We start from the raw sequence: 251,660 nt of genomic DNA, 5'->3' as shown, positions 1-251,660 counted from the left end.
ACAGCAGACAAGAATCTCTGCCCTCAAGGAGTTTGCATTTTAGTAAGGACAATAGTATCTAATAATATAACTATATAGTCTATAGATTTATCTATACTCATAAAGTATTTCAAAACTGAATATAAGCTCATCACTGAGCTTGTAATACACAAGAAAGGAGTAGAGCAAATTTAGGAAGTGTACAGGGAGGAACTGGTCACCCAGAAAAACCATTTTAATGTATTATCATCTGTGTTCCTTGAGTTATAGAAGCAGACAAAGTTACACTGGGGATATAAGAGGCAAGAAAGTACTGGTTGAAATTCAAGAGAAGATTCTCTTCATCCCACTTTTACTACCTTGTTTAGTAGTAAGATCAACTTGATTGATTTCTAGTTATTGATAGGTGTACGAATAGTCCCCAACACATTTAATGCCACATAAAATTCGAAAAGATTATTTTAAACACATAGGATACTTCTGCCAAAATCAGAAAGATCTTCGCATTTCTTAACAGCACTGACTCCAGAGACACACGGAAATTCACTCCTACCCTACGTGGGTTTGGGCAACTCACTTGAATCCCTGAGTGTCAGATTTGTCAGTTGGAAATTGGGGATTATAATATCCACTTCAAAGTGTTATTGGGAAGCTTAGGTGATAAAATGAACATGACTGTGCCCAGGATAGTGAGAATCTGACACTTAGTGAGCATTTTGCTTTTTGCTACTGCCAACTGGGACCCAAATATAATAATTTCTGTGCTTAGTAATATGATTTGATCAATTATTTAACTACCTGGCTAAATATTCTAAGAAATCTTTGAAAAGTCCGACAGTGAACTCATAGAAACACATACATCCTTCCCTGAAGGATCTCAGAAGGTGACATGACATTTATGCATAGAATTAAACTACCACAACCTTAAAGAAGAAGTAAGCTGGATTTCTGGAGGCGTGGGACTGGAGACCACAAACCAGATCAGATCCAACCACCAGCAGATGCTCACTGGAGGTGATATTGTTGTCAAATAATAAGCTTTACACCCACTGAAAGGAGGCAGCCTGGCTCATTTTAAACAGTAACTGCTTCAGACACAGAACCTAAAAATTAAGGGCTTTTTTCAGGGTCAATGTGTTTGGGGGCCGAAAAATGCTTTGCCCTGAAATACAAAAAGGAATCTGCAGAGGTGAAAAATAATAGATGCTTATCAAATGTCTGCAAAAGAAGACATGTCAGCTAGTCAACTACATTTATGATGGGTATGCTTAAAAAAATTTTTAAGTTTATTTGTTTATTTTGGGAGAGACAGAGAAAGCAGGTGGGGGAGAGGCAGAGAGAGAGAGGGAGAGAATCCCAAGTAGGTTCCACACGGTCATCACAGAGCCCCATCTCATGAACCATGAGATCATGACCTGAGCCAAAATCAAGAGTCAGATGCTTAACCAACTGAGCCATCTAGGTGCCCCATGACAGGTATATATTAATATGCTTGACATGTTAAAGGGTGGATCTTCCAAAAGTAAAAGAGCCTGTGTGAGACAAAAACCTAAAAGTCAAGGCAGCTTTACTGTATCAAAAAGCAAAGTAACTTTTGAAACATTAGAAAGACCCTTTGAGCGTTAAATGATAATTTGGGTTCATATGGAACTTTGAAGATTTCGTGTGTCTACTGAAGAGATTTAGACCTTACTTCTGTGTTTTACCCATCTATTTCAAATTCTTAGCCAAATACTCCCACTCCATTTCCACCCTTCATTATAAATACAGAATCCTTTTGAAATAAGCCCTTACTGTGAAAGCAAAGTGTAGGGCACTGGATTCTCTGGTTGCCCTTCCATATGTTACCTACCTTCTTTCATCCTTCATGCCCCTAAGAGGCTGAACTCTAGGGTGGGGGGGTCCTCCCTTGCCTCTGGCTTCTGACAAGGTCCAGCCAATGGGAAATGCTGACAGGAGAGAGTTTGGGGTATTAATTCCCCAGACTCTCTCCTTGCCTGGCCGTACTTTGGCCATGGCCTTTATTTGTTGCGGCCATGCTCCTGTCGGGGACCCCTTTCCTAGCGGTACTTTCTTTGGTTCCCAATAACTTCTCCTTTCCAATGTTTCTAATTTTGGCTTTGTTCTGTTGCTATTTGCAAAGCTCTTTGCCAACCCCTGATTAGTGTTCATGAGCCTGCACACACCTTGTAATAGTCCTTCATTAAACCCTCCTCAGTTATGCTATTGAGTTGCATGTGCTTCCTGTCCTGACTATGACTTGACCTTGTGTAGAGACAATAATAAAAGCTTCTATCCTTCTTAAGGTAAATCAACCTAAACATTTATCTTAGTTGCTAGATAGCTGCTTCAATTTCCAATAGACTTCTTCCTTATCCCTTCTTCCCTCCAGGCAGCTCATATTTTTAATATTAAGTTCAGACTTCCATTCCTTTCCCCTACTCTCCTTCCTTCCCTTCTTCTGTCCCTCCTTTATTTTCTTATAAAATAATTTTTGAGTGTCTTCCATGCACCAAGAACTATACAGGATACAGAAAATGGAATATTCTTCACTTAAATATTAGTTGGAAAGACAAGAGAGGTATGTAACAATGCAAGAAGACACAATGAAAGGTAAGGGTCAAAACAATTGCTAGAGACACTGGCAGAGATGGAGGAGGGCTCTACAGGTGCCACAAAAGCAGAACTTTTCATGGAGAGGGTACCTTGGGTTGGTGTTTTTATTTCATTCCACGAAAGTATTGAAGCATTTCAGCAAAAGCACATAAAATAGATAAAAAAGAAATGGAAATAAAAAATATCTTTCAGAGAAAATACAAAAAAAGTAGAAAACTAAAACCATGTCAAAGAACGGCACAAGTTCACAAACCAAGATGGCCACAATATTTGTTATAGTTGAACTTCAAGTATAAAGCTGAATTTCCTGGAAGTTAATTAAAAAGAGAAGCACAAATTCCCTATATAGAGAAGGAAGCATACCAATTTCTTGAGGAAGTGTAATTTTTCTAACACTAAATTTTAAAAATATGTCATGTACAACTTTAAAAGACGGGGCACTGGGGCATGTGGGTGGCTCAGTCAGTAAAGTGTCTGACTTCAGCTCAGGTCATGATCTCACAGTTTGTGGGTTCAAGCCCCACATGGGGCTCTGTGCTGACAGCTCAGAGCCTGGAGCCTGTTTGGATTCTGTGTCTCCCTCTCTTCATCTATCCCTCCCCCACTCACACTCTGTATCTCTCTCTCTCAAAAATAAATAAACATTTAAAAAATTTTTAAAAAATTAAAGAGGGGGCACTGAATGATATACAGAACATAAGTGTTTAACAATATATCTAGAGCAGATGTAGTGACCTAATTTATATGTTGATGTTTTGGGTGAAAGTTTTTAACAAAAATTCCAGGGCATAAGACTAAAAGTCAATTAACTACATGCAACTGAATGAGAGGCTAAGGAAATATAGTACAAGTTTTAAAAAGTAAGAATGGGGGTGGGGCTCCAGCCCCTGATTTATGGGTGGAATTTATAACATCTTAAAGATCTTGGATAACTATCACCTGTCTCAGGTATTCCTTTGATATGAATTGAAACTGTAAGCCAAGAGTATTCTGGCTAGGGTCCTGGTGTTCTGTGTGGTTGACTGCCAAGTTATTAACATTAAGAGTTTTTAATAAAAATTACATTCCCTGTTGTAAAGGTTTCCACATTTTTTCCACTGGCATTAACCATAATCACCACTTTACACTTACTGAGTAACTTATATTTGTAAATGAATCCACTTCCAGTTTGATAATTATGCTTTTGGATTGTAGAATATGAATTTAGAATAGTCCTTACAGACATTGAGTGGATCTTCTCTTTGTAAGTGTGTAAGAGGCAAGCCAACACCCTGGGGAAGGTCAACATGAAATGCAAATATATCTCTCCCAGTGTCAGAACCTGCTGCTCTATGAGAAGGCTAAAGGCACTTGCTCCACATTGTTTTTCAGGAGTTCATGACACAAACTGGCTTTGAAGATGAAGCTATGTCATATGTCAGTGTTAGAGCCAGCCTAGTCGAGTTGACTGCCTCGTACCTCTGTTTCTAAGACTTTTGTTTAAAGACTTTAGCAGATAATATTTGGCAGTAGGTCTGAGCAGAAATTATCACTAGAGAAAGAAATTCAAGGGATTAGTCAATTTAAGTATTTGATCTTTAAAAATCTGAAGGTCTGAAAGCTGTGCGTGTCCATAGAATAAGTCCAGTAGGGTGCCAATTGTTTACATCGTAGGTTCTTGACATTGAGAGGTTTAACATTTGTGAGTTTGACACATTGTAATATATTCACACTGTTAGAGTTATGGCTGTTAATTTGGGGGAAATGTGAATTTGAATAATATGTGTATAATGTAGCTGTGTAAGAAAGCGTTACTTACTAATAAGTGAGTCTATAGCAGATCAGAAATACATTAATGTGTGGCTTTTGTTCTCTACTTGTCTTACATAGAATTATATCACATGATGAAAAAACACTTGTTCTAGGAATTTGTAATAGAAAATATACACTGAAAACAACTTATACATCTGCCAGTGGGGAGTATTTATACTGATATGATAGACCACTTGGCAACTCTTGAAAAACAAGAATAATGGTAAAAGGGAACTTGCCTTGCCAGAAACTACAACATACTATAAAACTACAGCAATCAGACTGCAAGGTATTGACACAGTAATATAAAAGTAAATTATTAAATACAGTGTCCAGAAATAGATCTAAGAAAATCTGAGGAATTAATCTATGATGGTTTTGTTATAATGATGCTGACATAACTGGATATTTATTTAGAAGAAAGCACCTCACATCATGTAAAATAAATCTCAAATGGATTAAATATCTAAAAGTAAAAAGAACATAATAAAATATAATAATAGCTTATAGGAAAATATTTGTGGAGTCTCACAGGTTGGAGAAATTATCTTAAGGAACACTGGAAACTGAGATGCCTTAAGGAAAAGACTAAACACTGCACCAAGTAAATAATTTTGTATGGCATAATCTACCCTGGTCAAATTCCAAAGATTGAGGGAATATTTGCATGCAAATGAGGTCAAATGCCTCAAAACACAGAGGTATAGGTAAAAAATGTTTTTAGCATTGTCTGAAGTGGAAAAATTTTGGAAATAATCTGAATGTCAGTCAACAAGGAATGTCTGATTTATGGTATAACCATGGTAATAGCATGACTATTATCCACTAATTAAAGATGAGTTAGACCCACATATTGCCCGAGAAAGATGGCCATGACAGTAGGTGAAAAGCAAGTTGCAGAATGATACACAATGCATATTATTCCAGATCACAGCAATCTGTTTCACTCACCTTATTTGGGTTTTGTTATTTTCTGGATTATTGTCTGATTCTCCCACTGGGCTGTAAATTCCATAAATTTTTTAAGCAACAAAATCTGTTTAGTTGACTTTTATGTCACTGACTCCTGGTACAGTGCTATACTAGACAAAAGATGCTCATGAAAATTCATAGCGAACTTCTGGAATGATACAGAAAAAATGTTAAGAGTGATTTCCTTTAGAGAGTTGGACCTACTTATTTTAAGGCAAGGATGAAAACCTTTTAATTTTCACCTTTTTCCTGATTGAAGCGTTTGATTTTTTACCATAAGCACATATTACTTTCATTTAAAAAGACTAATATTACAGAAATGTATCCAAAACCAGCTGTGAAATTTAAAAATTAAATGAAAACTGGGGTGCCTGGGTGGCTCAGTCGGTTAAGCGTCCAATTCTTGATTTAGGCTCAGGTCATGATTTCACAGTTCATGAGTTTGAGCCCCACACTGGACTCCACAATGACAGTGTGGAGCCTGCTTAGGATTCTCTCCCTTTCTCTCTCTCTGCCCTTCTCCCCCCCCCCCCCCCACACACGTGTGTGTGTGTGTGTGTGTGTGTGTGAAAATAAATAAACTCAAAAAATTAAATGAAAACATAAAAGTCTAGTTAATGAGAAAAAAATAACAAACAAAAAAACTTTCTCCATGAAAGACATCCCCTTAAACTGCTATTCTGTGGCTCAACGTGACCACAGGCTAAACGAATCTAGACAAGGGAAACCAAACACATGCAGGGGGAAAGAGGCCTAATACACTGAAGTGCTAGTGATGTTATTTGGGTATAATGGGCATGTATTACTTTTATAAAGAAAAAAAAAGCAAACACTGACAAAAGCAGTTGCAACTGTCACCAACATATATAAGACAAGGCAGGAAATGAGCTTTTTGGGAAAATCTTTTTTTGCTGTAGGTTCTGTGTCTGCTTCTCTTGAAATCTGACCTTCCCTTCCCCGGGCCCTCTGGAATCTTCATACCGCTGTAAACAATTACTTTATTAAAGTTTTCATTTTATTTTGTAATTTTACATGCTTTCAAAACATAATAGTTAACCAGCTTTTTTTTTTTTTTTTTTTTTTTTTTTTTTTTTTTTTTTGCTTTTTCATAGTACAGTAAGCAGTAAATACTGAATGGGGAAGCTTTGTTGATGTGATTTGGACGGCCTTTTCTACACCTTAGTCATGCAGTTCCTGGCCTGCAGGCCTTGGATGACATTTACTTCTCTCCCTCTCCAACTATGCTTTGTATCTTGTTCTCTCCACGTCTCTTCCCTGGAGAGTGGCTTTTCTTCTAACATCAACAGACTAGTTGAAGCTACATCTCCTATAGTCACCATTATCATGGGCAAAACTTAAACATGAGTTCTGTAACCATATGTACACTTAATCTTTTTTCCTCAGTCTCACAGGAAATGGGTCTATTCCTCTTCAAGGCTAGGCCAATAGTCTGGATCCTTCTCTTCTTGTCCCTGCCCAGACTTGCACTATTCCATTTATAGATTCAACCTCCCCTTTCTAGAAGCTTCTGTCTCTTTCCTCTTAAATCATGATCTATTTTGTCTTAAAAACACAAAATAATAAAAGACACAAGTTTCTCATGACTCGGCATTGCCCTCTGGGTGTCAGTCTCTTTTCTTCCAATAACCATTCCGACTATGATGGCAATCTGCATTAATTGAAGTTCTGTCCCTATTATGTGCCAGCCGCCCTAGTTGACACACCATATATGTTTCCTTCCTTAATTTAGAGCTGAGCTTATTGCTCTATTTATTTCTTCATTTCCTACTCATTTCATTCCCTCATTTGGCTTCTTTTCTCTTCTCATGCTACTCACATTGTTTTCTAATGCCTTTCTTATTTCTAAGCCTAATGGGCATTTTTAAAAACTGTTTTGCAGCATTTTTGGTTGTCATCATTATTAATTCCTGATGAATCCCCCAGTAAGTTGCAATGGGCCTTTTAAAAATAAAGTATTTTTTATAATGCCTAGGATGTCCTAGAGAATAGAGAACTTCAAATATACTAGAAGGAAAACTATGTTGAGTGGTTGAAAAGTCAGTGAGTTCATAGCAATGAACTTGAACTACTTCTCAGACCATGTCTTCCTTTGGCTTCAGATTCTTTAATAAAACATTTTATCTGTGAACAACACTAAGGTTTTTCTGCATTCCATCACTTTCACCACTGCACCTACTTTTTAAAAAAAGTTAATTATTTATTTTGAGAGAGAGAAAGAGACAAAGTGTGTAAGTGGGGAAGGGGTAGAGAGAGGAGAGAGTGAGAGAGAGAGGATCCCAAGAAGGCTCCCCCCAACATGGGGCTTGAACCCATGAACTGTGAGGTCATGACCTGAGCCAAAATCAAGAGTTGGACATTTAATCAACTGAGACACTCAAGTGCCCCCCCCCCCCACCCCGTGCCCCATAACTTTACACTTCCTCTTCAAAGAGCTTTCTTCAAACTTGAATCCCATGATATCCTTTCTGGAGATACTTTCTTTCTATACTCCTGGCTCATTCGTGAGCAGTTATTCTTTCTGCCTCTCCTTAAATGTTGGTTTTTCTTAGCTTCTGCTTCTTCTTACTCTTTGTGCTTTCCTTGTGTTAGCTCATCTACTTTCCAGGCTTCAACTACATCTTGATACCTTCAAAACAGTATCTCTGGATCTTTCATTTCTCATGAGCTCCAGATTCACTTTTCACTATCTATTCAGTATCTCCAAGAGACACTTAAACTCAAAATACCCAGATTGGACTGCTTATAAATCTATTCCTCTTCTTGATTTTTCTATCAGAGCTAACAATGTCACAATCTATCCAATCAGCCAAATTAGAGCACTGGGAGTTGTTCCTAATTCTTCCCTCTTCCTCATGTCTGCTCCTGAGATGTTAATAGATTGTTTTAACTCTGCCACCTAAATATATCCTGAATCTTTGTAGTTCTATTGCCACAGCCACCCTCAGGTCCTGATTTCTCACTTGTACTATTGGATTTAGTTCTTAACTGTTCTTGGCCTCCTCTGATCAAATTACACACCAAAGATACTCACTGAATCTATTTTCCTCCACTTCTGACTATTTGGCCCCAGTTTTGACTTTGCCCAGCTCATTGTCAGGTGCAGTACTGCCTAGAACAATGATTAACACACAGTAAGTGCTTGTTCTAGGCTGATTTGTGTCCCCCTCCACAGTTCATATGGCTGAAATCCTAACCCCTAGTACCTCAGAATGTAACTGTATTTGGAGATAGAGACTTTAAAAAGGTAATGAAGTCAAGATGAGGTCATTAGGGTCGGCCCTAATCCTATGTGACTGGTATCTTTATAAGAAGAGATTGGGATACAGACATACACAGAGGAATGACCATGTGAAGACATGGGAACAAGATGGTGATCTATAAGTGAAGGAGTGAAGCCGCAGAAGAAACCAACCCAGCTGACACCTTGATCTTGAATTTATAGCCTCCAAGGCTGTGAGAAAATAAATCGCTGCTGTTTAAGCCACCCAGTCTATGGTACTTCATTATGGCCACCTTCACAAATTTATACAGTGCTCAATGAAATATTTCTGGAAGCTTTATCAGAGAAAAATATTGATGATTATTTAGTGGCAGATTTTCTCTGAAGCCCTGAAGCTTGTTGGAGGAAATGAGAGTGCAGCATTTTGGAGAAGATGGGCATTTCCAGCTGCCAATTACAGTATTCCAGTAGCAAATGAGAGCCCAGCTTTTGGCCCTCATTTTGGATCTAAGTGTTAAATGTTTACCCTCCCATTTAAAAAGCGAAAGCATTAGCAGTAAAGTTCTGCCCTTAGCAAATTCTTTCATCTTTAGAGTGAAGAAACACTTACCACCTGCTCGTGTGGTAATAGATTGCGGTGTGGGCTGGGGATGCTTGTAGAGGCCCAGAGGAGGAGGAAAACAGTATCATTCACCCTATAGAAACTACACTCATTAGAGGTTAGTAGACTAACAGGTATAAGGCCTTATATAGGCTTAAAAAGACTCTAAGCTTTGAGAAACTAAAGCAGGCCCTGACATCCAGAAACTGCCAGGCACTCAGAGCTAGATCTTGTGTCTTTCTGTTGAACATAAACAACTTCACGTGGAACCATGGAACATGGAACCATGATGGATTGGGACAAGGACAAAACTATTCCATCATCTTGTCTGAACACAAATGTGAACACTGTCCAAGCCACAAAAATGACCCAGCAATACGCCATCCCCTACCCTGGCTCATGTGACTAAATCAATCTTCCTGCCCTACAGATGAAATTCATTAAGATACTGAAACATAGACTTCCACCTCCAATCCATAACAAGGCCTTAAACGTTCCCCAAAGTCACATAACACAAAGTCTAAATCCAATTGTAAGTCATGTCTATCCCCTTATTACTGATGTGCCTGTAGTTCCCTTTGTTGCAACAAGCAATACTCCAACATGTTTAACCATGGATTTGCTCCTGGTGCTCTCTGGCTGGAAGGCACTGATGTTCCATATGTTTACAGGTAGCTACATACGTGTGTGTGTTCACAACATAAAACCTGGAAATACAAATAATATAATGTTGATAGTATTTGTCTCTGAGTGGTAGATTATGGGTTAATTTGATACTTTTTTTTTTTTTTTGCTTTTCTATACAATCTGAGTTGTCTACAATGAAGATTATTGCTGTAATATTCAATATATGATAATACAATATATATTGTACAATAAGAGAAAAAAGCCATTTAAGAGAAATGACATGCAAGAGTAGAATGGAAGAAAAGAAAGACTGTTTTAATAAGTCATGAACATCTTGTTCATAGAGTGCTTAAACAGGACTTACCAAGGCAAGGGTTGGCTCTCCTCTTCCCTTCCAGCACCATCTGAAAGAAGGCAGGCAGGGTGCTCTTGGAAAGGCCCACATTCACTGAACCTCCATCATCTTATGAGGATAAGTACTTTGGGCTATCTGAGCCTAATAATAATGAATTCAAACTTATCCTTCTAAGTCCACACTCATGGAACAACCTTTTGAATGGAAATTCAGCTTTGCTGGCAGCTTGCTATAAAACCATACTCACATTTTAAGCAGCAATTAGTTTCAGCAACATATCATCTGTCACATTAATGGATGCTGATAGATATAATTTTATTGGTTTTGTTTTATCTTTGGTTTGCATTTTTTTGTTTCCTAGTTTTGGAAACATAAAGGACTTATATTTAGCTTAATATTTGCACAAATTTAAATAATAAAGTATTAAAAACAATGTAAACAATTCTTGGGACCTGTAATACATTTTTCCTTTAAAATAGATTTCTTCATTGTTAAAGTTTTGAGAAACAGGGTCACAACTGAAAAATCTAAATGATACTTAAAACAACCACTCCATGTATGTTTAAGAACCATAATTTTATTAGACTTCACATTTTTATCACTTCAAAAATTAGTGGTTTTCTTTTCAGAGCCATTAAAAAATTAATAGACTAATTTTTAGGGAAGTTTTAGGTTTACAGAAATATTGAACACAAAGTATTGAGAGTTCCCACGTATTCCCATCCTACACATACAATTTCCTTTATTGTTAACATCTTATATTAGCATAGTGCATTTGTCACAAATGATAAGCCAGTATTCCAGGTACTGTAGTGTGGAATCATATCTCCCTCCTGGAGGTGGGCAGGTTCAACACTTTCTAGGAATGCTGGAATTTTGTCTAGTTTTAAAAAATAAAAAGATATTTGACATTGCTGATATAAAGCACACATGTGCAATATTTAAAATGAGTTTACTTTCAGAAGGATTTATAAACAATCTTCTCTTTACTGTAATCTTACCATCCTCTAACATATAGCAACCATGTATAGTTTCCTGAACCAGAAAAACAAAAACAAAAACAAAAGTCAAGCCAAACCCATTAAGATGACTTTATGTTAAGAATATAGTCATCTTGTTATATTCTACTTTCCTCACATATAAGGGGGAGAGAAGGACTTGAGGGGCAAATTTTCTTAAGCTACCAAATTTCCATGCTCGCTGGGGGATCAGGAAGGATTTCCAGAGTAAAAAGCCACATTTCTGAAGAGTAAGTATACTATAAGCACAGATTTCAACAGAACTGGTATTGATGACATTTAGGACCAGGCATGTAACCTTTGATTACAAAGGAATCTAGCCTCTTTGCCAAAAAATGGTATCCCTTACATCTCTTTTTCCTTTCAAATTCCAGGAGAATGTAGACTCCAATCCAATGAGTTCTGTGGGCTTCTGTTTGATACATTTGATTAAGCAATTTCATTATCATTATATAGAGAGATGATATGCCAGAAGTTTTAGATCTCATAACAAGTTTTTTCAACAAAATAATTTAGCAATCTATCCAGGATAGTAGCAATCCACTTAAGAAAAAACTGATAAAGGGTAAGGTTAAGTAATAAAGCAATAGTAACATTGTTTTGTGAAGTCCACATTAATTGCTGGATTTTATTTTCTAAATTTTGATGAAGAGAGCACCAGCATTTGAGCCCGACCAAGCCCATGCTATCTTGTATCTTTAGAACAGTGGTTTCCAACTGGAGATGATTTTATGCCGGGGGTATTTGGCAATATCTGGAGACATTTTTGATTGTCACATCCGGGGGTGGGCATGCTAACGGTGTCTCGTGGCTGGAAGCCAGAAATGCTGCTAAATATCCTGTGATGCACAGGACAGCCACCCACTACAAAGATTAATCTGCTTTCAAATGTCAGTAGTGTCAGTGTTGAGAAACTCTGCCTTGGAGGAATACACCATGAAGACCACATTTTCTATATTTTTAACTAACTTCAGTAAGTGTATAGATATCCTACGAAAAGTTCTCAAAACTCAAGCACAATGCAGTTTCCACATAGAACATTTTCTGGTCAATGTATATACAAGCTGAAAAATTTGTAAAGCATTCTATTACATTAAAGGGCATAAGTGGAATATATACCAGCATACCAGTAAGCATATTTACCAAATAAAGCACATCAGTGATACTTTCCCTTATTTATCTGATACATAACAGGATCCTAAGTCATGACTTACTGCAGTTTATGTTCTATCACAGGGTAGCTGATTAGAAAGAGGTCATTACTTTTCTTTGAAACTATAGCTGCTGCCTGCCCTCTGGCTCACTTTGAAAATTGGTGGTTCTGAAAGATTAAGATACTATTTTTACTCTTCTTTGGCCGTGACTTGTGTAACTATGTTCCTGCTTCTCATTTTCCTTGGTTTGGTCACACTGGTGGAGAACGGGTGTGTGTGTGTGTGTGTGTGTGTGAGTGTGCGCGTGCATGCGTGCACACATGTGGTGTGATTAGGACAAGGGAAGGGGTGTAGTCCCTCAGATAAGGCTCAGATAATTTCTCTTTCAGGATTATCTTCACCCTGATAACCAGAATTTATAATTTCCCAAGATAATATTTTCTTTTCAGATATGTGTTCTTAATTAAACAGACAATCTCTTCCTTTAAACGTTTTAAAAACAAGGAAAATGATATTTGAATATGTTGGGCACTAAAACATATCCAGGCTTAAGTTCAATTTAGAAGAAAATCATGATGTGTTCTATATGCAATTAGTTTAGATGCAATAAGAAGATACCATTTAAAGAAATATCTTAGGGCTGCCTGGGTGGTTCAGTCAGTTAAGCATCCTACTCTTGATTTTGGCTCAGGTCATGATCTCATGGTTCGTGGGATAGAACCCTGTGTGAGATTCCATGTTGACAGCATGGAGCCTGCTTGGAATTCTCTCTGTCTCTATCTCTCTCTCTCTGCCCCTCCCCTGCTTGCGCTCTCTATCTCTCTCACAATAAATAAACTTTTAAAAAGTGACTTAAACACAGTTGCTTTTTCCTGAGAATGAGAGCTGAAGTTGATCAAAGTGAAATTAAACAATATATTTTGGAGAAAACATGAATTTATATGAACCATTCAGAAGAAAACATTAGAATATGTAAAAGCTTATTTTGAAAGAGATCACAAGAGAAAGGTGACTTCATTTCAACATAATGAAGATTAAAATGTGGGGGCCCCTGGGTGGCTCAGTTGGTTAAGCATCCTATTCTTGGTTTTGGCTCAGGTCATGATCCCAGGGTCGTGGGATTGAGGTCCATGTGTGCCCTGGGTGCAGAGCCTACTTAGGTTTTCTCTCTTTCTTCCTCTGCCCCCTCTCCCCCACTCATGCTCTCTCTCTCTCTCTCTAAAATTAAAAAAAATTTTTTTTGCCTGAAATTGGTACCAAGCTTTTCACTAAAACAAGTATTGAGTGAACAGACGTGTAGTTTAGAGCACTACAATCACATGATGTCATCCATGTATGAAATGCTTTCAAGATCCCTCACGATAAACATGTTGAAATGAAATTTTAGGTTCTATTATGCCACTATCCACATTTATACTCATTCCACACAAGAGAATATTTAAGGTGTCATAGAATGTCACAAAGTCATAGAATGACAAGATTGATGCCAACTCTTTCTTTCAGAGAGAATGTGCATGCATGCACTGGGGGAGGGGCAGAGGGAGAGAGAGAATCTTAAGTAGGCTCCATGCCCAGCGAGGAGCCTGACTCTGGGCTCCATCTCACAATCATGAGATCATGACCTGAGCTGAAATCAAGAATCTGATGCTTAACTGACTGAGCCACCCAGGCACCCCAACTTTCTCTTTTCTAATATAGAGATATATTGTTCAATTACTCTGTGAGATATTCTCAGTTATTTTATTATTCAAATGAGTCATACCCTGCCAACAGCATTTCTGCATTAAAGGGCTTTGACTTTGGGACTTTTGGAGGCTGAATTAGAGCCTGTGTTTGGGTATACCAGGTTTTTAGCCCACTCTATTTGGACTCCTACATACATTTTTTTCTTCTCTGATGAATAAAGAGAACATTTTATGACTGACAAGGAGTGTACTATTTCCACCAAAGAAAGTTCTTCTCTGCCCATTGCTTTCCAAGAAATTTTCTTTAAATTTTATCCTAAAATTGAGCTGGCCTCTTGATCTTTGACCCCCCCTATACCAAGTCCTTGGTAATATCATCTGCCCATTCGAATGAGAAAATCAAGAATGCTGTTGTGTGTTTAACACTCCTTAGAGATCAGTGAGAGCCAGAAGCACTTTTAGAGATGGTGTAATTCATACCATTATTCACAGGCAAGGAACATGAGGGTCAGAGAACTTAGTTGCCTAAGTCCTGAGAGTTCTTCTATAACAGAGCTAGGATTAGATTTTAGATCTTTAGCTCTTTAAAAGAGTAACATTTAACAAGAGTAATAGGGGATAGCCCATATTTTTAAAACAAGTGCTCATTTCTATATGAATGCAAGATGATTAAAGCAGGCTGAAATACATGATGTATTTTATAAAATCAGTGTTCCACTACTTTAATAAGCATTATTTAAGGATTTCAATTAACTTGTAAAATGCACATGACAACCTCAACAAAAAAGCCAACGTTTATCCAATTTATAAAAGATTCAGATGCCTGTAGGTTTCTCAGAGCAGCATTAATAGAGGGGCTGAGTTTTATCTCATCTACCTTATTCCAAATGGCAATTCCAGATTAGACATGTAAAGTCATATCTGTCATCAAGAAAATGAAATGAAAGTGAACATTGGTTATAATTTGTTTATGTCTGATAATGTGCATAGTCAATGTCATATAACTTAAATAACAATGATATTCATTTTAAATTTGCGTGCCAATGTTACTAAAATAGAAATATAAAATTTGTATTGTGTATGGAGTCAAAAATATACTTCAATGCTAATACATGAATAGCAAATTTTCCTTGGTAAATTCTACTCACAGAAATGGCAGCGGTAGATGTTAATAATCTTCTAAAAATTAGATTAATTACAATATTTAAGTGAGCACACCATGACTCAAGTTTTTAGGTCACTTGAAATAGTATACACTGGGAACTCAGGCTGTTAAACTTTCCAAAGAGCATTTAATGTTGGCATGGACTTGTTGGCTATTTATGCTCATTGGTGGGGCATGTAATTCTGAGTGTAACGGCAAGTTACACTGCAGAAATCAGAAACTGTAAGTGGTTTCTGCTTTCCCCCCAAAGTAGTTCTAAATAAAGAGAATATTTTTTTCCCATTCTGAATAAACCTTTGGCATATTGTCAGACAGATAAGCATGATAGCCATTATAATATGCTTGACCTGCTATGACCCTAAGATGTTTAGTGGGGCAGAACCTGTGGGTTTGGAACTAGAAGTTTGCTATTCTTCTGGCACCTTCTGGTTTTGCAGATTTCTTGGTGGCATTGCCTAAATCCCACACATCATCAAAGTTATCTGACTGAACATGTGATGCCTAAATCTGAATTCATTTTCAAACAGGACTCTACAACTCTCAGAGTGGTTTATATCATTCTAATTTCTTTTACTGTTTCTACTGTAGAAATCTGTCAATCCATGTCAGTGTTTCTATGGAAACCAGTGTTGAATTCTTCCATTTTGCATCTTATGAATTTGGAGCACAGATGTAACCGGCAGGAAATTATTGCATTCAAGGCTTGAACTCTTTAAAACTCAAAGCATTTTCTAAAACAATGTTTCTCAAACTTGAATATGCATAAAAATGACTAGAGAATCTTCCTAAAATGCAGGTCCTGATTCAGTAGATCTAGGGTAGAATCTGAGGTTCTTCATTTTCAGCAAGTTCCTAGAAGATGTTGATGTTGCTGGTCCTCTGTAGCAAGAGTTTACAAGACACCAGATAAAAGCAAGCAATTGACTTATAGCAACTTAATGTTTAGGACATATAGTTCCACAGAACTTGGGAAAAATATTTTTCTCCTAGTTTATATCAACCCTTCACTTAAAGAAATCAGGTTTAAAAGTGGGGACTGTCAAGTGTGGATACACAATGGAGAAATGTTCCTCTTTTCTAACAATCTGAAATTCTGCAGATCGGCTCACACAGGCTAAATCTTAGAGGTTTTCACCACAGTGTCTGCATACCAACCTGGAGGAAACTTCCCTGAAGCTAGCCCAAATATTCTCAGGGTCACTGGTGGAATGGTTATATGGATACTGATGAGGATGCCTGGGATGACTTTCTGCACCGAGTCTTTGTGAGACTTTCAGAGGACAACTATTATGAATATAGATATAATTAGATGCATTCATATATAAGTTTCTAGGTGTATACGGACATGTATGTATATGTGTGTCTCCTCCAAAAGAGAACAAAGAAGAACCCTTAAAAAAAAAAGAGAGAGAGCGCTCAACACCCCAGGGAAGAACATTAAACACAATGGGAACTGGGTTTGCATTTCCCTTTCAGCACAGAAATAGTTCCCATCCTTCATCCCATTTGTTATTGCATAATATTGTGATAGTTATTGTTTGTCATCTTGTCTTTACCATAGCACCTGTTTATTGCCTTAGATAATATTTCCTGTTTGTGTCTGACATGGAATTGCATTTCAGCGAATTTCAGCCCCACAGTTCCGTGAACCTGAGAAATATTCAATACAACTATTGGGTTAAATTATCTATGCAGCATACAATTAGTGACTTAGTGCCAGGCAAAACAGATTCACAATTATTTCATTTCTCCTAAACATTTCTCATTAAAATCAATGACATGGCAAGAAAGTATAGGAGAAATGAATTCAGTAGCTAGTTCTTTTTTCATAGAGAAAGGATATGCTCATTGGTGGGACGTCTAATTCTGAGTGTAACTGCAAGTGGTTTCTGATTTTTTTTCCTTAAAGGAGATTTAAATTCTTTTTTTTTAATGTTTATTCATTTTCAAGAGAGAGAGACAGGGTGCTAGCAGGAGAGAGGCAGAAAGAGAGGGAGACACAGAATCTGAAGCAGGCTCCAGGCTCTCAGCTGTTAGCACAGTGCTTGCAGGGCTCGAACTCACAGACCTGAAGATCATGACCTGAGGTGAGGTCGGATGCTTTAGGGACTGAGCCACTCAGGCGCTCCTCCCAAAAAGAGTTTTAAATAGAATATTTTTCCATTCTGAATAAACCTTTGACATATTTCCAAACAGACAAGCATGATAGCCATTATCATTATCAATATGCTTAACCTACTATGGCCCTACACGACTTAGTAGGGCAGCACTAAGAATTTGGAACATAGAAGTTTACTATTCTTCTGGTAGCTATTTTGCCTAGTTCTTGGTAGCATTGCCTAAATCCCACACATCTTCAAAACTATGTGACTGAACATATGATGCCTAAATGTGAATTCATTTTCAAACAGGACTCTACAACTCTCAGAGTGGTTTCTTGTGAGAAATCAGTAAATTTGACTAGAGAAAACTATCTTCACTTGCTTTGATTACTGACCTGTTATAAAACAGATTACTATACTAACGGGATGTTAAATAGGAGTATATTCCCTATCAAATAATAAACATCATGATGATTTTTCCTCTTGAATTGAGCAACTGCATTTATTAAGAGCATTTGTTGGGGCGCCTGGGTGGCTCAGTCAGTTGAGCATCCGACTTCGGCTCAGGTCACGATCTCGCGGTCTGTGAGTTCGAGCCCCGCGTCGGGCTCTGTGCTGACAGCTCAGAGCCTGGAGCCTGCTTCCGATTCTGTGTCTCCCTCTCTCTCTGACCCTCCCCCGTTCATGCTCTGTCTCTCTCTGTCTCAAAAATAAATAAACTCAAAAAAAATTTTTTTTTTAAAAAGAGCATTTGTGAGTCAATATTTATACAAGATAAACATACCCTATTTGCAAGACGGAATGAAATAATCAGATTAAATGTATTACAGAGATTTAATGTTGAATTACATTTTAAAGAGCTCCCAGTAGAGCAAAGAAACAGGTAGGTAAATTCTATTGCTTCTAGGTACTTAGTAGACATAATATACATTTCATTATCTGCATGCATAAACCATTAGCAGTAAAAAAAGAAATGAACACACAAAACATTTGTTCTTGAAGTAATCATATATACTTTAATAACTTTAAGAAATGAGCTAGAGAAATCTGCCTTTAAGGACCACATTCAGTACTTCATATGGAAAATTCAAATACAATAGCCAATGGATTAAAAAAAAACAACAACAGCAGCTTCTTGAGCATGACTTATGATATCACATTTAAATAGAGGCAACCTCCAAGTTCTATATTGAAATAACTCTTTTAGGATTTCTACCTATGAGGAATTTAAATGGATTTACATTTGAAGTTGATATATGTGTATATAGATTTGAATAGTATTTTCCCATTTCCATCTGCTATCTAGGAATTCTGTTTGAAATATACTGGCTTTTAATTGCACATTTTTAATACTGGAGTTGGGCTGAGTATTTTATCTTGTAGGATGCATATAAATACATGTCTGTATTATACCACACTAAAATAAGAAAAGCCTGTTTCTTCATGAACTCTTAGTCATCAGTTGCTCATAGCACTGTTACCATCAACATAAACTGTCTTTCTAACCTCATTACATCATATGTCACCTGGGCATCTTATATATTACCTAAATCATACAGATAAGAACTCATACTAAGAAACAGATACACGTACACACACACACCCCACTTGTAACGCCAAGATCCAAAACACTTAAAATGGTTTTTATTAATTCACAGTGATACTAATGACATGTGACATGCTGTGCCATGTAACAATGATTAAGACAACCAAGCATAATTTTTCACATTTAAAGAAACCATAGATTTTCCTTAAATTCTAAGGTTCCCTGTGAGATAGCATCATCCCTCTGACTGAATTTTTACCTATGATGGATTAGAGTCAGAGCACAGAATGGGACTCGTGTCAAGAAAACAAGCCCCTGTACCTTAGACTGTGGTCATGGCTTGCATATGTACATTCTTCACGATCCATTTTGAATTGTAAATGTGAATTACTATTTGTTCAAATATATACTATGCTGCCATAGGTTTAAACAAAAACTACAATGAGTACTCTGCTTGAATATCCATTTCTAAATCCTGGATGGGATCTTAACAGTACTTCGCTGTTTATATGATTATCTTTATAAAGCTTTTGATAAAATACAAGTTTAATACTTGCCTTTTGTGGTACATGAGTTAGTTTTCTTTTACGTCATAAATTATAATAGAATTCTATTTTGGACAAATGATGTAGATGACCAAAATTCGCCTTCGAGGACACAGAAAAGAGAAAGCACTTATAGTTACTATTTGAAAATACAAAATGAGGGGCATCTGGGTGGCTCAGTCGGTTAAGCGTCCGACTTAAGCTCAGGTTATGATTTTGCAGTCCCGTGAGTTTGAGCCCCGCGTTGGGCTCTGTGCTGACAGCTCAGAGCCTGGAGCCTGCTTCCATTTCTGTGCCTCCTTCTCTCTCTCTGCCCCTCCCCAGCTTACACTCTCTCTCTCTCAAAAAAAAAAAAAAAACCATTAAAAACATTAAAAAAAAGAAGAAAATACAAAATGATTAGTTTCACTGAAGTTTCTAGTTCAATGTAAGTGCCAAAGTGGCCATTTGTATTCTATCCTTTAATTAATTAATAGACCAAGATACTTTATGGAACTGATTATTTTTAAAAGTATGATACAATGTCTGACATATTTTAGGTCTGGTTTCCATCAAAAAATCTTAGAAGTATACTAGTAGCATGAGCACATCCTTGCTGATAAGAAAGTACTAATCCATGAAAGATACAATTCGTTCTTGTAGAGCAGCAGAGTACTAGCTGATAAATCATCCACTCTGGGATTTGATGTCAGAGGCCAAAAGGACTCCTTTTCTTCTAGTATTAAAATTGTTATTGTTCGAGAAAGCTCAGCCCTACAATGTTATAACTACGATGTCTTTCTAATTTTTCTCTCTTGGTCTGTTAATAATGACAATGGCCAGTAAATGATCACATTTGATTTATGTTCCATATCAAGTATCCCCTTGCCCTGGTGAGCATCATCTGCTTCAAATAATATATCTCTTTTGAAATCTCCTAAATATCATAGAAAGCTGTAAGAACAATCAAATGTGAAGCGTTGCAAGTAGATGACAAGTATCCATGTTGTCTGTAACAAATTTGTGGAAAAGGGACAAATTCATGTTGCCTGCCCTTGCCCCTGCCTCTGAAGATGCCTGATTCACTGTGATTCCTTAATTGCTAACTCCTTGTCTTTCTCCTGGATGCAGTTGTTGCAGACCTTCTGCTTCTGATAAACTTGCTCTGTTTACTTATTGATTCCAAGAGTTTTTGGTAGATTCACTGGGATTTTCTACCTAGAAAATCATGATACCTGCAAATATAGTTTTATTTCTTCTTTTCCAACTTGTAAAACTTTTATTTCCTTTTCTTATCTTATTCACTGGCTAGGAATTCCAGTACAACATTGAATAAGAGTCGTGAGAAGACACTCTTACCTTCTTCCCAATCTTAGGGGCAAAATGTCTAGTCTCTTACCATTAAGTATGATGTTAGTTATAGGATTTTTGTAGATATTTATCAAGTTGAGGAGGTTTCTTCTGTTTCTAGTTTTCTGAGAGTTTTTTTTTAAATTATCATGAACACATGTTGGATTTTCTCAAATGGTTTTCCTGAATCAACTGACAGACATAAGCATGTAATTTTTCTTCTTTTGCCTGTATATGTGGCAGATTATATTGATTGATTTTTGAATACCGGACCAGCCTTGCATACATGGACCAAATTGCACTTGTGTGAGAAATCTGATTTATTCATTGTTGTATTTGATTTATTAGTATTGTGTTGAGAATGTTTATGTCTATATTCATGAGAGATATTGGCTATAGTTTTCCTTTAATATCTTTATCCGTTTTTGTATTAGGGTAATTCAGATCTCATAGAATGAGTTATAACTGTTCTCCCTACTTCTATTTCTTAAAGAGATTTTGGTGAATTGGTATTATTTCTTCCTTAAATATTTTGTAGATTTACCAGTGAAACCATCTGGGCATAGTACTTTATTTTTTTGGAAGCCTAGTAACTATTGTTTTAATATCTTAAATAGATATAGGTGTGATTCATGTTGTCTCTTTCTGCTTCTGTGAGTTTTGGTAGTTTAAATATTTCAAGGAATTGATCCATTTCATCTCAGTTATCAAATTTGTGGGCAGTTTCTTATAGTATTCCCTTAATAGGTTTTTAATATCCAAGGATCAGTATGATGCATTTTTTAAATTTTTTAATTTTATTTAAATCCAAGTTAGTTAACGTATAGTGAAATAATGATTTCAGGAGTAGAATTTATTGATTCATCACTTATATATAACACCCAGTGTCATCCTAACAAGCCCATCTTAATGCCCATCACCCACTTAGCCCATCCCGCCACCAACCACTCCAGCAATCCTTAGTTTGTTCTCTATGTTTAAGAGTCTCTATGGTTTGCCTCCCTTATATTGATGCATTTTTATGTACTCCAAAATATTTAAACATTTCCCTTAAGATTTATTTTTGACCCATGTGTTATTAGAAGTATGTTTAATTTCCAAATATTTGGAGATTTTCTAGCTATCTTTCTGATTTCTAGTTTAATCCCATTATGGTTTAAGAACATGCTTTGTATGATTACTATTCTTTTAAATTTAAGTGAGGTGTGTTTTACAGCCAAGAATATGGTATCTTGGTGAATGTTCCATGTGAGCTTAAGAAGAATGTGTATTCTGCTATTGGTGAATACACTATTTTATAAATGTCAGTTGGATCTAATTGATTGACAGTGCTCTTTTAGATCGTACATATCCTAATACTTAGGTGTGAGTAGTCCCATTTATTGAACTTCTCTCTTCTTTACACTGTGTCACACTACACTTCCGTATACTGGCTCACATTTCTAACCACAGCTTCCCTTTGTCTTCTCCCCTACCTGGAGGCCATTTTTTCCTCACTTTGATTACATACTACCTTGTTTTTTCTTTTTCTTGTTCTTGCAAATAGTTGTTCAAACAAGTAGCCAATTTTTCTTGTTCTTGTTCTTGCAACTACTTGTTCAAGCACGTAGTTAATTCATTAGGACTTGTCTTGAAGGACTCTTCCTTTAGAACCCCTAGTGCTATGGTGCACATGGTGGGCAATGTTCACATAGAGGATGAATATAGTTGTTCACTGATTAAAATGTGTCAAGGTGATCCCCCAAATTAAGAAGAGAACTGAGGCCTTCTAGAACACCTGGGAGTGCTGGTTTGAAAGGCTGGTTGGTGTCTATTAATGAATGTCTCTGGGAATTTTTTCACCAGAGAAAGACTTGAATAGACTTTTCTAGAGCATGGTCCTGGTATTGCTTCCTGAGGCTGCTATGACAAAAAACCACTGGGTAGCTTAAAACAACAGAAATTTATTCTTTCTCAGCTCTGAGGGCTAGAAGTCCAAAATCAAGGCTTCAATATGACCATGTTCTCTGCAAAGTCTCTAGGGAAGAATAGTTTATTACTTCTTGTTCCTTGCGGTTGCAATCTCTGGTGTTCCAGAACTTGAAGAGGCTGACAATGCCACCAATCTCTGCTTTTATCACATGGCCCTTTCCTGTGTGCCTCCTTTGTCTCCATGTCTGTTATGGTCTTCTTATAAGAACACCAGTCACTGGATTTAGGGTAACCCTGATGCTATTCAACTCAGTACAGTCCTCTAATTGGGTAACAAAAAATGTCATGCAGACACATTTTATTGTGGCCTCATCTCCCCTCAGGGGTCTCCCCACATACATTTCCTGAATCTATAGGAAATTCACATTGAGAGTGAGGATGAAACCCCCAGCTGACATTCAGTTTCCTCACCCTGATGTTTGGCTATTTTTCCCTTCCTGTCCTACATTTCCCAACACTTAGTAGAACGTAACATACAACTCATTCAGGCTCCCACATATCCCAGTTCCTCAGAAGAATTTATTTTTTGGTAGGGGAAACAATTGTATTTAATCTGATAACCCAGACCAGGATATGATGATAAATTCTTTTACTCCTTTAAGAGTAATAGAAATGATAAATACTCATTTTAAGAGGCATCTTCTAGAGCTGCATTAATTTTAATCAAAGGCAGGCCTCTGAGAGTCAGCATGGCAATGGTGGCTAGGGAAGACACTTTGGAGCAGATGGGAATTTTAGCCTTTCTGATCCTGCCAGGTAACTGGTTTCCTACTTTGTCTGCATTTACAGTGGCCCTGTTTGCCAACAGCTTGTTTGCATGTGGGTTTGCATAATACTTCTTACAAAGAAAGGTTCTCTGGCATCATGAGAATAATATGGGTTGGAGACTATTCACCATGAATAAGTTATACTTTTTTATATATTTCATCCTTTGAATTTTTATCTTCAGGAGATTTCATTATATGATTTTTAATGCTAACATGAGATAAAAATACCATTTTGTAGTTGTTGGATCAATAAGGTTCTTGGAAAAGAACAGTTGTTGAATGTCAAAGGGAAAAGTTTATTTCATTAGCTAGCTCTGGAGCTGTTATTTCACAAGTATTGATATTTAAGTGGGTCCTAAATGGAAAAAAGCCATAGCAGGGAGCCATCTGAATACAGATTGAAAACATCAAAGTATATAACTATTATTCTTCTGATTTAAAGAAAGATCAGGTTGGATAAAGGTTTTCCAGCTACTCCTCTGGTTAAAATATGTTTCAGTTTCAGCCAGTCTTTACTGTGCTAATTGGAACTATATGTACACAAACATTCTTGTCCATACAGCTCTTCCTACTCCCTTGTTCCTTAAGGAGAATAGGTGTTAATTTTATAATATAAAAAGGAGGATACAAAGAATTGGATTTGCTAGGTCCTGGCTTATACAAATGAAATTTCCACTGAACAGAAGAAAGATCTGGCCAAACTCCAGAATCAAAGATTTGTTCATCTGGAGGAATGTCATGCATCCAACTTCCACCCCTGATGCTTGGGTAGCTGATGATGTTATATAAACACTCACCAACACAAGGAACAGTGGTGTGGGGATTCATGGGTAAAGGCCAAATTAGCAGCTTTGTGCTTTCCATTTTAAGGTTGAATTCATACACAGCTGATAACATTCAAATCTCATCTCATGTAATGAGAGCAGAGAAAATGAATTGTTGTTGCTTTAAGGAGGACACTGTTTCATTTAGTGAATGCAAATCTTTTGGCTAATACAGCTCAAGATTCTGCTAATGGAAAACAGTGTGTTATGCTTTGGCATTTGCATTGACGTGCACAATATCAGAGCATACTAGGAGCATATATTTTATTTTGTTTCAAATAACTGTTTCATGGACAGACTTAAAACAAAGTACATACAACAGGAATGTCAAAAACTTCAGATGGCAATTTCTAGTAGGGAATAGTCACAAATAAAAACAAGTGGAACAAGGTACAATATTTTTGCCTTTGTTCATTTGGAAATCAATAGAAATCCTTGAATTTGGTTCTTTTAAAATTTACACATATGAATGAAATGTTGGTTTTAAGTAAAATCTGTATACAGCCAGATTACTGAGACTATTGATTACTACAATAAGATACTGATAATTTGTGGGGTGTTGAAAGAAGTACATAAATTGAGGTTTTGGCATTTTGGACATAGTCATTGTAGTATGCCTATATACTTCATGACTAGAACCTGATTCTGATTGGTCAATGGACATAATAAAAAGTAATAATCAAGTAACAAATATATCTTTCTCTTTTCACATTCCTCCACCCCCTCTCTCCAGAAAAAGAAAAAAACAAGTTGAGTGTATTTTTGTTGGCCTCTAATAATTCAAGAAATATTTATTGAATATGACTATGTCTTAGGTGCTGGTAATATAGTGATGAACAGGGCTGTCACAGAGGAGACGGATGCTCAAACATGCAATTTCAGTATTATGTATCAAGGGACATGACATGGGCAGCTCAGGTTCTGATAGCACACATAGCAGGAACATCTACACTGGACTTGATGGGTCAGAAGGCTTCCTGGGGGAAGTTGTATCTCAAATGGACCAAGAAGGATATGCAGTAGTTAAGCCACATGAAGATAGGTTAGCATATAGGAAGGAGTTCTGGGAAGAAAGGACAGAGAGAAGAAAGAACATGATAGGTTAAAAACCTAAAGTAAAATGTCACCGTGTGGGGGGATCAGAAGTGATGGAATAGAGGTTGGGAGGGGAGGCCAGGTACTAAAAGGCCTTGTGCACCACTTGAAGAAATTAAAACTTGAGTGAAGTAGTTAGAAGGTTCTTACAGTCATCTATTTTAAGGCTGCATCTTGATTATAAGTGATGGTTAGCATTATTGAATGAGATAACTAATTGTTTACTGCTTCTTTTTCCAAAGATTTTAGAAATTTTAGAATGTGTAGAGATCTGAATGTAAGGATTCCTGCATAAATTTCTCTTCGAATTGAGTATGAAAAAAATTTTACCACCAAATGTTTATACACTTTTTATTAGAAAATCAGAACTGGAAAGCTCAGTTATCATGCCTCACAGGAAACTCAAATTCATTTTGTTTTGCATTCCTTCAAGGTGTCAAGTATATGTTCCTTTTAATCTTCCTTGTCATTTATATTTTCTTGTTGAAAAGTGTTTTGGTATTACTAACTGTCCAGAATTTTCTCTAAATGGGTATAAATGTATATATTTTTAAATAGAAACATCACTTGAATTTCCCAGGTTTTTCATTTTTAATCAATAAGTTTAGTTCACACTTGCATAAGGAGAATTCTTTTATCAAGACAGAAATCCAGGCAAAAAGAAAATCACATGTAAGTCTTTGAAATTAAAATATAGCTGGAAGAATAATTGAATAGTTAATTATTGTTCACTGCTGCTGGAATTACTAGTCAATCAATAGCGCAAAAGAATAGGTAGGTAGGTAGGTAGATAGGTAGGTAATAGGTAGGTAAGTAGATAGGTAAATACTTGGATGTATGGATGGATGGATGGATGGTTGGATAGATGAATGATTGGACAGATAGACTGATATACAGATAGCTAGCTGAACTATATATCTTGACCTATATATCTTGAATATCAGTATAATGCTTTTTCCCAATATTTGGGTTCTATGTGTGTGTACATATATGTGTATGTATATACATACATTTGAAATATATATCAAATACATGTTATATTTGGTATATATACATCCAATGTATCAGAGGTTTTTATGCCTTATTTAGTCATACATCATGGATATACAGTCCTCAAAGGATTAGCCTTTAAGTGGCATGCAACAGGTAAAGCAAATCAGCTATTTCCATGCCCTAATAACCTTAAGCCACAAATTTCATCAAGATGACAAAGTGGAAAGGGAGATCTTACTGAATTAACAGGAAAGAGACATAGAGTGGGAGAAGAATTTGTTACCTGGTCCTGACCACCCTCTTTGGACATGAATAGATTTTACTATTTAGCTTCAACATGGGAGCAGCAGTTAGGCAAGATATGAAAAATATGTGAAACTGGACCAAAGATTCCCTAGGATGTTATATATAAGCTTTTAATAGATTTCTGTCAAAATTTGGAAGAAAATTAAGTGATTTAATTTTTTAATTAAATTGAATGCATAGGAAAACATGTCAACTTTACACAACCACACATTTCATGTCTTCAGATAACCTTTGGTAACTTTTTAATATTAACTTGAATATATTACATTTAAATATTATTGTAGACAGTCTTGCAGCAACATAATTAATTCCTTCTCTTCATTAAAATATGTAATAAATTATTCTTTCAACCAATGATTTTAGCCTACCATGACAAGACTATGTTTAAAATTTAAAAACAAATGCCTCTCTCATTCATGTTTATTTTTAAAAGGAACCAGAAAAAGACCCTCTTTTCTGAATGATATATTTCAGAAATGTATAGAGCATTCTTCAGTATTACAGTGATAATTAGAAGGATAGAATTCACCTTATGTTGTCTTATTACACTCTTCTTTTTCCCTTTTATCATACTAAATGCATCCTACTATGGTTAATTTCAAGTCTTTGAATAAGATACAGTCTTACAAAATTAGAAAGGAATTTGACTTCCAATTCATAAACCATCAACATCCCACATGGGAAAGCTTGGAAATCACAGACTAATATTATTCCTTTAATATCCTAAAGAAATAGCATCTGAAAGAGAAGAGTGGGCAGGAGGCAGTGTGATGATAAATTACATCAACCAATATAATTACGTTTAGCCTTCATAGAATGCTTTGCATTTCCAAATGTTTACAAGACATGAAACAAAAATGCTCAATTGCCCAAGAGGTAGATGATGAACCCATTTTCCAAATGGGAAACTGAGGCATTGAGATGTCTATACCACAGGCTGCAAAAATAGTTGAAGAATCAAGATTAGAAGCAGGAAGAGCAGGTTGCTGGTGTATATACATGGCTACCCAAAAGGTGACAGTGGCATGACAGGAATTATGTTGGTCCATCTGCAGCCTGTGCTCCATTTTGCTCTATGACATGTACAGCTGATGGAAGTTTGAAACTTCATTTGAAGTTAACAGCACATCTATTCTCCACTGTGAAACCCATGAGATCAGCATGAGGAATGATTATTTACGATGGCCTCCCCAGACTTAGGATGGAAGGCTAGGTTGAAAATATATAGAATGTATTTCAATAAATGAGATAAAGACATAAAACAAGATGAAAGGACAGCTTATGCAATAATGAAAACTACAACTTCAATATTTCTACTGTTATTCTACAAAGAGATGTTTATGACCACAATTAAAAACAAGTTATTGGGGGTGTCTTGGTGGCTCAGTCAGTTAAGTGTCTGACTCTTGGTTTTGGTTCAGGTCATCATGTCATGGTTTGTGAGTTCAAGCCCTGTGTCCAGCTCTGCACTGACAGTATGGAGCCTGCTTGGGATTCTCTCTCTTTCTCCACCTCTCTCTCTGCCCCTCCCTGCTCTCCCTCTCTCTCTCTTTAAAAATAAATAAACTGAAAAAATTATCAAACAATTGAATTTGAAATTTAACTCACATCTTTCTACTGAAGTGAACCTTAATATACATGCTCTTAAACTGGGAGGGAATAAACAGTGTATTTTACTGTGCTTTTGTCTTGAACACATCTCTCTAGAATACAAAAATGTATGCTTATCCACTGCTAATAATTTACCAACGTCTTCAAATATACTAAAACACTAAAGAAAATGTGATTATTTCACTGAGCAGTGGGATTAGCTGAACAAACAACATGACCAGAATGGGGGTACGCTTCATGGAGGATGTTCTGTGGGAGATACAGGAAAATAAACAACCATAGCATTGTTCTTTAGGCTCATGAGAATGACATCCAGGAGTGCTAACCCCACAGTTACTGTGTGAGTACCCAGTACATTAGGGACACACTAATATAGACGACACACAGTGTTATCCAGTTTATTCTTGTGATTGGCGGCCTGTGGTTACCTGTCACGTGGAGGATGACATTGGAAGAGAGAATGCCATTAGAGTTTTGGGCCCGAGCCACATAGAGGCCTGCGTCTGCCTCGCATGCCTTCGGAATGAACACCGAATGTCTTGTCTCCTTGTGTAAAACCTGTAAGTGCCCATCTGCAGACAATTTCTGGCCCTTCTTGTACCTGAAGCAGAGAGTCAGTTTTTAAAGTTAGGATCACTGTATATTCACATCATTTCCAAGATCTAAAAACCATTGCAAACAAACCCATTACCACTGGCAATAGTCTCTAGTACTAGCAGGAACTTTGCAGCTGCCACAAATTCCAATGGGGCTGTTCATTCTTCAAGCAGAGGTTGGCGACTTGTGGCCAGAGAAGTGTGTGATTGAGTCAGACCATGTTTTTAAAAAATTGAATTTTTCAACAACATTTAACAATTGGAATATTGCATATAAAAATCCAGATATCCAACTACTCTTTGAAAAACCCCAGACCATCTGGCCACACAGGGCCACCATTTGCTTATAGCAACAATCACCTAGAGTGTGAAATGGTATGCCTCTCTTTGGCCTGTGTCATTCTTTTAGCTGCTATGGAACAGCAGCCTGTGACTTCTGGGAATCTATGTTGGAGCAAGACTCATCCATCCCATTGTATTCGTGGACCCCACAAGATCCACGTCAGAGTATTAATATGCTGTTTTAGAGAAAGGCACTTATACAGCATTTCCTGGTGAAATGAACTCATTTAATTTCTATGAATTAATTTCATTAGAAGAAAATGATTTCTAATTATGAAAGGCATTTATGTAATTGGATTATTACTGTTAATGACATGTTTTGAAAAGTTTCCTATAAACACAAGCACTTAGCTGCCTCTTTTTATAAAGCAAATAATTTATTTTGTATATTCTAGATTCTTTTCTATTTATTTACACCCATGTTCCTTCACCTAAGAAGTGGTGACAAACCTGAGTCATTTTCTGTTCCCATTGCCTAAGTGATAACTTTGCATTTTTATGAGTGTCCTAAGGATGTATGATTCCAAGACTTTGCCAGTTGTTAATTGAGCAAAACTTAATTGTAAATCCAAAAGCAAGGTATCTTTTCACAATATTGCAATAGTTCTTCAAGAAATACTAACTAAGTTATTTGTTGTGTGGACAAAACCAAGAAACACTGCAGACGACATTTTCTTTGGGGTGAACTGATATTTAATAATGAATTAAATATCTTTCAAATTCATAAATATGAAATTCCTCATCTGTCAAAAACATGCAATTGTAAAAACAACAAAATAAAACAGAAGCACAAACAGCTGCACTGTAGCATAAGTGCAGTTTCTTTTAATGATCTGAGGAACCAAAGTTTTCCCATAGATTCTTCAGATAACCACCTCACACTTCAAGTATCGTCAATGGGCACACACAGTCATCGGAACTGTTAATGTCTACCGAAATATTATGATAAGTAAATGTTACCTTACTTATCTTAGTTGATGAGTATGAATTCAGTCTCACCTATTTGTAACTTTGTCCTCAGATAAATCTACTTAAGAACAAGAATTAATTTTGTTTTTCAAAGATAAAAAAATTTCTAAATGTTTAGAAGTAACCCACGTGTTGAGAAAGTGAGAACTACTTTTTAAAACAACAGTGATTCAAACCCTGTATTCTGCAGTTTACTCTCTATTAAAACAAACACGCTAAAAAATAATGATGTCTCCAGAGGGAAATCCTATGGTTTACAGCTCAGTTATTACACCACCTTTCAAAAATGGGTTTATTACCTGTCACCGGGAGCAACTGTGAAAGAAATATTTTTATTCCATCTCTCATACTGAAGAAATTTATGGAAAGAAATCTTAGTGAAACAAACAAATATCACAAAAGTGGTGTGTGACTCTGTTGGGAAGAGGGAAAAGATGAAATAGGCAAATGAAGGAAAAGAGAAAAACCCACATTCGTATGTTTTTGAATCGAATATGGGATGTTAGACTAAGAAAATGTCATGCTTTTGTAGACATAAACAAGGGGAAAGAATTTCAACCCATAGTCTTCAGAAATGTGGAATGTTAAACTAATACCAGAAAACAAAAACAAACAAAAAAGAACACAGCTAAGTTGCAGTGCTTTTGGAGTTAGTCAACTATTATTTTATGTAGTTACTTTTCTTTCTAGGGGGTTTTAGCCATGCTGGGACTACAGTCAGAGTTGGGGGCCGGTGTGAGGCTGAATCATGCAGATTTGCAGTGTTGCAGAATATTAATCAGCTGTCCCTAAACCTTTCAGTTAGTGCACACAGAATGATTTGCTCAGTCATTCAATGTGTTTGTTTATGACTTGTCATTGTAAGCTACCCACCATGTCAGTGTAGGCTCTGGAAATCCTGTCACTTCAACTTCCAAAGTCACTGGAGAACCTTCCATGACAGTTACATTAGACTGAAGCCTGGAGAAATTAGGTGCCTGGCCAGCAAGGCTGACCACGGTGTTCTTTGCTGATGTACATTTAATCTCCTCTTGGGGGACCGTTTGCCTCTGATAGGCCTGGCTGGAGCCTGATCGAAACCCAAGGCCTGAGAATGCATCCTGGGAAGCATGCAGCCTGTCTTGGGTTTTAGTGACATTGTTATCAGCATGCACTTTCTCCCATGTTTCTAGCAAACTTCCCTGAGCCTGAGGGTGCTGCTGTAAAGCTCTCTCATGCACTTCACTCAGCATGCTCTCTGGATGTTTAGCACTGATTTTGCAGAAGGCAGTACTTTTTTCCAAAATTCCTTGGGAGGTTAATGGGACTTCAGCTTTGAACTGGGGAGAGGGCCTCTGAAAATGACTTGAAAATGTTTCTCTCTTATCATTGTAAGCATCAGCAAAAGCAGCAGGTGGTGGGATGCCAGATTCCTGGGCCTCCCCTGGACAGCTGGCCCCTGTCTGCATCCTGTAGTTGCTCATGGGAAGGCTGCGGGGAGGGCTAGACCACCCCTCCACTTCCATGTCAGCAGGGGCAAGGGGGGAATCAGGGCTTTCCGGGAGTGGAGGCAAGGAGATGTCATCAGGTGAGACACACTCATATTCTTCCCCCGAAAGCATGTCTGGAGGCAGGAGATGGCCTTGGACAGCATCCTCTTTGTCAGAGAGCAGCTGCGTCAGGTGCTGTGGGAGCTGACCCTCTCCTGTTCCATTGACAGTCAAAATATCTTCTACCTGCGCCTTCTCCTTCAACACAGAAAAGCCAAAGCTTTGAGTTAGTCATTGAGTTTTTTTCCAAGTCACAAACTCAACTTCAGACAGACAACCTAAGAAAAGCTACAGTGAATTAGAGCTCGGGGCCCTGACACAAGCGTTACTGAACTTGAAACCATCTGTCTGTTTAAACTGGGCACAGTCCCATCCCATGACTAAGAAATGGGTAAACTGACCTCTAGTCTCTGAATGAAATGTGATAGACCTTATGAAAGAGAGGAGAGAAAGCCCTAGTTTTCATCTCTAATGAAGGGGTTGAATCAGATGAATGTCTTTCAAATCATGATCTGAGGAACCTTCTTCCACCGGCAAATTCTGCTTTGTTTTGTCTACATTCCATGTGAACACGTAGCTCCTAAACATCAGAGGCTCCCTTGTTAGGTGATCCCTCAGACCCTCCTAAGAATAACCCCTCTTTTTTTCCTTAGGAAAGCCATCCTTTATTATTATTATTATTATGGTAAAATATATAACATGAAATTTACCATTTTAACCACTTCTAAGTGCACAGTTCAATGGCATTAAGTACACTCACATTGGTGCAACCATCCATCATCCAGCTCCAGAACTTTTTCATCTTCCCAAACTGAAACTCTTTACCCATTAAACACTGAACTATCCATTCTCCCATCCCCCCAACCACTTCTACTTTCTGTCAGTATGAATTTGACAATTCTAGGCCATATAAAGTCATTTTTAATGACTGGTTTTATTTTCTTAAGCGCCTTATTTTTATTCTCCCGTTGCAAAATATCTACTGAGCACTTATTTCATACTAGGTGCCATGTTAGGCATTGGTGAGATGAAATGAGTAAAAGTAAATACAGTCTCTGCCCTCAGGGAGATAATAGCCCAGTGGGGGAGGTAGATATTAATGGAACAATCACAGGTTACGGTCCTTCACAAGAGAACACAAGATACAAAAGAGGAGTGCCTGCCACTTATCTTTCCGTGCCATGTGCAGGGCAGGTCATGCTAGGAGACTGTGAACAGCAGTACATCACCTCCTGCTTACACTGATCTAGTATTTCTCCCCACTAATCCATGTCCATGTCTGCTTTCAAAAAGAGACTCAAATATCCATCCTTTCTGGCACAAACTCAAAAGAGCATTGACGCTGAAGGGGACCTCATCTATCTCAGCCTGTTGTTTTATATCTACTTCTTCTTTGCCTTTACTCTTTTTGGGTGCATTTTTACTTAAAAATTACTGAGATTTTTCCATTGCCACTGCTTGCACATAAGAAAGTTATGTCTTTCCTTGACTTTGTGTTCTTCATTTTAGCTCATTCACTTTATAAATAATTTTTGAGACGTAAATGTGTTTTCAGGTTGAAGATTAGAAGTAAAAACAGTGTTCCTTCGACTACCCCAGAGACATGACTTATCCTCAGAGAAAGTATAAGCATAGGTTTGGAGAAAGTGGTTTCCTTCAGCCGTTTAGTAGAAGTTTAAACTCTGGGCCTAAAAGCCAGAATTTTTATTTTTATTATTTTTTTAAGTTTATTTATTTATTTTGAGAGAGAGAGAGAGAGAGAGAGAGAGAATGAGCAGGGGAGGGGCAGAGAGTGGGGGAGAGAGAGAATCCCAAGCAGGCTTCCTGTAGTCAGCACAGAGTGCAATGCAGGGCTCAAATTCACGAACAGTGATATCATGACCTGAGCTGAAATCAAGAGTCAGATGCTTACCCAACTAAGCCACCTAGGCGCCCCAAAGCCAGAAGTTTTTTAAAGTCCTTCTCATTAAAAAAAAAACCAAAAACTAAATAAACACATATCCAGTAGGAAATGTCCCTCCTTCTTTTGATTTTCCTACATCGGCTTAGCTCTGCATTTATTTTCCTTTTCATAGGGACTTTGGTCCAACTTCCTGTTCAGTATAGGCAACTTCTCTATGACATTCTGGTAGCTTATGTTTGAATACTTTTCCTGAAAGAGTTTTTTCTTTGAATAGAAGTTTATGCTTTACTTGTGTTAAGAATCTTTTCCTATATTTAGCAAAGATATGCCTTCACTCAGTATCCAACAACGGATCTGAACCGGCCTCCTGGAGCGACAAAGATGTCCAATTTCTCTCTTCTTTTAACTGCTCTCTGACTATTTGGAAAATTGGTCTCGCAGTCTGTCAATCTCTTTCTTCTACTAAAACCTCCAGTCTTCTTCTGCCTTGCCTCTAGAACTTTTATCATCAAGGTCACCTTCTGGGAAGCCCCACTCCTACCAGGCATTTGTTGATTTGAGGGTCATCCATGGCCACACAACTTCTTAATGCCTTCTTTGGGTAATGTGTGTCTCTCTAGAGAAGAGTAATGTTTAAGAATTGTCTGAAAATTTGCAACAGGCTTAGGAGAAAAACTTGAATAAAAGTCCAGGCTAGTCTTCTCACTCTTCCCTCCTGCTTGGGGAGGAAATGACTTACTTAACTGCAGGTTTAGACTGAACATGCTCAGCTCTGACTTTTTGAGGCCTCTCCTGTGGATCTGTCTTCTACCAAATGTGTGTATTCATGTTAGATTTAAACTATGAAAAGCCCCTGTACAGAAAGCCTCTGGTTGTCTAGCTGTGCACCCAAGTGTTTAGGTAGGCAAGTCTATCTAAATCAGAGATAAAGTTTTAGGAAACCCACTAGAAAAGTCCAAGCCATATTCTCTAATCCTGCTTTTACTAGTTATTGATTCCTGACTCCCGTGACTCTCTTTCAGTGGTGTCAAACTCAGAGGGGAATCCAAGAATATTATTTTTTTACTCCCTACAATTCCTAAGGTAGAAAAATACTTTCCACAGCAAATAACACTAGCAGATAATTTCTACTGACAATAAGAGAGAATGTTCTGAAATCTTTTCCAGAAACATTTCAACTTATTACTGTTTCCCCTAAATATGTTTATTTCCAGGATTTATTTACTTTCCAGATGGGAACTAATCAATGGAACCAACATCTCCTTGATCTATGTGATATATTTTTATTAAAGTGATTATGTTAGTTCTTTTTGTGTTTTTATAAGAACCATATGTGGCTATTCATACTGAGTTTTTAAAATTTTTTTAAATAATTATTTATTTTTGAGAAAGAGACAGAGAGAGACAGAGAGAGAGACAGAGCATGAGTGGGGGAGGAGCAGAGAGAGAAGGAGACACAGAATCTTAAGCAGACTCCAGGCTCTGAGCTGTCAGCACAGAGCCAATGCGGGGCTCTAACTCATGAGCCATGAGATCATGACCTGAGCTGAAGTTGGACATTTAACCGACTGAGCCACCCAGGTGCCCCAATTCATACTGAGTTTTTAATCAGCCAAAATTTTCTACCTCTTCTATTAATGCCATTGATAAAAATGTTGAACACTGCAGAGTTTAGAACAAAGTCAGATGTCTCCCCAAGGCAAGGCAAACTATCTTCCAGGTTAACACTGTTGAACTACCTAAGATTCTTGGAACAATTATAATCTAATCAAACTCTTATTCAGTTCACGTACTTACACTTACCTTAAGAAAGAGATCATAAATATGTTTATCAAATGACTTTTTGAAGTCAGAATAATTTGCTTATGACACTAATCTAGAATTATCCATTAAATAGTCATCTCACAAAGCAAAAGCAAAATAAGGTGAATTTAATATAAGTTTTTCTGAGTCAATCCATGTAGGCTCTTGGCATTTTTGCCTTTATTCTCAAAGGCAAATAAGCTTTTCATTTTTAAGTCATTATGGAATTTTACAAAACTTCTTTTATTAATTAATTTCTAAAACTCAAGTATAATTAACATATAGTATTCTATTAGTTTCAGGTGTACAATAAGTGATTCAACAATTCTATATATTACTCAGTGCTCATCACAATTAAGTGTGCTGCTAATCCCCTTCACCTATTTAAATCTCACTGAGTTACAGTTTTCTGGGTCTACCAGTTTCCTTTATGAAAATGGTTTTCAAACATTCACATATACTATTTTTTTTAACATTTCCCCACCATAAAATCATTTTGCTATTAGTAGAGGGAAAAAGTGTGTGTGTGTGTGTGTGTGTGTGTGTGTGTGTGTGTGTGTGTGTTTCCAGAAAGGGGTATTTCCAGACAGAGCATATTTGCATCAATTTAATAAGTTCTGGCAGAATGGCTGGGAAGCTGATCTAATTCACCACAACACTGCTCACTCTCAACTTGTTTCTCTTATATCCTTGGCTGCTGTTTGTTTTTTTGTTGATTCCTTTTTCTTCCCCAACCTTCTAATTACATGGATAGTGTGTGATCTTGTCTTAAGTTCTCTAATCTTCTCTTTATACTTTTCCCCTCAAAGATCTCACCCACTTTCATGTCTAATGATCAATTAACTTTTAATTAATCCTAAATCTGTGGCCTCAGTTCTTATATCTGTCACAATTTCTAAACTTTCATTTCCACTGATAGCTATAACCACTTGGATTTACAACCATTGCCATGTAGGCAAACAAAGTGAGTGTTTGGAATAGAGAATATAATAATATTCTACATCCCTTGAAGTAAGTGTGTAGCACAAATTCTCAAAGTACACACAGTGGGGAGCCATCTATATGGTAAATTTAAGGGAACATCAGAAGACTTTACCTTTCCAAATAGTCCCACAATACTCTTATCCTGGTATAAATAAGATTTAATGAAGGTAAGTAGGAAGTAGAGAAAGAATGATCTTGAACACAGGACTTCTCTATGAAAGACATTTCTGGGGAAGGCTTTTGGAAGGGGCTTTGGGCAGCCAAGGGGTAAGTTGGTAGCATTGCACACTTGGGGTAGACAAAATAAAAGAGATGAGAACAGAAAGATGGTGAAGAACACTTTGTCCCTTTCCCATTTTTTTCCAAAGCAAATGTCTGAAGAACGCCTTTGCCGCCTACCAGGTGATCAGGATTAGAAGAGGGCACAGGGCTGTCCTCACCCAGTTTGATAAGAGTACTCCACTGATTGGTATAAATGTACTTCCATGATGAAAGCAAATTAAAACAACAGTGAGATATCACCTTACACCTTTCAGAATGGCTTGAATAAAAAAGACAAAACATAATAGGTTTTGGGGAGGATGTGGAGAAAAAGGAACCCTCATGCACTGTTGGTGGGAATATAAACTGGTACAGTTACTATGGAAAACAATATGGAGTTTCCTCAAAAAATTAAAAATAGAAATACCATATGATCCAATAATTCCACTACTGGGCATTTACCCAAAGAAAATAAAAACACTAGTTTGAAAAGATTATACATCCCTATGTTTATTGAAACACCATTATTTTTTTTAAATGTTTATTTATTGGGGGCACCTGGGTGGCTCAGTCGGTTGGGCTTCTGACTTCAGCTCAGGTCATGATCTCACTGCTCGTGAGTTCAGGCCCCGCGTCGGGCTCTGTGCTGACAGCTCAGAGCCTGGAGCCTGCTTCAGACTCTGTCTGCCTCTCTCTTTGCCCCTCCCCTGCTTGTGCTCTGTCTCTCTCTCACAAAATATGAAAAATAAAAAAAAACTTCAACAAAAAAATGTTTACTTATTTATTTTGGGAGATAGAGCATGTGGGGAGTGAAGAGAGGGAAAGAAGGGGAGAGAGAGAGAGAGAGAGAGAGAGAGAGAACATCTTATCCCCAGCAGGCTGGCATTTTCAGTGTGGAGCCTGATGCAGGGCTTAAACTTCCAAACCATGAGATCATGACCTGAGCTGATCAAGAGTTGGATGCTTAACCACCTGAGCCACCCAGGTGCCCCTAAAACATTATTTACAAAAGCCAGGATATGAATGTGTCTGTCAATAGATGAATGGATAAAGAAGATGTGATGATATAGATACAGATACAGATACAGATAGATATAGATATACACATACACACACATATACACACAATGGAATATTACGCAGTCATAAAAAATGAGATCTTGCTATTGGGACATTTGGACAGACCTACAGGGTATTTATGCTAAGTGAAATAAGTCAGAGAAAGAAAAATACCACAGGACTTTACTTGTATGTAGAATCTGAAAAATAAGACAAATGAATAAACAAACTACAAGCAGAAACAGACTCAAATACTGAGAACAAACTAATGGTTGCCAGAGGGGGATGGACAAAATAGGTGAAAGGGAATGAGAAGTACACACTTCCAGCTAAGTCATGAGGATAAAAGGTACAGCATAGGGAATATGACCAACGGTGTCGTAATAGCACTGTGTGGTGACCGATGGTAGCTACAGCTATGGTGAGCATAGCATAAGGTATAGACCTGTCGAATAACTATGTTACATACCTGAAACTAATATAACATTGTGTGTCAATTAAACTTGAATTTATAAAAATAATAAATTATAAGGCAAATGATAACAAGTACTTACAATAGATATTTTTGATGTTGCCACCTGTAATTAAGCAAGCATTAACACTATATGCCATTTTTTCTTCTTTTTTGCAGTTATGTACTTTATTCAAGCAGGTGAATCCAGACAACTTTCTCCGTGAGGTGAGACAGTATCCATTAACCTGTGGGTCTTATGATCTCTTCCATCTGAGCAACTGTTCTCCCATATTAGTCTGGTTCTAAGACTGTGGGGAAAGTTAAGTAACTGGTTCTTAAATTTTTAAATTGTCATTTCTATGATATGTTATCTCCAAACTAGACCCTGAGATAATGTATGTATATTGAGGGGAACTTTGAAAACATAAATTTGTTTTATATTTCTTGCTCTTCTTGGGGTGCAACCACAGAACACCATTGTGCAGTGGGGATTGATGCCTTCACTGCCTGTGTGTCCCTGACTCTGAGTCATACAGGATTGAATTCTTTTACTTCCCTGCAAAAATGAATGATTCTATTTAAGTATGTAGTTTAAATGAGCTCAGTTCAGAGTAGGCTCCCAAATTCCCTGCTTTTGTTGGCAGTATCTTTAACCTATGAGAATTAACTAATATACCTGAGTCTTAAACTGGCAACATCATTTTCTGGCTATGATTTCCTTTGTGGCCCAGGAAAACCCTTAACTTACAGATCTATCTCATAGAATTAAAAGTCCTTATTAATACCAAAAAAAAGTACTTCCATGCTATTGCTTTATTAATCATCATGTAAACAGATGAAGGGGAAGAGTGAGGGAACAGGTTGGCAGGGGAATCTGCAGTGTCATTACAAAGCAGCTTATTTACACAGAGCCGTTCCTTAGAGCTCACTTTCGGTCTTACAGAAAAAGTTAACGTGTCTGAAATTCAGGAGAATGGCACTGCCTGCCCAATGCCGACACTACTTTCTATGATTCTTGGAGGGCAAAATATTTTATCTCTTTTAGTCTCAGTTTCCTCAACTATAAAATGAGATTTGATCAGATGATTGTTAAATCCCTTGTAGCACTTGAATTCTATAACTCTAAATGTGGGCATTGTAAGCCTGCATCCTCTACTGAATAGTTCTGTGGTTTTGGGGGAGTCTCTTAATATTCTGGGTGTCTGTTTAACCTTAGGAGTTTTCAAATATTACTATGGGTTTGGCTTTGGTGCTTACCTTGGAGGGAAGACACTATCTCTAATCTGTTAGCAGTGCAACGGGCACTGCATTTACTAAATTGCCTAATTCCACCTGCTGCATTTTGGGGTTAGAAAAATGAGAAGCACTTTATTATCACCAAGAGAAAATCCTGTGATGAGTATATTATTGTAATAGTCTGGTAGAATTGTTCTCTTTACTTTTTTTAAGTTTTTATTTAAATTCCAGTTAGTTAATATGTAATGTAATATTAGTTTTAAGTATAAAATATAGTGATTCAACAGTTCCATACAATACCTGGTCCTCATCACAACAAATGCTCCCCTTAATCCCCATTACCTATTTAACCCATTCCCCTCCCCTCTGGTAATCATTAGTTTGTTTGTTCTCTGTAGTTAAGAGTCAGTTTCTTGGTTTGCCTCTCTCTCCCTCTTTTTTTCCTTTGCTCATTTGTTTTGTTCCTTAAATTCCACATGAGTAAAATCATATGGTGTCTGTCTTTCTCTGACTAACTTATTTCACTTAGTATAATACCCTCTTGTTCCATCCATGTCCTTGCAAATGGTATGATTTCATTATTTTTTATGGCTGAATAATATTCCATTGTGTGTGTGTGTGTGTGTGTGTGTGTGTGTATGGACACACCACATCTTCTTTATCCATTCATCAGTTGATGGACATATTTGGGCTGTTTTAATAATTTGGCTATTGTAGATAATGCTGCTATAAACATTGAGGTGCATGTATCCCTTTGAATTAGTATTTTTGTATAGTTTGAGTAAATACTTAGTAGTACAATTGCTGGATTGTAGGGTAGTTCTATTTTTGACTTTCTGAGGAAGCTCCATACTGTTTCCAGAGTTGCTGCACCAGTTTGTATTCCCACCAATAGTGTAAAAGGGTTCCTCTTTCTCCACATCTTCACTAACACAGGTATCTTCTGTTGTGTTTAGCCATTCTGACAGGTGTGAGGTGATATGTCATTATAGTTTTGATTTGTATTTCCCTGATGACTGGTGATGTTGAGCATCTTTTCATGTGTGTGCTGGCCATTTGTATGCCTTTTGAAAAATGTCTTTTCATGTGTTGTGCCCAATTCTTAACTGGATTATTTGTTTTGGGGGATGTTGAGTTTGGTAAGTTCTTTATAGATTTTGGATACAAACCCTTCAACAGGTATGTCATTTGCAAATAGCTTCTCCCATTCTGTTGGCTGTCTTTTAGTTTTGTTGATTGTTCCCCTCACTGTGTAGAAGTTTTTTATTTTGATGAAGTCCCAATAGTTTATTTTTGCTTTTTTTACTTGCCTCAGGAAACATGTCTAGAAAGAAGTTGCTATAGCCGATGTCAAGGAGGTTACTGCATATTCTCCTCTAGGATGTTTATGTCTTCATGTATTACATTTCAAATTTATTTTTGTGTATGGTGTAAGAAAGTGGTCTAGTTTCATTCTTCTACATGTTGCTCTCCAGTTTTACCAACACCATTTGTTGAAGAGACTGTATTTTTTCTCACTGGATATTCTTTCCTGCTTTGTTGAAGATTAATTGACTATATACTTGTGGGTTCATTTCTGGGTCCTCAGGGCTGTACTATTGACCTGTGTGTCTTTTTTTGTGCCAGTAATGTACTGTTTTGGACTACTACACTTCGGTAATATAACTTGAAGTCTGGAATTGTGATGCCTCCAGCTTTGCTTTTCTTTTGCAAAGTTGCTTTGACTATTTGGCTATTGTAAAACTTTAACAATATTTATTCTTCCAATCTATGAGCACAGAATATCTTTCCATTCCTTTGTATCATTTTCCATTTCTTTCATCAGTGTTTTATAGTTTTGAGAGTATAGGTCTTTTACCTCTTTAGTAAGGTTTATTCCTAACCAAATTGTTTTTGGTGCAATTGTAAATGGGATTGATTTCTTAATTTCTATTTCTGCTGCTTCATTATTGGTGTATAGAAATGCAGCAGATTTTTGTGTGTTGATTTTGTATCCTACAACTTTACTGAATTCATTATGAATTCTAGTAATTTTTTGGTAGAGTCTTTTGAGTTTGCTATATAGAGTATCATGTCATCTGCAAATAGTGAAAATTTTACTTCTTCCTTGCTGATTTGAATACCTTTCATTTCTTTTTGTTGTATGATTGCTGAGGCTAGGACTTCCAGTACTTGTTAAATAACAGTGGTGAGTGTGGATATCCCTGTTTTGTTCCTTCACTTTTATACTAAATAACAGATGATCTATCACCTTTTAATTTATATTAAAATAAAACCAATTTCTCAATGAAAATAAATCTTGATTTTTTATTTAAAACCATCTGTTCATTTAATTTTTCTTCTAAGAAAAATAAATAAAAGCAATAAAATAAATGAATTAAAAGCAAAGCAATAAATTGCTTGCTTTGGTAACAATAACCTTCACTTTAAGTCTTAATAAATGTGGGTTGGTTGGCAGTGCAGACAAATGTGCAGAATTTAAAAGATAAGAGGAATTTAGTATCTCTTAGAAACTTAGTTAAGAAGATGAGATGCACAGTGGTGCCCGGGTGGCTCAGTCAGTTAAGTGTCTGACTTCGGCTCAGGTCATGATCTTGTGATTTGTGAGTTCAAGCCCTACTTTGGGCTCTGTGCTGACAGCTCAGAGCCGAGAGCCTGTTTCAAAGTCTGTATCTCCCTCTCTTTCTGCTCTTCCTCTACTTGTACTGTGTCTGGCTCTCTCAAAAATAAACATTAAACTTTTTTGTTAATAAAAAAAAGATGTGATGAACAAAAATAAATTCAAAATGGATGAAAGACCTAAATGTGAGACAGGAAACCATCAAGATCCTATAGGAGAAAATAGGCAGCAACCTCTTTGACCTAGGTTGCAGAAACTTCTTACTTGACATATCTCTAAAGGCAAGAGAAATAAAAGCAAAAAATGAACTGTTGGGACCTCATCAAGGTAATAAGCTATGGCACAGCAAAGGAAACAATCAACAAAACCAAAAGGCAACTGGTGGAATGGGAGAAGATATTTGCAAACGACATATCCAATAAAGGGTTGTCCAAAATCTATAAAGAACTTACCAAACTCAACACCCAAAACAAATAATCCAGTAGAAATGGGCAGAAGACATGAATAGACACTTTTCCAAAGAAGACAGCCAGATGGTCAACAGACACATGAAAAGATGCTCAACATTGCTCACCATCAGGGAAATACAAATCAAAACCACAATGAGATACCACCTCACACTGGTCAGAGTGGCTAAAATTAACTCAGGAAACAACAGATGTTGGTGAGGATGTGGAGAAAGGGGAACCCTATTGCACTGTTGGTGGGAATGCAAGCTGGTGCAGCCAGTCTGGAAAATAGTGTGGAGGCTCCTCAAAAAATTAAAAATAGAAATACCTTAAAGCAAGCAATTGTACTACTAGGAAGTTATCACAAGGATACAAAAATGCTGTTTTGAAGGGGCATGTGTACATGCACCCCAATGTTTATAGCAGCACTTTCAACAATAGCCAAATTATGGAAAAGCCCAAATGTCCATTAACTGATGAATGGATTAAGAAAATGTGGTATGTATATATTACATACATACACACACAATGGAATGTTACTTGGCAATGAAAAAGAATGAAACTTTGCCATTGGAGGATATTTTGCAACTGGAGGATATTTTGCTAAGTGGAATAAGTCAGGGAAAGACAGGTATCATATGATTTTGCTCATGTGTGGAATTTGAGAAACTTAATAGATGATCATAGAGGAAGAGAAGGAAAAATAAGATAAAAAACAGAAAGGGAGGGAAACTATAAATATAGAGAACACACTGAGGGTTGCTGGAGGGGAGATGGGTGGGGGGAAGTGGCTAAATGGGCGCTGGGCATTAAGGAGGGCACTTGTTAGAATGAGTACTGGGTGTCATATGTAAGTGATAAATCACTGGATTCTACTCCTAAAGCCAAGACTACACTGTATGTTAACTGACTTGAGAATAAAAGAAAAGAAAGGAAGGAGGAAAGAATGAACATTGATGCATTTAGTGTTATTCTTTTTTTATTTCAACCACTTGGTCTCAATTGAGGGTGATTTTGCTCCCCAGGGAACATTTGGCAATGTCCATGGACATTTTTTAGCTGTGACAACTGGGTGGGTGGGGGAGGCGTGCCACTGGCATCTAGTTGATAGAGGCCAGGAATGTTGCTATATATCCTGTAATGCACAGGACAGCTCTCCACAGCAAAGAATTCTCTGGGCCAAAATGTCAGCAGTGCTGAGATTGAGAAGACCTGATTTAGACCAATCACAATAACCAAAGATCATTAGACATAAGACTAAGGTTTAACAAAGTAATCAAGGTTTGGCAGCTTTCCTTTGCCTCAGGGTGGAATCAGGGTTTAAGTGCTTCAAGGCCATCCAACAACAAAGTCAGTTTGCGTAATGACACTTGCTGTCTGGAGGTTGTATAATTGCACTAGACCTTGACAAAGATTGAACCTATGGAACACGACCTATATAGAAGATCTAAGAATGGTAATGACTTTAAGGAAAGATAAATCTTTTTCCATGAGATAACTACAACAAGTGGGGAGATATTTATTTTAAACTCTCATATCACAAGAAGCATACTTTATTAATTTGGGGACAGTTGAGAATAATGTTGACTCTATTTGTTCCTTCAGTTCCTTGGGAGAGAGAGGAACATTGGAAGCAAAACTGGCAAAGCAAAAAGACAAGAGCTAATTATAGTCCAGCAGCTATGAATAAAGAGTGAGCAACTTATACCAAAAATTGCATAATGATGTGATTTAAATAATGCTTTTGAAATCATAAAATATTTGCATTTTGTGAATGTTTGCAGTTTTTGGTACATGCTCAAATTATCTGTAATACATAAATTTTAAAGTAATTTAAACATTTTTGTACTTTAGTATTTATATTTCAGTTGGGTTCTATGTTTTAGTATATGTACATGGAAATATCATCTTAGAAGTAACTTCTGTGGGAACAAGATACAAGCTAATTTTGGGCACCCGGGTGGCTCATTTGGTTAAGCATCTGACTTCAGCTCAGGTCATGATCTCACAGTGAGTTCCACCCCCACATCGGGCTCTCTGCTGTTAGCACAGAGCCCACTTCAGATCATTTGTCTCCTTCTCTCTCTGCCCTCCCATCCCCCAAAATACATACATACATACATGCAGTTTTAAAAAAGTTAATTTCATGTATTATGGTTTTCTAGTGGGTAATGTAAAACAACAAAATCATAGCTTGGTGGTGTGACAGAAGTGGTTTGGGGGGCTCTTGGGTGGCTCAGTCTGTTAAGAATCCGACTCTTGATTTTGGCTCAGGTCATGATCTCACAGTTCATGGGTTCGAGTCCTGCATTGGACTCCATGCTGACAGTGTGGAGCCTGCTTGGGATTCTTTCTCTCCCTCTCTGTCTTCCCCTCCCCCACTCACACTCACACGAGTGTTCTCTCTCTCAAAATAAATAAATAAACTTAAAAAAAGAGTGGTTTGGAGTGACAGTATGGTGACTAAACAGCTATCCCAATACCACTGTGAACTACTATGGTCCCAGTATTCAATAGGAAGTGCTCAGAGGGAAATAACTTAGGTGGGAGAAGTACTAAGTAAAGGGTAGAAAGGAGGTACAGGATGAGGGCAATCACATTGAAAGATTTGATTCAGATAGATAAGAAGGCTTTAATTTACTTTATTTTTCAATGAAAAGGGATTCTAATCTCAAAATGCAAAACTGAGATTACATGGTTTTCATTACCTTATTTCTTTCTTCATTGAATAGTGTCTGCTTATTTCTTGCTGGTTCTTTTAGCAGGTCAACGAAGTCATCATGGAGATCTTCCAAATTCAGATTCATTTTTAAAATGTCTCCCTGCTGTACAAAGAGATGGTTAGTCAGAGTCTGGGCCAGGAAAGATGGAGGCACAGTGCTACACAACAACCACTTGGAAGAAAACATAGGCCACTTGCAACCTTTCAGCAAATGTACTCCACAGGAGAGTGACTATGCCCAGCCCAGGATGTGACTTACAAAATTATCTTGTGAAGTTTCCAGCTCCCCTCCTACCTCACTCCTTTGATCAAGTTCATTGCCGGTAAAAACTGGTGGTTCAAAAGCCCAGCAGGAACAAAGTCATTGCTCTAATAGGATGCACCTACAGGGAGCGTTTTCCAGAGGAAAAAAAAAAAAACATTGTGCATGGCAGTCTAAGCCATTAGGAAAGTCTGGGGGAGTGGTGAGGAGGAAGAAATGTCTGAAGGTTCTGGTGGAGAGCAAAGAGGAAATCCAGAGATTTTATGTAAGTAAATATTTGGGAGACTCAGGAAGAGAGGAAGGAGATATCACTGAGTACGTTAAAGAAAAAACAATTGAGAACAAAGGATGCTTCATGTGGATGATGATATTTTGCTCCTGTAGCTCATAGGGCTGTTTTAGTCATGGAAGTATAGGTGTTTGCAAGCTGCCAGGGAACCCCTGTGGGGGCTGAGAAGACTTTGGAAAGGTAAAAGGAGCATCAGGTACACCACATTTAGGATGATTAATTATACTGCACCAGAACATTCCCTATTCCACCTGAAACATGATCAGGCCCATGGTCAGATGGGCCTTAAAGAAACAGCATGTTCCTCAATGTGCTCAACGTGCTATATGGACTCAGAGAATTTGGGGAGATGCTTTCTGGGGAGACTCAACTTTTAGTCTAACTCTAAAACTTAAGCTGGTTTGTGCTATTGGTTAAGTTACTCTGCTTTGGTACACACTTGACATCTAATTCCAAAATGGTGGTTGTTGTGGAAAGAATGCTAGAGTTTGAATTGTATCTAATTCCAGAACCTCCACTACTGATGGTGAGGCCCCGGGCAAAGCACTTTTACATTCTTTGAACTTCACCTCTAAAACAAGGAAAACAACATTTGCTTTACTACCATCACAAGATTATTTGCAAATCACTGAAGTAATATATATGAAAAGACTTTGTAAATCTCAAATTGCTGTCCAAATAGAAAGGATTATTATCACTATTTTAGCCTTGATAGGGATTTCTGGGCCTATTTTTAATAACCCCTACAAAAGAGCCATAGCACCAACCTTAAAAACATAAAAACTAGATGTTTATGCTTTCATGCAAACATATGTAAACTGTTAGTAAGCATTCTTTGACAAGCTTTTGTTCAGGCTGTAACTGGTAAGAGCCTTGCTGATGCCCGTGTCTCTTGCCAGAGAGGCTCTTCCTCACTTTTATATCCACCCAAATCACATCTTTTTGAGCTATGTATTGAATGATTTTTCTTCTCTGTATCAATCCTTTGAGTTTTTACTACAAATGCCACAACTCTTTCTGGAGAACAAGCTTCAGGCAAAGAATAGTGTTAAATGTGTGGGACCCTAAGCTGAACAGAGTCATAGGGTTTCTTCAGGTGTAATGGAGTAAATGGTTTGGGGTACTAATGGTAGTTATATGTGATGATCACAGTAGGAAAGAATGGGGGAATCAGAGAGGCAGGGACCCAGACCACAAAGGAACTGTAGAGGAGGCAGCATTTAGGTTTGGCTTTGAGAGATAGTAAAATTTAGATAAGCAGAGAGAGAAGGTCATGTACAGGAAGGTTTAGGAGGAGAAAACTCAGAAATGTGGGGTAGCAGACCAGTGAGACAGGAGCCTACGATGAGTATAGAAGCACACTGATTTGGAAAGACAGCCTTGGAATACCAGAAGGCCTTGAGTTTAAACTTTATATAGTAAGCAATGAAGAATTTGTAGTCAAGTGTTTTGAGTGTAAAAATGACATTAGCATTAGGAAGCGTAATCCAGCTGGAATGTATAATCAGGATGCTCCTGACTAGTGCAAAAGGGAATCCAAGTGATGTGTTGGGAATAAGAAAAAGAGGGTGCAATCCTGATTACAGGGGTGTAACAAGAATGGGAAATGAGGAAGTGAGGAGAGGGAGTGGGTAGAGCTTTCAGAAAGAACGGCCATGAAGGTGAAAGCAGAAAGGAATATCACTTTGAGAGAGTAAATTTTATTAAGTGGACCTCACTTGAAGAAGTACAACAGAAATGGGAGGGATGTTGTAGATAGTAAAGAGCAAAGAGTCAGGGGAAGTAGCAGTTTTCAAGCTGTGTCCTGGAAGTCAAGAGAAGAAACAGATCCTCGGAGGGTTGGATGGAGGTGGGGAGGAAATGATCATTGTTTAAAAAGATATTATAAGACCCATGGCACATTCATACATTATTGATGGCATTAAAATTCTAAAATATTTGTGGAATTTAATTTAACGTATGTATATTAGGAACATTAACAATTTTGTACCCATTTACCCAAATCTGCCCTGGAGAGCTTATGTGTAGGTAACAATACAAGAGAAAAAAAAAATCTTTATGCACGAAGATGTTCATTGCAGTGTTAATTAAATGGTAAAATAAAAAAAGAAAAAAAGTTGAAAATCTGTTTCTTAAAGAAAAAAGATAATTTGGTCATCCACTCAGTTAAAAGATAAGCAAACTATTCTGAATGGACTGAGTACTCAAATTTATGATGTGGAAATTCATACAGAAAAAAAAAAGGTTGCTAGAAATAGAATTCTGCTCTGAACTGCAAGAGCACCATTATGTCTCCATATCAACAATAATCACAATAACCATGGGTGTCTTCACATTCAATCCTCAGGGTTACTCTGTGATTAGGATCCCCTATTTCCTCCATTTTATAGATCAAGAAACTGAGACTCAAAGAGATGAAGTAACTTGCCCCAAATCACAAATCCAGTTATTTGGAGAATTGGTATTCTGAGGCAGCTGTATTTTACTCTACGGCTTGTGCTCTTAATTACCTTGTCATTCTCTACATCTTAAGTAACTAGTTCTTTCAGCCAGTTGTTAAAATAGTACTAATGAAGCTAGTTTTCATAAAATACAGACAAAACAATATATGCATTTCTCTCTCATAACTGGATTTTTGCCTAGGGATTAGACATCAACATATTTTCTATTTTTTATTCCATCAGCTTATTACTTCATGAAAGATGCTAATGATTAGTTCAATACTTCCATGAAGCTAAATGTTCAATGAATCTAATACGTGAAGATTTAGTTTTATTTTCTCCGGGGCCACAATTTGGAAGGAAAAAGAACCCTTACATTTATTATCTGGGAATGAAAGTATAAGGCTACTTAATACAGACTTTACTTTGATTTTAATGGCATACATTTATCCTTTAGGATGTGATCCATGAAAATGTAAATGAGACACCTTAATTGTGTTTAGCCCTCATTCCCAGCAATATTTTTCTCTGCAGTGATGGAAAAGAAACAGAATTAATTATCAGAAACACCCAGATAATTATGTTAGAAAGCTGTGAAACAAATGTGCACATTATGTCCCTTGAGAATTTCCATTAGAACATCTTTGGACCAGAAGACACTTATCAACACATTTTTATTTATATCACTTGAAAATACATACTCTGGGAAGAAGAAATTACCTTCAGCTTTTCTTCAAGCTCTGTGAGAGAGACGCATAATTCAGTGATAGATTCAAGAACCTCTTTGTGTTTTGCCACTATTTTCTCAGCATATTTCTGCCCTTCTTCAAAACCTGGTGAGGAGAAGGGACAAAAGACAAAAAACAAAACAAAACAAAACAAAACAACTATTTTTTGAGGTCAAATCCTTAGCAGAAAACAAACAAACAAACAAACTCTGCTAGGGTGTTAATTCATTTCCCCAGTATCTGGTGTAAAGGCTGGTAGATAGTAAGTGCTTAATAAATACTTGTTGAATAGATAAATAAATGAATGAAGGCATGAAAAACAGGTACCCTAGGAAAATGGTTACAAATCTGCTGTACCACATCACTTTCATGTAGCCTAAACCATGTTGCTTTGTTAATATTCTTTTTTTTTTTTTAAATATTTTTTTAAAGTTTATTTATTTGGAGAGAGAGAGAGAGAGAGAGAGAGAAGCGGGGGGGGGGGGGGGGGGGGGGGGGCAGAGAGAGAGGGAGACACAGAATCTGAAACAGGCTCCAGGCCCTGAGCGGTCAGCACAGAGCCCGACGCGGGGCTCGAACTCACGGACCGTGAGATCATGACCTGAGCCGAAGTCGGACGCTTAACCGACCAAGCCACCCAGGCGCCACACTTTGTTAATATTCTTAAAGCTCCACTCTAATCCATTTTCTCCTGTTTTTGAACATTCAATCATTCTTTATTCATGGATTCAAAGCCCTCCATAATATAGTTTCAAGGTGCTTCTCCCAAACGTATGCCACCCTAGTTCCCTCACACATTTAGTTCTGGTCAAACTGAACCAGCAACTCTCCCCCTGCGAATCCCCATAGCCAGAGTATTCTTTCCTATACCAAGAATACCCTTCCCCCACTCTCTGCTGTCAAAACCCTATGTACTCTTCAAGATCTACTTCAAATAGCAATATCTCTGAAATGTTCTTAATCTTTGCCTGCCTAGATTTTTTTTCTCTCTACCTGAATAACAATAAAAATAGCTACCATGTAGTGAGTGTTCATTGTTTGACTATGGCTAAACGTTGTATTTTATTTATTTATTTATTTATTCATTCATTCATTCATTCATTCATTCATTTACCATTTCAACCATTTTTGAGTGTGCAGTACAGTGGCATTGAATACATTCTCATTGTTGTGCAGCCATCACCACTATCCATCTCCACAACTTTTTCATCTTCCCAAACTGAAACTCTGTACCCATTAAAAAACAGCTCCCATTTCTCTCTGCCCCTAACTCCTGGTAACCACTACTCTACTTTCTATCTCTTAAATCCGACTACTCTGGGTCCCTGCTGTAAGTGGAATCACATAATATTTGTCTTTTTGTGTTTGGCTTCTTTCACTTGGCATTATGTCTTTAAGGCTCATCCCTGTTGTTAACAGGTTATGGCTAAGCACTTTATACGCATTAATGTAATTCTCCTTGGATTCTCTAGGTTCTATCGCATTTTACATATGACAAAACTGAGACTCAAAGAGTCTCAGGTTACCCAGACAATCATTGCAGGAGCAGGGATTTGAAACCAGGATTACAGACTCCATGGCTTAGACTAAGCTGTATTTCACGTTGTTATGAGCTGAACTGTGTCTCCTCCAGAATTCGTAAATTGAAGCCTCAACCTCCAGTATCTCAGAATGTTACCACATTTGGAGATAAGGTCCTTCAAGAGGTGATTATGTAAAAATGAGGCCATTAGGACGGGCCCTAATCCAATATGACTGGATCCCTCCCACAAAAGATGAGGGAGAGACACCAATGCGAGCCTGTGCACAGAGGAATGCCTGTATGAAAAGGCAGCAAGAACTCAGCCGGCAGCCAGCCAAGGAAAGAAGCCTCAGGCAACACCAATCCTGTCAGCACCTCAACCTTGTGATCTTGGACTTCCAGCCTCCAGAACTGTGAGGAAATGAATTTCTGTTGTTTCAGCTGCCCAGTCTATGGTATCTTGTGATGTTAACCCTAGCAAACCAATACTCACTTTTCATACCTTTCTTACTGCATTAACCATAACATGACTTCTAGGCCTAGGTTGTGGATTCTCAAATGAAGAAACTAAGTTTTATTTGTCTTTAAATCAATCACACCTCTTCATAGATAATAGGTATTCAAATTTTTTTAGATAAATTTATTTGCATTAAAATTCTGGGTCCAATGATGTTTGGGTAGCCTGTAAGAGTTAAAATAATATTCCTAAAGCATCTTACTCGATGAAAATTTTGAAAATTGCATAGCTTTCATACTGAGCAGATGAAGATTGATGACATTCATTTATTTATACAAGGTATTTACTCAATGATTCATTTATTCACCAAATATTTGTGAAGTACTTAGTACATACCACAAAGCAGTAAACTAACAGGCAAAATCCCTTCTCTCATGGAGCTTACAGTCTGGTGTAAAAGCCAGGCAATAGACAAATAACTATACAATTTGTCAGGTGATGATAAGGGCCAGGAATGCAGACAAAGCAGGATGCAGGATGATGAATAATGGGAGGGGGATTTAACTTGTCTTGGTCTTTGTGAGTAGTTAGTGTGTTTGGAAACTGAATAGAATACAGTGGATAAAATACACTGGAATAAGCGGAGCATTGTTCTGGTTTTACTACCCTGGGGATGAGCGACAGGAATAGGGGAGAAAAGAACACAGAGAAGGAGGGTTTACACAATATAGTGAAAATCCAAAGGCCTCCTCTCCTGCAGGCAGAAGTTACTTCCTATTTTCCCTCCTGCTTACTTTTATAGAGATGGGCTCTTATCTTGAGTCTCTTCCCCCAAGTAGTTGCTACAGTGAGGACCCTGAAGGCCTGCCATGCTCTGCTTTCTGCTGGATTAGGTGGCTATAGATTTGTTCAATGGCAAATTGCTGGATATTTTTAAAAAGACCTCACCATATAAGCGCTGGGCTAGGTCACTGATCTCCTGAATCCTTTCTTCTTGCTGAGGCACTGAGGGCATGATATACTTATTGAACTGCTGGTGGAGAATTTCCACAGCTTCCTTCGTCTTGCACTCTGTAGAGTATTTTCCAACTCTTACAACTGTGGCACTTGCATCTTCATACCAAAAATGACACTAAATTAAAATGGGATAAAGTATAGATTAAGGAGACACCATCCTTCTAAAGTTCTTCATTTTGACCACTGAAGTATCAAATTTCAAATCCCTCAAACTTTATAATCACATTAGTTTGAACTTTCTAAGTTATAATAAAGAAAATATCAAAATATGATCATATGTTTTTGCACTAGGGTATTAGAGTCAGTTAAGAAAATAAAGGTATAGAAATGCATTTGATTTTCCTGCCTTCTTAGATTTACCTAAAATAGAATTCCTAAGAACATTATACACTTACAAGAACATGCAGTAAAAAAAGTGTATAGCACTAAAAATAATTCAAATCTCAGCTAAAAGAAAAGAAAAAAGCCCAAACATACAAAATCTAGTCTATTTTTTTTTTTGCTTTTATTTTTTTTTAATTTTTTTTATTTTTTAATATATGAAATTTACTGTCAAATTGGTTTCCATACAACAACCAGTGCTCATCCCAAAAGGTGCCCTCCTCAATACCCATCACCCACCCTGCCCTCCCTCCCACCCCCCATCAACCCTCAGTTTGTTCTCAGTTTTTAACAGTCTCTAATGCTTTGGCTCTCTCCCACTCTCTTTTTTTTTTTCTTCCCCTCCCCCATGGGTTTCTGTTACGTTTCTCAGGATCCACATAAGAGTGAAACCATATGGTATCTGTCTTTCTCTGTATGGCTTATTTCACTTAGCATCACACTCTCCAGTTCCATCCACGTTGCTACAAAAGGCCATATTTCATTTTTTCTCATTGCCACGTAGTATTCCATTGTGTATATAAACCACAATTTCTTTATCCATTCATCTGTTGATGGACATTTAGGCTCTTTCCATAATTTGGCTATTGTTGAGAGTGCTGCTATAAACATTGGGGTACAGGTGCCCCTATGCATCAGTACTCCTGTATCCCTTGGATAAATTCCTAGCAGTGCTATTGCTGGGTCATAGGGTAGGTCTATTTTTAATTTTCTGAGGAACCTCCACACTGCTTTCCAGAGTGGCTGCACCAATTTGCATTCCCACCAACAGTGCAAGAGGGTTCCTGTTTCTCCACATCCTCTCCAGCATCTATAGTCTCCTGATTTGTTCATTTTGGCCACTCTGACTGGCGTGAGGTGATATCTGAGTGTGGTTTTGATTTGTATTTCCCTGATAAGGAGCGACGTTGAACATCTTTTCATGTGCCTGTTGGCCATCTGGATGTCTTCTTTAGAGAAGTGTCTATTCATGTTTTCTGCCCATTTCTTCACTGGGTTATTTGTTTTTCGGGTGTGGAGTTTGATGAGCTCTTTATAGATTTTGGATACTAGCCCTTTGTCCGATATGTCATTTGCAAATATCTTTTCCCATTCCGTTGGTTGCCTTTTAGTTTTGTTGGTTGTTTCCTTTGCTGTGCAGAAGCTTTTTATCTTCATAAGGTCCCAGTAATTCACTTTTGCTTTTAATTCCCTTGCCTTTGGGGATGTGCCGAGTAAGAGATTGCTACGGCTGAGGTCAGAGAGGTCTTTTCCTGCTTTCTCCTCTAAGGTTTTGATGGTTTCCTGTCTCACATTCAGGTCCTTTATCCATTTTGAGTTTATTTTTGTGAATGGTGTGAGAAAGTGGTCTAGTTTCAACCTTCTGCATGTTGCTGTCCAATTCTCCCAGCACCATTTGTTAAAGAGACTGTCTTTTTTCCATTGGATGTTCTTTCCTGCTTTGTCAAAGATGAGTTGGCCATACGTTTGTGGGGCTAGTTCTGGGGTTTCTATTCTATTCCATTGGTCTATGTGTCTGTTTTTATGCCAATACCATGCTGTCTTGATGATTACAGCTTTGTAGTAGAGGCTAAAGTCTGGGATTGTGATGCCTCCTGCTTTGGTCTTCTTCTTCAAAATTACTTTGGCTATTCGGGGCCTTTTGTGGTTCCATATGAATTTTAGGATTGCTTGTTCTAGTTTCGAGAAGAATGCTGGTGCAATTTTGATTGGGATTGTATTGAATGTGTAGATAGCTTTGGGTAGTATTGACATTTTGACAATATTTATTCTTCCAATCCATGAGCAGGGAATGTCTTTCCATTTCTTTATATCTTCTTCAATTACCTGCATAAGCTTTCTATAGTTTTCAGCATACAGATCTTTTACATCTTTGGTTAGATTTATTCCTAGGTATTTTATGCTTCTTGGTGCAATTGTGAATGGGATCAGTTTCTTTATTTGTCTTTCTGTTGCTTCATTGTTAGTGTATAAGAATGCAACTGATTTCTGTACATTGATTTTGTATCCTGCAACTTTGCTGAATTCATGTATCAGTTCTAGCAGACTTTTGGTGGAGTCTATTGGATTTTCCATGTATAATATCATGTCATCTGCAAAAAGCGAAAGCTTGACTTCACCTTTGCCAATTTTGATGCCTTTGATTTCCTTTTGTTGTCTGATTGCTGATGCTAGAACTTCCAGCACTATGTTAAACAACAGCGGTGAGAGTGGGCATCCCTGTCATGTTCCTGATCTCAGGGAAAAAGCTCTCAGTTTTTCCCCGTTGAGGATGATGTTAGCTGTGGGCTTTTCATAAATGGCTTTTATGATCTTTAAGTATGTTCCTTCTATCCCGACTTTCTCAAGGGTTTTTATTAAGAAAGGTGCTGGATTTTGTCAAAGGCCTTTTCTGCATCGATTGATAGGATCATATGGTTCTTCTCTTTTTTTTTGTTAATGTGATGTATCACGTTGATCCATTTGCGAATGTTGAACCAGCCCTGCATCCCAGGAATGAATCCCACTTGATCATGGTGAATAATTCTTTTTATATGCTGTTGAATTCGATTTGCTAGTATCTTACTGAGAATTTTTGCATCCATCTTCATCAGAGATATTGGCCTGTAGTTCTCTTTTTTTACTGGGTCTCTGTCTGGTTTAGGAATCAAAGTAATACTGGCTTCATAGAATGAGTTTGGAAGTTTTCCTTCCCTTTCTATTTCTTGGAATAGCTTGAGAAAGATAGGTATTATCTCTGCTTTAAACGTCTGGTAGAACTCCCCTGGGAAGCCAACTGGTCCTGGACTCCTATTTGTTGGGAGATTTTTGATAACCGATTCAATTTCTTCGCTGGTTATGGGTCTGTTCAAGCTTTCTATTTCCTCCTGATTGAGGTTTGGAAGAGTGTGGGTGTTTAGGAATTTGTCCATTTCTTCCAGGTTGTCCAATTTGTTGGCATATAATTTTTCATAGTATTCCCTGATAATTATTTGTATCTCTGAGGGATTGGTTGTAATAATTCCATTTTCATTCATGATTTTATCTATTTGGGTCATCTCCCTTTTCTTTTTCAGAAGCCTGGCTAGAGGTTTGTCAATTTTGTTTATTTTTTCAAAAAACCAACTCTTGGTTTCCTTGATCTGCTCTACAGTTTTTTTAGATTCTATATTGTTTATTTCTGCTCTGATCTTTATGATTTCTCTTCTTCTGCTGGGTTTAGGCTGCCTTTGCTGTTCTGCTTCTATTTCCTTTAGGTGTGCTGTTAGATTTTGTATTTGGGATTTTTCTTGTTTCTTGAGATAGGCCTGGATTGCAATGTATTTTCCTCTCAGGACTGCCTTCGCTGCATCTCAAAGCGTTTGGATTGTTGTATTTTCATTTTCGTTTGTTTCCATATATTTTTTAATTTCTTCTCTAATTGCCTGGTTGACCCACTCATTCGTTAGTAGGGTGTTCTTTAACCTCCATGCTTTTGGAGGTTTTCCAGACTTTTTCCTGTGGTTGATTTCAAGCTTCATAGCATTGTGGTCTGAAAGTATGCATGGTATGATTTCAATTCTTGTAAACTTATGAAGGGCTGTTTTGTGACCCAGTATATGATCTATCTTGGAGAATGTTCCATGTGCACTCGAGAAGAAAGTATATTCTCCAAACGTACAAAATCTAGTCTAATTGACTGAAATAATTAACAATACATGGATAAAGTATTGCCTAACACTCTAATAAATAAATTCTCTTTTAAGAATGAGATCTAGTTTATCAATTAAGGAAGTATCATCTAAAGAATAGCATTTGACTTTTTTTAATAGAAGATACTCATGTAATATTTTCAAAATACAGTGGAGAACTGAGACAGTTTCTCACAAAAAATACTAAATAACTGTGATGGAAGGAATGTGTCTGACCAAGGCCGGAGAAATTATGATGAGCAAGAAATAGAAGCACATGACTCTGTTAAGAGCTGCCTTTAAATAAGTGCCAGAGAGCTACAGCAAACCTATACATCAGATAGAGAAGAATGATCACCCTCATTCTCCTTAGCATGGTGTTACATCTAAACACTGCTGCATCAGTGGTAAAGAGAGACACGTTTTGTCTCACAGAATAATGGGCTTCAAAGAACCTCAAGTGCGGAATTTCTTCAATATGAAGTGTGCAAATAATAATTTTAACTTGTCAAATTTTGTACAGTGTATGAGCACTGTACCATTTATCCTCTTGACAAAAGCAAAAATAATGCCAATAACAATCTTTTTACCTGAAAAATCCCAGTATCACTTTTCTTTCTAAACATTTTCAAATTCTGTGAAGTAAGTAAGTCATTTTGAGTATTTTAAAAAGCAGTGAACATAATTCCATGATGGTTAAACATCTTGAGTTGATGGGGTCATGTGGAAATGGGAAACTCTTATATGTTGCTGGTAAGAGAAAATTAGTAAAATGTTTCCAAAGAACATTTGGACATTACAATCAAAACCTTGTAACATTCATTCCCTTTGGTCTAGCAATTCTACTTTAAGAAATTATCCTAGGAAAATAATCATGAAAAGGAGGAGATGTATAGATTTCATGACAATAACATCTAAAGCAGCATTGTTTTAAAGTAGCAGAGTAATTTTACAAAACAATATTACATATGGATATCATTACAACAAGAAGATACCTCTTCTATCATTTCCTGGAGATGTTCGGTCAGGTCCAAATTCATCTTGTAATCTGTCACAACTTTTTCAAACTCATCCACATGTTTTTGCAAATCTTTCATGGTTTCCAAAAGGACATTCACTTTATTATTTGGATAATTTAAGAGAGAATAAGAAGTTTTATTCTCAACTTTTCCCATTTTCATTTTCAAAGCCTGTGCAAAAAAAAAAACACCCAGCTTTTAAAATAACACTCAATTTTTATTTATGAGGCTAGATAGTGATTATATAATAAGAGAAAAACTTGGAGAAATTTTTGCAGCTTTCTCCGTTATATAATATTAAAATAATAATTATCACGAATGTATTTTGGAAAGAATGGGTTTTCTTCCACATATTTTATTGATCCAGTATTAATATCATGTAGAAAATTCACTATGTACCAGGTTCTATTCCAGATTTCGAGAATGATACTATGATTAAAAAAGACAACGATCATAAAATAAAATATTTTATTGTCTTCAATAAGCTCACTGTTTCCTGGGAAAGGTATTCAAATAATCTATCCAGGGGTTCTAGGAGCAGTGGAGGAGGTTCCTGACATTGGCAGGTGCAAGAAAGGAAAAGGGGTGTACAAAAGGTGTAGACATGCATGTGTGTGCACGTGCGTGTGCACGTGTGTGTGTGTGTGTGTGTGTGTGTGTGTGTGTGCATGCGCTGTGGGGAAGAATGGAAGCAGAGAGGCTGGGTAAGTTTGGTACAATCCATTCCAGAGCTGCCTCAAGAGATAAATTAACTTAAACAATTTACATGGGAACCCAATTGTCACAAAAGCAGAAAACTACCTTCTCAGTCCCAATGCTACAAAAAGGCCCAAAGATTAAGCATCTAGAATTAAAATGCAAAATGTTTTGCAGTAATTGTAGTAGTTCATGCACATGCACACACACACACACACACACACACACACACACACACAAATGCACCACCCACACTTTCTCTTTACCTGTATTTTTTCAGCATACACATCAACTTGTTGAATTTGATATTTAAGAGCCTTCAGATTCCGAGCTTTTTCATTTTTCTTGGTGTAATTAAACTTCAAATTGTTGAATTTCTTTTTTATATCTTTGAATGACTCTTTGAGCTGTAGTTCAGTAAAAAGAAAGAGGTGATTTCCTTAAAATGAGGACACTAATATTGACTTGTAAAAAATAAAAAGTCTAAACACTTCAAGATATTGATAATCTTCAAAATGTATTCAGTGATTTTGCAATAGGAAACAAGTCTGGTATATGCGAAATTAAACATATCCCCAAAATATAAGTAAGCATAAATTGTTCTTTGTACTTCTTGATTTGTAATTTATAATTAGATTTATAAGTATAGAATATCCTTTGGCCTCCAAACAAGACAATTTTTAACATACCATAGATTTTCAACAACTCAAATTTTCTTATTTGTATTGATTTGACATCATGTGCCCCCATTCATTCCATTCTCAGTGCGCTAGCATTTGCCCCAGATCCTTTTATCTCCAGAGGCTCTGTCTTTTTTTTTTTTTTTTTAATGTTTATTTGTTTATTTTTGAGAGAGAGAGCACAAGCAGGGGAGTGGCAGAGAGAGAGGGCGAGGCACAGAATCTGAAACAGACTCCAGGCTCTGAACTGTTAGCACAGAGACTGGTGCGAGGCTTTAACTCCCCAACAGTGAGATCATGACCTGAGCCGAAGTCAGACACTTAACCGACTGAGACACCCGGGTGCCCCAAGGCACCCTTATGGCCATCAGGTATGAATTTATGAGGCTTCAACGAGCTGTTCCTGTTGAAGAGGTCAATGAAGAGTTGATATACAGACCACTGAGGACAATAGTGAGATGTAAGAGGAGACCCAATATGAGATTTAGCAGGAAAAGTACTTTATTTGTCCAAATCCAGTTTAAAAAAGTTATTTTTCATGAGCAGTTTCCAGAAGAGATTTCCTTATTAGGTATAGGCCACTAACTTCAGATGTCCTTCCAATCCAAAGTAAAGTGACAGTGTCACCACTGATGGCAATGCTAACCTGTGTATAAACCAAGCATAGGGCTATGAACTGAGACTAGGGCATGCATCATGACAGCCCGGAGAACACACAGGTCACCTTTACCAGTGACCAAAGTTCTAGCAGCCCATTCCATTAAACACACCACTTTCTGTGCCCTTCTCCATATTCAAGAAAGATAAACATATTGACAGGTTCTTTATATTATCAGCAAGGGGAAGTAAAGAGAAAGCATAAACCTTCTTAGATTATAGGGAAGCATTTAACAGCAAAAAATGAACAATGTCATGGTTGATAAATCTGAGCAATGATAAGAAAAGTCAGAAGCATATTAAAATTCTTTTCAATGGCAGCAAATAAATTATTTGGAAGGGAATAAGAGCTGTGTACATGCAGATTCTAGACTTGTAATGCATAAAAAAATATATCTGCCCTAAAAAAATATTTCTTTTCTCAAAACGCTTATTTCAAATTCTGCATATTATAAAAACAGAACCTTGACTTTATCTTTACCATTTCTTGGAGACGATTATCTAGAAAGGCCCTGGCAGACTTGCATGCATGGAAATTATTATGCTGATGCAATTTTTGCACCTGACACACCTATACCTAATCGGCGTTGTTTATTTTATATGGTAAATGAAATTGTTGAAGACGAGTTTTAAGCTACCAATTAAGCCAAGCACAGAGACCATATTAAACATTGAAACTGATAAATCAGTAACATTCTGAAGAGGTGGAAAGAACTATAGTTTCAAAATTTGAAAACTATTTCTCTATTAGAACTCAGGAAAATATTTGAGAATATCTTATTTCTGCTGCTATATTTATGAAATAACCAATAAATATTTAACTTCTTTGACATTCAGTGTTTTAATCTGCACATGTTTGATTTTAGTGGGGGAAAAAACAAATGGGATTAAAATACAAAGGGACTACATCCTGCATTATTCACATAGAGCTTTGGCAGGAACTTTTTTCCCCAAAGTCACAATCAGCAACTATCTGAGGAAACCACAGATTCTTGTATTAAAAAAGATGGTCTCAATAAAGAGTTATTATTTAATGGGTACAGAATTTCTATTTGAGATGATGAAAAAGTTCTGGAAATGGAGAGTGGTAATGGTAGTATAACAGTGTGAATACACTTAATATCATTAACCTGTACCCTTAAAATGGCTAAGGTAGTAAATTTTATGTTACGTGTATTTTACCACAATTTAAAACATAATTTTTATCTTTAATAAAAATAAACATAAGAAAAGAAGAAAGAACAGGGAAAATATATGTCCTGTCACTAACATGTATCCATTGGAAAATAAAATGTTATATTCTTTTTTTCTCTTATTGGAACATGATATATATTATACACTTCAGTCGAGAGAAAGGAAGAGGGGTTCTGTCATCAATCTGATAATCATTGGATTACATTGGCTTGTTTAAATGGGAAAGATCAACATCTATTTGAAAACTATGTGATGAATGGAGAAAGGCTGAGCCTTAGCACTGTAATTCTAAACCATGAAATTTTAAATCTACTTTGGATCAAAAAATTTAAGACTGGTAAATGATGAGCACAATTTTATTTCTGTTTCTTCAGAATGTATGCACTTCCACTGAAGATGATTTATAAGACCAAAGAATGCTCATGGCACTATGGGTATGTGAAACGGACTCAGCTTCTTTCTGACACATGAGCTCCTCTGACAAAGTTGCTGGCACTTTTTCCTTTTGGTCCCACCAGAAATGCAGTTTAAATCTTGTACCTTTCCCAGATCCAATTTCAGACTATTGCAGATACAAGCGGAAGGCAACATGAACAAACTGCCTTTAGCAACTAGATTTTCAGAAAAATCTAATCGTGCCTAAATTTCTTACCTAAATGTTCCAACATGAAAACTTAACTTCCCATCTAATCTCCATATAACTTGTCAAATTTTTAAAGAAACTGAGTGCCATGGTCGCTTGGCTATGGGATCATTGTGCCTGCAGCTGTTTCTAACTTTAGTTAGCTTGTCAACAATGGGGAATGGTGAAAATGGCCAAGACAACTGCTCAACAGGAGGACATAAGCAGGAAAGAACACCCAAAGCTGGACGGGAGAGTTTACCCTATTAGAAAATTTTTAATGTTGTTATAATCCACATTAACAACATTTTCTAAAAGTCTTTAAAACACCAGGAGCATTTTCTTTTTCTAATGAATAATGTGATTTTCCAATCTATGTACTTGTTCAGCTCCTCCATATTTGTTATGGAATATGCAGACTAAGTTAATAGAGGTATAATTAGGAAAAAAAGTATTAAGACTTTGAAATTGTGGTTCTTTTGGGGGCACCTGGGTGGCTCAGTCGGTTAAGTGGTTAAGTGTCCGACTTCAGCTCAGGTCATGATCTCACGGCTTGTGGGTTCGAGCCCTGCATCAGGCTCTGTGCTGACAGTTCAGAGCCTGGAGCCTGCTTCAGATTCTGTGTCTCCCCCTCTCTCTGCCCCTCCCCCCACTTGCACTCTATCTGTGTGTGTGTGTGTGTGTGTGTGTGTGTTCTCTCTCTCTCTCTCTCTCAAAAATAAATGAACATTTAAAAAAAAATTTTAATTGTAGTTCTTTTGAAACTAGCAGAATGAACAACGTCACCAGATTTCCCAGGGAGCAGTAAGCCTCTCTCAGGGTTAGGAATGAACAAAGCTTCCTTGAGAAGAAGCAGAAGCAAAAGGGGCTGATGACAACCAGGCTGGCTTGCTATTCTTAGTCTTGACGAAGCTGGTCAAGGCTGCTTTGGCAGAAGAATGTATTATTGTGAGTCTGGTGCTGGCAAGGCCAATTTATGTGAGGGAAATGGGATATTTTAAAACTAAGGAAACACATTAAAGACAAAAGCCTTTCATTGGAACTATGGCACAGGTTTGGCCAGAATCAAAAATATAAAATCAACAGTCCATTTCTCTTAAGGTCCACTTCATGAGCTTCATTTCTTGCCCATCCTTTTGCCCATTTTAGAAAAAAGCTTTCTGGTGCTCATTTTGAGTAACAGAGGCTTCACAGTTATTATGGCCCAGGGATGCTTGCATTTGAAATGAAAGGACCCAAAGTTTCATAATTCAACCTGAATGATTTGCTACAATTATTATGGGTAGAATATTAAGCCTAAGTCCTGGAGAGATTTCGGGACAAGGCTCCCTTGGCCTCCTTCTGCTTGACAACTGCACCATTGCCTGCTGTGCTCAGGGCCAGGACTGTAGCAGCAGAAGTGGGGCAGCTTGGACAGAGAAGATGGGCACTCCATTTGACACTGGACGTGGCAGCATGTCTCAGTAATGGCTATTTTACAAACTCTGCAAGTTCACTGTCTTCGTAATAATATATTTGTTTTATTTTCTGGACATGAAAACTATGATTTTATTTTATTTTATTTTATTTTATTTTATTTTATTTTAGTTATTTTTTTGGGGGTACAAGTGAGCAAAGGGCAGAGAATGAGAGAGAAAGAGAGAGAAGCAAGACTCATGTTCACCCAAAGTGGAACTCAAGCTGACCCGATGAGGGACTTGAACCCACGAACTGCGAGATCATGACCTGAGCCAAAGTCAGATGCTTAACCGACCAAGCCACCCAGGCGCCCAAAAACTATGATTTTAAACTTCAACTTTCTATATTCTTCAGGAAAAAGAGTCACTTTGCAGATGTTAAACACCAAACTTCTAACACATTTTATGCCTATGGGATGGGCATTTTCAGAACAAATTATAATCTTTCTTATTCTCTTATACATACCCTCTGAACGGACCCACAGTGTGGCCTGGTCACGACTCATTGTGACTTGAAGTCCCATGGGCGTTAATTCACTCTGGACTCCATGTTTCCTGAGGACTGTTGCAGTCTTGTGGTCCAGTACATAGTAGCCACATTGGTGATATGTGTTGAATGATGATAGTTTAGTTTTTTCTTAAAATCACTAGTGAGGGCTATCAATCTGAAATACCTTTACTATACCACAATGCTGCCCCATTGCATGTTTTCCGCATCCATGCATTCTTTTTCTGCTTCTTGTCCTGCCAGTGGGTGACTCTCCATGGTCATTTTGTCAATCAATAGCAAAGTGCTATACAATGTCAGGAAGTCTGATTTTATTAGTTGGATACATGTCTCTCCCTCGATTCTAATTTACTGCTCTAATCTGCCTTCTATCCCTGGAACTCAGATGACCGACTCACCCAAATTGACATAAAAATGTGTGTAAGTGGAACATGAGACTCTGACATATGGAATATACTATATGTGCACTAAGTCTTTTTTCTGCTACCTTCCTGATGTTGCTGCAGTATAAAAATTTCTGGCTAAAAAAATAAAATTATATGAAAGCTTCTGTTTGCAAAACTTATTTTGGAAGAATGGACACCAACCCAATTCTGTCATAGCTATTTTTTTCAGCAAGGTAGTTGTTTGTGACCCATATATAGACTCCAGTTACAAATTTCCATGAACATTATGTAAATGTAAAAGTAATTTTTTTTGTCACGTTGCAGGTAGAAAACATGCTCAATATTAACGTATTACATTTCTAAATGAAGATGTGTAAATGAATGAGTAACTAATAGTGTTCCGTCACATATTACCACAGAGAGTGTCTGTAAATGCCTTGTGTATTAACAGCTTATTTATGTTGCCAGGCAAGAAAATATATAGTGAAATTCAACATTCATGCATACAAATGTATCTTTGGGTAAAATGAATGAAAAAAATAACTCCCCAAAATCTGGCAGTCTGAAGGCTGTGAAGGTAGATGTGGAGAAAATGAGATTTTACAATTTCCTATGTCTTACATAGTGTATGAAATTAGACAATGAGAATATTTTACCCAAAGATAATCAAGGCACAAAACCATGGTTCTTTATCTTTACAGATTATCATATCACATTTAAAAAAATCATATTTAGAACAGCCCACTTCATTTTGCCTTGAGGTACTGAGTCCTCTTCTGAGGGCCTTTAGTGCAGTTATAACCATGTAAGTTAGTTAGGGCATCATCAAAGGAACTGTGCTATTAGCATCAGCATATAAACAGCTTGTAACAGATATGTCGTAAAATAAGGCTAGAAGAGGAAAACACAGAAAAAGGATCCGTGGAACATTAGACCATGCAGTAGTTGAATGGGCTAAAACAGGAACGAGTAATGAACTCTGAGATTAGCAAGTGACAGTGTGTCAGTGCCCAATAAATGCCAATGCCCAATAAATGAGCTTTTGGCCCAAAGCTGACTCCTTAACACAACATGAACAGAAACTCTGCAGTTTGGTAGCATACTGCTCAAGTGAAAATCTTACACACCTCAGTTTTCTCATCTTAAAAATGAAGATGTCAAAGTAGAGATCTTTCAAAATCTATTTCAACTCAGCATCTGTGAACTTCCAAGAAGCACTTTAAGCACATTAGAAGCAAAACAATGTCTTTTCCAATCAACTTAAAAAATCAAATGTAATGTTTGGTTTAGTTCCCTAGTGGGGTGTCTGACTTCATTTTTTTATACCAAAAAGTAGTGTAAACTATTGCTTTTAATTTTATATAATGTTTCAAGTACGTACACCAAATATTAATAACTATAATATAATAAAAATGTCTAGGGGTGCCTGGGTGGCTCAGGCAGTTGAGCGTCCGACTTCAGCTCAGGTCATGATCTTGTAGTTCTGACTTTGAGACCTACGTTGGGCTCTGCGCTGACAGCAGGGAACCTGGAGCCTGCTTCAGATTCTGTCTCTCTCTCTCTCTCTCTGCCCCTCCCCCATTTGTGCTCTTTCTCCCTCTCTCTCAAAAATAAATAAATAAAGCATTAAAAAAATTTCTAAGTGTATAAATATTTTCACCACTTGGAATCACCCATCTGCACTTTGATCTTCACAATAAAACTAGAGCATACATACATTTATTTTACTAAACTGTACTGAAAATATTCCTTCTGCTTATTTTCCCATTAGGCTTATGGTTGGAAATTCCAGGATGTGGATGCTAAACTGTGACATGCCTACTACATTTCTATAAGAAGGAAAGAAGAAATAGATCAAAGATTTTCAAAGATCTTTTAAATGTGAAATTGTAACTTAAATCAAAGATTAGTTGGATACAAAGTAGAAGCAAATGGGAAGACTAGTTCTCTTAATGTTTAAGATCATGTTAAAGTGTTATCTGATTCCTAAAGCAAACCCACATGTATCTGGTTGCTCATTCCTGTTACGGTACAGACAATCCTGGGGTGTCCCTACTGTGACTACAAGGTACATCTGTCATCCTGGCTAGCTGGCTCCCAGCAGAGGCACATCACGAGGCAGCCTGTAAATAGAACCACTGTGGGAAGGGCCTAAACAGGGGGACCGAGCTCCATAAATGCCACAGCACTTCAGGAAGATGGAAACAGCTATAGGGAGCTAGGAATAAGACTTAGCCTCCTCCACTTGTGGCTTCAGTCAGTCTAGAGCTGAACATCCCTGCAGGGAGAGAGATTTTTGGCAAAACAAAAGTTTACCAAAGAAGAAGAAGAAGGAGGAGGAGGAAGAGGAGGGGAAAGGGGCAGGGGATAGGGTGGGGGAGAAGGAGGAGGACGATGGGAAGAAAGAAGATAACTTTGGAGAAAATGTGTAAATTGAGGCTAACAGAATGTTAGAGAAGCTTTACCGCTTCCTTTTCCTGTACCTACTTTTGTAATGGACTTGTGACTAATGGACTCAGAAACATTTTACTCTAAATGGAGATAAATCTGGAATTACATAGTACCTTGTCTTCTGCTGTCAGTTCTCAGTCAAAAATCAGGACCCCTTGGCACAAAGACACTTAGATCAATGGAACAGAATAGAGAACCCAGAAATGGACCCACAAACATATGGCCAACTAATCTTTGACAAAGCAGGAAAGAATATCCAATGGAATAAACACAGTCTCTTCAGCAAGTGGTGGTGGGAAAACTGGACAGCAACATGCAGAAGAATGAACCTGGACCGCTTTCTTACACCATACACAAAAACAAACTCAAAATGGGTGAAAGACCTAAATGTAAGACAGGAAGCCATCAAAATCCTCAAGGAGAAAGCAGACAAAAACCTCTTTGATCTTGGCTGCAGCAACTTCTTACTCAACACCATCTCTGGAGGCAAGGGAAACAAAAGCAAAAATGAACTATTGGGACCTCATCAAAATAAAAAGCTTCTGCACAGTGAAGGAAACAATCAGCAAAACTAAAAGGCAACTGACAGAATAGGAGAGGATATTTGCAAATGACATATCAGACAAAGGGTTAGTATCCAAAATCTATAAAGAGCTTCTCAAACTCAACACCGAAAAAACAAACAATCCAATGAAGAAATGGGCAAAAGACATGAACAGACACTTCTCCAAAGAAGACATCGAGATGGCCAACCGACACATGAAAAAATGCTCAACATCACTCATCATCAGGGAAATACAAATCAAAACCACAATGAGATACCACCTCACACTGTCAGAATGGCTAACATTAACAATTCAGGCAACAACAGATGTTGGCGATGATGTGGAGAAAGAGGATCTCTTTTGTACTGCTGGTGGTAATGCAAGCTGGTGCAGACACTCTGGAAAACAGTATGGAGGTTCCTCACAAAAATAAAAATAGAACTACCCTATGACCCAGCAATTGCACTACTAGGCATTTATCCAAGGAATACAGGTATGCTGTTTCAAAGGGGCACATGCACCCCCATGTTTATAGCAGCACTGTCAACAATAGCCAAAGTATGGAAAGAGCCCAAATGTCCATCAAAGGATGAATGGATAAAGAAGATGTGGTATATATATATATATATATATATACACACACACACACACACACACACACACACACACACACACACAATGGAGTATTACTTGGCAATCAAAAAGAATGAAATCTTGCCATTTGCAACTATGTGGATGGAACTAGAGGGTATTATGCTAAGCAAAATTAGTCAGTCAGAGAAAGACAAATATCATATGACTTCACTCATATGAGGACTTTAAGACACAGAACAGATGAACATAAGGGAAGAGAAGCAAAAATAATGTAACAACAGGGAGGGGGACAAAACATAAGAGAGTCATAAATATGGAGAACAAACTGAGGGTTACTGGAGGGGTTGTGGGAGGGGGGATGGGCTAAATGGGTAAGGGGCATTAAGGAATCTACTCCTGAAATCACTGTTACACTATATGTTAACTAATTTGGATGTAAATTAAAAAAAAATCAGGACCCTTGCCATCCTGATCTGTGTTTTTCCCCAAGGGTAGGTTTATTTAAATGGAAGTTTAACTAGGGGAAGGTGACTGTGACTCACTACATATTTGGGGGTTGGGTTTGGGTAGAATTGAGGAAGAGGAGGTAGAATTATGTGTTCGTGAGGGGGAGCACGGATGCAGAGGTTGACTTTCATGTTACTCTTTTTTTCTCTAGAAGTTGTTTTGCCAGTAGGCTACTTCATTCGAGTAAACATGAAACCAGCCACTTGATTTTGGTGATAATACTTTGTAGCCTCTGAGGCAAAGAGCCTGTTCCCCTGGCCCTTGGCACCCCCTTCACTATGAGTCAATGGTGCTTAAATAGAATCTCAGCAGGTTGGAGCTGGCTGTCTGGAGACAGCATCACTCTTTCTATCCTGACAGGCTGTATCCATTCAAGCAAGCAACTGCTATACAGCCTTGGGTGGGGATAAGGAAACAAACAAAAGGCCATAATGGTACATTCTAGGTTTTTCTATTCATTGACAACATACTGACTTGGGTGCTTGAAATTTACTCAAACTTTCAGAGCCCTGAGACTATTGCTTGGTAGATTAAAGGTCAACATTGAATAAATGGTCGCCTGATTGTGTGTGCATGGGTGCAGACACTTGAGCCACATGCTTTAGGTTCAGAGCAACTTCTGGCAATATCGCTGCTCACTCCCACCACCCCACCTCATTTATATTGTCCCTTGTGGTGCAGTACTCCAAGCAGCGGATCAGGGTCCGTTCATATTCCTCGGCTTTGGCACGCAAGTTCACACCATCCCCCTCAAGGACGTCCAGCTGCTGCTGCAGGTTCTTGGCAGAAATGTTAGAGCAGTTCTGAAAATGGAACGGAAGTGCAAGTGACAAAGGGAACGGGCAAAACAGCAATGAGACGGATGTGCTATTTACCTGCATTATGAAACTCATAGAGGACATTAAAAACTAGGTTCCTGGTTTACTTTACCTCAAGCATATCTGAATATGCTGTAATGATTTCAGAAAGAAGCCAGACACCAACATGTCAGGGAAGGCAAACCATTGCATTTCCAGTCTTGAAACTTAAGTTTTGAAGATTTGCTCATCACACTCAAGTCTTCAAAGATGTCGTTTATTATAAGGTATAATTTTTACTTCAAAAGCATAAAATATGCATCGGAAACCTTCAGCTTCTGCACTATAATTTTCCTGTCAACTTGAACTTAACCTCAGATTCATTATGGAAGTGCACCAATCTCTGCTCAGCACAGAGGGCTGCTGAGGCCAAGGCAGACAAGAGTTAGAGAACAATTTATATTATTTGTGCAAAGTGAGACGTCTTACTTTTTTTTTGTAATATCTTTACTAATAAAATAAAACTCTTTAAAAAGAAAGTTCCTTCTTGGTAAAAACTGATTCTATTTTGTATTTCTGTCTTTTAGCTTAAAAAAATTATGTTCTTTGCATTCCATATAGTTTAATGGATATCTTAAATGAACTTTGAAATAAAATTGACCATTATGATTTATTAATGTTATACATATTGGATAGAAAAAACAATCTTTTCTCACTAAACTTAGGAATTTAGAAAGGGATTTTTTTTAAAATCAGAGTCCAATATATTATTTAGAAAAATTTGATCTGGAAATATTTTCTTCTCTTTTAGGCTCCTTTGTTAATGTCAGTCCACTGGCATAAAGCATGTCCAATGACTGGTGCCCAAGCCTTCTGCAAAGCCAGGAGGCTCCTCCATTCTGAGTTTTCATGGCTTAAGCAGCTTCTCTGGGCCTCAGATGCTTCTTTTATAAAATGAGTGTTGTGGGCTGGCTTATGTCTAGAATACCTTCCAGATCTGAAATGCTAAAGCAGCATTGGTCCAATCAAAATATAATCTGAGCCACATGAATAATTTAAAATTTTGTAGTAGTCATATTAAAAAGTAAGAAAGAAACAGGTGAAATTCATCTTCATAATGTGAATTGTTAGACCAAATATGTCCAAATATCATCATTTTAATATGTAACCAAATGTAGAAAATATTAATACAGTTTTTATACTAAGTCTTTGAAATCTAGTTAATTGTTGCTAAACTTCTGTCAGAAATACTTGATCTGTATTCAAATTTCATAGTTGATAACTTAAAATGTAGATTCACATACCCAAGCTGTTCCCAACATACATAAAAGTTTTCCCATAATTACACTGTCAGTTTAAAATTTTTTAATTAATTAAAAATAAATAAAATTAGAAGTTCAGTTCTTTCATTGCATTAGGCACATTTCAAAGGTGAAAAATTGACTGCCATATTAGACAACACAACTCTACAATTCTATTTTTAATTAGCATGAGAATAGGAGTATAAAACAAGACTTGTATAAACAGATTTTCTCCTTAAATATTTTTTCTTTTGTTATAGGTGGTAGACATTCACCACAAATAACTATCCAGTGGCTTAATGTATTTTTTAACTTAACATGTACTAGGCCATCTGCCTGGTTTCATTGATATTATAACCCAACTCTCAGCTTTAGTTAGATATGAATGATGGTGTTCTAAGTTGCTTACAGGTCGCTGTACTGAAGAGATGATGTCCACTCCCAGGGAAAGGGCCAGTTTATAGAGCTGCTCAATATGTGCCTGCTTCTCCTGAGAGCGACTGAGCTGAACCTGGGCTTCGTGGCCATCCTCCAGCTCCTTTGGCTGTTCTAAAAACTCCATTTCTCTTGATTTGATGAGATGACCCAGCTGAAATTTAGGATGTTAACAATTAACATGGGTTTCATATTTTCAGGAAGACAGATTTTTTTTTTAAACAAAAAGCCTACTTCCTATAACCGATTTTACTATCTGGTCAAAATGTTGCCAAGCCCATCTATAATTACTAGTGTTATAGACAAATAAATGTTACAGGGCTTCAAACCAAGAGGGTAAAATTGAGGAACTAATACTACCAGTTCTGTTAAAGAAGGTCATAGCCTAAAACCTTTGCAAGATCTAGGCTTGTGATCCGAGTAAATTCAGAGGCTGTTTTAAAGGGATATCAACACATCTCCATTTTATGTTAATAGAAACTAATAACGTGATGCCTGGGTGGCTTGTTTGGCTAAGCATCTGACTCTTGATTTGGGCTCAGGTCAAGATCTCACAGTTTGTGGGTTTGAGCCCCTCATCAGGCTCTACACTGACAATGCAGAGCCTGCTTGGGATTCTCTCTCTCTCCCTTTGTCTCTGCTGCTCCCTGCTGTCTCTCTCTCTCAAAAATAAATAAGTAAACATTTAAAAGAAAGTAGAAGCTAATAACTTGAACCTGTACTAAGCACTCCTTAATGCCAAGTACTTAAGATACAAAAAAAAACCCCAAAAAACACATGAATTTATTTTCTTTCCTCAGAGAGCTTACACTTGAAGGGAGAAAGTAATTAAGAATCAAGATACTAAAAATGACAGATGTGTGAGATAAACTATGAAAGTTCTGGGAATTTAGAAAAGAAACAAATCACTCCAAGTAAGGTAGGCTTGTTGGAAGCAAGGATAGAGTTTAAATAGTAGAGAAGAGCAAAAAGGACCTGTCAGATAATAGCAGCCTGAGAGTCAAGGCTTGGAGTGAGGAAGGTGTGCATCATCTTTAAGGGACAAACAAAAGCTCAGTTTGGCTGGAATGTAAGGGAGGATAGAAGCTAGTGAGAAAAAGTTAAAGGCCAGATTGTGGAAAACTTCAGATACCAGAAAAAGCAACTTGGCCTTTATTACACAATAATTTATTTCTAATTTCATAGTTTAAAGTGTATTTCTTTATTTTGAGAACAAGTGCAAACCAGGGAGAGTCAGAGAGAGAGGGAAACAGAGAATCAGAAGTAGGCTCCATGCGCTGTCAGTGCGAGCCTGATGTGGAACTTGATCTCGTGAACCATGAGATCATGACCTAAGCTGAAATCAAGAGTTCACTGCTTAACTGACTGAGCCACTCAGGTGCCCTTCTAATTTCATAATTTAAAACTGAGGGTCTTGGGGCACCTGGTTAAGCATATGACTCTTGATTTTGGTTCAGGTCATGATATGACAGTCATGAGATCGAACCCCACCTTGGGCTCCACGCTGGGCATAGAACCTGCTTGAGATTCTCTCTCTCTGCCCGTTCCACTGCTCACTTGCTCTCTCTCTCTCTCTCTCTCTTTCTTTCTCTCAAATAAATAAATAAATAAATAATAAAAAAAAATAGAGCTGAGGGTCTTCCAGATATCCATGACAAGTCCTACCTTTTCCTTAACTTGATGGAATTGGACTACCTTGTACAGGATATCCTCATAATCTTGGATTCTCTCTTTCTGTTTTTGATGGAGGTGAATAAGCTCCTTCAGTTGTTGAGACTTCTCTTTCACAGGGGCTCCTTTGCCAGTTAACTCTTCTGATTCTTTTACAATGTATTGAACTTCAACGTTCAGTTGCTAAAGAAGTTGAAAGAAATAAAAGATATCCAGCTTTTAGACAACTTTTTCCTTTATAACTGACTATAGGAAGGTCTCAATCACTATTCTCTCATTTGCTAACTGTTATTTATTGTCAGCCCCACCCCATCCTTGCAAATCCAGGCTTTGTGTTTGATGCTAAGGATACATTATTCTATTCCCATCTTCTTAGAAATTAAAAAAAAATTGCTATAAATGCAAAAAACATGTTTCAAAGCTAGGTGGTAAAATAGAAAGTCACATATTTCTGTGGCACACCAAATCCTCCAGTTATCTATTAAATGAATGTATTTTAGATATTTTATGAAGCCATGATCATCTCTGATATTTAATGTAAACTAGAATCAGTATGATAAAAACATCAAGAGAAGACAAGTCTAAAAATACATTGGGGGAATTATTTGTCCCTCATGATAACAGAATGATCAGAATGAACTACCAGCTGAGCAATGTGGTAGATATGCTACTTTAAAAACGGTCATCCCAGAATCCACAAATAGACACCACATGTAGAGAGGGATAAAGCAGCTTCCTTTTCCCTAGGACCACTCAGATACCCCTTGTAGGAATCCAGATTTTGGGATAGAACTTGCAAATGCTGGACAACTCAAAGAAGAAGCCACTATAATGTCAGGGATGGAGCTTATATCAAGGAGAAAAGTAGTGGAAATCATTTAGGCTAAGGAAATACTTTGCAGAAGAGTAGCCTAATAAAGGTCTTCAAGTTGAAATCAAGCATAGGGGCATCAAATATATGCATACCACAGTGACAGAACTAATGAAGCTTGGGAATGGCCCCTGACTTAGAAGAATTTACTCATGCATGCATGTGCAGGGCCACGTGCATGCATACATACACAAAATGCCAGTAGGCATATAACACAAGGTATATCAAAGTAGCTAACATGTAGGCTAATTGAATTTTCTGAGAATTTATAGAAAAGACTTCACCATGGGCTACAATGGTGGGTGTGTGTGTGCGTGTGTGTGTGTGTGTGTGTGTGTGTGTGTGTGTAGGAGGTAGTTTTATGCTATCAGTTTTACCTTTAAAGAATCTGAAATAGGGGTGCTTGGGTGGCTCAGCTGGTTAAGTGTCTGACTTTGGCACAAGTCATGATCTCATGGTTCATGAGTTCAAGCCTCGTGTCAGGCTCTGTGCTAACAGCTCATAGCCTGGAGCCTGCTTTAGAGTCTGTGTCTCCCTCTCTCTCTGCCCCTCCCCCACTCATGCTCTGTCTCTCTCTGTCTCTCAAAAATAAATAAACATTAAAAAAATTTAAAAAAAAGAATCTGAAATAGATCTTCCCTAAAGGAATCTTCAGTCTTCTGATTTGGCATTCTTTAAAGCCAACATTTTTGAAGTAGCAACCAACAGCAATGCAGATATCTTAACTTTGCAGTGAAGAACAAGAAGTCAGGCAAGAGGACAGCATGACTGGCAAATATTTTTGACAGCGGTATCAGGTTTAGGAGCAGCAGGAGGTGGAGGGTATGGAATGCATGGGCAGTCTGGGCCTGGGAACATGACTCATGGTTTTATCTCTCATCTTCTGAGGGCTCTCTGAGAGGGAGAATGGGAGAGCACAGAAAGATTCCTGGGAGAGTGGTAGGAATCTGGGGTGCCAGTGAATGGGGATGGTGACATCATAGTGGTGATTTCAAGGACAAAGGGGAGCAGAGCCTCTGTGTCAGAGCTTGCTCACCCTTGTTCTGAGATGTCTTAATCTAAAACATGTCTATAGGGAAATACTTAGAATGAATATATGTGATAGCTTAATGTAAATTCAAATAATCTAAGATAATATATTAGGCATTTTGTAGCCTGAATATTTGTGTATCATCAAATACAGAATAGTGCAGAAAAACAGTAAGAAAAATGTGTTTTTAAAGTGTAATTTTAGGGGTGCCTGGGTGGCTCAGTTGGTTGAGAGTCCGACTCTTGATATCAGCTCAGGTCATGACCTCATGGGTCACGAGATGGAGCCCCATATCAGGCTCTGCGCTGACAGCACGGGGCATGCTTGGAATTCTCTCTCTCCCTCTCTCTCTCTGCTCCTCCTCTGCTCTAGTGTGGGCACATGCACTTTCATTCTCTCTCTCAAAATAAACAAACATTTAAAAAATAAAAATAAAGTGGAGCTTTAGACAAACCATGCTTTTGTTTAAAAAATAACAATTCACCAGTCTGTTAAAATTAGTTAGGTAAATCTCAACTGAACAGTTTTTGATTTTTTTTTTCCCATTCACCCAAGTCCATCAATCTGTTTCTTCACCTGGAGGTGAGGCTTCATTTCATTCCATTTTTTCTGTAGACCTAAAATGGTCTGGAGGCTCCCTCCAAGGTCAAGTGCAGACACAGGCATAAGTGCTTCCTGAAGAAGTTTTAAGTTGTAAGTGGTCTGAAATATATATTAGATAGTTATGTGTTTATGTTCTTGGACACCATTGGCAATCCAGTGATGACTGGTGCATCATCAAACTTTTCAGTCCCCATGAAAACACTCACTACCTCAAGTGATTCTGTGGTCCTAAACTACCAACGAACAAAAGCACAGGCCCTGGGTTTGTTTTGTTTTGTTTTGTTTTGTGGCATCAGGACATTCACATTGCTGTGCATCGATTGCCACCATCTCCAGAACTTCTTGCCATCCCAAATAGAAACCCCATACCCATTTACCAGGAAACTTCCATTCCCTCCTTCCCTCAGCCCCTAGTAACCTCTATTCTGCTTTCTCTCTTTACGAATTTGATGACTCTGGGTACCTCCTGTAGGTGGGATCATACAACATTTACCCTTTTGTGACTGCCTTATTTCACTTAGCATCACGTTTTACAGTCTCTTCTATGTTGCAGTGTACATCAGAATTTCATTCCTTTTTAAGACTTAATGATATCCATGCATGTTCCTGTACCTTTCTAAGTTGTTCTTTGAATGCTCCCCACTGCTGTTTCACAGGTTTGCTTGCTGTGGCTTTAAGTTGCCATGTCATCCGAAGGTGGCTGAGTTCTTCTCTTTCTGCCTTCTGGCTTTCCATAGTGTTCTCCATAAAGTGCACTTCATTTTTCACATTTAGTATTTCATTCTTTTTTGCCTGTTAAATTAATAATCCATATAATGGCTTTTCTTCCCCAAGAGACACAAAATTTTTGTATACACTCTTTTAGGAGACAAACACTTGATCATGGCCACCACGGAGCATGGTTCTGAGATCAAGACAAATCTGGAATGCTTGTGTAAAGGCACAGTGGGGCTCTCAGAACCTCTGGTCTATGCTTGGACACCAGGTCCTGAGTACTTTAAAATCCAGTAGTGTTTGACTCCCCACCCTCTCCACCCCTAGCCAGAGTCTGGTTATTTCCTGGGGCTTAAGGGGTGATTAAATGAGTGTCAGGATCCAGAAATGTTGAAGTTAAGATTATTTGAATGCATAAGTTTTGAAGTATATTCTATCTTTTATTTTAACATTGTAAATAATGTTAAATAACTCATTAGAATATGTCAAAGTCTCAGCATCAGGAAATATGAGGGGTCTGCCTTTCTCTTTCAACTATCCCATTGTATATACTACAGTTATTTCAAATTTTCTTTGTGAGCAGTTCTTAAAGCTACTCCCTTTTGTAAGAACTGAAATGTACATCTATATATCTCTGTATTTTTATCTCTATTATGCACCTATAATACACAGCAGAACCCATCCTAAACGATATTTTTTAAATCCCTGCTATAAATAAAGTTAGGGTATCTTTCACATATTATTAAGAAACTATTAGTCAGAATCACAACATCTAAATTCAGAGTCCTCTTCATTTCTACATGTCCAATTTCTACATGTTCTGGTTGCCTGATTTGAAAGCCTATAAACAATGGTTTTATACAGGGGAAATTCAATTGCAGTCAGAAGAATAAAAGAAGTAAAGAGTAAAACCATGTACTTTTTTGTGAGTGCAAACATTAAAAAAAATGCAGAAGAATATTTAGTTGACAAAACAATGGCTTTTTACTTTGATGGCTAGCCTTTCTCAATAAATCCTTGAATTTCTCAGGAGCAAATGTGCATAGATTTCTATACAGTAAAATCTTGGTTTGCAAGCGTAATTCATTCTGGAAACATGCTTATAATCCAAAGCACTTGTATATCAAAGCCAACTTCAAGAACCATTGGCTCAGTTGTGATCATGTGACATTCGGCATCACGTCCTACTTGTACTCCAAGACATCACTTGTTTATCAAGTTAAAATGTATTAGAAATGTTTGCTCATCTTGTGGAACACTTGCAGAACAAGTTACTCATAATCCAAGGTTTTACTCTAATCACAATTACAGCTAGGGATCTAGAAGTCAAGGGATCTTTTAGATTGTAGTCAGAAGACAGTGTCATGAATGTGTGCTGGAGTATTTTAACAGACCATCTTATTTCTAAATTATTTTAAATGACATTAATATTTCACATTTATATTTTTACATTAATTTAGACATTATAAAGTGCCAATTAATTACAAAAGAATATAATTGCAAGTTCTAAATAAGATCTCGCCTATGAATTTGGGGAAATAGAAATAAAATGATATATGCTGTAACTATGGTTAACAAGATGATAATATATCATGAAAGATATCCGACAACTTCAGCAGAACCCATCCCGAACAATATTTTTTTAAAAGATGCTATAAATAAAGTTAGGGTATCTTTCACATATTATTAAGAAACTATTAAGCAAAATATAATATATAATTTAATGTAAACTTGGAAATTGCAGCATATCAATGTCGACTATAATCAGCAGGGTATGATTCTAGTGAGGCCTGGAAAAGGGAGTGCACAGTAGTATTTGTGCTATCTAGCTAGCAGGATTCAAGAAGAGTGATTATGTACTTGGCAGACTTGAGTATTTTGACCACTCACCAAGATTAAATAATTTGCCCAAGGTCTAGTTAGTAAACACGCTACTCATTCTACTTCTGTTTAGGGGCATGGAAAAAATTGCCATAATCTTATCTAATAGGGTACTAAATTACCCATTTTCCATTTGGATTCAGGCACAATGAATGGTGTGTCTTGTTTTCCAGACACGTTGATAACAGGAAGGCAGTATCCTGGATAGCATCCTTGATATTCACTGCTATATATTAGTAAATTAGCACTTTCATTAACATGTCTGCCCAGAGTTCTCACATAAATCAATTTCTCTGATCTTGATGATTTTTTAGATGAACTGAAAAATTTTCGGTGTCAACCTTGAAAAGATGAGCCACAGCAACCCAATCAAGAGCAGAACATTCAGTGGAAAATGCCAGCAGGCCTTCTTCCTCTTTAGCAACCACAAACTGGTTACCACATTTCAACAATAATGTTTGTTTAAAATCCTGATGGTCCAAAAAATATGAAGAAATTAAACCTGTGTTTTACTTGCTTTACCAATGATTTCCTATCTCAGAATGTTACTGAACCAATAAAGTTAACTATTATGTGGATCTTAATTCTTACCAGTAAGGAAGAATTTTATTATATGACAGTTTTTAAGGACCTTGAGGTAAAGCATGTGTTTTATACATAATGTCTGATATTTGATGAATATTCACCAGTCCTGCCAACACAGGGCTACATGACTGGAAACCAAGAGAAAAAAGTGGACAACAGAAACAACTCCAGGCTCAGATGTTGGAGTTAGCTGACAAACACTTTGAAATACCCATGATTAATATGATCAAGAGAGTACAGGACAGATGTAGAGAGGACAGGAGAGATAATTGCATTGGTAATTGAAATCTAATTAAAAAAAGATACAACTGGAAATTTCATAACTGAAAAGTAAATTTCTGAAATGAAGTCGTAATAAAAAGGATAGACAAAAATGCAATTTGCAAATATTTGAATTCCTTCTGGGTGTAAATTAGAGAAGTACACAATTAAGAGACTAAAGACTATATAACGAACAAAGTAAAAATGTGAAAGGTGACAGATCAATAGATAATCATGTTCTAAATGTTCCAAATGAAAAAATCACTTAATTAGTTTTTACAGTAAGCACCCGTACAACATAAGAACATGGGCGAATTGCTTAGCAAGTTTTCTCTGATGCTTAAGAATAGTATTAGATAAATCAGCACTATAAATACTTTTTTCCCCCACATAGACTTAATAAGAATGGTCTTCAAACTACGAAGGTTGAGCTAGAGAAGATAAAGAGTTGCTCAGAGTGATGAGAAGAGTTACAGAACCTAATTCTTCCAGATGAATTCAGTCTCCAGACTGAGATTGATCACATTTCAGAGCACTGGGAAAATTGCAGATGTCAGTTATCTTTGCAAATCTACAGAAAATAAGAAAAGTGCCAGAAAGTTAGAGAAAGGAGAATGCCCTGGTTTTCACAAGGGGGAAAAGGATGGACTACATAATTTACAGATTGGTAAGCCCTACATTGATAATTAGTGCAGTAACTTCATCATCGATCAAGAAGCTTGTAAGCACTTTGGGAAGAATTCCCTGATCACAAGGAGTCAACCTGATTTATGTCAAATTATACTTATGTAATGGATAGGATACTTTGTAGGCAGACCTTTCTTTGAGCTGTCTCTCTCACTACAGACTTAGGAAAAAAGTTGTGAATTAATGGTTTAAATAAAGTACCATTGGAAGTATCTGTGATTGTTTAAAAAAACTGTCTAATCAAGCAATTGCTGAATGGGTTAGGACGTCAACTTGCCCCATAGACACTTTTATTAAAGCTCTACTTGCAGCCATAGAAGGCCTACTTATCAAATATATAGACTTAAACTTAGAAAAGATGGCTAATGTAGTAGATAGCAGGGTCAAGTTTACTTTAATAAGATGGAATCATAGGTAAAATGAAATTAAATAGTAATAAATAAATATAAAGGCCCACATTTGTATATGAAAGATAAGTGCTTGACCAATATAAGATGGGAGTGATCTAGCTTGGCAGGAATTGCAATGAAAATGTAATGGGAGTTGTATTTGATTACAAGCCTAATATGAATCAGCAAAGTGAAATTATTGCTAAAAATGCTAGCATAGTCTTAGGTCTCCTTAGTAAAATATGATGTCCACTTTGTTGTACTTTGTGTTGATGTTGTACCTCACTTTTTGGTTACATTTCATGAATGATTTTGGCAAACCATAGAAAATTCTGGGAGGGATAATTAGGATGCAGAGAGAAGTGAAACTGTCTCACAAATGATGGAAAGGATTTATATGTGGTTAGCTGCCTAAAAAACTCAGATTAGACATAGCAACTGTTTTCAATGTTTGAAGGACTTACATGTGTAAAAAGAATGAAATGTGATTTTTTTTCCCCTGTGTAGCTACAGAGGGTCAGAAACAGATTCAAAGACAGATTTGGCTTAACATTAAAAAAAAAAAAAAAAAAGGTTTCTAGTAGCTGGGATTTTGTAACAATGACACGAGCAGTTTCATTAGGAAGATACTTGAGGCATTAAAGGAGAGTTGGAGTAGCTATTTTTTAAAACTCTGTAGAGAACTTTATCAGCCACAGGTTGATATAAAGATTCTAGGGTATTTTACAAATACAACTTAACTAAAATTTAGAGTACATTTCTAAATATAATGGAGCTTCACTATGGAAAGATCTGCTATGGTATGAAATTTTTCAAAATGATGATTCATCCTAGATATTGTCTTAAGCTCCTTGAAATTTTGTAAAGACCTTGTTACATATTCTCAAAATAACACAGAACTTTTGCATGAACCTCTACTGAGGTCTCTGTGTAATAGTGGCAATGTTGTATTTGGATGACAGTCACTCTTTCTTCTTAGTAGTTAAAATAGCCTTCATTATATCTGTGTGGACGGAACTAGAGGGTATTATGCTAAGCGAAATTAGTCAGTCAGAGAAAGACAAATATCATATGACTTCACTCATATGAGGATTTTAAGATACAAAACAGATGAACATAAGGAGAAGGAAGCAAAAATAATATAAAAACAGGGAGGGGGACAAAACACAAGAGACTCTTAAATATGGAGAACAAACAGAGGGTTATTGGAGGGGCTGTGGCGGTGGGGGGGGGGGGGGTGGGATAAATAGGTAAGGGGCAAAAAGGAATCTACTCCTGAAATCACTGTTGCACTAGATGCTAACTAACTCGGATGTAAATTTAAAAAAAAATTAAATTAAAAAATAAATAAAAATAAATAAATAAAAATCCATCCTTACTGAAAAAATAGCCTTCATTATAAATTAATAGGAAGTCTAAGACCAAATAAGCATGTAAATGCTGGGCTTTAGGACTGTTCTAGGTTGAATAAAGCTAAAACAAACAAACAAACAAAAAAACTTCCTAAACCAGCAAGGTTGATTAGCAGACAGTTGAACTTGAATTTATGATTTTGACTTTGATAGTAATCCTTGCAGAAGGTGTGACACATTTAATATCATTCTTACCATATTTATTAAATTAAGGAACTCAAGCCCTAGGTCTTGAGTTAAAAAGCTCCTGTTTAAAAATAGCTGCCACTGCTTTTCAGCTGAGTCAAACTGACGCTTGGATTCAGCATCATCCTCTTCCTTCCGTGGGATTTCAGTTTGGTAAAACTCCTTTAGGCTCTGACACTGCTCCTCTAGCTTAAAAAAATGAGAATATAAATGAAAATTAAAAACACTTAAAAACATTTTTTAAAGTTTATTTATTTATTTTGACAGAGAGAGTATGCACACATGTGTACACGTGCACCACCAACAACACACACATGATCGGGGGAGGGGCAGAGACAGAGAGAGAGAGAGAGAGAGAGAGAGAGAATCCCAAGCAGTCTCCGTGCTGTCAGTGCAGAGCCCGGTGCAGAGCTTGAACTCATAAACCGTAATAAGATCATGACTTGAGCTGAAATCAAGAGTCCAATGCTCAAGAAACTGAGGTACTCAGGCACTCCTTAAAAACATTTTTAAAGAAAAATAACAGTAGATTCTAATAAAAGCCTATTTAAAAATCAAATGGAAATGACATTTCAGAATTTTTTATTTTATTTATTTATTTTTAACATTTATTTATTTTTGAGACAGAGAGAGACAGAGCATGAACAGGGGATGGTCAGAGAAAGAGGGAGACACAGAATCTGAAACAGGCTCCAGGCTCTGAGCTGTCAGCACAGAGCCCGACGCGGGGCTCAAACTCACGGACCGTGAGATCATGACCTGAGCCGAAGTCGGACGCTTAACTGACTGAGCCACCCAGGCGCCCCAAACATTTCAGAATTTTTTAAATAGTTATTCAATACTGTCAATTAACTGAAAAGACATGCAAATCTATTTAGGTTGTTGACAGACAGGAGTACCCCTCAGTAGCAAATTAAGCTGACAAGTTTGTTACCTATAAGACCTACTTACCATAGCCAAAACCATATTTATGTATTATATATGTGCATGTTTTGCAATTGGGGACAATTAATGTCAAAGACCAGGGTGGCTCCATTTAAAGCTGAGTTTTATAATTCAGAAGAAAGACATATGACACACATACACACATACAGCCAGGGAATACAAATCAGAAAGAAAGAAATAAATATAAGCCTGTGAAAAATTATTTGTGATTATTAATCACAATTTCTAATCAGTGATAAACCAGAATAAAAAGTACAATTACTAATTTTCTGTGCAAGTATTAATATTAAACTGCCTCAGGAGCTAATCTTACTAAGGTATATTACTTCACCTGCCTAAAATTTTATTTCCTCATTTGGTAACCAATGCTAGCAATACTAGATTATTTTAAATCACTGTCTTTGATCAGAGCTTATATAAAACCAAATGCACCTGCAGAACTATGGATTAACAGGTAATTGGATAATGTAGAAATAGTAGAAAATTTTTGACACAAGCTTTTATGCATTAAATTAATATTTAATAGCCAATAGGATGAGACTGAAAGAGCAATCTAACAGGGAGAGAAATTTCAGGCAATGGTTAGTCACTATATTTTAAAGGCATTAACATTATCCTTCATCTAAATGAACTTAATAGGTGAGCCTGCAAATGTGCTCAGAAACAGTTCTATTCTCATTTCCCATATTCCATTTATTCATGCTTCTGTTTTGCTGATGCTTCTTTCCTTAGCCAAGAATGATCTTTCCTTAATTTTCTGCTCCTACCTATGCTTCATGAACTAGTTAAAATGCTACCTCCTCCATGGAGTCTTTTAAGATTCCCTAGTAAGAATTAAGCATTTATTTCCTTGGGTTCCCAAAGATAGTTCTGGGAGAAAGAGAACCATACGCAAATTATCATAACACAAAAACAAGTATACACAGAGGGACCACCAACTCTACACAGAGTAAATAGGGAAGAACTTCCCAAAGGAAGTGGCATTTGATCTGTGTCTTTCAGAATTGTCCAGGGTGAGAGGGAGTAGAAGGAGATCCCAGATGGAAGGAATAACATGTGCAAAAGCACAGGTGTGAAATAACATGTGCAAAAGCACAGGTGTGAAAACACTGACTGGTTCAGAGCATGATAAAAGCTCTTAGTGTGAATGAAGTTCAGGTTGCATAAGCTGATCGGTTAAGAAAGAAGCTAGAGGGATCACTGTGGCAGGATAAAACTGGCCAGCAGGTTTCAGCTTGGTTTCTGCTGTAACCAACACGATGTGACAGATTCTCATTAGTGTGAAACAACCGATAGCTATCACAATGATTCAGAATCAGCATGACAACTATCAGTACTTCTATCAGTGTCAATTTGATGGGCTGTCTGTAATGTACAACTCTAAAAACATAAACTTTAATTCATCCTCTTTTTCCAACTTCTCAAAAAAGCCTTGAATGTAACTAAGTACAGGAATTCCCTTGAATCAGTACTAGTTTATGTTTTGGATAAGTGATAAACTTTAATACTTCATCCATTTTTGGTAAAGGTATTTATACTTTGTTTCACAAATTAAATTTTTCGTAGTGTCTGAATGCCAGGAGGTAATCCAATCAGATTTGCTTTAGAATGACCGTTTTCTGAAAGGAGTGTAGGGGAGAATTAAAGGAGGCAGAGAGAACAGATAGAAGACAATTTCTTTAAGCTGAGCAAGAGATGATGGGGGCTTGAACCAAGAAAGAGGAGGCACAAGTAGAGGGGAGGGGGATTCAGAAATCTTTTAGGTTGCCCCTATACATAAACAAGGGATAGCATGGCCTTTGATATAGGAAAAAAAACAAAAGGGAGGAGACTGGGGATTGAACTTCAGCTTCCATGTTTACTAGTTGTTTGATCTTGGATACCTAACTTCTCAGTCTCAGTTTCCCCCATTTTTAAAGTAGGCATAATAGAAACTAAACATAGAAATGTTATAAGGATTAAATGAAGTCAGGAATGAAAAGCATGGGGCCTTGTACAAAACATGTGCTCCTCGAGAGAGAGGGCTCAGAAAAGACTGTGAAGTTTCTACCTTGGACTTTTGAAAAATGACAGGGTCATTTATGCCAAAATACAGAAGAAAAACATATTTGAAAAGGAGACAACTGGTTGTGTTCAGGAGCCTATAGGAAACACAGGTCATTAGTATGATTAGAAGTTGAAAGCATTGATCTGGGGCTCAGACAGCTGGGGCTGAGAAACTGTTTTTTGTTATTGGTGAATTGAAACCATAGGTGGGGATGCAAATTTTGCAGGGAAAGTATATAGAATGTCCAAAAGAGAGAGCACAGGTAAGAGCTCCATGATCCACCACACTTCAGGAACAGAAAACCAAATGAGGAAGAAGGAGAAGGAACAGATAAAGAAGTAGACAAGATGATGTCACTTATATGAATTATCCAAATAAAGTTAATCTATAGAGACAGAAAGCAGATCAGTGGTTGCTTGAGGCTGAGGGCTGGAAGCCAGGATTGACTAAAAATATGCACCAGGGCTCTATTTGTGGTGATGGAAATATATATATACCAACACTGGAGTGCAGTGATGCTTTGCACAACTCTGTAAATATACTCAAAATCATTACACTCTAAAGTAGGTGAATTTTACCCTATGTAAATTATACTTCAACAAATCTGTCTTTTAAAAAGTCATGGGAGGTGAGAGTGAGTTATTTAAATAAATGTGGCAGAAAGATCAAGCGGGGTGAAGACTGAAAATACACCATGTCATTTGCCAACTGGTAAGTTGCCAGGACAGAACAGGGAAGACACTAGAGGCAGTGGGGTGAGGCTTGGGGAGCAGGCAGAGACAAGAAGTGTCATCTTCCCATTCTAGAAGTGCAGGTGTGAAGAGAAGGAAAAGTACAGAGTGACAGCCTTGGTGAGGGCAAGACCATTGGGCATAGATACAGACCAAAGAGAAGGAAGCAACAGAAAAAAGCAGATTTGAACAATTAGAGGATGGGTCTAGCTGAAGCTAGATTCTGAAGGATGTAGGCGTGTACAGGGAGAGACTGATGACTGATTTGTGTTAGGCACAAATAGAGACTTCATGTTATTGGCAAATGGAGGGTGAGTGAACATGTCAATAGGTTTGGAAGTCCAAGGAGGTCAAGACCGTTAGGCTCGATGGTCTTGTTTTTCTTCAGTCACATATGAGGAATAGGCATTGGCTGAGATTTAGGGATGTAAACTGGAGTAAGATGTTTGAGAATTGCTACTGAATGGGCACCAACTAGGGAGCATATGGGGGACCCAAGCAGAGACCCACAAATTGTAATGGTACCAATCAGCACAACAGTATGATTTTCCACAGGAGTGTCTGAAAGCTTGGAAGTGGAAGCTGAGTAAATAGAGTGTTGTACTGATCTAGAATTGGGAATTGGCAGTGTAGGTCAGGGTAGAAGGCAGGGAGTTGACAGCATGGGGAGCAGGCTGGAAATGAGTAAGCAGGAGCCGGTGAGGAGAGAAGGCCACCATGAGGGGGTAGGAGGGTGACAGACTGAGGAGCACTGCCAAGATGAGAAGGACAGAAGGCTCCACCAGGGTGGAGAACAGATTTGGTGAAGGCAGGGAGGATGAAAGGGCATGAGGTCCTTCTGAGAACATGTTTCTTACAAAGCTAAGGTTCCAGCCCTAGAGAGACTCCTGGTTACGAAGGCCAGGGTGGCCATGGAAATAGATGCTGAACTAGAAGCCAAGCAGGTGCATTTTGGCAATGAAGACACAGAAAACAGCCCTTCTTTGTACTTTCTCCACCATTTCAAGTTTCAAGCAAATATGTTCATCAACTGGATAATCCTGTCAATTGTAATACCTTTGCCCCAAACCATGAGGGTTCAGGGCTAAGAAATGACAAAAGGAGGAGGAGAGAGGTGGAAAAGGTATTACCTGAGATTTGCAGGGACTGGGCATGGCCTTTCTCCAGAGTGGTGAGAATTGAGAACATTGCAAAATGAGAACTGATGGAGGAAATGTGCTTAGACAGGACGGTGGCCGTAGGAGGGAAGGGTGTTAGTGGGAAAATTGAAATCGAGCATGCTCCCTAACTTCGGTTGGCTCTACCTCCTGCTAGGCCAGTACCCACCTCCCTGAAAGCAGCAGGGTCTGTGTGCACCTGTGTGCACTGCCACCAGAGTTAAATGAGGTGGGACCCTAGCACTTTTCCATTACTGATGTCATCTTCCAGAGACTGAGACCTTTGAGAGAGGGAATGTTGGTCTACTAGACAGGATTTTACAGAGTCTCTGGCACAACCCTATCAAAATAGTGCCTCAGAGGAAGCTCTCAGAGAAAACTCGTTAAAAGGCATCAAACAAGACAGATCTGAGAGTGGACCCAAACGCCCGTAATTTCTGATTCTGTATATGTATTTTAAATGAATCACACTAATTGCTCAAGTATTCAAAAAGATCCATGGTAGAAGGCAACTTATTTTTAAATAATTTTGTTCTATGTTTAGGATATTGTAAATGTTTGTAGACCACAGTAGAAAATGTTCCAATACAACCACTTTGCTTATTTGTGAATATATCTACACCTACACACTTGCATTATTTTTTAGTAAAACAACTTACTCTTTGAGTCCTTGTATGGTGCCTTGCTGAATAAAGAGCTTGTAAGTGAGTACACACATGGGACTGGAGGACATGGACCCACCCACCAGGGCTTCCATCCCCAGAGAAAGCAGGAAGATGGGCAGAGGCCACCTTGCTGAAGAAGGTCAGCATATAGGCACCGTACCTCCTCTGATGACTTTAGAAATGCCACATAAGTTTGCAGGACTTGTGACCTGGAGCTGATGCTTCGCCCAAGTATTTTTAATTCTTCCTCTAGCCATTTAGCTTTAGAAGAAAGCAATGCCACTTCGTCAGGTTCAAATTCATTTTTCTCTGTCATAAGTTTTGTAGCTGCTTCTAATTCTTGTGCTGTCTCCTATGGAAGCCAAGCACAGGGGGTCAGAAGCTGACAGGGGAATCATGAACATTCACATTTCATTACCTGCTGTACACCATCTATTACAATTATTAATTGGACTCAGACCAGCTCTCCTCAATGAAAGAAAGGCACAACTTTCAAAATTAAAAAAAAAAAAAGAAAAAGTCATCTTAAAATGAAAACCATTTCAAACCATTCTCTCACTCTGTCAGCTCCACTTCTTATTTAGAGCATTTATTTTCTGTGTCACAAATAGAAGAAAGGTTAGTATGAAAAGTTACAAAACCAAATGGCAGATATGTTTTAAATAATTTATATAATAATTATACACGAGAATGGCTTTATGAATTTAACAATAGCTCTAGCAAATACTTAAACTAATTTTGTTATACAAGAGATGGCAAGTTAATAGAAATTGTTTACTCCTTTTTTAATTTATAAAATAATGGCATGTCAATTATGCAGTCTTATTTAAGTCTTGATCTAGAAGGGTTTTTAAACAAATGTAGGGGAAATGTTACATATGAAATCTAAACAGCCTAAAGGGTTACTCTTCTGTGTTTTGTTTTGGGTGCAATTTCTGGCAGTAAAATCTCACTGATAAAATGGATAAACAGGTATTGTAGACATTACATATACAATTGACCCAGAAAGAACCATGTAAAATTTTACATGAGACTAAGCTAGGAATCAAGCAAAAACCAAAGAAAAAAGCTTCACTGTCATTACAGCAAGGAGGAATTGCTTCCCTGCTTGTATTTAATATGCTTCCCAAGTACTGCATTGAATGAAGCTAATTTTCATTTCCAAGTGTTGCGTCCAGATAGCACTCTGGGTAGGAGGAAGCAGGGGAGTTTCTCCCCACGTAATTTCCTTGTTCCTTCTAAAATTTTGAAAATAAAACAATGAAATTGAATTCAGAGATACGTTTTATTTTAAACATTTTAAATAATGAGTAAAAAACACTCCATTAAAAAAAAAATCGGCTTGTCTGTGACTTCCCGAACATGATGAAGGTCCTTTGGCTTAGAACCAATGGAGTAACAAGGCCATTGCCTACTGACTTGGGTGAGCCAGGAGAGGTGCTAGACTCACCTTCCTAAACACCCATTGGGGCAGACTGGGACTCAGGGCAGATGAGAGCCACTAGCTAGAATATTTGACCTAAGTGTCATGTGAAAGGGGTAAGGGGGAGCTAGAGAAGATGTTAAGAAGAGGAGGGTATTTTCTGTCCCTGAACATTGGGTTTGCAAACAAGATTGTGTTTTTATTTGCTTTCTGGAATCTTGCATTAATGCATGTTGCTTCTGGTAATTTTCTTTTGTAACTTACTCTAGCAGAAAATCACAAATAGTCTTAGAGAAGCACTCTCCCTTGCCTCCTCTGGCCTCCCAAAAGGAGTTGCTAACATCTCCCAGGCAAGGAAAAGGGGCCAAATGAGTGTTTAATACCAGGTTACAAAGTTTTAGTGAGCTCAACACCCTAATAAATGCACATTGAAGTATAAGTAATTTAGATGCACACAATAGAAGTTTTAAGCCATTATTTGCCACAATATTTAGAATTATAACCCTCAAAAGAGCTAGCATTAAGTTCTATAGCCACTGAATATAAAGAAAAGAAATCATATTTATAAAATCATAACCATAATAATAATTCCTATTTAATTTACCTTAGCTTGAATATCTAGTTCCAAATATTTACTCAAAATCTTCCCTGATTCAGAAAGGCTGGAACCGACATCCATTGCATTGGAAAGTACTGGACTGATTTTCTGAATTGACGTTTCCACCTTTACCAGTAAAGAATATATTGCAGTGTTAGTAATATATATTTGCATACATGTTTGCATATGTATAGAAAACATAAATTCTACCCCATATTCCCATTGTATTTTAAGTGGGTATACCAATTTTCATCTAAAAACAGTTTTAAATATTTTAGAATTTTGTGTTTAAATTAATAATGTTGCTCTTCATATGACATAATACTATTGACCCACCAACAGAGGGCATATAGACATACATTTATTAACAGACATGTATTTTATTAACAGCAATGAGATATAAATAATCATCCATATCTTCTAAGAATTTATTATCTATATTTCCTAGAAAGGATAATGTGCTTGCTAACACATCAGCAGAGATGAATTTATCTGATTAATTAACTCACAATCATCTACTGTAAGTTGAATGGGGCCCAGTTTATAGGCACATCTTGAAGTAAAGGTCCAAGGCCTGGGTAACCTATGGGTCGCTATATTTAGGGACACTGGGATAGCACCAAACCCTGTATATGTGACAGTAAAATACAGGGACATGCTTAGGCCATTTAACTGATGAACGTGGGGGACTATGACTTGATTTCCAGTACACATGAATCAATGAAAAAGCAGGCTTTAAAGGATTCTATTCCATCCAAGTTGCGTTCTTCATCTCCTGGTTCTAACCAGAGTCCATGCTTTCCATTGTCAAATTGGCTCTGAATTGGCAGAAAGACAAAGAGCAACAGTTGTCTGAGTTCCTACTGTGTTGCCCACCACCACCAAATTAGCTTGAGTCTCAAGCTCTAGAGAATGTGGCACCAAAGCTGCTGCCATATTTGGAATCTCCCTGGACCCAGGCATCAGAACAAGGCTCAAATTCCCAAGTTGCTTGATCAATAACAGGTGGGAAGGCAATTTAGACAGAGACACAGTTAATTAATGCCCTCTCCTGTGAGGCCTACTAATTCTACTTGTTTGAGTCAGGCACAGGAGTCCACTGTATCGGATGAAGACATCATTGAAAATCTGAGACCCAGTGTGGGTAACAAGGTTCATTAACATTAATGTCATTGAGATATTACTAGTTTTGCTGTATGTCCCAGCTACAGATAAGTAATTTTTTAATTTAGTCAAATAGTAGTTGCCTGGTTTTCTTCCTCTTTGAAAACAGGAAATAAAGTTTTCCTGTACTAAGCCATTGCCTCCACTCTGAGAAGAGGATTTTCACATCTATGTTTTTATTCAGAATGGCCATGTCCTTTGTACTGGTCTAGTTCAATAAAGTATGATAACAACAATTTGTTCTGGAAATCTCTGAGACATCATTTTTGGTATTTATCTGCTGTCCTTGTGTTGTACAATACCATGTTACCTGAAATTTGTGCATATTGGAACTGAACCATGTTCCAATATGGTGTTCCAACACCGAACCATGTAAAACAAGGACACACAATCTCAACATGCACACATTTCAGTTCTGCATAAGGCAAAAACTGCCTTTGTGTACCTGTGTTCAGGGCTAGCATGGCAGGTAGGATTACATGTCAAGTTTTAGCAACCTGGGACAGGAATGGTTGATGAGCAATAGTGAAGTACAACTCTATGTTGTTCAATTATAAAACCCAATGAGGAACCTAAGAGAAGCCAAAGAAGACCCACCACTATCTGCCCGCCATGCACCCCATGCTGCGGTTGCCATACCATCTAGTAACAGCAGGTAAGGAGTTGCATCTAATTAGTAGCTAAAGGGGGACACGTTTAAGAAACTACCTTCTTCAGGTGGCCCTCCACTGAGGCAGTTAATTGCTGTTTCTTAAGAGCAAATTCCTTGTGCGCTGAACACTGTTTGGTCAGATGGTCCACTCGTCTCTGAATGCATCCCATCATCTCATGGACTCCGGTTATCTGAGAGCTGAATGGAACCAGTCAGCTGTTAGTTCACTCCACCTTGATACAGAAGCCCCATGAGCAAGGAACATTTGAAAGTGGATCTGCTCTTTCAAGATAGGGATGAGTTGATAAAAGTTATCAAGCTTCAGGCTTTAGGATAACAGAAGTTAAGTAAAACCAAATTATGTTCTTTGTTTAAATCAGTTGGTCCTGAGGGAAAAGATGAGTTATGGGTTTTTGCAACCAGGTCTAGTATTTTCTAAAGGTTTACTTTTTAATATTTCTCTAAAATATTTTGAGAACCCTATGGCAAAAAACACAGTATGTTTGCCAAGAGTTTTCCTGGGGGTATTATTTAAAAGCTTCATTTATCTAAAGATGCTCTTCGAATAGAAATGTGGATCAACCAATTAACAAGCCATTTATTAATCCAATAGGGTAAAATATTTATGTAACACAAAGTTCCTTGTTCTCAATGATTACAAATGCTCAAGGCTGTATTCATTAAATGAAAACCAAGTTATCACCAACAATTAGGAATCTAGTGTACTTGTTCATAAAAAAGAGACTAAGCCTCATATTGTCATTTTTCACCTGTGTACTGGTTTCAGGAGAAAGAGAAAAGTGACATGAGATCTCATTAAATGCACATGCCCTTAAAACAATACATGACCTTAGAGTTGGATCCCATTTGCTCTAGTTTCCTAACCACGTCCAATTTAGGCCTACCAGCAATGCAAGACAATGAACAAACACTGCTGATGGAGTGAGCACCTCTTAATTTTCAACCTACCCCTAAGACAGAGTCTCTCCTACTATGTAAGAAATTTTGAAGTCTTTAACTTTGTGTCAGTCATTTCCTTCAAATACTAACAAAGATGAACACGATACCTCTTAAATTTAATTACCCAGAGTTAAAAAAGATCTTGGAGCAAGGTATAGATTTCAGTAATTTTTACCTCAAATAATTAATTTATGACTCTGTAAAAACAAATTTAATTAGTAATGAAATGAGGGCAAGATCCCAAATGACTGAGAGGTAAAGTAACTTCACAGGAATGACAATAAAGCTGCCAAAGGGGTGAGGGTTCATCGGGCAGCTTGAGAATCTTGTCAGATGTGCGTGGGATTCATGTATGTCCTGGGGGTTCCACTGAAGCCCCAGAGAAGTTTAATTGGGGGAAGAAAATGAAACCACTGTGAGAAATCTTATTCCTCACACATAATATTCCACAGATGTTACACTTAAAACAATTAGTGTTGCATTTTAACAACTCAGGGATGGTGAAGAGTATAATCAAGAAATCAGGAGAGTTTCACAGAAATAATTCTAGTGATACTTAAAGTCCACAAATTTTGTAAATAAAAGCAGCATACTGGTAATACCAACTATAGTTTGACTTTAGACTTTGGGACATTCTATACTAAAAAAGCACTTAAAAGCCCAGTTGTCCTATATAAGTTCCAATATAAGTTGTCCTATATAAGTTGCATATTCTCTGTAGAATATGCAAATCTGGAATGAGAAAGATAAATAAAAAAGACAAGTGAGAAACCAGCAGCAATGTGGAAAGAAGGTACAGAGAACAGTTTGTGAAAGTAAATGTGTAACTGAGCACTTTTTTAATGTTTGAAGGCAGCATTTTTAATGTTTGTGACAAGGCAGCATTTTTAATGTTTGAAGTAGTCTCTTTTCTAATTTTCATACCTTATGATCTGGGTATAATTGATATCTCCACTTTGCAGATGAGCAAACTGAGAAACGGGAAGGCTCAGTAACTTCTCCAGATCACCATTACTAAGTGGCAGAGCTGGGGTTTGAGCCTTTTATCTGACCTCAGAGTCCACACATGACCTCAGAGTCTTGACACATGACAGAGGGTGGGAGGGTATTCGTCCTCTAAAATTTCACTTTCTCTGGAGTTGACTGTTAAGGGAAACAGGATTAGCCTGACTGGCATGGCATGTTCTTTTGAAATTGGCAGACTTCTCTAATGCAATGTCTGCTTGTAGTTTGCGAAGTGATCACTAGAGGGGCACTTGTCCAAGTTCACGTTTTAAAGGGACCTCTAGCACAGAGGACAGAAATGAGGAAACAAAACCAGGTTAAGCGTTCCTTTTGTAAAAATATTGCTCTTTAGCAACTTACAGTTTTAATTTAGATGAATCATAACCAAGAAAATACAATCTCTCTTTGTCTTTGGAAGGACCATTCATTTTCGGTTTTTCAATGATCCAGATTAGGTCTCATTTTGTGGTAATGTGTGTCTTACTGTATATATCTATTACACTATAAATTCTTTAAGGGAAAAGACAACATTCTTTTCACTCACATAACAAATATCTCCTGCAGTGCTAAGCACAGAGCCTTGTTAATAGATCAATGTATATTTCCAAATGAAATAAAATACACTTTAATCAAAATTTAAGGGAAGAGAAGACAAAGAAAAACATATGCACAGATAGTTACTGTATAAAATGTCACTAGTCCCCACTAGGTTTCAAACCATGATGACTTTGCTCTTTGCTCATTTACAGTAGTTTTGGGCTATCCAAAGACTGACTAAATTCTTCTTTGACGTTTAGCATTTATCATTAGGTTGACTGATACATCTTCCCTATTTAAAGCCTTAGAGGGGCCCACTGAATCTCCTAGGTCTGCTGTTATTGCCTGTCCAGTGTGCACTCCACTTTTACTTGTGGCATGGACCCCTTCCTCAGTATGAGGAGTTCTGAATTACCCTAGCCAGCTCTGGTTTTCCTTTCCCTATGTCAGCTAGATCATTTGTCTGATCAAGCATTAATCTCTTCCCTTTCCTGGATTCCCAATGGGCATATATCTGTCAGAACTCCAACCCTAGTAACCACTCCCTCTCCATTCTTTCTTGCTGAAAGCCTAATGTGTGGGTTACAACCAGCTCTGATTCCATCAGTCTCAGTTAGAAATTTTAAACACTGATTCCAGACTTTTCTTTTGAACATTCCAGAACATTTTAAAACATGTATAGCATGCATATTGGCAATTTCCTCAGAGCCTGAAAAGCAGATGGTTTGATCAAAGGAAAAATATGACCTCACTCTCTGCCAGCAATTCTTACGTGAACTGAAAATAAATTACTAGAATTCCATCAGTCACTCAGGAATGAGTCTTATTACTTGACAGTAATATTAACTAAATGACAGGGCAAGAACTGAGGGCAGATAACAGAAACTTGGACAAAGTGCCCTGTCATTTCATTCTGATTCTGAAGCCACACTACTTAGGTGCTGCTTGACTGGGTGGATAGGGGCCAACCGTGGACTTCTGGGTCTAACAACCTGTGGCTCTATAATTTGCTTTGTATCTAATGATTGATCTTTGGGCTTCCTCTATTAAGAATGGATTAGATGGTGCCTGTCTGTAGCATGAACATGAGGTACACCAGATTATTCCCGATGTTGACTTTGACTTTTCCAAACATCACAGATACTCAGAAATGACAGACTGTGAGGGCTTCTGCAGACATTTGTTAGAAACTCCATCATGGCTGCATTACTCCCTTATTCACTGAGTCAGTAGAAGAGAGGGAAGGGGGGAAGGAACATGACTGACTTTTTTTTTCTAAAGAGCAGAGACATATTGACTCCTGGCTCAAAAATAGACAGTTCTATTTGTTGTTCGGAAGCAGTTGCCCCATCTCTGCATCTGTCACAAATTGGGGCTGGGGGAAGGGAGCAATTCCCAATGTTAATGTGTTCTCATGGTTCTTTCTGGAGGACAGCAAGTTGCTTTCAAACCTTTCATAAATTACTATTGGCAGCCCATCTGGATTAGGAGCTGAACCAGATGGTAAGTACTTGACAGCTTACTCTCTCATCCGAAGGAATCAGCTGATCATAGTTTTTCTTTTTGTCTATGAACAAATTATACTCTGAAAATGGGGAAAAAATATTTTCCTTATCCATAGCTTGCTGCTTCTTTTGACAGGGACCCAAACAGTGCCCTTTCATGCTTATGATCTTTATTTTGGAGGAAATAATGCCTACTCTCTGGTTTTTATCCCTACTTTGAAAAAAGTGCTATTCATACTGTAGAAGTGAAATGTATGTCTTTACAAATTTTTTTTCTGACTCAAGTTATATACACTACCAATCCCTCACCACCAAAATGTAGATAAGTGAGGCTTAAAGTACAGGTCTCCTGGGTTCTGGTCCAGATGCTTGCAGAGATAGCCACAAGCTCCAGTCCTAGGAGGACACAGCAAAATATGTCCTGTGTGAAGGGCACCATAGCTAGGATTCTACCTGAAATCAAAAGGGATGGTGTTCTTTCTCCTTGCAAAAGAAGGTTGAAAAACGCTATAGCCAACTGGTACTGAGGCCAAGAATCAGACACATCAGGAGACTCAGGAAGCCCACCCCACCTTCTGCTGCATCTCTAGAAACCACAGCATCTCTGCAGGTGGCCCTGATCAAACAGCACAGGCTAGACTGGAGACACTGAATGCAGGTGGAAGTTACTTCAAAGCTGGTAAGGAGGGAAGAGCAGAGAGGAGAGAAGAAAGCAGGGAAAATAACCCTTCTCCTCCAGGTGAGAGTACAATCTAAAATTTCAAGACACATGAGGAGTATAAATCTTAAGAAAAGACATTCAACAATCAAGAAAGAAGTGTACTCAATCTGAAACAAAGCAAGTAGCGCAATCTGAAGATGACTTCAACATAACTGAGATCATTAGCAAGACAAAGAAAAAACCAACACCCATAATAAAAGAATAAGAAACTCTGAAACAAAAACAGTCAGAACTAAAACAAAAGTAGATATAAAAAATGAGTTAGAAATCCCAGAAATAAAATCAATATGGTTATGAAAACTGGAGAAAAAAATCAACAAAAGAGATCAATGTGAGGGAGTCAATGAGAGTAAGATGCAAAGAGGATAGGTCAGAGTCCTGGAAGACAGACCCAGAGGCCCCAGCATTCTCTGCCAAGAGTTAAAGAAGAGAAAAGAGGGAATAACAACAAATCAATATTTAAAGAGATAATTGCTGAAAATTTTCCATAATTGATGACACAAATCCTCAGATAAAAAGGGCATGGCAAGAACTAAAGAGACCAATATTCTCATTTAAGATAATTTGGAAAATATGAAATTACATTTTAATGTGTTTCTTTCTAAAAAAGTGTTTCTCTTTGCAGCCCTTTTCTCCCTGCAAAGTTAGAATGGTGCTCTCTACACACCTGCTTCGCCCACTTAACATTATATGGTAAGGATACTCTCTGTCTTCAAATAATCCTCAAAAACACACTTTCTATATTGGCTCAGAATATTCCATGATGTGCCTGCCCTCAAACTATTTGAACATTTCCTGATTTTCTGGAAATATTTAGGTTGTTTTTCAGGTTTGCACTATTCTAAACAGCACCATGATGGGCATTTTATTCATAAATAGGCCCACTCACTTTTCTCCCTTACTCTTTCCTGTGTTGTTGTTGTTTTTCTCTCTCTCTAATATGAGAGGACTTCTTTTCAGTCATCCATCACACATATTTCTGCCTCTTTAGTCGGAGTTTCTCTGTGGACTCCATAACCCCAGGCCTTCTTCCTCTGGCATTCTTGCTACTTCCACATCACACCATCAACAGCATACATGAACAAATTCATACTGTAATGAATGACTTCTAGATATTTGACAAGAACCTAATCTAATTACTTCCAGATGCAAGGGAAAGTGTGAACTTAGGATGTCTTCCGTACTAACAGTTTCAGAATTATAAAAGCATTGACAATGTTACCAGACCCAGCTTACAGTTACAACATTTACTCAACCCCTAAAAGGTACAATTTAATATACACTTGAAAATATTTGGAAAGTGGCTGAGTTAACAATTACCTTAAGAACTCAACTTTGTAATATCCTAAATTTCAGTATCTGACATTTACCATCTAAATGCATTATCAAACTTGTTTTTGTTTTCTTTTAAGTTATTTTAAGTCCTTAAGTGTTTGGTAGAATTCCAGTAAATACAACCATAGATAACTCTACCAGGAAAAGGAAACTTCTGTTTTTGTTTCTTTGTTTTGTTTTGTTTTGTTGGAGGGTGGGGATTGTTTTTGTTTGTTTTCCACTTAGGATATTTTAAAATATTTTTACTATGATAAAATCTTTCTTTTAATATCATACCAGCACCATAACATTTCAAATCAAGCCACCTAGTTTGTAAATACTAAGATAAGGAACATAAAAAAGGTTTCCTACATGATTGACCTTGAAGGCTGACCTGAAAATGATGTCATGAGCTAGGAGGGGAGACAACACTGTTACAAATCCAACAACTAAAGAATGATTCAGAACACCACAGAATGAAAAGTGAAGCCAGGAGGTAGAGCTGACTAATATAAAGGAATTCAAAAAGTATTGTATGGTAGATACTGATTCTGTTCATCCTGGCTAGATGCAGAGCCTTCATCCATGTCAGATTATCAAATTCAACAGTGGCCTTCTCAAGTCCTTCCCGTGACCTATCCTGATCCTAGAAGCTAGGAATTGTGTCTCCCTTCTCTGAAGAGGTGGCCCCAACACCCACTGTCCCCATGGTTTCCTCATGCCTCATGCACACTCCCTGGATGTGTTATTCCCTGACTAGCCTCTAGTAACATTCTTGAGATTCAGGGCCAGGTTTATATATCTTTGACTACCCTTGAAGCTTGGTGCTGGCATGTCAATGTGATGCCTATATGTACACTGAACAACTTTTTAAATAAACTGAAAGAAAAAACTTTGCAGGGAAGGGCAGACTTGAGTTGAAGCTAGCAGATAGGTGGAGTACATTGTCACATTTTAAGCATGCTAGAATAAAAAAAGAATCCACGTGATCAGGCTTTTTGTTATTGATTAAAGTTCAATGAAAGGAATAGACAGAGCTAGCAAACTGACATAGTGGTTCAGACCTGCATTCTAGTACTCACTTTACCTCTTACTACCATGTGACTGATAATAGGGAAAGTTATTGAATCTCTCTGTGCCCTAGCTTCCTCCTTTGCAAAATAGAGACCATGATAATAACAGTACCTATATCACATGGTGGTTTTAGGGACTAAAACTTTTAATTTATATAAAGCACACAAATGCTTGCCATTGTTGCCAATGAGCGTTTGAATACAGTCTGACTCCTACCTACTCTGATGCTATTTCATGCCCTTCTCTACTGTCTCCATCTCTTCCAGTCACACTCTACACACCCTTCTGTTACATCTCTGTGTTGCTCTGCTAGGTCCATTCATCTCCCAGCTATTTGCATGGTAGCTCCTTCTTCTTGAAGATTCTGTCCCTGACTACAGTGTCTACCATGGTCCCCTGCCCACAGTGACTCTCTATCCCATTTCACTTTTACATTTTTTTCAGAGTACTCATTGGTGTATAAGAACATCTCATTTTTTGATTTAGCTATTGGTTGGCTATTTATTCCCACTAGAATATAAACAGCATGAGGGAAGACATTCCACCTACTACATTAGATGCATGGGAGCACCTGATTTATAAAAGATGCTCAATAATATTTTTGGAATAAATAAATGAATAAATGAATGAACCATGTCTGGTCTAAAATTCATCACCATTCATAACATGAACCAAGAGAGGTAGTGGTAGCCAACATAATGAAAATTGTGAAAAGAGAATGCAAAATCCCAATGAACTCCTATTTTTATTTTTTTGTAAAATACAAAAATATGAAGATTAACATTAAATAAGCAATGAGTGTTAGATCAAAACAGACAGCACTTACGGTTATGCCACAGCAACCTATTCAGTCAGAATGAGGTTTAAAGCTTAAATTCACTGTAACAAGGTAGAATGAAAACTGGTAGATACAGTCTTTTATGCAAAGATAGAAATTGAGTCAATATGGAAGCAAGTTTAAGTTAATTTTAGTTAATTTTAAGTTAATTTTAGTAAACATGAAAAGGCAAATGGATATTGCACAAGATGGCCTTATATGGTTTTTAGCTTTGAATTGGTAGCTACACAGAGAAAAAAGAGATTCCTTGTTTTTGTCCAATTATAGAAAACTTCACCTTCATATCAGGTCTCCAACCCAGTATTTCCAATCACCACAGCTTTCTATGGCTTAATCAATGCAGAATTCTACTTGTTAGCAGGCCTCCTTTGGTCTATCTTTAGACTTGCCCGCTCAAAGATTGTGTCAAGCAAAGCTTAGGAAGAGGTGAGAGGTGCTGGAAGCCAGGCTTCCTTCCTGTAGCCGAGCTTCAACTTCCTTTAAGTCTAAGTGTGACCATTATCAGATGCAGTAACTTGTATCATAACTAAGTGAAAATGAATTTGCTAAAATGTCTTTAAAATTAAAGTATATTTAGGTTATATGACAGATATTAAACTCTGAAAAGATAATAAATTATTTAGCAATGATTCAGAGTTATCACCCAAATACAGGGAGAAAATAGAAAGGTAAGGAAACATGTAAACAACCATTATTTATTTTGTGAGGCTGCTCCAACTTCAAAGGGTTTTGATTTCAGTATAGAAAAACAGTGTGGATCTGTTCCTCATAAAGTAATAGTTACAAGAAAATAATGACAAAGGTCTCAAATTTACTGGGAAGCATCATCTCTGAGAAATGTGAACTTCTGAAGTCATATTTTATTGACTAACAGGAAAAAAAATTAGATCTAAGGGTCTCTGAAATTCCTATCTGCCTGCCCCAACACTAAATTTTGTCTTTTATTACCTTAAGATAAATGTGTATATGACCTATTTCAAATATAACCTTCCCCAGTTCATGAAAATGAGTATGATTTGGTACAGCTGACTCTATTGGAATTGTTTGCAACAACCATGTGACTCTTAGTATTTTCTCTTAAAACTCTTCGTAGAGAAGGTTAAAAAAAGGTAAACCAATTGCTAAGAGTAGTGCTGTTTCATTTGATTAAAACAAAAAACAAAAACAAATCCTCTAAGAAGTGTACATCTCCAATTTACAGATGAGGGAACAGGTTCAGAGAAGTTAAGTTTAAAAGTCATGGCATCACGGGGTGCCTGGGTGGCTCAGTCGGTTTGGTTCAGGTCATGATTTCAGGGTTTGTGAATTTGATTCCCACATCGGGCTCTGTGCTAACAGCTTGGAGCCTGGAGTTTGCTTTGGATTCTGTGTCTCCCTCTCTCTCCCCGTCCCCCACTCAGACTCTCTCTCTCTCTCTCTCTCTCTCTCTCTCTCTCTGTCTCAAAAATAAATAAAAACATTAATTTAAAAAATAAATAAATAAAAGTCATGACATCATTTTGACCCTAAGAATGCATAAAGCAAAATCCCCTTGATGCTAAAGTTTCTTACCCATCTGAGTTTTTAAATGTGTGATAGTGGGGACCTTAGTGTTTTATGTCCTAGCAGTGTGCTGGCATTCAGAAGTCTAGGAAGCCCACTGTGATGTCCAGTGACATGTACTTTCCTCTGTTGAAATTTGTAGTATGTTTATTTTCACGGCCAGTTTTCTAAACTCCACCTTCACTTTCAAGTGGCTGCAACTTGAAATCTTATTTTTAGGTTCTCTTCTTTCCTATGATTGGTGACCCACATCGTTGAACAGATGAATCATTAGATGAGGAAAGGAAGCAAGTCTCAAATGTCATGCACAGGACTGAGGTCAGTAGCTATGTGGGGTTTAGTTTGCTACCAAGACTCTAATGCATTTCAATTCAGTTTTTAATGGATTTCTATTCTACATCTACCTTCTGAATCAAAAATGTCCTTTGCCAAGTAACAATTTCACTTTAGCTTCAGTTCCTCCTGCAAAGTGGAAAATAGGATGGATTTGTAAACTATTGTGAAATCTTAGGAACCAAGGAAACTTTGGAACTACTATGAAAGCTCATCTGTCTAGGATTTAGACATAAACCATACTGCTAATAATTTTTTTTTAAAACCCAGTTACCTAACCATTTAAATTCAAGTTTCTTGAAATGGTCCCTAGCTATTGCTTCTTATATTAAGACTCAGTCTGAAGCTTGAAGAAAAGAACTATTCACCTTCACCTTCAAAAAAACAATATATATATATGAATTAAGAGTGGAAAAAACAAAGAAGGCAGAAAGAATGAGACTAACTAAATAAATAAACATGTCCACCATGACAAAGTGCATGGCCAAAAGTATCACTAAAACCCTGAAAACAGAATACAGTATAAAATACAAGCACTTTCCCTTTTATATTTATGTATTGAAGATAAAACATTACTAATTAGAGCAAATGGGATAAAGTTTAAGAGTACTAAATTGTGACCAGCTTTCTAACTCTAGGAGCTAAGCATCAAAACTAAAAGGTAACTTCAGTTTCTGGCCAGCAGCAGGGACTAGAGTTACCCTCCCCCCTTAAACGACTAGAATAGGCAAACTATATGAAACAAGAGTTCTCAGACATTTAACAACAGGTAGCACAAGACAATGATCCCCGAGAGAAGAGAAATGAGTAAGATATGCCTCATGATTACATCAGCTTACTGCCTGAGAGGCAATTTCCAGACCAAAGCTCAGGGAGGTAGAACCCAAAGACAGCTCAGGGGTCTTGCTGAGTTGAGGAAACAAAGCTCACACTTTGGGAGGCCAAAGCACCTAGAATTTCTGGGGCAGTGTACCAGATACAGACCTCCAAAGATCTAGGGAAGGGTGTTTAGCTGCCTCCTGATCTACCCATGCATGAAAGGAAACTGGCCAAGGCAGTACCACAAGTAAAGAGTAGCCTAAACAGAGAAAACAGTGTCTGTGCTTTGAGACTCATTTGTGAAACTGAAATGGGACCATTCCCCAGTTCTAACTGGAGAACTCAATACTTAATCCTATCATCACATGACTCAGATCAGCGTCCAACATGTACCCTGGTACCCTGAGTCCAGGCACCCCATAGAATATCTTTTGCATGGTCCAAGATGCATATACATTCTGGGAGACTGGACCTTTAAACAGTAGAGAAGAGAAAGGAGCTCTTGTGCCCACAATTTGGGGCCAGACATGGGGGTGCTGGGGCTCCTGAAACAGAGCAGACACACCATTACCAGATGTATGGGTTGGAGTTAAAGTAAAGAAACTTAGTAGCTACAGTTGTTAGTTTTTAAAAGGGGAGAACCATCTGCCTTTCTGGTAGCCTCAGCTGTTTGGCTCCTGTTGGAAGATCTTGGATTATTTCTGATCTTGGCTTTGCATGGTCCCATAGTAACCATCACAAGCTCTGACTAAATACCTCCATCCAGATTCAGACTGTCTTCTGAAAAGAAAATTCCCTAAACCCAAACTCACCAAATCAACACTTTTAAACACATCTAAAATAGAGCAGAATGAAGATTTAAATAGAAATAAGGTAATTTTACCGCTTCTGACCTATTTAATTATTCTTCAATTTTAATGTCTGTTTTTTAGGAAGATTGTGGATACGAAAGATAAACAACTGGGTTTATCTCATTTGCAAAAATCTTTTTGTCTCGCTCTGTCAAAATTTAAGCCCTGACTTTATTTTTTCCTGAGTGATACGTGTTCCATCATCTGCCCCAGCATCTCCCTTTGTCTTCCAATCCCTATTATTTCTCATACGTTCCCACAGCATCCTCTTTCTGTTTCTCAAAGTCCTTATCTCTCCTCATTTCCTCCCAGATCTAAACTCACACTGATACACTCACCAAAGGCATTCATAAAAACAACCTGCCCTAGCACACTGGTTAGGGAATGTGGAGTCTAGGGATACAGGGGTGCTGGTTCAAAGGGGCACATGCACCCCAATGTTTATAGCATAACTACAGACAATAGCCAAAGTATGCAAAGAGCCCAAATGTCCATCAATGGATGAATGAATAAAGAGGATGTGGTATATATATACAATGGAGTATTACTTGGCAATCAAAAAGAATGAAATCTTGCCATTTGCAACTACGTGGATGGAACTAGAGGGTATTATGTTAAGTGAAATTAGTCAGAGAAAGACAAATATCATATGACTTCACTCATATGAGGACTTTAAGACACAGAACAGATGAACACAAGAGAAGGGAAGCAAAAATAATATAAAAACAGGGAGGGGGACAAAACATAAGAGACTCTTAAATATGGAGAACAAACAGAGGGTTACTGGAGGGGTTGTGGGAGGGGAGATGGGCTAAATGGGTAAGGGGCATTAAGGCATCTACTCCCAAAATCACTGTTGTACTATATGCTAACTAACTTGGATGTAAATTTTTTTAAAAATGTGGAGTCTAGGGCCCATGCTCTTGGATTCAAATTCTGACTCTGTCATTAACTGCCTGTGTGACCTTCTGCAAGTTATTTAACCTCTCTGTGTCTCAGTTACTCATAAAAAGGAGACCATTAATAGTGCAAGGTCCCTTCCTTATCTGCAGATTTGTTCTGTAGTTTTAGTTACCCATGGTCAACCATGGTCCAGAACACAATCCTCCTTCTGACATATCATCAGAAGGTTAATAGCAGCCTGAATACTATGTCACAATGCCTATGTAATTCACCTCATTTCATCTCACCTTGTAGACATTTATCATCTCACATCATCACAAGAAGGGTGAATACAGTACAATAAGATATTTTGAGAAAGAATGAGGAATCGCATTCATATAACTTTTATTATAGTACGTTGTTATAATTGTTCTATTTTATTATTAGTGATCATTGTTAATCCCTTACTATGCCTAATTTATAAATTAACTTTTATCATAGGTATGTATGTATTGGAAAAAACATAATATATATAGGGTTGGGCACTATCTGTGGTTTCAGGCACCCACTGAGGGGACGTACTCCCCCGTGGGTAAAGGGGGGACTACTCTGTGTGTCTTGTAGAGCTGCTGTGAGGATTAATGCCACAATGTTCCTAAACTTCTTGGCACGGTGCCTGGCACATGATGGGCTCTCAGGTTTTCAAAAAGTGAGCTATTGTTATTATTAATAATGTCACCTTTTATTTGGGATTTTGCTTGGTGAGCCACGAAGGTCATAAGTGAAAGGGGATTCTGGTACTCTTGTGTTTTTTGTTTTTTGGTTTTTTTTTTCCAGAAAGGAAAAAAGGGACAGGGTAGACTCAACTTTCAAGAATTAAAAATGAGAAAAGACCCCACAGAGGTGCTAGGCTAGCAAAAGCATTGAGAATTAAGCTCTGTTTTTTCCTTTGTCCATTCTTTCTCCCCACCTCAGAAACTCATAGAAAAAAAGCATTAGCATCTTTGGGTCCTCAGTCTCAGAATATGGTCTCACTTGTGGATGAGTATTGCTATGTTCAGAATCACTGTTGACCAAAATTCAATAGATCCTGTTAAGCCATGTCATAATGCAGCAAAACATCAGAAGCAGAAAAAAAAAAATTGTGTAACTTATTTTTTAACAGGTTGTGGAAACCGTGGAAAAGCTTGTTACACGGAGGAAGAAATAGACTTACCTACAGGAGTCTACTTGGCTGATTAAGGCTTGTCCCTCTTGCAAAGCATCAGCTGTGCAGTCTGTAATTTCTCTGTGTAATTCCTCATGCCTTGCTGCCAAGACAGGCAGACTTAAACCCTCTGATTTAAGGAGCTTAAGGTAAGCTTCAACTCTTCCAAGTACATCAAATGCCTGCCAACGAAAACATACTTTCATTTTCTGCTTTTCTAGTTTAAAATCTACATCAATGTGTACATGAAATACTAGAGATTAAACCAGCCTATTCAATTTATTTGTTTGATCATAACCAAAAACAACAATCTTGGTCTGAGAAAACAGCTGTGTAGTTCTAAGTCTCCATTTAGGGAAACTGATCACAGCTTAGCTCAGCATAGATAAATATCAACACCATAAAGTTACCACAATAGTTTACATTGAGAATGTATCTATACAACACAGTTATAACTGTACAGAATTCAGAGAGCCAGGTTTATTTTTTGCACATTCTGTAATGTATACCAATAATGGATGAGATATTTTAAAAACGTTATGCAGACTTTCACAACCTGAACATCCCTTATGTTCTTAAAAGGCAATTTCCCAGTAAATTTAACTTTGAACCTGAAACATTATAGGGCAATATTCAAGAAATGACCAGTATGTTTTTATCCCTTGTTTTTCCCAGTGTAAGACCTTCCACCTACTTCATCCAGGACATCCATCTGTCTACAAACGAGATTATAATTTGGTTCTGAAGCTGTGCAAAGATTAAGACCAAAATAATATTTAGCTTCTGACATGCAAAATAGGATTATGCAGAAAAAAAAAAAACATCACCTTGCAAATCAAGATATTGTCTTAAGAGAAGCTTTTTAAATTCCTATATTTTCTTCTTTTATTAGCAGATCAACAACCAGCCATGGGGGATTAAGTTTCTGGAGTTACCATAGAGTAGAGAGGAGCTTTCCTTTTGTCCATTAAGGTTTAGTTGGCATTAAGGGGGAGGAGTATACGATACGAAGGTAGTAAAAGAGGACCATGGTAACATGAGGAAAACGGAAAGAGAGAGTAGAGTGCAATGGTCTCCATACGTGTCCTGATAACCTGTCTCTGACCTTGGGCTTGGAGAGCAGGAGATGAATTAGGTAAGCTGAAGAAAAGCTGAATGGCATGGGGCTGTTGGCATGTTGCCCTTTGGCACTACTAGAAGAAGCAACCTTATGGGATGCTCCATATCAGTCTGGAGAACACTCTTATCCCAGGAACCGTGATAGTGCCACAGTCAGCAGGGGCCTTGAAATCTAGCCTTCCTGGACTGTCAGTTGGAAGCCAGTGAGCTTGATAGGAGCCCACCAGGTGGAGTAGGAAGACTCCAAAGAAGACTCATAAGAAATGAAAGCAGATGGCCTCATGAGTCTGGTAACCACTGAGACCTGAAGAGAGACCAGAGGAGCAAGGTTGAGTTGATGCTGAAGGTACACAGTTTAAGCCAAATGCAGAGGCTACCACCATGGAGCTGTGTAAAAGCACGCAAGCACTTACACCTGGCTGCCATCTAAGGGAGTGAGTTTTAATGCCAGAACTGGAACTGGATAAAATTCGAATTTACAAATGAAATATCTCAAATACTGTTGCATTACTTATATCTTGATAGTCTATACTCTCATCAATTTCTTCATGTCCCCTGAATCTGTTCTTTCTGATCACTTAAAATGTTTAAAACAAAATCATTCCTATTATTTAGATGATAGGAAAGTAATAATAATAACTACAGTTTAATGAGAACCGACTTCTGCTCCTTTTATACTATGTGTTTCATTCAGCCAACAAATATTTTTGAATGTCTGCTGAGTTTCAGACACATTGTCCTTAATAGCCCTAGATGGAAGTGAGAAATGATCTCCATTGTGTGACGGAAGAAACTGAGTCCCAGAGAGATTAAATGAGCTGCACAAAGTGATGTTTCTATTAAGTGGCAGATTTGGTCTTTGTACTCAATTTGTCTCCCTGAGGCCCCTGCTCTTAAACCCTGGCCCATGGAGTCATGTAGCAAAGATTCAGGGGAGGCTTAAGACAGGAGGGGCATTTCCAAGAAGCCTGTTCATCTTAGGTGGTTTTAAAAGAGATTTTAAAACCTACTTTTTGTAAATATAGGTATGAAAAGATACAGAGAAAAGTTAAGTGATTTCTCTTATGCCATATAGAACTGTAAAAGAAAGATAGCTTTATTAAAGAAACTTTAAACCTGAAGACTCTCCTTATCTGAACTCCCCCTTTTATTCTACAGTGGGCAACAGAGCCAAATGTGTCAAGATGCTGATGTTAGAAAAGATTATTTGAATTACTTTCTCAATCTTTCCATAACACATTGAAATGCCGCTTGCAGTAAACACTGTTTCTGGAATTTTGTTTTATATTTAAAATTTTTATTACTTATTTTAAGTGAAGTGGAGTCTCATGTTACTCAAAGGTTCTAAAGTTTTAAAAGTTTTAAAGTCAGGGGGTGCCTGGGTGGCTCTTTGGCTCAGGTCATGATCTCACGGTTTGTGAGTTCGAGCCCTGCATCAGGCTCTGTGCTGACAGCTCAGAGCCTGGAGCCTGTTTCAGATTCTGTGTCTCCCTCTCTCTCTGCCCCTCCCCCTTCTCACGTTCTGTCTCTCTCAGAAAGAAAGAAAGAAAGAAAGAAAGAAAGAAAGAAAGAAAGAAAGAAAGAAAGAAAGAAAGAAAAAAAGTTTTAAAGTCAGTGCCTAAAACAAAAATCCAGTGTAGTCAAAATTATCATGAATTGCCCTAAATAATGCTTAAAGTTTAGTATATGTGAACCAGTGCTACTGTAATACATATTCACATTTAGCATTGAGAGCCACTGAGCTAAAGGAAGAAATAAAGAGAAAACATATATATGTAGATGTCAGGGTATTCACTTCTTTCTTCCCTTAAGATAATTCCCAAAATTCCTAGTGGGAATGGGGGAAAGGATAGAGAATTCCAAAGCGCTTTTTCTTCTCTACAAGTTTAACTCCACTCTGTTTTAGTATTAAGCCAGTATAACCTTAATACATATCATGTTTGTTATTGTTTTAATAAAGAAAAAAATATGAAAGTTAGGGCACGATGGTAGTTAAGTACTCGGAAAATATTTGCTCGTGATTACATCTCGATCAGACACATCTTTGAAAAGTCACTGGGAAGAGTGGCCACCTGCTGCCTGTCATTCATCCCACTGGGCCTTTCCTCTAGTGGCCGCTGTGAACAGCTGCTACTCTCATATCCTTGGGCAGTGATATGGTCAGAAGAAGTGGTCTTCTCTTCACAGGAGTTAGATTCTAAAGCCACATGTACGTTAAATGCATGTCTGAGGTGACTCCACCCCACTCCTGAATGTTATTATAAAAGTATTATAGCTTAATAACATGGGAATAAACTGAAGGTATAAACAGTCAGTAGAAGGAAAAAGCGGTATATTAAGATAACCCATAACTTATAATCAAAATGGCAAAATTTTCGTCAGAGTTTTTTTCAAAAATATCCAAGTGTTAGGAAAACATTTACTTATACATTGCTCTATGTATCACACTTGATAGAACTACAGCAGTAGAAAGGAGGCGAGTGATTTCATTCCTTCATCAGCTCAACAAATGCATTTGTAAATAAGATGAGCTGGATACTATAAGAGAGCTTATTCTTTACCCTTAATCCTAACCTAGACCTAATGGGAATGATCTAAACACAAAGACATGTTAAATGTATTGATTTAAAGGGGGGTTCCTTTTTTAAAAAGTTATACTCCCTGTGATTGTCAGAGTCACATGTAAAACTCATTTCTCTTATCCCCATGCAGCATTTAATGAGGAATCCACATACCAATTCCAGAAAAGATCTAACTATCATTGCTCTCACTTAATCTATCCCCAGAATAGGACTTAATGCTTTTCTATTTACCATATCCATAAGGAACCTGATATACTGGATCTAGCCTGGAAAGAATCTCTTTGTCTCACACATGTTATAGAACAGGTTATTTCTGGCAATGACACTATCATGCCCATAGAAACTCCTTTGGAATTAATATTTCCCCTTTAGTTTACTCTCCCCATCCCCCTCTTTCTTCACACCTGGTCAAATACAGGTTTTATGACTAGAGGCAAAAACAAGGATATAAACACAAGGATAATATTTTCTCCCTCTTGGTTCTAGCTCTTCTTGACTATTTTGTATAACCACACGGTTCTTAAAAGGATAAGGAGACCAACCAGTTCTTTTTGCCTTGGTTTGGAAAAGACTAAGGAGTTGCTTGGTGTTTTTTCTTTATGACGCTCATCAAGATCTTTCTTTTTTTTCCATTGTTAAGTACAGGATCCAAAGCAGGCTGGACCAAATCAAATAGAGATGGTATCAGGACATGGCACATTGTACTCTTTTTAAAGTATCTATGGGATTAATAAATTAAGCAAGAACCATGAGTTAGTCATCCAGCATAAATATTTCATGCTGTTTCACAAAGATGTTTAATAAGTACTATTGTTTGCTTCTTGACTAACTTATTTGAAGAGAATCAACATTAAAAACAAAAAGCCCAAATGCTACAGAACCTTGAAATTTTCCTTTCGTGAGTTCCAAGGCTGGAGAATGAGTTTGGTTGGAACCTTTATAATTACCAAGGACACAATATCCAGCTTCTCATTAGAGCACTGAATCCCACTGTCTGCAGAGATTTCCTCTGGGTTCAGTTTTCATCAAAACCAAAAGCTTCAGTTTCCTTTCCTAAATACTACCTGAGATAACTTCCCATGGCTCCCAGTTTGGCAAGCTGATACTTGATTCAGGTCCTGCCCAAATCTGCCCAGGCTTCCAAATGCTAGAAAAGCAGGGCAAAAGGGTGATGGGATTTTCAGCTCCCAGTGTTTGCTGCTCCCTACTGGTGCTCCAGCTTATTTCTTGCCACTCCAAGATTGTTGCTGCTGGGCCCCAGAACTCACTCCACATTACAAGTGATATTAATGAGAGGTGTGTAAAATCATGAGATTTTAAAACTGGTTTGGCCTCACAATCTGAAAAGCTAAACAAACACACAAACAAACAAGACAAAACAAAACAAAAAACCCAAACAAACAAAAAACAAAACAAAATAAAACATTGGAAAAGGAGTTTGGGGTTGAAAATGCATGTATGGGGCACCTGGGTGGCTCAGTCAATTGAGCATTCTAATCTTGATTTCAGCTCAGGTCATGATCTCAGGGCTGTGAACTCAAGCCCCCTTTAGGGCTCTGCACTGAGCATGGAACCTGCTTAAGATTCTCTCTCTCTCCCTCTCTCTTTTTCTCTCTCTCTTTCTTTGCCCCTCTCCCCTGCTCGCGTGCTTTCTCTCTCTAAAATAAAAACTAAAAAGAAAGAAAAAGGCATGCATCTGATGCATTTTATCAACAAGGAATGGAGGAAGTTTATGTATTAATAAACTCTTACTCTTTCTGAGGTAAGTCCATCTTCGAAATGGATAAACTAGACACATAAGTAGAATCCTAGCCAGCTAGTCACTGTTTATACTTTCTGGTTTCTTTTAATCTATTGACCTAAATAGTTTCAGGATAATCTTGGGAATATTTACATGGAAAAGCATCTATTTACAATCTTCAAAGCATTTATTTTTTTTTTCATTATTCAACAAATATTTATTGGACTTTATGAAGCATGTACTCTGGTACATGCTGGGGACAGGAAAATGGAACAAAAGCATTTAAGTCATGTTAGAGTGGCTAGTGCAGTATTAAATGCATATAAAATGACAAAATAATGGCTAGAACTCAGTGAGTGCTTGGCTGTTCTATGCACCAGTCAGGTATTAACTCATTTAGAAGCTCAGTGACTCTGTGAGGTACATATAATTATTATTTCCATTTTTCAGATAAGAAAAGCTAGACACACAGGGAAGTTAAGGAACTGCCTAAGGTCACAGAACTAATAAATGTCTAAGACCAGATTCATACCTCAGCAGCCTGGCTCCAAAGTCTGCTATATTATTTTAGAAAAGTATCATCCTAACAAACATTTTAAAATTTTCACTTAATACTCTGCAATTCCATTTATTTATTTATACTCCAACTCTATCATGGAAAGATTTTGAACATGTATCAGCAGTTGCAGGAACTTTTATTACTGAATGGTATTCCCTGAGGATCGTTAGACCTCTTTTAGAGAAGTGAAAACTCAGGCTCAAAGTGTAATTGACCTGTCACATGTCCAGTCATTCATTCATTGATTCAACAAAGTTTGTTGAATGCTAGGTGGCGTGCAAAGATGACTAAGACACCCCCTCTCTAAGGAGCTCTAAGGAGCACAGAGAAATACTACAGGAATAATGAAAAATAGGCAATTAATGCTGCCTGGAGACTTCTTGGAGCAGGTGGCATCGGTGATTACAAATCTCTTCACCCAGCATTACCTTCCTTCTCAGCTATGACACAGAGATTGAGCTCAAAATTTGTGTTCCTTGTATATTAAAGTAATTAAGCTCTCTTCATTCCAATGACCTTGGATCAGTATAATCTCTTATGAAAATGGAACGTAGTTGGCCTTGAAACTCCATAGTTTCTACTATTTCACTACTTTCTATCATTCAAATAATTATTGAGCATTCACTGCCTGAAAGGTGCTGTTCTAGATGTTCCGTTCTGGTAAACACAAAGTAAAACAGACATGTGTTTTACCCTCAAGGAATTTTAATTCAGCAAAGGAAAGTAAATCTACCAGAAATGCCTACAATACAAGGAAGAATATATTTAATACCAATGGAGATGTGCAGCAGTTTAAAATTGTACATGGAAGGGAAACCAATAAATAACACTCATGACTCACTTAGAAGTCACATGATAGCTTTATTGTGAAGGATACTAATGAATGAATGATAATACTGAGTGTCTTCTGGGTGCTGTATGTAAGCCAATTTGACAATAAATTATATTTAAAAAAACCGAGTGTCTTTATTACAAGACTAATTAAATAGGGGCTGAGTTGTGGGTTCTCATGAAAAATGTAAGATGGTAAATGCATTTCTTGTTTTGATAATCTTTCTATTTTATATATATGTTTATATATACATATATATAAACATATATATATAATTTTATGTTTAGCCATATTTATCAAATATCTGCATGGTTTAAATAGCCTCTCCTTAAGTTCTAAAACCAAAAGTTTCTACACCAGTCTCTCAGAGAGAATACAGGAGGAGAGTAAATTAAGACATCATTTGCATCTATATCAGGAGGTTTGCCTCATCACGATTTTTTGAAGTCCTTAATATCTGTTCATAGTTACAGATATGTTCAGCATAAGATAGAAATTTCTTAGCATGCTATTCAAGACCCTTCCTGACCCCCTGTCTGCTTCTACTACTTTTCTCTCATCATTCTGGTCTTATACCCTACACTCGTGGCAAAGTGAATTACCTTAGATTCCCCATGCATGGCACAACTCTGTACCACCCAGTCCTCCTCCAATCACTCCTTGTCCTAGCTTTTCAGATTTAGCTCAGTGCTCACCTCCTGTGGAGAAGTCTTCCTTGACACTTTTTCCCTGAGACTCTCCTCTGTGTTCCCTAATGCTCTAGGCTCACTCCAAAACTTTGGGCTTTTCCCAAAGCATACAGCACTTCTGTTCCCTTGCCTCTCCTCCAGACCAGACTGAAAGGGTCTTGAAGGCAAGGATCTTAAAGCAAGTATCTTTAACTGCTTTAGCTAAAGTACACATATGATATATGAAAACAGTAGCTATACAACACATTAGGCGAAGGGAAATGTAGAAGCATGGAGGGAGGTTTTTTGGGGGGTTTTGTTTTTTTGGGTTTTTTTGTTTTTGTTTTTAAAGATGCTTCAGTTCTTTGTAAGAGAAAGGGAAGTTGTTCTGGAAAAGAGAAATCTGAGACAGGCTGCCTAAGAATTATGAAACTGAAAGCAAGTACGTTTTCCTTAATTTCCAATACAATTAGCTTAGTTTCTTTAATTCATTTACATCACCTTAACAAATTCCTTCTGGATAATATTTTTTAGGTTCTCTATTTGGACAGATTTCTTCACTCTTCAATCTGTACAACAACTGAGTCATTTTATTTAATTGCTTCCCACATCTGGGCTAAAATGTATCTATTTTGAAAATGGGAGAATAGTGTATATATAAGTGAAAAAACTGTACCAAACTTCATCCTTAATTATTTTGTTTTTATCTGAAACAATTATGTTGCTGTAGGCATTACTGTTTTGCATGGCTATAAATATCTTGAAAAAGCAACATTAACTTTTTAAAAGACATAAAACTTTCAGCAGTGATGGCAGAAGCAGTAGAAGCTATGACAATTGCTACATTTCAAACTGCTTTTGGGGTGTTGCTTTAGCTGCCCCAGCATTTGCTTCACCTTTGCTTTTAGGCTAATCACCCAAGAAGCACACCATGTAAATTTGGCCTCAGTCTTCACTGCTTGCTTTCCCCCAATGAAGTCATGTGCCTATGAACAGGAAGCACGGGAAATGAAACTTTATGGCCAACCAGCCATGTTTTACAGATTTAGGTTCAATCATTGTTGTCATCTAAATACAGGTTCATATTGTTCTGCTCTTGAAACATATATATTTATCTCTGTTTGATTCTAACCACATTCCCTAAACAATGATAAATACAATTTGGATGATTGACATATCTTAACCAACTCCTTGGTTGTGAACTTGTTAGAAATAAATAAGATAATCTATAATCATGAAAAGATGAAAATTTGGGGGGATTAAGATGAGTCACTATAATAGGTGCTATGTTCATATTTCATGCCATGTCCTACTTTTAGTAACATCTAGTAATTAGAGAAATTCTTTTCCAATCAGCTATCATCCAATATTGATAATCAACCCTTACTTGTATTTGTTGCTAAGTGATTTGGCAATAAATTCACCAACACAGTAGATAACTCTAAAACAGAAAGGAAGTATCTAGGGTTCTTAAATTACCTGGCTCAATCTCCACTTGAATCCAGTGTCTGGTTTAAGAAAAGTGTCAGTAGCAATATGCTAAGGTCCTGTGTGCTAACATTGCCACCTATCGCTCACTACAGGTACAAACTACCACACTCAAGCCAAAGGCTATAGGCACTCTGGGTATGAAACAGATTCTTGAGCCTTGGGTAATCATCAACCCCTAGCAGGATTAAAAGGTAATCAATTTCACTCCTAGAGCCACAACGCAAAGGCAAAGGCAATGTGGTTGTCTAGTCAATGTAGATAATTAGGCAATAATTATATTTTATTGAATTTTGCAAATTGGAAACATACTCTAGATTTTTTTGTATGTTTGTTCTTTGCTGTAACCCCAGCATTTAGAACAGCACCTGATACACGGTAATTGTATAGTAAAATTTTACTAAGCAAATGTATCTCTAAAGAATCTCTAAATAAAGAATTCTCTAAAGAATTATTAACCACACTACTCATTTAGAGACTTCAATAAAAAATTATTATGACTTTTTGTCTAGTAAATAAGAATATCCCTATCTAAAATTGGTAGGGAGAGAGAAGAATAAATTAAAATGAAAAGGTAAGCAAGGGAAAAAGAGGAATTTCCAGATGCTTGCAACAAAAATACCAGCAACATATGATAAAAATCCAGATTAAAAAAGAAATATATATGATATGGAAAGCATTAACAAAGTCCATTTTGTAGATTATATTATGACCACCTTTTTAACTTAACAAACTTTTTAAAAAGTGAAAGTTGTATTTTAAAAATCACACATTTCACTTTTTATTGAGCAAATACGCAAACTGTCACATCCTGTCATTTATATTACCTGTGACACTAGCATATTTTCTCACGCTGGTATTTGGCACAGATATTGAAGGAGAATATTGACCTAGCTTTAAGAAATTTGGAATAAGAGGTTGTTTGCTGAAAAAATAATTCTACTTATCAAGAATGGAATTGATTTTCAAAGTCAATATCTTTTGGAAGCGCTGACTTCCTCTTTCTTTCACAGTGCTGCATGTGTTGGGAGAGTGGCTAGTGCTTCCACCCATCATTATCGGTGTGCCATGAATGGCCCACAGTGACCCCTCTTCATTGGAGCCCTTTCTCAGTGTTGGGTTTGCAGCCAGCAACCAACCTTCAAGGTTGAGGAAATGTCTCCTTCTGAGACAAATAGCAGGTTGGCTGATTGTTTGCTATAAAAAAAAAGATTCCTCAAGCTTAGGGTTCCTCTTTTGGAAACCACCTGCCGCAGGTGCAGTCATCCATCTGGGCCCATCTGCATCACCCCCACCCAGGGGACTGGGACTTGGGAAACTGATATGGCATGTGGACATTTCTATCATTGTTTTTGTAATAAAGTCTTTCAAAACTGACACAGAAGTCATGTGTCTTTTGTGAGCATCCACAAAACTGTGACAAGTTAGCAAGTTAGCTTGAAGTTTGGGTAAAATTTCACATGCCTCATAGTTCTTGACAACATGACTTCATCTAGGGTTAAGGATGCTCACAACTAGAAAAATCCAATGCACCCAAGGTATGGTAAAGTGAATTTTCAAAAGGAAAAGTCAGTGCTTCAGAGATAAATTGATGATACAAATTGAAAATACCCGTTTGCTGGTATAAACAGAATTTTCAGCCTAGAAAACACAATTTTAAGGGATTTTAAAATTATATTAATGTTTCAAATCCAGCTCTTTATTTTAACTGGATTATTTATAAGTGTTATGCCAAAAGTTAGGTAAAATGGTGCGAATTTTGTAAAATTTGGAGATTCCATAATATAATAAAAAATAAAAATGCCATTTACAAGTCTTAAGGATCTTCCCTCTTTAATTTAAACAGACTTACCCACTACATTATTTAATCGTGTATTGCTTCTTAATAATAGGGCAAATATTTCATTTCAAAAATCATGATTAAATATCCACTTTCCACACTCCATCTTCTATTTTTTGCTGAAGTAAAAGTATCTATCACCTTTCACATTGATTCTTAAATTTGGAGTCAGAAATTATTCCCTTGATGCTTTGAAAAGGGAGAACAAATTCTATACCTTTCTAAGTGCCACTTGACTATAGAGAATGATATAATATGGATAAATAGAGTATGAACAAATCCCAACTGAACTTGTTATAATTTGAATGCCATGGCTTTCCAATGATGAAACGGGATGTAGAAGTCAAGTCTTGGGGCACCTGGGTGGCTCAGTCAGGCAAGCATCTGATTCAGACATGTCGTGATCTCATGACAGTTCATGAGTTCAACCCCCCTGTAGGTCTGACAGCTCAGAGCCTGAAGCCTGCTTGGGATATTGTCTGCCTCTATCCGCCCCTCCCCCTCTCACACTCTGTGTCTCTGTCTCAAAAATAAATAAACATTAAAAAAAAATTAGGGGCACCTGGGTGGTTTAGTCATTAAGGTGTCAGACTTCAACTCAGGTCATGATCTCCCAGTTGGTGGATTCCAGCCCTATGCCCTATGTCGGGCTCTGTCTGTGCTGATGGCTCAGAGCTTGGATCCTATTTCAGATTCTGTGCCTCCCTCTCCCTCTCTCTGCTCCTCCCCCATTTGCGCTCTGTCTCTCTTTCTCCCCCCCCCCCAACTCTCTGTCAAAAATAAACATTTTTTTTAAGTTTTTTTTTTTTTAATTTAGAAGTCAAGTTTTGGGGGGAGGGAGCCTAGGTGGCTCAGTCAGTTAAGTGTCTTTGTGAGTTTGAGCCGTGCTCTGGTGGCAGGGAAGCTGCTTGGGATTCTATCCTTCTCTGTCTACCCCTCCCCCACTCATTCTCTTTCTCCCTCTCTCTCTCTTTCAAAAAAAAAAAAAAAAAGTCAAGTCTCGAGGGTTAAGAAATATAGTTTCTTATGATTTAACCTGAATTACTATGTGAATTTGAGAAAGTAACCACTCTGCTCTATTATTATTATTATTATTATTGTTGTTGTTGTTATTGCAATACATGTCATTCCTTTCCCCCTCAAGGCCCAGAAGCAATGTCAGGAGAAAGTCTCCCTGGAAAGTTACCACATAATGAAAGCAGAGAAAGCAAGAGCAGGGGGGTACAAATTGAAGGGAGAGAAACTACATTTTGCAGGGCTGAAACTATAGGGTTTGTTCTAGAAGCATTGTTTTATTCTAGCAACATGTTCTATAACTGTCTTCCTTAAAAATGACATTACTTGATTGACAGATGACCCACTCATTTTGTAGAATGAGAGTGTAATGTAAGTTAGAAAGTCTCTTATTCAATACTATTCAGTGATCAAAAAGAATGAAATCTTTCCATTTGCAACATGATAGATCTAGAGTATATTATCCTAAGCGAAATACGTCAGCCAGAGAAAGAGAAATGTCATATAATTGCACTCATATGTGGAGTTTAAGAAACAAAACAGATGAACATAGGGGAAGGGAAGCAAGAATAAGATAAAAACAGAGAGGGAGACAAACCATAAGAGACTCTTAAATACGGAGAACAAACTAAGGGCTGATGGAGGGAGGGAGGTGGCAGGGGGGATAGGCTAAATGGGTGATGAGCATTAAGGAGGGTACTTGCCGGGATGAGCACTGAGTGTTATATGTAAGTGATGAATCACTAAATTCTATTCCTGAAATCATTATTACACTGTATGTTAACTAACTTGGATTTAAATTAAAAAAAAAAAAAAGAAATCTCTTATTCAAAAACAGGACTGTTCAAGAGAAACTTAACTAGCACCTACCATTTACTTAGTTCAACAGTTCCAGTAATATGCTATGACTGTTTCTTCTGTTAAAACAAAGAAATCCCAAACAGATGTTTATCATATTTGTCAAATTTTTCTTTAACACTTTTTTTACTGTAATTCTAGCACCTCTATTTTGAAATTCTACTCTGCAAGTTTCCTATTAGTACGGAAGTTCAAAATTAAATAACTATTTTGATATATACCAGGACATTGTATTCAGATTGTTGATATCATGTCTTTAAACCACAATATACCCACCTTCTGGGGGTTACCCATTCATTTCCTGTCACATTGTCCAGTTTCAAAAACATCAGTAAAATTTAAGGTATTGAACAATTCCAAGAAGGCAGTTTGAAGGTGTATATTAGATTGGAAAAGGTACAAAAATTTTCAAATAATATCGCCAGCTTCAGATACACAAGTGATGTGAACATGTAGACATTACCACTCACTAAGAACCATCTGCTACAATCAATATTAAAAGAATCAACCAGGAGAAACAGAGCACAGTCTCCAACTCAAGAAGACCTGGAGATGGTCCAAAGCAAGATTTCCCCTTGGCAGATTTTAAAAGGCAAGACCAAGGCAGGGCAGTCAGGTTGAGACTCTGCTTCTAGCCTTATGGCTTGTATGCAGAAGGCTTACAATATTCATGTACCTTTCCCTGATAAATGAAAGAAAATTTTTAAAGGGGAAATATTTTTTTTGGTGAAAATTTCAAGGTGTTATTTTAACCTTGATACATTTTATGATAATTCCCTTACTCCATGAGAAATATGGCAGTGTTGGCACAAGTGTCCCCTCAAGCAGTTCAATGACGGCTCTAAGATGAAACCCTCATGGGGATTTTTTTTTAACATGTCAAAGCATAGAACTTCCTAGTTTTGAGAACCAAATAATGGCCATGATAGGAATATATTCTTTCCAAATTTTTGTTTAAATTCTAATTAGTTAACATGCAGTGTAATATTGGTTTCAGGAGTAGAATTTAGTGATTCATTACTTACATATAACATCCAGTACTCATCATAAAGGAATATATTTTTAAAAGTTCACTTTTGCTGCTATTAATTTTGAAACTCTATGTGGAATCCAGACCTCTGTGATGTTCGCCAGCCTACTGAAATCATGAGTCTTTTACTGGTCTGTCCCAATTACCTAAAATTACCAACGTAACTTCCCACTGACCTTATTGGCACTGTTAAAAAAAACATTTGCCTTTTTTAACCAGGTTTTCCTTTCCACCATGAGCCGACCAAATTCTCCTTGAAGCTGATCCAGTTTCTGGTTAGAGAGCTGTAGATGTTCCTTCTCCACGTAGTCCTTGGACAGCAGAATCCCAAGCGCATCACTCTTTAGCTTCTCAACAGCAGAATTCCATTCCTACAAGAGATCACTCCAGTTTATTTTACACATCCTCCCCTTTGCAACTGTGCTAAGACTCAGAGAACATTTAGATGGGTTGAATGTATCAGTAACCATCTGTCACTGTATTTTCAAATTATGAAGGAGTAAATGCTACATTCCAGGTTTCAGTACCAAGATGTAGGTAAAAAAGAAGGTAGATAAAAAAGAAAGAGACTAGTAAGAGGCAGGTTGGTTGGGATGTGTGATTGATGGAATATCCAGTTGCCCCAAATACAGGCTACTTCTTCCATTAACGCTGTCTGAAAACATACCCAAAGTACAGTCAATAGCGTTTTTTAATCTCTAACTCACTTTGATCTGTTTTCATTTAATTAAATATAAAAAGTCTACTTCCCACAATTCGGTCTCACTGCCAATGTGGGCAAATATGTACAAGACAGGAAGAGAAATCTTATATTTTATGGTGGTTGTGTTTGTATTGCGCCTACACTTAGAACTAAAATTAAGATCTGTTATTCTCCACAAAATTAATAGTTGGTATGGTGCAGTATTCCCTCCTTCCTGACCTGAGTCTCACCTCTCAATACTTCATTCTTAGTGCTATATAAACATTTCAGGAAAAGAAAGGAGGTAGTTTTTTACTTTCTGTTACACAAGGATGAAAAACAGTAAGTAGAGAAGAAAATAAAAGTTGGAGTTAACTGAACATATTAACACTTTATTTATTTAAAGGGAAACTCAAATTTCTTGCAAAAGATGAAGCCAGATTCAACTTCATAAAATATGTCTAACATGGATGTCTTGTGAGTGAATTTTCGGTACCCATCTCAGCTAAGACTGTGACTAAAAACAGCATAGGTTGTTTGTTAAAGCATCAGAAATTTAGCGCCAAATTTCAAAAATTACATTCTACCTCCATCCTGGCTTGTTCCCTAAGGCAAACGTCCTATTATTAAGTTACACTTGTTACATTATACTATGTAAAATAAGTATAATTTTTAGTGCAATTTACCACTACCATTTCCATTCATTCATTTCACAAGACATACTAAATACTATGTACCTGGTACCATGCTAGGATAGATAGCTTGGGGAATATGAAGAAAGAATAAAGTGTAGTTCTTTCCTTCAACAATATATAAACTGCTATTTTACATAATTTTCATATATACTTACATTATCAAATGTATGAAATGTATGCTGGTCCTATAAACACATCCTGATGACTCAACTAATGGAAACAGCTAACGTGTGATTCTTCAGCCTGACCACATCAATGGTGGTAACCAAATATAACGCTATAGTGGCTGATCATACTCTCAGCCTTCTAAGAGAATGACCAAAGAGGGAGGGGGTTGTTAAAATAAAAAACAAATGGAGACCAGCCTTAAAAATGGCCTGAGCAGACATAACCAGTTTAGTCATACAAACAAAGCTTAATTTAGCTTATTTTGCAAGGCTGACTTGACCTGGGTCATTTCTTGTTTATGTCTCTGGAAATTATAAGCAAAACTTGAACCTTTCCCAAGGTTGCTATGAGGTAACCACTGACCAATTCCCCATCATTTAAGGAAATTCTGATATTATAACCAATAATTGTGAAGAGTAAGAAGTCACCGTTTCCTCACTATTTAGGCTGCTTTATAATAATATACCCCTGAGCCTTGTTCCATGTTTTGGGGTGAGTGCTCTGGTTTGCATATTGTCTTTTTGGTGTGTGCACAGTAAACTTTTACCAGTTACTACTTTGGTGATTCATTGTGGGTTTTTTTCCAGTTGTTTATGAACTTTTCACACTCCAGATTTCTCAGTGAGTGCAAAATCAATATTCTTAGGCATGAATATGGGCTATGTGATTTCTCAAGATCCTTCATTTTTTAAAGAGCTAGTCTGTCCCCACTTAAAGATAGCTAATATGTTCCATGACATTCTTTCATAAAGCACTGTAAATATCCTTCCCACTTAAAAATCATTACCTTAACCTTATCAGGAAAGAGCAAATGTTTTTAAAGCAGTTAGCACAATTTCTGGCACATATAATAAACACTCACTGTTAGTCCCCCTTTTCATTCCATCAGTTTTACCATGGTTCACTAGCACCCCAAAATTTGTTCTTTATGAGAATTTCTGTTTCTCAGCTCTAAAATAATGGTAGTGGAAGGATTCTTCAAATGTTATTGATCAGCGTTATGTATCAATCAGTATTATGGGATAAACAAAACAAAGCAGGTTTCTTTACTGCAGGACTTCTCAGAATCCTCAATATGTTGATGTGCATTGAGACTCCTAGATGGAAACGCAGTGCGAAATATTTTGGACAGCCTGTTTTGACCATGAAACCATGTGTTTACTCATCATCTCAGGGGACCAATGCTCCAGCTGGAATAATGTTGGGAAATTCTGTTCTTATGGCTAAAAGCAGCTGAATCACCTATGAGTTCACCTGCTTTCACAAGTCTGTTTCTTTACTCTTTTGTTTTGTCTCTATCCTTCCAGACCCAACTAGTCCATTTTCTGTCTCTTGTACCCATTCTCTCATTTTCTGTCTGTTAAGATCCGTGGGGTATTAATCCTCAAAGACTCAAGTGAAGAAATGCTTCAGGAGTTAAAACAGAATAAAGCAGGTTATTCAAAAAGTTATCATTGACCATAATCTTCTTGCTCATTAGAGGAAGACCACTTAACAAATATGAAGAACCTGGGGAAGGCCTACAAAGCTAGGAGGAAGGAAACGGAACGGGAGTTAGGACATAGAGGAACGGGTATGGCAATTATGTGTTCAACCTAGACAACACCAAGCCCTAAGGTGTAGGTGTCTTAACTGTCTGCAAGATAGTATTGATTTTTCTTTATGTTTAAGCACTGTGCTAAATGCTTTTCATGTATTATGTCACCTAATCTTCACCATACCCCTGGAAGGTGCAAAGTGTTACCATCCTCATTTTACAGATGGGGTGATTGAAGTTTGGAAGGATTAAGAACTTTCCTGAAATCTCAACACCAGTAAGTGAAAGAGCCAGAATTCAAAATGAAGTAGTTTGACTCTAGAATCTGTTTCTCAATCAGTATACTCACCTCAGCACTTCAGAGAGGAGAGGCGATAGAAAGTGGTTGTTTTTTTTGTTTTTTTTTTTGTTTTTTGTTTTTTGTCTTTTGGTTTTTTTTACAGCATAAAAGGATTAAATCTATTGGCTTAGAATTACACAGGTGAAAGTTGCATGAAACCTGGATAAGGTCTTGGAAATTACAAAAAATCTTCTAAGACCCTGAGATTTTCTGATTTGGAATCAGAAGCTTCATTCTTTCTAAATAAATACAATGCTGTTACATATAGAACTGAAAATTTACAGCCTAAACTCAAGCTTAATTTTGCTTAGCCAATGGACCAAAATAATAAAACATTTCTCTAAGAAGGGAAATACCTGTTCTCTAACAGTGTTCATAAATCTGCCTTTAGCATAAATGTTGCAAACAACATTAAAGAAAGATATCTGGAGTAGAGCCAAATCTTGGAAAAACCACTTTAGCTTTGTGCTTCACATCATATTTATAAAAAGTAGGCTATGACCTTCCAAGGAAACTGTTAAAGGACCATTTTGGCCTCGTATCTTTTCTTATTCTCCATCTCCAGTCTTCTTAATTGCATTTTCACATGAACTCTGTGGGTATTAAATGAAGTTGTGTCCATTCAATATTTCTATTCAATCTTCTCAGAAAATTGGTTCTGTTTTCTTTGGGCAATCCATAGGCATTTTCTGATGTATTTCTGTAACATTCTGATGATGAATTTACCCAGCCATTTTTCTTAGGGGATGCTTCCACTATTTTATTTTTAACATAAAATGTTCCAGAGTCATCTGAATCCATCACACTATTTTAAAAAAACTTAGTTGTCACTGTTGTCAAGGCTGGAGGAACCCAATGGAGAAAACCATGGTCCGTTTTCTCTAGCCGTTGCTGCCTGCCTGCTAAGTGTTAAACATCTGACTTTCAGTCACTTTACAATAAAATATTTCCAGTACGTGTCCCTACCGGCTGAAAGCCAAAGACTACCATTTCCTTGGCTTTTCAATCTTGACAGAGATATGTGCATATGTCTGACCTAGTAAAGATGTGTGGCACTGTGTGATCCTGGGCTCAGGGTGCCTCCTCAGGTCACTCCATTATTTTCCTTTTTTCACTCTCAGTGGTAACCCTTTTAAACTGTACCTTTCAGTGTTCCATCCGCTGAGGAAATTGAGCTTCTGTTGAATCCGATGATTGAAAGGGTATTTTTAAGAGGATTAGTGCTGATAGACAAGAAGGTGAAAATGATTTCTTCTTTCTTTTCTATACTCCCAGGTTAGCTCTTCAAATGAAGTTATGGATTGGCATAAAAATTATCCAGCAAGTAAATTCAAAAAGTAGGAAGATTAGCTATTCCATTTGAAAAGAAACAATATAATCACAATATGTTTAGTAAACTTTTATTCACATGAAAACTTCAGGGTAGATGAAGGGGTTTAATGACCCAACACCATGTGGTAAATTATTTTCATTATAAACTTGAAACTTCAGAATGTAATTTTTAAGTGGGGGACAAGAAAGAAGAGAGGACATATTTATAAACTACTAAGAAAATACCAGCTGTGGAGATGACTGGCCAAAATCACATCTGGCCGAAGCATGTGTGGAGCTCATGTATAGTTCTCATAGCATGGTTATTTCCTAGGGCATCTCATTAGACACAGCCCATTTCTTGTTCATTCTTTAAGTCTACAGTCCCATTTGGTTCGACACCAAGGAGAATTAACTCATTGACACAAGAGCATAGAATTGTACATGATTGCATTAACAGCTGGTACAAACAAAATAAACCTGGCAATTTTAATCAGAGAATATTTGAGAATCTGTTTTGAGCAGGAGTTTCTTTTTAGAGGAACTGTTGATGTTTTTGAAGAGCGGCAATGAGCCCCTGAAAAGCTGAAACTCTGATTATGCCAAGTCGGATTGCACACTGGGCCACAGTTTCCTCTCATGCTCTGTTCCCAGGATTTCTACACTGACCTACGTGAAAGCAAGGATCATATGAGAGCTGGGTCCCATCCCACTGATGGATGAGTGCAGAGTTCAGTGTCCACAGGCCATTTGAACCTGGCCCTCATTGTGATGCATTTCAGCAAAGGCATTGTTTGCAAACAGGAAGAACTGCAATTTTGTGTCACCTAAAGATAAAAGAAGTATGGTGTTTCACCTCCCAGCCATGAGGCAGACAATCATTGCTATTGAACCAGGCAGAGCTCATGGGGAAGAGCAAAGAACTGGGGCTAGAAATACATTTTTTATTCCAAACTTAGTAAGTGGTCTCAAGCAGGGCATTTTGCTTTACCGAGCCTTACTTTCCTGCAGTGCAATGACAGGCTTCTATCACTTCACATATGCTTCTGCTTCTCTAGTGAATTATATGTAAATTCAATGATGAAATGGCTGTGCTTCAAATTCCTACCAAAATTTGGGTATTTTAGCTGTATTTCCCATAATTAACCCTAGTGGGATTAGGACTGACAGTCTATAGTAGAAACGACATATATCACCAAAATAGTTTCTGAGTAATGGCTGTTTTCTTTTTTCTCTATCCATTCAAATGTTCCAAAAGTCACAGGAAAAACCATGGCTTGGAAGGTTCTTGTCTCCCTTATTCTGTTCAATGCATGGCCATTAAGGGAAGCTTTTTGTTTAATTGCTCAGAGCTTGTTGTTAATACTGAAGTAAATGAATATGCGGCAGAATAAATTTTTAAAATCAAATAAAATCTTAACAAATTACACTGTGAGCAAATCTTTGAAAGAATGATTGGAGCAACAATACATTTAGTTTTTCTTCCTTAGTTCAACATAGTTTTGGGATGAAAATTTAATTCCATGGAAAGTTGGGGACACATTTTTTGAAGATTTGTGTTTTGCAAGAATCATTATTTTTTCTTACTGTCTTGTCCTTGTTGTTTTTCTTACATTTTTTGCTCCTCTTAATCAGAGTTTCTTTGAGTTGAATAAGTAAGGAGTATATCCAGATTTGGGGGGTATTCGTGTTTCAGTTTTTTAATAAAATTAATAAAGTCTAGCTGGCCAAACTATTGGCATCTAACACAATTTGCCTACAATCAGATTGGGCCACTAGCTGACTAGGTGACTCCAGTTTACATTAATGTTTTCAGAGGACTTATTGTTTCATTTTCTAGAGCATCTGTTGGAGATACCTTTTAGGATCTCAACATAAATTCAATTATTAGGTTTAGATGTTCATCTCTTGTGAAAATTTTCCTAAATGAAATAGATTACGTTGGGAAGTGGGGGAAAGGAAATCCATATATATTACATCCACAATGAATATCTGCTATAGACTAGAACAATGGCTCTTAAATCTGGCTATCAATATCTCCTAGAAAAAGTTTTAAAACCGATATTCTCACACCCACCCCATTGATATACTGAATCATTATTGGTAGGGTGGAAAAATGCATATTTTAAAAAATCTAAAGCATTTTAGGGGCTCCTGGGTGGCTCAGTCAGTTAAGCATCTGACTTTGGCTCAGGTCATCATCTCTCGGTTCATGAGTTTGAGCCCCAGGTTGGGGTCTGTGCTGACAGCTCAGAGCCTGCTGCCTGCTGCAGATTCTGTGTCTCCCTCTCTCTGCCCTTCCCCCGCTTACACTCTGTCTCTCTCTGTCTCTCAAAAATAAATAAACATTAAAAAAATCTAAAGCATTTCATTTGAAATCAGGAACAAACAAAAAATACTTATAATCTGTGAAGTTTTGGAAATGGACTAGAATATTCCAAAATAGTTAATGACTGGGTAATCATACCAGTAAATGAGAAAGAATGATTATATAATAAAAGTGTTTTAACCTTGCAACTTTGAGCTAATTTAACTCTGTGAAATTATGTTTTGTATTGATGACTCCCAAATCTAAAACTTAACCTCTGTTTTACAAATTACTTTATTCATTCAGTGAGTATTGTGTAAAGCTGCAGAAGATACAATGACAAATAAAATCTTTGACCTTACACTCCTTAAATGATTAATATGCCAATCCATCATGAATTTAAAACAGCCCTAAGATTAAATCATTAGTCTTAATTCATAAGGAAGAAATCAAAGCATTTCTTTCTACTTTGTACTTTCTTCACAGTGTGTTAGGCAAAGGAGCAATTTATTTAAAAGGGAAACAGAAAGTAAAAACAAAAACAAAAACAAAAACAAAAAACAAAACTGTGAAGGTATAAAACTCATCCAGTTTTTGTTTCCCAAACTTTTCTATACATTTATATGGTTATCTTTAACTTGCCTTCAAACTTTTTATAACCATATTTATAATACATATATACTATATCTTTATTACAGGAAAACCCCTTACCTCTAATGGTTTAGAAGAAATAACTTGTCTTTTAACAAAATCTAATCAAGGCTAGAATTTCTTCAATTTGTCTCCCTTCATATAGGTTCTGTTTTTCAGCTAATCACTATGTATATACACAGGATTCTGATTCCATACTCAATAATCTGTGAATCAGCAGCATGTGATACTGGGTTTGACCTTCTATAACTCTCCTATACCAAATACGGTCCAATCTAAAAAGCATTATTTAACAAATCTTAAGAACACCTAACTAATATAAATAGATCATTGTAAGTGCAAATGGAAAATAAAACAGTGTTCAGTAGAAGAAAAAATAAATTCTGATTTGGGAATCTGATTTGGGAATTTCGGAATCAGATTTATACAATCTGAATTATGGGTGAGACCTTCAACTAGTGAGTGTAGTGTGGGACTGGGAAGAAGGCAAGGGGCTGATTCAAGCAGAGAGACAGCCTGAGCAAGAGCATGTAGGCTCCTTATGATCCTGGCTCATAAGGAGACAGAACTATCTAATCTGGAAAATTAATAAGTGTTTCTCATAGGAAGTGATATCTGAGCTAAGACTTAAAACAAAGGGTGGGGGTTACCTAGACAAAAGAGGAGTAGAGGTATGGTGGAGAGTGAAGAGTGAGTTCTTGGGCAAACGTCCAAAAGAAAGCTGGTCAGTACCAGATAAGAGTGCTCAGGACCAAAGACATAGATTTGTGAATAACACTCTTCAGAGAGAATCTTTGAAAGCAAAACACCACTCACTAAAGAGCAGTGTGGTGAATGAGAATTGGAAAGAGTTAAGGACATAAATGGAGGGATGAGCCTGCACTTGTGCAATGGCTGGACAATGAAAAGCCCACACCATAGAAACAGAAATAGGAGAAGAAATTACACAAGCCAAACTAGAAGAGTTTTACTAAGAAGCACACATGACAATCAAATGCAATGCATTATCCTCAATTTGGGACAATTTGAAGACATTTGTAAATGAACAACAGAGCAGAAAATATTGTGTCAATGTGAAATTCACTGGGCGTATAATTGGATTACAGTAATAGAAGAAAGCATCCTTATCATTAGGATATCTGTTGAAATGCTGAGGGTGAAAATGCATGATGTTCACAACTTATTTTGAAATGATATAAGAAAAAGTAAATATATGCAAATACATACTAAGAGATAAAGGAAATGTAACAAAATTTTTAAATTGGTAAAGTCTATATGGGTATTCATTCTGTACTATTCTTTTCAATTTGCTGTGTGGAGTTTCAAACTTAAAAGTTAAGGAAGAAGAGTTAATATAGTTAATAATAAAAAGTTAAGGAAAAAGAAAACGACTTACTAAAGTAAACTGTTTAGTTTTATTAAACTAAAAAAATAAAAAACTCAAACTTTGAAAGCAATCAGAAGGTCAATCAATGAGGGTTATTTTAAATAAATACATCTATAAATGGAATACTCTATAGCAAAAGCATCAGAACAACATCTATATACTAATATAGAAAAGTAACCAAGTAATAAAAACAAGATGCAGAACAATGAGTGTAGTAGGCCACTAATGAGGTAACAAAGGGACAAAATATGAATATATAGTTGTATTTGTTTAGATAACATAAAGAAATTAGACATATAATAAAAAACTAATAACAATGGTTACTTTTGGCATGATGGAAGGGAATCAGGTAGGTGAAAAGAGAAATATTTTATTGCAGGTTTTTCTATGTTCCTTTAATATTTTTTTTAACAATGGAAATATATTGGCCAAAAAGTAAATTAAATACATTAAAAAACAAAGAAATGCAATTCGCCAAATAAACAAAAGAGAAAAACCATATGATAATCTCAATAAATACAAAAAGAGGCATCAATAAAATTCAGTGTCTATCCATGATTTTAAAAAGAAAATAAGAAATGTAACAAAGGACAGATGTAAAAACCAAACCAAAATTAAAAAAAAAAAAAACTAAAAACTTAAGAAACACTATACTTAATGGTAAAGCATTTGAAGCCTTCTGTTTAAAGCCAGGAATAAAACAAAAATGTCCTCTATCACTGCTGCTAGTCTCCATTTTACTGAAGGTCTTATCCAATGAATGAAAGAAAGAAAGAAAGAAAGAAAGAAAGAAAGAGAGAAAGAGAGAAAGATTATTGACGTTATTTGTATATTATGATTTTCTACATACCAAAACCAAGAGAATCTAGAAAAACAATTTAAATCAATAAGAGTTCATTAAAGTTGCTGTATATAAGATCAATATAAGAAAATTAGTAACATTCCTATATACCAACAATAGTTAATTTTATATTCAGTTAGAAGATACAGATCTTCTAATAAAGATCCAATTTATAACAGCAACAAAAATTATGAAGTACTCATTTGTTCATTTAATCAACAAACATTTATTTGGCAGGCCTGTTCCATGTAAGGCATTCCCCTAAATACTTCATCTAAGCCAGGGAAATCAGTAATGGGCTGGCAGGGGAACTCCAATGTTAGTGATAGTGGTGGTGCACCACTATTTTATTCTGTTTATAACCAATAAACATGAAAAATCAGTAATTATCTAGTTTGTAATAAAGTGATGAAGTTGTAGAATAAAGACAAGTAGAGCTGGCAGGTGACATTTCACTCCCCAACCCACCCTCCAGCATAAACAAAGGCTGCTGGCAGGAACCAGCATGCACCCACACTACTTACCTAACTTTCTTGCACCAAGTTGTCTTCCCCATCCCTGCACCTCAAGCTTCAGCAGATCTGCCCTTCCCAGCCATGTTCCCCTGAGTCCCAGCACTGCAGGTTCCTCCCTTAGAAGACCAGCACCAACCCTACCAACACCATATCTCCTGACCCACATGTTTTCTTTTTAATGTTTATTTATTTTTGAGAGAGAGAGAGAAAAAAAAAAAAAAACCAGGAGGGGGCAGAGAGAGGGAAATAGAGGATCCAAAGCAGGCTCTGCATTGACAGCAGAGAGCCCAATGTAGAGCCCAAATCCACAAACTATGAGATCATGACCTGAGCCAAAGTCAGACATTCAACCGAATGACCCACTCAGGTGCCCCTGACCCACATGTTTTATGAGACCTCAGTCTGGACAGCAGAAAGGGTAGTTCTTGTTTGGCAAGCAACCACTGCACATCTTGCTGCCAATAATTGGCAAAGACAGCTGATGTAGACAACTGAACTGAAGAAAAGAGGCCAAGACCCAAAGGCAGAGCACATGCAACATATATAGGAGACACTCTCTAAAGTGCCAGCATCTGGGGAACAGGGGACACTGTACTGCAGGGCACTATAGGACCTCTTCTTCATAAGGCTATTATCATCAAGTGCAACAGAAGTAACTTACTTTCCTAAAATGCAGAAACAGACACACAAAGTCAGACAAAATGAGGAAACAGAGAAACATCTCCCAAATGAAAGAAAAGGACCAAATCACAGCAAGAGACCAACGCAAAATAGATATAAGTAATATGCCTGAAAGATAATTTAAAGTAATGATCATAAAGAACCATATGATCCTGTCAATTGATGCAGAAAAGGCATTTGACAAAATTCAGCATCCTTTCTTAATAAAAACCCTCGAGAAAGTGAGGATAGAAGGAACATACTTAAAGATCATAAAAGCCATTTATGAAAAGCCCACAGCTAATATCATCCTCAATGGGGAAAAAATGAGAGCTTTCCCCCTGAGATCAGGAACACGACAGGGATGTCCACTCTCACCGCTGTTGTTTAACGTAGTGTTGGAAGTTCTAGCATCAGCAATCAGACAACAAAAGGAAATGAAAGGCATCAAAATTGGCAAAGATGAAGTCAAGCTTTCACTTTTCGCAAATGACATGATAGTATACATGGAAAACCCAACAGACTCCACCAAAAGTCTGCTAGAACTGATAAATGAATTCAGCAAAGTCACAGGATACAAAATTAATGTACAGAAATCAGTTGCATTCTTATACACTAATAATGAAGCAATAGAAAGACAAATAAAGAAACTGATCCCATTCACAATTGCACCAAGAATCATAAAATACCTAGGAACAAACCTAACCAAATATACAAAAGATCTGTATGCTGAAAACTATAGAAAGCTTATGAAGGAAATTGAAGAAGATATAAAGAAATGGAAAAACATTCCATGCTCATGGGTTGGAAGAATAAATATTGTTAAAAAGTCAATACTACCCAAAGCAATATACACATTCAATGCAATCCCAATCAAAATTGCACCAGCATTCCTCTCGAAGCTAGAACAAGCAATCCTACAATTTGTATGAAACCACAAAAGACCCCGAATAGCCAAAGTAATATTGAGGAAGAAGACCAAAGTGGGAGGCATCACAATCCCAGACTTTAGCCTCCACTACAAAGCTGTAAGCATCAAGACAGCATGGTATTGGCACAAAAACAGACACATAGACCAATGGAATAGAATAGAGACTACAGAATTGGACCCACACAAGTATGGCCAACTAGTCTTTGACAAAGCAGGAAAGAATATCCAATGGAAAAAAGACAGTCTCTTTAACAAATGGTGCTGGGAGAACTGGACAGCAACATGCAGAAGAATGAAACTAGACCACTTTCTTACACCATTCACAAAAATAAACTCAAAACGGATGAAGGACCTGAATGTGAGACAGGAAACCATCAAAACCCTAGAGGAGAAAGCAGGAAAAAACCTCTCTGACCTCAGCTGCAGCAATTTCTTACTTGACACATCTCCAAAGGCAAGGGAATTAAAAGCAAAAATGACTATTGGGACCTCACCAAGATAAAAAGCTTCTGCACTGCAAAGGAAACAATCAACAAAACTAAAAGGCAACTGATGGAATGGGAAAAGATATTTGCAAATGACATATCGGACAAAGGGCTAGTATCCAAAATCTATAAAGAACTCAGCAAACTCCACACCCAAAAAACAAATAAACCAGTGAAGAAATGGGCAGCAGACATAAATAGACACTTCTCTAAAGAAGACATCCAGATGGCCAACAGGCACATGAAAGGATGCTCAACATCACTCCTCATTAGGGAAATAAAAATCAAAACCACACTGAGATATCACCTCATGCTAGTCAGAGTGGCTAAAATGAACAAATCAGAAGACTATAGATGCTGGAGAGCATGTGGAGAAACGGGAACACTCTTGCACTGTTGGTGGGAATGCAAACTGGTGCAGCCACTCTGGAAAACAGTGTGGAGGTTCCTCAAAAAATTAAAAATAGATCTACCCTATGACCCAGCAATAGCACTGCTAGGAATTTACCCAAGGGATACAGGAGTACTGATGCATAGGGGCACTTGTACCCCAATGTTTATAGCAGCACTTTCAACAATAGCCAAATTATGGAAAGAGCCTAGATGTCCATCAACTGATGAATGGATAAAGAAATTGTGATTTATATACACAATGGAGTACTACGTGGCCATGAGAAAGAATGCAATATGGCCTTTTGTAGCAACGTGGTTGGAACTGGAGAGTGTTATGCCAAGTGAAATAAGTCATACAGAGAAAGACAGATACCATATGTTTTCACTATTATGTGGATACTGAGAAACTTAACAGAAGACCATGGGGGAGGGGAAGGGGGAAAAATGTTACAGAGAGAGAAGGAGGCAAACCATAAGAGACTCGTAAAAACTAAGAACAAACTGATGGTTGCTGGGGGTGGGAGGGAGGGGAAAGTGGGTGATGGGCATTGAGGAGGACACCTGTTGGGATGAGCACTGGGTGTTGTATGGAAACCAATTTGACAATAAATTTCATATTAAAAAAATAAATAAAGTAATGATCATAAAGATACCCACTGAACTGAAGAAAAGAGTGGAGGACATCAGTGAGACCTTTAACATAGAGATATAAAAGGACCAAAAAGAGATCAGGAACACAAAATGAAATTAAAAATACAGTTGATGGAGGGGTTCCTTGGTGGCTCAGTTGGTTAAGAGTCTTCCTCTTGGTTTCAGCTGAGGTCATGATCTCACAGTTTGTGAGTTCAAGCTTTGCATTGGGCTCTGTGCTGATGGTACAGGGCCTGCTTGGGATTCTCTCTCTCTCCCTCTCTCTGCCCCTCCCCTGCTCATGCACTCTCTAAATAAATAAATAAATAAATAAATAAATAAATAAATAAACTTAACAAAAAAATTACTTAAAAAAAAGTTTAAACAAATACACTTGATGTAATAAATAGCAGGCTAGATGAAGCAGAGGAAAGAATTAATGACCTGGAATACAGAGTAATGGAAAGTAACCAAGCTGAACAAAGGAGAGGAAAGAAAATTATGCAGATAGAGAATAGTCATAGGGAACACAGTGACTCCATCAAGTATAATAACATCCATCATTATAGGGATCTCAGAAAATAAGGAAAGAGATAAGGGGGTAGAATATTTATTTGAAGAAATAATAGCTGAAAACTTTCTTAATCTGGCGAAGGAAATAGATATCCAGATTAGGAGGCACAGAGATCCCAAAAAAAGTTCAACCCAAGTACGTCCACACCCAGACATGTAGTAATTAAAATGGCAAAATGTAGTGATGAAGAAAAAATTTTAAAAGCAGTAAGAGAAAAGGAGACAGTTACATACAAGGGAAATCCCCATTAAGCTATCAGCAGATTTTTCAGCAGAAACTTTGCAGGCCAGAAGGCAGTGGCATGATATATTCAAAATGCTGAAAGGGAAAAGTCTGCAGCCAAGAATACTCTATCCAGCAAGGGAATCATTCATAAGGAGAGGTTAAGAGTTTCTCAGACAAATAAAAACTAAAGGAATTTATGACCACTAAACCAACTCTATAAGAAATATTAAAGGGGACTTCATGAGTGGAAAGGAAGACCATAAGTAAAAGTGTATATATTAAAAAAAAGCAGTAAAGCCAAGTATTTCTGTAAAAATCAGTCAAGAGACTCATAAAATAAAAGTGTGTAAAATACAATACTATATACCTAAAATGTGGAAGGGAGAGGAATAAAGAATGGATTCAAACTTAAGCAACTATTAACTTAGTAAAGACTGCTAGATGCAGAAGGTGTTATATACAAACCTAATGATAACCACATATCAAAAACCGTAGCAGATATGCAAAGAATAAAGAGAAAGGGATCCAAGTATACCACTTAAGAAAGCCAACAAACCATGAAAGAGAGCAAGAGAAGAAAGGATCAGCGAAAATCTATTGGGGGAAAAAAGTAACAAAATGGCAATGAATACACACCTATCAATAATTACTTTGAATGTAAATGGACTAAATGCTCCAATCAAAAGACTTAGGGCAACAGAGTGGATAAAAAAACAAGACCCATGTATATTATGCCTACAAGACACTCATCTCAGACTGAAAGACACCTGTTAATTGAAAGTGTAGGGCTGGAGACACATTTACCATGAAAATTGATGCTAAAAGAAAGCTGGGATAGCAGCCTATATAAACAAAATAGACCTTAAAATAGACTGTAACAAGAGACAAAGAAGGACACCATATAATAAGAAAGGTGACAATGCAACAAAAGGATATAGCAATTGCAAATATTATGCACCCAACATGTAAGAACCCAAATACATAAAATTGTTAATAACAAACATAAAGGAACTAATCAATAGTAATACAATAATAATAGGAGACTTTAACACCCACTTACATTGATGAACATATTATCCACACAGAAAATCAACAAGTGACTTTGAATGACACATTGGACCAGATGGACTTAACAGACATATTCAGAACATTCCATCCTAAAACAAGAGAATACGTATTCTTTTCCAATACACATGGGACATTTTCTAGAATAGATCATGTATAAGGCCCCAAGACAAGTCTCAACAAATTTTAAAAAAATCAGTCACACAATGCATCGTGCATCTTTTCTGACCACAACACCATGAAACTAGAAATCAACCACAAGAAAAAATCTGGAAATACCACAAATACATGGAGGTTAAATAATGTGCTCTTAAACAATGAATGGGTCAACCAAGAAATCAAAGAAGAAATGAAAAACTACATGGTAACACATGAAAATGAAACACAGTACAAAATCTTTGGGATACAGCATAAGTGGTTCTAAGTAAATAGCAACACAGGTTTCCTTCAAGAAGCAAGAAAAATCTCAATGAAAATACCTAACCATACACCCAAAGGAGCTAGAAAAAGAAGAATAAAACACAAACCCAGCAAAAACCAAAAATCAACAACAAAAAACCCCTAAAGTCTAATAATAAAGATAAGAGCAGAAATAAATGATATAGAAATTAAAAAAAAAAACAATAGAATAGAGCAATGAAACCAGGTTCTTTGAAAAGATCAACAAAACTGATGAACCACGGGGTGCCTATGTGGCTCAGTCAGTTGAGCATTCGACTTCAACTCAAGTCATGATCTCACGGTTTACAAGTTCGAGTCTTGCTTTGGGTTCACTGCTGTTAGTGCAGAGCCCACTCTGGATCCTCTGTTCCTCTCTCTCACTTTCCCTCCCTTCTTCCCACCCTCCCTCCCTCTCTTTGTTTCCCTCTCTCTCTCTCTCTTTTTCTCTTTCTCAAAAAAAAACATTAAAAAAAATCTGATAAACCTCTAGCAAGACTCACTATAAAAATGGAGAGAGAGAGAGAGAACCCAAATAAACAAAATTACTAATGAAAGAGGAGAAATAATAAGCAACACCAAAGAAATACAATTGTAACATAGTATTATGAAAAGCTATATGCCAACAAATTGGACAACTTAGAAGAAATGGCTAAATTCCTAGAAACATATAACCTACCAAAACTAAAGCAGGAAGACATAGAAAATTTGAATAGATGGATCACCAGCAATGAAATTGAATCAGTAATCAGAAAACTCCCCCAGACCAAAAGTCCAGGACCAGGCAGCTTCACAGGCAAACTTTACCAAACATTTAAAGAAGAGTGAATACCCATTCTTCTCAAACTATTACAAAAAATACAAAAGGAAGGAAAATTCCAAGTTAATTCTATGAGGCCAGTATCACCTTGATACCAAAATCAGATAAAGATACCACAAGAAAAGAGACTACAGTCCAATATCTCTCATGAATGTAGATGCAGAAATCCTCAACAAAATATTAGAAAATCAAATCCAACAATATATTAAAAATCATACATCACAATCAAGTGGGATTTATTCCTGGGATGCAAGGGTGGCTTAATGTTTTCATAATAATCAACATGATATGTTACATCAATAAGAGAAAGGATAGAAACCATATGATCATTTCAACAGATGGAGAAAAAGCATTTGACAAACTACATCATTCATGTTTATCATTCATGATAAACACCCTTAACAAAGCAGGTCTGGAGGGAACATATCTCAACATAATATAGGTATAGAAAAACCCACAGCCAACATCTTATCCAATGGTGAAAAACTGAGAGCTCCCCCTACGGTCAGGAACAAGACAAATGTCATGCATATCATGAAAAATGTCATCATTTTAATTCAACATAGTATTGGAAGTCCTAGTCACAGGAATTAGACAATATAAATAAATAAAAGTCATCCAAACAGGTAAGGAAGAAATAAAACTCTTATGATTTGCAAATGACATGATAATATATATAGAAAACCCTAGAGACTCCATCAGAAAACTACTAGAACTGATAAAAGAATTCAGTAAAGTCACAGGATACAAAATTAATGTACAGAAACCCATTGAATTCCTGTACACTAATAATGAAGCAGCAGAAAGTGCAATTAAGAAAACAATCCCATTTACAGTTGCACCAAAAATAATAAAATATCTAGGAATAAACTTAACCAAAGAGGTAAAAGACTTCTACTCTGAAAACTATAAAACACTGATGTAAGAAATTCAAGATGACACAAAGAAATGGAAAGACATTTCATGCTCATGGATTGGAAGAACAAATACTGTTAAAATGTCTATACTACCCAAAGTAATCTACATGTTTAATGCAATCCCTATCAAAATACCACCAGCATTTTTCACAGAACTAGAACAAACTATCCTAAAATTTGTATGAAACCACAAAAGATCTCAAATAGCCAAAACAATCTTAAGAAAGAAAAACAAAACAAAAAGAAAGAAAACACAATTCCAGACTTCAAGTTATATTACAAAGCTATAGTAATTAAAACTGTATGATACTGGCACATAAATAGACACATAGGTCAATAGAATAGGACAGAAAACCCAGAAGTAAACCCACAGTTATATGGTCAACTAATCTTTGACAAAGGAAGAATGAATATACAATGGGAAAAAGACAATCTCTTCAACAAATGGTCCTGGGAAAACTGGACAGCCACATGTAAAAGAATGAAATTGGACCACTTTCTTTCACTGTACACAAAAATAAACACAAAATGGATTAAAGACCTAAATATGAGACTGGAAACCATAAAAATCCTTGAAGAAAGCACAGAAAGTAATCTTTCTGACATCAGCTACAGCAACATTTTTCTAGATATGTCTCCTGTGGCAAGGGAAATATAAGCAAAAACAAACTATTGAAACTATATCAAAATAAAAAGCTTTTGCTCAGCAAAGGAAACAATTAACGAAACTAAAAAGGCAATGTACAGAATGGGAAAAGATATTTGCAAATGACATACCCAATAAAGAGTTATTATTCAAAGTATATAAAGAACTGATACAACTCAAAACCCAAAAACAACCCAGTTTAAAAATGTGCAGAAGACCTGAACAGACATTTCTCCAAAGAAGACATACAGAGAGCCAACAGACACATGAAAAGATACTCAATGTCACTCATCATCATGGAAATGCAAATCAAAACTACAATAAAATATCACCTCACACTTGTCAGAATGGCTAAAATCAAAACCACAAGAAACAAAAAATTTTGGCAAGGATGTGGAGAAAAGGAATCCTCTCACATTGTTCGTGGGAATACAAATTAGTACAACCATTGTGGAAAACAGTATACAAGTTCCTCAAAAAATTAAAAATATAACTACCTTACAATCCAGGAATCTCACCACCCAAAAAATACAAAAACACTAATTCAAAGGGATATATGCACCCCTATGTTTATTGCAGCATTATTTACAATAGCCAAACTAGGGAAGCAGCGCAAGTGTCCATCGATAGATTAATGGATAAAGAAGATGCAGTATATATACACAATGGAATATTATTCATCAAATATAATGATGTCTTGCCATTTGCAACAATATGGATTGAACTAGATAACATAATGCTAAGCGAAATAAGTCAGAAAAAGACAAATACCATATGGTCTCACTCATATGTGAAATTCAGGAAACAAATGAGCAAAGGAAAAAAAGGGAGAGAGAGGCAGGTCAAGAAACAGACTTCTAACTACAGAGAACAAACTGATGGTTACCAGAAGGGAGGTGGGGAGGGGGATAGGGGAAATAGGGGGTGAGGATTAAAAAGTACATTTATCATGTTGAAAAAAATAAAATAATAAAAAATGCATTTAAAATTGATGGTAAATAACAAGTAGTCATGAAAAGCTAAAAGAAAAATTAAATTAAATTAAAAAATAAATAAGACCACGGGGCTATCATTAAGAATACATGGAGGGGGAGGGGTACAGACACACGGGTGCAGACGCAAGCACAGCGATTCGTGAGGAGGCTACTGCAATGAGCTTGGCAAACATGCAAGTGGCTCAGTCCCCAGGACAGTGGTGGAGATGGTGAAAAATGATAGGATTCTGGAGCTATTTAGAAGATACAGCCCAGGTGATTTCCTCTAGGAAGTGAAGACTCTTTTGATCTAAGTAGCTGCAAGGATTGAGTTGCCTTTAAGGTGAGGGAACCAGGTGGAAGAGATTTGAGTGGGAATTCTGTTCATGAGACCCTGTTGACCCTGTCTCTCTGGAAAGGCTGTGCTTAGGCTCCTCAGTACTCACCACCGACCTTTGCCTGCACAGGCACGCACACACACACACACACACACTCATATATGCACACTCACACACTCTCACCCACACATTCACATACACACTCATGCACTCTTACATACACACACATGCACTCACACACTCCTATCCCATTAGCAAATGCTCTCATGGATTCTTCCCAAATAAGCTCCAACCCTCTTCAGTGAGAACAGCCTATTCAAAAGGGCTATGAAGAAAAGAGGCTTAAAGTTGCCTATAAGAAAAATAAGATCACAAATCTAAAGTAGCAAGAAGACACCAAATACCCAGTATTTTCCAGATATATTTACAAATGTGCAGACATGTGTGTAATATATACAGCCAGTGGCTCTTCTTGTTCCTGGAATGCAGAGAAGCAAAATGACTGCACAAGCCAACTGCTGTGTAAGGTAATGCTGCACAGCAATCCCAGATTGCAGGAACATCTTACAGAAATGGTTTGAAGCCCATAACATGTGTCCTTGAACATTCAGTGTTTGAAAGTGCTGGTTACTGATAGGCAAGAAGTGACAGTATTTTTCAAGATGTGAGTGTCTGGGTAGAACATCTATACTATACATACAGTGACATCAGATACTGTGATCATGTTAGCATGACAGTTCATACAAAAGGAGAGGTGCCTAACCCTATCTGAATACTCCCTATGAGCCCCCTTGTGAGTAGTTTCTTTAAATCTTTCTCAGGGACTTACTGTACACATGAATGAGAATCTTTAAGTATCTTTATCACTTACATATTGAATCTTAAAAAAAAGAAAGAAAGAAAGTCAAATTCAGAAAAAGAGTAGAAAAGTAGATGCCAGGGGCTGGGGACTGGGAAAATAGGGAAAGGTTGGTAAAAGAGGTGGCAAACTTTCAGTTATAAGATGAGTAAGGTCTGAAGATCTAATGTATAACATGGTGATTATAGTGGATAACACTGTTGTATAATTGCAATTCCCTAAGAGGGTGGAACTTAACTGTTTTCATACACATGAAAAGATAAATATGTGAGGTGATGGATGTGTTAATTGTTATGGGAGCAATCTTTTCACAGTGTATACATATATCAAATCATCAAGATGTACACTTTAAATATCTTACAATTATATGTGTCAATTATATCTCAACAAGCTGAAAAAGGAAAAAATGATTCAAATCTCCAGATTCACAATGCAGGGGATCTCTGTATTACAAATACCAGGTTTACAAAGAATTCACCCTGCACACCCTTTCTGTGCCTGTAATGCCCTATTACCATCATAGGACATGCTATTTTTCAGCTTCAGAAGATAACGTGGCATTTGGGACCAAAGGGTGTCATGCTAAGTGAAATAAGTCAGACAAAGAAAGACAAATGCCACATGATTTCACTTACATGTGGCATCTCAAAAACAAAACAAATGATTAAATGAACAAGAACAGAACACAGAAACAAACTCAGGAAATATAGAAAACAAACTGGTGGTTGCCAGAAGAGACAAGGGTGGGGGATGAGCAAAATAAGTCAAGGGAATTAAGAGGGACAAACTTCCAAGAAAAAAAAGGGGGAAAAAGATGACAAAGAAACACTTTACTTTTAAGAGTAGGTAGAACTTAGGGGTGCCTGGGTGGCTCAGTCAGTTAAGCCTCTGACTTTGGCTCAGGTCACAGTCTCATGGTTTGTGAGTTTGAGCCCCTTGTCAGGCTCTGTGCTAACAGCTCAGGGTCTGGAGCCTGCTTTGGGTTCTGTGTCTCCCTCTCTCTCTGCCCTCCTCAACTAGCACTCTGTCTCTCAAAAATGAATAAATGTTTTAAAAAAATTTTAAAAAAATAGCAAGTAGAAGTTAGAGGCAGCGTTGGGTTTGGCCATTCTGCAAATCACCTCACTTTTCAGCATTGCCTGAAATTCCACTCTTGTGTTTAGATTAATAAACATTTACTTTAAAAAATTAGAGATGGGATGGGGTGGTGGAAAATTTTAAGAAGAAGAAAAACAAAAGTCATGGACTGTTAAGAAGGTGGCAGACATTCACACATTAGTGTAGATCAGATTTCTTTCCTTCTAACACTGCATCCATCTTTCACAAAGTTTTGACCATTATTTCTCTGCTGCTTTAGAATCAAGTCTTCCTATCAAATTATGTTTAATCCATAATTATGTAGTAGAGAGAATGACTCATGACCTCCCAGCCAAACTGAAAGTCACTTACAAACCACAGCAATTTAGAAGTCTGGCAAGGGCCAACATGGGGTAACATGTTGCCGCCAGCTTTGTTTCTAATAGAGTCATCTACTGACCCAACAAATGCTAGGTGTCCCAGACTCCTCTACTGGATGCTTCAGGAAGTCCATAAATGAATATGTCATGGCCTTGTTTTAGAGAAATTCACAGCCGTGGAGAAATTAAACATGTGGAGATACCAGACATGTGAACAACTGAAATGCCAGCAAGGATGGAAAAGTTGCTTTAATTAAACAATAAGCAATGATCTGTGAGAAAAAGAAGGGAGGGGTGCCTGGGTGGCTCAGGTAGTTAAATGTCTGACTTCAGCTCAGGTCATGATCTCACAGTTCGTGGGTTCAAGCCCCACATCCGGCTCTGAGCTGAGAGCAATGAGCCTGCTTGGGATTGTCTTTCTCCCTCTCTCTCTGCCCCTCCCCCACTTGCTCTCTCTCTCTCACAATAAATAAAAATAAACTTAAAAAAATAATAGAAGGGAAAGGCAAGTGCTGGGAGTATCCAAGAGCTTCCCAGAGAAGGAGTCTGGATACACTGTGTCCCAAGGTCATCGGGCTAAGATTTGCATAGGGCTCACCGTCTAGGCTAGAATGGAGACAGAGCTTTAGATAGACCCTCTCTGCCCCATGTGCTGACCTCAAAATATTGTCTAGACACCCTAAATGTGAATGCTACTCTCTTTGTTTTGCTTCTGGGCTAACTTCTGTGGGGCCCAATCTTGAATTACATACCGAAGTCTGTTTACAGCTTCTGTCTCCGCTTAGCTTTTCTGACTAAGGCGTTTAACACTTGCCCCTGGTTTCATTTTTGAAGCACACTCTGTGTTCATTCTCCTCCTCTTCCTCTTTGGTAACCAAGCTGACCTCAGGCTATGCCTATTTTTTTTACCTTCACTCTTCCCATGTCAACTCCAACACTATCACTTGCAATTAACTTTGAAAAAGAAGAAGAAAATGAGGGGAAAAACTTGAATACTGAGAGCACAGACTAAATCAAGACTAAAGGTGAGAACAAACGTGGAAGGCATGGAAATGATAAGAAGGGTCGGTTCCTGGGGCACCTGGGTGGTTCAGTCGGTTAAGTGTCTGACTTTGGCTCAGGTCATGACCTCGCAGTTATGAGTTCGAGCCCCTTGCCGGGCTCTGTGCTGATGGCTCAGAGCCTTGAGCCTGCTTCAGATTCTGTGTCTCCCTTCCTCTCTGCCCCACCCCCGCTTAAGCTCTGTCTCTCTCTCTCAAAAATAAACAAACATTTTTAAAAAATTAAAAAAAAAAGAAGGGTCATTCCTCCTGAGAACAGTAAGGGAAGCACCTGTTCCCAGCCTCTCTCCTGGATTTGTCAAGGGCCATCTTCTCCCTGTGTCTCTTAACATCATCTTTCCTCTGTGCATGTCTGCCTCTGGGTTCAAATGTCCCCTTTTAAAAAGCTATATAGATCTAGGATCCACCCTAATGACCTCATCTTCACTAATTGCTTCTGCCATCACCCTGTTTCCAAAAGAGATCGTATTCTGACATGCTGGGTGTTATGACTTCAACATAGGAATGTTGGGAAAGACAATTCAAGCCATAACAGTAGCCAAGGAAAAAGTGGAATAGTATCTTAAGGGTTGAGCAGCAGTGTTTTGTTTTTGATTTGTGACACTAAAATATAATTGAGAGAAGATGGGAATGGGTGACTGAAAAATGAGGTATTAAGAAGAGAGACTCAAACTGAAGAGATGGAAAAGGTGGAACCTAGAACAGTGGACAGAGGCTTAGATTTGGAAACGAGGGGATTTGGAAAAGAGGTGAAAATTTCAGACAACAAGGGCAGAGAAGAAAAGAGTCAAGCAATTTTACCTTTTGTGGCTGAGTGACTCTGAGGTTAAGCAAAGCCTGTCCGGGAGCTTTAAAAGAGGATAAAAGTTTGTACTGGTTATTATGGAGAACAGAGCAGGGAGTTAACAGATGATAAATAAAGGAATTCATGGGGCGCCTGGGTGGCTCAGTCAGTTAAGTGTCTGACTTCAGCTCAGCTCGGAGCCTGGAGCCTGCTTCGGATTCTGTGTCTCCCTCTCTCTCTCTCTCTCTGCCCTTCCCCACTTGTGTGCACGCACTCTCTCTGTCTCTCTCTCAAAAAAAAAAAAACATTTAAAAATAAATAAATAAATAAAGGGGTTCATGAGGCTAACTGATAATAAGCCATTTCCTTTTAAATAGATCTAATCAGAAAATTCTGCAAATGTTTCATCTTCTTTCAGAAGTAGAAACAGAGAAAATGAGTGATTGAGTTTACTCACAAGTAGCGCTGGTGGCCCAGGCTGAAGACTATGAGGAGGGAAGCCAGGAAAAGGCAAAAGGAAAGGGAGTGTGGGGAGAGCAGGGTCAGATGATGCTCTGGAACCAAGTGCGGCCACAGGACTGGGAAGCTGAGGTGAAGGCCTTTGGAATGATGAACATCACAGAGATCTAAGGCCTCAGTATTGAAAGTCTCCAAGTGGATGCTGAAGTGGAATAGAAAGGCTGTAGGGATTTAAGGGGTGAGTGTGTTAAGCCATAAGAAAATGCTTCTCTGGTGTCTGCTTTAAATCGACTCATTTTTGCTATTATGATTATGATAGCAGTATTACCTTGAGTTGTAATAATAGTTTAACTATACAAATCCATGTTTTGTGGAAATTTTATTTAAGGGCTAAATGAGGAAGAAGGTGGAGGAGGAAAGGAAGAGAAGGAGAAGAAGGAGGAAGAGGACAGGGAGGAGGAAGGTGGATGGTAGTAGGTAGGAAGAGGGAAAGGAGGAGGGGGAAGGGAGGGGTTGGAAGAAAACGTATAAAGAATTATTGTAAAAGTCATAAGTAAAAAAAGAGGGAGAGGAAACTTTTTCTAAGCCTTTAAACTTAACGAGCTGGTGAAGATTCTGTAAACAAAATGACAGCAGGTAGTTTTAAACCTGGTGATCATGGAATACAATGTTCTTTTTTTCCTTCCTTAACTCACCTCTTTCTTAGATGGGCATAAACATTTCTGAGGGACTTTCTAAATCAAATTTCCCCTAGAAATGAAAGCATATGGTTCACTAAGCTTTAAATTAACCCACAAGTTAAGGCTCCAGTAAGTTTACCAATGTGAAAAAGCCCATCACATTGTAGATTTTCCCAATGCTTACAGGCAAATGCAGTACTATTTATACTTATTTTGCCTGTTAGTAATGAAATTGTTTCTAATTTATGTTCTGTAAAAAGTGACATCTGCTTTTAATTGGGAAGTTCATTAAAAAATCAGACAAGTAAAACAAATTATTCACTAAAATGAAGACAGAGGAATTGAAATGCACTAATGCAGGTGCCTTTACTGTTTGGGGACTCACTTAATTTCTGCCTTGAGACATTTCAGATCCAGACCCCACCTTATTTTTTCCATTACATAAAACATTATAAAAGAAACAAACTCTGCTTCATTTTATACATTTTCCTTGTAATCACCGGAGATGATGTAAGCTGACTCGCTGCAGCAGTATGTTTTATAGTGGTTTTACCATTTTCTCACAGACCTTCAGTGAAAGAATTTGGGGATGTAATGAAAGTTCAAATAGAATAGTCAGCTTCTTTATACAGGTTAATACGTGCCACAATGAGAAGAAAATGATGTATGATATAGGTATATGGTTTAATAACATGTAATCATTAAAAAATATTTAAAATATGCATTTCAATGGAGAAATGCTTATGATTATAATGCTAATTGGAAAACTCACAGTGCATACATACACAATTTTGTATATAAAAACAATACATACACAATTTTGTATATAAAAACATATAGTGTATTATACTCACATACCCAGTTTGGGGATATTCAATTTTATGTATATTTTCTATTTCCTTCCCATTCCCATCCACATCCACACAGTGTGGTTTCACATTTCTTTAGTTTTATGTATTTTCTAATTTTTCTAAAATGAAAATGCATTATGTAATCAGAAAAATAAAACAATAAACATAATATTTTTAAAGAGCCGCTTCCTTGTAGTGGCTCTACTGATGATAATTATGCATTTAAATTATTCAAATAAGCTTACGAGACATTCTGCTTTACTTTCTTATCTCATAGTTATAAATATTTTGTAACTTTAAACTTGGCTTTTTCCTCTAAATACAGTTTATGTGGGACTTAAGGACTGGTATTTTTTAAGATCCCCAAATAATACTTTTTGAAGGAACTTGAGGCTAAGATCACAAATCCAATTTATGAAATCACTCAGCAACAACTGGAAAATATTTTCAATGACTTGGAAAATCGGATTAGATGATGAATCATGGAAGATGGTTTTAATCTTGAACTGAGGAATGTGAATTCTACTATATGAAAACATTGAAGATGATATTTCTATACATGTCAGAATACCAAAGATCATTGTTAGCCAAGGACTTCATAAACAACATATAGTCATCTGGAAAATTAAGGAGAATATGGACATACAGGAAATAAATGGGAAAACCTCTAAGTCAGTGCCTCTTAAACTTTAGTGTCAATTCAAATCCTCTGGGGAAATTTGTTAAAATGCAGATTCTGACCCAGAAGGTTTAGTGGTTAGAGTCTGAGATTCTGTATTTCTAAGACTTCCAGATGCTGCTGCTGTCTGTGGGCCACATGTTGAACAACAAGGCTATAAGTCTCCTTTAAGCCTTCAAGATGGGGATTGGAGTGCCTGAATGGCTCAGTTAAGCATCAGACTCTGGGTTTCAGCTCAGGTCATGATCTCACAGTTTGTGGGATTAAGGCCCACATCAGGCTCTGCATTTACAGCATGGAGCCTGTTGGGGATTGTCTTTCTCTCTCCACCCCCTTCCCCACTTGTGTTCTCTCTCTCTCTCTCTCTCTCTCTCTCAAAATAAATAAATATATTTTTTAAAAAAAAGCAAGGCATGATATCCTCAATCTCAAAAGACATTACACTCCACCTAAAGTTGTTCTCATCAAAATTGAAACACTTTCTAAGTGACTTTCCTGTCTTCAGTATCACTCCTTCTCATTCTGATTATTCACAGTTTCCAAGGTAATCTTCAAAAATGCAAGTCAGTTTCACCACTACTATACTTGGATGGTACCTCATTGCCCATCATGTCTCTAACCCAAATGCTTACAGGGGCTGAGCACATAATGTGAATGAGGTAAAACAAAGGTGGGAGGGGAGGTAGTAATGAGGAATGGTAGGGACTGTGGCAAACTGGAGTGCATATGCCTTCTCTAAAGGAAATAGCTATTACAGGGCTCCAGCCAAGTGTTGTTATGTCTATATGAAAAGGTGAGCCTGATATTACCATATCTCCCAGTTTTTTTAGAAGGAGAAATCTGGATTTCTTTTTTCATAAAAACATAACCATTTTAAGATTGACAAAATTAATTAATTTGATGACCCAAACTACCTAGAATCTCTGAGCACGAGGTTCAGATCTCAGTAGTTTTTCAAAGCCCAGGTGTTTCTAGTATGCATGAACTACAAAGGGTCTGAACTAAACCAAGCTTTGAAGAAAACAGAAGAGGATTAATAGCCTACCACAGTGGTATGAGAATTACTTTAAACTGAAAACATCTAAACAATCTGCAGTCACAGAAAGAAATATTACCTAAACTTAAGCAAAGTCTCCTGAAAATATCACTACCATTGACTCTCTTCCCAGAGAATTTCCTAATTGAAAGAAGACTGACTCTTAGTACGAGGAAGTATAAATTCAGCTGCCATAAACTCTCCCACTGGGAAACTTCCAGCCAGGAAGAATACAAACTGCCCATTTCATTTACATCAAAAAGCCCAACAGAACCTTCCATACCCTTCCACTGGGGCCCTCAGCCCCCACCCCCTTTTTGTTAAATTGATATACATAAACCTGAACTTCTGGCTATTCCACAAATTTTCCATTACTGTGATCTCCCATGCATATATGAAAATAAACCTTGTCTTTACTCCTGTTAATCTATTGTCAATTAATTTGTAGGCACTAATCAATGCACACAAATTGGAAAAGTTTTCCTCCCAATAGAAGTTCAAGTTCATTCCTGAAGGCAGTTCTTATATGAGCATTATTTCTGATGTATAGGAGAAGGAATGATTATACCTCCTCAAAAGAGATAATAAGGAAGTATTCATTTATATACTATGTTAACACATCCTAAAAACAACTGTGAGCTCCAAAGTTTGAATTCAAGCCTTGGGGAATCAAATTCATATATGAGAAAATCTAGGAGTATGTAAGGCTCTTAACCAAAAGGTGGTTTATAATCATCAATGTCTGCTATTTCTTTATCTGCGACATATGTAAAAGGAAAATATCTTGGTAAACAAAGTATAATGATTTAATACAATTTACTCATAGTCAAAGATTATAATAAAAATTCCTTTTGTTCAATTATTTCAACACATTCTGAATAAGGTATCATATTTATTAAGAGATAGGGAGTTTTCCAAATTCTTATTTGAATATATTCCAGTAAGAAATGATAGAGGCATTTTCAAAATTTATTTAGAAAGAACTTACTGTGTAGACTAACAAGCAATACAGAACAGCTTCCTGCTGTTCAATTTAGCTGTGGGGAGCAGAAACATCTACTTTCCCTGTGTGACCAGATTATTTATGAATTTCACTAATAAATCCCCAGCTTGAGGCCTTATTTATACATTAAACCTCCTTTGAAAGAAATATTCCCCCTTCCTTTCCTCATACCCATACCCAAACAAAACTCCAAAATATAATATGCCGGTTCCTGCTTAAGGTCATATAAAATTGGAATCCTTCCCTAAGAACAAGGAATGAGATGGTTGAAAAAGGACACATGAAAACTATTTGAACATTTACACCATTCATGGGGAAAGAAAAACATTTTTGAGCCACTACTAAAATGTGGGTGCTTTCACAAATATTTTTTTAATATGAAATTTATTGTCAAATTGGTTTCCATACAACACCCAGTGCTTATCCCAACAGGTGCCTTCTTCAATACCCATCACCCACCCTTCCCTCCCTCCCATCCCCCATCAACTCTCAGTTTGTTCTCAGTTTTTAAGAGTCTTTTATGCTTTGGCTCCCTCCTTATCTTTTTTTTTCTTCTTCCCCTTCCCACAAATATTTTCTAATTGAGTTTTCACACCTCCTCATTATAGGTGAGGAAGGTAAGGCTAAAAGACATCAAATGCCCCCAAAGTTACACAGTAAGTGACAGCAGAGATTTGAACCATTTTTAAAATGTGGACATAACCCATTATAACATTATAATCTATTTTTAGAAAACTTGTTTATCCAGGTAGGAAGAGGGTCAGTCAGTCCAAGGTTGCTAAGGAAAGTATCTAACCGGCAAATGTTGGTAGGTCCTTGCAGAACACTTAACACCATAAATAAGACTAATTACACAGGGCCCTGAGTTTAGAAGAGCCCCATGCTTGGTTTAATGCTCTGCTGTTGCTGTATTGAAATCTCAGCAATTTATTAAGAAAGGCCTCTACATTTTCACTTTATGGTGGGCCCTACATATTCTGTAGTTGGTCCTTTTTCTAAAGGCCAACAAAGTGAGAAGAAAGTTTACAGATATGAGAACTTTCCTTGAGGAACCAAAAGGTGGTTGGGTCCCAGTGTCAGGAGCATATGTCTTAGAATAGAATAAAGTTAGACACCCTGGCAGGAGATATGCCAGGGGACAACTTTCTGGGTTTGACGCTTTCTTTCTGCACCTACTTGGTCAGTGCTTGTCAACGTACCATTTTTGGGACAGAAAATAGTGGCTCCAGTCCAGTTCCCTCAATACAAGAGGGAAGAAATAACATCAAGATGACACTGGAATCTGACCAGGTAGATGGTTACTATATGAGAGATAATCAAACTGATCTGTTTCTTAGTGAGCCCTCTCTAATTCTCGCTAAGTGAAAGGGATAGAACTTAACCCCGGGAAATGGGTCTTGAAACAAAGCAGGATTGAAAGTCCAATCAGTGGGAGGTCCTTCAAGGGGTCCCCTTCTTTGTATGTGTCTGGGGTAGAGGGGAAAACCAGGAATGGTTGAAACCTAATTGAAACAACAGAAGCTCTCTGCACTCAAGGGCACCCAGCCCCCCCCCTCAACTCATCTAGAAGGGGTCAAGTTATACCACTAGCTTTCACTGCCTTACCAGTTAGACCACTAGGTTAGACCACTAGCCTTCCATGCCTTACCAGTCAAAAATTGCTGATATCCCAAGGGAATATTAACTAGAGAAAAATAACATCTGATGAGCACACACAACACACTAAAATACCTGAATCAGAGGAAGTAGAATTAAGGCGCTGGGCAGATCAAACATTTAATATATGAATAAAGTATATCTTAAGATATAAAGAAGAACATTAGATAAATGAAGCAGGACAAAACAATTACAAAGATGAATCAGTGTGAGGCAACGGCATGAAAAATGGAATCGCTGAAGTGAAGAACTTGGCAACAGGGCTGAATAACAGAAGAAGTTCAGTAAAAGTACCCATGAGCTAGAAGGTCAGGCATTAAGAAGGGATAAAGAAATAGGAGCCAATCAAAGTGAAAGATAGAAGTAGAACATTACTATCTATATGAAAGAACTTGTCAAAGTCCTGTAAGAACTGAGGTTATAGGTCAACAAATACTTTCTCCAGACTGTGAGATTTTCCTCAGGGCTGTGAGGAACCATGTATTACAGGGAATATAACTCCAAGTATGTCTAAATTTTGTGAATAAACCACTTTTGTTTTAAAGGAGGCGACAATTCTGTGAAATTCAGGTCATCTCTTCGGCTTAGCATTTAGGGATTTTGATAGAATTTTCACTGAAACAAACTTAAGAGTTTGACACCCAGAGAATAAACTGCTGTTTAGCCTTAACAACAACAAAAAATAATAATAATTTCCTAAACAGATAAACCAATTGCGGAAAAACTTTAAAGAACTTTAAAAAATCATCCCCTTAATAGTCTTCTGTAATTGAATCTTTTATCGATCAGGCAAATATTCAAACCAAACACATGGGATACCTATGTATACTGCAGTGTTCAGAGAGAAGCCATAAATAAACAAACAAAAGCATCATGATCTCTCTGAGACTTCAGTCCAGATAAATGCAGTCTACTTCTTCCCCTGCCTGTCCCCCCTCCCCATGCCTGCTGCCAATCCCACCCTTCCAAACATGTAAATATTTATTTGGTTTGTCTTCCTTAGTTTCAACCCTTATCTAGTAGTGCTCGCCCATTGTTTTCCAGAGTTTCAAGACTTGCTGTAATCTATAGCTATCAACCACCCAAGATATTAATAATAGAAAGTTCTCTAAGTCTTGATACTGATTAAAGTTTTCACTGTTCCCACTCAATCTACTACAAATGAACTTTTGTTTCCTTACAGATTAAAATGGGGCACGTGTAAAGAACTTTGGAAAGTATTTATAGACCCCACACATACAAATGAATCAATTTCCAAATAACAAGACGCCAGGGGGAGAGGAGCCCCTCTACACAGCCGGCCACTCTGCTCATCTTGCTTTCAGTATTTCATGATTCCATTTTGCACATTCCACATACCTACAAGTGGTTGACTGGCCAGTAGCCATTACTTTTTTACAAAAAGAAGAAATGTGAAACAAGTCAAGGAAATGGGGAAATATAAGTGGGAACAGCAAGAAACTATGCCTGGGAATCATAAAAGTAATAGCATAATGAGACTTCATGTAGGGAAAAGATTTTTTTAGAAAGCTAGAAGAATGTAGTTTAAGAGTTTGGTCCTTGGAGTTAGACAAAACCTGGAATCAAATTTCAGCTCTGCCACTGACAAGATATGTTACATTGGTCAAGTTACTTTGCATCTCCAAGCCTCTGTTTTTTGTTTGTTTTGATCTCTAAAACAATACCTACCCCTTATGGGTTTGTGATCATTTATATAACGCATCTCTTGAATACAGTGTCTGATACATACTAACTATTCAAAAGAAGATAGTTATTATTGTTGTAGAGGCTGTTTTGTTGGTTATTACTCTAGAAGCCCAGTCAGTAGGCAGTGGTATTAGCTAATGCTATCAGAATCTTTTCTGTGTAAATAGTGATTACTCAGAGAGAGTTTTGGTATTTCTCTATATTACCTACAGAAGTGTATTCAAAAGAAGTCCATGCATTTTTAAATTATTTTTTAATGTGTCTCTTACCTTTGCTTTTATTATCAATTCCTCATGCTTACAGATTAGTTCCTCATTATCTGAAAGTGATGAGCCCAGACTTTGTTCCTGTAAATCTTTTATGGTTTTCTGAAACCAACAAGTAACCTAGGTAAGAAGCAACAAAGAGAAACCAAAGTTCAAGTGATTAGAAAAGGCAAGTAGAAATTCAGAAGTATTTTCTTAATTTTTCAAAACTTAAGCTATTTCAGTCTCTTTTTACATAAGCTCATTTCACATGTTAAATTCATATGATTGGGTTTTTATTTTTTCTTCATTTCAATCTCTACATAAGAGAAAAAAATAGGGCAATTCCTGAAAAGCATGAAAATGATATATCAGTTAAGTAGATTACACGGAATAAAGAAAATAATTCAAAAATCTGCTAACAACAAAATAGGTTCCTGCAGTCTATAAATCATGCATTCTTTTAGGATATAAATCTTTTCTGGATAAGAATATGAATGTGAGTATAGTTATTACATAAACTCACATGAAGCTATTAAACAGCATATGTAGAATTATATTTCCACTCTAAAAAGACAATGCAAAAATACTTAGTTTGTTGCAATTGCTGAAAATCTGTATTCAGAAAATGGAGAAGTTTTTAAAATTCTGTTGATATAATAAATAGCTAAGGGCATGACTCACATTCATTTAGACTTGATTTATAATACATGCTTTACACAGGGTTGAAACAACAAATAGCAAAAGACTTGAAAGAAGCTGCACATTTTTAAATGGTGACATAAGTGGACATAGGACTGCTGATATGGAGACCCTAGATGCAGATTCCTTATTCCAGTTAAATCAAAGAGGATTTCACTCTCAAATCCTACGCAGTATTATCTTCATGATCACATCACAGCTACTGATCCCTAATAGCCCACACACAACATGCTAGACAGTTTGCTACTTGCTTTTTGGGCCTCATTTCTATTTCTCTCCACAACTCTCTAACAAGTACGATATCATCACTGTAGTGGTGAGGAGAGGTGAAGCAGCTTATCCAGGGCCATACAGTAAGAGGCAGAACCAGGATTTGCCTGCAAACCTACATTAATCCAAAGTTCATTCTCTTTCCACTGTGCCCTGCTGCCATCTTAGATCACCTAAAGTCTTACAGCCCTGGTCATTAGGGAGAATTACTTCAAACCTGAAAAATGAATCCTGGCACCCCATTCAGAATGGTGGGTAGTGCTCAAACATTATACTATGTCTTTTTACAGACTAGGTTGTCTTATCCGCAACAGCCTCGGGATTTTCTGAACTCCTATAACATGGAGAAATGCATGAACCAGGTGGTCAAAGAGAAAGCTAGGTTAGTCCTGAAGCTCTCCACATAATAAATGTACCCCCTACACACACACACACACACACACACACACACACACACACTACGCAAAAATCAAGTTAGGAGTTATCTAGAATAGAACATTCCATTATCAATACAGGGCTGATATCACAAAGCTGGTTATGAGATAAAATGGTCTATACCAACACTTAGCATTTTTCAGCATGGAATAAGCAGTACAACTGGGGGCAAGAGGGTTTCTCCAGGTTTCCGCTAACTGGAAATCTTTGCTAACTGGCATTTTAAGATAACAACCGTGCAATTAAAAAGTAATAGTAACCCTACAGCAATTTTCATGTGAAGTGCACCTCATTTTTTTCAGAATATTTGGTAAGCTGTGCATAATGTGCACATTAGATAACCTCCATATCTAAATATTGTATTAGTGTATTTACAATTATTTGAAGATAATCTATATTTCTATTAACCCAATTAGAACTAGATGATATGTACAGTATGCATATTAGAACCCACAGAGAGTATTTTATCAAGTGCTATACAATTTATTCATTAATGGGGCACCTACGTGGCTCAGTCAGTTGAGCATCTGGCTTCCACTCAGGTCATGATCTCGCGGTCCGTGAGTTTGAGCCCCGCATCGGGTTCGGTGCCAAAAGCTCAGAGCCTGGAGCCTGCTTCACATTCTGTGTCTCCCTCTCTCTCTCTGCCCCTTCCCCACTTGCATGTGTGCTCGCTCGCTCTCTCTCTCTCTCCCTCAAAAATAAACATGAAATTTTTAAAAATTTATTCATTAATTTATTTTTATTAAAATAATTTCTCACAAAAGATGCAGTAAGCCCATATAAATACACAACTAGAGGAATGATTTAAAGGCTTCATCAAAGAAAAATGGATCGTGAATATAACTAACTTAAAGAGAGCATTTATCTTATTAAATACTGGAAGTGAATTTTATTTATTCTTAGCCAATGTGGGAGGAAATCAGAAATTTCAAGAATGCTTTAATAGGGAAAGTTAATATAGAATCTGAGTGAATAAAAAATAGGTACAAACAGGTGTTTGCTAATCTCTAAAAACAGGTGAGAACCCTGAACTCTCAGATAATCCTACTCAATTTTGTGAGTCAAAGTCTTGTCATCTAGCACATGCCATCAGTGATGAAAGGAAGGAGTGAGTTGTTTTGATTTTTAAAAGGTATCTACTGACCTCATCCCCTAGATTTGGCAAATACTATTTCAACACCCAAAGGATACTATTCCTGTATGGCAATATTATTCCCTATAGGCGAATGCAGTTTAAGATCTAAGTTGGTATTCTGTGTATTCTGATCACATACCTTCCTGATAAAGCATGCTGACTCTCTAGATCTACACATTTTTACTACCAAATGCACCCTGGGAAGAAACATAAAAACAAGTTGGTATAAAACTCAGAAATAGTTCATCGTAGGGGTGTTACATCTCATCATGAGGCATCACACACATGAGCAGCCTCTTAGATCAGATTTACTGTGCGGTGGTGTGGGATGCACACGGAATAGGCTCTCAGAGTCCTTCCGATGTAAAATCAGGACACCTAAATTACTGAGAGTATGTCAACCATAATACTCTGCCACCTAATAAATCAGTCATTGCATCTCACAAGTAGCTAGTGCAGACAGCTGCATAGATATTCCAAGAGCACTTTTTATAAGCGTTTAAATTATATCAGCTGCTGTCCAAAAGCCTGAGTGAGAAGTACAGTAAATGATGCATCAGAACATTCTGTAGAACATGGTCCTTGCAAGAGGATGAAAACATGAGCCAAGAGTTTAGGGGATATAGATAGGAAGGAAGAAATAAACTGTTCAGAGTATGCAGTGGAAATCAGTTCTGGGCAGTGATGGATTAAGGGAGAAATGGCAACATTTTTCCTCTCTCTTCTCAGTTCCTACCTTCCAGCTTAATCTCAGTAATGTGTTCATGATCATCCTACCAATTTTATATGACATTCTAGGTACTCAGTGCCCAGTGGAGGTAAAAACTAACATAGAGAAGGAGTAGAGATCTTTTTTGGGGAGGGAAGGGGAACACCTATCAGGGAGTGAAGGGACATAGAAAGAGAAGGGAAGTCAGCAGATTCAAAGAAGGAGCGATCAGGGGTGTTCAATGAGAACCAAGAGCTGCCTTGGAAGTTAGGGATGAGTGCCAGGAAAATGCACTCAAATGCTGTATGTAGACCTGCACCATCCTATATGGTAGCCACTGACCACAAGTGGCTATTGAGTACTTGGATTGTGCCAAGCCCAAACTGAGATGTGCTCTGAGTATAAAATACACAGCAAATTTCATAGACTTTGTATACAAAATAATAAAAATACCTTGCTAAGAAGTTTAGAATTGGTTAAATATTGAATTACTACTTTAGATTTGTTAGCTTAAACAACATGTATAATTGCTTTTCACTTTTTATGTGACTCCTTACGTTTTTAATGTGGCTACTAGAAAATTTGAAATCACTTATATGACTTGAATTGTATCTTTACTGAATGGTTCCACTATTCAAGGATATTCAGACTATCCATGTTGGTTAATTGTAGATCTAAGGACTGAGTTTTTTTAATGTTTATTTATTTTTGAGAGAAAGATAAAGCACGAGCAGGGGAGGGGAAGAGAGAGAGGGAGACACAGAATCGGAAGCAGGCTCCAGGCTCTGAGATGTCAGCACAGAGCCCGACACGGGGCTCAAACTCACATACTGTAAGATCATGACCTAACCTGAAGTCGGACGCTTAACTGACTAAGCCACCCAAGTGCTCCAGGACTGAGTTTTAATTAAAGGCAATTTAAAAGAGTAGAGACAGAAGAACGTTGAAATGATATCTCAGTTGGTAAGCATTTATGGACCACTGAGTGGAGGCTAAGGAAGTAGAGTTAATGACACTTCCAAAGAAGCTTATTGCTTCAGTAAAGGAGGGATGTAATGACAGCTTTAAGGAAGGAGAGGCAATCAAAGGGGCTTCCCTGCACTTTTTTTCTTTATTTGATTAGACGAGACTCAAGCATTTTTTGAGACTCAAACGCAGCAACTGAAGATGCATGAAGGAGAGTTGAGGGGAAAGGCGGGAAGAGAGCACTAACTGGGCAAAGAAGGGCTAGCTTGTTGGACAACCCATCCCCACCTCAACACCCTGTTGGGAAGTGAAAATGAAAGTAAAAGATATGAACCCAACCTTTGAAGAAAGGGGGCAGGGACTACTCTAGCCAGGTTACAAGTTACCTCATCCAATCTTTACATCCCTCCTCTATGGAGAGATTTGCTTTTCAGCAGATGAGGAAACACACCCAGGAGGTGTGTTGCAAGGTTAAACAACTTCACACAACCAGTAAGAGGAAAATTCCACAGGTAGAGTCAGAAATGTCATGATCAGAATTCATACTTTCTCGTCTAATGTTTTTCTTCTCACTGCAGAACCAAAGGATTCCAGAGGAAAGAAATGGTTCTTATAGGCTATGTTTATGAACATTCTTAAGATAAAAAACCAAAACACAACACCATAGTTATAAAATCTAATTCTAACATGGAAATAGGTTCTATATACCACCACGGGGAATCAATGGAAATATTGCATTAGAGAGAACAGATGTGTGGGTCAGGCCCATCAGGAACAGTGCTTGAGAGGAAGAGGCCAGCTGTGAGTAGAGGCGACAGCAAGGGCAAACAGAATTCCAAAGACAGGAGTAAAACATGGGAGCACAAGTGATAGAAAATGCTGACAGTCAAGAATAAAACACTCAGGTGGCACGAAGGTGAACCGCTGCTGCAGCCCAAAGCGATGCATCAGACCGCCAAAAACTACCAGTCTCTTTTTCTGCAATTTGTTCTACAATCCGAGATCAGATCTTATTTTTTGATCTTTGTTTAAAACTATGCTGGAGGAGGCGAGCTAGCAATAAGCAATTCAAACCACCTTAATAGAAATGCTTAAGGGAAGATGAAAATCTCTTCAAATTACTTTCATTTTCTTTTCCATGTGCAGAACAATTCTTGACAAATAACCGGTTACTACTAGAGACAAAAACTGATAAAGGAGAGGAAAAGGCATCAGTTATTTATCTTCTTTAACCAAGGAATTTTTGATAATCTCTCTTCCAATTATCAAAAATGCACACATATATAAAGCTGTTTTCAATCATAGTGGATGGCCACAGGTGACAGTTTTAATGTCTACTTTGTTTTTGAAGGCATGCTAGTATTATAACAACTATTTTATCTCCCATAAGGTTTTTTTTTCTTTTTTACAGTAGGGAAACCAGTAGTCATTATTTTGTACTATGCAATATGGTCAAATGTGCTCTGTATTTGACTAGGCAATAACCAAACTTCAAATATCCATTTGCTCCATTGGGTGATAATGTATACTAGGGAAAGAGGCACTAAAGCCATGTTGCTAATTTTTGTACCTGAGGACTTGGGAACAGGGGAAGAAAGAAGAATTACTCCCAAAAACATGGATTGGGTTTCTTTTTAGATGCATTCTGGGACTAACTATTGGCTTATGATTATTTGGCCTTCATCTCCAGAGATTCTGGGAGGATAAAGTTCACAATGTTTCTTTCGTGGAATCTGGAAGCCCTCCATGAATTACTGAAGTCAACTGGAAGGTATTAGTATCTCCTCAACAAATTATGGAATCCCAGTATCCTCTACTGTGGGTAGTAGGAAAGCTAAAAGGTGTTGTTTGTCATGAAGCAAATTTGTTACTTTATAAACAGCTTCGGAGATAATCTATCTCCCTGTCTGGAGTCACAATTTTATGTATTTAATTATTCTGATTTGTGTTGACGTAACATTTTTCTTCTCACATCTATACAGAAGAAAAATGGCACTAAGGACTTCCTCCCTTCCCTTCCCAAGACTGGCCTCAACTCTTGTTTGTGTTTATGTAGGCTCTTTACTTTCAACTCCTTAATGACAGAAAGCCATTTAGTCCAGTGGATAAAATCAGTACAGTGGAAACCTCTGGGCCTAAATCTTATTTCTAGCATTACCTCTGATTCATTGGGGCAAACCCTCCCAGTAGTAGAAGAAAGTCTTTATTTCAAGAAAGGAAACAGAGACTAGCCTAGTGTCCCAGCAACATGCATTACTGCCAAAAATATCTAAGGCACAGTTTTCCCAATATAACTTAGGGTTCTACCATAAGTGACCTGGAGTTAATTATATTCCCTGTGTGTGTGTGAGAAAGAGAGAGAGAGAGACAGAGACAGAGACATAGAGAGACATACAGAGACAGAGATAGAGAGACAGAGACAGAGAGGCAAAGAACAGACATGATACGGCTACTTAGGAGTGGGACCAAAGTTTGATATTCTCACATTACCATCCCCATTTCTAAGCCACACAGACAAATAGATTTGACACTGAAGCTTTGGCCTACATTCTTGGTTGTTGGAAAAACTGAAAGTCAGAAACTCTCATATTGACAGGATAACTGCTCAATTTTAAGAGATGTTGTCATTCTTTCAAAATGTGCTGTTTATCTTATTTGCTTATAAATCTTCCTATAAAAATCATTAAAATTAATCATACCCTTTACTTGTCTTTGGGGACCATGAGAATGAGGGTAGAGGAAAGAATGAGTCCCACTTCTTGGCCAGCTTGGGGTGGTAGCAGTGCTGAGAAAAGGAAAGCCAACAATCTTCAGCACCAGGGGCAGGGAAGAAAAAGAGATTGGGGTGGTAGAAGGAGATCACAGGCAGCCATGGGGCTGAGCAGACAGCTCAAGTAGCAGCAGCGAACTCTGTCACACAATGGAAGGGTCTGAGGGTCAGGGATCAATGCGGAGCCTTTCCCATCGAGCACCCATATCAAACAGCTTTATCACCGGTCCTACCACTGCAGAGAGTGCCATTTAGTCACAGCGTGTGTCCCCCAATCCTCTTAGTGACTATTTAGGGGCTTAAATAATTGTGCCTAATTAAAATGTTGTTAAGCCAATTGAACAGTATTTAGAAATGACAAAGCTTAATGATTACATAATCAACCATAAGAAGAATAAATGAGCTAAAAAAATAGCTAAAGGGTAAAAAAGTTAGAGAAAAAAATTAATTTTAATTAAAAAATTTTTGTAATGTTTATTTATTTTTGAGAGAGAGAGAGAGAGAGAGAGAGAGAGAGCATGAACAGAAAAGGGGCAGAGACAGAGGGAGACACAGAATCCAAAGCAGGCTCCAGGCTCTGACCTGTCAGCATAGAGACCAATGCGGGGCTTGAACTCATGAGCTGTTAGATCATGACCTGAGCCAAAGTTGGACCGACTGAGCCACCCAGGCACCCTGAAAAAATTAATTTTAAACTTACAAATAAAGTTGGCTTTCTGAAGAAACTACACTCACTACCAAGCCATGAAGTGGCATTTATTTTCCCTCCATATCATAATATTTTGGAAAGCTAAGATTACCTAGTAATTTAGAGAACTGGTGTGGGATCTGGCCAACATGTAAGATTTTATGTGCAGACATTATCCAGTAAAGCTGAGAAAGTGACCACCAATATATATAATGATATGGTGCACATCTGAACATTTATTGAGCACTTACCTTATGTTAAGCTGTGCTCTACACATTTTTACATATATAATGTCATTTTTTATAGAAAATCTATAAAAATGTATAAATACTATTATTATCCTCATTTTCAGAAAAGGAAACTGAAGTGTAGAAGTAACTAGTAAATGTCAAAGCTAGAATTGATATCCATGCTATCTGCACCAGAGTCCTTCTGGCATGGCCTGTGACATGCAGTGTCTTTGAAAGCAATACCGGTTAGCATGCATTCTTATTAGGAGGGGTTGCTATTGCTGTAAAATCATATGCTTCTCCTGTACTGTAAGATACTTTGCATTTACTGCTGGCATGTCTTAGAGTAAATTCTAGAGCTAGTCTATGTGTTAAAATAAAACTCTGATGGGGGCGCCTGGGTGGCTTAGTTGGTCAAGCGTCTGACTTTGGCTCAGGTCACAGTCTCATGGTTTTTGAGTTCCAGCCCCACATTGGGCTCTGTGCTGACAGCTCAGAGCCTGGACCCTGCTTCAGATTCTGTGTCTCCCTCTCTCTCTGTCTCCCTCACTTACTCTCTGTCTCTCTGTCTCAGAAATAAATACACACTAAAAAAAATTTTTTTTTAAATAAAACTCTGATAAATTTTAATCTATGAGTGGCTAGAAAGTCATGTATGTCTGTTAATGGGCTGAGCTATTAGATATCAGTATCTCCAAGATAATTCAATCCTTATTTTGATTTTATGCCAGCCAGTGTTAGAAAGCTGCATTCAAACAGAGACTTTTTTAAAAAACACACTAACCTAGGCACTTTTATGTTATCTCATGTTAATTTAATCTGGTCAACCGTTCAAGCTCTAAGTCCTGTTTACAACATAGGATCATATAAAGGAGAATACACTTGTATGTGTGTAAGTGTATATGCTCACACCCACACAAAAGCTTTATAGCTTCCCACCAGGTACAAGGCTGATGCCCTGAGGCTGTGCTTATATGTGCCATCTTTGATGCCATTTTAATTGCCTATTGATGAAGAATATGATTACATATGGCTACATGATTATGATATACATGGTACTGAAATTATAAAACCTTCCAAATGTGAATTCTGTTACCGGTTTTTCCTCCTGCAAAGAATTGTATCTTATAAGTATGTGTGATCTGGGTAGTAAAAAGAGATTATATGCCCTTATGTCTTACTTAATTCTTTTAGATGTCCTTGACACTGTCTTATACAAAGAGATCATGAATAACTTAGTTTTAATTTATTTGTTTGTCTCACTTATGCCTGATTGGAGCAATTGAGAAAAATTACATTCATAAATCTTCTTGCCAAGATAATTAATTATGCACGAAATATTCCAAGCTGCTTCTGATTTTCATTAATGAAGCAGATTATCTGCAAAATAAAATGCTGCTGGAGTTAGGAAGAAAGGTCAGCCAGCCGCTCATCTTTAAGTGCAAAACAAATGCACATTTTTATATCTGAAAAACAATGATAACGAGAGAACATGCTATGATTATGTTTATCAGACCATCACATCCCAATTAAGATGGAAAAGTATGTGGTTTTCATTTGCTATTTTCCTGTGACTGATACAAACCCTATATCACCACCCTTCTGGTCGGCTAACTTCTTTTCCAAAGGAGAGTTAGCTGAACTACATAGTTCACGGCATTAGGCCATAAGCACTTAGAAACAGAGAAGCACGAAATGTACCTTTTAAACGGCCCTTATGAGAGAAGACGCATCAGATATTCAGACATCTACATTATTATTCATCAGTAATCTTTGCTCTAATTCCCCCCTTAATCTTCCTTTTTCTTAAGTAGTTAAAATGATTGACAAAGCTGGAATTTTATTAATGTAAGATTTAACAGCTCTTATGTTCCCTTAAAATAAGTACAGACCTGACAAAAAAATCTTTATCTTCCAATGAAGCATGTGCCTCTGTAAAAACTCATGGTTCAACAATGTTCTAGGATTATCAGGTAGATTATCCAGGAACATGATAATTATAGAGCCCAATTACTATCTAACAGAGACACACCCAACTCGGTGTTGCTGCTGCTGCCACTGTTCATTCACCATTGCATCAACAAAACTTTAAAAGAGAACAAAAAACTTAAAAACTTAGGTAATATAATTATGCTTGTATCTACCTGGATTTTAAAATACTTCCTTGTTCACATAATTATAAACACACAAAGTATTAATTATTGCTTATAATATTGAGAAACTAGAGAGACTCTACTTCCTCATCAATATGATTTTGCTTTAAATTGTGTAATAGCTTGGGGCACCTGTGTGGCTCAGTTGGTTGAGCGTCTGACTTCAGCTCAGGTCATGATCTCATGGTTCGTAGGTTCAAGCCCCGTGTAAGGCTCTGTGCTGATGGCTCAGAGCCTGGAGCCTGCTATGGATTCTGTTTCCCTCTCCCTCTGCCCCTTCCCTGATTCTGCTCCATCTCTCTCCCAAAAATAAATGTATATTAGAAAGAAAATTTTAATTAAAAAAAAGAAAATTTAAATTGTGTAATATCGTGACAGACGGTAACTACACTTATCCTGGTAAGCATGAGCATTGAATAATATATATAATTGTCAAAACACTGTTGTACAGCTGAGACTAATATAATACTATATGTCATCTCTACTTCAATGAAAAAAATTATGCTACATTCAAACAGTGAAATACTATATTAAAATTATTTATTGTACTTTTGATACAAGAATATACCTATGACTTGTTCAATTTAATTTAAAAATGAGGTAATAAAATTTCATATATTGAAAAAAAATAAATAAAAATGAGGTAATAATACAGCATGTATAGGTTAATTCCATTAGTTTTTATTTGTTTGGTTAGGTGTTCCTTTAATAAATGTGTGTGTGCCTGTGATTGTGCCTCATGCTTTTATAAAGGTCTGGAAGGTCGTAGTATGCCAAATGCTAATAGAAATTATCTGTGTGGATAGTGATCTCATCTACAATTTTAAATTTGATTATTAAATCATAAGCAGAAAACAATACAACTATCTTTTTGTTTTACTACTAATTGAATGCCCATTGAGCAAGAATGGCTGTTGAAATTATAAAAGTGAGTTTTATTTGATGACACCTTTTGAACTCAAGACAAATAATGAAACTAGCTTTTAATGCAAGAATAGTCTTGCTTAAGGGGCATCAGGGTGGCTCAGTCGGTTGAGTGTCCAACTTCTTCTCAGGTAATGAACTCACGGTTTATGGGTTCGAGCCCTATGTCAGGCTCTGGGCTGACAGCTTAGAGCCTGGAGCCTGCTTTGGATTCTGTGTCTCCCTCTCCCTCTGTTTCTCCCCCACTCACACTCTGTCTCTCTGTCTCTCTGTCTCTCTCTCTCTCTCTCTCAAAAATAAAAAAGTAAATATTAAAAAAAGTTTTTTAAAAAGCATAGTCTTTACTTAAGCATGGTGGTGGAGGTGGGTAGGAGTATAGAAATATGCAATATGTCTATCTTTTTCAGACAAGATGACAAAACAATGCTGACACCAATACAGCAATTACTATGTGGCAGTCACTCTTCTAAGCACTTGGCATATAATAACTCTTTTGATGATCCTAACAACACTTTGAAGTAGATACTATTATATCTACATTTGACAGGAAACTGAGTCTGAGGAAGGCTAAATACTTTCTCAGTTACTCAGCTAGTAAGTGGTAGAGCCAGGACTTTAACTGTTTTCAGTTAAAAGTCTGGACCCAGGATCTGTGCTCTTACAAGCAAGCAAGCCCAAAGAAGCACCAGTTACTTTATTAATTACTCCAGCTGTTGTCACTGGTGTTAACAAGAGAAAATATAACATGGGATGTTTTAAGACTGATAAGCCTATGGGTGCCTGGGTGGATCAGTTGGTTAAGCATCTGACTTTTGGCTCAGGTCATGATCTCACGATTTATGAGTTTGAGCCCCACATCAGGCTCTGCACTCACAGCATGGAAACTGCTTGGGATTCACTGTCTCCCTCTCTCTCTGCCCTTCCCTGACTCATGCTCGCTCTCCCTCTCTCTCTCTCAAAAATAAATAAATATTAAGAAAATTAAAAATAAGAGCCTAAATTTTATACTTAAGAAAATGACTGTCTTAATTATTGGCCAATTTTATTAAAAATAACATTTATCCATATTATTATTTTAAAATTGAGTTTGGTTGAAGACTGTTAGGAATGGAGTCTAATTGAAAGGCTAGTTCTCTTAACCACAAATTAACATTCTTAAAGCTTTCCCTTACCTAGAGCAGCCTCCAAAAATTAAACAGTATTAAGAGACCTCGACGTATATACCAATAGTAATGACAAACCCAGGGGAAAGATTGTGGACCAGATGTGAAAGAATTCATAGACTGTAAATTTTAATCAGATTTATTAAAGTGCCTCTTAAACTCATATTTATTAAGTGCCTCTTAAAATGCTACTTTGTGCTACATGGGCTTTTTTTATTCTTTTCTTTTCTTTTCTTTTACATCCAAATTAGTTAGCATATAGTGCCACAATGATTTCAGGAGTAGATTCCTTAATGCTCCTTACCCATTTAACCCATCCTCCCTCCCACAACCCCTCCAGTGACCCTCTGTTTGTTCTCCATATTTAAGAGTCTCTTCTGTTTTGTCCCCCTCCCTGTTTTTATATTTTTGTTTCCCTTCCCTTATGTTCATCTGTTTTGTCTCTTAAAGTCCTCATATGAGTGAAGTCATATATTTGTCTTTCTCTGACTAATTTTGCTTAGCATAATACCCTCTAGTTCCATCCACGTAGTTGCAAATGGCAAGATTTCATTCTTTTTGACTGCTGAGTAATACTCCATTGTACATATATATACCACATCTTCTTTATCCATTCATCCATTGATGGACATTTGGGCTCTCTCCATACTTTGGCTATTGTTGATATTGCTTCTATAAACATTGGGGTACATATGTCCCTTCAAAACAGTACACCCGTATCCCTTGGATAAACACCTAGTAGGGCAATTGCTGGGTCATAGGGTAGTTCTAATATTAGTTTTTTGAGGAACCACCATACCATTTTCCAGAGTGGCTGCACCAGTTTGCATTACTACCAGCAGTGCCAAAGGGTTCCCCTTTCTCTACATCCTTGCCAACATATGTTGCTTCCTGAGTTGTTAATGTTAGCCATTCTGACAGGTGTGAGGTGGTATCTCATTGTGGTTTTGATTTGTACTTCCCTGGTGATGAGTGGTGTTGAGCAATTTTTCATGCATTGGTTGGCCACTGGATGTCTTCTTTGGAGAAGTGTGTATTCATGTCTTTTGCCCATTTCTTCCCTGGATGATTTGTTTTTTGGGTGTTGAGTTTGGTAAGTTCTTTATAGATTTTGGATACTAATCCTTTATCTGATATGCCATTTGCAAATATCTTCTCCCATTCTGTCAGTTGCCTTTTAGTTTTGCTGATTGTTTCTTTCGCTGTGCAGAAGCTTTTTATTTTGATAAGGTCCCAATAATTCATTTTTGATTTTGTTTCCCTTCCCTCCAGAGATAGTGTTAAGTAAGAAGTTGCTGCGGCCAAGATCAAAGAGCTTTTTGCCTGCTTTCTCCTTGAGGATTTTGATAGCTTCCTGTCTTACATTTAGGTCTTTCATCCATTTTGAGCTTATTTTTGTGTATGATGTTAGAAAGTGGTCCAGGTTCATTTTTCTGCATGTAGCTGTCCAGTTTTCCCAGCACCACTTGCTGAAGAGACTGTCTATTCCATTGGATATTCTTTCCTGCTTTGTAAAGATTGTTGGCCATACGTTTGTGGGTCCATTTCTGGGTTCTCTATTCTGTTCCATTGATCTGAGTGTCTGTTCTTGTGCCATGTGCTACGTGTTTTACATATGTTATTTCATTTAACCCTTAGAACAATTCTGTGAATTAATAGTTATTTTTCCCAATTTAAAGATGAAATTCATTAAAACAATAAAATACCACTACACACCTATCGGAATGGCCAAAGTGCGAGACACTGATAACACTGATAATGCTGGTCAGGAAGTGAAGCCACAGGAATTTTCATTGCTGGTAGGAATGCAAGATGGTATAGTCCGTTAGGAATATGGTTTGGCAGTTTCTTATAAACATACTCTTACTATGTATGAGCCACCAGCTGTATTCTTTGGTATTTACCCAAATGAATTAAAACTTATGTCCATGCAAAAGTCTGTACATGAATCCTTATAGCAGCTTTATTCATAATCACCAAACCTTGGAAGCAACCAAGATGTCCTTCAGTAGGTGAATGGATAAATAAACCATGGCATACCCAGACAATGGAATGTTATCCAGCACTAAAAAGAAATGAGCTATCGAGCCATGGAGGAATCTTAAATGTATTATTACGAAGTGTAAACAGTCAATCTGAAAAGGCTACATACTGATTCCAACTATATGACATTCTGGAAAAGGCGAAGCTATGGAGACAGTAAAAAGATCTGTGGTTGCCAAGGACTAGGGTTAAGGTGGAATGAATAGGCAGAACACAAAGGATTCGTAGGGCAGTGAAATTATTCTATTTGCTACCATGATGGATACATGTCATTATACATTTAACCAACCCACAGAACATATTGTACCAAGAGTGAACCATAACATAAACTATGGATTTGGGGTGATAATGATGTATCAATGTATATTCACTGATTATAATAAATATACCACTCTGGTGCAGGATGTTGATACTGGGAGAGATTGTACATGTGTGGCAACAGGGGGTACTCTGTATTTTCCCACTCAGTTTTACTGTGAATCTAAAACCTGCTCTAAAAAATAAAGTCTATTTTGGGGGAATCTTGTGGCTCTGTTGGTTAAGCATCTGATTTCAGCTCAGGTCATGATCTTACTGCTCGTGGGTTCCAGCCCCATATCGGGCTCTGTGCTGACAGCTCAGAGCTTGGACCCTGCTTAGGATTCTGTCTCCTTTTCTCTCTGCCCCTCCCCCTCTCATGCGCTGTCTCTCTCTGTCTCAAAAATAAAATGTTAAAATAATTTTTTTAAATAAAGTCTACTTTTATTTTTTTAGCTTATTTATTGAGAGAGAGAGAGAGAGAGAGAGAGAGAGAGGTGGGGTGAGGCAGAGAAAGAGGGAGAGAATTCCAAGCAGGCTCTGCATTGTCAGAATAGAGACTGATGCAGGGCCCCAATTCACAAACCAGGAGATCATGACCTGAGCCTAAACCAAGATTCGGATGCTTAACCAACTAAGCCACCCAGGCACCCCTAAAGTCTACTTTTAAAAAGCACCTCATCAATAAAAGCATATACTCCTCCTAAAAATGATGAGACGCCAAAAGTTAGAGAACTCACCATGCCAGAAACCTTCTGCAATACCTTACTTTAGTTATTATCAAAACATCTTTTGGGGGTACCTGGGTGGCTCAGTCAGTTAAGCCTCCAATTCTTGATATCAGCTCAGGTCATGATCTCATGATTTGTGGGATATAGCCCCACCTCAGGCTCTGAGCTGACAGCATCGAGCCTACTTAGGATTCTCTCTCTCTCCCTCTCTCTCTGCCCCTTCCCGACTTGTGCATACACTCTCTCTAAATAAATAAATAAAATAAAGTCATTTTGAAAAAAAATATTTCTGATTTCCAGGGATGACAATATTCCTCTTAAGTATGTGTCTGAGTTAAAATGTTCATTTTGAAATTTGTAAGTCCTAGAGGTAGGGCTTTGGGTTATAAACTCAATGCAAAGACATAAGAGGAAGGGTTCTTTAAGGGGACAGGAGATCTGAGAAGGTCTGGTGTCAGGTCAGGATTAGGGAAGAGAAAAGAGGGACAAGGAGAAAGAGTGTGTTATAATAGACTCATTTATGACAGGGAAGTTGGGAACTCCGGAAACATTTGTCTGATAAACAATTTTAAGTTAATTCTTGTCCTGAGCATTAATTTTCCTTTGTTGTGCCAGAATCACCAGTAAAAAGACCATTGCATTGGATAATGAGGATATCAAGGTGGGGTGGGCAAAGAAGTAAACTGGGGAGTGGATGAGGGCTGACAGGCAAAACACAGCAGAAACAAGACAGCAGCTGGCAGTAGTCTATGCCAAAGGGCTAAAAGTGGAGATGAGTTGGAAAGTGTATGGTGACTTGAGGGGGAGGAAATAAAATTCCAGCAGAATGTATGAATGGAGGCCTCTGCATTTGGGTCTCTGCTCTATGCCACCTCCTCAGAGAGGCTTTCTCTGATTAAAAGTAGACCAACCCAAGATAAATTTACTGCTGTATTTTATTTTCTTTATAACGCATCATTTTCATTTGTTTATGGTGTATCTTTCTAATCACACTAGAACCATGGTTCTCATCTGGGGGCAATTTTGCCCCCCAAGGGATATTTGGCAATGTCTGGAGACATTTTTTGTCGTCACAATGAGGATATTCTGCGGGCATCTAGTGGGTAGAGGTCAGGAATGCTGTTCAACATCCTAGAGTGCATAGGACAGTCCTCCAAAGTTACCCAGCATGAACTGTCAATAGTGCTGAGGTTGAGAAACTGCATTAGAGGGGAAATTCCCAGAGGGAAAGGACTTTGTCTTGTGTGTTGTTATTCCCAGTAGGATAGCACCTGGCACAGAGTAGGTGTTAGTAGAATAAGTGTTAGTTGAAGGGGTGATCATCATTTAAGTCTTCATTTCTCCAGTTTGAAATAAGAACCAGCCTCATCTATGCTCCCAGCCATAGTTCTATCTGTCTAATCGGGATCAGAGCAGCAATATATAACATGTGAAGGGACCCCTTCCCCATACATCCAGACCAGGAGACCTCCTTTCACATATTTCCCCCTGAAAATTCCTTCCAATTAATCGGTACAGATTTAAGCATGGGATGGGGACAATTAGAAATAATGCAATAAATATCCCACCTATTTGAGTTGGGGGTTTGCAAAGACAGTTCTATCCATGCTTAGCCTCAAGTAATTGGGACAGATGGAATGTGCGGCAAGAATATTGACAACTGATCAGAGTTGCGCCTGCAGTTGGGGTAATGAGCTCTAAAAAACATGCAAACTCATGAACCTCTTGCCCCAATGCTTTCTAACCATTGAACATCTAGCTACAGGCCAAGGTCATAGTCCTTCGTTGGCACCAGACCAATCTTCTAAGAACACTATTTGGGGCTGACAGACTTTTTCACTGACATTAGCAGCAATGTAATACAGTTCAGCATCATCCTGCCTCTCTAACTTTCAAGAAAGCTACAATTTATATTTGGAATTTCAAAGAAATGTGTCTAAAAGTAGTAACCTAGAAAGATGTGAGAAAGAGAATCCAACAATAGAACATAGTCATTTTCAAAACTACCCATAAGTACTCTCCCATTTATAAAATCAATATTATGATGACAGGAAATACAAACCTTTGTTTTCCATTTAACTTGTGTGAGAAAACAACCTATTAGTTTGGACCAAAGACCAAAGAATTTGATCATGGCAACTGAAGAACCATCCCAGGAAAGATCTAATCCACATAATAGCCAAACTTCATTAGCTGAGGTCAGGATATCATTAACTCCCCTTTGAGTTACCTGATTTTCTTGCTGGTCCCACTGACATATCTTCAGAACCTGACCCAGTTCTTGCTGCTGTTGCTTCAGACCCTTGTCTAGTTGCCGTCTCCTATCTTGTAGAAGCTCAAGAAGGCTGTCAATCTTCAGACAGCTGTTATGAGCTCCCTGAATCAACTCAGAATTCACATTAGGTCCATCACACTTGAATTTTTCTATGAAGTCAGTGAGTTGTTGACTTTTGTTTAAAAGGGCTAGAGATCGTTCTAAGAGTTCTAGAAGAAAATTAGAAAGAAGAAAGAATAGAGATATGAGCAAGCTCTTCTATAGTAATATTCAGACTCTTGGTAGAATTTCAAATGTATGTAACCTTTATATTAACAATAAATTATACTGTAAGGAATTCAAATGTGTAAACATAAAATGCCTGTGATACAACTAGCCAGATACCATAACCTAACAATTTCTGTAGCACTAACTGCCAAATGATAGGGTGCTGCAGTTCAGTGATAGTATAATACAGTACAGGAGGGGAGAGATCGTGGGATTTGGGCACTGTTTCAGTCAGGTTTTAGTGGTGTGATACTGTTAAGGTGCCTGCTCTCCTTGACATGTTCTATGTTCTGAAGTGAATGGGCTGCTAATGAGGTTTAAAGTCTATGACCCAGGAGTCATCCATGACACATTCCTCTCCCTCATTATCAAGACCTGTCAATTTCACCCTTTGTCTCCTACAAGTGTCTACTTCTCTTCGTCCTCACTACAGAAAACATTATTTGTTGCCTGGACTTGTGCAGCCACCTCTGAATGGCATCCTTCTCCAATCCATTCATCTATTCTTCTTAGTTAGCCAGAGAGATTTTTTTCTAAACACAGTATGTCACACGCATGCATGCATGTGCACGCGCGCGCACACACACACACACAGACACACACAGACACACACACACCTACCTAACAATGGCTTCCCATAGCCTTAGAATTAAGGACAGATGCCTTGACATAATTTAAGTCTGGCATGGTCTGGTCCCTATCTTCCCTTTCAGATTTTCTTAATCTTTCTACTCTTCATCCCTCTCTTTTTACATACATTACAAATGCTACATTCCCTTCTGCCCCAGAACTTTTCACTGTGTCCTCTGCCAGGAACACCATTCTCCTCAAACCCTTCCTTCTCTACCTTTATTCTATTCATACTTTGGGCCTTATTCAACTGCCAATTCTTCAATGAATAAACCAGACTGAATCAAATCCTCCTATTAATTGTTCTCATGATGCAATATTCCTCTCATTCATAGCTCTTAACACAACCGTAGTTTTATACTTATGTGTTCGGTTAGTTGATTTATTGTCTCCCTTTGCCACCAGGCTCCGATGCAATATGGGGACAGTGACCAGGATAACATTCCTAGCACTTAGCATAGTGACTGGCATAGGAGAAATGTTCAACAGTTTTTGTAGAATGCTTGAATGAGATCAAAGTATTAAAAGAGGGGGAAGAATTAAGAGAGATATACGTGCTAGAGATCAGTGGTCCTCTAGAGATATAAAAAAAAAGACTTTGATGGGGCACCCGGTTGGCTCAGTCAGTTAAGTGTCTGACTTTGGCTCAGGTCATGATCTTGCAGTTTGTGGATTCAAGCCCCGTGTCAGGCTCTCTACTTTAGAGCCATGGCACTCTACTTTAGCATCCTAACATTCCACAGTTAACTGTGTGGCAATAATTAGGCTGTGGTAGTTGGGCCAGTTGTCTCTTTTAACTTGACAATTTTTTTTTGCGGGTGGGAGATCTGGAAGAGAGAATGATATAAGTGAAGATATTGGAGAGAGAGATTTTGACATGAAAAAGAAGGAATGTGAAGTAGTTTGTGTCACATGATCTAGAGCTGTCAAATAAAGTATTAGATGGTATTATCTGCTCAGAGCAAGCAAGGTGTGATTATGTGCAATGGGCAATTTTATTGGGAGTTAACGATGCAAAGCAACAAACAGCAAGAACAACTTGAACCAAAAAGAGGATGGGATCATTCAAATAGAGCAGGAAGAGGCAGGGAGAACATGAGAGTAAATCTCTTAAAGAAATGGAAGCAAACGTGAATAAGATGGGAGAGGCAGGGGCATAAAAAGAATTATCTGTCTAGAACAGGTTCTTTTATAGAAGTGAAAAAAAAGAACTTGCAAATGAGGTGAAGACAGGTTATAGAGGGCCTTGTGTATCAAACTGAAGAATTTTAATTTGTATAGCCTATGTGATAATCAGTATGACTGCTTCTCCATTTATTTATTTACTTTTTGCTTCTCCATTTATATGTATATGTATTTCCTTTGCATTGAAGAGTTTGTTATGATATTGTGAAAAGTTACACACACACACACACACACACACACACGAAATATGGATAAGTGGCAGGGTTTCCACATAGTATTTATTTTCTTCCCTTCCATAACTAGCTCCTACACACTAGACTTTTCCAATGAGAGAGAGAAGTATAGCTCTAAGTGCTAGGGTATTGCACACTGACAGTGGATCATGCCAAACTGTTCTGGTTCCTACAGAATGCATATAATAATCCAAAATTTCCATTTGCAATCTTTTTCTGGTTTTCTGTTTCAACATCTGTCAAAATAGTGTAACTACTACTATAGTACCACCAGGAATGGAGTCTCTGGCCAAAGATAACTTGTAAACTGTACCTAGACTACAATCAGTCTGTTACTGCTACCCATTAAAGTGGATCAATTCTTCCCTCAGTTTCCTCTGTCAGTTCCTTTGGTTCTTCCTCTGTTGGTTTCTTCCATCTTAACTATTTATTGTTCATGCTTTCCTAGCTATTTATTCCACCAGTTGATCATACAAAGTAATGTATTTCTCCTCAAGGGTAAACTAGATAGAATATCATGAGCGTCAAGAAATACAAAATCCCTATGGTGTATTAATTTTAAAGACTGCATTTTTGCATACATAAAATCCCCATTTCTGAGATAATGCCTTGTGATGTGAGGCAAGTAGATATTTAATAGCTTTTTATTATTTATTTTGATTGTCATTATATCTAAGCAAGTTAATATTAAAGTAGATTTTATACAAATACCTGTACAGTTTGCCATTCGTAAGTATATATAATAAATTCAAGATGGATAAATAGAGATGTACATAGCTTAAGTGACTTTATAACTTGCTAAATAATCTTTCCAAATGGGTAATTTCTAAGAAGTATCAAAGTTACAGTCTTGGCATCGAGATCGTGAGTGATATTTCTTCCTAAAAGATTTTAAAATATTCCAAATGTTCCGCAGCAGGATGGTGTTTCCTAAACTCATTCAGTGGGCACTTTCAAATATATACAAAAGTAAAGAAAATAGTATAATGGACCCTAATGAACCTATATGTCAGCCACATTTAAAATATATATAAAACACTTAAGAACAAGGAAATAATAATACAATTGCTACTGTGAGGAATATTCTTAGGTATTATGTTCATTGTAAGAAGACCACTGGAAAAGTGGAGGGCTTAGTTGTGATCTTTCAGAGCTTAGAACCAACTGTCTCTTCCTTAATGTAGTGCCTTGTTTATTCCTCAGGTTTGTATCATTGTGTTGTGTCTTACACTGGAATTAAATACAAATGACACTCAATAAACATACTTTGGGTTGGATGCTATTCTACATCGTAGAGACTCAGGGATGTACTAATACCTACCCTCCAGAGTCTCACAATCTGGTGATGGAGACAAATATGGAAATAAATTGTTATTACACAGTGTGCTGGGTGGTATAACAGGGACCCACGGGAAGCACAGAGGTTACTCACCAATAAATGTATACATGCCCCAACCAAATTGCAGACTTCCTCTACTCTCTTTTTAAACAATAAGTGTAACAGTGAAAACGGTATTTTCCTTATCCAAAGCTATTATTTGAAGACTGCTCTTCATTTCCTGACCCTGAGAAGGAACATTCACTGAATTCAACCATTTATTCAATCAAGAAATATTTCATGAGGATCCACCATGTGCCAGCACTGTGCTAGATGCTGAGGATACAAGGCTGAACAAGGTAGAAATGGCCTCTGATCTCAGGAGATAAAATGTGGCAGGTTGAATAACCAAATCTTTGGAGGCTATTCCTCTAACATCCCCTTAGAATCATTTACAACTATGTCTTTTCTGAAACAGATGACCAAAAATAAAGCTTTATTTAACCTCTCTTGGAACAGTTTGAGGTATAAACAGACAAATTTAAAATACGATGTCACGCGTGAGCATTCTCATGTGAACACATTGTAAAACCTCTAAAAGGTTAGGTAAGGAATAAACATATTTCTTGCCTTTGGTATGATTTTCATGAAGCTGCAGAAGAGATTTTAAGGACTCGGCACTCTCAAACTCCTGGGTGTTCCGGAGGAAATCTTCAGCTTGGTCTATTTTAATAGCAAACTACAACAGAAATACAATGGAAAGACATTTGAAAAAATAAAAATTAATGTGCCACTTTGGGTTATTTGTACAAGTTTTTCATTAATTCATGGCCTAGTTGACTGTAAATGTGTGTGTTTGTATAATGATGTGTGTGTTTGTGTGAGTGCGTGCTGGCTTAGGGTGCTTGTATGAGGCTGTGTGTTTGCATCTTGTCACTTTACAAAGTGCCAAAGTAAAAATTTTCTTCTCCTTCCTTTGTATTCCTTTCATACTTGGAAATATGTCATATATGCTGAAATAATCTAACTAGTTTACCGATAAATGTCTATTGGAATTTTCAACTAAAATTATTGTGTCTAAGCAGCCATTTTTCAACATGTAAAGCAGTTCATCAAAGAATAACCAGAAAGCTTGCTAACAACAACAAAAACAAAACAATGAAAGTTTGGTAAACCAGTAGCCTATGTAATTATAAGTAAATATAATTTAAGAAAGTTAAAATATAATGTTTTCCTCTGTGATTAGACCTAGAACCAAAAAAATGTAACTTTCAAAATAACACAAGTCTAATCCCATTTCAAAAAGACTGAGAATCAATGTCTAATCCCATTTCTTATACAAAACAAAAATATATATTTTTGTGCAAAAACTGATTTGAAGAGATATAAACCAAAGGATTGCCTTTATAAGAAGGAATGAGATTTAGGATGGGGGAATGCATTTTACCTCCTAAATCTATACTTTGTAATTTTGTTTGCATTTTTATCAATGATCTTATGTATTCTTTGTATAAATAAAAATGAAATTAGATACAGCAAGAATGCAAAATGGAAAACTTCTCCACTGTTTCAAAAAACAAGAAGCAATTTTACATCCTAAATGGTGACGAATATGACCAGTCTTTCTGTTTCTCCTTGGAGGAAATATGAAGGGGAGGTATCTGAAGTGATGTTAATATTCTCAGAGGAATAATCTTAGAAACAAATTTTAGAAGAGGGTAAAACATCTTTGGTTCTACCAGTACAGTATATCCATGGTAGTAGACATAGTGGTAGTCTAGCTGGATAATAGTTTTAACACTCAGATTGAAAGGTAATTATGATAGTTTATAAGAATATTTCAATCAACTTGTTTACCTGTGGATTAGGTATTGAACTGATTCATAAAGGTAAAGTATCAGTGAGAAAGATACAAAAGCTGGGTGGCTCAGTTGGTTAAGCAACTGACTTCAGTTCAGGTCATGATCTCACAGTTTGTGAGTTCAAGCCCTGTGTCGGGCTCTGTGCTGACAGCTTGGAGCCTGGAGCCTGCTTGGATTTTGTGTCTCCCTCTCTCTTTCTGTCCCAACCCCACTCACGCACTGTCTCTCTCTGTCTAAAAAATAAATAAAACATTTTTTAAAAAAGACATAAAAGCTTATCACATGCTTCTTTTTCAAGTTTTCTCCAAATTATCATCTATGAATTTAATGATTTTTAATATTTTTATGTAACTATCCAGTTAACGAGATGTGCTGTATTTTGATTATTATAATAGCCACATAAAATCCAGTTATAAATGCATGGAATGATGAAGACAGACTAATGAGGATGCCCTCTTTGGAAATGTGGAGAAGGCCTCCGCCACCATGTTAGAACAATCTAGTGATACCAGCCACTGCCACTTATGGACAATGTTCTGAAAGTTAGCTTGGTGTTTGATAAGAGAATAACCTGTCTAATGGTCAAGTCTGTGCGTCTGAAACAGTCCTGTAATAAATATCAACCATGCAATAAGAAGTCATTCCATTTCTTATGGAACTTTATGCATCATAATTCAATAAGAGGATCCTATCCACACATCATTTACATCTCTAATTCATTCCATTTATAATAGCTTATGTTAAGGGTATTCTTTGGGTTTTTTAAAAAAATGTTTATTTATTTATTTATTTATTTATTTTGAGAGAGAGAGAGCAGGGGAGGGGCAGAGAGAGAGGGAGAGAGAGAATCTCAAGCAGGCTCTGTGATCCTTCTCATGACCCATGAGCTCATTTCATAATGAATTGAAATCAAGAGGGACACTGAACTGACTGAGCTATCCACGTGCCCCTTGAGGGTATTCTTTGAAGAGAAGCTTCAAAACAAACAAACAAACAAACAAATAAACAAACAAACCCAACTCTAGAAGGTGATTTGGTTTTTCTCTTTAGAACACTAAAAAGTTTTGGAGTCACTGTATAACTTATACCTATATTTCATCTGTTATTTGAAATTACAATAAATAAATAAACAAACAATGCTTTACTCAGAAAAGTTTTCTCTAAAGATCTGTTAACTTTTTTTTTTACCTGATGGGTATTTTCTTTTGCCCACTTTTCTTTTTGCATCTTGCATGGGATAGAAGTGTCAATGGTGGGACACTTTGCAAAGACCTTATTCTCATCTTTTTTTTTTTTTTTAAATAAGTAATGACAATAGTTTTAGCATACAGAAGGGGCAGGAAAGATTATGTAAGAGTCTGCATTCAGCTTAGTATGAAGTGACCCACAAAACTGGAAGCAGGATAATACAAGAAACAGTATCTTTTCAGTAGAAATCAGAGTGCTGGGTTGAACTATGAGTTGACTTAGTATTTCCTTTTACTTCATGCAATATCTGGAAATAATTTCTCATCACAGAGAAAATCAGCTAGCATTAATGCTACTACCTTGTGAGAAACAAATATTGGGCCTAATGTTTGAAGGAAGATCATTTCCTGGGCTCAAATGAGTTGAATTTCAAGGGCAGTTGACATCTATACCCCACTTACTTAGATGGAATGAATCCGATGTATCTACAATTTGACCCCTGGAGGTGCATTTCACCTGGTTTCTGTTTAGGAAAGAAAACTATGTGTGAAACTTTTTCTCAAGATGATCTATAAAATGAATTGTAGTTGGACTTCTGTATTCAAACTGTAGGAAACAAACCTTAAAAGTTACAATAAGGTTTTTGCTCCTTCTTTTTACTTTTAAACAAGTTCATGATGCATGAGATTGCCTACCCCAATTTTTATGTTCTCTTACTAATCTTTCTTCCTTCATTATTTTGGATTTAAAACCCGAATTTTCAGTTCAGAAGTGTCATATTTTTCAAAGCTAGTGCTTTATCATAATGAAGCAGTGCTCTCACATCAAAATGAATGTACTGCCACTTGACAGAGAAGTTAAAAGTGAAATTTCCAATAACTGTCTTACACCAAATACAACAGCTCTTTTGATAATGTTCTTTGAGTCTCACATTTTGAAATTGGGAACTGCAAAAAAATCTCAGAATTCAAGAAAAGTCACAGGAAGAAATGACCTTCTTAGGTCCAGGACTTTTTCTTTTACTTAAATTTTTAATAAGTTCAAATTATGGAATTCAACTATATGCCTTAAGAAAGCATTCTATAAAATACTATGCTTACAAGTCAAATGTTCCATAGAATATTCTGCAATTGCCTTTTGGTAAATAGCCAAAGAAACTCTATCCTCCATCTTTTAGTCAACAAGAACACGTTATACCAACATTTCCCAATAATCCTGTAATCAGGGATAATTGTTTGATTTACTAATTATACTGACTTATGAATAAGAGTTTCCATTTTTAGTTAATATTTTACTTAATTTTATAGTTATAGTTAAAAGTTTTTTTTGAAGGACTACATTTAAAATATTAACAACTTTATTCTTTGGCAATCAAAAATTAAATGCATTATATATAACTTAGTCATTCTGCCATTTTTTAAAGTGATTGCAATGTCCGTTTGTGGAAATAGAACATTTTCAGAAGTGCTATCCATTAGCTCTGAAGTGAAGAGGTAGTTTTTTAAAACACAAACCTCCAAGGCATTTTCAAAAAATTCAGAGGTCAACCTGAGGAGCTCCCTTCTTTTTTCAAGCATAGAGACAAGCGCTGTCCATGCTTCACCCAAGGTGTTGGCCATGGCATCATAGACTTGACTCTGATCCTTGTTCTCTTCAGCTGTCTTGTCTGCTTCCTGCAAGAGTTCCCACACCTGATCTTCCAAAGCCTAAGTTCAGGAAAGAAAAGAGTGTGAGAGCCTGGAATCATATTTTAAACACTTGAATATTTAAAATTGCATGTGGTCTAAGAAAGTTTATATAGAATTTATAAACAAAAGTGGCAGGGCAGGTAGGTAGATCAAGTAGACAGAAGGGAGCACATGGAAATTGTGATAAGCTAGAAAGCATGGCCAGGCTAAAGGCATTTACATTTAAACATTGTTCAAACACTGTAGAGATTTATCAAAGGTATGCATTTATATTCCCAGAGGTCCAGAATATTATGTTGACCTCACATTTCAAAAAAATAAAAATGAAAAAATAGAAACCTAATTGGAACACATCCAGAAGAGAGTGATGGGGGGGGGGGGGGCGGTAAATGTGAGAAATAAACCCAATAAAACTTAGTTTATCCTAAATAATTATTATTAGCAATATGCTCATGAAGCTTAATATAAATGTCAAGAATAAATTCTTGAAAGACAATATTCATAATGTAAACATTAGAATGTCTGTAACCAATAATACAGATTGAACAAAATATGGAAGATGAAGGGGACCATGTGCTTACCTAATTGTTTCATTTAGGGATAGGAGGAGGATCTCACAGATTCTTTCATTCTTAAAGTTGGCACCAAAATAATGGGAAAAGTTTTAAAAATATAATAGACTAAAAATAATATGAACAAATTCTAAAATATCAGCAAAAAATGTGACGAAAATGTGATAATGCAAAAGAAAACAAAAGAAATATAGAGCATATTTATCAGGATACACACAAAAAACAAAACATGATAGGAATACGATTAAATACCAGTTAACACACAAAAAAGTGGATGAGTTAGTTTTCTCAATTAAAAGACAAACATTGGAAGGAGGAGGGGCCAACATGGCAGAGAAGTAGGGGGATCTGAACTTCCCTCTTCTCTCAAACAAAGAAGTGTTGAAACCAAAGGCCTTTGAATCCCAAGAGTCCAGGAGGAAAAGAGACAGTCGTGCTTCCAGGGACCCACTGGGACAAACTGACAGGTCATATGTGTGTGATTGTGAACTGGGAGAGATAAAACAAATGGAGGGGAGGGAACCCTTCTGTGGAGAGACAAAGGGAAGAGAATGAGCAGCTGGTGAAGCATAGGACTGTATCTGGACAAGAGAAAAAAACACTGACCCTGACAGGGAAAGATCCAATCTCTAACTGAGGGATTTCTCTGGACTGGAGCCAGCTGCCTGGATCATGAACCTGGGGAGGAGGGGAGCCAGCCCTGGGCTCAGTGGCTAGGTCAGAGGTGCAGTCCGCAGTGGGAGAAAGTGATCCCCTCCCTGGAGTGCTATGGGACAGGACAAAGCCTGCATGCATCTGCCAGCCAGGGACCACATACTAGGCAGCATGGAGCAGCACTTCCCCAGTACCAGTGCATGCAGAGCAAGAGTTTAAACCCCAGCCAAGCTCCAGGGCACGGGAATCGGCTGAGTGGAACAAACTGCCTCATTTGCACCCACAGCACAGTGAGGATGGCTCAAACAGAGTGGTCTGGGCACTGGCTCCATGGAGAAGAGACTAGGGGTTACCATTTCTCTCCCCACCACCACCAAGGTGGGGTCTCAGGGATCAGACAGCAGGGCCCACAGTGGAGGCGGGACTGTCTACACCAAACCATGCCCCTCTTCGCCTGGTAACTGCTCTCTACTGGAGAGGGATAGACATTGATTAACCAGACGGTCCCTCCTCCAGATCAGCACTGTTGCATTGCCTGGTTTAACTCTCCAACAATTTTTATTATATAGATACATTCTTCTTTCCTTTTCTCCTTCTTGTCTCTTCCCTCCTCTAGTCTGGTTACACTGGTTGTTGGTTTGTTTAAGCACACATATTTAATCCATTCTCTTGATACATGGTCCATACCTCCTTCTTTATTCTCCTTTCACTCTCTCTCTGGATTAAGCCATAAGTATAGTTTCTCTGTCTGGACAACTTTATCTTCTTTTCTTTTTCCTTGCCTCCTTCTTAATTTTCCTTTCTTTCTTTCTGGATTAAGCCATATGGTTTCTCTGTCTGGATAACTTTCTTTTCTTTTTCTTTTTCCCCGCCTTCTTCTTTATTTTCCTTTCTCTCTCTCTGGATTATACTGTATAGTTTCTCTGGTCAGTTTTTATTCTTTCTTTTCCTGCCCCCGCCCCTGTCATTTCTCTCTTTGTATGGGATAAGGCCTCTTCTAGCAGCACCTCCTCTACCCTGTTGTTTACTTGCAGCTGGTGTTTCTGGTTTTTTGTTTCTGCGTTTTTTGTTTGTTTGTGTGTTTACATGCTTTTGTTTTGTTTTATGTTTGTTTGTTTGTTTGTTTTCCTTTCCAGGGCTACTTCAACGAATAATCAAAGCACACCTGGTGGAGGGTTCAAAACATCACTAGGAGAAGGGAGATAAATAACCAAAGGCACAACAACAGAGAGCAAGTAACACTCTCTAAAAGATGTCTTCTGAAGGGATATGCCCTGGACAGTGTATGACCCCTCTTTAATATAGTAGTGCTTGCAGGTGAAGAGCATATAACAAGCTTTTAAAACACATGAGGGACAGAAAACTAACCGAAATGACAAAACAGAGGAATTCTCCTCAAAAGAAATTCCAGGAAGAAATGACAGCTAAGGAATTGATCAAAACATATTTAAACAATATAACTGAACAAGAATTTAGAATAATAGTCATAAGATTAATTGCGGGGCTTGAAAAAAAGCATAGAAGACAGCAGAAAATCTATTGCTGCAGAGACCAAGAAACTATAAAAATAGTAATGATGAATTTAAAAATGCTATAAATGAGGTGCAAAATAAAATAGAGGAGGTCACAGCAAGGATTGAAGGGGCAGAGGGGAGAATAGATGAAACAGAAGACAAAATTATGTAAAAAGAAGAAACTTAGAAAAAGAGATAAAAAAATTCTGGATCATGAGGGGAGAATTAGAGAATTGATTCAATGAAATGGAACAATATCCATGTCATAGGAATTCCAGAAGAAGAAAGAAAGGGTCTGAAGGTGTGCTTGAACAAATCATAGCTGAGAACTTCTCCAATCTGGAGAAGGAAACAAACATTGAAATCCGGGAAGCACAGAGAACTCCCTTCAGATGTAACTGAATCGATCTTCTGCATGACATACCATGGTGAAACTGACAAAATACAAAGATAAAGAGAGAATTCTGAAAGCAGCTAGGGATAAATGGGCCTTAACATACTAGGGTAGACACATAAGGGTAGTAGCAGACCTATCTACTGAAACTTGGCAGTCCAGAAAGGAGTGGCAGGAAATTTTCAATGTGATGAACAGGAAAAATATGCAGTCAAGAATCCTTTATTCAGCAAGCCTGTCATTCAGAATAGAAGGAGAGATAAAGATAAAGGTTTTCCCAAACAAACAAAAACTGAAGGAATTCATCACCACTAAACCAGCCCTACCAGAGATCCTAAGAGAGACTCTGTGAGTGAAATGTTGCAAGGACCACAAAGGACAAGAGATATCACTACAAGCATTAAACCTACAGATAACACAATGACTCTAAACCTATATCCTTCAACAACAACACTGAATGTAAGTGAACTAAATGCTCCAACAAAATGGCATAGGGTGTCAGAATGGATAAAAAAGCCAAGACTCCATCTATTTGCTGTCTACAAGAGACCCATTTTAGACCTGAGGACACCTTCAGATTGAAAGTGAGGGGATAGAGAACCATATAACATGCTACTGGAAGTCAAAAGAAAGCTGGAGTAGCCATACTTATATCAGAGAAACTAAATTTTAAACTAAAGTCTGCAACAAGAGATGAAGAAGGGCATTATATAATAATTATGGGATCTATCCATCAAGTAGAGCTAACAATTATAAATGTCTATGCACTGAATTCGAGAGCACCCAAATATATAAAACATTCACAAACATAAGCAGTCTTATTGGTAAAAATCTGGTAATTGCAGGGGACTTTAATACTCTACTTACAACAATGTACAGATCACCTAGACAGAAAATATATAAAGAAACAATGGCCCTGAATGAAACACTGGAACAGATGGACTTGACACATGTTTAGAACTTTTCATCCTAAAGCAGCAGAACATACATTCTTCTCGAGTGCACATGGAACATTCTCCAAGATAGATCACATACTGGGTCACAAAACAGCCCTCAATAAGTATAAAAGAATTGAGATCATACCATGCACACTTTTAGACCACAATGCTATGAAACTTGAAATCAACCACAGGAAAAATTTGGAAAACCTCCAAATGCATGGAGGTTAAAGAACATCCTACTAAAGAACAAATGGGTCAATCAGGCAATTAAAGAAGAAATTAAAAAATATATAGAAACAAATGAAAAGGAAAACACAACAATCCAAACCCTTTGGGATGGAGCAAAGGCATTCCTAAGAGGAAAATACATTGCAATCCAGCCCTACCTCAAAAAACAAGAAAAATCCCAAATACAAAATCTAACAGCACACCTAAAGGAACTAGAAGCAGAACAGCAAAGAAACCCCAAACTCAGAAGAAGAAGATAAATAATAAAGATCAGAGCAGAAATAAACACTATAGAGTAAAAAAATAAAACAAACAAACAAACAAAAAAAAAAAACAAAAAAAAAACCCCACTAGAACAGATCAATGAAACTAAGAGTTGGTTTTTTGAAAAAATAAAATTGATAAACCTCTATCCAGGTTTCTCAAAAAGAAAAGACAGAGGACCCAAGTAGATAAAATCATGAATGAAAATGGATTTATTACAACCAATCCTTCAGAAATATAAGCAATTTTCAGAGAATACTATGAAAAATCATACGCCAACAAACTGGACAACCTGGAAGAAATGGAAAAATTCCTAAGCACCCACACATTACCAAAACTCAAATGGGAAGAAATAGAAAATTTGAACAGAGCCATAACTAGTAAAGAAATTGAATCAGTTATCAAAAATCTCCCAACAAATAAGAGTCCTGGACCAGATGGCTTCCCTGGGGAATTCTACCATATATTTAAAGCAGAGTTAATACCTATCCTTCTCAAGCTGTTTCAAAAAATAGAAATGGAAGGAAAACTTCTGTAATCATTCTATGAAGCCAGCATTACTTTATTCCCAAGCCAGACAGAGACCCCCACAAAAAAGGAGAACTACAGGCCAATATCCCTGATGAACATGGATGCAAAAATTCTCAACAAGATACTAGCAAATCAAATTGAACAACATATAAAAAGAATTATTCATCATGATCAAGTGGGATTCATGCCTGGGCTGCAGGGCTGGTTCAATATTCACAAATAAATCAATGTGATACATCACATTTTTAAAAGAAAGAATAAGAACCATATGATCCTGTCAATAGATGCAGAAAATGTATTTGACAAAATATGGCATAGTTTCTTAATAAAAACCCTCAAGAAATTTGGGATAGAAGGAACATACTTAAACATCATAAAAGCCACTTATGAAAAGCCCACAGCTAACATCATCCTCAATGGGGAAAACCTGAAAGCTTTCCCCCTGAGATTAGGAACATGACAGGGATGTCCACTCTCACGCTGTTGTTTAACATAGTGTTGGAAGTTCTAGAATCAGCAGTCAGACAACAAAAGGAAATCAAAGGCATCAAAATTGGCAAAGATGAAGTCAAGCTTTCACTTTTCGCAAATGACATGATAGTATATATGGAAAACCCAATAGACTCCACCAAAAGTCTGCTAGAACTGATAAATGAATTCAGCAAAGTCACAGGATACAAAATTAATGTACAGAAATCAGTTGCATTCTTATACACTAATAATGAAGCAATAGAAAGACAAATAAAGAAACTGATCCCATTCACAATTGCACCAAGAATCATAAAATACCTAGGAACAAACCTAACCAAATATACAAAAGATCTGTATGCTGAAAACTATAGAAAGCTTATGAAGGAAATTGAAGAAGACACAAAGAAATGGAAAAACATTCCATGTTCATAGATTGGAAGAATAAATACTGCTAAAATGTCAATACTACCCAAAGCAATCTACACATTCAATGCAATCCCAATCAAAATTGCACCAGCATTCTTCTCAAAGCTAGAACAAATAATCCTAAACTGTGTATAGAACCACAAAAGACCCCGAATAGACAAAGTAATACTGAAGAAGAAAACCAAAGTGGGAGGCATCACAATCCCAGACTTTAGCCTCCACTACAAAGCTGTAATCATCAAGACAGCATGGTATTGGCACAAAAACAGACACAGAGACCAATGGAATAGAATAGAGAATGCAGAATTGGGCCCACAAATGTATGGCCAACTAATCTTTGACAAAGCAGGAAAAAGTAGCCAATGGAGAAAAGATAGTCTCTTTAACAAATGGTGCTGGGAGAACTGGACACCAACATGCAGAAGAATGAAACTAGACCACTTTCTCATATCATCCACAAAAATAAACTCAAAATTGATGAAAGACCTAAATGTGAGACAGGAAACCATCAAAACCCTAGAGGAGAAAGCAGGCAACAATCTCTTTGACCTCAGCCACAGCAAGTTCTTACTTGACACATCTCCAAAGACAAGGAAATTAAAAGCAAAAATGAACTATTGGGACCTCATCAAGATAAAAAGCTTCTGCACTTGCAAAGGAAATAATCAACAAAACTAAAAGGCAACCGGCGGAATGGGAAAAGGTATTTGCAAATGACATATCAAATAAAGGACTAGTATACAAAATCTATAAAGAACTCACCAAACTCCATACGTGAAAAACAAATAATCCAGTGAAGAAATGAGCAGAAGACATGAATAGACACTTTTCCAAAGAAGACATCCAGATGGCCGACAGACACATGAAAAGATGCTCAATGTCACTCATCATCAGGGAAATACAAATCAAAGCCACACTGAGATCCCACCTCATGCTGGTCAGAGTGGCTAAAATGAACAAATAAGGAAACTATAGATGCTGGTGAGGATGTGGAGAAATGGGAACCCTCTTGCACTGTTGGTGGGAATGCAAACTTGTGAAGCCCCTGTGGAAAACAGTGTGGAGGTACCTCAAAAAATTAAAAATAGAACTACCCTATGACCCAGGAATATCACTGCTAGGAATTTACCCAAGGGATACAGGAGTGCTGATTCATAGGGGTACATGTACCCCTATGTTTATAGCAGCACTTTCAACAATAGCCAAATTATGGAAAGAGCCTAAATGTCCATCAACTGATGAATGGATGAAGAAGACGTGATTTATATATACAGTAGAATACTACTTAGCAATGAGAAAGAATAAAATCATGCCTTTTGCAGCAATGTGGATGAAACTGGAGGGTATTATGCTGAGTGAATAAGTCAGTCAGAGAAAGACAGATATCATATGTTTTCACTCATATGTGGACCTTGAGAAACTTAACAGAAGACCATGGGGGAAGGGATGGGGGAAAAATAGTTAAAAACAGAGAGGGAGGGAGGCAATCCATAAGAGACTCTTAAATACAGAAAACAAACTGAGGGTTGATGGGAGGTAGGGGAGTGGGGAAAGTGAGTGATGGGCATTGAGGAGGGTACTTGTTGGGATGAGCACTGGGTGTTGTATGTAAGCCAATTTGATAATAAATTATATTTTAAAAAAAGACAAACATTATCAGGTTAAGTTTAAAAAAGAAGTCAACTAATTTATGTTTGCTAGAGACATCCCTAAAGACATAACTTTTGAAAGTAAAAAGATGAGATATACCAGGCAAAGACAAACAAAATAAAAGGACTAACAACATTAATGACAGACAAATTAGAAATGAAAACAAAAACCACTGGGATTTAAACTGGCATTTTATTTTGATAAACAGTGCAATCTACAGTAAATATAAGGTACTCACGAATCTTTATATTTATGGCACTGAAATATTTTTAAAAAATAGAGCCAGGTGCAATGCAGTACATAGAAATAAACAACAAAAGATCCTGGTAATAAAACAAATCTCTCAGAAATTTTATGATAATACTTTAAAGAATAATTCTTAGATTAAATGGAGAATAAAAACTACTATTACAGACTGTTTTAAGAAAAATAATAATGAGGCTATTCTGTTTAATAACCTAAGATATCCAGCTAACTTTAGGCTCATATAAAATTCACAGCATTGAGCAACTTTGTTTTAAAGAAAAAAATTAATTCATTAAACATTCAAGTCTAAATTATAGAGAAAAAATAATAAAATAAAATAAGAATTAAGTTATTAAGTATAAAATTATAAATTAATAAATTAGAGAAAAATATAAGAATTAATTTAAAAGAAGTTGGTTCACTGGAAAGCCAAATAAAACATTAAAATATCTGACAGATGTCCATAAAAATAGCAGAGTAGATAGTTCCAATGTTTCATCCCTTTACACAAACTTTGCAAAAGCAAGCAAAGACTGTCTTAATCAATGTTGTCAGGACTCTGAAAAATAGTCAAAGGTTTACAACAATTAAGTGAATACTGACACACAAAAAAAGCAACTTATTAATGATAAGAAAGTTTTGAGAAATTTTTTCTCACCCTTGCCCACCTGCAGGGTTCAGCAGAAACTATCAGCATGGTTGCAAAAATAAGACTATATGTTGTCTACAAGAAATCCACTCTCAGTATAAAGGTATAGAAAGATTAAAAGTAAATGGATGTAGAAATATATATCATGCTAACATTAACGTAAAGAAAACCAGAATGCCTATATTAATTTCAGACAGAGCAAATTTCTTTTTTTTTTCAATATATGAAATTTATTGTCAAATTGGTTTCCATACAACACCCAGTGCTCATCCCAAAAGGTGCCCTCCTCAATACCCATCACCCATCCTCCCCTCCCTCCCACCCCCATCAACCCTCAGTTTGTTCTCAGTTTTTAAGAGTCTCTTATGCTTTGGCTCTCTCCCACTCTAACCTCTTTTTTTTTTTTCTTCCCCTCCTCCATGGGTTTCTGTTAAGTTTCTCAGGATCCACATAAGAGTGAAACCATATGGTATCTGTCTTTCTCTGTATGACTTATTTCACTTAGCATCACACTCTCCAGTTCCATCCACGTTGCTACAAAGGGCCATATTTCATTCTTTCTCATTGCCCTGTAGTACTCCATTGTGTATATAAACCACAATTTCTTTATCCATTCATCAGTTGATGGACATTTAGGCTCTTTCCATAATTTGGCTATTGTTGAGAGTGCTGCTATAAACACTGGGGTACAAGTGCCCCTATGCATCAGTACTCCTGTATCCGTTGGGTAAATTCCTAGCAGTGCCATTGCTGGGTCATAGGGTAGGTCTATTTTTAATTTTCTGAGGAACCTCCACACTGCTTTCCAGAGTGGCTGCACCAATTTGCATTCCCACCAACAGTGCAAGAGGGTTCCCGTTTCTCCACATCCTCTTCAGCATCTATAGTCTCCTGATTTGTTCATTTTGGCCACTCTGGCTGGCGTGAGGTGATATCTGAGTGTGGTTTTGATTTGTATTTCCCTGATAAGGAGCGATGTTGAGCATCTTTCAGAGCAAGGAATAATTTGAGAGATTAAGATGGGTATCCCAAAGTGATAAAGGGATCAATCTCCAAGAAGATATAACAATATTAAAAGTGTATGTTCCTGGTTGATGGGGGGTGGGAGGGAGGGGAGGGTGGGTGATGGGTATTGAGGAGGGCACCTTTTGGGATGAGCACTGGGTGTGTATGGAAACCAATTTGACAATAAACTTCATATATTGAAAAAAAAAATTTTAAAAAAAAAGTGTATGTGCCTAACAATAGAGCATGAAAATATGTCAGCCAAAAACTGATACAACTATAATTCTATTATCGTTGGAGCCTTCAATACCTCTATTAGTAATCGACATGCCCAGCAGACAGAAAGTTGTTAAGGATACAGTTGAATTGAATAACACCATCAATCAACCAGATATAATTGACAGGTGTAGACTACTATGCCCAACAACAGCTGAATACACTGTCTTCTCAAGCTCACATGGAACATTTACCAAGATGGTCCCATGTCCTGGGCCATAAACATATCTGAACAAGTTTAAAAGAATTGAATTCAAAGTATATTTTAATACGTAATAGAATTGAAGTAGAAATAAATAACAGAAAATTGGAAAATTCCAAAACATTTTTAGGTTAAACAACACACTTCTAAACAACACCTGGGTCAAATAAAAAGACTCAAGAAAAATTTTAAAATATTTTGAATTATATAAAAATAAAAATACAACTCAAAATTTGTGGGATGCAGCAAAAGCAGTGCTTAGAGGAAAATTTATATCACTGAATACATATATATGAAAAGAACAAAGATATAAAATTAATACTCTGAGCTTCTACCTTAGGAAACCAGAGATAAAAGAGTAAATTAAATATAAAATAAGCAGAAGAAAAGAAGTAACAAAAATTAGAACAGAAATCAATCAAAGCAGTAGATAAAATCAATGAAATCAAAAGCTCGTTCTGAAATCAATAAAATTGATAAACCTCTAGCTATACTAATCAGGAAAAAGAGACAAGAAACAAATTACTAACATCAGAAATGAAAGAGGGGTCATAACTACTGATCCCATGAACATTAAAAGGATAATAAAAGGATATTACAACTTTGATAACTTAGATGAAATAGATAAATTCCTTGAAAGACATAATCTACTAAAACCTACACAAAGAGAAATAGGTTAAAAAAATAAATTGAATCAATAATTAATAACCTTCTAAACAAGGAGCACTAGGTCCAATGGTTTCATTGATGGATGCTACTAAAATTTCAAGAAGTTATACTAGAGGTAATAAATAAATTCAGCAGGGTTGCAGTACACAAAATTAATACACAAAAGTAAGGTGTGTTTCTTCTATACAGCAGAAATAAAAAATCGAAAAAGGAAATTAAGAAAACAATTCCATTTATATCATCCAAAAGAATAAAATACCTAGGAATAAGTTTAACCAAGGAGGTGAAAGATTTGTATACTGAAAACAAAACAAAACAAAACCATCACTCAAGAAAATTAAAGAAGGCCTAAACGAATGAAAAGACATCCTATATTTATAGACTAAAAACCTTAATGTTATTAAAATGGCACTACTACTCAAATCTATCTCTAGATTCGACGTAATCACTATTAAAACTCCAATAGCATTTTTTTTTGCAGAAATCAAAACGCTAAACCTCAAATTCATATGAAAGTGTAAGAGGATCCTAATAGCCAAAACAATCTTGAAAAAGGAAGAACAAAGCAAAAGACTCACATTTTCAGATTTTAAAACTTACTACAAAGTGACAGTAATCAAAATAGTATTGTACTGTCACAAGCACAGACATATATAGATCAATGAACTAGAATTGAGAGTCCAGAAATATACTCATACATCTATGGCTAATTGATTTTTTAACAATGGTGCCAAGACCATTTAGTAAGGTGAAAATAGTTTCTTCAACAACTAGTACTGGAACTACCGGATATCCACATGTATAAGAATGAAGTTGGACCCTTAACTTGTAGCATATAAAAAATTAACTCAAAATGGATCAATGATATAAATGTAAAAGATCAAAATATAAAATTCTGAGAAGAAAATGGGTAAATCATCATCTTGAATTTAGCAATACTTTCTTAGATATGACACTGAAAGCATAAGCAACAGTAATAAAAAATAGAGATATTGGACTTCTTCAAACTTAAGAACTTTTGAGCATCAATGAAATTATCAAAGAAGTGGAAAGAAAGCCTATAGAATGAAAGAAAATATTTGAAAATTATTTCTCTAAAAGGGTCAAGTATGCAGAATATATAAAGAACTCTTCCAACTTAACAATAAATGCGAAGTACCTCAACGTCATTAATCATTATGAAAATGAGAACCAAAACCACAATAAGATGACACTTCACACCCACTAGGATGACTGCAAATGTTTTTAACAAACAGAAAATGGTAAGTGTCAGCAAGTATGTGGAGAAACTGAAATCATCATATATTCCTAGTGGGAATGCAAAATATCACAGCTGCTGTAGAAAATATGTTGGCAGATAAATGGTGGAGAGGCTTTGGAAAGGGAAAATAAGGAGTCACTGCTTAATGGGTATGAGATTTTATTTTGGTGTGACGGAAATATTTCAGAACTAGAAAGAGGAGGTGGTTAAACAGCATTGTGAATTAACAGCACTGAATTGTACACTTCAAAATGATTAATTTTATATGATATGAATTTCACCTCAATAAGAAAAAATTTTAAAAACTAACAGATTTAAAAAGGAACAAAATGACATACAAATAACAAAATTATACAATATGGAGATTAGGGGATACAAATGAAAATATTAAAATTTGGATTTATTTTTAGGTATAAAAGAAATATTTTTGTTAATAAATATCAAAACTGGAATAAAATGGAAAGTTTCCTAAAAAAAATACGTTAACAGCCGCAGCAACTTCTTACTCAACACGTCTCCAGAGGCAAGGGAAACAAAAGCAAAAATGAACTATTGGGACCTCATCAAAATAAAAAGCTTCTGCACAGCGAAAGAAACAATCATCAAAACTAAAAGGCAACTGACAGAATGGGAGAAGATATTTGCAAATGGCATATCAGATAAAGGGTTAGTATCCAAAATCTATAAAGAACTTATCAAACTCAACACCCAAAAAACAAATAATCCAGGGAAGAAATGGGCAAAAGACATGAATACACACTTCTCCAAAGAAGACATCCAGATGGACAACCGACGCATGAAAAATTGCTCAACATCACTCATCATCAGGGAAGTACAAATCAAAACCACAGTGAGATACCACCTTACACCTGTCAGAATGGCTAACATTAACAACTCAGGCAACAACAGATGTTGGCGAGGATGTGGAGAAAGAGGATCTCTTTTGCACTGTTTGTGGCAATGCAAGCTGGTGCAGCCACTCTGGAAAACGGTATGGAGGTTCCTCACAAAATTAAAAATAGAACTACCCTACGACCCAGCAATTGCACTACTAGGTGTTTATCCAAGGGATACAGGTGTGCTGTTTCAAAGGGACACATGCAACCCCAAGTTTATAGCAGCACTATCAACAATAGCCAAAGTATGGAAAGAGCCAAATGTCCATCAATGGATGAATGGATAAAGAAGATGTAGTACATATATACAATGGAGTATTACTTGGCAATCAAAAAGAATGAAATCTTGCCATTTGCAACTACGTGGATGAAACCAGAGGGTATTATGCTAAGTGAAATTAGTCAGAGAAAGACAAATATCATGACTTCACTCATATGAATACTTTAAGACACAGAACAGATAACATAAGGGAAGGGAAACAAAAATAATATAAAAACAGGGAGGGGGACAAAGCAGAAGAGACTCATAAATATGGAGAACAGAGGGTTACTGGAGGGGTTGTGAGAGGAGGTATGGGCTAAATGGGTAAAGGTCACTAAGGAATCTACTCCTGAAATCACTGTTGCACTACACTAACTAATTTGGATGTAAATTTAAACAATAAATAAAATAAAATAAAATAAAATAAAATAGAAGCTCCTATAACAGAAAAAAAATAAAAATAATAAAAATTTAAAAATATATGTTAACAAAATTGTCCTAGGAAAATCTTACCATTATAATCCTCATTATCACTATCATTACTGTCCTCATTATGGGATATATTGAATAATTTCTCAAGAAAGTATGTCCCCAATGGTTACCAATCCCAGAGAGGTTTTTTTTGTTGTTGGTTTTTTTAATCTTGCTTTATTTTAAGGCAAATCTCAGCTACCTTCAAGAAACAGAGGCAGAAATAGGGGCGCCTGGGTGGCTCAGTCGGTTGAGCGTCTGACTTCAGCTCAGGTCATGATCTCGCTGGGTTTGTGAGTTTGAGCCCTGCGTCAGGCTCTGTGCTAACAGCTCAGATTCTGGAGCCTCCTTCAGATTCTGTGTCTCCTCCTCTCTCTGCCCCTCCCCTGCTCTCTCTCGCTCTCTAAACAAACAAATAAACAAACAAACAAACTTAAAAAAAAAGAAAACCTATGTACTGAAATAGTGTTAGGAAAAATTCAGCATTTATTTCTGATCAAAATTCATCCTGGGAGAAGAAAAAGAATATTTCCTTAAATAAAAAGAATAGTTGTTTGATTCTAAGAGCAAGCTTCCTCACTGGTAAAAATTTGTATCAGTTAAAAGAACTGTCAAGAATCCATTTCTGCTTATTAAACATTGCCTTGGAATTGTCAGTCCATGTGATTAAGTTAAAAATGTGTGATATGATTGTTCATCTAGCACACCCAAGAAAATCAACTAAATAATTATATAACTAATTTTAAAGTCCAATAGGCTAATAACAAGATAACCAAGTATCAGTAAGAATCTCTGAGACTTTTTAATAATTCAAAAATCAACTTTATTAAAATTATAGTTTGCATGTAATAAAATCTCATCTCATGTACTTCTTAAGGAATTTTTTTTTAATTTTTTTTTAATGTTTATTTTTTGAGATAGAGACAGAGCATGAACGGGGGAGGGGCAGAGAGAGAGGGAGACACAGAATCGGAAGCAGGCTCCAGGCTCTGAGCCATCAGCCCAGAGCCCAACGCGGGGCTCGAACTCACGGACCGCGAGATCGTGACCTGAGCTGAAGTCGGACGCTTAGCCGACTGCGCCACCCAGGCGCCCCTTAAGGAATTTTAACAAATGTATACATCTAAGTAACCATCACCATAATAATTCTATTACCCCAGAAAGTTTATACTTCATGCCCCAGGTTGCTACTGATATACATTCTGCCACCTTAGATTTGCCTTTGCTAAGGTTTCACATAGTGATATCACACAACATGTATTCTTTCATATCTGGCTTCTTTCAGTCAGCATAAGGTTTTTGAGATTGACTCATGCTCTTGCATGTATCCTTTTCACTATGGAGTAGTATTCCACTAAATGAATATACCATAAATTTTCTAGTTACCTGTCGGCATTTGAGTGTTTCCAATTTTAAGCTACAGTGTATAAACCTATGATGAATATTTATATACAAGTTTTTGTATGAATATATATTTTCTTTTTGCTAGGTTTTATCTAGGTGTTTACTAAATGAGTTTTGATTTCTTCCTTATTTATGCCATCTTGTATGTTTTTAATTTTTTATAAGAATGTTATTTTATCATTGGGGAAAATGTGATATTCATTTTTGCAATTATATAAAATAGAACCATTCTGAAAAAACAGAAACAAACAAACAAACAAAAAACAAAACAAAACAAAAATCCATGCCATTGTCGTACTGGGAACAGGGGACCTGAGTTATCTCCAGTTAGAATTCTACAGCAGTTCTTCCCTCTCTCTCTCTTTTTTTAATTTTAATATTTATTTATTTTTGAGAGAGAGAGCAGGAGGGAGGGGAGGGGTAGAGAGAGGGAAGACACATAATCTGAAGCAGGCTCCAGGCTCTGAGCTGTCAGCACAGAGCCCAGTGTGGGGCTCAAACCATAGACCAGGAAATCATGACCTGAGCCAAAGTTGGACACTTAACCGACTGAGCCACCCAGGCGTCCCTCTTCCCTTTCTTACGCTTTCACATTATACCCTAAGACACGTTATATATTTTAATTGTATTATTATTCCCAGTTACTTGCTGTTTCTTCCTGTACGAGGATTATATTCTCATGCCTCCTAACATCAGACTTGTTCATGTGATTTACTTAGACTAATGAAATGTGAACAGGGGTTTTGTGTGCCACTCCTGAGCAAAAGTTTTAAGAACCAATGAGTGACTCCACCAGATCTCTTTTCATAGAAGGGACTGCTCCTTCACTCTGGATCCTAAAATAAAGAAGACATGCGAAGCTGAAGTCTGATCACCATAAAGGCAACATGTAATACGAGTAAGAAATAAAATCTGTTACACTGAGTCACTGCTGTTGAGGGGTTGTTTGTACCCTAGCATTGCTAGATACATTCACAAAAGTAAAATCTTTAGTTATGTATTATACATCCAACGTTCTCTCATGCTTAATAAAGAAGGTGAATAGAATTTGTATTGCAAGAAAGGAAAAAATCTAGACCAGAGCCTGATAATATCATGGTTAACTCAAAGTCTCAGGCAGACTGGGTTGAACATGCCAATGAATTCTTCAGATATGCACTGAACATTTGCCAGCTCTGATCTCTTTGGTGTTAGACTAAACCAGACAAATGATTGTCTAAATTGCCTGAAGAATTAGATCAAATGTATACACATTCTTATCTAGCTATTTGAAAGCACAGTATCTGGGCATTTTCTTCCTTGTGACAAGTTTTAGATTATCCGGAGGGCTGATGAGTTTTGTATTGTGCATGCTTTTTCATTTTATACTCTTTGTCATTAAAGTGGAATTACTTGGCCCTAATTTATACTTATAATGGGTGTTAGCTCAAGAGAAGAAAGAGATTATATTAGGAGTTTTAAATTCTAAGAGATCTCATTTTATGACAGACTGTACTAAGAACTGAAAGGAAAACTTGAGCATTCCATAGCAGAAATTCAGGGGGGAAAAAGAAATAGGCAATAATTTCATTCTAGAGCAAAGCAAGTGAACACAACCTTTCAGTGGTATTTCTCAGGTTTGACAGCAAGGTGATAAGATAAATCTGAAAGTTGGCTATTTCTATATCTAATACGGCCATCTTCAGAAGTGTTTTTGAGCCTTGTTAATCACATATAAAATAGTTCTTCTTAATATTGTTCTTTTCCCATTAAAGAAATACTTCATAAAGCAGTGATGCAAAGGTTTTGGGGACAAGTAGTTTGAAAGACTAGAATTCTGGCTTCCAATATTTCCTTTGGACTCTCCCATGACCTCCAGTGTGAACCACAAAAATGTTCTATTCACTGCAATCCCAAGGCCAGAACATTCTTGCAGAACCCTCTGGGTTTAATTTGGTACAAGTTGCACTTGGGATTTTCTCCAAGAAAGCCTGCAGACATTCTGCTTTGAGGATTGGCAGAAAACTATCTGCTCCAAATTCTCTTGGAATTTAGATCACTCTTGGGGTGCTGAGATCAGAGGCCAGGTACAGTTCAATGCTCCCCAGGGTCTATGAAATATCATCCAAAATACTGGAGGAAAGAGGGTACCCAGGCAGAGTGAGATAGGCAGGATTCATGAAACAGGGATATTTTTGAGCAATTCAAAATCTCAAGATAATGATCAGTTGAAGTATATTTCTATGAGATTCCTGAAATGGAGCATGATTTGAATCCTAAGCCAAAATCCACCATTCAGGTGTTTGATATTTAGCACTTGGGTCTCTGTCTTCTGCAGCCTTGAAGGTGTTAGGAAGGCCATGTGATTTTTTTAGTGTTCTCCAACTTTTCATGTTTGCCCACATACATGTCACCTTATTAGCCAGCCTTCCCGTCTGAATCTGGTGCTATCTCATATGCTGCCAGCACTCAGAAAATACCATTCTATTTTAATGCTAGTTGCTGAGCCCCTGTGGAGATTACCTCTTTCTTCTCTCTTCTCCAAGAGAGAGACTGTCTATATCTTAAGGGCTGATTTTCCAAGAAAATCAGTGAACCAGTTAGGTAGCCTGAAACACAAATCCAAGTAACGTGCTAACGGAGAGGATGAATGAGCTATGCATGCGAATCATAATGATTTCAAGTCTGTAAAGGAGTCAAGAGAGACCTACGTTTGGTCTTGCTCATATTTATAGCTCCAGCATCTATCATTGGTTCTCAACCAAAATGCCCCAAAGGAGTGTCTGGAAACCTGCTGAAGCATTTTTAGTTGTCACAATGTGTTTGTGTGGTGGGGAGAGGATTGATGGCATACTGTCCCACCGAACAGAAACACTACTGAGAAACACTGAATGCCCTGCAGCTAGTAGCCACTCAATAAATGTTTGTGGTAGAGTGTGTGGGAGAGATCTAAGAGGTTTCTTTCACTTTCCCTTGAAAATCATTTCACCTTAGTTCACAGGCTGTAGGAGGAGAGTTTAGAGGCCAGTCATTCCAATCTGACATCAACTTTAGGAAGCCCCTCTAACAAAACTGCAACACAGCACTGATTCTAGAGTAGCCGCTGTCCATTTTTCTTTGGATCAAACCCTTCCATGGTTATTAGGAAAAGCTTTCTTGGACTGGTCCAAAATTTGTCTCCTTATTCCCTAGAATGCCATACCTCCCAGCTTGGTAAGTGTGGAGAAACTTCTGACAACCTGCAGGTCTTCTACAGCTCTCAGTTCTTATTTAGACCAGAAGGGTTCTTGTAAAAGTTTCATATGATTTATGTAGTGTGAAAGTTAAGCCCAGACAACCTTGAGGATGTAGTTTTGAACACTTGAAGTGAGTCTGGCGCTGTTCCCACCTTCACCCCATCTCTTCAAACTGCCTCTCTCAGTCACTACTGGCTACAGATGGACTGCTTGTCTAAATGGGGAGAAACAGCTCTTCCACATTAAAAACTATCAAAAACTGTGAGGTAAAAAGATTAATTAGTATCTGAAAACACATCTAAAAGGGGAGAAAATTCATTTTTGCATGTCTTATTTATCAATGCAGTAATAATATTGCAGTATAAATAATAGTATTTATATAGTGCTTTAGAGTTTAAAGATTTACATAATATCTCTGAAGTACTTACAACATCCTCAAACAACAGGGAGCTACAGAAGGTATTTCACTTGAATGGAAAGAGTGCTCATTATTCTCCACTGAAGCTAAAACCAAACTGTCACTTGTTCAACTACAATATAATAATACTCCCAATGACTCTTATGGTTCAGAGAAGATAACACCTAATGGGGCCTGAAGTTATTCAAGAATGTATTCACTTATCTTTGCTCTCACCCACTCAGCAAGAATTTTCCAAGCATCTCTTAATCAAGTCATACAAACTGTGGTAACAGAAATGAGAGATTGGGGAGGGGACATCTAGTTAGGACTGTATTGTTTTCTTTTCTTTGATACTTCAGCTTTTTCTCAATACCCACCCACTTCTTAGCCCATCTCTGAATAACTTCCATCTCTATTACCTTACTGAAATATTCTTGTATAGGTCCACAATGACTTCACATTTGTCAATGCCAACAATCCTCTTTTATTTTTTTACGATTAATACTGTTACATGCTCCTTAAAATTTTTTTTCTTCCATTGGCTACTACTGCACTCAGATTTTCCTTCTGTGCTTTGTCTCTCTTTTACAAATCCACCTTTTCTGCCTAATTTTAAATGTCTACATGTTCCAGGAGACCATGGTCTTTATTATTTTCCTCTCACTAAACAAGTAGGTGTAGGAGTGGGCTGAGGAGATTATATCAAAGTCATTTGTGTGACTTTTTCAAACTATACTTCTTCTAGAACTCTGGATGTGGACCTGTGGGCAGAAGGCAAGTGATCCCAAAGTTTGGGCAGACTATTACAATGAGCCACAAGTATTGATTAGATTGTGTCTCCATATAATTCATGGGTGGAAGGTAGAAGAGAAAGAGTAGAATCATTGCTCAATACATCTTTGCAAGTGAATGCATAAGCTGTTATAACTACAACTGTTTATATAATTTATTTCTCCTGATTTTTAAACTCTACCGAAAATCTTCACTCAAATATCCAACAACCACCTCATACTCAAAACATCTAAAACAGAATGAAAAGTCAACCTACTGAATGGGAGAGAATATTTACAAATGATATATCCAATAAAGGATTAATATCCAATATATAAAAGGGACTCATACAAATCAACACCAAAAATACATATAATCCAATTAAAAAATAGGCAGAGGACCTGAATAAACACTTTTCCAAAGAAGACATACAGATGACCAACAGATACATGAAAAGATGTTCAACATCATCAATCATCAGAGAAATGCAAATCAAAACCACAATAAGATATCACTTCATACCAGTCAGAATGGCTAGTATCAAGAAGACAAGAAATAATGTGGAGGATGTGGAAGAAAGAGAACCCTCATGCACTGCAGGTAGGAATGTAAACTGGCACAGCCATTATGGAAAACAGTAAGAGTTTCCTTAAGAAACTAAAAATAGAAACCATATGATCTAGTAATTCTACTTCTTGGTATTTACCTGAGAAAAATGAAAACACTAATTTGAAAATATACATTCACCACTACGTTCACTGCAGCATTATTTACAATAGCCAAGATATGGAAGCAACTTAAGTGTTCACCAACAGATGAATGAATAAAGATGTGGTATATATGCACAACGGAATATTACTCAGCCATAAAAAAGAAAGAAATCCCACCATTCATGACAACATGGATGGAGTTAGAGGGTATTATGTTAAGTGAAATAAGTCAAACAGAGAAAGATAAATATCATATTATTTCACTTAAATGTATAATCTAAAAAATAAAACAAAGAAGCAAACAAACAAACAATGACAAAAGAGAAATAGACTCATAAATATAGAAAACAAACCAGTGGCTGCCAGAGGGGAGGAAGGTGGAAGGATAGGTAAAGTAGGTGAATGATACTAAGAGGCACAAATTTCCAGTTATAAAGTGAAAAGCCACAGGAATACAAAGTACAGCATAGAGAATGCAGTCAATAATATTGTAATAACTTTCTGTGGTGACACATGATAACCCCACTTGTTATGATAAGCATTTCATAATGTATATAATTGTCTAATCACTGTTACACACCTAAACTAATATTATATGTCAACTCTACTTTAATTGAAAACAATGAGTAATGAATCAATCTTGTCCATATTCCAGGGGAACTCAAGAAAAATCTAGAACTGATCATGCCATCTTCTCCACCAAATCTCCTACTCACCTGGCTTTCAGAGCAGAAAGAAGGAAGACATCCTGTATTTACTCTCCTCTCCCCCACATGTCCTTCAATTCCAATATGTAATCAGTCACAAAGGCCTCCCTTTGTATTGAGTCAACCTCCCACATACCATTCAAACCTTCTCCCCCTCTACTTCCACCCCTCACCTTTGGTTAGTCTCTCATCACTTCTCACCTGAATTTCTACAATAGCCTCTCAGCTTGCCCTTCTGTCTCTAGGCTCACTCTAGGCCAATCCATTCTCTGTCCTGAGGCCATGCAGATCTTTTTATACCAGAAATAGGATTGTGTCACTAAGCAACCTAGGAATTTTCAGTGACTTCCAACTGATCTTATGATAAAATTCAGAGTGTAAGCATAGCATGTAAGACCTTCAGTGCTCAATTCTCTTTTTAATCATGTTTCTGCTCATTCCCTCACACTGCTCTCCAGCCCTCTAAACTTTCTGTGGTTCCCTGACCCACCCATGGACTAACCTTCATGTTTCAGTCTAGAAAGCTTTCCCTTCTTGGCTCCACTATTCCTGCCCCCTCCTGTGACTCATCTATGCCTGAATAATTCTTCATCATCCTTCAAGACACTGCTCAGGGCTTGACTCTTTCAGCAAGCCTTCCCTCATCCCTTCTCCATGGGTCTGGGGTGTTTGCCACTTTAAAGTGCGTTCCACTATATAGCAATTATTATAGCAAATTATTTTTTTTCTGATTATAAAATAATTTCATATTAAAAATGGGAAAAATTTAAAAAATAAAGATAATAAATTACTTATAATCCCACTACCCAGAAATAGCCACATTAATATTCATATGGCTTGATACACACACACATGCACACATACACATGCATATATAATTAGAATCATACAGACAGGGGATTAGCAAACTATGGCCCACAGTCCAAATCCAGGCCATAATCTGGTTTTGTATGGACTACAAACTAGGGATTATTTCTACATTGTCTTACATTTTACATTTACACTAAGTGTTTTCAAAACAAAATCTCAAAAAATACTATTTCATAACACATGGAAATTATACAAAATTCTAATTTCAGTTTCCATACATTTTTATTGGTATACAACCATGTTTATCAGAGCAAATCTCTTTGTTTATGGATTGTCCATAGCTGCTTTCACACTACAGTAGCAAGATTTGAATAGTTGCAACTCACAAAGTAATATGATCCACAAATCTTAAAATATTTACTATCTGACCATCTACCAGAAAGGTTGCTGGGCCCTGGTATAGACAGCTATGTGTTGTTTTTTCTGCTTAACATTATATTATGTATCTTTTCTTTTTCAATATTTTATAGAAATACTATTTGTAGTGGCTATTTAATATCCCATTAATAAGGTACAATAATTTATTTAGGTATTCCCTCTTGTAAATATTAATTGTGGTCTCCATTTTTAACTATTGTAAGATTGTAAGTAATATTGGCCTGAGTTAATTCCAACAATTCTCAATTCATTTGATTTCCTGATTCTTTCCTATAAATTTTTGTGGTTCTCTCCATAAAACAGATTCCTAAGTGTGAAATGACTAGGTCAAGTATTATCCCACATTTTCAAGGTTCTTTTTTTTATGTTTATTTATTTTTGAGAGGGGATGGGGACAGAGAGAGAGGGAGACACAGAATCTGAAGCAGGCTCCAGGCTCCGAGCTGTCAGCACAGAGCCCAACGTGGGTCTTGAACTCACAAGCCATGAGATCATGACATAAGCTGAAGTCGGACTCTCAACCAACTGAGCCACTCAGGCACCCCACATTTCCAAGGTTGTTGATGAAACAGCTAAATTGCTCTCCTGCAAGTTTGTACCAATTGACTAGCACTATCATAATATATTAAAATTGTCTTTTTACGTATCTGACTTCCCCACTAACCCTTGAAGACAGGGACTTTATAAATTCACAGTGTGTAGCAGAGTGTGAGGCTCATAGGAATTATAAAATAGATGTATGAGGAATGAGTAGCCAGGCCTGGGTAATTGATCATTTGTCCAGGCCCATTTCAGCATAGTAGAGCAGTGTTTTTCAACACTGCTTAAGAATTCTGGAACTCAGAGCATTAGTGAGTGGACTCCCAATTTGAGAAAATACCAAAATAGTCAAACTGCCACTCTGTTGGAACCAATGAAATGAAAAACACAAACACAAGTGTAAGCATTGAAATTTGATGTCTTATATTAAATTTTTTAAAATAATCATCAAAAACTTGAAATCATTTTAGGTATCCATGGATCTCTGAGACTATGTCTCTAAACAACCAGGGATCTGGGAAGCACCGTTTGACAAACAGTGCAATAGAGGAAGTAGATGAGTAGGCCCTGGGGGGTGCCTAACTGTGCTAATGCGCAGCAGCAAAGAGAGCAAGGAGCACCAGAGATGTTCTATGCTGAAGAACAATGTGATCAATATGTTCCCTGAGTAGAAACCACTTGTGCCTTTCCAGCCTTACGGTTGCACCATTTGGGGGAGGTAAGTAGAGGGGAGCCACTTCAGGTGACAAAAACCACAGGGTTAAACAGGAAAGGTTGGAGAAGGAGGTATAAAGTGAGAAGAGATATGTTTGATTGCAGAACACCTGGAAATCAGGAAATCTCAGGAAACAGAGGCAAAAATGGCAGGATTAACAGAGCCAGGAAGATGCCGGTCATTCCAGAGCTTGATGCAAGAAGATTGAGACCAGGAAGGACAGTTTAATGGATGAGGTGAAGATCCCAGGAAGCATCACAAACACATCAAAATGATACATCTCACAAACACAGCATACTTGATATGCTTCTTGAAGAATCACAATAGCTATGAAGTACAGGTTGCCAAGAAACATAAGTGAAGAGTTGAAGAATTACTCAGATAATTTGATTTATGCAGCAAGCCAATCTGGAAAATGGTATAAAAATCTTTTTTACTCAGTGCTTGTTTCTGGATTGAATTACCCTGATATTTTTCATCTGTGTATTTTAACATTTCTTGATGAAATTAAAATTGTTTCTTCTCACAAAGAGGAAATAAAATTTGCTCATGAAAATCATTTTGAGGTTAATGTCTGGTCTTTCCTAAAGGAAGATGACCTATTTTCTGACCAACAAACATCAGGTGTTTTTTCAGTAGTGGAGATGAAATTGCCTACCTGTAATGTAATGACTACATTACAAAATAGTAATATTGTTTCTTTTGTGGTGCATGGCATGCAATATAACACAGTGATCCAGTCACAGAATCTGAGGTCCACACTCTGGCTCCACTTAGTAGCTCTGCACATTTTACAAGTTACTTTGTTTCGAGTCTCAGAGTATTATAAAATGGGAACAATAGTAATAGCTACCTTATAAAGTTTTGTGACAATTAAAGGAAATAATCCATGGAAGCTCCTAGCATAGTGCCCGGTATACAGTAAGCATTCAATAAACGTTAGCTATTACTTTAATCGTGTCCATGTGTACCTTCTTACCATAATTGTTTTTATGTATTCAATAGCACTGGATAAAGAACACATTGAGGTCCAAGTAGTAATAAACTAAATGACTCCATATCCCAAATAGGAAACAAAAAGCTATTTCTTTTCCCTAAACTTTTTAAATGTTTTTATTTTATTTTTGAGAGAGACAAGAGCATGAGTGGGGGAGGAGCAGAGCAAGAGGGAGACACAGAATCAGAAGCAGGCTCCAGGCTCTGAGCTATCAGCACAGAGCCTGATGCGAGACTTGAACCCACAAACTGTGAGATCATGACCTGAGCCAAAGTCAGAGGCTTAACTGACTGAGCCACCCAGATGCCTCCAACAAAAAGTTATTTCTGATTTGAAGTGGCTACGTGACTTGCCAATCACTATAGCCTGTGATAGTAAATTCAAGATTGATAAAAGTTCAAAATATAAAATATTTTAATCTGAGTCTAAATAACAGTAACTCACTTCAAAGACACATATGTTAGAATATATTTTATAAAGAATTGTTGTTTCAGAAAAATTGTCAATCACTCATTTTGTCCTTAAATTTTACACTATTTCTTTAGGGTTAAATATTTCCTTTTATGTATGCAAACAAGTAATCGTATCACATATGCTCATAACACATATGAAATGGATAATACAAACATTCACCACTTAAAATTAAGTGTAGAAATGTAGCAAACTTGACAAAAGTCTATGTTATGCAAAGTTCAAGTCTCACCATTTTGGGTTTCACAGTAAGTCCAACTACATCATCAAATTAGGTCCATTAGTTTCTGAAATCCATGTTTAAGAATCAAATGTTAGATTCTGGGATTTGTGGTTTCCTGGAGCTGAGAACTGTATTGGTGACAAGGAAAACATCAACATATTCCTTTTTTATGTATCTCTGAGGCATCCCTCAGTAAAACAGAGTAAACATATGTGAAAGTGAATATGTTCTGTCTTTATTGCAACCACTTTGCGAGTGTTGATATCAAATGTATTCTAGCAATGTTTATAGTTATGTTCTGCCATTTATTCTAATGCTAATAATTGTCCTAACAAATTTGTTTCAAAACTCATCATACAATGCATACTAACTACCAATTTTTAAGAATAATACCCATTTACTGATAGGTGAACTGTGTTTATGTATAAATGTAACAGTCGTTGTTTGAATCAGTAAGTATTTGAGTTTACTATCAATCTAATTCTAATTCCACTGCCAAGTATTTCTGTTATTAGTTATTACATTTCAGAGTCAGGATAAAGATGCCAACCAAAATATCTATTTTACAGATGAGATCTGAATATTGATTTTCTGGTTTTCTTGAAACCATACTTTGTCCTCCCTATTGGGTAATTTAAGACACTTCTGAAGTAAAGAAGAACATAAAATTTGATTTTAAAGCCACAAAATTTCCTTTGGTTTCTTGACAGTTTTGAAATTACCAAACATACCAAAATTTAGACAAGATTTTAAGGTGTTCTATTCAAGCCAAGAATAGAACAAAAGCAAGTCAATCCCAAAGTGAGATGTATTTAGAGATTCATACATGATTCATCTATGGAAAAATAACAGCAAAAAGTCACAGTGCAATGAACAAACACATTATGTTCTAACAACCTTTGTTACCGGAAGTAACAAATCATAATGCAAGAGGTGTGAGATGTGTGCTTACTCTCCCCACCCCTGCTTCAATACTGTGTGGGTTTCTTAAAATAAACTATGTCTCTGGGGTACTTGGTATATTCCCACCTTTCACATGAGGTAGCACCTCATGTCCCTTTTCTCTGCAATCCCAGTGAAGACACACCTGTACCAGCCACAAGGAAGGCACAGGGGCAATCGGCACAGGTGTCAACTACTCGGTACCACCATTACCACAGCCTCCTACTTAGGCGGCTCCAACGTGACTTTGAGGGGCTTGGACCTGAAAGGGTGCCCCATGGCCTCATTTCCGTCTCCCCTCCATCAATTCCTTGACCAGAATTGTCCTCACATTTCCCCCCAACAAAGGCCAGTTTGTTCATTTGCGTTTCCTTGGCAGGTAATAGTACTTGAGACATTACTCAATACTAACTTTGTTATTTGCATCCCACATGCATGAGGGGGGAGGGAGAGAGAAAGAAAACAAATGAAACAGTGTGAATGCTCCTTTGTTCACTGTTATCAGCTTCTAATCACTTTATAAGATGTTAGTATATGGCAAACAAACTCCCTTGAGAGGAAAACAGTGGGGATTTTCATATGCAAGTGTTCAAATACCACTCTGAGGATATTGTAGGGGAAGTCCATATCTACCTAAGAGATTAACTGGATGATTTCCACAGTCCCTTTGAATTCCATGGTTCTGCAGTATAATAACTCATTCATTTATTCAACATGAATTGAGTACCTACCACTTCCAATGTATAGGTAGTAGCTGAAATCTAGACACTTGTATATGAAGTGTTTAACTTCATTTTTTACCACATTTCATACTAAATTTGGAATTGGTGAGAGGCTGATAATATTTAAGACCTTACTAAAATACATAAATAAAAACACTGACTATATTGTCGAAGAAATGTGTTTTTTTTCTCACTTAATAGAGCAAATTTTGTTTTTGCCATTGAATACTGTACTTTTTCTTCTTTTCCTATACACACAAACACTAATGGAAAAGTTTGTTGATTCTTTCCTTTTTGCCAATAGAATAGCCCTTTTCTTCCCTGTCAAAAGAACCCTTCTTTCATGTGAAAAGTTCATGACATGTGACTCTAGCAAGGGCCAACGCTGCTCCTTGGCAATTAACAAAGGAAGGCAGTGACATAAGGCTAGCCCACCGGGGTTATCTATTCCAGCTCTGGATTGGTTGGTTGGCTCAAGGATCAAAATGTGATTGATCAGGGATGGAAGATGATGCAAGCCTAAAAAATGTAATTCCTCCAAGTTCCTGCTGGAGCTTTCTAGAAAGGCTTTCTACCTGAGTTACTAAGTTGGTAGGACATGAGCCTGATGTAATTGACTGGCCATCCTACCAGCCATGTATAGAGAGCTTGTCCAAGAGATGGAGAGACAGCTTTGACAGCATTACTGTGTTCCTGATTCTGGCCATGTCTGATTCTCCTATTTACACAAACACATTCAGACATTTAGTTAACATTCTTCATGGCTTCTGCAAGCTGAAATTACTTAATGAATATGTGAAACAAATTATAATCTTAAAATCACTTCCACTCTTGAATTGACGGAAAGCAAACGAACTGCATGATCAATACCATTATTTAGCTACTTTAAGATGCATGTGGCTCTGGAATATGGATTTGGAACAGAGTGAAGTATTAATTCCTGAAGATCAGTTCTCTTCCCCAACATCCACTTTCTGACTGCCCATTCAGCCCCTCCTCATATTCACGATGCATTAATAAGATGGTTTAAGTAGTTGATGGTTAGAAATGGAAGACTTAGAAAAAAAATTTAATGTCTAACAAGAATCTTGGTTTTGACATCTGTAATGAAATGCCAGCTAATGATTATGCAGTAATACTATCTCTGCTTTTGCCAAGTAAGATAATAAGTTTCATAACATTTATTTCAAAACATTTGAAATAAACATCATGGAATGACTGTCAAGTTTAGTTTTAAATGATTTTTCCTGTCTCCATTATTCAATATATGTCTGAATTAACTCTCATTATTTTCTCCACCTGTCATCACATAGATTATCTGTTATAATCACACAGTGGTGATAATTGATTCAGAAGGAGTACCAGGGAATACATTTTCTTAGTTTAGCCCATAAAATCTCAGTGGCAGAGTTTACAAGTTGATTGATGTCATCTCCTATATTGTTCTTCTCTTTAAAGCAGGTATTTTATCAAAATGGCTGATTCTTTGTGTTTTTTTTTAATGGCTGAGTCTGATTTAAAAAAAAAATAGAATTGCTGAAAAGTCTGAGTAAATATCTGGGCTTCAGGCTTCCTCTATCATTTATTTTAATAAATTGGTATTTTTAGAGTGCTTTGGTCAAAGATACACAATCATAATGCTAGCCATCTCCTTTACTATCATTAGGGTTAAGCAATGCTCATTCATTTTTCAGGTATCTGTGGAGCCCTTACCTTGTACGTGACTTTGTGATATTTTCCAAGGACACAAAGAGATGAATGACATGGTGACCTGAACAATGCAGGCTTATGCAAAACAGCATTCCCCTAGCATTTGGTAGAGTTGTCCCAGGCACTGACCAGCCCTTTGCAAAGACCCCTGCTGCTGATTCTCCTTGTGCCTCTCTACTGGTCAGTGATCCCAAATTCCAGGCAGTGAACCTGGGGGAGACCCTTAGAATACAGATTCCCAGGGTGCATGAGTGTCTCAGTCGGTTAAATGTCTGACTTCGGCTCAGGTCATGATCTCACGGTTTGTGGGTTCGAGCCCCACGTCGGGCTCTGTGCTGACAGCTCGGAGCCTGGAGCCTGCTTCAGATTCTGTGTCTCCCTCTCGCTCTGCCCTCCCTCCCCACTCATGCTCTTTCTCTGTGTCTCAAAAATAAATAAACATAAAAAAATACAGATTCCCAGGTCCCACTTCAGAGGATTCTGACTCAATAGGTTTGGAGTAAAACAAACAAACAAACAAAAACCAAGACCTAAAAAATCAACCTGGAGATCTTTGTTTCTCAAAAACTCCTCAACTGATTCTGATGTACAACCATGTTTTTTTGAAGCATATTTCCACATATCCATTCTTCTGGGGATGGAAAATAGAACATCTATTCATGAGTGAGTATTAGGGCTTTTAAAAGGCCATCAATTTCTAAAATATTTCTATCTCTAGGTTTATCAACGTATCTGAAAATTTCTCCCTTACAGTAGTTTTTCTAACTTTAGACATGTTCTCTATATAGTTCTGGCAACAGTGTACAAATCAGGTCATTCCCCACCTAACACCTGCCAGTGATTATTCATCAACCGTAAGATAAAGAGAATCCTGCTTTCTATGGCATATCTGGTCACTGCCTACCTGACCATCCTATCTCTCCCATGATCCTTTTTCTAAACACCTTCTCCCTAGTCCATGGTCCAGCTATGCAAAGCTATTTACTGCTCTCCCAATGCTCCACACTGGGTTGGTCCTGGGTCCTTGGTACATGCTTTTCTTATTACATAGGCTATCTTCCCACCCCATATATACCTGGAAAATAATCTTATGAAGAATTTCCTGATCTCCTCCTATACTCTCCTTTTTCCCTGTAACTAAATTTTATATGGGTTTCTGCTAAAACCCCTCCAAACTTACTGTGCTTATTTGTTTAAACATCCAACATTTGATGTCTGAAACTTACTTTTAAATAGTTCTCTCCCTTCCCCCAAAAAGAAAAGTATATAATTTCTTATCATTTGGTGAGGAAAAGAAAGCAAATATAATGCAATGTTAACAATTAGTAAATCTAGGTAAAGGATTTCTGTAAGTTCGAAATGTTTCAAAATGCAAAATTGCAAAAGCTGGCCCACCTTCATGTATGTTCCATGATACAAAGACAATATTGTTTTCATCTTTGTGTTGGCTGTGTATAATCCAGGCTGTGTATAATCCAGTACCTGCTTTCACTACCTACTGAATTAGTGAGTGGAAGGAATGACACATTAGTATTTTTTTTTAAATCTCTACCTTCACACCCATTTTCAGAAATACTACCAATTCTTAAGTGTTTGGGGTCTTCTCCAGGATAACTAGGCTGCTTCTCAGCTTTTCTTATCATGTGTTTAGGAAGCCACTTTCTCAAATCTAGGGTATGGCAAGGGTGAGAATTAGGGTAGGCATATTAATATCTTGATACATTTTGATGCATGAGTTAACTTTTACCTAGTGGAAAATAGGTTGAATTCTGGCTGAGGATGGAGGGTGGAAGGTGACATTATGGTGAAGGACTAGAGGAGTCTGGACTTTATGAGCTGCTGAGATTCTGTGTTTCTAAAGAGTAGAAGGTGACAGAAATGGTGAAGTTTGAGTGAACTGGTTCCCAGGCAAAACTTACATCAGCCCCCATGCTTCAGGAATTTTCTCTCTCTCTCTTTTTTTAAGTAGGGGATGGTGTAGATTTTGAACATGCATAAAAATGCATCCACTTATTTATTTAGAATTTCTATTTTCACATAGCAGAAATACTTGTAAGTTAAAATTATCAAACTTTCAATGTTATCCAGATATTTTGAACTTTTTTAATGAATAGTTACAAAAAAAGTAAGTGCCTAACAGTGACCTTTTAGTCCAACTTTCATCACATCTTACTTTCTTGATTTCTATCTGAACAATAGTTGACCTTTGGGGGAAAAAATTAACTCTAGTTCTATTTTTTAACAGTGTTGGCTGTGCTAAAAAGCTGCATCATTCCACTGTAAACTAGAGAAACCTGTCTTACAAATGAACTTCTACTTCCTGCTTCTGTCTTCATTTGGGAGAAAGATGCTTTATAAGGGTGTAAGGTGGGTGGTAATCTCTCCTTCCTATCCCTGGGAGTAAAACACACTGGGTCTTTACCTCTCAAGTCTTCTCTATGCCCTTCTTTAGACCCTCATTCCCTGTCACCTGCTTTAGAACATAATAAAGCTCTCCCTTCATCTGGCTGCCATCCTTAAACATGAAGAAAGTAGCAGTTGGATTACACACACAAAAAAAATCACAAAGACAAATTAGACACTGTCGGTGGTGCAAATATGTATATATATAATTCAATCTATTTTCAAAATCTTAAAAATTGATTTATTGTCCTTGCTTTGGAAAAACAAGATATTTTCAGATTTAAAACAATCTATCCTCAAATTAAAGAATCCTCAGGGCATTCGCTAAATATAACACTTAGATTAATTAACAGTAGCAGTAATAACATGTTTTTTGTTCTGTTTTGTTTTGTTTTGTTTTTAGAAAGCTAGTTGTTGGAACAAAATGGAATGCCCAGTTTACAGTGTAAGCAGACTTTGTTGACAATTGAGCTATGGAGCTTCTAAGATGAGCAATCCATGAAAAATGGCTTGCCTCAGGATTTGGTCAAGGCCAGTTTAATTTAAGTTTTCCTCTCCCACTTGGTTAGTCATTAAACTCAGGGAAGTATTTTGGAATTGGATCTGAGAAAAAAACACTCTGGCCAGCATCATAAAACTGGTTATTTAAAGAGATGCTAAAAGACACTACTTTGCCTTTGGGTTCCAAAAGAATAGGGAACCAAGGCTATTCTATGATACTTGAAAAATGCACTCTGTCTTTTTAAGTGTAGCTTTGAAATCACTGGTTTTAAGTATAGCATATTTTATGGACATTACACCACCTCAACCGCCACGCAGAGCACACAAAAAGGATTATGGATTTTCTCGTCAGCGGAGCATTAAATGGTCCCCTGAATAGCAATTTTCTAAAAGAGCAAATATATGTGGCATATCCTGCATATGTTTTCCTGACATGGCACAGTCTATCTGTAAAATAGACTGTGGAGTACAGGTAGAGTCACTAATGCATGGAAATAATATTTTTGACCACTAAACTGAAGATAATTAACTTAGGATACTTGACCGCAAAGAATGAACATTTCACAAACTTTTGAGAATAGGAGACAGTTAAGTTCGATTATTTTGGTCAGTCTCTTGCAAATAACATCACAGATTGTTTTGGTGTTTGCTGTTCTTTTTAATGAGAATATTTTATATTTTCATTCCTGCCTATCCAAAACCCGTTAGGCGTCAGGTCCTAATTCCATTGCTGCCTCCTGCATCAAATTCTTGTGTTCACCCCAGCCATTTCTCTGATGCAAGAGTAATGAACAAGCCACCACCTAATTCTGGCTAGGCAAACCTAACTGCACATGCCTGTTTGGTGGTGTTATCACCCTGCTTTATTCGTTTGGGCTGCCCCTAATCCAAACTGGCACACAAATGGCAGAACTAGATTTCTGGTTGGCTTCCAGTTTGAAATAGAAGCTGCAGCTAATGGGCTGCTGCAAACTCCATGGGCCACAGCTGTCCTGAGTGGAAACAGCCTCTAACTGAAAGTTAGACAAGGCCTCATTTAATGAAAAATTCTTGTGACAGCTCTAACTTTCAGGGATTTCTGTGCTAAAACCAAGTTCGTAAAATATCAGATGATTGTGTTGTTGCTACGAAACGTCAGTAACAATAAGCAATAACAGAAAGAGGCAAAATTAAGAAAACCAACTTAGGGGCACCTGGGTGGCTCAGTCATTTAAGCATCTGACTCTTGATTTAAGCTTAGGTCATGATCTCAAGTCATGATCTTGGGGTTTGTGAGATAGAGCCCCACATCGGGCTCCGCACTCACAGCATGGAAACTACATGGGATTCACTGTTTCCCTCTCTCTCTGCCCTACCCTGCTCATGCATGCACTCTCTCTCAAAAATAAATAAACTTAAAAAAAAAGAAAAAGAAAACAAAACAAAACCAACTTGAAAAATTCTGACATTGTACTGAATCAGTCGATTTGGATTTTAAAAAGTAAGCTTTTTCTTAGGGATGAGCACTGGGTGTTGTATGTAAGAGATGAATCACTGGGTTCTACTCCTGAAGCCACGACTACACTGTATGTCAACTAACTTGAATTTAAACAAACAAACAAACAAACAAATAAAATAAAAAGTAAGTTTTTTAGGGGGCAAAGGGGTCACTTTTCAACCAGAGTTCTTTACTAAGGTACCATAAAATCCATTCACAATGAAAATGCCAGAACAACTTTACCCTTCAAAGTTACAACTTAGTCTCTTTATAATTAAATGTAAATGGAACCAGATATTTTCTTTTCCTCAGTTTAGTGTCGAACAATTGTTGTTCAAAAAAGATTTCTTTCTCATAGACCCAATAAAAGATGGCATTTTAAAACAGATTTTTAAGTTTAGGTCATGATTTAGGTACCCAAAAGTTCTACATTATTTTTCAAAACTGTATTTTCTTAATTTTTCCTTCTCAGATATTTTACATGTAAATGACTCTTCCATGTCTGCTCTGTGAAATGAAGTAACTAATGTAATTAGAAGTAATATACAGGTGTGTGGATTAGATTATTAATTGTGGCTTCTATTGTTTGTGGAAGTTGTCTTGGATTTGTTTAGATTTACTACCTTTCCCTAAGAGTTCTGTAGCCTTTTATGTTACTGAAAAAAAACAGAGTTCTGAACGCTTATCAAGAATGCCATTGTGTGTTTTACTGGAGAACTTGAACTCTACCATGTTTGAATAAAAAACAAAAACAATAACAAAGAGAATGACACATTCCCTAAGACTAGATGAAAGCTAGAACATTGGGAAGTTTTTGTACCAAAAAGAAGGATAAATAAATATGAGTATGAAGCTAGTATTTGTACACAGGATGAAGCCAAAGTGGAGGAAAGACAAAGCTACTTCTGGCTTGAAGAGTCAGCCCTCTGCTCTGGCCCAGAAACTCTTCTCACACCACTTACTCCCACAGCCCCATATTTCAAGGTTGACCTTAAATTCCACCTTCACTAAGAAACCACTCCAGCTGAATTAATTTCCTTTTTTCCCTGAATTTGCCTATCAACATCTTTCATCTGGGGACTTAGTTAATCATCCAAAGCCTCGATGTTGTGATTTCATTGTTATTTAATTGCTTTGTTATTATACATTATAAGTTGCTGAAGGCCAAGGATGTCTTTCACATTTCTTTTGTGTCTCTCTACCCCCTAAAGCCAAGCATAGAGTCAGGAACACAGGAGACAGGGAATCTAGCCTGAAAGAGCAGAACCATCTTGATGCTACTGCGACTTGGTTCCTGCAAATCCTATAGGATCCATGGCCATAACGTTGCTAAGAAATTATTGAGTGGTCCTTTTCAGTAAGCTGAGAAGTTACTCATACCATCCTTATAACTCTCCCAAATGAGTGGGATTTTATAGTACAATCAATGACCAATGGTCATGCGAAGTATAGGTATGGCACAGAGGCACACTCCTGGAGTTGGAGTCCAGCTCCATTGCTTCCTAGCTTTGTAGCAAATGACTTGTGTGTACATTAGTTTCCTCATCTGTAAAAATAATAATAGTTACCAATCATTTAACACTATGTGTGTATCCCTGTTCTAAATTCTTTTAGTGTTTTAATTCATTGAATTCTCACACCTACCTTATGAGGTAGGCAGGCACTATTATTATACCCATTTTACAGATGAAGAAACGGAGACAGAGAGAGAATAAGTAACTTTCCCAGAGTTACAAAACTAAGCAGAAACATTGGGATACATATTCAGGCAGGCTGTGTGCTTACAAGCTAAACTTCTTTTTTCCTATGACACAGTCTTTGCAGACAGTACCTCTTTATTTTTTTTAAGTTTACTCATTTATTTTGAAAGAAAGAGAGATGGGACAGAGAAGGGGCAGAGAGAGAGAGAGAGAGAGAGAGAGAGAGAGAATCCTAAGCAGGCTCTATGCTGTCAGGATGGAGCCCCAACACGGGGCTCGGTCTCATGAACCATGAGATCATAACCTGAGCTGAAACCAAGAGTTGGGCACTTAATAGACTGAGCCACCCAGGCATCCATACATGCCCAACTTCTAAGGTTGGATTACCTCTCATAAAATTTATCTCATATGTTATGTAAAGGATTAAACCAATTAATACACCTGAAACATTTAATATATTTAATTTATTGAATTTTAAAAAGTGGTTGACACATAATAAGCACTCAACAAAAGTATTATGTATACATTTAGGTCATGATTTAGGCTCCCAAACTCTTAAATGAATTTAGTCCAAAATTATCCAGATAATACCTTAATATGTGCCAACACAATCTCTGCCCAGAGGAAGCTTGCACTCTTATGAGAACTGCATACATATGTAAAAAAATTAAGCAAACTAATGTTAGAAGTGATACTAAATTTTGAGCAAGAGCCCAGTGGCGCTGCAGGTTGCAAATTGCCCTATTTACAGACAGTCTTAACTCATATGGTCTACATAATTACTTTTAACAGGTATCCAAGGCAACTCTGGTGTAAATATTCATAAACTACACTTTAAATACATTCATTATACAGGCTGCACTCAAACAAGTACCACATTAGGGTATAAGTCTTTGCATATATAATGAGGTGCTGATTGAGAAGTGCAATGGAAACACATAGACAGAGATGGCCTAAGATGGGGCCGGAGCTTAAGGAACACTTCCCAGAGGAGGGGGACTTAGCATTCCAAAATGAGGATATCAATAATGTACTCAGAAACTCATCATCCAGCTCAGTTAAAAGAATGATGACACAAATCAGAAAAACTTATAGTATGAATATTTTATCACTTCCACCATTTTCTCTTAGGAGCCCAAATATTCTGTACATTAATAATTGAGTCTCCTTAAAACCCTCAGAACCACTGTGAACAGGAAGAGCAAGGTATGTGAATACCCTTTAAATTATCACTATTTTTTTTTACCCACTGTCCTTTTATGCATGTTTCTTTTGTTAGTACACAGAGATGACTGGTTCCTAAAGTTATATAATGGGTACATGTATTCATTCCTTCCGTGCCTGATTTATTCACTCATTCTACAAACATTTACTGAATATATATACCAAGAACAGTGGTAGGCCTTACAGATAGAAATATGTTCTAAGTCTGATGAAGAAGCCAAAAATGAAACATATAAGGGTTTTCCATGAAACAGATCTAAAGTAGAGATACATAGGCCACAAATTACAGAAAAGGCTCAAAGGAGAGCATGGTCAATAGCATAAATGGGGAGCCCTCCAGAAAGCTTTCAGAGAGCAATAATAACTTCCTCCCAGTCCAATCTAATGACAAATGCCTCAAACCTGTTGCTGCTTCTAACACTATTCAATACTTCTGTCTCGAAATTCCTTTTCCCCAAACTTTTGTGATGTGTCCCTGAATATTTTTGCCTCTAATTTTGCATGGCCCCTTGTCCCAGTTCCATTGGCAGCACTTCTGTTCAAGCACATTAATGTGATTGTTTAATAGTAGCTGTTTCTTTTGATTTGGGCCACAGCCTCTTATTCCTCATTGTGCATCAGAATTTCTGCCCCAAATCTTAAAAACATACAAGTGTCCCAGCCTTCCTTTGCTTCTTCATGTTTGAAACATGGATATATGAATCCTGTGTTTTCTTTTTAAGCTTCTAGGCAACTCTGATGCCATCCAGGTTTAGCTACCTAATGAGGTCTTCCTTCCTCTTGTCCCATGTGGAGATTGTTTATTTTCATCATTCTCTCTCCCATTGGCTTCCTGAATTGCCTAGAGTTCTAGGCCCGGAAATAATCATCAGACTGAGAATGACCGGAATAGGAAGTTACCATCCCAGACTTCTTCACCAAGGATACCTTGGGATCAAATCCACCATGACCATTTGGAAGCTCAAAACTGCCTCATATTCCCTGGTCCTTGGTCACTTGTGTAAGACCTTCTAGTCATCTATCCTCTTTGTACTCTTACTCTTACTGTTCCTCTATCCTTCCAAATTCACAATTGTATCTCATGGAAATTCAGATTCAGAATAAAATACCCTTCACTAATTCTCACACTCCACTACTTAAGTGAAAGTTTCCCATTTCCCCTAAACCTGGCCTTTCCCAACTTAACAAAAACTTCTCAGTCAGTATCACCCTCTTGCTGCAAATTTATTGGAGAAATGGCTGATTCTTTCTATCTCTGATTCTTCTCTTCACATTCATTCTTTAAACAACTGCAATTTGGTGTTCAGCATCAGTGTTCCCCTGAAACCACTCTAGCAAATGATATCACTAACCTCCAATCTGTCCAATATAAAGAACATTCCAATTCAAAATTGCATCCCTTTTCAAATAGCCAAAACAAGCCTGAAAAAGATAAACCAAACTGGAGGCATCATGATTCCAGATTTCAAGCTATGTTGCAAAGCTGTAGTCATCAAGACAGTGTGGCACAAAAACAGACACATAGATCAATGGAACAGAATAGAAAACCCAGAAATGGAGCCACAGATGTATCAACTAATCTTTGATAAAGTAAGAAAGAATACCCAATGCAAAAAAGACAGCCTCTTCAACAAATGGTGCTGGGAAAACTGGACAGCAACATGCAGAAAAATGAAACTGGACCACTATCTTACACCATACACAAAAATAAATTCAAAATGGATGAAAGACCTAAATGTGACACAGGAAACCATCAAAATCCTAGAGGAGAACACAGGCAGCAACCTCTTTGACCCTGGCCGCAGCAACACCTTTACTAGACACACCGCCAAAGGCAAGGGAAATAAAAGCAAACATGAACTATTGGGACTTCATCAAGATAAAAATCTGTACAGTGAAGGAAACAATCAACATAACTAAAAGGAAACCTTTGGAATGGAAGAAGATATTTGCAAATGACATATCTCATAAAGGGTTAGTATCTAAAATCTATAAAGAACTGATCAAACTCAACACCCAAAAACCAAATAACTCAGTGAATAAATGAGCAGAAGATATGAATAGACACTTTTCCAAAGAAGACATCCAGATGGCTAACAGACACATGAAAAGATGCTCAACACCACTCATCATCATGGAAATACAAATCAAAACCACAATGAGATACCAGCTCAGACCGGTCAGAATGGCTAAAATTATCAATACAAGAAACAACAGGTCTTGGCTAGGATGGAGAGAAAGGGGAACCCTCTTGCAATGTTGGTGGGAATGCAAACTGGTGCATCTACTCTGGAAAACAGTATGAGGTTCCTCAAAAAACTAAACATAGAACTATCTTATGATCCAGAAAATGCACTTTAGATATTTACCCAAAGGATACAAAAATACAGATTTGAAGGGGTACATGCATCCCAATGTTTATAGCAGCATTATCACAATAGCCAAACTATGGAGAGAGCCCAAATGTTCATTGACAGATGAATGGATAAAGAAGATGTGGTATATATATATGGAAATATTAGTCATCAAAAATAATGAAATCTTGCCATTTCCAATGATGTGGATGGAGTCAAATGTATTATGCTAAGTGAAATAAGTCAGAGAAAGACAAATACCATATAATTTCACTCATATGTGGAATTTAAGAAACAAAACTGATAAACATATGGGAAGAGGGGAAAGAGAAGAGAGAGAAACAGACCACAAAACACTCTTAATAATAGAGAACAAATTATGGGTTGACAGAAGGAGATGGGTAGGAGATTGGCTAGAGGGGTGATGGCTACTAAGGAGGACACTTATTGTGATGAGCACTGGGTGTTGTATGTAAGTAATGAATCACTGAATTCTACTCCTGAAACCAATATTGTACTGTATGTAACTCACTAAAATTTAAATAAAAATAAATTAAATTAAATTAAAAATTAAATTAAAAATAAACAATAAACCAAAATGGCACCCTTTTGGCAAGTATGTAACAATAGCAGTGGGACATCTATTTTTCTTATACTATAAGCTTTAAAAGTTTGGGATTATCCTTGATTTTTCCCTTATTCCTTATGTAAAATAAATTATCTGATTCTATAATATTTTATAATTTTTTAATTCATCAAAGTATATTTCTACTATACATAATATATGGTACTGTTACAATACAAATTTTCAAATTTTATTCTCTTTACTCTTACACTCAGAATTCTAAGTTCCAATATCTATTAAAAGCCTCATTTTCCACCCAAGTCCACCCTGCATATTGTTATAAAGGTAATCTTTCTCAAACTTAATTTTTACCCAATATTTCCCCTGCTTTAAGAACCCTCTCTTTGCCACAATCAAATCTAACTGTGTAGCCCAGCATGTACTGCTTTCCAGCCCAAGCTTCCATCATACCAGTTTAGTCTCATCTCTTGACATTTCCTTGCAGGATTCTTCACGTACCATGTGTATCTTTCTTATACTTGTCTCAACAGCTTTGCTAACACCTTTCTCTGATCTGAATATCATTTTGACTCCCAATTCTTGCCCATCACTTCCTTTGAGATTCAAATAAATACTCTCTTCTATTGCGCTGATGACTCTTGCATGAGCCATTTGTCAGTACTTCCTACATAGTTTTCCATATGTTATCTGGCAATGATTACATTTTGAATATTTATCCTACCTCTTTAAATAAAGTGGAGTGGAAGTGACATATAGTGGCATAAACCATTGTAGGACTTGGGCAAAAGCCACTATTGGATTTGTTTTATCATCTGTTAAATGTGAATATTTCCTACCTCACAAAGTTGATGTGAGCATTAAATACCTAATGCATCTATTATGATGGCTGGCACATAGAATATGATCATTAAATAGTAACCATTATTGCATCTGCAACCTTTTCAAGAGGTAGGGATTCTCTTCATTTTGTTAACATGTTATGCCCACAAACCTTTGTGCACCCAGTTCTGAGGTGTGTACACAGATTAGGTCCTATAGCTATATATTGGGTTACTAAGTTAACAATAGAAGTTCTGGCAACTATGGCAAAATCCCATTTGCATTTAGCTAGCTTTTTGAAGAAGTATAATTTGATCAATTAAAAGAAATCTCTCATGATGACAATGAATTGGTCAGGATGGAAATTTCAGAATTGAAAATGTCATTTGGTATTCCTATATTTATTTAATCTTTTCTACAAGCCAGTTGTAAGTCTCAGGCAATAAAGAAAGTTTTTTTGTTCTTAGAAGAAAAAAATCCAGAATGTATAATTTTTGTCTTCCTAATTAATTTTTAACACTTTTTCCAGGTGAATGGCTTAGTTCTGGAAAGTAGGCTTTACCAAAGACTTAAATCTTTACCTCATCTATGTAAGTAACGATATACAGATCATGATTCTTTCTTCTTCAAGCACAAAACATTAGCTGGCAATAAAAATTGGTAGATTGGGGTGCCTGGGTGGCTCAGTTGGTTACGTGTCCTACTCTTGATTTAAGCTCTGGTCATGATCTCATGGTCCTGATGAAATTGAGCCCCTTGTTGGGCTCCGTGCTGAGCGTGGAGCCTAGTTGGGATTCTCTCTCTCTCTCCCTTTCTCTCTGCTCCTCTCTAACATGCACATGCACACTCACTCTCTCTGTCTCAAAATAAATTAATAAAACTTTTAAAAATGCTTATGGAACTTATCTGTTTGAAAAAAACTACTTTTTCAAGTAAAATCAATTGCAATACGCACAAAATACATGCACAAATACATTTATGCACATACATATTTTAAAATATCACACTAGGAAAAATATTCCCACTCCCTCTATGACAGTGTGTAATAACGGTTTTACTAACTGCTTTCATAAATTTCCTATTGGAAATAAACTGGCCTGGTTTTCTTTCATTTCTTGTCTCTGAAAGAGATCTCATTTCACAATTTTCCTTTTCAGGCCTACATATACTGCCTTGGGTATAAGCAGACTTCTCCTGAGCTAAAAAATATAAGTAAAATATTTTGATTCCCAGAAGGTTTATTCTTCTTTATTTTCTAAATCTGCCTCGTACAACATGATATCCACTAGTTATTTGAAATGCGGCTACTTCAAATTGTGATGTGTTATAAGTACAAAAGTACATACTGGATTTTGAAGACTTAATACAAAAAAGATTAAAATGACTCATTCATACTTTTTATAATGATTACATATTAATTGATAATATTTTTGATATGATTGGGTTAATTAAGCATATTATTAAATTAATTTAACTTGTTTCTTTTTACTTTGTTTATTGCGTGAGTTTTGGCAATTTATGGTCTTCAAATAATTGGTTTATTTCCTCTCTGTTGTTGAATTTATCTGCATAGAGTTGTTCATAGTATTCCCATATCATATTTTTAAATGTCTGTGAGGTTTACGGTGATGCCTTATCTCTCCTGCATTAATACTGGTCATTTTTGTCTTCTCTCTTTTTTCCTCTCTTAGGCCAAAGGCTTATTGATTTCATTGACCTTTTCAAAGAACCATTCATCTCTATTGTTTTCCTGTTCACAATTTCATGGATTTCTGCTCTTTATTTTTTCCTTCATTCAGCTTGCTTTGGTTTAAATTTGAACTTACTTTTCCAGTTTCATAAGGTGGAAACTTAGAATGTTGAAATGAAACATTTATCCTTTTCTACCAGAAGTATCTTATGCTCTAAAATTTATATATGGCAATTAGAAAATTTAAATTTACGTATGTTGACTTCCTTGTATGGTTTGCATTATATATTTGTACCTATTGCTGCTTTAATAAGTGTAACACACTAGCAGAGAAGTTTTCTTTTTTCCCCCATAACATCAATAAAAGTTCAGTAGCCTATGGGATCACTGAACCAAAGAATCTCAGGTTCTCAGAAAGCAGTGAGCAATAGCCTTGAATGATTTGAGTTTCTCCAAATACAATTATGTAAAAACTTGGTATGTTTGGAGTTGAAACTTAAAATTTTAAGAAGTGTCATATGAAACAACTTGAGAGCTTATAGTTCTTCAGATTTCCTTGCCTACAGACATAGTAATTGGGCTTTTTAAAAAAAAATTTAGAGAGCCATCGATAAAAATATGAGTTATGGAGTTGGAAGGCAAGATTGCTTCTTTTAATTTCACTGGCTTGACTCTGCCTGAAATTTGTGCCACAGAAGCCCCCTTACTGGTCCTCTGCACTGAAACCTGGAGCTTTGGTTTCCTCACTCCACTGTGCACTTCCCACCATTGGGTCTGCAGGACCAGCCAGTGGGGAGAACAGAGGGAGGAAAAAAGCAAGGCAAACCATAAGAGACTCTTAACTATAACAAACAGAGGGGTGATGGGGGGAAGTGAAGGAAAGATGGGCTAAATGGGTGATGAGCATTAAGGAAGGCACTTGTTGGGATAAGCACTGGGTGTTATACATAAGTGATGAATTAATAAATTCTACTCCTGAAACCAATACTACACTAAATGTTAACTAATTTGAATTTAAATAAAGTCCTAAAATATAAAGTTGAAATAAAGTTCTTTAAATAAAGAAAAAAAAAGCAATGTAAATTCACCACAAGCTCTGAGACAATAATTCCTCCGGTCAGAGAGAGGTTTCCCTCTCTCAGAGGTTTAGCATCTGCCTGGTTGCCTCCACTTTCTCCATCATGATTAACTCTAAGGGACTGCCTGGGCTGGGGAAGAAAGAAGAGAAAAACAAAAAGCAAAAACAAAAGCAGGGTATTTCCTCCCTTTCTGTCTGACCCATAGAAGTCCTCTTTTTATTGCTTACACGTGAAAGAGAAGACTTTCCTACAACCTTTTCTGTGCACATCTGGTGCATACTTGAGGATGTCAACTTGCCTTTGAATCTAAGCTGGGCAATCGTAGAGGGAGAAAAAAACAACACTGCTGGTTTGGTGGTATTTGGAATCCTGATCTCTTTCCTTAATCTACTGACTAGCTCTTACTTTTCAGCATCCTCAGCACACATGCATTCTGCCAGGGTTTGTAGCTGCATTTAATGAAGGTATCATGGAAAGTATTTATTCTATCTTGCCTGGAACTGGAACCAGTATTCCATTTTAAGACAATTTTTTAAGACAAAAATGCGAATCTCATTCAAGTCTCTGAACTTCAAATATGTGGTAGGAGGGAGATAGAGGATACAGGTAATTTGGAAGACTGGGCTAACCACAGAATCAGAAGTTTGCCTTTTATTCTCCTAAGGACTAATAGCTTCATGAATTTGTCATGAGAATGATATAGCCAAGCCATTTGAAAAACTCTTGAGTTTTACACATTTACACATTATATCTAAGACAAAGTCTATATGTAGAAAAGATACATTCTTGGGTAAGTACAATATATATTTGGGCCTTTTCTAGAGCAGAAGGATCTGTTGCCATCTGTATAGAATGCAAAAGGGATATTATTACAGTAACATTTAAGCTAGCTCAGCAGTAATGAGTATTGAGAGTAGGGGTGAGTGGGTCCTGTGCTACCATCTTATCTCTGCCATCCCTTATTGGTGTTTCTTAAACTGTCAAGAGTTTGGTCCTGTCAGTTCAAATCTCAGACCAAGACCCTTTTTGTGATAACTAGTAAGGCTATGGGTTTTACTTTCAATGAAAAATTTTTGTTTGTAGATTTATATTTTAAAGAAGCACTGTTTTCTAAATAACTAATAGCTTGGAGATCACAGGCCTATGATCTCGAAACATGCTAGGTGTGATCCTAACTTTTGGCCCAGATTTCAAATAGGAATGTATTTGGTGACAATTAACAAAGCCAACCAACATTGGGTTAAGCATCTTGTATCACAAGAAGCCTGGGACTCAGCATAATCGTCCACAGGATGAAAGAAGCATAAACAATTAATTTATAAACGTATTCCCTTACTGTTGGACATTGTTTTGTTTCCAATTAAATTATTCCATTAAAAGCATGTGGAAAGATGCTCAATATCATAGCAAAATCACTTTCATATCTATATCTTTACCGGTGCTTTTATTTCTGAGGAGAGATTCAGAGAAGTGAGGTTGCTGAGTCACACAATGTAAGCACTTTACATTTTTAATGCAAGTTTCCAAAATGAGTGTGTCAACCCAAATTCTCACCAATAGTAGGGCAGAATGCCCCTTTCCTCATATTTTCACTCATTAGATATTATAAATATCTTGAATTTTTAATGATATTATTAGGCAAATCATGGTTTATTTTTTATTATTACTTAGTTTTGCTTCTCAGGCTATTACTGCTGTTGAACATCCCTTTTACATGGTTTATTGGCGATTTGCCTCCTGTGAATTGTGTATTTTTTATTGATTTTATTGGTTTATTTGTCTCTCTTATCAATATGAAGGATTGTAACCCTTTGCCTTTCATATAAACTGCAAATATATTCTCCTAGTCTATTGTTTGTGCTTTAAATTGGGCTATGGTGTCTGGAAAACTCATCTTCATTTTCATGACAGCCAATATCACTTTCTCTGTCAAGATTCCCTTGGATTCCCTGTCAGTCATTCTTTCCACACTATACCCATAATATTTTGTGCATATACCTGTGTGCTGAATTATAACTACAAACCTTTTCCTCCTGTTCAAGAAATTATACCAAAATGCTACTCAAATAGAGTAACATTATAATAGATATATTTTTGAATCTGCTTTCAATTTTCGGAAAGCAAATCATTTATAAGCTTCAGAATTTTCTTTTTGCTTATCATTAGTACCATGACACCATCTTTCATTTTAGCGAAACTTAGTTCCACTTCTAAACTGTCTCCCCATGAAAATCTTGCTTTCTTCTTCTTGTCCCTTTTGGTTCATGACTCCTGACTTCAAAATCCCCTTAGGATACCACACTTGCTGTTACCCTCAGTTCTAGTTATATTTTGCTATGTGACAAATTGCTGCCTATTCTAGTGGCCTAAAATAATTGCTTATTTTGCTCACAATCCTCAACTTGAGCAAGGCTCCATGGGGAAGATTTGTCTTTGCTTCACACAGTTCAGCTGGGAAGCGTAACCAAGCCTGAGAATCAATCTACTTCCAAGATGGCTCAGATGGCTCACTCACGTAAGTAGCAAGTTGGTGGCTGTTACCCAAGGTCTCAGCCAGAGTGGTTGCTAGGAGCCTCAGTGCTTCTCCACATGGGCTTCTCTACAGTGCTGCTTGACTTCCTCACAAGTTGGTAAGGTTCCAAGAGTGACTATTTGAAATTACAGAAAGTAAAGGCAGCCAGTCTTTTGATACTTGGTCTGGACACTGGCACAGCATTATCTATGCTGTATTCTTTGAGTCAAAGCAGTCTCAGAGTCTGTTCAGTTTTAAGAGAATGGACACAGACTCCAATTCTCAATGGGAGGAGTGCCAATATATTTATGGCCATCTTTAATCTACCATAATCTACCTGTGTACTGAGTCCTTCTAAAGTTGTCAAAAACGTTGTCAGTATTTGCTATAACCAAGCCATTATCTGTTTTCTACAGAAACAAGGAAGATGCCTCTCTTTCTTGCCAACTCTTTGTCACTTGGTGCCACAGCCAGAGCAATATGGTGAGTGGCTCGTGTTTCCCACAGGCCCTTCAGCTTCTGCCAAGGAGTCAAGCCCAACCTTTACTGCTGAACCAGGGTCAGGGATAAGATAGACTGTCCCCACCCCCAATTTTTTACTCTACAGTCCCTATGCCTACAAAATATTCCACTTTTAGAATTCCTTCCCCTCCACTAACTCAATTCCCATCAACACTTCACTAGGTATTATCACACTCTGAACTGTTGCTTAGCCTGAACTAACAAATTATTTGTGATATTTACAATATTAATGTACCTTAACTCCATGTCTGAAAAGCCTATTGTCATTGACTCTCTGACTTCACTTAAACCAACCTTCTCTTATAAAAACAATATCTTATCACATTGTCCATAGCACTTTCCAATCTAAAGAATGCTATTCAAATTTTATTTCACTCCATACCTCTAAGTACTCACTGGAGCTGACTATCTCAGAAAAGAAACACCCTGTAGACTAGAAAAGTGCCAAGTGAGGTGGGGAAAATCACTAGGAAGTTATACTGCTTCATAATTGTAAGATGGCTTTTTTTGTTTTTTAACAGAAAAAGGTCTCCATTTTCAAAAGTGTAAAAGAAAAATTAAACTGCCTACTAGTTTCTATTCCCCCAGGAATAGTCCTCCAGTGACTTTCTCCAAAATTATCAGTGAAAAATATGACAGGTACTTCACAAGTGTAGAATACTAAGGCACAGATCCCTTTCAGCCATAGAGAAAAAAGAACACTCGTGAACTGTTGGTGGGAATGCAAACTGCTGCAGCCACTGTGGAAAACAGTACAGAGGTTCCTCAAAAAGTTAAAAATAGAACTATAACCAGTAATTGCACAACTGGGTATTCACCCAAAGAATACAAAAACACCAATCAAAAAGATATATGCACCCCAATATTTATTGCAGCTTTATTTACAATAGCTAAATTGTGGAAGCAGCCCAAGTGCCTCTTGACAAATAAGGAAGATGTGATATATGTATACACATATATACATACAAAATGAAATGTTATTCAGCCATAAAAAATAATGAAATCTTGCCATATGCAACAATATAGATGGAGCTAGAGAGTATAAAGCCAGTCAGAGAACGACAAATACCATATAATTTTACTCATATGTGGAATTTAAGAAACAAAACAATCAAAGGGGGAAAAAAAGAGACAAACCGAAAGTAAACTCTTAACTATACACAACAAACAGATGGTTACCAGAGGGGAGTTGGGTGGGGGAAAAGAGTGAAATAGGTAAAGGGGATTAGGAGTACACTTATCTTGATGAGCACTGGGTAATGTATGGAATTGCTGAATCACTATATTGTATACCAGAAACTAATATAACACTGTGTGCACTATATGTTAACTATGCTGGAATTAAATTAAAAAAAAATTTTTTTAAGTATTGGAATTTGAATGGTACAAATTAATCTCACCTCTCTACTGTCAAGATTACAAATCAATTGAAAAGTAGACATCAAGGTCAGATACAAATCAAATATCTGCTCTTATCAGGACTAGAAGATGGGTTGATTTGGCTTTTACTTTTTCTTCCTAAAATCTAGTCAATGGGACCTGCCTGTGAAGAGATTTGGGTCTGAGGCACAGACACACATTGAACCACCCTAGAGGGTGAGATGGTGTCCTGCCTCTGCTGGGCAGTGGCTCCCAGCCAGGTCAGCAGCAGCAGAGAGAATAAAGAACATGTAGCCCATGGGCAGTCAGGGTCTGTGCTGAGAGACATTGAGGTTGGCTTCCGCATGGCAGCCACTTTTCCTTCTCTCACCAATCAGGTAACACAGCACCCCCTCACTCCTGTAGAGAAGAGAAAGGGAGCAGGAGCGATGGGTGGAAGAACTTAGTAGAATTTCTGACAGAGTAAATCTATCAGATTTGTGGGTCTATGGGAAAATAGGGAAAGAGAAAATGAATCTCCTGTATGAAGTAAACATTCAGGGTAAAACACTGCTATGGTGCAGATAATGTAAAATAGTTAGTCCTCTTCTAATACTGTCCTAAAGGGTTCCATCATATTCTCAACATACATGCTATAAATTTTTCTGTAGTGTATAAATACATATAATTAAGTCACACAGATTTACTTTATTAAAATATATTCTTAATAGACCTTATCAGGAAGGTGAAAAGACAACCCACAGAATGGGAGAAAATATTTGCAAATCCTACATCTAACAAGGGATTAATATCCAGAATATATAAATAACTCCTACAACTCAACAACAACAAACCAAACAACCTGACTGAAAAATGGGCAAAAGACTTGAATAGACATTTCTCCAAAGAAGATACACATTGTCTAGTAAATACATAAAGAAGCTTAACATCATTAGTCATTAGAGAAATATAAATCAAAAGCACTTCATACCTAGTAGAATGGCTATCATCAAAACACAGAAAATAGCAATTTTGGGGAAGAATGTTGAGAAATTGGAACACTTGTATGTTACTGATGGGAATACAGTATAATGCAGCTGCTGTGGAAAACATTTTGGTATTTCTTCAAAAAGTTAAATATACCCAAAATGACTGAAAACAGGTATTCAGATACTTGTGTGCCAATGTTCATTGTAGAACTATTCATAATAGTGGAAAAGTGTTAACAACCCAAGTGTCCATAAATATATGAATGGATAAATAAAATGTGGCATATCCATACAATGAAGTATTATTCATTCATAAAAAGGAATGAAGTTCTGATAAATGCTACAAAATTGATGAATCTTGAAAACATTACATGCTAAGTGAAATAAAGCCCAACACAAAGGACAAATATTATCTGATTCCATTTACATGAGGTACCTAAAACAGGCAAATTTGTAGAGGCAGAAAGTAGATTTGAAGTTACCAGAGAAGGGAGCAATTGGAGTCATTGCTTAATAGGTGCATAGTTTGGAGTGAAGGAAAAGTTCAGGAAATAGTGGTGATGGTTGTACAACACTATGTACAACAATTACTAATGTAATTAATGCCATGGAAATAAACACTTAAAATGGTTGAAATTGCAAATTTTACGTTATATATATTTTACCGCAAAAAATTTAAAGACTATATATTCTTAGTAAATAATCAAGTTTACAGCAGAAAATCATGCTATTCCATGTTTAAGGCAAGTTTTAATAAGACTTTTAGCTTTACTACTAATATACTTTGACTATCTCTTATTCATTCATTTCCAGCTAAGTGAATGGAATAGGACAAAAATGAGTATTCATTGTGTGAGGAATTTAGTCATAATCTGGTAACCAATACTTTTATGAGTCAAATCAGAGGTAAAACTTAGTATTTTATACTCCAAAGGGTCATTCTTCACTGAATGCTAATATTGCATATGTATAAATAGACAAGCCAGTGGCTGGAAGTTTTTTTGGTTTGTATCATTCCTTTGGACAATAGCAACGTAGTTAGTTGCAAGACACAGGCTGAGAAGAATATTCTCAGCAATATCCCTAAGGTATTTCCAGTTCCTCTTACCTCCTATAACCACTTAGAAATGTAACGTCGAGAGCAACCATAGGCAGATCTTCACCTGACTTAAATCTGTCTCCTCTTTCCCGAATTTCTTCTTTCTCATTAGAAATAATTTGGGTAAGGTTTGGGAATCTAGATGCCTTTTGGGAGTTAATGTTTTTTCCACATGATTATGCTTTCACCACTGAAAATAGGGAAATATTTTTTCTCTGGACATTCCACTGGAACTAAGTACTATACTGCTGAAAGGAAAATAATATCTTCAGGGTATAAACATTACCAACATTAGAAAAACTCATAAAAATTCTGTGTTTCCAGAAATTTTTCCTTTAGTCTAAATTACTAGGGTTTGAGATAATTTTCAATGGAGGGAAGAAAATTGCTTTTCTATCAAATTAAATATCCAGATTACTCTGATATATCAATTATTAACACAATTGTTATTATTATTATTATTATTATTATTATCTATATATCATTGAATTTGTCCCCCAACATTTTCTTTTTAGTTGTTTGAGGGTAATTGCTTTTATCATAATTTTTCAAATGAAGAACCTGAGACCAGAGAGGCTAACTGTTATGCCCAAATCAAAGTAAGCTCAGTGCTGAAGCTTACACCCTGCCAACACCCCTTAAAGAGCATTTTTCTTTATAATTAGAACAAATTGCAGAATGCTGTGCATAGGAAAAAAACTGGAATGAACATTAAATATTAAATATTATTGGCTTATTGAACTACTAATGTTCTTATCATTCAAAAGCTCACATTAAAACTAACTTGGATCCAAAAATTTTGTGCTACAGGTTAAGTTGTGCCTACACTGACAGCATAATAGCTAATAAATTGATTAAAATTGTGATCTATGTATTTGCAATATGGAATTTACCTTTTTGTTATTTTAAAAAGGCTTTTGTCAGCCAATCTGGAACAGACTTCAGACTCCTTGGTTTCTTTTTTTTAATCAATCCTCCAATATTGGAGGATGATGCTACCATTTAAAATTTCTTGGGGGGGTGGGTGGCTGAGCTGATAGTTATCGGTGGGGTCAGGGAGGGTATAGGAGATAGACATAAAGAGGTCATCATGAAAATGAGGCCTAGGTGAAGCCAAAGGCCTTTTTACCTAAAACCACACGCAGAGAGGGAGAATGGTCCTATGATCCCATGGCACCTTATGGTAAGATCCACAATGGATATGAAGCTTTGATCTATATCCTCTCTCTTCATTTTACAGTTAAAAAGCCTGATGTCCAGAAGGCTAGTCCATAGTCAGAAGACTGGCATTAAAGGACAACAAAACTTTAAAATCTAGAATCACAAGCACCTTCTGAGGGTGGATCCTGTTAAATGGGAAGCCCTTTTCCAGCAGAGCTCCTGAATGGATTTAGGAATAAAAATTTGAGCATAGTTGCTGTGAAGCTGAACTGCTTTGCCTAAGAGAGCACTCCCCCAGGAGTTGTGTGGGCCTGGACAGGAATAGGGTTGGGAGAAAAGAGAGGTAGCCTAAAAGGTCCAGAATTCCATGAGCTTCCCCACCACTCACACTTCATTAATAGACCAGGAAATGCTGGCTGGCATGAATTGTTAATGGGAACTGGGGAAGGGATGTAGTTTCGAGTCCAAGTTAACTTCAGCAGAAACAGCTGGCAGGTGTAGAAGAAGGAGCTGGGGACACAGGAGACCATGAGAAAGTAAACTGCTGGGGATAAGCAGGAATTTTGAGGAAGTGCTGGATTTCCACAATTCGTGGAATTCAGTTTTTTTGTGTAGCAGTAGCAAGATTTTGAATTTTCAGCTGAATTATGCTAGTTAGTGGTATAATTAGTGCTAAAACATAGATCTTTTGATTCCTGGTTCAATGTTCTTTCACATCATAATGTGTTCTTTTCTTATATACAAAGGACTTCCTGGTGGCCAGGGATTTCTCCTTTGAAAGATAGCACAGAGACCAGAGCAAGGAGCTGTCTAAATAGGAAAATAAATTCTGGATTCTAATGGCTCCCTCCTTCAGTACTAATTCTTTCTTCAACTTTCCAGTCTGATATACCCAATTACTTTTACTACTGTCCAATCAGGAAATCACTGTCGGTATATATCAGATGCAGTTTATATCTGCTTCTAAATCTAGGAAGCAAGTATAAAATCCAGCCTAGATGTTCAAAGAAGCCAGTAATATTAAAGTACTAAAAACACAGAGTCATTGCAGGCTGCCTAATCAACCCTCTTTGATCTTAGTGAAGACATTCATTTACCTGCAAGGGCTATTACTCACAGGGCTGGCTGCATCAGAGCTCTGTCCTTAGAAGGGGACACCACTTGGGGTTTAAAGTGACTCTACCTGTCACTGCCTTGAAATTCTTAATAATTTGATTTCCAAATTTGTGTTTTGTAAGTAAAGTTCACTGGGACAACAGAGGAAGTGCTGGAGGATTGGAGTCTTATCTCACATGGGGTTCTGCCTCCTAGGGAAAGTCTCTTTGCTATCCTGTCTGTTCCCCCGCCCTTGTTCAGTGACCTCTGCCATCTGCTTGGTGGGGTCAGGGCACAGTTGGGAAAGGTTGAGATCAGGCCCACACCCTGTGCACTGAGTCATGGCCAGGGCCCAGAACCTGTGAGGCTGTGCACTCGCCCAACACGTATCCCATGCCAGAAGGAGCTAGACATTAAATAGTAGATCAAATACAATATGACAGGTCAAGAAAAAGCATTTTCTTGCTTTTTGAATGGAGGTCCACCTTTTTATTTTGCACTGAGCTCCACAAATTATGTAGCTGGCCCTGAATAGATACCTTATCTGGCAATCTCAAGATAATTTTATTTTTAGATTCTGAACTAAATAACCACAATATATATATGGAATAATAACTCTAATTTTACTAAAATTATTATTTGGTTTCAAGAACTCTTAATATTAAATACAAAATCAGATACTTTCAATAGTTCAACAGAGGCAAAATAAGCTTCTATATTATTCTTGCCAGCAGGTATCATTAACAATAAAAAGTTTGGATCTGTTGTTGTGATTTGACAGCATAATGGATGAAATGGAAAAATGACGGAATTTTTTTTTTCACTGAGACAGCCAGGAAAAAAAAAAAAAATTATTTCTCCACAGTGAAATATTATCACTCCATATTTTCGATCACATTTGGGGAAGGCTTTTAAAAATCTTGCTACTTCTCTCCAATGATGGTATTTGCTCATAAATAACTATAGAGTTTTTCCATTATCTATGTGGCACTATATTAAAATGGCCATAGGCCAGTGATGTCAGACAAATCAAGAGGAAGTATAAGAAATAGCTTTTTATTTCTTTTTAATTTTGTACCTGCTTCACATTTTAATATCTTACCTTGAGCTTGGCCAAAAGAAGTTCATGATCATGAAGAAGTTTTTTGGTCTCATCTTGACTGCTACCAATTTCTAGAAGATTGGGCTGTGATTCAGCCAACTGAAGTTGTACCCACTTGCCACACTAAAAATAAAAATGAAATAAAATGTACTTTCAATTCCTCTTGTTCCTTCCCTTTTCTCTTTTTTCTTCTTTTCTCTTTTTTCTTTCTTTTTTAGTTTCAGTTATACTGTGAACACTTTATTCTTTTCATAGAAATAGGCCTTATTTAAATTGAAATCTAACAGGTTTAAATTTTTTTTAATGTTTATTCATTTTTGAGAGACAGAGAGAGACGGAGCGCAAGCAGGGGTGGGGCAGAGAGACAGGGAGACACAGAATCTGAAGCAGGCTCCAGGCTCTGAGTTGTCAGCACAGAGCCTGATGTGGGGCTCAAACTCATGAACTGGGAGTTCATGACCTGAGCCCAAGTCGGCTGCTTGGCTGACTGAACCACCCAGGCGCCCCAAAATCTAACAGTTTAAAATAAATCCGTGCACTGGTTTTTTTTTTTTTATTCTTAGGGTAAATTCTTTTGGCATATTGTATTTAGGTTGAAAATTGCCAAATGACGAACACATGCAGTAGATTATTATTGAAAAGCACAAAATTACAGAATTTGTGACACAATTGTACATTCTCTCTCTCACAAGACTTAATACCATAAAAAATAGTGAAATTGCACCTGATCAAGCAGGATGCAAACTTCACCAAAGGGGAAAGGTTTTGTAAATGCAATTTAGGCTGATTAGTGTCTTTACCTTGACCCTGCTCGTTCAACTGGAAAGAATAAACAGCAGATGAAGCAACAGACTTTTAACTTATAGTGAAATAAAAACATAACACTTTCCAACTTTTGTTGTTAAGTAACCAATAATGTGGGTATGAAAATGTCAATAAAATTAGATGCGTCTGACAATAGCCATATGAATGCAGCCAGCTTGTTTTCCACACTTAGGACACTTCCACTGCTCCAAAATGTAATTCACCACTGCATTTCCTGAGGAATTGCTTTTCTAAGAAGCAACAACTGATGAAGCAAGGGGAACTACTAACAGGCACGTGCACTTGGATAAGCAAATCGCTGAAGAGAAATGAAAAAAAAGAACGTGTGGCCAGTCCAGATCATTAGTGCCTAAGACAGTTTTGAAACAAACCCATACGGATGAGACACAGACACTTCTATTCCTTTCTACTTTGAATAGCTTGAGATTTATTTGATATGGGGCACCAGTGAGTTAAAGAAGTTGTGGAGGGTAATCAGAGGGAACATTCTTAGAAACACAGTCTAGTTAAAACAAGTATTTCCAGTGTAATTTTAGGGTTTTTTTCCCTGTACTGTCAATTGACCTCTGATTCTCATATAGTTTATTCCATATACATTCTTCCTCTTCCTGCTCTAAGAAATGTTCCCTGTTTGAGGGAAAGAAAAGTTAGCTTTTTTTAAACAATGAGTTTGCCTCTTTTCCCTCATTGCTGAAATTTATAGTTACTCAAAGCATCATAAAATCACATGCAAACGATCAACTTTTGCTACTTCTGCTCCAGGCTTCTTTTCATGTTCACCTATTGCCTTTGAAAGGACTTGAGGGCAAGGTAGTCAGCAGAGGTGCTGTTTACATGAGGGCCAGGTCTCAAGAGCAATGGAATAATGTTGGTAGGAACACTTTACATTCAGTGCTTCTATAGTGAATCGTATCAAGTATAGTGCTCAGTATCAAGTGCTGCTTTCCTGTTACAAATTTTCATATTAACATAAAGTTTGCAGCAACTACATTAAACTGAAAAGGACTCGGTTCGGGCTTCTAACAAAGGCCAGATAAATCATTCAACTCAGGCTGGTGAGGTCCTGGAAGTAACTCGCTGGTGAGCACCAGCTTGTTTGCCCGGTTTCCTTCATTAAACACTGAATTCCTGAGGTAGTGAACTGTCTAAATGCAAGCAAAATTCTTCAGAGATTTTTGCGGGACATGTTCATAGGAAATAAAAATCATGGATATCTTCTTCAACCTAAAGGCATGTGGCCATCTTTGCAATCAGCAAATTGTTTGACATAAAATATGCAATAGCCTTAAGCCTCAAGTGGCTTCCACCTCCTGCTGTTAAGGGCAAATTTGACACATGCCCTTTGCACCTTCCTTGGCAGGGTCTTCACTCCCCCAAAATGTGTTAAGAATTTACTAGTGCCTTCCCCATGTCAAAACCAATGTTGTGGAGGGCACATATCAGAGCCTCTTATTAGGTGTTCCCTGCCCTCCATCATGCTCAAAACAGTGCCACTCCCTGTCTCCTGGGACCGACCTCTTCCCTCCTTCATCATATCCACGCTCAAAAAATCACAGACATTTTACTGGTCCACTTGACTCTCCAGCCTGGTAATCATGAACTTGTAGTCATGAGTACCTTGTCTTTCAAAGTCAAACTGAAAGTACATGGCAGAGGTCTCTGATTTTATTTTAATTAAGTTGCCGGCAGATGTTTTCCTACTAACTGAAAGAGAAACTATAGTTAAGTAGCTGAGACTTAGAGGTTTGTTTCTGTTAGTTGCCAATTTAAGAAAGCAGGAAGATGTAGTTGCTGTGTTATTTTCTATATGCTGTGTGCTGCCGACTGTGTGGAACGTTCTCTAGGATTATCAACACACAGCACAAAGCCAACAGCCACGGAGAAAAAAGAAAGTTTTTACCTTACCTTTACGACAGCTATAACAATTTTGGAGTCTCCGGCCTGAACAGCTACTGAACTGACTGTCGTCGTAGAAAACTCCACACCGGGACTTCCTCGGCTGGACATGGTACTTCAGAACCAGAATTTATACTCTGGACAGGCTCTGGACAGAAGTGTGTCTGCTGGTCATTTCAGAAGGCAATCACTGGGGTTACTTGGATTCATTCAGGGAAAGAGCTCAGCTTGCACTGATTACTCTGCCAAAAGGAAAGAACAGGAGGTTAAAAATAGACAACCCCATTGAGTTTATCACGAGAGAGAGAGAGAGAGAGAGAGAGAGAGAGAGAGAGAATGGGAAAGAATCGCCACACCCCTAGAATGGTAACACTAAGTGCCTGTTATTTTTGCCATTATCTTAAATAGGGAGGGCATTTTCTAAACTCTCTGCCTATCAGCTGATGCTTGATAGCAAATGGAAAAAAAAAAAAATTACATCCTGACAATTCAAATTAGTTTTGCCATTGACTCTATACAGTTACAGTGGACTTTGAAACCAGCCAGTCATGGACCTGAATATTAATCTTTTTAAGATTTTTAAGTCTTCCTTATGCAAAGAAAACCCCCAAAAATGTACTTTAAAAATAAGTTCTAGAATTTGTTTTGGGATTAAGCCACAGAACTGCTTGTAATTTTAGATCAATTTGATTTTCTAAAACTTAATGTCTTTTGTCAAATGAAGTTTATGCAGCATGGTCACATTTTCTCAGAGCTTCATATATCTTAGGAACATTTTAAAAAAATATTTCAATGAGCAGTTATCAATAGATATCTACCATTTCAGGATTTCTCTGTGACTAGTGCACTCCACTGAGCAGCATTTTGAATTCAGTTATCACAACTACCTGGGAGTAATATATCTTGCTATCACCTTTTAATTACAGCACGAAAATGTTTTTTGTTTAATTAAAGAATAACACTGTATATTGTACAAAATTTTTTTTTTTAAAAAGGATAACAACATACTTTCAGGTTTGGTTTTCATTCTCCCCCCACCACCTATGCAGCTTCAAATCAGAGCTAAGATCAGCAGATTAATCCTATTGCTAGAAACCCAGCGTGTGCCACAAGTTGTCTGTGGTATTAAACAGCAGCTGTTGGATTCCCTGTCAAAGAACAGCTGAAAATAACACTGAAGTTTAGGTCAGAGGTCAGATGCGAATACATCAGAGATACTGACTCCAAAGCCGCTAGAGCCATTGGAAATCTCTGGGACAAAGCCAGAATGGAGGATGTAGCAATAAACAGAGTGAAACAGAGTCTGCTCACTGTTTAAACCTTTAGCTCATTTCAAAAGCATGCTCAGGTTCAGGCCTAATGTTGAGAAGACTGACTCAGAGCCATTGCTTTGTTTTGTTAAGGTTCGTGATAATATTCTTGAGTCAAAGTGGGGAAGTGCTTTCACATATACTTTGGTGTTCAGCAGTTATTTTTGTTTCTCAGGACGTGTCATGGCTGCTCTGCAATTATGTAGCCATGACCCAGGTCTCTGGTCTCAGCATCTGCCTGCTGGCCAGCAAAACGGAAACCACGCCTGGATCCCAGGTGCTGGGATCCACAAATTTGTCTGACACCATGAAGGGTGCAGCTGGAACAAGCTTGGGAGAGTAGATACCAAGAGATGCCATGATGTCGAAAATATAAATGATTTCATTTCACGGCAGAGATGGAGAACCAACCTGAACTCTTTGTTGAGTTTGCCTCAGTGTCAAAGGCAGGTTCCTTCCACTTGAGCAGATAGTCCAAACAAACCAAAACAAACAGAGAAAAACCAGTTTTCCACTAATTGCCCTCAAGAAAAACCAAGAGTTGACAACTGTATCACATAATATCCACACCCTAAATTAAAATGCCCAAAGGAGCATTGCTTAAATCACTGTGTACATTGTCAGCCAGAACAGCAAACAGTGACCTGCACCCAAAATACACAGTGCACTTTTACTCCAAGTTAATCTTCTTGTTAGAAACTCAGTGTGTCATAGTTGCATACAGACCCTCAGGAGGCAGAGAGACCTTTTGTCAGCAGGCTGCAAAGACTGTGGCTGGGAAAAGAGTGGTTATGTCCATAAAGCCCCACTTCAGATGGAGGATTGTGTAACGGGTGTGGACGGCAGGGTGGAATGTGTGGCACCGCTGGCCCACACCAAGGCAAAGGAGAAGAGAGACAAAAAGGACAGAAAACATGGCTTCAAGTCTGATTAATTCCAGTTTAAGGACAAAGGGAATTAGAAATATTTAAGACTTTATTAAAAGATTAATCCAGCCCTTCAGCAGCAAAGGTAGTACTTTTGCCTTTTTATGTACAGATGACCTTTGTTAGGTAGATGGAACAGGCCTGGGGTGTTGCATACAGAAATTGTTTTCTATGTTAGGAGACATGAAAAATAACGCAAACTGCATGCATGAATTTAGGTGATTTTTGACTAATATTTTCAAATTCGAATTCTTGGCTTTAAAACCTTTAGAAGACTTTAATCACTTTTTTCTCTCTGTCCCTTGCTTTCTATTTTCTTCCTTTTTGACTTTTTAGTCCTTTCCCCTTTTACAGAAGGTCCATCCATACCTAGCTAGTTTTGAACCTTGACCTATGTTTCTTCATCTAGCATGATATTTAATTATAACTTGCACCATTAACACTGGGAAACAGTTTAGAGAATAGTTGGTATAAAATATATTGTACTACAGAAACTGGTACACTATAATTAGTTTTTTTTTAAAAAAAAAAGCTTTTTGAGATACAGTTTTTTTATACTCCACCTCCCCTATCATCACAAAAAAAAACAAAAAAACAAACAAAAAAAAACAAAACAAAACAAAAAAAAACACATACACACACAAAAACCAAAAACAAACCCCAAAACCAAACCAAAACAAAAAACCTTACAGGCATTCTCATATCCTTTGAAGTTTATGGAGGATATTTCAGGGGTTATTATTCTGTCTCTGTTTATCCCTCTGGGAAATGCCTGTTTTTATACTAGCTGAATTTTAGTGAAGCATCTTCCATGGGGTTTATCAAGCCCATCTTCCATGGGCTATAACTGGATTCTAAAGAGTTACAAATAGCACTTTTTTCCCCCAATATTTTTTATTATGGTAAAATACACATAACATGAAATTTACCATTTCAACTATTTTTAAGTGTTCAGTTCAGAGACATTAAATACATTCACTATGTTGTGCAACCATTACACTTACCTATCCCCATAACTATTTTAATCTTGTAAAACTGAAAATCTACACCTGTTAAACAATAGTTCTCCATTCCCTCCTCTCCCAATCCCCTGGCAACCACCATTCTGCTTTCTGTCTCTATGATTTTGACTATTCTAAATACTTCACAGAAGTGGAATCATACAGTATTTGCAGCTGGCTTATTACATTTAGAGTAATGTTTTCAAGGTTCATCCATGTTGCAGTATCTGTCAGAATTTCATTCCTTTTTAAGGTTGAATAATACTCCATCGTGTGTGTGTGTGTGTGTGTGTGTGTGTGTGTGTGTGTGTATACACCACATTTTATATTCATTCATCCATCTGTGGACACTTGTGTTGCTTCTATATTATGAATATGGGTGTACACATTATCTCTTTGAGATCCTGCTTTCAATTCTTTTGGGTGTATACCCAGAAATGGAATTGCCATATTATATAGTAATTCTATTTTTAATTTCTTAAATGTGAGGAAACATCACATTATTTTCCATGGTGGTATATAGCACATTTTAATAAAATATAGGTAGCTATATAGGTAGCTAGTAGTTGAAAACTTGATCATGTGATTACATTTTACTTTTGTCTATAGATATCACATTAAAAACATATTTTTGGGGTGCCTGGGTGGCTCAGTTGGTTAAGCGTCTGACTTCGGTTCAGGTCATGATCTCACGGTCTGGGAGTTCGAGCCCCGCGTCGGGCTCTGTGCTGACTGCTCAGAGCCTGGAGCCTGCTTCAGATTCTGTGTTTCCTTCTCTCTCTGCCCCTCCCCTGCTCATGCTCTGTCTCTCTCTGTCTCAAAAATAAATAAACATTAAAAAAAATTTTTTTTAAACATATTTTCTTGGAGTGCCTGGGTGGCTCAGTCGGGTTAAGCATCTGACTTCGGCTCAGGTCATGATCTCCAGTTCATGAGTTTGAGCCCTACGTTGGGCTCTATGCTGACAGCTCAGAGCCTGGAGCCTGCTGCAGATTCTATGTCTCTCTCTCTCTTTCTCTCTCTCTTTCTCTCTCTCTCTCTCAAAATAAAATAAACATTAAAAATTTTTAAAAAATAAAATAAAATTTTTAAACATATTTTCTTTGTTGGAGTATATGTGAGGTCTGCTCATTTCTTCATAGAGAATTGCAGGTGTTTGTCTTAATTAATACTATCAATACTTAAACTTTGTAAAGACAAATTAGATAGACCTGACATAAATAAAATAGAATGAGTCTATTTATCCAGTTTAAAAATTCAAGGCAAAACTTCCTCTGCTACTATTATTGTTAGCAGTAATAATAGCTACCATTTAGTGATAGTTAACTATATGGCACAAACTGGACAAGTGCTATATGCTCTTTATTCTATTTAATCCACTAATAAGACTGGAAGACTTATTTTCCTGACTTTATAAATCACACATACACACTGATTTACTGATACTCACCACTTCTTGTTCAAAATTTTCTGCCTGGGTTTCAAAGCTATATATGTCCTGGCCCCTTCTACCTGCCCAATGACATACACCATTATTATAATTCAGTTGTTCTATGCAGGAGTATTATCCCCTTCTTCCCTTCTTCTATCCACTTAGAACCAAAATGAAGTACCAACTCCTTTTAAAAGTTGAAATAACTGCCTTTATATTCCTCTTTTTTAAAATAAGACTGTTCTCAAAATTTAATAATTATATATTTATATTACACATTTGCTTTGTTTCTAACTATTTCATTTCCATTAGTATTATTTCTCAACTAGATTTGAAGCTCCGTATGGAAAGGAGCCATGTCTTAACATTTTGGAGGATCTTTTCAGACCACCTCATAGGATTATTGTAAAGATTAAGAGTTGTTTACCTAGAGTGCTTGGAAGAGGACCTGGTATTTAGCAAGTGCCATATACAGAGCTCAACACTAGGCACAGAATTGGTGCTTATAAATACTGGTTGATTGACTGAATCACATTATATAAAACAAAAAGTTACTTTTAATTAAGTCAGTATTTATTCATGCAACCAACAGTTATTAGCATTTGCTCTATGCCAATCACTTAGGCATTAGAAATACAGCAGTGAGCGAAACACAGGTCCCTAACCTTGAAAAAGTGATATTCCAGGAAGAAAATATGGATCATAACCAATAAAATAAGCAACCCAGATAAAAATACACTGTGATAAAAACTAGGGGAACAACAACTAGTAGTAGTTTAAGTAGACTGAATCACATATTTAGAATTTTCCAGAAAAATCGAGGGATACGTTCAGGGTATTTCTATTAGAATATAGAGACTAACAGGAATAATAAACTGATAGTTGTCACAAAACAACAACAACAAAATAAATCACCCAATATAGCAAAGGCAATGAGTTAGGAGCATGGGTTCTGAAGTCCCACTGCCTTAATCTCCCCGTGCCTATTTCCTTACTGCAAATTGGGGATGATGGGAATACCTACATCATATATTTTTTGAAGGAGGATAAAATAGGATAATATTTGTAAAAACACTTAAAACAATGTCTGGCACATAGGTGGTATTCTGATAGGCATATGTGATTATTTCTAAGATGAACAATATCTGTTAAGGGATATCCTAAATCTAGCAACCGCCAAAAAATTTGAAACAAATTTTTAAAATTAAGGTGAATTAAAACACATGCTTAACAACCCAAATGGATTAAATATATTAGAAAGACACAAAATATGCATTACCAGGGAGGAAATTATTTTACTATAATCAGATGGTAAAAGCATTTCAGTGAGTCATCATTTCTAGAATTCATCTTTATCATTCACTTTAGCCAAAATTTTTCCTAAGTCATTCTTTATATTATTTAATACTTCTCCTGTTATCTCTCATTTATTTTAGATTACAAGCATTCTCGCTTAATTGCCATTCATAAGTAAATGGAAGTTGCTCTTTCCTCTTAAAACAGCCTCCATTCTAGCCATCAGCTTATTCTTCTATGCATGTATTCACTTGTTCATTCATTGAGTATGGTTAAATACCTACTAAGTGTCAGGCACTATTCTAGATGCCAGGCACACAGCAATACACAAAACAAGGTTTATTCACTGATGGAGTTGCCTTTTGGTGGAAGAGACATAATCAAATAGGGAACAAGAAGTACATATATAATTATGTTAGGATGTAATAAATGTTAAGGAAAAAAAATAAGGCAAGGTAAGGAGGAGAGAGTGAACAGGAGAAGAGGGATACTATTTTAGGAAGGAGTCAGGAAAGGTGTCACTAATAGATGAGATTTGGTTAGAGACCAGGATTAAATTAAAAAGGGCAAGACATGCAGATATCTCAGGGAAGAACATTCCAGGTAGCTGGGGCATGATTAGGTTATATTTAAAAAGCACCCAGTGTAGGTCAGGGTAGCTGGAGCTGTGTCTTGAGAGAAAAGGAGTCTGATGGAACATGAGCCCTAGAGTTAGTGGTGCCTAGTTCATCTAGGGTCCTCTATGTAGGTGCCTCTATATCCTGGTTTGCTTGGGGTAATCATGGTTTACATCTGTTGCCCTGGCATAATTACTCTTAAGGCCCTTTCACTTGTAAGAGTCCTATTTGGATGATAAATTATGTGGCTACCCTGCTATTAAGCTGAAGTAAGGACTTTGGATTTCATTCTGAGTGAGATGGGGCAGTGTTGCAGGGTTTTCGTCCAAGGAATGACATCGTTTGACATAACATTGTTAAAAAAAAAAAGAAACAAAAACAAAAAACACTCTTTGTGGAGAAAAGACTGTAGGATGAACTCCTTAGTACCCAACACACAAATACCAACACAATGCTCCTTTGGGATACTTCTTTATGGTGATATTAAGTTTCACTTAAGAAGAATAACATATCCAAAATATCATGTCTCCTTTTGACAGTTTTATTCTTTCTGTAAATGGACTTCCAAAGATTGTGTTACTAAACATATTTAATGACATACAAATCCTTAGCTTTTCTGTAAGACCTGGAAGAATAATTATAAACAAGCAACTTCTGTATCCAGCAAATTTCCTATCTATGAATAGTAATGGAAAATAAAACAAAACTCAGGCAAATCCAAAGAATACTTAATTTGGTCAAAAGATCAAAGGTGACTTGTGTTTATTATAATTTTAAGTAACTGTATACCAAAGATGGTGTGCAAAATATCACTATTTGTGTACATCTTTTCTTGAAAATTCTCTATTGAGAGAAACGTATGACCTGGAAAACTGTCAAATATATGTGTAGACTCCAATTAAAATGAACAGTAACCATGTGACTATTACTGATTTGGGAAAACTCCTTTCTGAATGAGAGATCTGTGTATAATATTTCAAACCAGAAAAAGTTAAAAAAGATCATTGAAAAACTTTCATGTGCAGTGTTTATTTTTTAAATTTTAAGTCACAAGACTTCCTACCTGTGTTGAGCTGTGCTCTTAGGCTTTGATGTAGCAGGGTTCACTGTCTGATAGAGTTCCCTTTAACATAATGAAGTGTCCTAAGAGTTACCCTTCAGAACAGTGGGTGGTTGGTTATATGAGAAGATAGGAGTCTTAGTCAATTTGATTTTGGAAATTTAAATTTCTTTTGTTTTTCCCAACTGTTACTAAACTCTAGTTGAGGCTGAGAATTTCCATCCCAGAGTAATCCCCAGGGAGACCTAAAGAGCAGAAGGTCTTCCAACTGCTTGGGAAGCCAGCACTGACACTGAGGGGAAACTGTCACTTCTCCACGCAGCAAGAGTTTTTGCCAAGGAAGGAAAAATCATATAATGTAAAACCCAAGGACATAAAAATCAGATATCCTACAAAGGATGGTATTAGCCATGGATTCTAGCAGGAAGTATATAAAGAGGTAAAAGGAGGAAATGTGTCGTTTTAAAACATGAGGTTTTAGTAAGAAACATAAAGATATAAAGAGACAAATGTAAATATGTATATATTGCATTTGTGTAATAATAATATGCATATGTGTGCAGATATGTATATTATATATAATTTTTTAATGTTTATTTTTTATTTTGAGAGAGAGAGAGAGTGAGCATGAGCAGGGGAGGGGCAGAGAGAGAGGGAGAGAGAGAGAGAATCCCAAGCAGGCTCTGTGCTATTAGCACAGAACTCCACTCAGGGCTTGATCTCACAAAACATGAGATCATGACCCGAGCCAAAATCAAGAGTGGGTCGCTTAACTGACTGAGCCATCCAGGCATTCCACGTATGTTATATAAAATAAGGCTCTTTTAAGTAGTATTACAATGGACTTTCTCAGTTATATGGGATGATGTTTCATAATTTACTAACAGTTTATTGGCATCAGTTTAATGACAAAGCCAGTTTTAACAAAATTCTACTGTAGATTATATTTTTTAAGGCCTGAGTTTCTAAAAATTTACTGTATGGACTTTTAGATCTGCATCCTCACTCCAAGTGAGAATGCCTCATACCAGTGTTCACACAGAGGTCACTTGTTATGAGAATCTTCATTTTTGTTAATGCATCACTCACCCAAGTCATCGAACCCAACATGAAAGGCAATGATTGCGGAGAATGTCTGGAAGGATAAAGTTACTAACACCTGCAGGAAAAAAGATACTCATATCCTAGGGGTTTTAGGGAAAACAGGAAACAAGATGAGAGAAACTCACAGAAACCTGGAAATCAAACATGGAAACAAAAGTAGCAGCTCATTTGTGCCCCACCCCACACAACTAACACCACCCTAAGCAAACCAGTTTCCTATCACAAATTCCACACTCACAAAGGAAGAACTTCAAAAGCAAAGTCAATTTACTCTATGTAGAGTTTGGATTCTGCTTCTGGCATGTCCCTGCTTTAAGCTCCTGCTATCAGGGTGAGCTGATGACCTCACCACAAAATGTTTGCTGAGCACCTGCTGTGCACAGGCCCTGATTTCCTATATTAGCACCATCCTCACCAAATACTTTTAGATTTGTAAAATGAGTAACCACTGAATCTGGCTGGGACCCTCAGCAACCTTATACTCCAGTTAATACAGGATTATTATTTCTGTCACAGGAGTTGGAGGATTAAGGGAGAAGAAATTCAGTGGCTTTATTCAAGTTGATGAGTCAAGTCAGTCCACAGCCCAGCCACTTCCCTCTTTGTCTTTTGCTCCAGTACCGCAGAGAGGAAGCTCTTTTATCCTAATGTGAAGTCAAACATTATTCATTTGGAGGGCACACACACCCTTCATTCAGCAAGTTCACACAGTTGAGCACTTCCTAGACAGAGCTCTGAGTCAGAACCCTACACCAAGACATACCGAACGTCATCTCAGAGTGTTCTCAGTTCTCCCCATTAGAAAACTAAAGATAAAATACATACATGAAGCACTCTGACAAGAAGCCTTTATAACATAGAAAATATACCAAGCCTAATGTCCTGGAAGTGACAAGAACCCTGTTAAAGAACTTCCCAAATCAATGTGAGAAATCATAATACAGAATAGTTTTTTATACATGAATGTAAATTAAGATCGTAATAATACTGCTTTGGGATTGTGTCAGAGTTCTTCCTATTTTTATTTTATTTTTTGTTTGTTTGTTGTTAAAATGAAGTCACATTATCAAGGATTTTACATATAGAAGAATGGAAATCAATTCTCCTAGTAACATTCACTATAGGATTGTTTAGTAATTTTATAGGCATTTCACAAATTATACATTGAAGCATCTGCTGTTCAAAGGTCTGCTTAGGGGCGTCTGGGTGGCTCAGTCAGTTGAGCATCTGACTTCAGCTCAGGTCATGATCTCGCGGTTGGTGAATTTGAGCCCTGCATCGGGCTCTGTGCTGACAGCTCAGAGCCTGGAGCCTGCTTCGGATTCTGTGTCTCATTCTCTCTCTGCTCTTCCCCCACTTGTATTCTGTCTCTCTCTGTCTCTCAAAAATAAATAAATATAAAAAAATAAAAAATAAAAAAAATGTTTAAAATCTGTTTTATGGACTTTAAAATTTTTTTTAATCTTTATTTATTTTTGAGAGAGAGACAGAGTGTGAGCAGGGGAGGAGCAGAGAGAGAGGGAGACACAGAATCCAAAGCAGGCGCCAGGCCCTGAGCTGTCCGTACAGAGCCCCACGCAGGGCTTGAACCCACAAATTGTTGAGATCATGACATGGGGCTGGAACCCAGGAACCCTGAGATCATGACCTGAGCCAAAGTCAGACACTCAACCAACTGAACCACCCAGGCGCCCCTATTTTATGGAGTTTTACCTTCTCAGATTCCTAATTCTATCTTCCTGATTTCCCCATACTTTATACAGGTAAGTTTAAATATAAATATTTTAAATGACTTTCTTGCATTTTCATTTTTTTCCATGTACCTCGCTGGTATTTAAGAGAAAACAAATCCACGGAGAAAGGAAATAGCTATATTTAGCATTCATTTTGAAATTGGCCTTTATGTTGAATATTTAATCTATTTTTACTTGCTGTTGCATTGGATTATTTATATAATGTTTATTTATAAATATTTATATATAATATATATTTACAGATAAATTTATATACCATATATATTTATTTCATTTATATTTTATATTTATATTGATATATATTTTAATACAGATATATTTAATATGTAAGATGACATTGTTTTTCACCATTATTCATTAATTTTAAATTTAACATAATTTTGAAGAGCTGTTAGTTTACTTTTCAGAGATAGGTAATTTCAAGAAACCTTAAAATTGCCTAGGAAGTGTTTATTGAATAGCTTTAAAAAGGTTATTTTTTTTGTTCTGGGAGGAACTGGAAATCAGAACAGAGGGGCAAGTGTAAGGCTTTAATGTACAAAAAGCTAACAACGGACTTGTATGTCCTAAAACGTTTCTTTTTGTACCTAAAGAAACTCATGGATTTGTACCCAGCCTTATTTTCCTGTCTTTTCTTTCTTTTCTCTTTTCTCCTTCTCCTTTGTCTTCTCCTTGGTCTTCTTCTTCCTCCTCTTCCTCTTCTTCTTTTTCTTAATAAAGTAGATTTACCATGAGGCATCTCTCCATTGGTCATGTACATGAGCTTAGAACTGAATGGCTTGAATTTGATGTAAAATCATAAGATCAGAAGTAAAGGAAATTTACTCTTTAAGGATAGATAGGTGTGAACTTCAAATGAAGAGATTCAGCAGAACAAATCAGATTAACGAGCAATGAATATTAGAACGCTTAGTGATGTGGATATATTGAATGGTGAATAATCCCCACTCATATACAAGAAATTTGATTGCGTATGCTCCTTGGAGTAGATTTTCTCTATGGATTATTGCTTCTTCAGCACTTTCTGGTTTATCCACAAGCAGTAAGAAATATCTGTTAAATTAAATTTGGAGAGGATAAGGATGAATGAGGATGCCTGGCCTGACTTTATCTTAATTTTAAAGAAAATGGATGTAATTTCGCAAGTAAAAAGAGGTTATAGTTTGATAGTCTGATTACTTTTTGAGGGGAAGAGTAATACAAAGAATAATGCAATAGGCACAAAAGAGCTTAGAGAATTTTTGCACTGTTCTTAAAAATTAGAAAAGTGAATTAGAAAACAGTTTGCAGAGGATAAAAGATTAAATGAAGTGGAATACACAGTAAAGGAAATAAAAAGACAAAAGAGTCTTCAAGGTGATGAACACAGATTATGAATAATCAAGGGTGACTATAATTACATGAAGAGAGAAAACAATCTACTATTGAAAAGACTTAAAATTATTTTTAAAATGTAAATTTCCCCTCTAAATCTGATAAACATTATTGCTTAAATATTCTGCATTCTTAGGAAAAAGGAAGATACATGGGTTTTTGATATGTACGGCAACATTAGCCTGTACCAAAAATGAAGGTCTTTAACTAGTAGAATTGTCCTCATTTAAGCAGTCATGATTTTTTAATCCCCTCTACTTTCTGAAATTGAGTATTAGCTTTTGTATTGGTTTTCTAAGGAGCAGACCTTCAATACAGGTATATTTAATACAGATAAAATGTAGGGATGCCTGGGTGGCTCAGTTGGTTAAGCGTCTGACTTTGGCTTAGGTCATAATCTCATGGTTAGTGAGTTCAAGCCCTGCATCAGGCTTTGTGCTGACAGCTCGGAGCCTGGAGCGTGCTTCAGATTCTGTGTCTCCCTCTCTCTCTCTGCCCCTCCCCCACTCACGTTCTGTCTCAAAAATAAACATTAAAAAAATTAATACAGATAAAATGTAGAGGTGTATAGGACCATGTTTAAACATTGGGTGACTCCCCAAAGACATGAGTCCACTAACCTTCACCTTTCCACTACTTCTTTAATTCATACTTTAATGTAATAATTTCCAATCTTTAAGATACTACCCTCTGTTGGGAATGCAAGCTGGTTCAGCCACTCTAGAAAACAGTATGGAGGTTCCTCAAAAAACTAAAAAGAGAACTACCCTGACCCAGCAATTGCACTACTAGGCATTTATCCACAGGATACAGGTGTGCTGTTGCGAAGGGACACATGCACCTCCATGTTTATAGCAGCACTATCAACAATTGCCAAAGTATGGAAAGAGCCCAAATGTCCATCGATGGATGAATGGATAAAGAAGATGTGGTATATATATGTACAATGGAGTATTACTCGGCAATCAAAAAGAAAGAAATCTTGCCATTTGCAACTATGTGGATGGAACTGGAGGGTATTATGCTAAGTGAAATTAGAGAAAGACAAAAATCAGATGACTTCACTCATCTGAGGACTTTAAGAGACAAAACAGATGAACATAAGGGAAGGGAAACAAAAATAATATAAAAACAGGGAGGGGTACAAAACAGAAAAGACTTATAAATATGGAGAACTGAGGGTTACTGGAGGGGTTGTGGGAGGGGGGAATGGGCTAAATGGGTAAGGGGATCTTACCCCTTGTACCCTGGAGGGGTACAAAACAGAAAAGACTTATAAATATGGAGAACTGAGGGTTACTGGAGGGGTTGTGGGAGGGGGGAATGGGCTAAATGGCTAAGGAATCTACTCCTGAAATCATTGTTGCACTATATGCTAACTAATTTGGATGTAAATTTTAAAAAATAAAAAATTAAAATTAAAAAAAAAAAAGATACTACCCTCTGTGGTTTAATCTGTGAAATTACTAACCCATTACTACCCCTTCTTGCCAATGGTATATCAGGTACTAAACTGTGTTGTAACATTAATCAGGTATTTTAAGGTATTTTAAAAAATATTTAAATTCCTGGAGTGCCTGGGTGTTTCAGTTGGTTAAGTGTCCGACTTTGGCTCAGGTCACACCTGTGCTGGAGTTCAAGCCCTGCGTCAGGTTCTGTGCTGACAGCTCAGAGCCTGGAGCCTGTTTCAGATTCTGTGTCTCTCTGTATCTCCCCCGCTCATGCTCTCTCTCAAAAATGATAAACATTAAAAAATAATAGTAATAAAAATAAAAAATATTTAAATTCTTGTGGAGATATTTGAAGATACATTGAGATATCACAAACTTTAGACTTAGAAATATTAGTATTCCAACTATTTATTTTTTTTCAACCTTATTGAGACATATAACATGTGTAGTTTAAGGTGTACAATGTGCTGATTGCAAAATAATTACCACTGTAGCATTAGCTAGCACCTCCATCACTTCATATAATTACCATTTCTTTTTTGCAGTGAAGATATTTAAGGTGAACTCTCTTAGCAACTTTCAAGTGTACCATACAACATTGTTAACAATAATTACCACACTGTGCATTAGATCCCCACAACTTATCTTCTAATTGGAAGTTGGTACTCTGACGAAAATTTCCCCATTACTCCAATCTTCCAGCCCCTGGGAACCACCATTCTATTCTGTTCCTATGAGTTTGGCTTTTTTTAGATTCTACATTTAAGAGAGGTCATACAGTATTTGTCTTTTTCTGACTTACTCCACTTAGCATAATGCCCTCAAGGTCCAACCATGTTGTCGCAAATGGCAGGATTTCCTTCTTTCTTATGGCTGAATGATTTTCCATTGTACACATATCACTTCTTTAAACCATTAATTCATTGACAGACACTTCAGTTGTTTTCATAGCTTGGCTATTGTGAAAAATGCTGCAGTAAACATGGGAGTGCAGTCATCTCTTTAAAGATACATTTCCTTTGGATATATACCCAGAGGTGGGATTCCTGGATCATATGGTAGTTCTATTTTTAATGTTTAAAGAAACTTCCATCTTGTTTTTCATAGTGGCTGCATTAATTTGAATTCCCACCAACAGTGCACAAGGATTCCCTTTTTTCCACATCCTTGCCGACTCTTGTTATCTATTGTCTTTTGATGACAGCCATTCTAATAGGTGTGAGGTGATATCTCATTGGTTTTGATTTGCATTTCCCTTAGTATTAGTGATGTTGAGCATCTTTTCATGTATCTGTATCTGTGTGTCTTCTTTGGAAAAATGTCTATTCAGTTCCCCTATTTTTTAACTTTTTTTTAACGTTTATTTATTTTTGAGACAGAGAGAAACAGAGCATGAACGGGGGAGGGTCAGAGAGAGAGGGAGACACAGAATCTGAAACAGGCTCCAGGCTCGGAGCAGTCAGCACAGAGCCCAACACGGGGCCTGAACTCACAGACCGCGAGATCGTGACCTGAGCCGAAGTCAGACGCTTAACAGACTGAGCCACCCAGGCGCCCCATAGTTCCCCTATTTTTTAATTGGAATTTTTTTTCTTTTTTTTTGCTATTGAGTTGTATGATTGTGGGTTGTTTGTTTTGGTTATATGCTTTGGATATTAACCAATTATCAGATATATGCTTTGCAAATACTTTTTCCCATTCTGTAGGTTGTCTTTTCATTTTGATTTTTTTTTTCTGTGTAAAAGCTTTTTAAAAGTTTGATGCAGTCCCACTTACTGATTTTTGCTTTTGCTGCTCGTGCTTTTGCCACCATCTCCAAAAATCGTTGCCAAGACCAATGTCAAGGAGATTGTTCCCTATGTTTTTTCTTCTAGGAGTGTTATGGTTTCAGGTCTTATGCTTAAGTCTTCAGTCTATTATAGGTTAACTTTTGTGAGTGGTGTAAGATAAGGCTCCAATTCCATTTTCTGTATGTGGTTATCCAGTTTTCCCAGCGCCATTTATTGAAAAGACCATTCTTTCTCCATTGAATCTTTTTAGCTTTCTTGTTAAGTATTAGTTGACTTCCTTGTTAAGTATTGTTTAAGTATATAACTGTTTACTTCTGGTTCTCAAGTCTGTTCCACTGGTCCATGTGTCTACATTATGATAGCACCACACTGTTTTGATTACTATAGCTTTATAATGTAGTTTGAAATCAGGATTGTGATGCCTTTCTTCCTCAGGACTGTTTTGGCTATTTGGCGTCTCTGGGGGTTGTACAAATTTTAGGATTGTTTTTTCTAGCTCTGCAAAAAATGCAGGTGTTAATTTGATGGAGATTGCATTAAATGTATATATTGCTTTGGGTCATATAGACATTTTAACAATGTCTGTTCTTCTAATTCCTTGAGCATGGAATTTTTTTCCCACTTCTTTATGTCCTCTTCAATTTATTTCTTAAGTGTTCTATAGTTTTCAGAGTACAATCTTTTACTTCTTTGGTTACATTTATTCCTAGGTATCTTATTGTTTCTGATGCAATTGTGAATTAGATAGATTCCTTGATTTCTTTTTCTGCTACATCATTCTTAGCGTATAGAAATGCAACAGATTTCTGCACATTAAATTCATATCCTGTGACTTTGCTGAATTCATGTATTAGTTCCAGCAATTTTTTTGGTGGAGTCTTTTAGGTTTTCTACATAGAGCATTTTCTCAACCACAAATAGTGAAAGTTTGACTTCTTGCTTGCAGATATGGATGCTTTTTCTTCCTTTTTGTCTGATTGCTGAAGCTAAGACTTCTAGTACTATGTTAAACAGTAATGGAGAGAGTGGACATCCAGGTCTTGTTCCTGACCATAGTGGAAAAGCTCTCAGGTTTTCCCCATTGAGGATGGTATTAGCTGTAGGTCTTTTGTATATGGCTTTTATGATATTGAGGTATGTTCCATCTATACCTTCTTAGTTGAAAGTTTTTATCAAGATTGGATGCTGTGTTTTGTCAAATGCTTTTTCTGCATCAATTGAGAGGATCATATCGTTCTTATCCTTTCTTTTATTAGTGTGGTGTATCACACTGATTGATTTGTGAATACTGAACCACCTCTGCTGCCAAGGAATAAATCCCACTTGATTGCGGTGCATAATTCTTTTAATACACTGTTGCATTTGATTTGTTAGTATCTTGTTGAGAGTTTTTGCATCTACGTTCATTAGGGATATTGACCTGTAGTTCTGTTTTTTAGTGGAATCTTTGGTTTTGAAATCAAGGTAATACTGGCCTTGTAGAGTGAGTTTGGAAGTTTTCCTTTCATTTCTGATTTTTTGGAACAGTTTGAGAAGAATAGGTATTAACTTTTTTTTTAAATGTCTGGTAGAATTCCCCTGGGAAGCCATCTCTCCCTGGGCTTTTGTTTGTTGAGTTTTTTGATTACTGATTCAATTTCTTTGCTGGTTGTGAGTCTGTTCAAATTTTCTATTTCATCTTGTTTCAGTTTTGGTAGTTTGTATGTTTCTGGGAATTTGTCCATTTCTTCCATATTGCCCAGTTTTGGGGGCCAATATATTTCTCATAATATCTTCTTATAATTGTATTTCTGTGGTATTGGTTGTGATCTCTCCCTCTTTCACTCATGATTTTATTTATTTGGGTCTTTTATATTTTCTTTTTAAGAAGTCTGGCTAGGGGTTTATCAATTTTATTAATTCTTTCAAAGAATCAGCTCTTAGTTTTGTTAATCTGTTCTTTTTTCTTATTTCTGTATCATTTATTTCTGCTCTAATCTTTATTATTTCCCTTCTTCTGCTGGCTTTAGGTTTTATTTGCTGTTCCTTTTCTAGTACCTTAAGGTGTATGTTTAGGTTGTTTATTTGACACTTATCTTGCTTCTTGAGGTATACCTGTACTGCAATAGACTTCCTTCTTAGGACCGCCTTTGCTATATCCCAAAGGGTTTAGACTGTGTGTTTTCATTTTCAATTGCCTCCATGTAATTTTTAATTTCTCCTTTAATTTCCTGGCTAACCCATTCATTTTTTAGTAGGAAGTTCTTTAATCTCTCTATATTTGTGGTCTTTCCAAATTTTTTCTTGTGCTTGACTTCAAGTTTCATAGCATTGCGGTCTGAAACTATGCAATGTATGATCTCAATCTTTTTGTACAGGGATGATTTGTGACACAGTGCATGATCTATTCTGGAGAATGTTCCTTGTGCACCTGAAAAGAATGTATATTCCACTGCTTTCAGATGAAATGTTCCAAATATGTCTGTTAAATCCATCTGGTCCAATGTGTTATTGAAAGCCATTATTTCTTTGTTGATTTTCTGCTTCATCTGTCCATTGCTATAAGTGGGGTGTTGAAGTCTCCTGTTATTGTATTGTCAGTGAGTTTGTTATTGATTTATATACTTGGGTGCCTCCAAGTTGAGGGCATAAGTATTTATAACTGTTAGATCTTGATGGACAGACCCCTTAATTATGATATAAATCTCTTCTTCATCTCTTGTTACAGTCTTTGTTTAAAATCTAGTTTGTTTGAAATAAGTATGGCTACTCAGGCTTTCTTTTGGCATCCATGAGCATGATAGATGATTCTCCATTCCCCACTTTCAATCTGCAGATGTCTTTAGGTCTAAAATCAGTGTCTTGTAGGCAGCATATAGATGCTTTTTTTTTTCTGTCCACTCTGATACCATATCTATATCTTTTGACTGCATTTAGTCTATTTATACTCAAAGTGATTATTGAAAGATATGAATTTAGTGCCATTATGTTACCTGTAAAGTTGGGTGTTTCTGGTGATGTTCTCTGTTCCTTTGGTCTTTTTTTCTCCAAAGAGTCCCCCTTAGAATTTCCTGCAGGGATGGTTTAGTAGTCAAACTCCTTTAGTTTTTGTTTGGCTGGGAAACTCGATCTCCCTTTATATTTTGAATGATAGCTTTGCTGGATAAAGGATTCTTGGCTGTGTATTTTTCCCATTAAGCATGTTAAATATATCAGGATACTCCCTTCTGGCCTGCCAAGTTTCTGTGGACAGATCTGCTGCAAACCTGATCTGTTTTCCCTAGTAGGTTCAGGACTTTTTTTCCCTGGATGCTTTCAGGATTCTTTCCTGTCTGTATATTTTTTTAATTTGACCATGATAGGTCTTGGTGATGGCCGGCTTTTGTTGAATTTAATGGGAGTTCCCTGTGTTTCTTGGATTCTGATATCGGTTTCCTTCCCCAGATTAGGGAAGTTTTCAGCTATAATTTAAATAAACCTTCTGCTCCTTTTTCTTTCTCTTTTTCTGGGACTCCTATGAACAAATATTATTACGTTTTGTGGCATCACTCAGTTCTTTAAGTCTACATTAATGATCCAATACGTTTCTGTCCCTCTTTTTTTTTCAGCTTATTTTCCATAATTTTATCTTCTATATCACTGATTCGATCCTCTGATTCATCTACCCTCAATGCCATTGCATCCATTCAATTTTGCATCTCCATTATAGCTTTTTAAAATTTTGGCCTCACCAGTTTTTAGTCCTTTTACCCCTGTACTAAGGGATTCTCTAGTGTCTTCAATGTTTTTTTCAAGCCCAGCTAGTAACCTTATGATTACTGTCTTATTTTCTGGTTCAGACATCTTACTTTTATCTGTATGGATTAAATCCCTGGATGTGACTTCTTCCTGTTTTTTTGGGGTGAATTCCTCTGTCTTGTCATTTTGTCTGGGTCACATGTAAAATTTTTTTTAATGTTTACTCATTTTTGAGAGAGAGAAAGCACACAAGCAGGGGAGGGGTGCAGAAAGAGAAACACACACACACAGGTTCCGAAGCAGGCTCCAGGTTCTGAGCTGTCTGCACACAGCCTGACATGAGGCTCAAAATCACAAACCATGAGATCATGACCTAAGCCAAAGTCAAATGCTTAACTGACCAAGTCACCTAGGTGCCCCTTGACTGGGTCACTTTGTATGTGTGTATGATTGTTAGAAAAGCCTGTTGCATTCCTGCTCCTGAGATTAATGGCTATATTAAGAGGTCCCTACCCTGCAAAAAAAAAAAAAAAAAAAAGCTAGATCCTAGGTGTGGTTTGGTTCACTTAATAAGCTAGATCCAAAATAAATAAAAATTAAATATAATATTTTTAATTTAAAAAAATGGAAGCTAGATCCTAGTACCCCTACAGCCAAAATCTGAAGCACTCTATGATTAGACTTAGTGTGTGTGAGTGGTTTGTCTGGTCTTACTGGGGAGGGGTCTTCTCAGGCGGACTTGCCCTGGTGGAGATGCACCTGCAGGGTACATGGGGGCGGCCTTTGGTGTTAAAGGTGTCCAACCTTCACTGGTGTCGCTGTTTTGCTCCCTGAAGTTGGTCAGTGCTGATGGATGGAGGGGAAATGTTATCACTCTGATCTCTTATCCATGGAGTGGGGATCTTGTGCCCACCACTCTTCAGGAAGTCCTCACAGAAGAGCAAATAATCACCTCTCTGGGTCTTCAGCTTCTTCCAGATCCCTGCCTTCACCCTGCCTGCATTTGAGCTATCTGCCTGTCCGGTGGTAAAGCACTCCAGTGTTTTACCTCAGGCGGGTGGCTGGGTTTCAAAACTCCAAATTTTAGAAGTCTGCACAGTGTGGACCATGCTGATCCTCTGGGGTTCTTGCTGCACTATGGCTGGTGCTGGCTTGTCCCAGAAATCAGTTGTGTGACTGTGCGGTGCTTCAGAGTTCACAGTGAAGTGCAGCTAAAAACCAGCACCAAGGTTTGCTGCCCTCAGCTGGTGTCTTTGTTCCTATGCTAGGACACAGGGCAGCATGCTGCAGGTTCCTTTGTCCCCAGAGGCTGTGCTGCCACTCCCAAAAGCACTCCAAGCAGGGGAACTGGTTCTGTGTAACCCAGGAGATCCTCAGCCCACACTATCGGCTCCTGGGTCTCCACCCTCCTTCCCCACCAGAGCACCACCAAGCCCACCAGGCACAATCCCAGCGATGGCACGGACTTCCAAAACGTCAGACTCTGCACTCTGCTGTTTATAAAAACTTGCAGTATTCAGCCCCTCTCCCTTTCCCGGTCAGTGGTTTTGGGGAAGACTTTTTCTTGTGCAATTCCTGTGTATGCTTTCTCTCTCTCGCTCGCTCCTCTCTCCATGATCAGGGCTTCCCCTTCTTTGCAGCACTGCAGCTCTTCTCTCCCCCACGTCAACTCTCTGCAGGCCCTACCTTCCATGATGTGGAGGGTTTTTTCTGCCTCTAGTCATGCAGTTTTGCTCTCCCAGTCCTCAAATCGATTTCTTGGGTGTTCAAAGTGATTTGATATTTATTTATCTAGCTGTGTTCAAGGGATGAGGCAAGACTAGGGTCTCTCAACTCCTCCGCCATCTTAACCTCTCCTGCAGATGTCAGTTTTATTATTTTTTTAATGTTTATTTTTGGAGAGACAGAGAGTGAGCATGGGAGGGGCAGGGAGAGAGGAAGTCACTGAATCCAAAGCAGGCTCCGAATTCTTGTTGCAACAGATATTTCAGGATATAAGAATATACTTGGCAGCCATTTTATATTCAGAAGTACTTTTAAAACACCCATTTTTGAAAAATTAGAAAATAAACAAAACTACAACGGTTTAATTCCACATCTCAAATGTAACTTAATGAAGTTCTGCAAGCATCTATTTTTATTTTTAAAAAAGGATAATATTCCCATAGTTTTGGAACCTGCCTTTTTTCACTCAGTAATGTATCATGAATATCTTTCAAATAGACTTCTACCAATTTCAATTAGTAAACTTTCATAAAATTTTCAATGGTAGAATATTCTTGTGGGATAAATTTATTTAAATATTTGGGTTGTTTTTTTTTTTGTTTTTTTAAATATTTTGAGGGGGAGGGGTAGAGAGGGAAAGAGAGAGAATTCCAAGCAGGTTCCATGCTGTCAGCACAGAGCCTGACATGGGGCTAATCTCACAACCTGAGATCATGACCTGAGTTGAAATCACCAGTCAGATGCTTAACCGACTGAGACACCCATGGACCGCCCCCCCCAATTGTTTATTCTTATAAACTCTTATAACTAAATATTTTTAAGACTAGACCCTTAATATTAAATTATCAAAGTAACTAAACTGGAAGGTAAGCTTCCAAAGGTAGCTAAGTTAGGGTCTGGTATAGTACAAAGCTATTTAAAAAGGGAATATGGTTTGTTAATAATTACATTTTATTTAATCATGGTCACAAATAAGCTTTTATGCTTATTATTCACTTTTCCAGTTTTTCTATCTATTTTTTGTTACTTTGACTTCTATCACTGTAATTCTCTTCCTTCCAGACCTGGCAAAAACTGGGTAGTTCTTGTGCTCATTTTGACTTTCACATAAGAGTTATGATTATCCGAATATTTTGGAGATTTTACACAGAAGGTGGATCAGGTTTGTGAATACATCAAGTGTCTAATGTGAAATCTAAAGATGGTGGTGAATACTGTAGTAAAATGAAAATATCTATTAAAAATAAAGATACATTCTTTTTGTTTAGAGACAGCGAGCATGAGCAGGAGATAGGGGCAGAGGGAGTGAAAGAATCTTAAGCAGGCTCCACACTCAACGTGGAGTCTGATGCGGGCCTTGATCCCACAGCCCTAGGATCATGACCTAAGGCAAAATGAAGTTGGACACTCAACCAACTGAGCCATCCAGGTGCTCATTCTTTTTATATATATATTTGCTTATATGTTAACTGTCACCCAAATGTACTTAACTTCAATGGACAAGGTCTAAGGTTTGCCTATTTCCAAATTTTGCCAATTCTAAATTCCTGGTAGCCATTCTGGAGCTGCTATTATTTATAGCATAATATGATTAATTTTGTTATTTTAAATATAGCTAACTTTGTTCTAAAATGCTTTCCCCAGCCTTGAATACATATTCACCTTTTAAATT

At 37.1% G+C, this 251,660-nt stretch overlaps 1 protein-coding gene across 7 annotated transcripts; it reads right to left on the bottom strand.

Annotated features, from left to right (window-relative positions):
* Positions 1-24,539: 24,539 nt before the first annotated feature.
* CCDC141 (coiled-coil domain containing 141) lies at positions 24,540-229,796 on the bottom strand. Of its 7 annotated transcripts, none has more exons than XM_019460899.2 (24): positions 229,441-229,796; positions 226,711-226,833; positions 174,508-174,699; positions 170,574-170,682; positions 166,266-166,519; positions 148,841-148,957; positions 116,985-117,179; positions 103,087-103,259; positions 89,546-89,687; positions 87,680-87,799; positions 85,813-86,004; positions 80,117-80,296; positions 74,605-74,784; positions 73,966-74,091; positions 71,483-71,671; positions 69,792-69,971; positions 67,938-68,087; positions 57,950-58,090; positions 56,964-57,158; positions 51,869-52,052; positions 48,934-49,046; positions 45,208-45,321; positions 31,075-31,928; positions 24,540-28,895 (listed from the first exon to the last, which is right to left on the bottom strand). In XM_019460899.2, exons 1-24 carry the CDS (start codon positions 229,540-229,542, stop codon positions 28,628-28,630), a joined length of 4,593 nt encoding a protein of 1,530 aa, XP_019316444.1. In that variant the 5' UTR covers positions 229,543-229,796; the 3' UTR covers positions 24,540-28,627. The 7 variants fall into 7 exon arrangements, with proteins under 7 accessions (XP_019316444.1, XP_019316442.1, XP_019316454.1 ...); XM_019460897.2 differs by having other exon boundaries at positions 45,208-45,324; positions 229,441-229,794; XM_019460909.2 differs by lacking the exon at positions 80,117-80,296 and having other exon boundaries at positions 45,208-45,324; positions 229,441-229,795.
* Positions 229,797-251,660: the final 21,864 nt, after the last annotated feature.

Source organism: Panthera pardus, unplaced genomic scaffold, assembly GCF_024362965.1.
Source record: "Panthera pardus isolate Hobbes unplaced genomic scaffold, ASM2436296v1 HiC_scaffold_10, whole genome shotgun sequence".
NCBI lineage: Eukaryota > Metazoa > Chordata > Mammalia > Carnivora > Felidae > Panthera > Panthera pardus.
Note: the sequence above shows the minus strand (reverse complement) of the source record. Positions and strands in the feature narration are given on the sequence as shown.

Bases quoted from the DNA above. Each gene is read 5' to 3' on its own strand.
- CCDC141 (XM_019460897.2), bottom strand. From the start codon at position 229,542: ATGTCCAGCCGAGGAAGTCCCGGTGTGGAGTTTTCTACGACGACAGTC. The intron at 80,297-85,812 runs GTACGGTGCCTA...CATTTTTTTAAG, and splicing joins TTCTAAAGTCATCAGAGGAG to CTAGAGGAGCAGTGTCAGAG. The intron at 68,088-69,791 runs GTAAGCAACTTA...TTCCATTTTCAG, and splicing joins TCTCTTCAGTACAGCGACCT to AACTGCTCTAACATTTCTGC.